This window comes from Coturnix japonica, chromosome 35 (assembly GCF_054131305.1).
Source record: "Coturnix japonica strain WE chromosome 35, WE-NBRP24, whole genome shotgun sequence".
In the NCBI taxonomy this organism is placed as follows: Eukaryota; Metazoa; Chordata; class Aves; order Galliformes; family Phasianidae; genus Coturnix; species Coturnix japonica.
The window spans coordinates 5584312-5872669 of record NC_140697.1 but is presented as its reverse complement, the minus strand read 5'-3'; positions in this window follow the sequence as shown (position 1 = coordinate 5872669).

Here is a 288358-nt window from a genome sequence, read left to right as displayed (position 1 = left end):
CTACGACTCAACTCGGAATCTCCTGCGGCTACGACTCAACTCGGAATCTACTGCGGCTACGTCTTAACTCGGAATCTACTGCGGCTACGACTCAACTCGGAATCTTCTGCGGCTACGACTCAACTCGGAATCTACTGCGGCTACGACTCAACTCGGAATCAACTGCGGCTACGACTCAACTCGGAATCTCCTGCGGCTACGACTCAACTCGGAATCTCCTGCGGCTACGTCTTAACTTGGAATCTTCTGCGGCTACGACTCAACTCGGAATCTCCTGCGGCTACGACTCAACTCGGAATCTACTGCGGCTACGTCTTAACTCGGAATCTACTGCGGCTACGACTCAACTCGGAATCTTCTGCGGCTACGACTCAACTCGGAATCTACTGCGGCTACGACTCAACTCGGAATCAACTGCGGCTACGACTCAACTCGGAATCTACTGCGGTTACGTCTTAACTCGGAATCTACTGCGGCTACGACTCAACTCGGAATCTTCTGCGGCTACGACTCAACTCGGAATCTACTGCGGCTACGATTCAACTCGGAATCTCCTGCGGCTACGACTCCACTCGGAATCTCCTGCGGCTACGACTCAACTTGGAATTTCCTGCGGCTACGACTCAATTCGGAATCTACTGCAGCTATGTCTTAACTCGGAATCTCCTGCGGCTACGACTCAACTCGGAATCTACTGCGGCTACGTCTTAACTCGGAATCTCCTGCGGCTACGACTCAACTCGGAATCTCCTGCGGCTACGACTCAACTCGAAATCTACTGCGCCTTTGTCTTAACTCGGAATCTCCTGCGGCTACGACTCAACTCGGAATCTCCTGCGGCTACGTCTTAACTCGGAATCTCCTGCGGCTACGACTCAACTCGGAATCTACTGCGCCTACGTCTTAACTCGGAATCTCCTGCGGCTACGACTCAACTCGGAATCTACTGCGGTTACGTCTTAACTCGGAATCTACTGCGGCTACGACTCAACTCGGAATCTCCTGCGGCTACGACTCAACTCGGAATCTACTGCGGCTACGATTCAACTCGGAATCTCCTGCGGCTACGACTCAACTCGGAATCTCCTGCGGCTACGACTCAACTTGGAATTTCCTGCGGCTACGACTCAACTCGGAATCTACTGCAGCTATGTCTTAACTCGGAATCTCCTGCGGCTACGACTCAACTCGGAATCTACTGCGGCTACGTCTTAACTCGGAATCTCCTGCGGCTACGACTCAACTCGGAATCTACAGCGCCTACGTCTTAACTCGGAATCTCCTGCGGCTACGACTCAACTCGGAATCTACAGCGCCTACGTCTTAATTCGGAATCTCCTGCGGCTACGACTCAACTGGGAATCTACTGCAGCTACGACTCAACTCGGAATCTACTGCGGCTACGTCTTAACTCGGAATCTCCTGCGGCTACGACTCAACTCGGAAACTCCTGCGCCTACGACTCAACTCGGAATCTCCTGCGGCTACGACTCAACTCGGAATCAACTGCGGCTACGACTCAACTCGGAATCTCCTGCGGCTACGACTCAACTCGGAATCTTCTGCGGCTACGACTCAACTCGGAATCTACTGCGGCTACGACTCAACTCGGATTCTACTGCGGCTACGACTCAACTCGCAATCTCCTGCGGCTATGACTCAACTCGGACTCTATTGCGGCTACGACTCAACTTGGAATCTACTGCGGCTACGACTCAACTCGGAATCTCCTGCGGCTACGACTCAACTCGGAATCTCCTGCGGCTACGACTCAACTCGGAATCTACTGCGGCTACGTCTTAACTCGGAATCTACTGCGGATACGACTCAACTCGGAATCTCCTGCGGCTACGTCTTAACTTGGAATCTTCTGTGGCTACGACTCAACTCGGAATCTCCTGCGGCTACGACTCAACTCGGAATCTACTGCGGCTACGTCTTAACTCGGAATCTACTGCGGCTACGACTCAACTCGGAATCTTCTGCGGCTACGACTCAACTCGGAATCTACTGCGGCTACGATTCAACTCCGAATCTCCTGCGGCTACGACTCAACTCGGAATCTCCTGCGGCTACGACTCAACTTGGAATTTCCTGCGGCTACGACTCAACTCGGAATCTACTGCAGCTATGTCTTAACTCGGAATCTCCTGCGGCTACGACTCAACTCGGAATCTGCTGCGGCTACGTCTTAACTCGGAATCTCCTGCGGCTACGACTCAACTCGGAATCTACTGCGCCTACGTCTTAACTCGGAATCTCCTGCGGCTACGACTCCACTCGGAATCTCCTGCGGCTACGACTCAACTCGGAATCTACTGCGGCTACGTCTTAACTCGGAATCTCCTGCGGCTACGACTCAACTCGGAACTACTGCGCCTACGTCTTAACTCAGTATCTACTGCGGCTACGACTCAACTCGGAATCTCCTGCGGCTACGTCTTAACTCGGAATCTCCTGCGGCTACGACTCAACTCGGAATCTCCTGCGGCTATGACTCAACTCGGAATCTCCTGCGGCTACGACTCAACTCGGAATCTCCTGCGGCTACGACTCAACTCGGAATCTACTGCGGATACGACTCAACTCGGAATCAACTGCGGCTACGACTCAACTCGGAATCTACTGCGGCTACGTCTTAACTCGGAATCTACTGCGGCTACGACTCAACTCGGAATCAACTGCGGCTACGACTCAACTCGGAATCTACTGCGGCTACGACTCAACTCGGCATCTACTGCGGCTACGATTCAACTCGGAATCTCCTGCGGCTACGACTCAACTCGGAATCTCCTGCGGCTACGACTCAACTTGGAATCTTCTGCGGCTACGACTCAACTCGGAATCTACTGCAGCTATGTCTTAACTCGGAATCTCCTGCGGCTACGACTCAACTCGGAATCTGCTGCGGCTACGTCTTAACTCGGAATCTCCTGCGGCTACGACTCAACTCGGAATCTACTGCGCCTACGTCTTAACTCGGAATCTACTGCGGCTACGACTCCACTCGGAATCTCCTGCGGCTACGACTCAACTCGGAATCTACTGCGGCTACGTCTTAACTCGGAATCTCCTGCGGCTACGACTCAGCTCGGAACTACTGCGCCTAAGTCTTAACTCAGTATCTACTGCGGCTACGACTCAACTCGGAATCTCCTGCGGCTACGTCTTAACTCGGAATCTCCTGCGGCTACGACTCAACTCGGAATCTCCTGCGGCTACGACTCAACTCGGAATCTCCTGCGGCTACGACTCAACTCGGAATCTCCTGCGGCTACGTCTTAACTCGGAATCACCTGCGGCTACGACTCAACACGGAATCTCCTGCGGCTACGACTCAACTCGGAATCTACTGCGGATACGACTCAACTCGGAATCAACTGCGGCTACGACTCAACTCGGAATCTACTGCGGCTACGTCTTAACTCGGAATCTACTGCGGCTACGACTCAACTCGGAATCAACTGCGGCTACGACTCAACTCGGAATCTCCTGCGGCTACGACTCAACTCGGAATCTCCTGCGGCTACGACTCAACTCGGAATCTACTGCAGCTATGTCTTAACTCGGAATCTCCTGCGGCTACGACTCAACTCGGAATCTACTGCGGCTACGTCTTAACTCGGAATCTCCTGCGGCTACGACTCAACTCGGAATCTACTGCGGCTACGATTCAACTCGGAATCTCCTGCGGCTACGACTCAACTCGGAATCTACTGCGCCTACATCTTAACTCGGAATCTCCTGCGGCTACGACTCAACTCGGAATCTACTGCGCCTACGTCTTAACTCGGAATCTCCTGCAGCTACGACTCAACTCGGAATCTACTGCGCCTACGTCTTAACTCGGAATCTCCTGCGGCTACGACTCAACTGGGAATCTACTGCGGCTACGACTCAACTCGGAATCTACTGCGGCTACGTCTTAACTCGGAATCTCCTGCGGCTACGACTCAACTCGGAATCTACTGCGCCTACGTCTTAACTCGGAATCTCCTGCGGCTACGACTCAACTCGGAATCTCCTGCGGCTACGACTCAACTCGGAATCTCCTGCGGCTACGACTCAACTCGGAATCTCCTGCGGCTACGACTCAACTCGGAATCTACTGCGGCTACGTCTTAACTCGGAATCACCTGCGGCTATGACTCAACTCGGAATCTCCTGCGGCTACGACTCAACTCGGAATCTACTGCGGCTACGACTCAACTCGGAATCAACTGCGGCTACGACTCAACTCGGAATCTACTGCGGCTACGTCTTTACTTGGAATCTCCTGCGGCTACGACTCAACTCGGATTCTACTGCGGCTACGACTCAACTCGGAATCTACTGCGGCTACGACTCAACTCGGAATCTCCTGCGGCTACGACTCAACTCGGAATCTCCTGCTACTACGACTCAACTCGGAATCTACTGCAGCTATGTCTTAACTTGGAATCTCCTGCGGCTACGACTCAACTCGGAATCTACTGCGGCTACGTCTTAACTCGGAATCTCCTGCGGCTACGACTCAACTCGGAATCTACAGCGGCTACGTCTTAACTCGGAATCTCCTGCGGCTACGACTCAACTCGTAATCTACTGCGGCTACGTCTTAACTCGGAATCTCCTGCGGCTACATCTCCACTCGGAATCTCCTGCGGCTACGACTCAACTCGGAATCTACTGCGGCTACGTCTTAACTCGGAATCTCCTGCGGCTACGACTCAACTCGGAATCTACTGCGCCTACGTCTTAACTCGGTATCTACAGCGGCTACGACTCAACTCGGAATCTCCTGCGGCTACGTCTTAACTTGGAATCTACTGCGGCTACGACTCAACTCGGAATCTACTGCGGCTACGACTCAACTCGGAAACTCCTGCGCCTACGACTCAACTCGGAATCTCCTGCGGCTACGACTCAACTCGGAATCTACTGCGGCTACGTCTTAACTCGGAATCACCTGCGGCTACGACTCAACTCGGAATCTACTGCGGCTACGACTCAACTCGGAATCTACTGCGGCTACGACTCAACTCGGAATCTACTGCGGCTACGACTCAACTCGGAATCTACTGCGGTTACGTCTTAACTCGGAATCTACTGCGGCTACGACTCAACTCGGAATCTTCTGCGGCTACGACTCAACTCGGAATCTACTGCGGCTACGATTCAACTCGGAATCTCCTGCGGCTACTACTCAACTCGGAATCTCCTTCGGCTACGACTCAACTTGGAATTTCCTGCGGCTACGACTCAACTCGGAATCTACTGCAGCTATGTCTTAACTCGGAATCTCCTGCGGCTACGTCTTAACTCGGTATCTCGGTATCTGTCACGGTTTGAACGAAAAATCCACTTGCACCCGTGACAGGGGGCCGTGGGCCCCGCGGGGGCCCTAGGCCAAAAGGAAAAAAAGTTAATTAGGAAAAGAAAACAGCGGCAACGATCTAATGAGGCACACTTATTTACTAAATACTATATCGAAATACAGGATAATGAAAATATAATATAATATAATTGAAAATTGAGCTAACGAATCAGACAAAATAGGAGAGAGAATGAGTCCCGTAACCGAGAGGCCTACTGTGAAATTTAGGCGAGACGGTGAAGGCTCCCACACACTCCCCTGAACGCCAGAACTCGAAAGAGATCAGTCTGTTCTGCGACAGAGTTAATATAGAGTCCAGGTCCCGTGACCCATCGTGTTGTTCCCTGGGAGATGTAGTCTTCTTCTGTAAGTTGCAGATTCAGTAAAATTATTCATGCTTTAAATGATGTTATGATGTGGAATACTGATAGCAAAAATTACAAAATTATTAAACCATGACATTCCACCCCTTATTCTACATCATTACATTATGTTTATACATACATACACACTCATATGTATAATTGTGAATAATCAGCAACCTTATTTTCCTCAACAATTTATATTTATTCCATACAAATCCCTAAGTTGAGAACAAAACTCTATAACCTAACCTACTATTTATTAATTTTGAGAAAATGGCAAAACTGCCAGAAAAGGAAAACACGTCATCGGTAGAGGGGAAAGGCAGTGCTAGTAGGGCGTCCCCCACATCAAGGTGCACTCATCCTTTCCCAGCCACCACAGCAGATTCCCTTTTGACTTATACTTCTTTCCATGTGTGCTCTACACATGCATGGCCAGTGCAGGATATAGAGTCCAGATGGAAAACTTGCTTACAGAATGCCTAATTAAGGTATATAGAGAAAAGTGTTTCCTTAACATTAATCCACTCTATCTTAAGTCCTATACCTAATTGAACTATTCTGTACCTAATTGAAATATTTTCTGAGACTCTACCTATATATATACAGGAAAAAAAAAAAATCATTGGCTGCACTCCCCCAACATCAAATTCCCTTGTGGTACACATTGGACATTCCCATTTTTGTCCATCACCCACCACGTGCACCCAGGTCCCTGGGCAAAGACAGTACCCCGGAGAGGTTTGCCCTTTCCAGACGCTGGAAGGACCCAAACTGTTTTTCCCAACACACTTTTTATGTGTACTACAGGAACCTTATCTCCCTCCACGGTACGTAGGGAGCTGGATTGGTTAGGACCATTACGATTACTAGATCCTCGAGTGTTGACCAACCAGGTGGCTTCTGCTAAATGGTTCTCCCAGTTTTTGTACGTTCCACCACCCATTGCTTTCAACATAGTTTTCAACAACCCATTGAATCGTTCAATCTTACCAGAAGCTGGTGCATGATAGGGAATATGGTAAATCCACTCAATGCCATGATTTTTGGCCCAAGTGGTTACAAGAGAATTTTTGAAATGAGTCCCATTATCTGATTCAATTCTTTCTGGAGTGCCATGCCGCCACAGGATTTGCTTTTCCAACCCTAATATGGTGCTTCGGGCGGTAGCATGGGGTACTGCGTATGTTTCAAGCCACCCAGTGGTTGCTTCCACCATGGTGAGTACATAACGCTTACCATTGCGAGATCGTGGCAAGGTGATATAATCAACCTGCCATGCCTCTCCATATTTATACTTTTGCCATCGCCCTTCCCCCCAAAAAGGTTTCATCCTCTTGGCTTGTTTAATTATGGCGCATGTTTCACAGTCATGAATAACTTGAGCAATAGCGTCCATAGTTAAGTCCACCCCTCGGTCTCTGGCCCACTTGTATGTCGCATCCCTTCCTTGATGACCTGAAGTCTCGTGGGCCCACCGAGCTAGGAATAATTCACCCTTGTTCTGCCAGTCCAAGTCTATTTGAGCCACCTCAATTTTAGCAGCTCGATCAACCTGATGGTTATTTTTATGTTCTTCAGTAGCCTTACTTTTAGGCACATGAGCATCTACATGGCGCACCTTTACAACGATGTTCCTTATTCGGGCAGCAATGTCTTTCCACAGTTCAGCAGCCCAAACAGGTTTACCCTTTCGTTGCCAATTATCATCTTCCCACTGTTGCAACCACCCCCATAAGGCATTTGCCACCATCCATGAATCAGTATAAAGATGAAGCATTGGCCACCTCTCCCGTTCAGCCACATCTAAAGCCAGCTGAACAGCCTTTACCTCTGCGAATTGACTTGATTCTCCTTTACCTTCAGTGGCCTCTGCAACTTGTCGTGTGGGGCTCCATACAGCAGCTTTCCATCTGCGATGCTTCCCTACAATACGACATGATCCATCTGTGAATAGGGCAAATTTCTTTTCGTTTTCTGGTAGCTCATTGTATGGTGGTGCCTCTTTAGCACGTGATACCTCTTCTGTAGGTGGTTTTTCAATTTTTTTACTCTCAGGCCAGTCCATGATCACTTCTAGAATTCCAGGACGGCTGAGTTTTCCCATTCGAGCTCGTTGAGTGATTAATGAAATCCACTTACTCCAAGTGGCATCAGTAGCATGATGGGTGGAGGGAACCTGTCCTTTAAACATCCAGTTTATTACTGGCAAGCGAGGTGCTAGAAGAAGCTGAACCTCTGTCCCAACTACTTCAGAAGCAGCCCGAACCCCCTCATACACGGCTAAGATCTCCTTCTCAGTCGGAGTGTAGCGCTCCTCAGACCCTTTATATGCTCGACTCCAGAATCCTAGGGGTCGGCCTCGGGTCTCTCCTGAGGCTCTTTGCCACAAACTCCAGGTGGGACCTTTCTCTCCAGCAGCAGTGTAGAGGATGTTCTTCACATCCTGTCCCGTCCGTACTGGCCCCAAGGCCACGGCACGGGCTATTTCTTGTTTTACCTGCTCAAAAGCCTGCTGCTGCTCAGGACCCCATGAGAAATTATTCTTCTTCCGTGTTACCTGATAGAGGGGGCTCACTATGTGGCTGTAGTTTGGGACATGCATTCTCCAAAAGCCCACTACTCCCAGAAAAGATTGGGTCTCTGTTTTGTTGGTGGGCGGAGACATAGCAGTGATTTTGTCAATCACATCTGCTGGGATGTGACGACGTCCATCTTGCCATTTTATACCTAAGAACTGGATTTCCTGGGCAGGCCCCTTCACCTTGCTGCTCTTAATGGCAAAACCAGCTTGCAAAAGAATTTGGATTATCTGTTTTCCTTTCTGGAAAACCTCTGCTGCTGTATGGCCCCACACTACAATATCATCAATATACTGCAAGTGCTCAGGAGCATTACCCTGTTCCAAGACAGCTTGGATCAATCCATGGCAAATTGTTGGGCTGTGCTTCCACCCCTGAGGTAAACGGTTCCAGGTATACTCAATACCTCTCCAGGTAAAAGCAAACTGTGGCCTACATTTTGCAGCCAATGGGATGGAAAAGAAGGCATTAGCAATGTCAATGGTGGCATACCACCTAGCTTCTTTTGACTCCAATTCATACTGGAGTTCTAGCATGTCTGGTACAGCAGCACTTAATGGAGGTGTGACTTCATTCAGGCCACGGTAATCTACCGTCAGCCTCCATTCCCCACTGGTTTTACGCACTGGCCATATGGGGCTGTTAAAAGGCGAGTGAGTTTTGCTAATCACTCCCTGATTTTCTAATTGGCGAATTAGCTTGTGAATGGGGAGCAATGAGTCCCTATTGGTGCGGTACTGCCGTCTGTGAACCACTTTGGTGGCAATTGGTACCACTTGGTCTTTTACCTGGAGCAACCCCACAGCAGAAGGATCATCTGACAGACCAGGTAAAGTTGACAGCTGCTTAACACCGTTTGTGTTTACAGCAGCTATCCCAAAGGCCCATCGATACCCCTTGGGATCCTTAAAATGTCCCATCCTAAGGTAATCGATTCCCAGTATACATGGAGCCTCTGGACCAGTCACAATAGGGTGTTTTTGCCAGTTTTTACCAGTGAGGCTTATTTCGGCCTCCAACATAGTCAATTCTTGAGAACCCCCAGTCACTCCATGGATATATATTGGTTGTGTCCCTTGGTGACTTGAGGGCATTAGGGTGCATTGTGCACCAGTGTCCACCAAGGCTTTATATTTCTGTGGTTGAGATGTGCCAGGCCACTTAATCCACACAGTCCAGTATACTCTGTTGTCCCTTTCCCCCCCCTGGCTGGGGGCAGGGCCCCTCTATTGTTTACCTCGGTGGCTTGCAGCAACTGGAACTTTCCCCCTTTTGGAAGAGTTCGCCTTGGTGGTTGTTTTGTACTGTAATTCTTTCACTCTTGCCTGAAGTGCAGAAGTGGATGAATTATACCACCTCTTTATATCCTCCCCATGATTACTCAAGAAATACAACAAAGCAAAACGTATGGTCTTATCGTTGTCATTTGCTTGAATACGTGGTGTCTTATTGTTGTCATTTGCTTGAATATGAGGACCTCTCTTTTTTATGGTTGAGATTTTCGATGATACGGGTCGAGAGGAACTCATGTTGTTTAGCTTTTTCAATAGGCAATCGTGGGAATCCTGGTCCCCATCATCTGGTACCACCATGGATCCATCTACATCAGGCATGTTAGTCAACATGTCAATAATTTCATTTTGTGTTCCCTCCATTCTGTTTAACCTTTCAGCTATTTTGACAATGGCTGAAGTATAACGATTAACTTCTGTAGTGCTTATAAATAATTCAAGCTCCTGAAGTTTAGCAATTAGTTCATTAACAAGGGGTTTCCTTTCCCCTTGGCCATATACTAATGCAAGTGCACTGGCATGCTTTTCTGGAGCAGCCCTTGTAAAGTCACGCCACATTTGTCGTGGTACACGGACTATCTCAGGATCATGTAATTGGTTTGGGTCATTGCGGTTGAAGTGGGAGCTGTATAGCATTTCCACCAGAGCATTTTCTCTCAAAGTTTGGATGCCTTTCTCTATATCAGTCCATTTCCTTTTCTCAGGCTCCAAGTCCCGTTTAAAGGGGAATCTATCTCTTACCGCTATCAGCATCCGCTTCCAGAGGGTGTAGGACTGATCTTGGCATGTGCCAATACCTCTGTCCACACGTGCATCTCTGGAAATGCTACCCAATTGGCGAGCTTCATTGCCATCAAGCCACACACTGCTGGCACCATTGTCCCAGCATCGAAGTAACCAAGTGACCATATGTTCTTTTGGTTGACGTGTGTAATCCTTTCTTAGATCCCGAATTTCACTCAGTTTTAAAGATCTATCAATAATGGTCGTAATACTTTGCTCACCTTTTGCTCTATCAAGAGTCCCAGGTGTTGATGGTGGCAACTGTGTTGATGAGGCTGCCCCATCTATAAGTTTGGACTCGAGAAATTCTCGTAAAGAAAATCTAACTTTTGGCTCCTCTTCATCTGACTCTGACTCTTGTATTATTTCCTCCAGGTAACCCTCCTTCTTTTTCCTCTCTCCTAACTTCCTCTGCTCCTCATACTTCTTCTGCTCCTCTATCATCTTCTTATACCCCTCTAACATCCTCTGCTCCTCCAACTTCTTCTGGTCTTCTGACTCCCCCTGCTCTCCTGAGTCCCCCTGCTCTCCTGAGTCCCCCTGCTCTCCTGAGTCCTGCTCTCCTAACTCCCTCCGCTCTTCTAACTCCTTCTGCATTTTCTCTAACTGAGTTGAAAATTGTTTTATTTTTCGCCCTCTTACAGGGGCAACCAACATTGTATCTGGTGCCCCTGGTAGTTGGTCAAGGTGTGGTACATACGGTTCAGACTTGGGGATGTTCCCCTTGTACTGGAGGGTGCATAGCTTGGATCGGAGGAGATCGCGCTCGAACTCCAGGGTGTCGAACTCAGCCCTGAGGGCGTTGTACTTGGACTGAATTGTGTCGAACCCGGACTCGAGCGCGTCGTGTTTGAACTGGAGAGTGTTGCGCTCAGATTGGACGGCATCGTACATGGTCTGGAGGTTGTTACGATCGATCTTGATAGCATCGAACTGAACCTTGAGGTCGCTGTACATGGACCGGAGGACATCTCGCTCAGATCGGAGGGTGTTACATTCGGACTGAAGGATGTTGTGCTCAGACTGGAGGGTGTTGTAATCAGTCTGGAGGGTGTCACGCTCCGACGGGAGAATGTCGCGCTCAGACTGGGGGCAGCTATTCTCAGTCTGGAGGGCGTTGTGCTCGGACTGGAGAGTGCCGTGCTCGGACTGGAGAGCGTTGTGCTCGGACTGGAGAGCGTTGTGCTTGGACCGGAGAGCGTTGTGCTCGGACTGGAGAGCGTTGTGCTCGGACTGGAGAGTGTCGTGCTTGGACCGGAGAGCGTTGTGCTCGGACTGGAGAGTGTCGTGCTCGGACCGGAGAGCGTTGTGCTCGGACTGGAGAGCGTTGTGCTCGGACTGGAGAGTGTCATGCTCGGACCGGAGAGCGTTGTGCTCGGACTGGAGAGCGTTGTGCTCGGACTGGAGAGTGTCGTGCTCGGACCGGAGAGCGTTGTGCTCGGACTGGAGGGTGCCGTGCCCGGACTGGAGAGCGTTGTGCTCGGACTGAAGAGTGTTGAGTTTGGATTGCAGGGATTCTTTCTCATACCAATATGTGTCTCGTTGATGTAGGAGGTCTTCTCTCTCAGCTCTGAGACTCTCTTTCTCATACCAGAATGAGTCTCGTTGTTGTAGGAGGTTATTTCTCTCATCAAGGAGACTCTCATTCTCAGCCCTGAGACTCCCTCTCTCAGCATCAAAAACTTCCCTCTCAGAAATGGTATTAAATAAGGCCCGATAAGCATTAGCTAGGCCCCAAGTCATTTGTGCCTCCTGAGATCTGCCTGAGCCACAACATTCCTGTCTCAAATATGCGGTCAAACTCTTGGGATTCTTTAAGTGTTCAGGAGTAAAGCTCCATGACACTAAAGATGTCTGTCTTCTAAAAGTCTCTCCAAAGTCTCTCCACACTCCCTGCCACTCAGTATTCTCTAATTCTAGGGAAGACTTCCTCCTGAGGTTATAAATCCAGATACTGAGTGAGATCACTACAATAACCAACAGTAAATTCAGGGAGATTAATAAGATTGACAGTGTGGTCCACTGGGACAACTGGTCAGTCGAAGACTGCTTAAAGGATGCAAAGAAAAAAGGAAGAGCACGCTCAAAAACCACCATTTCCGTACTATTAGTTGCATTAGTTGCATTAGTTGCATTAGTTGCTCCCTCTGGAGCTGCATGCAGATACCAAGTAAGCGTTGATAACCATGCTTTCAAATCATTATACATGTTTACAATTCCATAGGAAAAAGTGGCTAGCTTAAACATGCTCCAATATGTTTGGAGCATCACAAAAGAGGAACTAATGAAATGCAGTCCCTGGTAGAACAAACTTACTAGAGGGAACATTTTTTCTTTTTTTTTTCTTCAATAGAGAGAAAAAACTAAAAGAAAACAAAGCTCAGCAGTGTTTATAAAATATACCGGAGTATTGGCAGTCCGCCTGGACTTTCAAGGTCAAGCTCGCAGGCGCAGAATCGCAAACCTAAGATAGCTCCTTAACAAAGAAAAACAACTTGTAGCTCTGTTAAAAGCTAAAAGAGCAACAGAAGAAAACACAGAAAAACAGCAACTCAATATGCCCGCATTCTCCACCAAAAGCTGTCACGGTTTGAACGAAAAATCCACTTGCACCCGTGACAGGGGGCCGTGGGCCCCGCGGGGGCCCTAGGCCAAAAGGAAAAAATGTTAATTAGGAAAAGAAAACAGCGGCAACGATCTAAGGAGGCACACTTATTTACTAAATACTATATCGAAATACAGGATAATGAAAATATAATATAATATAATTGAAAATTGAGCTAACGAATCAGACAAAATAGGAGAGAGAATGAGTCCCGTAACCGAGATGCCTACTGTGAAATTTAGGCGAGACGGTGAAGGCTCCCACACACTCCCCTGAACGCCAGAACTCGAAAGAGATCAGTCTGTTCTGCGACAGAGTTAATATAGAGTCCAGGTCCCGTGACCCATCGTGTTGTTCCCTGGGAGATGTAGTCTTCTTCTGTAAGTTGCAGATTCAGTAAAATTATTCATGCTTTAAATGATGTTCTGATGTGGAATACTGATAGCAAAAATTACAAAATTATTAAACCATGACAGACTCAACTCGGAATCTACTGCGGCTACGTCTTAACTCGGAATCTCCTGCGGCTACGACTCTACTCGGAATCTCCTGCGGCTACGACTCAACTCGAAATCTACTACGCCTACGTATTAACTCGGAATCTCCTGCGGCTACGACTCAACTCGGAATCTCCTGCGGCTACGACTCAACTCGGAATCTACTGCGCCTACGTCTTAACTCGGAATCTCCTGCGGCTACGACTCAACTCGGAATCTACTGCGGCTACGTCTTAACTCGGAATCTCCTGCGGCTACGACTCAACTCGGAATCTACAGCGCCTACGTCTTAACTCGGAATCTCCTGCGGCTACGACTCAACTCGGAATCTACAGCGCCTACGTCTTAACTCGGAATCTCCTGCGGCTACGACTCAACTGGGAATCTACTGCAGCTACGACTCAACTCGGAATCTACTGCGGCTACGTCTTAACTCGGAATCTCCTGCGGCTACGACTCAACTCGGAAACTCCTGCACCTACGACTCAACTCGGAATCTCCTGCGGCTACGACTCAACTCGGAATCTCCTGCGGCTACGTCTTAACTCGGATTCTACTGCGCCTACGACTCAACTCGGAATCTCCTGCGGCTACGACTCAACTCGGAATCTACTGCGGCTACGTCTTAACTCGGAATCACCTGCGGCTACGACTCAACTCGGAATCTACTGCGGCTACGACTCAACTCGGAATCTACTGCGGCTACGACTCAACTCGGAATCAACTGCGGCTACGACTCAACTCGTAATCTACTGCGGTTACGTCTTAACTCGGAATCTACTGCGGCTACGACTCAACTCGGAATCTTCTGCGGCTACGACTCAACTCGGAATCTACTGCGGCTACGATTCAACTCGGAATCTCCTGCGGCTACGACTCAACTCGGAATCTCCTGCGGCTACGACTCAACTCGGAATTTCCTGCGGCTACGACTCAACTCGGAATCTACTGCAGCTATGTCTTAACTCGGAATCTCCTGCGGCTACGACTCAACTCGGAATCTACTGCGGCTACGTCTTAACTCGGAATCTCCTGCGGCTACGACTCAACTCGGAATCTCCTGCGGCTACGACTCAACTCGAAATCTACTGCGCCTATGTCTTAACTCGGAATCTCCTGCGGCTACGACTCAACTCGGAATCTCCTGCGGCTACGTCTTAACTCGGAATCTCCTGCGGCTACGACTCAACTCGGAATCTACTGCGCCTACGTCTTAACTCGGAATCTCCTGCGGCTACGACTCAACTCGGAATCTACTGCGGCTACGTCTTAACTCGGAATCTCCTGCGGCTACGACTCAACTCGGAATCTACAGCGCCTACGTCTTAACTCGGAATCTCCTGCGGCTACGACTCAACTGGGAATCTACTGCAGCTACGACTCAACTCGGAATCTACTGCGGCTACGTCTTAACTCGGAATCTCCTGCGGCTACGACTCAACTGGGAATCTACTGCAGCTACGACTCAACTCGGAATCTACTGCGGCTACGTCTTAACTCGGAATCTCCAGCGGCTACGACTCAACTCGGAATCTACTGCGCCTACGTCTTAACTCGGAATCTCCTGCGGCTACGACTCAACTCGGAATCTCCTGCGGCTACTTCTTAACACAGAATCTCCTGCGGCTACGACTCAACTCGGAATCTCCTGCGGCTACGACTCAACTCGGAATCTACTGCGGCTACGACTCAACTCGGATTCTACTGCGGCTACGACTCAACTCGCAATCTCCTGCGGCTATGACTCAACTCGGACTCTATTGCGGCTACGACTCAACTTGGAATCTACTGCGGCTACGACTCAACTCGGAATCTCCTGCGGCTACGACTCAACTCGGAATCTACTGCGGCTACGTCTTAACTCGGAATCTCCTGCGGCTACGACTCAACTCGGAATCTCCTGCGGCTACGTATTAACTTGGAATCTTCTGCGGCTACGACTCAACTCGGAATCTCCTGCGGCTACGACTCAACTCGGAATCTACTGCGGCTACGTCTTAACTCGGAATCTCCTGCGGCTACGACTCAACTCGGAATCTACTGCGGCTACGTCTTAACTCGGAATCTCCTGCGGCTACGACTCAACTCGGAATCTACTGCGGCTACGTCTTAACTCGGAATCTCCTGCGGCTATGACTCAACTCGGAATCTACAGCACCTACGTCTTAACTCGGAATCTCCTGCTGCTACGACTCAACTCGGAATCTCCTGCGGCTACGACTCAACTCGGAATCTACTGCGGCTACGTCTTAACTCGGAATCTCCTGCGGCTACGACTCAACTCGGAATCTCCTGCGGCTACGACTCAACTCGGAATCTACTGCGCCTACGTCTTAACTGGGAATCTCCTGCGGCTACAACTCAACTCGGAATCTCCTGCGGCTACGTGGTAACTCGGAATCTACTGCAGCTACGACTCAACTCGGAATCTCCTGCGGCTACGACTCAACTCGGAATCTTCTGCGGCTACGTCTTAACTCGGAATCTCCTGCGGCTACGACTCAACTCGGACTCTACTGCGGCTACGACTCAACTCGGAATCTACTGCGGCAACGTCTTAACTCGGAATCACCTGCGGCTACGACTCAACTCGGAATCTCCTGCGGCTACGACTCAACTCGGAATCTACTGCGGCTACGACTCAACTCGGAATCAACTGCGGCTACGACTCAACTCGGAATCTACTGCGGCTACGACTCAACTCGGAATCAACTGCGGCTACGACTCAACTCGGAATCTACTGCAGCTACGTCTTAACTCAGAATCTACTGCGGCTACGGCTCAACTCGGAATCTACTGTGGCTACGACTCAACTCGGAATCTACTGCGGCTACGACTCAACTCGGAATCTCCTGCGGCTACGACTCAACTCGGAATCTACTGCAGCTATGTCTTAACTCGGAATCTCCTGCGGCTACGACTCAACTCGGAATCTACTGCGGCTACGTCTTAACTCGGAATCTCCTGCGGCTACGACTCAACTCGGAATCTACTGCGCCTACGTCTTAACTCGGAATCTCCTGCGGCTACGACTCAAATCGGAATCTACTGCGCCTACGTCTTAACTCGGAATCTCCTGCGGCTACGACTCCACTCGGAATCTCCTGCGGCTACGACTCAACTCGGAATCTACTGCGGCTACGTCTTAACTCGGAATCTCCTGCGGCTACGACTCAACTCGGAACTACTGCGCCTACGTCTTAACTCGGTATCTACTGCAACTACGACTCAACTCGGAATCTCCTGCGGCTACATCTTAACTCAGAATCTACTGCGGCTACAACTCAACTCGGAATCTCCTGCAGCTACGACTGAACTCGGAATCTCCTGCGGCTACGACTCAACTCGGAATCTCCTGCGGCTACGACTCAACTCGGAATCTCCTGCGGCTACGTCTTAACTCGGAATCACCTGCAGCTACGACTCAACTCGGAATCTCCTGCGGCTACGACTCAACTCGGAATCTGCTGCAGCTACGACTCAACTCAGAATCAACTGCGGCTACGACTCAACTCGGAATCTACTGCGGCTACGTCTTAACTCGGAATCTACTGCGGCTACGACTCAACTCGGAATCAACTGCGGCTACGACTCAACTCGGAATCTCCTGCGGCTACGACTCAACTCGGAATCTCCTGCGGCTACGACTAAACTCGGAATCTACTGCGGCTACGTCTTAACTCGGAATCACCTGCGGCTATGACTCAACTCGGAATCTCCTGCGGCTACGACTCAACTCGGAATCTCCTGCGGCTACGACTCAACTCGGAATCAACTGCGGCTACGACTCTACTCGGAATCTACTGCGGCTACGTCTTAACTCGGAATCTCCTGCGGCTACGACTCAACTCGGAATCTCCTGCGGCTACGTATTAACTTGGAATCTTCTGCGGCTACGACTCAACTCGGAATCTCCTGCGGCTACGACTCAACTCAGAATCTACTGCGGCTACGTCTTAACTCGGAATCTCCTGCGGCTACGACTCAACTCGGAATCTACTGCGGCTACGTCTTAACTCGGAATCACCTGCGGCTACGACTCAACTCGGAATCTACTGCTGCTACGACTCAACTCGGAATCAACTGCGGCTACGACTCAACTCGGAATCTACTGAGGTTACGTCTTAACTCGGAATCTACTGCGGCTACGACTCAACTCGGAATTTTCTGCGGCTACGACTCAACTCGGAATCTACTGCGGCTACGATTCAACTCGGAATCTCCTGCGGCTACGACTCAACTCGGAATCTCCTGCGGCTACGACTCAACTTGGAATCAACTGCGGCTACGACTCAACTCGGAATCTACTGCGGCTACGTCTTAACTCGGAATCTCCTGCGGCTACGACTCAACTCGGAAACTCCTGCACCTACGACTCAACTCGGAATCTCCTGCGGCTACGACTCAACTCGGAATCTCCTGCGGCTACGTCTTAACTCGGATTCTACTGCGCCTACGACTCAACTCGGAATCTCCTGCGGCTACGACTCAACTCGGAATCTACTGCGGCTACGTCTTAACTCGGAATCACCTGCGGCTACGACTCAACTCGGAATCTACTGCGGCTACGACTCAACTCGGAATCTACTGCGGCTACGACTCAACTCGGAATCAACTGCGGCTACGACTCAACTCGTAATCTACTGCGGTTACGTCTTAACTCGGAATCTACTGCGGCTACGACTCAACTCGGAATCTTCTGCGGCTACGACTCAACTCGGAATCTACTGCGGCTACGATTCAACTCGGAATCTCCTGCGGCTACGACTCAACTCGGAATCTCCTGCGGCTACGACTCAACTCGGAATTTCCTGCGGCTACGACTCAACTCGGAATCTACTGCAGCTATGTCTTAACTCGGAATCTCCTGCGGCTACGACTCAACTCGGAATCTACTGCGGCTACGTCTTAACTCGGAATCTCCTGCGGCTACGACTCAACTCGGAATCTCCTGCGGCTACGACTCAACTCGAAATCTACTGCGCCTATGTCTTAACTCGGAATCTCCTGCGGCTACGACTCAACTCGGAATCTCCTGCGGCTACGTCTTAACTCGGAATCTCCTGCGGCTACGACTCAACTCGGAATCTACTGCGCCTACGTCTTAACTCGGAATCTCCTGCGGCTACGACTCAACTCGGAATCTACTGCGGCTACGTCTTAACTCGGAATCTCCTGCGGCTACGACTCAACTCGGAATCTACAGCGCCTACGTCTTAACTCGGAATCTCCTGCGGCTACGACTCAACTGGGAATCTACTGCAGCTACGACTCAACTCGGAATCTACTGCGGCTACGTCTTAACTCGGAATCTCCTGCGGCTACGACTCAACTGGGAATCTACTGCAGCTACGACTCAACTCGGAATCTACTGCGGCTACGTCTTAACTCGGAATCTCCAGCGGCTACGACTCAACTCGGAATCTACTGCGCCTACGTCTTAACTCGGAATCTCCTGCGGCTACGACTCAACTCGGAATCTCCTGCGGCTACTTCTTAACACAGAATCTCCTGCGGCTACGACTCAACTCGGAATCTCCTGCGGCTACGACTCAACTCGGAATCTACTGCGGCTACGACTCAACTCGGATTCTACTGCGGCTACGACTCAACTCGCAATCTCCTGCGGCTATGACTCAACTCGGACTCTATTGCGGCTACGACTCAACTTGGAATCTACTGCGGCTACGACTCAACTCGGAATCTCCTGCGGCTACGACTCAACTCGGAATCTACTGCGGCTACGTCTTAACTCGGAATCTCCTGCGGCTACGACTCAACTCGGAATCTCCTGCGGCTACGTATTAACTTGGAATCTTCTGCGGCTACGACTCAACTCGGAATCTCCTGCGGCTACGACTCAACTCGGAATCTACTGCGGCTACGTCTTAACTCGGAATCTCCTGCGGCTACGACTCAACTCGGAATCTACTGCGGCTACGTCTTAACTCGGAATCTCCTGCGGCTACGACTCAACTCGGAATCTACTGCGGCTACGTCTTAACTCGGAATCTCCTGCGGCTATGACTCAACTCGGAATCTACAGCACCTACGTCTTAACTCGGAATCTCCTGCTGCTACGACTCAACTCGGAATCTCCTGCGGCTACGACTCAACTCGGAATCTACTGCGGCTACGTCTTAACTCGGAATCTCCTGCGGCTACGACTCAACTCGGAATCTCCTGCGGCTACGACTCAACTCGGAATCTACTGCGCCTACGTCTTAACTCGGAATCTCCTGCGGCTACAACTCAACTCGGAATCTCCTGCGGCTACGTGGTAACTCGGAATCTACTGCAGCTACGACTCAACTCGGAATCTCCTGCGGCTACGACTCAACTCGGAATCTTCTGCGGCTACGTCTTAACTCGGAATCTCCTGCGGCTACGACTCAACTCGGACTCTACTGCGGCTACGACTCAACTCGGAATCTACTGCGGCAACGTCTTAACTCGGAATCACCTGCGGCTACGACTCAACTCGGAATCTCCTGCGGCTACGACTCAACTCGGAATCTACTGCGGCTACGACTCAACTCGGAATCAACTGCGGCTACGACTCAACTCGGAATCTACTGCGGCTACGACTCAACTCGGAATCAACTGCGGCTACGACTCAACTCGGAATCTACTGCAGCTACGTCTTAACTCAGAATCTACTGCGGCTACGGCTCAACTCGGAATCTACTGTGGCTACGACTCAACTCGGAATCTACTGCGGCTACGACTCAACTCGGAATCTCCTGCGGCTACGACTCAACTCGGAATCTACTGCAGCTATGTCTTAACTCGGAATCTCCTGCGGCTACGACTCAACTCGGAATCTACTGCGGCTACGTCTTAACTCGGAATCTCCTGCGGCTACGACTCAACTCGGAATCTACTGCGCCTACGTCTTAACTCGGAATCTCCTGCGGCTACGACTCAAATCGGAATCTACTGCGCCTACGTCTTAACTCGGAATCTCCTGCGGCTACGACTCCACTCGGAATCTCCTGCGGCTACGACTCAACTCGGAATCTACTGCGGCTACGTCTTAACTCGGAATCTCCTGCGGCTACGACTCAACTCGGAACTACTGCGCCTACGTCTTAACTCGGTATCTACTGCAACTACGACTCAACTCGGAATCTCCTGCGGCTACATCTTAACTCAGAATCTACTGCGGCTACAACTCAACTCGGAATCTCCTGCAGCTACGACTGAACTCGGAATCTCCTGCGGCTACGACTCAACTCGGAATCTCCTGCGGCTACGACTCAACTCGGAATCTCCTGCGGCTACGTCTTAACTCGGAATCACCTGCAGCTACGACTCAACTCGGAATCTCCTGCGGCTACGACTCAACTCGGAATCTGCTGCAGCTACGACTCAACTCAGAATCAACTGCGGCTACGACTCAACTCGGAATCTACTGCGGCTACGTCTTAACTCGGAATCTACTGCGGCTACGACTCAACTCGGAATCAACTGCGGCTACGACTCAACTCGGAATCTCCTGCGGCTACGACTCAACTCGGAATCTCCTGCGGCTACGACTAAACTCGGAATCTACTGCGGCTACGTCTTAACTCGGAATCACCTGCGGCTATGACTCAACTCGGAATCTCCTGCGGCTACGACTCAACTCGGAATCTCCTGCGGCTACGACTCAACTCGGAATCAACTGCGGCTACGACTCTACTCGGAATCTACTGCGGCTACGTCTTAACTCGGAATCTCCTGCGGCTACGACTCAACTCGGAATCTCCTGCGGCTACGTATTAACTTGGAATCTTCTGCGGCTACGACTCAACTCGGAATCTCCTGCGGCTACGACTCAACTCAGAATCTACTGCGGCTACGTCTTAACTCGGAATCTCCTGCGGCTACGACTCAACTCGGAATCTACTGCGGCTACGTCTTAACTCGGAATCACCTGCGGCTACGACTCAACTCGGAATCTACTGCTGCTACGACTCAACTCGGAATCAACTGCGGCTACGACTCAACTCGGAATCTACTGAGGTTACGTCTTAACTCGGAATCTACTGCGGCTACGACTCAACTCGGAATTTTCTGCGGCTACGACTCAACTCGGAATCTACTGCGGCTACGATTCAACTCGGAATCTCCTGCGGCTACGACTCAACTCGGAATCTCCTGCGGCTACGACTCAACTTGGAATCAACTGCGGCTACGACTCAACTCGGAATCTACTGCGGCTATGTCTTAACTCGGAATCTCCTGCGGCTACGACTCAACTCGGAATCTACTGCGGCTACGTCTTAACTCGGAATCTCCTGCGGCTACGACTCAACTCGGAATCTCCTGCGGCTACGACTCAACTCGAAATCTACTGCGCCTATGTCTTAACTCGGAATCTCCTGCGGCTACGACTCAACTCGGAATCTCCTGCGGCTACGTCTTAACTCGGAATCTCCTGCGGCTACGACTCAACTCGGAATCTACTGCGCCTACGTCTTAACTCGGAATCTCCTGCGGCTACGACTCAACTCGGAATCTACTGCGGCTACGTCTTAACTCGGAATCTCCTGCGGCTACGACTCAACTCGGAATCTACAGCGCCTACGTCTTAACTCGGAATCTCCTGCGGCTACGACTCAACTGCGAATCTACTGCGGCTACGACTCAACTCGGAATCTACTGCGGCTACGTCTTAACTCGGAATCTCCTGCGGCTACGACTCAACTCGGAATCTACTGCAGCTACGACTCAACTCGGAATCTACTGCGGCTACGTCTTAACTCGGAATCTCCTGCGGCTACGACTCAACTCGGAATCTCCTGCGGCTACTTCTTAACACAGAATCTCCTGCTGCTACGACTCAACTCGGAATCTGCTGCGGCTACGACTCAACTCGGAATCTCCTGCGGCTACGACTCAACTCGGATTCTACTGCGGCTACGACTCAACTCGCAGTCTCCTGCGGCTATGACTCAACTCGGACTCTATTGCGGCTACGACTCAACTTGGAATCTACTGCGGCTACGACTCAACTCGGAATCTCCTGCGGCTACGACTCAACTCGGAATCTCCTGCGGCTACGACTCAACTCGGAATCTACTGCGGCTACGTCTTAACTCGGAATCTCCTGCGGCTACGACTCAACTCGGAATCTCCTGCGGCTACGTATTAACTTGGAATCTTCTGCGGCTACGACTCAACTCGGAATCTCCTGCGGCTACGACTCAACTCGGAATCTACTGCGGCTACGTCTTAACTCGGAATCTCCTGCGGCTACGACTCAACTCGGAATCTACTGCGGCTACGTCTTAACTCGGAATCTCCTGCGGCTATGACTCAACTCGGAATCTACAGCACCTACGTCTTAACTCGGAATCTCCTGAGGCTACGACTCAACTCGGAATCTCCTGCGGCTACGACTCAACTCGGAATCTACTGCGGCTACGTCTTAACTCGGAATCTCCTGCGGCTACGACTCAACTCGGAATCTCCTGCGGCTACGACTCAACTCGGAATCTACTGCGTCTACGTCTTAACTCGGAATCTCCTGCGGCTACAACTCAACTCGGAATCTCCTGCGGCTACGTGGTAACTCGGAATCTACTGCAGCTACGACTCAACTCGGAATCTCCTGCGGCTACGACTCAACTCGGAATCTTCTGCGGCTACGTCTTAACTCGGAATCTCCTGCGGCTACTACTCAACTCGGACTCTACTGCGGCTACGACTCAACTCGGAATCTACTGCACCTACGTCTTAACTCGGAATCACCTGCGGCTACGACTCAACTCGGAATCTCCTGCGGCTACGACTCAACTCGGAATCTACTGCGGCTACGACTCAACTCGGAATCAACTGCGGCTACGACTCAACTCGGAATCTACTGCGGCTACGACTCAACTCGGAATCAACTGCGGTAACGACTCAACTCGGAATCTACTGCAGCTACGTCTTAACTCAGAATCTACTGCGGCTACGACTCAACTCGGAATCTACTGCGGCTACGACTCAACTCGGAATCTCCTGCGGCTACGACTCAACTCGGAATCTACTGCAGCTATGTCTTAACTCGGAATCTCCTGCGGCTACGACTCAACTCGGAATCTACTGCGGCTACGTCTTAACTCGGAATCTCCTGCGGCTACGACTCAACTCGGAATCTACTGCGCCTACGTCTTAACTCGGAATCTCCTGCGGCTACGACTCAAATCGGAATCTACTGCGCCTACGTCTTAACTCGGAATCTCCTGCGGCTACGTCTCCACTCGGAATCTCCTGAGGCTACGACTCAACTCGGAATCTACTGCGGCTACGTCTTAACTCGGAATCTCCTGCGGCTACGACTCAACTCGGAACTACTGCGCCTACGTCTTAACTCGGTATCTACTGCAACTACGACTCAACTCGGAATCTCCTGCGGCTACATCTTAACTCGGAATCTACTGCGGCTACCACTCAACTCGGAATCTCCTGCAGCTACGACTGAACTCGGAATCTCCTGCGGCTACGACTCAACTCGGAATCTCCTGCGGCTACGACTCAACTCGGAATCTCCTGCGGCTACGACTCAACTCAGAATCTTCTGCGGCTACGTCTTAACTCGGAATCTCCTGCGGCTACTACTCAACTCGGACTGTACTGCGGCTACGACTCAACTCGGAATCTACTGCACCTACGTCTTAACTCGGAATCACCTGCGGCTACGACTCAACTCGGAATCTCCTGCGGCTACGACTCAACTCGGAATCTACTGCGGCTACGACTCAACTCGGAATCAACTGCGGCTACGACTCAACTCGGAATCTACTGCGGCTACGACTCAACTCGGAATCAACTGCGGTAACGACTCAACTCGGAATCTACTGCAGCTACGTCTTAACTCAGAATCTACTGCGGCTACGACTCAACTCGGAATCTACTGCGGCTACGACTCAACTCGGAATCTCCTGCGGCTACGACTCAACTCGGAATCTACTGCAGCTATGTCTTAACTCGGAATCTCCTGCGGCTACGACTCAACTCGGAATCTACTGCGGCTACGTCTTAACTCGGAATCTCCTGCGGCTACGACTCAACTCGGAATCTACTGCGCCTACGTCTTAACTCGGAATCTCCTGCGGCTACGACTCAAATCGGAATCTACTGCGCCTACGTCTTAACTCGGAATCTCCTGCGGCTACGTCTCCACTCGGAATCTCCTGAGGCTACGACTCAACTCGGAATCTACTGCGGCTACGTCTTAACTCGGAATCTCCTGCGGCTACGACTCAACTCGGAACTACTGCGCCTACGTCTTAACTCGGTATCTACTGCAACTACGACTCAACTCGGAATCTCCTGCGGCTACATCTTAACTCGGAATCTACTGCGGCTACCACTCAACTCGGAATCTCCTGCAGCTACGACTGAACTCGGAATCTCCTGCGGCTACGACTCAACTCGGAATCTCCTGCGGCTACGTCTTAACTCGGAATCTCCTGCGGCTACGACTCAACTCGGAATCTACTGCGGCTACGTCTTAACTCGGAATCACCTGCAGCTACGACTCAACTCGGAATCTCCTGCGGCTACGACTCAACTCGGAATCTGCTGCAGCTACGACTCAACTCAGAATCAACTGCGGCTACGACTCAACTCGGAATCTACTGCGGCTACGACTCAACTCGGAATCAACTGCGGCTACGACTCAACTCGGAATCTACTGCGGCTACGACTCAACTCGGAATCTACTGCGGCTACGACTAAACTCGGAATCTACTGCGGCTACGTCTTAACTCGGAATCACCTGCGGCTATGACTCAACTCGGAATCTCCTGCGGCTACGACTCAACTCGGAATCTACTGCGGCTACGACTCAACTCGGAATCAACTGCGGCTACGACTCAACTCGGAATCTACTGCGGCTACGTCTTAACTCGGAATCTACTGCGGCTACGACTCAACTCGGATTCTACTGCGGCTACGACTCAACTCGGAATCTACTGCGGCTACGACTCAACTCGGAATCTCCTGCGGCTACGACTCAACTCGGAATCTACTGCAGCTATGTCTTAACTCGGAATCTCCTGCAGCTACGACTCAACTCGCAATCTACTGCGGCTACGTCTTAACTCGGAATCTCCTGCGGGTACGACTCAACTCGGAATCTACTGCGGCTACGTCTTAACTCGGAATCTCCTGCGGCTACGACTCAACTCGTAATCTACTGCGGCTACGACTCAACTCGGAATCTCCTGCGGCTACATCTCCACTCGCAATCTCCTGCGGCTACGACTCAACTCGGAATCTACTGCGGCTACGTCTTAACTCGGAATCTCCTGCGGCTACGACTCAACTCGGAATCTACTGCGGCTACGTCTTAACTCGGAATCTCCTGCGGCTACGACTCAACTCGGAATCTACAGCGCTTACGTCTTAACTCGGAATCTCCTGCGGCTACGACTCAACTGGGAATCTACTGCAGCTACGACTCAACTCGGAATCTACTGCGGCTACGTCTTAACTCGGAATCTCCTGCGGCTACGACTCAACTCGGAATCTACTGCGCCTACGTCTTAACTCGGAATCTCCTTCGGCTACGACTCAACTCGGAATCTACTGCGGCTACGTCTTAACTCGGAATCTCCTGCGGCTACGACTCAACTCGGAATCTACAGCGCCTACGTCTTAACTCGGAATCTCCTGCGGCTACGACTCAACTGCGAATCTACTGCGGCTACGACTCAACTCGGAATCTACTGCGGCTACGTCTTAACTCGGAATCTCCTGCGGCTACGACTCAACTCGGAATCTACTGCAGCTACGACTCAACTCGGAATCTACTGCGGCTACGTCTTAACTCGGAATCTCCTGCGGCTACGACTCAACTCGGAATCTCCTGCGGCTACTTCTTAACACAGAATCTCCTGCTGCTACGACTCAACTCGGAATCTGCTGCGGCTACGACTCAACTCGGAATCTCCTGCGGCTACGACTCAACTCGGATTCTACTGCGGCTACGACTCAACTCGCAGTCTCCTGCGGCTATGACTCAACTCGGACTCTATTGCGGCTACGACTCAAATCGGAATCTACTGCGCCTACGTCTTAACTCGGAATCTCCTGCGGCTACGTCTCCACTCGGAATCTCCTGAGGCTACGACTCAACTCGGAATCTACTGCGGCTACGTCTTAACTCGGAATCTCCTGCGGCTACGACTCAACTCGGAACTACTGCGCCTACGTCTTAACTCGGTATCTACTGCAACTACGACTCAACTCGGAATCTCCTGCGGCTACATCTTAACTCGGAATCTACTGCGGCTACCACTCAACTCGGAATCTCCTGCAGCTACGACTGAACTCGGAATCTCCTGCGGCTACGACTCAACTCGGAATCTCCTGCGGCTACGACTCAACTCGGAATCTCCTGCGGCTACGACTCAACTCAGAATCTTCTGCGGCTACGTCTTAACTCGGAATCTCCTGCGGCTACTACTCAACTCGGACTGTACTGCGGCTACGACTCAACTCGGAATCTACTGCACCTACGTCTTAACTCGGAATCACCTGCGGCTACGACTCAACTCGGAATCTCCTGTGGCTACGACTCAACTCGGAATCTACTGCGGCTACGACTCAACTCGGAATCAACTGCGGCTACGACTCAACTCGGAATCTACTGCGGCTACGACTCAACTCGGAATCAACTGCGGTAACGACTCAACTCGGAATCTACTGCAGCTACGTCTTAACTCAGAATCTACTGCGGCTACGACTCAACTCGGAATCTACTGCGGCTACGACTCAACTCGGAATCTCCTGCGGCTACGACTCAACTCGGAATCTACTGCAGCTATGTCTTAACTCGGAATCTCCTGCGGCTACGACTCAACTCGGAATCTACTGCGGCTACGTCTTAACTCGGAATCTCCTGCGGCTACGACTCAACTCGGAATCTACTGCGCCTACGTCTTAACTCGGAATCTCCTGCGGCTACGACTCAAATCGGAATCTACTGCGCCTACGTCTTAACTCGGAATCTCCTGCGGCTACGTCTCCACTCGGAATCTCCTGAGGCTACGACTCAACTCGGAATCTACTGCGGCTACGTCTTAACTCGGAATCTCCTGCGGCTACGACTCAACTCGGAACTACTGCGCCTACGTCTTAACTCGGTATCTACTGCAACTACGACTCAACTCGGAATCTCCTGCGGCTACATCTTAACTCGGAATCTACTGCGGCTACCACTCAACTCGGAATCTCCTGCAGCTACGACTGAACTCGGAATCTCCTGCGGCTACGACTCAACTCGGAATCTCCTGCGGCTACAACTCAACTCGGAATCTCCTGCGGCTACGACTCAACTCGGAATCTACTGCGGCTACGTCTTAACTCGGAATCACCTGCAGCTACGACTCAACTCGGAATCTCCTGCGGCTACGACTCAACTCGGAATCTGCTGCAGCTACGACTCAACTCAGAATCAACTGCGGCTACGACTCAACTCGGAATCTACTGCGGCTACGACTCAACTCGGAATCAACTGCGGCTACGACTCAACTCGGAATCTACTGCGGCTACGACTCAACTCGGAATCTACTGCGGCTACGACTAAACTCGGAATCTACTGCGGCTACGTCTTAACTCGGAATCACCTGCGGCTATGACTCAACTCGGAATCTCCTGCGGCTACGACTCAACTCGGAATCTACTGCGGCTACGACTCAACTCGGAATCAACTGCGGCTACGACTCAACTCGGAATCTACTGCGGCTACGTCTTAACTCGGAATCTACTGCGGCTACGACTCAACTCGGATTCTACTGCGGCTACGACTCAACTCGGAATCTACTGCGGCTACGACTCAACTCGGAATCTCCTGCGGCTACGACTCAACTCGGAATCTACTGCAGCTATGTCTTAACTCGGAATCTCCTGCAGCTACGACTCAACTCGGAATCTACTGCGGCTACGTCTTAACTCGGAATCTCCTGCGGGTACGACTCAACTCGGAATCTACTGCGGCTACGTCTTAACTCGGAATCTCCTGCGGCTACGACTCAACTCGTAATCTACTGCGGCTACGACTCAACTCGGAATCTCCTGCGGCTACATCTCCACTCGCAATCTCCTGCGGCTACGACTCAACTCGGAATCTACTGCGGCTACGTCTTAACTCGGAATCTCCTGCGGCTACGACTCAACTCGGAATCTACTGCGGCTACGTCTTAACTCGGAATCTCCTGCGGCTACGACTCAACTCGGAATCTACAGCGCTTACGTCTTAACTCGGAATCTCCTGCGGCTACGACTCAACTGGGAATCTACTGCAGCTACGACTCAACTCGGAATCTACTGCGGCTACGTCTTAACTCGGAATCTCCTGCGGCTACGACTCAACTCGGAATCTACTGCGCCTACGTCTTAACTCGGAATCTCCTTCGGCTACGACTCAACTCGGAATCTACTGCGGCTACGTCTTAACTCGGAATCTCCTGCGGCTACGACTCAACTCGGAATCTACAGCGCCTACGTCTTAACTCGGAATCTCCTGCGGCTACGACTCAACTGCGAATCTACTGCGGCTACGACTCAACTCGGAATCTACTGCGGCTACGTCTTAACTCGGAATCTCCTGCGGCTACGACTCAACTCGGAATCTACTGCAGCTACGACTCAACTCGGAATCTACTGCGGCTACGTCTTAACTCGGAATCTCCTGCGGCTACGACTCAACTCGGAATCTCCTGCGGCTACTTCTTAACACAGAATCTCCTGCTGCTACGACTCAACTCGGAATCTGCTGCGGCTACGACTCAACTCGGAATCTCCTGCGGCTACGACTCAACTCGGATTCTACTGCGGCTACGACTCAACTCGCAGTCTCCTGCGGCTATGACTCAACTCGGACTCTATTGCGGCTACGACTCAACTTGGAATCTACTGCGGCTACGACTCAACTCGGAATCTCCTGCGGCTACGACTCAACTCGGAATCTCCTGCGGCTACGACTCAACTCAGAATCTACTGCGGCTACGTCTTAACTCGGAATCTCCTGCGGCTACGACTCAACTCGGAATCTCCTGCGGCTACGTATTAACTTGGAATCTTCTGCGGCTACGACTCAACTCGGAATCTCCTGCGGCTACGACTCAACTCGGAATCTACTGCGGCTACGTCTTAACTCGGAATCTCCTGCGGCTACGACTCAACTCGGAATCTACTGCGGCTACGTCTTAACTCGGAATCTCCTGCGGCTATGACTCAACTCGGAATCTACAGCACCTACGTCTTAACTCGGAATCTCCTGAGGCTACGACTCAACTCGGAATCTCCTGCGGCTACGACTCAACTCGGAATCTACTGCGGCTACGTCTTAACTCGGAATCTCCTGCGGCTACGACTCAACTCGGAATCTCCTGCGGCTACGACTCAACTCGGAATCTACTGCGTCTACGTCTTAACTCGGAATCTCCTGCGGCTACAACTCAACTCGGAATCTCCTGCGGCTACGTGGTAACTCGGAATCTACTGCAGCTACGACTCAACTCGGAATCTCCTGCGGCTACGACTCAACTCGGAATCTTCTGCGGCTACGTCTTAACTCGGAATCTCCTGCGGCTACTACTCAACTCGGACTCTACTGCGGCTACGACTCAACTCGGAATCTACTGCACCTACGTCTTAACTCGGAATCACCTGCGGCTACGACTCAACTCGGAATCTCCTGCGGCTACGACTCAACTCGGAATCTACTGCGGCTACGACTCAACTCGGAATCAACTGCGGCTACGACTCAACTCGGAATCTACTGCGGCTACGACTCAACTCGGAATCAACTGCGGTAACGACTCAACTCGGAATCTACTGCAGCTACGTCTTAACTCAGAATCTACTGCGGCTACGACTCAACTCGGAATCTACTGCGGCTACGACTCAACTCGGAATCTCCTGCGGCTACGACTCAACTCGGAATCTACTGCAGCTATGTCTTAACTCGGAATCTCCTGCGGCTACGACTCAACTCGGAATCTACTGCGGCTACGTCTTAACTCGGAATCTCCTGCGGCTACGACTCAACTCGGAATCTACTGCGCCTACGTCTTAACTCGGAATCTCCTGCGGCTACGACTCAAATCGGAATCTACTGCGCCTACGTCTTAACTCGGAATCTCCTGCGGCTACGTCTCCACTCGGAATCTCCTGAGGCTACGACTCAACTCGGAATCTACTGCGGCTACGTCTTAACTCGGAATCTCCTGCGGCTACGACTCAACTCGGAACTACTGCGCCTACGTCTTAACTCGGTATCTACTGCAACTACGACTCAACTCGGAATCTCCTGCGGCTACATCTTAACTCGGAATCTACTGCGGCTACCACTCAACTCGGAATCTCCTGCAGCTACGACTGAACTCGGAATCTCCTGCGGCTACGACTCAACTCGGAATCTCCTGCGGCTACGACTCAACTCGGAATCTCCTGCGGCTACGACTCAACTCGGAATCTTCTGCGGCTACGTCTTAACTCGGAATCTCCTGCGGCTACTACTCAACTCGGACTCTACTGCGGCTACGACTCAACTCGGAATCTACTGCACCTACGTCTTAACTCGGAATCACCTGCGGCTACGACTCAACTCGGAATCTCCTGCGGCTACGACTCAACTCGGAATCTACTGCGGCTACGACTCAACTCGGAATCAACTGCGGCTACGACTCAACTCGGAATCTACTGCGGCTACGACTCAACTCGGAATCAACTGCGGTAACGACTCAACTCGGAATCTACTGCAGCTACGTCTTAACTCAGAATCTACTGCGGCTACGACTCAACTCGGAATCTACTGCGGCTACGACTCAACTCGGAATCTCCTGCGGCTACGACTCAACTCGGAATCTACTGCAGCTATGTCTTAACTCGGAATCTCCTGCGGCTACGACTCAACTCGGAATCTACTGCGGCTACGTCTTAACTCGGAATCTCCTGCGGCTACGACTCAACTCGGAATCTACTGCGCCTACGTCTTAACTCGGAATCTCCTGCGGCTACGACTCAACTCGGAACTACTGCGCCTACGTCTTAACTCGGTATCTACTGCAACTACGACTCAACTCGGAATCTCCTGCGGCTACATCTTAACTCGGAATCTACTGCGGCTACCACTCAACTCGGAATCTCCTGCAGCTACGACTGAACTCGGAATCTCCTGCGGCTACGACTCAACTCGGAATCTCCTGCGGCTACGACTCAACTCGGAATCTCCTGCGGCTACGACTCAACTCGGAATCTACTGCGGCTACGTCTTAACTCGGAATCACCTGCAGCTACGACTCAACTCGGAATCTCCTGCGGCTACGACTCAACTCGGAATCTACTGCGGCTACGTCTTAACTCGGAATCACCTGCGGCTACGACTCAACTCGGAATCTACTGAGCCTACGTCTTAACTTGGAATCTCCTGCGGCTACAAATCAACTCGGAATCTCCTGCAACTACGTCTTAACTCGGAATCTCCTGCAGCTACGACTCAACTCGGAATCTCCTGCGGCTACGACTCAACTCGGAATCTACTGCACCTACGTCTTAACTCGGAATCACCTGCGGCTACGACTCAACTCGGAATCTCCTGCGGCTACGACTCAACTCGGAATCTACTGCGGCTACGACTCAACTCGGAATCAACTGCGGCTACGACTCAACTCGGAATCTACTGCGGCTACGACTCAACTCGGAATCAACTGCGGTAACGACTCAACTCGGAATCTACTGCAGCTACGTCTTAACTCAGAATCTACTGCGGCTACGACTCAACTCGGAATCTACTGCGGCTACGACTCAACTCGGAATCTCCTGCGGCTACGACTCAACTCGGAATCTACTGCAGCTATGTCTTAACTCGGAATCTCCTGCGGCTACGACTCAACTCGGAATCTACTGCGGCTACGTCTCCACTCGGAATCTCCTGAGGCTACGACTCAACTCGGAATCTACTGCGCCTACGTCTTAACTCGGAATCTCCTGCGGCTACGACTCAACTCGGAACTACTGCGCCTACGTCTTAACTCGGTATCTACTGCAACTACGACTCAACTCGGAATCTCCTGCGGCTACATCTTAACTCGGAATCTACTGCGGCTACCACTCAACTCGGAATCTCCTGCAGCTACGACTGAACTCGGAATCTCCTGCGGCTACGACTCAACTCGGAATCTCCTGCGGCTACGACTCAACTCGGAATCTCCTGCGGCTACGACTCAACTCGGAATCTACTGCGGCTACGTCTTAACTCGGAATCACCTGCAGCTACGACTCAACTCGGAATCTCCTGCGGCTACGACTCAACTCGGAATCTGCTGCAGCTACGACTCAACTCAGAATCAACTGCGGCTACGACTCAACTCGGAATCTACTGCGGCTACGACTCAACTCGGAATCAACTGCGGCTACGACTCAACTCGGAATCTACTGCGGCTACGACTCAACTCGGAATCTACTGCGGCTACGACTAAACTCGGAATCTACTGCGGCTACGTCTTAACTCGGAATCACCTGCGGCTATGACTCAACTCGGAATCTCCTGCGGCTACGACTCAACTCGGAATCTACTGCGGCTACGACTCAACTCGGAATCAACTGCGGCTACGACTCAACTCGGAATCTACTGCGGCTACGTCTTAACTCGGAATCTACTGCGGCTACGACTCAACTCGGATTCTACTGCGGCTACGACTCAACTCGGAATCTACTGCGGCTACGACTCAACTCGGAATCTCCTGCGGCTACGACTCAACTCGGAATCTCCTGCGGCTACGACTCAACTCGGAATCTACTGCAGCTATGTCTTAACTCGGAATCTCCTGCAGCTACGACTCAACTCAGAATCTACTGCGGCTACGTCTTAACTCGGAATCTCCTGCGGGTACGACTCAACTCGGAATCTACTGCGGCTACGTCTTAACTCGGAATCTCCTGCGGCTACGACTCAACTCGTAATCTACTGCGGCTACGACTCAACTCGGAATCTCCTGCGGCTACATCTCCACTCGCAATCTCCTGCGGCTACGACTCAACTCGGAATCTACTGCGGCTACGTCTTAACTCGGAATCTCCTGCGGCTACGACTCAACTCGGAATCTACTGCGGCTACGTCTTAACTCGGAATCTCCTGCGGCTACGACTCAACTCGGAATCTACAGCGCTTACGTCTTAACTCGGAATCTCCTGCGGCTACGACTCAACTGGGAATCTACTGCAGCTACGACTCAACTCGGAATCTACTGCGGCTACGTCTTAACTTGGAATCTCCTGCGGCTACGACTCAACTCGGAATCAACTGCGGCTACGACTCAACTCGGAATCTACTGCGCCTACGTCTTAACTCGGAATCTCCTGCGGCTACAACTCAACTCGGAATCTCCTGCGGCTACATGGTAACTCGGAATCTACTGCAGCTACGACTCAACTCGGAATCTCCTGCGGCTACGACTCAACTCGGAATCTTCTGCGGCTACGTCTTAACTCGGAATCTCCTGTGGCTACGACTCAACTCGGACTCTACTGCGGCTACGACTCAACTCGGAATCTACTGCGGCAACGTCTTAACTCGGAATCACCTGCGGCTACGACTCAACTCGGAATCTCCTGCGGCTACGACTCAACTCGGAATCTACTGCGGCTACGACTCAACTCGGAATCAACTGCGGCTACGACTCAACTCGGAATCTACTGCGGCTACGACTCAACTCGGAATCAACTGCGGCTACGACTCAACTCGGAATCTACTGTAGCTATGTCTTAACTCAGAATCTACTGCGGCTACGACTCAACTCGGAATCTACTGCGGCTACGACTCAACTCGGAATCTACTGCGGCTACGACTCAACTCGGAATCTCCTGCGGCTACGACTCAACTCGGAATCTACTGCAGCTATGTCTTAACTCGGAATCTCCTGCGGCTACGACTCAACTCGGAATCTACTGCGGCTACGTCTTAACTCGGAATCTCCTGCGGCTACGACTCAACTCGGAATCTACTGCGCCTACGTCTTAACTCGGAATCTCCTGCAACTACGACTCAAATCGGAATCTACTGCGCCTACGTCTTAACTCGGAATCTCCTGCGGCTTCGACTCCACTCGGAATCTCCTGCGGCTACGACTCAACTCGGAATCTACTGCGGCTACGTCTTAACTCGGAATCTCCTGCGGCTACGACTCAACTCGGAACTACTGCGCCTACGTCTTAACTCGGTATCTACTGCAACTACGACTCAACTCGGAATCTCCTGCGGCTACATCTTAACTCGGAATCTACTGCGGCTACCACTCAACTCGGAATCTCCTGCAGCTACGACTGAACTCGGAATCTCCTGCGGCTACGACTCAACTCGGAATCTCCTGCGGCTACGACTCAACTCGGAATCTCCTGCGGCTACGACTCAACTCGGAATCTACTGCGGCTACGTCTTAACTCGGAATCACCTGCAGCTACGACTCAACTCGGAATCTCCTGCGGCTACGACTCAACTCGGAATCTGCTGCAGCTACGACTCAACTCAGAATCAACTGCGGCTACGACTCAACTCGGAATCTACTGCGGCTACGTCTTAACTCGGAATCTACTGCGGGTACGACTCAACTCGGAATCAACTGCGGCTACGACTCAACTCGGAATCTACTGCGGCTACGACTCAACTCGGAATCTCCTGCGGCTACGACTAAACTCGGAATCTACTGCGGCTACGTCTTAACTCGGAATCACCTGCGGCTATGACTCAACTCGGAATCTCCTGCGGCTACGACTCAACTCGGAATCTACTGCGGCTACGACTCAACTCGGAATCAACTGCGGCTACGACTCAACTCGGAATCTACTGCGGCTACGACTCAACTCGGATTCTACTGCGGCTACGACTCAACTCGGAATCAACTGCGGCTACGACTCAACTCGGAATCTCCTGCGGCTACGACTCAACTCGGAATCTACTGCAGCTATGTCTTAACTCGGAATCTCCTGCAGCTACGACTCAACTCGCAATCTACTGCGGCTACGTCTTAACTCGGAATCTCCTGCGGCTACGACTCAACTCGGAATCTACTGCGGCTACGTCTTAACTCGGAATCTCCTGCGGCTACGACTCAACTCGTAATCTACTGCGGCTACGTCTTAACTCGGAATCTCCTGCGGCTACATCTCCACTCGGAATCTCCTGCGGCTACGACTCAACTCGGAATCTACTGCGGCTACGTCTTAACTCGGAATCTCCTGCGGCTACGACTCAACTCGGAATCTACTGCGGCTACGTCTTAACTCGGTATCTACTGCGGCTACGACTCAACTCGGAATCTCCTGCGGCTACGTCTTAACTCGGAATCTACTGCGGCTACGACTCAACTCGGAAACTCCTGCGCCTACGACTCAACTCGGAATCTCCTGCGGCTACGACTCAACTCGGAATCTACTGCGCCTACGTCTTAACTCGGAATCTCCTGCGGCTACGACTCAACTCGGAATCTACTGCGGCTACGTCTTAACTCGGAATCTCCTGCGGCTACGACTCAACTCGGAATCTACTGCGCCTACGTCTTAACTCGGAATCTCCTGCGGCTACGACTCAAATCGGAATCTACTGCGCCTACGTCTTAACTCGGAATCTCCTGCGGCTACGTCTCCACTCGGAATCTCCTGAGGCTACGACTCAACTCGGAATCTACTGCGGCTACGTCTTAACTCGGAATCTCCTGCGGCTACGACTCAACTCGGAACTACTGCGCCTACGTCTTAACTCGGTATCTACTGCAACTACGACTCAACTCGGAATCTCCTGCGGCTACATCTTAACTCGGAATCTACTGCGGCTACCACTCAACTCGGAATCTCCTGCAGCTACGACTGAACTCGGAATCTCCTGCGGCTACGACTCAACTCGGAATCTCCTGCGGCTACGACTCAACTCGGAATCTCCTGCGGCTACGACTCAACTCGGAATCTACTGCGGCTACGTCTTAACTCGGAATCACCTGCAGCTACGACTCAACTCGGAATCTCCTGCGGCTACGACTCAACTCGGAATCTGCTGCAGCTACGACTCAACTCAGAATCAACTGCGGCTACGACTCAACTCGGAATCTACTGCGGCTACGACTCAACTCGGAATCAACTGCGGCTACGACTCAACTCGGAATCTACTGCGGCTACGACTCAACTCGGAATCTACTGCGGCTACGACTAAACTCGGAATCTACTGCGGCTACGTCTTAACTCGGAATCACCTGCGGCTATGACTCAACTCGGAATCTCCTGCGGCTACGACTCAACTCGGAATCTACTGCGGCTACGACTCAACTCGGAATCAACTGCGGCTACGACTCAACTCGGAATCTACTGCGGCTACGTCTTAACTCGGAATCTACTGCGGCTACGACTCAACTCGGATTCTACTGCGGCTACGACTCAACTCGGAATCTACTGCGGCTACGACTCAACTCGGAATCTCCTGCGGCTACGACTCAACTCGGAATCTCCTGCGGCTACGACTCAACTCGGAATCTACTGCAGCTATGTCTTAACTCGGAATCTCCTGCAGCTACGACTCAACTCAGAATCTACTGCGGCTACGTCTTAACTCGGAATCTCCTGCGGGTACGACTCAACTCGGAATCTACTGCGGCTACGTCTTAACTCGGAATCTCCTGCGGCTACGACTCAACTCGTAATCTACTGCGGCTACGACTCAACTCGGAATCTCCTGCGGCTACATCTCCACTCGCAATCTCCTGCGGCTACGACTCAACTCGGAATCTACTGCGGCTACGTCTTAACTCGGAATCTCCTGCGGCTACGACTCAACTCGGAATCTACTGCGGCTACGTCTTAACTCGGAATCTCCTGCGGCTACGACTCAACTCGGAATCTACAGCGCTTACGTCTTAACTCGGAATCTCCTGCGGCTACGACTCAACTGGGAATCTACTGCAGCTACGACTCAACTCGGAATCTACTGCGGCTACGTCTTAACTTGGAATCTCCTGCGGCTACGACTCAACTCGGAATCAACTGCGGCTACGACTCAACTCGGAATCTACTGCGCCTACGTCTTAACTCGGAATCTCCTGCGGCTACAACTCAACTCGGAATCTCCTGCGGCTACATGGTAACTCGGAATCTACTGCAGCTACGACTCAACTCGGAATCTCCTGCGGCTACGACTCAACTCGGAATCTTCTGCGGCTACGTCTTAACTCGGAATCTCCTGTGGCTACGACTCAACTCGGACTCTACTGCGGCTACGACTCAACTCGGAATCTACTGCGGCAACGTCTTAACTCGGAATCACCTGCGGCTACGACTCAACTCGGAATCTCCTGCGGCTACGACTCAACTCGGAATCTACTGCGGCTACGACTCAACTCGGAATCAACTGCGGCTACGACTCAACTCGGAATCTACTGCGGCTACGACTCAACTCGGAATCAACTGCGGCTACGACTCAACTCGGAATCTACTGTAGCTATGTCTTAACTCAGAATCTACTGCGGCTACGACTCAACTCGGAATCTACTGCGGCTACGACTCAACTCGGAATCTACTGCGGCTACGACTCAACTCGGAATCTCCTGCGGCTACGACTCAACTCGGAATCTACTGCAGCTATGTCTTAACTCGGAATCTCCTGCGGCTACGACTCAACTCGGAATCTACTGCGGCTACGTCTTAACTCGGAATCTCCTGCGGCTACGACTCAACTCGGAATCTACTGCGCCTACGTCTTAACTCGGAATCTCCTGCAACTACGACTCAAATCGGAATCTACTGCGCCTACGTCTTAACTCGGAATCTCCTGCGGCTTCGACTCCACTCGGAATCTCCTGCGGCTACGACTCAACTCGGAATCTACTGCGGCTACGTCTTAACTCGGAATCTCCTGCGGCTACGACTCAACTCGGAACTACTGCGCCTACGTCTTAACTCGGTATCTACTGCAACTACGACTCAACTCGGAATCTCCTGCGGCTACATCTTAACTCGGAATCTACTGCGGCTACCACTCAACTCGGAATCTCCTGCAGCTACGACTGAACTCGGAATCTCCTGCGGCTACGACTCAACTCGGAATCTCCTGCGGCTACGACTCAACTCGGAATCTCCTGCGGCTACGACTCAACTCGGAATCTACTGCGGCTACGTCTTAACTCGGAATCACCTGCAGCTACGACTCAACTCGGAATCTCCTGCGGCTACGACTCAACTCGGAATCTGCTGCAGCTACGACTCAACTCAGAATCAACTGCGGCTACGACTCAACTCGGAATCTACTGCGGCTACGTCTTAACTCGGAATCTACTGCGGGTACGACTCAACTCGGAATCAACTGCGGCTACGACTCAACTCGGAATCTACTGCGGCTACGACTCAACTCGGAATCTCCTGCGGCTACGACTAAACTCGGAATCTACTGCGGCTACGTCTTAACTCGGAATCACCTGCGGCTATGACTCAACTCGGAATCTCCTGCGGCTACGACTCAACTCGGAATCTACTGCGGCTACGACTCAACTCGGAATCAACTGCGGCTACGACTCAACTCGGAATCTACTGCGGCTACGACTCAACTCGGATTCTACTGCGGCTACGACTCAACTCGGAATCAACTGCGGCTACGACTCAACTCGGAATCTCCTGCGGCTACGACTCAACTCGGAATCTACTGCAGCTATGTCTTAACTCGGAATCTCCTGCAGCTACGACTCAACTCGCAATCTACTGCGGCTACGTCTTAACTCGGAATCTCCTGCGGCTACGACTCAACTCGGAATCTACTGCGGCTACGTCTTAACTCGGAATCTCCTGCGGCTACGACTCAACTCGTAATCTACTGCGGCTACGTCTTAACTCGGAATCTCCTGCGGCTACATCTCCACTCGGAATCTCCTGCGGCTACGACTCAACTCGGAATCTACTGCGGCTACGTCTTAACTCGGAATCTCCTGCGGCTACGACTCAACTCGGAATCTACTGCGGCTACGTCTTAACTCGGTATCTACTGCGGCTACGACTCAACTCGGAATCTCCTGCGGCTACGTCTTAACTCGGAATCTACTGCGGCTACGACTCAACTCGGAAACTCCTGCGCCTACGACTCAACTCGGAATCTCCTGCGGCTACGACTCAACTCGGAATCTACTGCGCCTACGTCTTAACTCGGAATCACCTGCGGCTACGACTCAACTCGGAATCTACTGCGGCTACGACTCAACTCGGAATCTACTGCGGCTACGACTCAACTCGGAATCAACTGCGGCTACGACTCAACTCGGAATCTACTGCGGTTACGTCTTAACTCGGAATCTACTGCGGCTACGACTCAACTCGGAATCTACTGCGGCTACGACTCAACTCGGAATCTACTGCGGCTACGATTCAACTCGGAATCTCCTGCGGCTACGACTCAACTCGGAATCTCCTGCGGCTACGACTCAACTTGGAATTTCCTGCGGCTAAGACTCAACTCGGAATCTACTGCAGCCATGTCTTAACTCGGAATCTCCTGCGGCTACGACTCTACTCGGAATCTACTGCGGCTACGTCTTAACTCGGAATCTCCTGCGGCTACGACTCAACTCGGAATCTACTGCGGCTACGTCTTAACTCGGAATCTCTTGCGGCTACTACTCAACTCGGAATCTCCTGCGGCTACGACTCAACTCGGAATCTACTGCGCCTATGTCTTAACTCGGAATCTCCTGCGGCTACGACTCAACTCGGAATCTCCTGCGGCTACGTCTTAACTCGGAATCTCCTGCGGCTACGACTCAACTCGGAATCTACTGCGCCTACGTCTTAACTCGAAATCTCCTGCGGCTACGACTCAACTCGGAATCTACTGTGGCTACGTCTTAACTCGGAATCTCCTGCGGCTACGACTCAACTCGGAATCTACTGCGCCTACGTCTTAACTCGGAATCTCCTGCGGCTACAACTCAACTCGGAATCTCCTGCGGCTACGACTCAACTCGGAATCTCCTGCGGCTACTTCTTAACACAGAAACTCCTGCGGCTACGACTCAACTCGGAATCTCCTGCGGCTACGACTCAACTCGGAATCTACTGCGGCTACGACTCAACTCGGATTCTACTGCGGCTACGACTCAACTCGCAATCTCCTGCGGCTACGACTCAACTCGGAATCTCCTGCGGCTACGACTCAACTCGGAATCTACTGCGGCTACGTCTTAACTCGGAATCTCCTGCGGCTACGACTCAACTCGGAATCTACTGCGGCTACGACTCAACTCGGAATGTACTGCGGCTACGACTCAACTCGGAATCTACTGCGGCTACGTCTAACTCGGAATCTCCTGCGGCTACGACTCAACTCGGAATCTCCTGCGGCTACGACTCAACTCGGAATCTACTGCGGCTACGTCTTAACTCGGAATCTCCTGCGGCTATGACTTACTCGGAATCACCTGCACCTACGTCTTAACTCGGAATCTCCTCCGGCTACGACTCAACTCGGAATCTCCTGCGGCTACGACTCAACTCGGAATCTACTGCGGCTACGTCTTAACTCGGAATCTCCTGCGGCTACGACTCAACTCGGAATCTACTGCGCCTACGTCTTAACTTGGAATATCCTGCGGCTACAAATCAACTCGGAATCTCCTGCGGCTACGTCTTAACTCGGTATCTACTGCGGCTACGACTCAACTCGGAATCTCCTGCGGCTACGTCTTAACTCGGAATCTCCTGCGGCTACCACTCAACTCGGAATCTCCTGCAGCTACGACTGAACTCGGAATCTCCTGCGGCTACGACTCAACTCGGAATCTCCTGCGGCTACGACTCAACTCGGAATCTCCTGCGGCTACGACTCAACTCAGAATCTACTGCGGCTACGTCTTAACTCGGAATCACCTGCAGCTACGACTCAACTCGGAATCTCCTGCGGCTACGACTCAACTCGGAATCTACTGCAGCTACGACTCAACTCGGAATCAACTGCGGCTACGACTCAACTCGGAATCTACTGCGGCTACGTCTTAACTCGGAATCTCCTGCGGCTACGACTCAACTCGGAATCAACTGCGGCTACGACTCAACTCGGAATCTACTGCGGCTACGACTCAACTCGGAATCTCCTGCGGCTACGACTCAACTCGGAATCTACTGCGGCTACGTCTTAACACGGAATCTCCTGCGGCTACGACTCAACTCGGAATCTCCTGCGGCTACGACTCAACTCGGAATCTACTGCGGCTACGACTCAACTTGGAATCTCCTGCGGCTACGACTCAACTCGGAATCTACTGCGGCTACGTCTTAACTCGGAATCTCCTGCGGCTATGACTCAACTCGGAATCACCTGCACCTACGTCTTAACTCGGAATCTCCTGCGGCTACGACTCAACTCGGAATCTACTGCGGCTACGACTCAACTCGGAATCTACTGCGGCTACGTCTTAACTCGGAATCACCTGCGGCTACGACTCAACTCGGAATCTACTGCGCCTACGTCTTAACTTGGAATATCCTGCGGCTACAAATCAACTCGGAATCTCCTGCGGCTACGTCTTAACTCGGTATCTACTGCGGCTACGACTCAACTCGGAATCTCCTGCGGCTACGTCTTAACTCGGAATCTCCTGCGGCTACCACTCAACTCGGAATCTCCTGCAGCTACGACTGAACTCGGAATCTCCTGCGGCTACGACTCAACTCGGAATCTCCTGCGGCTACGACTCAACTCGGAATCTCCTGCGGCTACGACTCAACTCGGAATCTACTGCGGCTACGTCTTAACTCGGAATCACCTGCAGCTACGACTCAACTCGGAATCTCCTGCGGCTACGACTCAACTCGGAATCTCCTGCGGCTACTTCTTAACACAGAAACTCCTGCGGCTACGACTCAACTCGGAATCTACTGCCGCTACGTCTTAACTCGGAATCAACTGCAGCTACGACTCAACTCGGAATCTCCTGCGGCTACGACTCAACTCGGAATCTGCTGCAGCTACGACTCAACTCAGAATCAACTGCGGCTACGACTCAACTCGGAATCTACTGCGGCTACGTCTTAACTCGGAATCTACTGCGGCTACGTCTTAACTCGGAATCTACTGCGGCTACGACTCAACTCGGAATCAACTGCGGCTACGACTCAACTCGGAATCTACTGCGGCTACGAATCAACTCGGAATCTCCTGCGGCTACGACTAAACTCGGAATCTACTGCGGCTACGTCTTAACTCGGAATCACCTGCGGCTATGACTGAACTCGGAATCTCCTGCGGCTACGACTCAACTCGGAATCTACTGCGGCTACGACTCAACTCGGAATCAACTGCGGCTACGACTCAACTCGGAATCTACTGCGGCTACGTCTTAACTTGGAATCTACTGCGGCTACGACTCAACTCGGATTCTACTGCGGCTACGACTCAACTCGGAATCTACTGCGGCTACGACTCAACTCGGAATCTCCTGCGGCTACGACTCAACTCGGAATCTCCTGCGGCTACGACTCAACTCGGAATCTACTGCAGCTATGTCTTAACTCGGAATCTCCTGCAGCTACGACTCAACTCGGAATCTACTGCGGCTACGTCTTAACTCGGAATTTCCTGCGGCTACGACTCAACTCGGAATCCACTGCGGCTACGACTCAACTCGGAATCTACTGCGGCTACGATTCAACTCGGAATCTCCTGCGGCTACGACTCAACTCGGATTCTACTGCGGCTACGACTCAACTCGGAATCTCCTGCGGCTACGACTCAACTCGGAATCTACTGCAGCTATGTCTCAACTCGGAATCTCCTGCGGCTACGACTCAACTCGGAATCTACTGCGGCTATGTCTTAACTCGGAATCTACTGCGGCTACGACTCAACTCGGAATCTACTGCGGCTACGTCTTAACTCGGAATCTCCTGCGGCTACGACTCAACTCGTAATCTACTGCGGCTACGTCTTAACTCGGAATCTTTTGCGGCTACATCTCCACTCGGAATCTCCTGCGGCTACGACTCAACTCGGAATCTACTGCGCCTACGTCTTAACTCGGTATCTACTGCGGCTACGACTCAACTCGGAATCTCCTGCGGCTACGTCTTAACTCGGAATCTACTGCGGCTACGACTCAACTCGGAATCTACTGCGGCTACGACTCAACTCGGAATCTCCTGCGGCTACGACTCAACTCGGAATCTCCTGCGGCTACGACTCAACTTGGAATTTCCTGCGGCTACGACTCAACTCGGAATCTACTGCAGCTATGTCTTAACTCGGAATCTCCTGCGGCTACGACTCAACTCGGAATCTACTGCGGCTACGTCTTAACTCGGAATCTCCTGCGGCTACGACTCAACTCGGAATCTCCTGCGGCTACGACTCAACTCGAAATCTACTGCGCCTATGTCTTAACTCGGTATCTCCTGCGGCTACGACTCAACTCGGAATCTCCTGCGGCTACGTCTTAACTCGGAATCTACTGCGGCTACGACTCAACTCGGAATCTACTGCGGCTACGATTCAACTCGGAATCACCTGCGGCTACTTCTTAACACAGAATCTCCTGCGGCTATGACTCAACTCGGAATCTCCTGCGGCTACGACTCAACTCGGAATCTACTGCGGCTACGACTCAACTCGGATTCTACTGCGGCTACGACTCAACTCGCAATCTCCTGCGGCTATGACTTAACTCGGAATCTACTGCGGCTACGACTCAACTCGGAAACTCCTGCGCCTACGACTCAACTCGGAATCTCCTGCGGCTACGACTCAACTCGGAATCTACTGCGCCTACGTCTTAACTCGGAATCACCTGCGGCTACGACTCAACTCGGAATCTACTGCGGCTACGACTCAACTCGGAATCTACTGCGGCTACGACTCAACTCGGAATCAACTGCGGCTACGACTCAACTCGGAATCTACTGCGGTTACGTCTTAACTCGGAATCTACTGCGGCTACGACTCAACTCGGAATCTACTGCGGCTACGACTCAACTCGGAATCTACTGCGGCTACGATTCAACTCGGAATCTCCTGCGGCTACGACTCAACTCGGAATCTCCTGCGGCTACGACTCAACTTGGAATTTCCTGCGGCTAAGACTCAACTCGGAATCTACTGCAGCCATGTCTTAACTCGGAATCTCCTGCGGCTACGACTCTACTCGGAATCTACTGCGGCTACGTCTTAACTCGGAATCTCCTGCGGCTACGACTCAACTCGGAATCTACTGCGGCTACGTCTTAACTCGGAATCTCTTGCGGCTACTACTCAACTCGGAATCTCCTGCGGCTACGACTCAACTCGGAATCTACTGCGCCTATGTCTTAACTCGGAATCTCCTGCGGCTACGACTCAACTCGGAATCTCCTGCGGCTACGTCTTAACTCGGAATCTCCTGCGGCTACGACTCAACTCGGAATCTACTGCGCCTACGTCTTAACTCGAAATCTCCTGCGGCTACGACTCAACTCGGAATCTACTGTGGCTACGTCTTAACTCGGAATCTCCTGCGGCTACGACTCAACTCGGAATCTACTGCGCCTACGTCTTAACTCGGAATCTCCTGCGGCTACAACTCAACTCGGAATCTCCTGCGGCTACGACTCAACTCGGAATCTCCTGCGGCTACTTCTTAACACAGAAACTCCTGCGGCTACGACTCAACTCGGAATCTCCTGCGGCTACGACTCAACTCGGAATCTACTGCGGCTACGACTCAACTCGGATTCTACTGCGGCTACGACTCAACTCGCAATCTCCTGCGGCTACGACTCAACTCGGAATCTCCTGCGGCTACGACTCAACTCGGAATCTACTGCGGCTACGTCTTAACTCGGAATCTCCTGCGGCTACGACTCAACTCGGAATCTACTGCGGCTACGACTCAACTCGGAATGTACTGCGGCTACGACTCAACTCGGAATCTACTGCGGCTACGTCTAACTCGGAATCTCCTGCGGCTACGACTCAACTCGGAATCTCCTGCGGCTACGACTCAACTCGGAATCTACTGCGGCTACGTCTTAACTCGGAATCTCCTGCGGCTATGACTTACTCGGAATCACCTGCACCTACGTCTTAACTCGGAATCTCCTCCGGCTACGACTCAACTCGGAATCTCCTGCGGCTACGACTCAACTCGGAATCTACTGCGGCTACGTCTTAACTCGGAATCTCCTGCGGCTACGACTCAACTCGGAATCTACTGCGCCTACGTCTTAACTTGGAATATCCTGCGGCTACAAATCAACTCGGAATCTCCTGCGGCTACGTCTTAACTCGGTATCTACTGCGGCTACGACTCAACTCGGAATCTCCTGCGGCTACGTCTTAACTCGGAATCTCCTGCGGCTACCACTCAACTCGGAATCTCCTGCAGCTACGACTGAACTCGGAATCTCCTGCGGCTACGACTCAACTCGGAATCTCCTGCGGCTACGACTCAACTCGGAATCTCCTGCGGCTACGACTCAACTCAGAATCTACTGCGGCTACGTCTTAACTCGGAATCACCTGCAGCTACGACTCAACTCGGAATCTCCTGCGGCTACGACTCAACTCGGAATCTACTGCAGCTACGACTCAACTCGGAATCAACTGCGGCTACGACTCAACTCGGAATCTACTGCGGCTACGTCTTAACTCGGAATCTCCTGCGGCTACGACTCAACTCGGAATCAACTGCGGCTACGACTCAACTCGGAATCTACTGCGGCTACGACTCAACTCGGAATCTCCTGCGGCTACGACTCAACTCGGAATCTACTGCGGCTACGTCTTAACACGGAATCTCCTGCGGCTACGACTCAACTCGGAATCTCCTGCGGCTACGACTCAACTCGGAATCTACTGCGGCTACGACTCAACTTGGAATCTCCTGCGGCTACGACTCAACTCGGAATCTACTGCGGCTACGTCTTAACTCGGAATCTCCTGCGGCTATGACTCAACTCGGAATCACCTGCACCTACGTCTTAACTCGGAATCTCCTGCGGCTACGACTCAACTCGGAATCTACTGCGGCTACGACTCAACTCGGAATCTACTGCGGCTACGTCTTAACTCGGAATCACCTGCGGCTACGACTCAACTCGGAATCTACTGCGCCTACGTCTTAACTTGGAATATCCTGCGGCTACAAATCAACTCGGAATCTCCTGCGGCTACGTCTTAACTCGGTATCTACTGCGGCTACGACTCAACTCGGAATCTCCTGCGGCTACGTCTTAACTCGGAATCTCCTGCGGCTACCACTCAACTCGGAATCTCCTGCAGCTACGACTGAACTCGGAATCTCCTGCGGCTACGACTCAACTCGGAATCTCCTGCGGCTACGACTCAACTCGGAATCTCCTGCGGCTACGACTCAACTCGGAATCTACTGCGGCTACGTCTTAACTCGGAATCACCTGCAGCTACGACTCAACTCGGAATCTCCTGCGGCTACGACTCAACTCGGAATCTCCTGCGGCTACTTCTTAACACAGAAACTCCTGCGGCTACGACTCAACTCGGAATCTACTGCCGCTACGTCTTAACTCGGAATCAACTGCAGCTACGACTCAACTCGGAATCTCCTGCGGCTACGACTCAACTCGGAATCTGCTGCAGCTACGACTCAACTCAGAATCAACTGCGGCTACGACTCAACTCGGAATCTACTGCGGCTACGTCTTAACTCGGAATCTACTGCGGCTACGTCTTAACTCGGAATCTACTGCGGCTACGACTCAACTCGGAATCAACTGCGGCTACGACTCAACTCGGAATCTACTGCGGCTACGAATCAACTCGGAATCTCCTGCGGCTACGACTAAACTCGGAATCTACTGCGGCTACGTCTTAACTCGGAATCACCTGCGGCTATGACTGAACTCGGAATCTCCTGCGGCTACGACTCAACTCGGAATCTACTGCGGCTACGACTCAACTCGGAATCAACTGCGGCTACGACTCAACTCGGAATCTACTGCGGCTACGTCTTAACTTGGAATCTACTGCGGCTACGACTCAACTCGGATTCTACTGCGGCTACGACTCAACTCGGAATCTACTGCGGCTACGACTCAACTCGGAATCTCCTGCGGCTACGACTCAACTCGGAATCTCCTGCGGCTACGACTCAACTCGGAATCTACTGCAGCTATGTCTTAACTCGGAATCTCCTGCAGCTACGACTCAACTCGGAATCTACTGCGGCTACGTCTTAACTCGGAATCTCCTGCGGCTACGACTCAACTCGGAATCTACTGCGGCTACGTCTTAACTCGGAATCTCCTGCGGCTACGACTCAACTCGTAGTCTGCTGCGGCTACGTCTTAACTCGGAATCTCCTGCGGCTACATCTCCACTCGGAATCTCCTGCGGCTACGACTCAACTCGGAATCTACTGCGGCTACGTCTTAACTCGGAATCTCCGGCGGCTACGACTCAACTCGGAATCTACTGCGCCTACGTCTTAACTCGGTATCTACTGCGGCTACGACTCAACTCGGAATCTCCTGCGGCTACGTCTTAACTCGGAATCTACTGCAGCTACGACTCAACTCGGAATCTACTGCGGCTACGACTCAACTCGGAAACTCCTGCGCCTACGACTCAACTCGGAATCTCCTGCGGCTACGACTCAACTCGGAATCTACTGCGCCTACGTCTTAACTCGGAATCTCCTGCGGCTACGACTCAACTCGGAATCTACTGCGGCTACGACTCAACTCGGAATCTACTGCGGCTACGACTCAACTCGGAATCTACTGCGGTTACGTCTTAACTCGGAATCTACTGCGGCTACGACTCAACTCGGAATCTACTGCGGCTACGACTCAACTCGGAATCTCCTGCGGCTACGTCTTAACTCGGAATCTACTGCGGCTACCACTCAACTCGGAATCTCCTGCAGCTACGACTGAACTCGGAATCTCCTGCGGCTACGACTCAACTCGGAATCTCCTGCGGCTACGACTCAACTCGGAATCTACTGCGGCTACGTCTTAACTCGGAATCACCTGCAGCTACGACTCAACTCGGAATCTCCTGCGGCTACGACTCAACTCGGAATCTACTGCAGCTACGACTCAACTCGGAATCAACTGCGGCTACGACTCAACTCGGAATCTCCTGCGGCTACGTCTTAACTCGGAATCTCCTGCGGCTACGACTCAACTCGGAATCAACTGCGGCTACGACTCAACTCGGAATCTACTGCGGCTACGACTCAACTCGGAATCTCCTGCGGCTACGACTCAACTCGGAATCTACTGCGGCTACGTCTTAACACGAAATCTCCTGCGGCTACGACTCAACTCGGAATCTCCTGCGGCTACGACTCAACTCGGAATCTACTGCGGCTACGTCTTAACTCGGAATCTCCTGCGGCTACGACTCAACTCGGAATCTACTGCGGTTACGTCTTAACTCGGAATCTCCTGCGGCTATGACTCAACTCGGAATCACCTGCACCTACGTCTTAACTCGGAATCTCCTGCGGCTACGACTCAACTCGGAATCTCCTGCGGCTACGACTCAACTCGGAATCTACTGCGGCTACGTCTTAACTCGGAATCTCCTGCGGCTACGACTCAACTCGGAATCTACTGCGCCTACGTCTTAACTTGGAAGATCCTGCGGCTACAAATCAACTCGGAATCTCCTGCGGCTACGTCTTAACTCGGTATCTACTGCGGCTACGACTCAACTCGGAATCTCCTGCGGCTACGTCTTAACTCGGAATCTCCTGCGGCTACGACTCAACTCGGAATCTACTGCGGCTACGTCTTAACTCGGAATCACCTGCAGCTACGACTCAACTCGGAATCTCCTGCGGCTACGACTCAACTCGGAATCTCCTGCGGCTACGTCTTAACTCGGAATCTCCTGCGGCTACGACTCAACTCGGAATCTACTGCGGCTACGTCTTAACTCGGAATCACCTGCAGCTACGACTCAACTCGGAATCTCCTGCGGCTACGACTCAACTCGGAATCTCCTGCGGCTACTTCTTAACACAGAAACTCCTGCGGCTACGTCTCAACTCGGAATCTCCTGCGGCTACGACTCAACTCGGAATCTACTGCGGCTACGTCTTAACTCGGAATCAACTGCAGCTACGACTCAACTCGGAATCTCCTGCGGCTACGACTCAACTCGGAATCTACTGCAGCTACGACTCAACTCGGAATCAACTGCGGCTACGACTCAACTCGGAATCTCCTGCGGCTACGACTCAACTCGAAATCTACTGCGCCTATGTCTTAACTCGGAATCTCCTGCGGCTACGACTCAACTCGGAATCTCCTGCGGCTACGACTCAACTCGGAATCTACTGCGCCTACGTCTTAACTCGGAATCTCCTGCAACTACGACTCAAATCGGAATCTACTGCGCCTACGTCTTAACTCGGAATCTCCTGCGGCTACGACTCAACTCGGAATCTACTGCGCCTACGTCTTAACTCGGAATCTCCTGCAACTACGACTCAAATCGGAATCTACTGCGCCTACGTCTTAACTCGGAATCTCCTGCGGCTTCGACTCCACTCGGAATCTCCTGCGGCTACGACTCAACTCGGAATCTACTGCGGCTACGTCTTAACTCGGAATCTCCTGCGGCTACGACTCAACTCGGAACTACTGCGCCTACGTCTTAACTCGGTATCTACTGCAACTACGACTCAACTCGGAATCTCCTGCGGCTACATCTTAACTCGGAATCTACTGCGGCTACCACTCAACTCGGAATCTCCTGCAGCTACGACTGAACTCGGAATCTCCTGCGGCTACGACTCAACTCGGAATCTCCTGCGGCTACGACTCAACTCGGAATCTCCTGCGGCTACGACTCAACTCGGAATCTACTGCGGCTACGTCTTAACTCGGAATCACCTGCAGCTACGACTCAACTCGGAATCTCCTGCGGCTACGACTCAACTCGGAATCTGCTGCAGCTACGACTCAACTCAGAATCAACTGCGGCTACGACTCAACTCGGAATCTACTGCGGCTACGTCTTAACTCGGAATCTACTGCGGGTACGACTCAACTCGGAATCAACTGCGGCTACGACTCAACTCGGAATCTACTGCGGCTACGACTCAACTCGGAATCTCCTGCGGCTACGACTAAACTCGGAATCTACTGCGGCTACGTCTTAACTCGGAATCACCTGCGGCTATGACTCAACTCGGAATCTCCTGCGGCTACGACTCAACTCGGAATCTACTGCGGCTACGACTCAACTCGGAATCAACTGCGGCTACGACTCAACTCGGAATCTACTGCGGCTACGACTCAACTCGGATTCTACTGCGGCTACGACTCAACTCGGAATCAACTGCGGCTACGACTCAACTCGGAATCTCCTGCGGCTACGACTCAACTCGGAATCTACTGCAGCTATGTCTTAACTCGGAATCTCCTGCAGCTACGACTCAACTCGCAATCTACTGCGGCTACGTCTTAACTCGGAATCTCCTGCGGCTACGACTCAACTCGGAATCTACTGCGGCTACGTCTTAACTCGGAATCTCCTGCGGCTACGACTCAACTCGTAATCTACTGCGGCTACGTCTTAACTCGGAATCTCCTGCGGCTACATCTCCACTCGGAATCTCCTGCGGCTACGACTCAACTCGGAATCTACTGCGGCTACGTCTTAACTCGGAATCTCCTGCGGCTACGACTCAACTCGGAATCTACTGCGGCTACGTCTTAACTCGGTATCTACTGCGGCTACGACTCAACTCGGAATCTCCTGCGGCTACGTCTTAACTCGGAATCTACTGCGGCTACGACTCAACTCGGAAACTCCTGCGCCTACGACTCAACTCGGAATCTCCTGCGGCTACGACTCAACTCGGAATCTACTGCGCCTACGTCTTAACTCGGAATCACCTGCGGCTACGACTCAACTCGGAATCTACTGCGGCTACGACTCAACTCGGAATCTACTGCGGCTACGACTCAACTCGGAATCAACTGCGGCTACGACTCAACTCGGAATCTACTGCGGTTACGTCTTAACTCGGAATCTACTGCGGCTACGACTCAACTCGGAATCTACTGCGGCTACGACTCAACTCGGAATCTACTGCGGCTACGATTCAACTCGGAATCTCCTGCGGCTACGACTCAACTCGGAATCTCCTGCGGCTACGACACAACTTGGAATTTCCTGCGGCTAAGACTCAACTCGGAATCTACTGCAGCCATGTCTTAACTCGGAATCTCCTGCGGCTACGACTCTACTCGGAATCTACTGCGGCTACGTCTTAACTCGGAATCTCCTGCGGCTACGACTCAACTCGGAATCTACTGCGGCTACGTCTTAACTCGGAATCTCTTGCGGCTACTACTCAACTCGGAATCTCCTGCGGCTACGACTCAACTCGGAATCTACTGCGCCTATGTCTTAACTCGGAATCTCCTGCGGCTACGACTCAACTCGGAATCTCCTGCGGCTACGTCTTAACTCGGAATCTCCTGCGGCTACGACTCAACTCGGAATCTACTGCGCCTACGTCTTAACTCGAAATCTCCTGCGGCTACGACTCAACTCGGAATCTACTGTGGCTACGTCTTAACTCGGAATCTCCTGCGGCTACGACTCAACTCGGAATCTACTGCGCCTACGTCTTAACTCGGAATCTCCTGCGGCTACAACTCAACTCGGAATCTCCTGCGGCTACGACTCAACTCGGAATCTCCTGCGGCTACTTCTTAACACAGAAACTCCTGCGGCTACGACTCAACTCGGAATCTCCTGCGGCTACGACTCAACTCGGAATCTACTGCGGCTACGACTCAACTCGGATTCTACTGCGGCTACGACTCAACTCGCAATCTCCTGCGGCTACGACTCAACTCGGAATCTCCTGCGGCTACGACTCAACTCGGAATCTACTGCGGCTACGTCTTAACTCGGAATCTCCTGCGGCTACGACTCAACTCGGAATCTACTGCGGCTACGACTCAACTCGGAATGTACTGCGGCTACGACTCAACTCGGAATCTACTGCGGCTACGTCTAACTCGGAATCTCCTGCGGCTACGACTCAACTCGGAATCTCCTGCGGCTACGACTCAACTCGGAATCTACTGCGGCTACGTCTTAACTCGGAATCTCCTGCGGCTATGACTCAACTCGGAATCACCTGCACCTACGTCTTAACTCGGAATCTCCTCCGGCTACGACTCAACTCGGAATCTCCTGCGGCTACGACTCAACTCGGAATCTACTGCGGCTACGTCTTAACTCGGAATCTCCTGCGGCTACGACTCAACTCGGAATCTACTGCGCCTACGTCTTAACTTGGAATATCCTGCGGCTACAAATCAACTCGGAATCTCCTGCGGCTACGTCTTAACTCGGTATCTACTGCGGCTACGACTCAACTCGGAATCTCCTGCGGCTACGTCTTAACTCGGAATCTCCTGCGGCTACCACTCAACTCGGAATCTCCTGCAGCTACGACTGAACTCGGAATCTCCTGCGGCTACGACTCAACTCGGAATCTCCTGCGGCTACGACTCAACTCGGAATCTCCTGCGGCTACGACTCAACTCAGAATCTACTGCGGCTACGTCTTAACTCGGAATCACCTGCAGCTACGACTCAACTCGGAATCTCCTGCGGCTACGACTCAACTCGGAATCTACTGCAGCTACGACTCAACTCGGAATCAACTGCGGCTACGACTCAACTCGGAATCTACTGCGGCTACGTCTTAACTCGGAATCTCCTGCGGCTACGACTCAACTCGGAATCAACTGCGGCTACGACTCAACTCGGAATCTACTGCGGCTACGACTCAACTCGGAATCTCCTGCGGCTACGACTCAACTCGGAATCTACTGCGGCTACGTCTTAACACGGAATCTCCTGCGGCTACGACTCAACTCGGAATCTCCTGCGGCTACGACTCAACTCGGAATCTACTGCGGCTACGACTCAACTTGGAATCTCCTGCGGCTACGACTCAACTCGGAATCTACTGCGGCTACGTCTTAACTCGGAATCTCCTGCGGCTATGACTCAACTCGGAATCACCTGCACCTACGTCTTAACTCGGAATCTCCTGCGGCTACGACTCAACTCGGAATCTACTGCGGCTACGACTCAACTCGGAATCTACTGCGGCTACGTCTTAACTCGGAATCACCTGCGGCTACGACTCAACTCGGAATCTACTGCGCCTACGTCTTAACTTGGAATATCCTGCGGCTACAAATCAACTCGGAATCTCCTGCGGCTACGTCTTAACTCGGTATCTACTGCGGCTACGACTCAACTCGGAATCTCCTGCGGCTACGTCTTAACTCGGAATCTCCTGCGGCTACCACTCAACTCGGAATCTCCTGCAGCTACGACTGAACTCGGAATCTCCTGCGGCTACGACTCAACTCGGAATCTCCTGCGGCTACGACTCAACTCGGAATCTCCTGCGGCTACGACTCAACTCGGAATCTACTGCGGCTACGTCTTAACTCGGAATCACCTGCAGCTACGACTCAACTCGGAATCTCCTGCGGCTACGACTCAACTCGGAATCTCCTGCGGCTACTTCTTAACACAGAAACTCCTGCGGCTACGACTCAACTCGGAATCTACTGCCGCTACGTCTTAACTCGGAATCAACTGCAGCTACGACTCAACTCGGAATCTCCTGCGGCTACGACTCAACTCGGAATCTGCTGCAGCTACGACTAAACTCAGAATCAACTGCGGCTACGACTCAACTCGGAATCTACTGCGGCTACGTCTTAACTCGGAATCTACTGCGGCTACGTCTTAACTCGGAATCTACTGCGGCTACGACTCAACTCGGAATCAACTGCGGCTACGACTCAACTCGGAATCTACTGCGGCTACGAATCAACTCGGAATCTCCTGCGGCTACGACTAAACTCGGAATCTACTGCGGCTACGTCTTAACTCGGAATCACCTGCGGCTATGACTGAACTCGGAATCTCCTGCGGCTACGACTCAACTCGGAATCTACTGCGGCTACGACTCAACTCGGAATCAACTGCGGCTACGACTCAACTCGGAATCTACTGCGGCTACGTCTTAACTTGGAATCTACTGCGGCTACGACTCAACTCGGATTCTACTGCGGCTACGACTGAACTCGGAATCTACTGCGGCTACGACTCAACTCGGAATCTCCTGCGGCTACGACTCAACTCGGAATCTCCTGCGGCTACGACTCAACTCGGAATCTACTGCAGCTATGTCTTAACTCGGAATCTCCTGCAGCTACGACTCAACTCGGAATCTACTGCGGCTACGTCTTAACTCGGAATCTCCTGCGGCTACGACTCAACTCGGAATCTACTGCGGCTACGTCTTAACTCGGAATCTCCTGCGGCTACGACTCAACTCGTAATCTGCTGCGGCTACGTCTTAACTCGGAATCTCCTGCGGCTACATCTCCACTCGGAATCTCCTGCGGCTACGACTCAACTCGGAATCTACTGCGGCTACGTCTTAACTCGGAATCTCCGGCGGCTACGACTCAACTCGGAATCTACTGTGCCTACGTCTTAACTCGGTATCTACTGCGGCTACGACTCAACTCGGAATCTCCTGCGGCTACGTCTTAACTCGGAATCTACTGCAGCTACGACTCAACTCGGAATCTACTGCGGCTACGACTCAACTCGGAAACTCCTGCGCCTACGACTCAACTCGGAATCTCCTGCGGCTACGACTCAACTCGGAATCTACTGCGCCTACGTCTTAACTCGGAATCTCCTGCGGCTACGACTCAACTCGGAATCTACTGCGGCTACGACTCAACTCGGAATCTACTGCGGCTACGACTCAACTCGGAATCTACTGCGGTTACGTCTTAACTCGGAATCTACTGCGGCTACGACTCAACTCGGAATCTACTGCGGCTACGACTCAACTCGGAATCTCCTGCGGCTACGTCTTAACTCGGAATCTAATGCGGCTACCACTCAACTCGGAATCTCCTGCAGCTACGACTGAACTCGGAATCTCCTGCGGCTACGACTCAACTCGGAATCTCCTGCGGCTACGACTCAACTCGGAATCTACTGCGGCTACGTCTTAACTCGGAATCACCTGCAGCTACGACTCAACTCGGAATCTCCTGCGGCTACGACTCAACTCGGAATCTACTGCAGCTACGACTCAACTCGGAATCAACTGCGGCTACGACTCAACTCGGAATCTCCTGCGGCTACGTCTTAACTCGGAATCTCCTGCGGCTACGACTCAACTCGGAATCAACTGCGGCTACGACTCAACTCGGAATCTACTGCGGCTACGACTCAACTCGGAATCTCCTGCGGCTACGACTCAACTCGGAATCTACTGCGGCTACGTCTTAACACGAAATCTCCTGCGGCTACGACTCAACTCGGAATCTCCTGCGGCTACGACTCAACTCGGAATCTACTGCGGCTACGTCTTAACTCGGAATCTCCTGCGGCTACGACTCAACTCGGAATCTACTGCGGTTACGTCTTAACTCGGAATCTCCTGCGGCTATGACTCAACTCGGAATCACCTGCACCTACGTCTTAACTCGGAATCTCCTGCGGCTACGACTCAACTCGGAATCTCCTGCGGCTACGACTCAACTCGGAATCTACTGCGGCTACGTCTTAACTCGGAATCTCCTGCGGCTACGACTCAACTCGGAATCTACTGCGCCTACGTCTTAACTTGGAAGATCCTGCGGCTACAAATCAACTCGGAATCTCCTGCGGCTACGTCTTAACTCGGTATCTACTGCGGCTACGACTCAACTCGGAATCTCCTGCGGCTACGTCTTAACTCGGAATCTCCTGCGGCTACGACTCAACTCGGAATCTACTGCGGCTACGTCTTAACTCGGAATCACCTGCAGCTACGACTCAACTCGGAATCTCCTGCGGCTACGACTCAACTCGGAATCTCCTGCGGCTACTTCTTAACACAGAAACTCCTGCGGCTACGTCTCAACTCGGAATCTCCTGCGGCTACGACTCAACTCGGAATCTACTGCGGCTACGTCTTAACTCGGAATCAACTGCAGCTACGACTCAACTCGGAATCTCCTGCGGCTACGACTCAACTCGGAATCTACTGCAGCTACGACTCAACTCGGAATCAACTGCGGCTACGACTCAACTCGGAATCTCCTGCGGCTACGACTCAACTCGAAATCTACTGCGCCTATGTCTTAACTCGGAATCTCCTGCGGCTACGACTCAACTCGGAATCTCCTGCGGCTACGTCTTAACTCGGAATCTCCTGCGGCTACGACTCAACTCGGAATCTACTGCGCCTACGTCTTAACTCGGAATCTCCAGCGGCTACGACTCAACTCGGAATCTACTGTGGCTACGTCTTAACTCGGAATCTCCTGCGGCTACGACTCAACTCGGAATCTACTGCGCCTACGTCTTAACTCGGAATCTCCTGCGGCTACAACTCAACTCGGAATCTCCTGCGGCTACGACTCAACTCGGAATCTCCTGCGGCTACTTCTTAACACAGAAACTCCTGCGGCTACGACTCAACTCGGAATCTCCTGCGGCTACGACTCAACTCGGAATCTACTGCGGCTACGACTCAACTCGGATTCTACTGCGGCTACGACTCAACTCGCAATCTCCTGCGGCTACGACTCAACTCGGAATCTCCTGCGGCTACGACTCAACTCGGAATCTACTGCGGCTACGTCTTAACTCGGAATCTCCTGCGGCTACGACTCTACTCGGAATCTACTGCGGCTACGACTCAAATCGGAATGTACTGCGGCTACGTCTCAACTCGGAATCTACTGCGGCTACGTCTAACTCGGAATCTCCTGCGGCTACGACTCAACTCGGAATCTCCTGCGGCTACGACTCAACTCGGAATCTACTGCGGCTACGTCTTAACTCGGAATCTCCTGCGGCTATGACTCAACTCGGAATCACCTGCACCTACGTCTTAACTCGGAATCTCCTGCGGCTACGACTCAACTCGGAATCTCCTGCGGCTACGACTCAACTCGGAATCTACTGCGGCTACGTCTTAACTCGGAATCTCCTGCGGCTACGACTCAACTCGGAATCTACTGCGCCTACGTCTTAACTTGGAATATCCTGCGGCTACAAATCAACTCGGAATCTCCTGCGGCTACGTCTTAACTCGGTATCTACTGCGGCTACGACTCAACTCGGAATCTCCTGCGGCCACGTCTTAACTCGGAATCTACTGCGGCTACCACTCAACTCGGAATCTCCTGCAGCTACGACTGAACTCGGAATCTCCTGCGGATACGACTCAACTCGGAATCTACTGCGGCTACGACTCAACTCGGAATCTCCTGCGGCTACGACTCAACTCGGAATCTACTGCGGCTACGTCTTAACTCGGAATCACCTGCAGCTACGACTCAACTCGGAATCTCCTGCGGCTACGACTCAACTCGGAATCTACTGCAGCTACGACTCAACTCGGAATCAACTGCGGCTACGACTCAACTCGGAATCTACTGCGGCTACGTCTTAACTCGGAATCTCCTGCGGCTACGACTCAACTCGGAATCAACTGCGGCTACGACTCAACTCGGAATCTACTGCGGCTACGACTCAACTCGGAATCTCCTGCGGCTACGACTCAACTCAGAATCTACTGCGGCTACGTCTTAACACGGAATCTCCTGCGGCTACGACTCAACTCGGAATCTCCTGCGGCTACGACTCAACTCGGAATCTACTGCGGCTACGTCTTAACTCGGAATCTCCTGCGGCTACGACTCAACTCGGAATCTACTGCGGCTACGTCTTAACTCGGAATCTCCTGCGGCTATGACTCAACTCGGAATCACCTGCACCTACGTCTTAACTCGGAATCTCCTGCGGCTACGACTCAACTCGGAATCTCCTGCGGCTACGACTCAACTCGGAATCTACTGCGGCTACGTCTTAACTCGGAATCTCCTGCGGCTACGACTCAACTCGGAATCTACTGCGCCTACGTCTTAACTTGGAATATCCTGCGGCTACAAATCAACTCGGAATCTCCTGCGGCTACGTCTTAACTCGGTATCTACTGCGGCTACGACTCAACTCGGAATCTCCCGCGGCTACGTCTTAACTCGGAATCTACTGCGGCTACCACTCAACTCGGAATCTCCTGCAGCTACGACTGAACTCGGAATCTCCTGCGGCTACGACTCAACTCGGAATCTCCTGCGGCTACGACTCAACTCGGAATCTCCTGCGGCTACGACTCAACTCGGAATCTACTGCGGCTACGAATTAACTCGGAATCACCTGCAGCTACGACTCAACTCGGAATCTCCTGCGGCTACGACTCAACTCGGAATCTACTGCAGCTACGACTCAACTCGGAATCAACTGCGGCTACGACTCAACTCGGAATCTACTGCGGCTACGTCTTAACTCGGAATCTCCTGCGGCTACGACTCAACTCGGAATCAACTGCGGCTACGACTCAACTCGGAATCTACTGCGGCTACGACTCAACTCGGAATCTCCTGCGGCTACGACTCAACTCGGAATCTACTGCGGCTACGTCTTAACTCGGAATCTCCTGCGGCTACGACTCAACTCGGAATCTCCGGCGGCTACGACTCAACTCGGAATCTACTGCGGCTACGACTCAACTCGGAATCAACTGCGGCTACGACTCAACTCTGAATCTACTGCGGCTACGTCTTAACTCGGAATCTACTGCGGCTACGACTCAACTCGGATTCTACTGCAGCTACGACTCAACTCGGAATCTACTGCGGCTACGACTCAACTCGGAATCTCCTGCGGCTACGACTCAACTCGGAATCTCCTGCGGCTACGACTCAACTCGGAATCTACTGCAGCTATGTCTTAACTCGGAATCTCCTGCGGCTACGACTCAACTCGGAATCTACTGCGGCTACGTCTTAACTCGGAATCTCCTGAGGCTACGACTCAACTCGGAATCTACTGCGGCTACGTCTTAACTCGGAATCTCCTGCGGCTACGACTCAACTCGTAATCTACTGCGGCTACGTCTTAACTCGGAATCTCCTGCGGCTACATCTCCACTCGGAATCTCCTGCGGCTACGACTCAACTCGTAATCTACTGGACCTACGTCTTAACTCGGTATCTACTGCGGCTACGACTCAACTCGGAATCTACTGCGGCTACGTCTTAACTCGGAATCACCTGCGGCTACGACTCAACTCGGAATCTGCTGCGGCTACGACTCAACTCGGAATCTACTGCGGCTACGACTCAACTCGGAATCTCCTGCGGCTGCGACTCAACTCGGAATCTACTGCGGTTACGTCTTAACTCGGAATCTACTGCGGCTACGACTCAACTCGGAATCTACTGCGGCTACGACTCAACTCGGAATCTACTGTGGCTACGATTCAACTCGGAATCTCCTGCGGCTACGACTCAACTCGGAATCTCCTGCGGCTACGACTCAACTTGGAATTTCCTGCGGCTACGACTCAACTCGGAATCTACTGCAGCTATGTCTTAACTCGGAATCTCCTGCGGCTACGACTCAACTCGGAATCTACTGCGGCTACGTCTTAACTCGGAATCTCCTGCGGCTACGACTCAACTCGGAATCTCCGGCGGCTACGACTCAACTCGAAATCTACTGTGCCTATGTTATAACTCGGAATCTCCTGCGGCTACGTCTTAACTCGGAATCTCCTGCGGCTACGACTCAACTCGGAATCTAGTGCGCCTACGTCTTAACTCGGAATCTCCTGCGGCTACGACTCAACTCGGAATCTACTGTGGCTACGTCTTAACTCGGAATCTCCTGCGGCTACGACTCAACTCGGAATCTACAGCGCCTACGTCTTAACTCGGAATCCCCTGCGGCTACGACTCAACTGGGAATCTACTGCAGCTACGACTCAACTCGGAATCTACTGCGGCTACGTCTTAACTCGGAATCTCCTGCGGCTACGACTCAACTCGGAATCTACTGCGCCTACGTCTTAACTCGGAATCTCCTGCGGCTACGACTCAACTCGGAATCTCCTGCGGCTACGACTCAACTCGGAATCTCCTGCGGCTACTTCTTAACACAGAATCTCCTGCGGCTACGACTCAACTCGGAATCTCCTGCGGCTACGACTCAACTCGGAATCTACTGCGGCTACGACTCAACTCGGATTCTACTGCGGCTACGACTCAACTCGCAATCTCCTGCGGCTATGACTCAACTCGGACTCTATTGCGGCTACGACTCAAATTGGAATCTACTGCGGCTCCGACTCAACTCGGAATCTCCTGCGGCTCCGTCTTAACTTGGAATCTCCTGCGGCTACGACTCAACTCGGAATCTCCTGCGGCTACGACTCAACTCGGAATCTCCTGCGGCTACGACTCAACTCGGAATCTCCTGCGGCTACTTCTTAACACAGAAACTCCTGCGGCTACGTCTCAACTCGGAATCTCCTGCGGCTACGACTCAACTCGGAATCTACTGCGGCTACGTCTTAACTCGGAATCAACTGCAGCTACGACTCAACTCGGAATCTCCTGCGGCTACGACTCAACTCGGAATCTACTGCAGCTACGACTCAACTCGGAATCAACTGCGGCTACGACTCAACTCGGAATCTCCTGCGGCTACGACTCAACTCGAAATCTACTGCGCCTATGTCTTAACTCGGAATCTCCTGCGGCTACGACTCAACTCGGAATCTCCTGCGGCTACGTCTTAACTCGGAATCTCCTGCGGCTACGACTCAACTCGGAATCTACTGCGCCTACGTCTTAACTCGGAATCTCCTGCGGCTACGACTCAACTCGGAATCTACTGTGGCTACGTCTTAACTCGGAATCTCCTGCGGCTACGACTCAACTCGGAATCTACTGCGCCTACGTCTTAACTCGGAATCTCCTGCGGCTACAACTCAACTCGGAATCTCCTGCGGCTACGACTCAACTCGGAATCTCCTGCGGCTACTTCTTAACACAGAAACTCCTGCGGCTACGACTCAACTCGGAATATCCTGCGGCTACGACTCAACTCGGAATCTACTGCGGCTACGACTCAACTCGGATTCTACTGCGGCTACGACTCAACTCGCAATCTCCTGCTTCTACGACTCAACTCGGAATCTCCTGCGGCTACGACTCAACTCGGAATCTACTGCGGCTACGTCTTAACTCGGAATCTCCTGCGGCTACGACTCTACTCGGAATCTACTGCGGCTACGACTCAAATCGGAATGTACTGCGGCTACGTCTCAACTCGGAATCTACTGCGGCTACGTCTAACTCGGAATCTCCTGCGGCTACGACTCAACTCGGAATCTCCTGCGGCTACGACTCAACTCGGAATCTACTGCGCCTACGTCTTAACTCGGAATCTCCTGCGGCTATGACTCAACTCGGAATCACCTGCACCTACGTCTTAACTCGGAATCTCCTGCGGCTACGACTCAACTCGGAATCTCCTGCGGCTACGACTCAACTCGGAATCTCCTGCGGCTACGTCTTAACTCGTAATCTCCTGCGGCTACGACTCAACTCGGAATCTACTGCGCCTACGTCTTAACTTGGAATATCCTGCGGCTACAAATCAACTCGGAATCTCCTGCGGCTACGTCTTAACTCGGTATCTACTGCGGCTACGACTCAACTCGGAATCTCCTGCGGCCACGTCTTAACTCGGAATCTACTGCGGCTACCACTCAACTCGGAATCTCCTGCAGCTACGACTGAACTCGGAATCTCCTGCGGATACGACTCAACTCGGAATCTACTGCGGCTACGACTCAACTCGGAATCTCCTGCGGCTACGACTCAACTCGGAATCTACTGCGGCTACGTCTTAACTCGGAATCACCTGCAGCTACGACTCAACTCGGAATCTCCTGCGGCTACGACTCAACTCGGAATCTACTGCAGCTACGACTCAACTCGGAATCAACTGCGGCTACGACTCAACTCGGAATCTACTGCGGCTACGTCTTAACTCGGAATCTCCTGCGGCTACGACTCAACTCGGAATCAACTGCGGCTACGACTCAACTCGGAATCTACTGCGGCTACGACTCAACTCGGAATCTCCTGCGGCTACGACTCAACTCGGAATCTACTGCGGCTACGTCTTAACACGGAATCTCCTGCGGCTACGACTCAACTCGGAATCTCCTGCGGCTACGACTCAACTCGGAATCTACTGCGGCTACGTCTTAACTCGGAATCTCCTGCGGCTACGACTCAACTCGGAATCTACTGCGGCTACGTCTTAACTCGGAATCTCCTGCGGCTATGACTCAACTCGGAATCACCTGCACCTACGTCTTAACTCGGAATCTCCTGCGGCTACGACTCAACTCGGAATCTCCTGCGGCTACGACTCAACTCGGAATCTACTGCGGCTACGTCTTAACTCGGAATCTCCTGCGGCTACGACTCAACTCGGAATCTACTGCGCCTACGTCTTAACTTGGAATATCCTGCGGCTACAAATCAACTCGGAATCTCCTGCGGCTACGTCTTAACTCGGTATCTACTGCGGCTACGACTCAACTCGGAATCTCCTGCGGCTACGTCTTAACTCGGAATCTACTGCGGCTACCACTCAACTCGGAATCTCCTGCAGCTACGACTGAACTCGGAATCTCCTGCGGCTACGACTCAACTCGGAATCTCCTGCGGCTACGACTCAACTCGGAATCTCCTGCGGCTACGACTCAACTAGGAATCTACTGCGGCTACGAATTAACTCGGAATCACCTGCAGCTACGACTCAACTCGGAATCTCCTGCGGCTACGACTCAACTCGGAATCTACTGCAGCTACGACTCAACTCGGAATCAACTGCGGCTACGACTCAACTCGGAATCTACTGCGGCTACGTCTTAACTCGGAATCTCCTGCGGCTACGACTCAACTCGGAATCAACTGCGGCTACGACTCAACTCGGAATCTACTGCGGCTACGACTCAACTCGGAATCTCCTGCGGCTACGACTCAACTCGGAATCTACTGCGGCTACGTCTTAACTCGGAATCTCCTGCGGCTACGACTCAACTCGGAATCTCCGGCGGCTACGACTCAACTCGGAATCTACTGCGGCTACGACTCAACTCGGAATCAACTGCGGCTACGACTCAACTCTGAATCTACTGCGGCTACGTCTTAACTCGGAATCTACTGCGGCTACGACTCAACTCGGATTCTACTGCGGCTACGACTCAACTCGGAATCTACTGCGGCTACGACTCAACTCGGAATCTCCTGCGGCTACGACTCAACTCGGAATCTCCTGCGGCTACGACTCAACTCGGAATCTACTGCAGCTATGTCTTAACTCGGAATCTCCTGCGGCTACGACTCAACTCGGAATCTACTGCGGCTACGTCTTAACTCGGAATCTCCTGAGGCTACGACTCAACTCGGAATCTACTGCGCCTACGTCTTAACTCGGAATCTCCTGCGGCTACGACTCAACTCGTAATCTACTGCGGCTACGTCTTAACTCGGAATCTCCTGCGGCTACATCTCCACTCGGAATCTCCTGCGGCTACGACTCAACTCGGAATCTACTGTGGCTACGTCTTAACTCGGAATCTCCTGCGGCTACGACTCAACTCGTAATCTACTGCACCTACGTCTTAACTCGGTATCTACTGCGGCTACGACTCAACTCGGAATCTACTGCGGCTACGTCTTAACTCGGAATCACCTGCGGCTACGACTCAACTCGGAATCTGCTGCGGCTACGACTCAACTCGGAATCTACTGCGGCTACGACTCAACTCGGAATCTCCTGCGGCTGCGACTCAACTCGGAATCTACTGCGGTTACGTCTTAACTCGGAATCTAATGCGGCTACGACTCAACTCGGAATCTACTGCGGCTACGACTCAACTCGGAATCTCCTGCGGCTACGACTCAACTCGGAATCTACTGCGGCTACGTCTTAACTCGGAATCTCCTGCGGCTACGACTCAACTCGGAATCTACTGTGGCTACGTCTTAACTCGGAATCTCCTGCGGCTACGACTCAACTCGGAATCTACAGCGCCTACGTCTTAACTCGGAATCCCCTGCGGCTACGACTCAACTGGGAATCTACTGCAGCTACGACTCAACTCGGAATCTACTGCGGCTACGTCTTAACTCGGAATCTCCTGCGGCTACGACTCAACTCGGAATCTACTGCGCCTACGTCTTAACTCGGAATCTCCTGCGGCTACGACTCAACTCGGAATCTCCTGCGGCTACGACTCAACTCGGAATCTCCTGCGGCTACTTCTTAACACAGAATCTCCTGCGGCTACGACTCAACTCGGAATCTCCTGCGGCTACGACTCAACTCGGAATCTACTGCGGCTACGACTCAACTCGGATTCTACTGCGGCTACGACTCAACTCGCAATCTCCTGCGGCTATGACTCAACTCGGACTCTATTGCGGCTACGACTCAAATTGGAATCTCCTGCGGCTACGACTCAACTCAGAATCTACTGCGGCTACGACTCAACTCGGAATCTACTGCGGCTACGTCTTAACTCGGAATCTCCTGCGGCTACGACTCAACTCGGAATCTCCTGCGGCTCCGTCTTAACTTGGAATCTCCTGCGGCTACGACTCAACTCGGAATCTCCTGCGGCTACGACTCAACTCGGAATCTACTGCGGCTACGTCTTAACTCGGAATCTCCTGTGGCTACGACTCAACTCGGAATATCCTGCGGCTACGACTCAACTCGGAATCTACTGCGGCTACGTCTTAACTCGGAATCTCCTGCGGCTACGACTCAACTCGGAATCTACTGCGCCTACGTCTTAACTCGGAATCTCCTGCGGCTATGACTCTACTCGGAATCTACTGCACCTACGTCTTAACTCGGAATCTCCTGCGGCTACGACTCAACTCGGAATCTCCTGCGGCTACGACTCAACTCGGAATCTACTGCGGCTACGTCTTAACTCGGAATCTCCTGCGGCTACGACTCAACTCGGAATCTACTGCGCCTGCGTCTTAACTTGGAATCTCCTGCGGCTACAAATCAACTCGGAATCTCCTGCGGCTACGTCTTAACTCGGAATCTCCTGCAGCTACGACTCAACTCGGAATCTCCTGCGACTACGACTCATCTCGGAATCTACTGCGGCTACGTCTTAACTCGGAATCACCTGCGGCTACGACTCAACTCGGAATCTCCTGCGGCTACGACTCAACTCGGAATCTACTGCGCCTACGTCTTAACTCGGAATCTCCTGCGGCTACAACTCAACTCGGAATCTCCTGCCGCTACGTGGTAACTCGGAATCTACTGCAGCTACGACTCAACTCGGAATCTCCTGCGGCTACGACTCAACTCGGAATCATCTGCGGCTACGTCTTAACTCGGAATCACCTGCGGCTACGACTCAACTCGGACTCTACTGTGGCTACGACTCAACTCGTAATCTACTGCGGCAACGTCTTAACTCGGAATCACCTGCGGCTACGACTCAACTCGGAATCTACTGCGGCTACGACTCAACTCGGAATCAACTGCGGCTACGACTCAACTCGGAATCTACTGCAGCTACGTCTTAACTCAGAATCTACTGCGGCAACGACTCAACTCGGAATCTACTGCGGCTACGACTCAACTCGGAATCAACTGCGGCTACGAATCAACTCGGAATCTCCTGCGGCTACGACTCAACTCGGAATCTACTGCAGCCATGTCTTAACTCGGAATCTCCTGCGGCTACGACTCAACTCGGAATATACTGCGGCTACGTCTTAACTCGGAATCTCCTGCGGCTACGACTCAACTCGGAATCTACTGCGGCTACGTCTTAACTCGGAATCTCCTGCGGCTACGACTCAACTCGGAATCTACTGCGCCTAAGTCTTAACTCGGAATCTCCTACGGCTACGACTCAACTCGGAACCACTGCGCCTACGTCTTAACTCGGTATCTACTGCGGCTACGACTCAACTCGGAATCTTTTGCGGCTACGTCTTAACTCGGCATCTACTGTGGCTACCACTCAACTCGGAATCTCCTGCAGCTACGACTGAACTCGGAATCTCCTGCGGCTACGACTCAACTCGGAATCTACTGCGGCTACGACTCAACTCGGAATCTCCTGCGGCTACGACTCAACTCGGAATCTACTGCGGCTACGTCCTAACTCGGAATCACCTGCAGCTACGACTCAACTCGGAATCTCCTGCGGCTACGACTCAACTCGGAATATACTGCGCCTACGTCTTAACTCGGAATCTCCTGCGGCTACGACTCAACTCGGAATCTACTGCGGCTACGTCTTAACTCGGAATCTCATGCGGCTACGACTCAACTCGGAATCTACTGCGGCTACGACTCAATCTCGGAATCTACTGCGGCTACGACTCAACTCGAAATCTACTGCGGCTACGACTCAACTCGGAATCTACTGCGGCTACGTCTCAACTCGGAATCTACTGCGCCTACGTCTTAACTCGGAATCTCCTGCGGCTACGACTCAACTCGGAATCTACTGCGGCTACGTCTTAACTCGGAATCTCATGCGGCTACGACTCAACTCGGAATCTACTGCGGCTACGACTCAACTCGGAATCTACTGCGGCTACGTCTCCACTCGGAATCTACTGCGGCTACGACTCAACTCGGAATCTACTGCGCCTACGTCTTAACGCGGAATCTCTTGCGGCTACGACTCAACTCGGAATCTCCTGCGGCTACGTCTTAACTCGGAATCTCCTGCGGCTACGACTCAACTCGGAATCTACTGCGCCTACGTCTTAACTCGGAATCAACTGCGGCTACGACTCAACTCGGAATCTACTGCAGCTACGTCTTAACTCAGAATCTACTGCGGCTACGACTCAACTCGGAATCTACTGCGGCTACGACTCAACTCGGAATCAACTGCGGCTACGACTCAACTCGGAATCTCCTGCGGCTACGACTCAACTCGGAATCTACTGCAGCCATGTCTTAACTCGGAATCTCCTGCGGCTACGACTCTACTCGGAATCTACTGCGGCTACGTCTTAACTCGGAATCTCCTGCGGCTACGACTCAACTCGGAATCTACTGCGGCTACGACTCAACTCGGAATCTCCTGCGGCTACGACTCAACTCGGAATCAACTGCGGCTACGACTCAACTCGGAATCTACTGCGGTTACGTCTTAACTCGGAATCTACTGCGGCTACGACTCAACTCGGAATCTACTGCGGCTACGACTCAACTCGGAATCTCCTGCGGCTACGTCTTAACTCGGAATCTACTGCGGCTACCACTCAACTCGGAATCTCCTGCAGCTACGACTGAACTCGGAATCTCCTGCGGCTACGACTCAACTCGGAATCTCCTGCGGCTACGACTCAACTCGGAATCTCCTGCGGCTACGACTAAACTCGGAATCTACTGCGGCTACGTCTTTACTCGGAATCACCTGCAGCTACGACTCAACTCGGAATCTCCTGCGGCTACGACTCAACTCGGAATCTACTGCAGCTACGACTCAACTCGGAATCAACTGCGGCTACGACTCAACTCGGAATCTCCTGCGGCTACGTCTTAACTCGGAATCTCCTGCGGCTACGACTCAACTCGGAATCAACTGCGGCTACGACTCAACTCGGAATCTACTGCGGCTACGACTCAACTCGGAATCTCCTGCGGCTACGACTCAACTCGGAATCTACTGCGGCTACGTCTTAACACGAAATCTCCTGCGGCTACGACTCAACTCGGAATCTCCTGCGGCTACGACTCAACTCGGAATCTACTGCGGCTACGTCTTAACTCGGAATCTCCTGCGGCTACGACTCAACTCGGAATCTACTGCGGCTACGTCTTAACTCGGAATCTCCTGCGGCTATGACTCAACTCGGAATCACCTGCACCTACGTCTTAACTCGGAATCTCCTGCGGCTACGACTCAACTCGGAATCTCCTGCGGCTACGACTCAACTCGGAATCTACTGCGGCTACGTCTTAACTCGGAATCTCCTGCGGCTACGACTCAACTCGGAATCTACTGCGCCTACGTCTTAACTTGGAATATCCTGCGGCTACAAATCAACTCGGAATCTCCTGCGGCTACGTCTTAACTCGGTATCTACTGCGGCTACGACTCAACTCGGAATCTCCTGCGGCTACGTCTTAACTCGGAATCTACTGCGGCTACCACTCAACTCGGAATCTCCTGCAGCTACGACTGAACTCGGAATCTCCTGCGGCTACGACTCAACTCGGAATCTCCTGCGGCTACGACTCAACTCGGAATCTCCTGCGGCTACGACTCAACTCGGAATCTACTGTGGCTACGTCTTAACTCGGAATCTCCTGCAGCTACGACTCAACTCGGAATCTCCTGCGGCTACGACTCAACTCGGAATCTCCTGCGGCTACTTCTTAACACAGAAACTCCTGCGGCTACGACTCAACTCGGAATCTCCTGCGGCTACGACTCAACTCGGAATCTACTGCGGCTACGTCTTAACTCGGAATCAACTGCAGCTACGACTCAACTCGGAATCTCCTGCGGCTACGACTCAACTCGGAATCTACTGCAGCTACGACTCAACTCGGAATCAACTGCGGCTACGACTCAACTCGGAATCTCCTGCGGCTACGACTCAACTCGGAATCTACTGTGGCTACGTCTTAACTCGGAATCTCCTGCGGCTACGACTCAACTCGGAACCTACTGCGCCTACGTCTTAACTCGGAATCTCCTGCGGCTACAACTCAACTCGGAATCTCCTGCGGCTACGACTCAACTCGGAATCTCCTGCGGCTACTTCTTAACACAGAAACTCCTGCGGCTACGACTCAACTCGGAATCTACTGCGGCTACGACTCAACTCGGATTCTACTGCGGCTACGACTCAACTCGCAATCTCCTGCGGCTACGACTCAACTCGGAATCTCCTGCGGCTACGACTCAACTCGGAATCTACTGCGGCTACGTCTTAACTCGGAATCTCCTGCGGCTACGACTCTACTCGGAATCTACTGCGGCTACGACTCAACTCGGAATGTACTGCGGCTACGTCTCAACTCGGAATCTACTGCGGCTACGTCTAACTCGGAATCTCCTGCGGCTACGACTCAACTCGGAATCTCCTGCGGCTACGACTCAACTCGGAATCTACTGCGGCTACGTCTTAACTCGGAATCTCCTGCGGCTATGACTCAACTCGGAATCACCTGCACCTACGTCTTAACTCGGAATCTCCTGCGGCTACGACTCAACTCGGAATCTCCTGCGGCTACGACTCAACTCGGAATCTACTGCGGCTACGTCTTAACTCGGAATCTCCTGCGGCTACGACTCAACTCGGAATCTACTGCGCCTACGTCTTAACTTGGAATATCCTGCGGCTACAAATCAACTCGGAATCTCCTGCGGCTACGTCTTAACTCGGTATCTACTGCGGCTACGACTCAACTCGGAATCTCCTGCGGCCACGTCTTAACTCGGAATCTACTGCGGCTACCACTCAACTCGGAATCTCCTGCAGCTACGACTGAACTCGTAATCTCCTGCGGATACGACTCAACTCGGAATCTACTGCGGCTACGACTCAACTCGGAATCTCCTGCGGCTACGACTCAACTCGGAATCTACTGCGGCTACGTCTTAACTCGGAATCACCTGCAGCTACGACTCAACTCGGAATCTCCTGCGGCTACGACTCAACTCGGAATCTACTGCAGCTACGACTCAACTCGGAATCAACTGCGGCTACGACTCAACTCGGAATCTACTGCGGCTACGTCTTAACTCGGAATCTCCTGCGGCTACGACTCAACTCGGAATCAACTGCGGCTACGACTCAACTCGGAATCTACTGCGGCTACGACTCAACTCGGAATCTCCTGCGGCTACGACTCAACTCGGAATCTACTGCGGCTACGTCTTAACACGGAATCTCCTGCGGCTATGACTCAACTCGGAATCTCCTGCGGCTACGACTCAACTCGGAATCTCCTGCGGCTACGTCTTAACTCGGAATCTCCTGCGGCTACGACTCAACTCGGAATCTACTGCGGCTACGTCTTAACTCGGAATCTCCTGCGGCTATGACTCAACTCGGAATCACCTGCACCTACGTCTTAACTCGGAATCTCCTGCGGCTACGACTCAACTCGGAATCTCCTGCGGCTACGATTCAAATCGGAATCTACTGCGGCTACGTCTTAACTCGGAATCTCCTGCGGCTACGACTCAACTCGGAATCTACTGCGCCTACGTCTTAACTTGGAATATCCTACGGCTACAAATCAACTCGGAATCTCCTGCGGCTACGTCTTAACTCGGTATCTACTGCGGCTACGACTCAACTCGGAATCTCCTGCGGCTACGTCTTAACTCGGAATCTACTGCGGCTACCACTCAACTCGGAATCTCCTGCAGCTACGACTGAACTCGGAATCTCCTGCGGCTACGACTCAACTCGGAATCTCCTGCGGCTACGACTCAACTCGGAATCTCCTGCCTCTACGACTCAACTCGGAATCTACTGCGGCTACGAATTAACTCGGAATCACCTGCAGATACGACTCAACTCGGAATCTCCTGCGGCTACGACTCAACTCGGAATCTACTGCAGCTACGACTCAACTCGGAATCAACTGCGGCTACGACTCAACTCGGAATCTACTGCGGCTACGTCTTAACTCGGAATCTCCTGCGGCTACGACTCAACTCGGAATCAACTGCGGCTACGACTCAACTCGGAATCTACTGCGGCTACGACTCAACTCGGAATCTCCTGCGGCTACGACTCAACTCGGAATCTACTGCGGCTACGTCTTAACTCGGAATCTCCTGCGGCTACGACTCAACTCGGAATCTCCTGCGGCTACGACTCAACTCGGAATCTACTGCGGCTACGACTCAACTCGGAATCAACTGCGGCTACGACTCAACTCTGAATCTACTGCGGCTACGTCTTAACTCGGAATCTACTGCGGCTACGACTCAACTCGGATTCTACTGCGGCTACGACTCAACTCGGAATCTACTGCGGCTACGACTCAACTCGGAATCTCCTGCGGCTACGACTCAACTCGGAATCTCCTGCGGCTACGACTCAACTCGGAATCTACTGCAGCTATGTCTTAACTCGGAATCTCCTGCGGCTACGACTCAACTCGGAATCTACTGCGGCTACGTCTTAACTCGGCATCTCCTGCGGCTACGACTCAACTCGGAATCTCCTGCGGCTACGACTCAACTCGGAATCTACTGCGGCTACGTCTTAACTCGGAATCTCCTGCGGCTACGACTCAACTCGGATTCTACTGCGGCTACGACTCAACTCGCAATCTCCTGCGGCTACGACTCAACTCGGAATCTCCTGCGGCTACGACTCAACTCGGAATCTACTGCGGCTACGTCTTAACTCGGAATCTCCTGCGGCTACGACTCTACTCGGAATCTACTGCGGCTACGACTCAACTCGGAATGTACTGCGGCTACGTCTCAACTCGGAATCTACTGCGGCTACGTCTAACTCGGAATCTCCTGCGGCTACGACTCAACTCGGAATCTCCTGCGGCTACGACTCAACTCGGAATCTACTGCGGCTACGTCTTAACTCGGAATCTCCTGCGGCTATGACTCAACTCGGAATCACCTGCACCTACGTCTTAACTCGGAATCTCCTGCGGCTACGACTCAACTCGGAATCTCCTGCGGCTACGACTCAACTCGGAATCTACTGCGGCTACGTCTTAACTCGGAATCTCCTGCGGCTACGACTCAACTCGGAATCTACTGCGCCTACGTCTTAACTTGGAATATCCTGCGGCTACAAATCAACTCGGAATCTCCTGCGGCTACGTCTTAACTCGGTATCTACTGCGGCTACGACTCAACTCGGAATCTCCTGCGGCCACGTCTTAACTCGGAATCTACTGCGGCTACCACTCAACTCGGAATCTCCTGCAGCTACGACTGAACTCGTAATCTCCTGCGGATACGACTCAACTCGGAATCTACTGCGGCTACGACTCAACTCGGAATCTCCTGCGGCTACGACTCAACTCGGAATCTACTGCGGCTACGTCTTAACTCGGAATCACCTGCAGCTACGACTCAACTCGGAATCTCCTGCGGCTACGACTCAACTCGGAATCTACTGCAGCTACGACTCAACTCGGAATCAACTGCGGCTACGACTCAACTCGGAATCTACTGCGGCTACGTCTTAACTCGGAATCTCCTGCGGCTACGACTCAACTCGGAATCAACTGCGGCTACGACTCAACTCGGAATCTACTGCGGCTACGACTCAACTCGGAATCTCCTGCGGCTACGACTCAACTCGGAATCTACTGCGGCTACGTCTTAACACGGAATCTCCTGCGGCTATGACTCAACTCGGAATCTCCTGCGGCTACGACTCAACTCGGAATCTCCTGCGGCTACGTCTTAACTCGGAATCTCCTGCGGCTACGACTCAACTCGGAATCTACTGCGGCTACGTCTTAACTCGGAATCTCCTGCGGCTATGACTCAACTCGGAATCACCTGCACCTACGTCTTAACTCGGAATCTCCTGCGGCTACGACTCAACTCGGAATCTCCTGCGGCTACGACTCAAATCGGAATCTACTGCGGCTACGTCTTAACTCGGAATCTCCTGCGGCTACGACTCAACTCGGAATCTACTGCGCCTACGTCTTAACTTGGAATATCCTACGGCTACAAATCAACTCGGAATCTCCTGCGGCTACGTCTTAACTCGGTATCTACTGCGGCTACGACTCAACTCGGAATCTCCTGCGGCTACGTCTTAACTCGGAATCTACTGCGGCTACCACTCAACTCGGAATCTCCTGCAGCTACGACTGAACTCGGAATCTCCTGCGGCTACGACTCAACTCGGAATCTCCTGCGGCTACGACTCAACTCGGAATCTCCTGCCTCTACGACTCAACTCGGAATCTACTGCGGCTACGAATTAACTCGGAATCACCTGCAGATACGACTCAACTCGGAATCTCCTGCGGCTACGACTCAACTCGGAATCTACTGCAGCTACGACTCAACTCGGAATCAACTGCGGCTACGACTCAACTCGGAATCTACTGCGGCTACGTCTTAACTCGGAATCTCCTGCGGCTACGACTCAACTCGGAATCAACTGCGGCTACGACTCAACTCGGAATCTACTGCGGCTACGACTCAACTCGGAATCTCCTGCGGCTACGACTCAACTCGGAATCTACTGCGGCTACGTCTTAACTCGGAATCTCCTGCGGCTACGACTCAACTCGGAATCTCCTGCGGCTACGACTCAACTCGGAATCTACTGCGGCTACGACTCAACTCGGAATCAACTGCGGCTACGACTCAACTCTGAATCTACTGCGGCTACGTCTTAACTCGGAATCTACTGCGGCTACGACTCAACTCGGATTCTACTGCGGCTACGACTCAACTCGGAATCTACTGCGGCTACGACTCAACTCGGAATCTCCTGCGGCTACGACTCAACTCGGAATCTCCTGCGGCTACGACTCAACTCGGAATCTACTGCAGCTATGTCTTAACTCGGAATCTCCTGCGGCTACGACTCAACTCGGAATCTACTGCGGCTACGTCTTAACTCGGAATCTCCTGAGGCTACGACTCAACTCGGAATCTACTGCGGCTACGTCTTAACTCGGAATCTCCTGCGGCTACGACTCAACTCGTAATCTACTGCGGCTACGTCTTAACTCGGAATCTCCTGCGGCTACATCTCCACTCGGAATCTCCTGCGGCTACGACTCAACTCGGAATCTACTGTGGCTACGTCTTAACTCGGAATCTCCTGCGGCTACGACTCAACTCGTAATCTACTGCACCTACGTCTTAACTCGGTATCTACTGCGGCTACGACTCAACTCGGAATCACCTGCGGCTACGACTCAACTCGGAATCTGCTGCGGCTACGACTCAACTCGGAATCTACTGCGGCTACGACTCAACTCGGAATCTCCTGCGGCTACGACTCAACTCGGAATCTACTGCGGTTACGTCTTAACTCGGAATCTACTGCGGCTACGACTCAACTCGGAATCTACTGCGGCTACGACTCAACTCGGAATCTACTGTGGCTACGATTCAACTCGGAATCTCCTGCGGCTACGACTCAACTCGGAATCTCCTGCGGCTACGACTCAACTTGGAATTTCCTGCGGCTACGACTCAACTCGGAATCTACTGCGGCTACGTCTTAACTCGGAATCTCCTGCGGCTACGACTCAACTCGGAATCTCCGGCGGCTACGACTCAACTCGAAATCTACTGCGCCTATGTTATAACTCGGAATCTCCTGCGGCTACGTCTTAACTCGGAATCTCCTGCGGCTACGACTCAACTCGGAATCTAGTGCGCCTACGTCTTAACTCGGAATCTCCTGCGGCTACGACTCAACTCGGAATCTACTGTGGCTACGTCTTAACTCGGAATCTCCTGCGGCTACGACTCAACTCGGAATCTACAGCGCCTACGTCTTAACTCGGAATCCCCTGCGGCTACGACTCAACTGGGAATCTACTGCAGCTACGACTCAACTCGGAATCTACTGCGGCTACGTCTTAACTCGGAATCTCCTGCGGCTACGACTCAACTCGGAATCTACTGCGCCTACGTCTTAACTCGGAATCTCCTGCGGCTACGACTCAACTCGGAATCTCCTGCGGCTACGACTCAACTCGGAATCTCCTGCGGCTACTTCTTAACACAGAATCTCCTGCGGCTACGACTCAACTCGGAATCTCCTGCGGCTACGACTCAACTCGGAATCTACTGCGGCTACGACTCAACTCGGATTCTACTGCGGCTACGACTCAACTCGCAATCTCCTGCGGCTATGACTCAACTCGGACTCTATTGCGGCTACGACTCAAATTGGAATCTACTGCGGCTACGACGCAACTCGGAATCTCCTGCGGCTACGACTCAACTCAGAATCTACTGCGGCTACGACTCAACTCGGAATCTACTGCGGCTACGTCTTAACTCGGAATCTCCTGCGGCTACGACTCAACTCGGAATCTCCTGCGGCTCCGTCTTAACTTGGAATCTCCTGCGGCTACGACTCAACTCGGAATCTCCTGCGGCTACGACGCAACTCGGAATCTACTGCGGCTACGTCTTAACTCGGAATCTCCTGCAACTACGACTCAACTCGGAATCTCCTGCGGCTACGACTCAACTCGGAATCTACTGCGGCTACGTCTTAACTCGGAATCTCCTGTGGCTACGACTCAACTCGGAATCTACTGCGCCTACGTCTTAACTCGGAATCTCCTGCGGCTATGACTCTACTCGGAATCTACTGCACCTACGTCTTAACTCGGAATCTCCTGCGGCTACGACTCAACTCGTAATCTACTGCACCTACGTCTTAACTTGGAATCTACTGCGGCTACGTCTTAACTCGGAATCTCCTGCGGCTACGACTCAACTCGGAATCTACTGCGCCTACGTCTTAACTTGGAATCTCCTGCGGCTACAAATCAACTCGGAATCTCCTGCGGCTACGTCTTAACTCGGAATCTCCTGCAGCTACGACTCAACTCGGAATCTCCTGCGACTACGACTCATCTCGGAATCTACTGCGGCTACGTCTTAACTCGGAATCACCTGCGGCTACGACTCAACTCGGAATCTCCTGCGGCTACGACTCAACTCGGAATCTACTGCGCCTACGTCTTAACTCGGAATCTCCTGCGGCTACAACTCAACTCGGAATCTCCTGCGGCTACGTGGTAACTCGGAATCTACTGCAGCTACGACTCAACTCAGAATCTCCTGCGGCTACGACTCAACTCGGAATCATCTGCGGCTACGTCTTAACTCGGAATCACCTGCGGCTACGACTCAACTCGGACTCTACTGCGGCTACGACTCAACTCGTAATCTACTGCGGCAACGTCTTAACTCGGAATCACCTGCGGCTACGACTCAACTCGGAATCTACTGCGGCTACGACTCAACTCGGAATCAACTGCGGCTACGACTCAACTCGGAATCTACTGCAGCTACGTCTTAACTCAGAATCTACTGCGGCTACGACTCAACTCGGAATCTACAGCGGCTACGACTCAACTCGGAATCAACTGCGGCTACGAATCAACTCGGAATCTCCTGCGGCTACGACTCAACTCGGAATCTACTGCAGCCATGTCTTAACTCGGAATCTCCTGCGGCTACGACTCAACTCGGAATCTACTGCGGCTACGTCTTAACTCGGAATCTCCTGCGGCTACGACTCAACTCGGAATCTACTGCGGCTACGTCTTAACTCGGAATCTCCTGCGGCTACGACTCAACTCGGAATCTACTGCGCCTACGTCTTAACTCGGAATCTCCTGCGGCTACGACTCAACTCGGAACCACTGCGCCTACGTCTTAACTCGGTATCTACTGCGGCTACGACTCAACTCGGAATCTTTTGCGGCTACGTCTTAACTCGGCATCTACTGTGGCTACCACTCAACTCGGAATCTCCTGCAGCTACGACTGAACTCGGAATCTCCTGCGGCTACGACTCAACTCGGAATCTACTGCGGCTACGACTCAACTCGGAATCTCCTGCGGCTACGACTCAACTCGGAATCTACTGCGGCTACGTCTTAACTCGGAATCTCCTGCGGCTACGATTCAACTCGGATTCTACTGCGGCTACGACTCAACTCGCAATCTCCTGCGGCTACGACTCAACTCGGAATCTCCTGCGGCTACGACTCAACTCGGAATCTACTGCGGCTACGTCTTAACTCGGAATCTCCTGCGGCTACGACTCTACTCGGAATCTACTGCGGCTACGACTCAACTCGGAATGTACTGCGGCTACGTCTCAACTCGGAATCTACTGCGGCTACGTCTAACTCGGAATCTCCTGCGGCTACGACTCAACTCGGAATCTCCTGCGGCTACGACTCAACTCGGAATCTACTGCGGCTACGTCTTAACTCGGAATCTCCTGCGGCTATGACTCAACTCGGAATCACCTGCACCTACGTCTTAACTCGGAATCTCCTGCGGCTACGACTCAACTCGGAATCTCCTGCGGCTACGACTCAACTCGGAATCTACTGCGGCTACGTCTTAACTCGGAATCTCCTGCGGCTACGACTCAACTCGGAATCTACTGCGCCTACGTCTTAACTTGGAATATCCTGCGGCTACAAATCAACTCGGAATCTCCTGCGGCTACGTCTTAACTCGGTATCTACTGCGGCTACGACTCAACTCGGAATCTCCTGCGGCCACGTCTTAACTCGGAATCTACTGCGGCTACCACTCAACTCGGAATCTCCTGCAGCTACGACTGAACTCGTAATCTCCTGCGGATACGACTCAACTCGGAATCTACTGCGGCTACGACTCAACTCGGAATCTCCTGCGGCTACGACTCAACTCGGAATCTACTGCGGCTACGTCTTAACTCGGAATCACCTGCAGCTACGACTCAACTCGGAATCTCCTGCGGCTACGACTCAACTCGGAATCTACTGCAGCTACGACTCAACTCGGAATCAACTGCGGCTACGACTCAACTCGGAATCTACTGCGGCTACGTCTTAACTCGGAATCTCCTGCGGCTACGACTCAACTCGGAATCAACTGCGGCTACGACTCAACTCGGAATCTACTGCGGCTACGACTCAACTCGGAATCTCCTGCGGCTACGACTCAACTCGGAATCTACTGCGGCTACGTCTTAACACGGAATCTCCTGCGGCTATGACTCAACTCGGAATCTCCTGCGGCTACGACTCAACTCGGAATCTCCTGCGGCTACGTCTTAACTCGGAATCTCCTGCGGCTACGACTCAACTCGGAATCTACTGCGGCTACGTCTTAACTCGGAATCTCCTGCGGCTATGACTCAACTCGGAATCACCTGCACCTACGTCTTAACTCGGAATCTCCTGCGGCTACGACTCAACTCGGAATCTCCTGCGGCTACGACTCAAATCGGAATCTACTGCGGCTACGTCTTAACTCGGAATCTCCTGCGGCTACGACTCAACTCGGAATCTACTGCGCCTACGTCTTAACTTGGAATATCCTACGGCTACAAATCAACTCGGAATCTCCTGCGGCTACGTCTTAACTCGGTATCTACTGCGGCTACGACTCAACTCGGAATCTCCTGCGGCTACGTCTTAACTCGGAATCTACTGCGGCTACCACTCAACTCGGAATCTCCTGCAGCTACGACTGAACTCGGAATCTCCTGCGGCTACGACTCAACTCGGAATCTCCTGCGGCTACGACTCAACTCGGAATCTCCTGCCTCTACGACTCAACTCGGAATCTACTGCGGCTACGAATTAACTCGGAATCACCTGCAGATACGACTCAACTCGGAATCTCCTGCGGCTACGACTCAACTCGGAATCTACTGCAGCTACGACTCAACTCGGAATCAACTGCGGCTACGACTCAACTCGGAATCTACTGCGGCTACGTCTTAACTCGGAATCTCCTGCGGCTACGACTCAACTCGGAATCAACTGCGGCTACGACTCAACTCGGAATCTACTGCGGCTACGACTCAACTCGGAATCTCCTGCGGCTACGACTCAACTCGGAATCTACTGCGGCTACGTCTTAACTCGGAATCTCCTGCGGCTACGACTCAACTCGGAATCTCCTGCGGCTACGACTCAACTCGGAATCTACTGCGGCTACGACTCAACTCGGAATCAACTGCGGCTACGACTCAACTCTGAATCTACTGCGGCTACGTCTTAACTCGGAATCTACTGCGGCTACGACTCAACTCGGATTCTACTGCGGCTACGACTCAACTCGGAATCTACTGCGGCTACGACTCAACTCGGAATCTCCTGCGGCTACGACTCAACTCGGAATCTCCTGCGGCTACGACTCAACTCGGAATCTACTGCAGCTATGTCTTAACTCGGAATCTCCTGCGGCTACGACTCAACTCGGAATCTACTGCGGCTACGTCTTAACTCGGAATCTCCTGAGGCTACGACTCAACTCGGAATCTACTGCGGCTACGTCTTAACTCGGAATCTCCTGCGGCTACGACTCAACTCGTAATCTACTGCGGCTACGTCTTAACTCGGAATCTCCTGCGGCTACATCTCCACTCGGAATCTCCTGCGGCTACGACTCAACTCGGAATCTACTGTGGCTACGTCTTAACTCGGAATCTCCTGCGGCTACGACTCAACTCGTAATCTACTGCACCTACGTCTTAACTCGGTATCTACTGCGGCTACGACTCAACTCGGAATCACCTGCGGCTACGACTCAACTCGGAATCTGCTGCGGCTACGACTCAACTCGGAATCTACTGCGGCTACGACTCAACTCGGAATCTCCTGCGGCTACGACTCAACTCGGAATCTACTGCGGTTACGTCTTAACTCGGAATCTACTGCGGCTACGACTCAACTCGGAATCTACTGCGGCTACGACTCAACTCGGAATCTACTGTGGCTACGATTCAACTCGGAATCTCCTGCGGCTACGACTCAACTCGGAATCTCCTGCGGCTACGACTCAACTTGGAATTTCCTGCGGCTACGACTCAACTCGGAATCTACTGCGGCTACGTCTTAACTCGGAATCTCCTGCGGCTACGACTCAACTCGGAATCTCCGGCGGCTACGACTCAACTCGAAATCTACTGCGCCTATGTTATAACTCGGAATCTCCTGCGGCTACGTCTTAACTCGGAATCTCCTGCGGCTACGACTCAACTCGGAATCTAGTGCGCCTACGTCTTAACTCGGAATCTCCTGCGGCTACGACTCAACTCGGAATCTACTGTGGCTACGTCTTAACTCGGAATCTCCTGCGGCTACGACTCAACTCGGAATCTACAGCGCCTACGTCTTAACTCGGAATCCCCTGCGGCTACGACTCAACTGGGAATCTACTGCAGCTACGACTCAACTCGGAATCTACTGCGGCTACGTCTTAACTCGGAATCTCCTGCGGCTACGACTCAACTCGGAATCTACTGCGCCTACGTCTTAACTCGGAATCTCCTGCGGCTACGACTCAACTCAGAATCTCCTGCGGCTACGACTCAACTCGGAATCTCCTGCGGCTACTTCTTAACACAGAATCTCCTGCGGCTACGACTCAACTCGGAATCTCCTGCGGCTACGACTCAACTCGGAATCTACTGCGGCTACGACTCAACTCGGATTCTACTGCGGCTACGACTCAACTCGCAATCTCCTGCGGCTATGACTCAACTCGGACTCTATTGCGGCTACGACTCAAATTGGAATCTACTGCGGCTACGACGCAACTCGGAATCTCCTGCGGCTACGACTCAACTCAGAATCTACTGCGGCTACGACTCAACTCGGAATCTACTGCGGCTACGTCTTAACTCGGAATCTCCTGCGGCTACGACTCAACTCGGAATCTCCTGCGGCTCCGTCTTAACTTGGAATCTCCTGCGGCTACGACTCAACTCGGAATCTCCTGCGGCTACGACGCAACTCGGAATCTACTGCGGCTACGTCTTAACTCGGAATCTCCTGCAACTACGACTCAACTCGGAATCTCCTGCGGCTACGACTCAACTCGGAATCTACTGCGGCTACGTCTTAACTCGGAATCTCCTGTGGCTACGACTCAACTCGGAATCTACTGCGCCTACGTCTTAACTCGGAATCTCCTGCGGCTATGACTCTACTCGGAATCTACTGCACCTACGTCTTAACTCGGAATCTCCTGCGGCTACGACTCAACTCGTAATCTACTGCACCTACGTCTTAACTTGGAATCTACTGCGGCTACGTCTTAACTCGGAATCTCCTGCGGCTACGACTCAACTCGGAATCTACTGCGCCTACGTCTTAACTTGGAATCTCCTGCGGCTACAAATCAACTCGGAATCTCCTGCGGCTACGTCTTAACTCGGAATCTCCTGCAGCTACGACTCAACTCGGAATCTCCTGCGACTACGACTCATCTCGGAATCTACTGCGGCTACGTCTTAACTCGGAATCACCTGCGGCTACGACTCAACTCGGAATCTCCTGCGGCTACGACTCAACTCGGAATCTACTGCGCCTACGTCTTAACTCGGAATCTCCTGCGGCTACAACTCAACTCGGAATCTCCTGCGGCTACGTGGTAACTCGGAATCTACTGCAGCTACGACTCAACTCAGAATCTCCTGCGGCTACGACTCAACTCGGAATCATCTGCGGCTACGTCTTAACTCGGAATCACCTGCGGCTACGACTCAACTCGGACTCTACTGCGGCTACGACTCAACTCGTAATCTACTGCGGCAACGTCTTAACTCGGAATCACCTGCGGCTACGACTCAACTCGGAATCTACTGCGGCTACGACTCAACTCGGAATCAACTGCGGCTACGACTCAACTCGGAATCTACTGCAGCTACGTCTTAACTCAGAATCTACTGCGGCTACGACTCAACTCGGAATCTACAGCGGCTACGACTCAACTCGGAATCAACTGCGGCTACGAATCAACTCGGAATCTCCTGCGGCTACGACTCAACTCGGAATCTACTGCAGCCATGTCTTAACTCGGAATCTCCTGCGGCTACGACTCAACTCGGAATCTACTGCGGCTACGTCTTAACTCGGAATCTCCTGCGGCTACGACTCAACTCGGAATCTACTGCGGCTACGTCTTAACTCGGAATCTCCTGCGGCTACGACTCAACTCGGAATCTACTGCGCCTACGTCTTAACTCGGAATCTCCTGCGGCTACGACTCAACTCGGAACCACTGCGCCTACGTCTTAACTCGGTATCTACTGCGGCTACGACTCAACTCGGAATCTTTTGCGGCTACGTCTTAACTCGGCATCTACTGTGGCTACCACTCAACTCGGAATCTCCTGCAGCTACGACTGAACTCGGAATCTCCTGTGGCTACGACTCAACTCGGAATCTACTGCGGCTACGACTCAACTCGGAATCTCCTGCGGCTACGACTCAACTCGGAATCTACTGCGGCTACGTCTTAACTCGGAATCTCCTGCAGCTACGACTCAACTCGGAATCTCCTGCGGCTACGACTCAACTCGGAATCTACTGCGCCTACGTCTTAACTCGGAATCTCCTGCGGCTACGACTCAACTCGGAATCTACTGCGGCTACGTCTTAACTCGGAATCTCATGCGGCTACGACTCAACTCGGAATCTACTGCGGCTACGACTCAATCTCGGAATCTACTGCGGCTACGACTCAACTCGAAATCTACTGCGGCTACGACTCAACTCGGAATCTACTGCGGCTACGTCTCAACTCGGAATCTACTGCACCTACGTCTTAACTCGGAATCTCCTGCGGCTACGACTCAACTCGGAATCTACTGCGGCTACGTCTTAACTCGGAATCTCATGCGGCTACGACTCAACTCGGAATCTACTGCGGCTACGACTCAACTCGGAATCTACTGCGGCTACGTCTCAACTCGGAATCTACTGCGGCTACGACTCAACTCGGAATCTACTGCGCCTACGTCTTAACGCGGAATCTCTTGCGGCTACGACTCAACTCGGAATCTCCTGCGGCTACGTCTTAACTCGGAATCTCCTGCGGCTACGACTCAACTCGGAATCTACTGCGCCTACGTCTTAACTCGGAATCAACTGCGGCTACGACTCAACTCGGAATCTACTGCAGCTACGTCTTAACTCAGAATCTACTGCGGCTACGACTCAACTCGGAATCTACTGCGGCTACGACTCAACTCGGAATCAACTGCGGCTACGACTCAACTCGGAATCTCCTGCGGCTACGACTCAACTCGGAATCTACTGCAGCCATGTCTTAACTCGGAATCTCCTGCGGCTACGACTCTACTCGGAATCTACTGCGGCTACGTCTTAACTCGGAATCTCCTGCGGCTACGACTCAACTCGGAATCTACTGCGGCTACGTCTTAACTCGGAATCTCCTGCGGCTATGACTCAACTCGGAATCACCTGCACCTACGTCTTAACTCGGAATCTCCTGCGGCTACGACTCAACTCGGAATCTCCTGCGGCTACGACTCAACTCGGAATCTACTGCGGCTACGTCTTAACTCGGAATCTCCTGCGGCTACGACTCAACTCGGAATCTACTGCGCCTACGTCTTAACTTGGAATATCCTGCGGCTACAAATCAACTCGGAATCTCCTGCGGCTACGTCTTAACTCGGTATCTACTGCGGCTACGACTCAACTCGGAATCTCCTGCGGCTACGTCTTAACTCGGAATCTACTGCGGCTACCACTCAACTCGGAATCTCCTGCAGCTACGACTGAACTCGGTATCTCCTGCGGCTACGACTCAACTCGGAATCTCCTGCGGCTAAGACTCAACTCGGAATCTCCTGCGGCTACGACTCAACTCGGAATCTACTGCGGCTACGAATTAACTCGGAATCACCTGCAGCTACGACTCAACTCGGAATCTCCTGCGGCTACGACTCAACTCGGAATCTACTGCAGCTACGACTCAACTCGGAATCAACTGCGGCTACGACTCAACTCGGAATCTACTGCGGCTACGTCTTAACTCGGAATCTCCTGCGGCTACGACTCAACTCGGAATCAACTGCGGCTACGACTCAACTCGGAATCTACTGCGGCTACGACTCAACTCGGAATCTCCTGCGGCTACGACTCAACTCGGAATCTACTGCGGCTACGTCTTAACTCGGAATCTCCTGCGGCTACGACTCAACTCGGAATCTCCTGCGGCTACGACTCAACTCGGAATCTACTGCGGCTACGACTCAACTCGGAATCAACTGCGGCTACGACTCAACTCTGAATCTACTGCGGCTACGTCTTAACTCGGAATCTACTGCGGCTACGACTCAACTCGGATTCTACTGCGGCTACGACTCAACTCGGAATCTACTGCGGCTATGACTCAACTCGGAATCAACTGCGGCTACGACTCAACTCTGAATCTACTGCGGCTACGTCTTAACTCGGAATCACCTGCAGCTACGACTCAACTCGGAATCTCCTGCGGCTACGACTCAACTCGGAATCTCCTGCGGCTACGACTCAACTCGGAATCTACTGCAGCTATGTCTTAACTCGGAATCTCCTGCGGCTACGAATCAACTCGGAATCTACTGCGGCTACGTCTTAACTCGGAATCTCCTGAGGCTACGACTCAACTCGGAATCTACTGCGGCTACGTCTTAACTCGGAATCTCCTGCGGCTACGACTCAACTCGTAATCTACTGCGGCTACGTCTTAACTCGGAATCTCCTGCGGCTACATCTCCACTCGGAATCTCCTGCGGCTACGACTCAACTCGGAATCTACTGTGGCTACGTCTTAACTCGGAATCTCCTGCGGCTACGACTCAACTCGGAATCTACTGCACCTACGTCTTAACTCGGTATCTACTGCGGCTACGACTCAACTCGGAATCTACTGCGGCTACGTCTTAACTCGGAATCACCTGCGGCTACGACTCAACTCGGAATCTGCTGCGGCTACGACTCAACTCGGAATCTACTGCGGCTACGACTCAACTCGGAATCTCCTGCGGCTACGACTCAACTCGGAATCTACTGCGGTTACGTCTTAACTCGGAATCTACTGCGGCTACGACTCAACTCGGAATCTACTGCGGCTACGACTCAACTCGGAATCTACTGTGGCTACGATTCAACTCGGAATCTCCTGCGGCTACGACTCAACTCGGAATCTCCTGCGGCTACGACTCAACTTGGAATTTCCTGCGGCTACGACTCAACTCGGAATCTACTGCAGCTATGTCTTAACTCGGAATCTCCTGCGGCTACGACTCAACTCGGAATCTACTGCGGCTACGTCTTAACTCGGAATCTCCTGCGGCTACGACTCAACTCGGAATCTCCGGCGGCTACGACTCAACTCGAAATCTACTGCGCCTATGTTATAACTCGGAATCTCCTGCGGCTACGTCTTAACTCGGAATCTCCTGCGGCTACGACTCAACTCGGAATCTAGTGCGCCTACGTCTTAACTCGGAATCTCCTGCGGCTACGACTCAACTCGGAATCAACTGCGGCTACGACTCAACTCGGAATCTACTGCGGCTGCGTCTTAACTCGGAATCTCCTGCGGCTACGACTCAACTCGGAATCAACTGCGGCTACGACTCAACTCGGAATCTACTGCGGCTACGACTCAACTCGGAATCTCCTGCGGCTACGACTCAACTCGGAATCTACTGCGGCTACGTCTTAACTCGGAATCTCCTGCGGCTACGACTCAACTCGGAATCTCCTGCGGCTACGACTCAACTCGGAATCTACTGCGGCTACGACTCAACTCGGAATCAACTGCGGCTACGACTCAACTCTGAATCTACTGCGGCTACGTCTTAACTCGGAATCTACTGCGGCTACGACTCAACTCGGATTCTACTGCGGCTACGACTCAACTCGGAATCTACTGCGGCTATGACTCAACTCGGAATCAACTGCGGCTACGACTCAACTCTGAATCTACTGCGGCTACGTCTTAACTCGGAATCTACTGCGGCTACGACTCAACTCGGATTCTACTGCGACTACGACTCAACTCGGAATCTCCTGCGGCTACGACTCAACTCGGAATCTACTGCAGCTATGTCTTAACTCGGAATCTCCTGCGGCTACGAATCAACTCGGAATCTACTGCGGCTACGTCTTAACTCGGAATCTCCTGAGGCTACGACTCAACTCGGAATCTACTGCGGCTACGTCTTAACTCGGAATCTCCTGCGGCTACGACTCAACTCGTAATCTACTGCGGCTACGTCTTAACTCGGAATCTCCTGCGGCTACATCTCCACTCGGAATCTCCTGCGGCTACGACTCAACTCGGAATCTACTGTGGCTACGTCTTAACTCGGAATCTCCTGCGGCTACGACTCAACTCGGAATCTACTGCACCTACGTCTTAACTCGGTATCTACTGCGGCTACGACTCAACTCGGAATCTACTGCGGCTACGTCTTAACTCGGAATCACCTGCGGCTACGACTCAACTCGGAATCTGCTGCGGCTACGACTCAACTCGGAATCTACTGCGGCTACGACTCAACTCGGAATCTCCTGCGGCTACGACTCAACTCGGAATCTACTGCGGTTACGTCTTAACTCGGAATCTACTGCGGCTACGACTCAACTCGGAATCTACTGCGGCTACGACTCAACTCGGAATCTACTGTGGCTACGATTCAACTCGGAATCTCCTGCGGCTACGACTCAACTCGGAATCTCCTGCGGCTACGACTCAACTTGGAATTTCCTGCGGCTACGACTCAACTCGGAATCTACTGCAGCTATGTCTTAACTCGGAATCTCCTGCGGCTACGACTCAACTCGGAATCTACTGCGGCTACGTCTTAACTCGGAATCTCCTGCGGCTACGACTCAACTCGGAATCTCCGGCGGCTACGACTCAACTCGAAATCTACTGCGCCTATGTTATAACTCGGAATCTCCTGCGGCTACGTCTTAACTCGGAATCTCCTGCGGCTACGACTCAACTCGGAATCTAGTGCGCCTACGTCTTAACTCGGAATCTCCTGCGGCTACGACTCAACTCGGAATCTACTGTGGCTACGTCTTAACTCGGAATCTCCTTCGGCTACGACTCAACTCGGAATCTACAGCGCCTACGTCTTAACTCGGAATCCCCTGCGGCTACGACTCAACTGGGAATCTACTGCAGCTACGACTCAACTCGGAATCTACTGCGGCTACGTCTTAACTCGGAATCTCCTGCGGCTACGACTCAACTCGGAATCTCCTGCGGCTACGACTCAACTCGGAATCTACTGCGGCTACGTCTTAACTCGGAATCTCCTGCGGCTACGACTCAACTCGGAATCTACTGCGCCTACGTCTTAACTTGGAATATCCTGCGGCTACAAATCAACTCGGAATCTCCTGCGGCTACGTCTTAACTCGGTATCTACTGCGGCTACGACTCAACTCGGAATCTCCTGCGGCTACGTCTTAACTCGGAATCTACTGCGGCTACCACTCAACTCGGAATCTCCTGCAGCTACGACTGAACTCGGAATCTCCTGCGGCTACGACTCAACTCGGAATCTCCTGCGGCTACGACTCAACTCGGAATCTCCTGCGGCTACGACTCAACTCGGAATCTACTGCGGCTACGAATTAACTCGGAATCACCTGCAGCTACGACTCAACTCGGAATCTCCTGCGGCTACGACTCAACTCGGAATCTACTGCAGCTACGACTCAACTCGGAATCAACTGCGGCTACGACTCAACTCGGAATCTACTGCGGCTACGTCTTAACTCGGAATCTCCTGCGGCTACGACTCAACTCGGAATCAACTGCGGCTACGACTCAACTCGGAATCTACTGCGGCTACGACTCAACTCGGAATCTCCTGCGGCTACGACTCAACTCGGAATCTACTGCGGCTACGTCTTAACTCGGAATCTCCTGCGGCTACGACTCAACTCGGAATCTCCTGCGGCTACGACTCAACTCGGAATCTACTGCGGCTACGACTCAACTCGGAATCAACTGCGGCTACGACTCAACTCTGAATCTACTGCGGCTACGTCTTAACTCGGAATCTACTGCGGCTACGACTCAACTCGGATTCTACTGCGGCTACGACTCAACTCGGAATCTACTGCGGCTATGACTCAACTCGGAATCAACTGCGGTTACGACTCAACTCTGAATCTACTGCGGCTACGTCTTAACTCGGAATCTACTGCGGCTACGACTCAACTCGGATTCTACTGCGGCTACGACTCAACTCGGAATCTCCTGCGGCTACGACTCAACTCGGAATCTACTGCAGCTATGTCTTAACTCGGAATCTCCTGCGGCTACGAATCAACTCGGAATCTACTGCGGCTACGTCTTAACTCGGAATCTCCTGAGGCTACGACTCAACTCGGAATCTACTGCGGCTACGTCTTAACTCGGAATCTCCTGCGGCTACGACTCAACTCGTAATCTACTGCGGCTACGTCTTAACTCGGAATCTCCTGCGGCTACATCTCCACTCGGAATCTCCTGCGGCTACGACTCAACTCGGAATCTACTGTGGCTACGTCTTAACTCGGAATCTCCTGCGGCTACGACTCAACTCGGAATCTACTGCACCTACGTCTTAACTCGGTATCTACTGCGGCTACGACTCAACTCGGAATCTACTGCGGCTACGTCTTAACTCGGAATCACCTGCGGCTACGACTCAACTCGGAATCTGCTGCGGCTACGACTCAACTCGGAATCTACTGCGGCTACGACTCAACTCGGAATCTCCTGCGGCTACGACTCAACTCGGAATCTACTGCGGTTACGTCTTAACTCGGAATCTACTGCGGCTACGACTCAACTCGGAATCTACTGCGGCTACGACTCAACTCGGAATCTACTGTGGCTACGATTCAACTCGGAATCTCCTGCGGCTACGACTCAACTCGGAATCTCCTGCGGCTACGACTCAACTTGGAATTTCCTGCGGCTACGACTCAACTCGGAATCTACTGCAGCTATGTCTTAACTCGGAATCTCCTGCGGCTACGACTCAACTCGGAATCTACTGCGGCTACGTCTTAACTCGGAATCTCCTGCGGCTACGACTCAACTCGGAATCTCCGGCGGCTACGACTCAACTCGAAATCTACTGCGCCTATGTTATAACTCGGAATCTCCTGCGGCTACGTCTTAACTCGGAATCTCCTGCGGCTACGACTCAACTCGGAATCTAGTGCGCCTACGTCTTAACTCGGAATCTCCTGCGGCTACGACTCAACTCGGAATCTACTGTGGCTACGTCTTAACTCGGAATCTCCTTCGGCTACAACTCAACTCGGAATCTACAGCGCCTACGTCTTAACTCGGAATCCCCTGCGGCTACGACTCAACTGGGAATCTACTGCAGCTACGACTCAACTCGGAATCTACTGCGGCTACGTCTTAACTCGGAATCTCCTGCAGCTACGACTCAACTCGGAATCTACTGCGCCTACGTCTTAACTCGGAATCTCCTGCGGCTACGACTCAACTCGGAATCTCCTGCGGCTACGACTCAACTCGGAATCTCCTGCGGCTACTTCTTAACACAGAATCTCCTGCGGCTACGACTCAACTCGGAATCTCCTGCGGCTACGACTCAACTCGGAATCTACTGCGGCTACGACTCAACTCGGATTCTACTGCGGCTACGACTCAACTCGCAATCTCCTGCGGCTATGACTCAACTCGGACTCTATTGCGGCTACGACTCAAATTGGAATCTACTGCGGCTACGACTCAACTCGGAATCTCCTGCGGCTACGACTCAACTCAGAATCTCCTGCGGCTACGACTCAACTCGGAATCTACTGCGGCTACGTCTTAACTCGGAATCTCCTGCGGCTACGACTCAACTCGGAATCTCCTGCGGCTACGACTCAACTCGGAATCTACTGCGGCTACGTCTTAACTCGGAATCTCCTGCGGCTACGACTCAACTCGGAATCTACTGCGCCTACGTCTTAACTCGGAATCTCCTGCGGCTATGACTCTACTCGGAATCTACTGCACCTACGTCTTAACTCGGAATCTCCTGCGGCTACGACTCAACTCGGAATCTCCTGCGGCTACGACTCAACTCGGAATCTACTGCGGCTACGTCTTAACTCGGAATCTCCTGCGGCTACGACTCAACTCGGAATCTACTGCGCCTACGTCTTAACTTGGAATCTCCTGCGGCTACAAATCAACTCGGAATCTCCTGCGGCTACGTCTTAACTCGGAATCTCCTGCAGCTACGACTCAACTCGGAATCTCCTGCGACTACGACTCATCTCGGAATCTACTGCGGCTACGTCTTAACTCGGAATCACCTGCGGCTACGACTCAACTCGGAATCTCCTGAGGCTACGACTCAACTCGGAATCTACTGCGCCTACGTCTTAACTCGGAATCTCCTGCGGCTACAACTCAACTCGGAATCTCCTGCGGCTACGTGGTAACTCGGAATCTACTGCAGCTACGACTCAACTCGGAATCTCCTGCGGCTACGACTGAACTCGGAATCTCCTGCGGCTACGACTCAACTCGGAATCTACTGCGGCTACGACTCAACTCGGAATCTCCTGCGGCAACGACTCAACTCGGAATCTACTGCGGCTACGTCTTAACTCGGAATCACCTGCAGCTACGACTCAACTCGGAATCTCCTGCGGCTACGACTCAACTCGGAATCTACTGCGCCTACGTCTTAACTCGGAATCTCCTGCGGCTACGACTCAACTCGGAATCTACTGCGGCTACGTCTTAACTCGGAATCTCATGCGGCTACGACTCAACTCGGAATCTACTGCGGCTACGACTCAGTCTCGGAATCTACTGCGGCTACGACTCAACTCGAAATCTACTGCGGCTACGACTCAACTCGGAATCTACTGCGGCTACGTCTCAACTCGGAATCTACTGCGCCTACGTCTTAACTCGGAATCTCCTGCGGCTAAGACTCAACTCGGAATCTACTGCGGCTACGTCTTAACTCGGAATCTCATGCGGCTACGACTCAACTCGGAATCTACTGCGGCTACGACTCAACTCGGAATCTACTGCGGCTACGTCTCAACTCGGAATCTACTGCGGCTACGACTCAACTCGGAATCTCCTGCGGCTACGACTCAACTCGGAATCTCCTGCGGCTACGACTCAACTCGGAATCTACTGCGCCTACGTCTTAACGCGGAATCTCTTGCGGCTACGACTCAACTCGGAATCTCCTGCGGCTACGTCTTAACTCGGAATCTCCTGCGGCTACGACTCAACTCGGAATCTACTGCGCCTACGTCTTAACTCGGAATCAACTGCGGCTACGACTCAACTCGGAATCTACTGCAGCTACGTCTTAACTCAGAATCTACTGCGGCTACGACTCAACTCGGAATCTACTGCGGCTACGACTCAACTCGGAATCAACTGCGGCTACGACTAAACTCGGAATCTCCTGCGGCTACGACTCAACTCGGAATCTACTGCAGCCATGTCTTAACTGGGAATCTCCTGCGGCTACGACTCTACTCGGAATCTACTGCGGCTACGTCTTAACTCGGAATCTCCTGCGGCTACGACTCAACTCGGAATCTACTGCGGCTACGTCTTAACTCGGAATCTCCTGCGGCTATGACTCAACTCGGAATCACCTGCACCTACGTCTTAACTCGGAATCTCCTGCGGCTACAACTCAACTCGGAATCTCCTGCGGCTACGACTCAACTCGGAATCTACTGCGGCTACGTCTTAACTCGGAATCTCCTGCGGCTACGACTCAACTCGGAATCTACTGCGCCTACGTCTTAACTTGGAATATCCTGCGGCTACTAATCAACTCGGAATCTATTGCGGCTACGTCTTAACTCGGTATCTACTGCGGCTACGACTCAACTCGGAATCTCCTGCGGCTACGTCTTAACTCGGAATCTACTGCGGCTACCACTCAACTCGGAATCTCCTGCAGCTACGACTGAACTCGGAATCTCCTGCGGCTACGACTCAACTCGGAATCTCCTGCGGCTACGACTCAACTCGGAATCTCCTGCGGCTACGACTCAACTCGGAATCTACTGCGGCTACGAATTAACTCGGAATCACCTGCAGCTACGACTCAACTCGGAATCTCCTGCGGCTACGACTCAACTCGGAATCTACTGCAGCTACGACTCAACTCGGAATCAACTGCGGCTACGACTCAACTCGGAATCTACTGCGGCTACGTCTTAACTCGGAATCTCCTGCGGCTACGACTCAACTCGGAATCAACTGCGGCTACGACTCAACTCGGAATCTACTGCGGCTACGACTCAACTCGGAATCTCCTGCGGCTACGACTCAACTCGGAATCTACTGCGGCTACGTCTTAACTCGGAATCTCCTGCGGCTACGACTCAACTCAGAATCTCCTGCGGCTACGACTCAACTCGGAATCTACTGCGGCTACGACTCAACTCGGAATCAACTGCGGCTACGACTCAACTCTGAATCTACTGCGGCTACGTCTTAACTCGGAATCTACTGCGGCTACGACTCAACTCGGATTCTACTGCGGCTACGACTCAACTCGGAATCTACTGCGGCTATGACTCAACTCGGAATCAACTGCGGCTACGACTCAACTCTGAATCTACTGCGGCTACGTCTTAACTCGGAATCTACTGCGGCTACGACTCAACTCGGATTCTACTGCGGCTACGACTCAACTCGGAATCTCCTGCGGCTACGACTCAACTCGGAATCTCCTGCGGCTACGACTCAACTCGGAATCTACTGCAGCTATGTCTTAACTCGGAATCTCCTGCGGCTACGACTCAACTCGGAATCTACTGCGGCTACGTCTTAACTCGGAATCTCCTGAGGCTACGACTCAACTCGGAATCTACTGCGGCTACGTCTTAACTCGGAATCTCCTGCGGCTACGACTCAACTCGTAATCTACTGCGGCTACGTCTTAACTCGGAATCTCCTGCGGCTACATCTCCACTCGGAATCTCCTGCGGCTACGACTCAACTCGGAATCTACTGTGGCTACGTCTTAACTCGGAATCTCCTGCGGCTACGACTCAACTCGGAATCTACTGCACCTACGTCTTAACTCGGTATCTACTGCGGCTACGACTCAACTCGGAATCTACTGCGGCTACGTCTTAACTCGGAATCACCTGCGGCTACGACTCAACTCGGAATCTGCTGCGGCTACGACTCAACTCGGAATCTACTGCGGCTACGACTCAACTCGGAATCTCCTGCGGCTACGACTCAACTCGGAATCTACTGCGGTTACGTCTTAACTCGGAATCTACTGCGGCTACGACTCAACTCGGAATCTACTGCGGCTATGACTCAACTCGGAATCTACTGTGGCTACGATTCAACTCGGAATCTCCTGCGGCTACGACTCAACTCGGAATCTCCTGCGGCTACGACTCAACTTGGAATTTCCTGCGGCTACGACTCAACTCGGAATCTACTGCAGCTATGTCTTAACTCGGAATCTCCTGCGGCTACGACTCAACTCGGAATCTACTGCGGCTACGTCTTAACTCGGAATCTCCTGCGGCTACGACTCAACTCGGAATCTCCGGCGGCTACGACTCAACTCGAAATCTACTGCGCCTATGTTATAACTCGGAATCTCCTGCGGCTACGTCTTAACTCGGAATCTCCTGCGGCTACGACTCAACTCGGAATCTAGTGCGCCTACGTCTTAACTCGGAATCTCCTGCGGCTACGACTCAACTCGGAATCTACTGTGGCTACGTCTTAACTCGGAATCTCCTTCGGCTACGACTCAACTCGGAATCTACAGCGCCTACGTCTTAACTCGGAATCCCCTGCGGCTACGACTCAACTGGGAATCTACTGCAGCTACGACTCAACTCGGAATCTACTGCGGCTACGTCTTAACTCGGAATCTCCTGCGGCTACGACTCAACTCGGAATCTACTGCGCCTACGTCTTAACTCGGAATCTCCTGCGGCTACGACTCAACTCGGAATCTCCTGCGGCTACGACTCAACTCGGAATCTCCTGCGGCTACTTCTTAACACAGAATCTCCTGCGGCTACGTCTCAACTCGGAATCTCCTGCGGCTACGACTCAACTCGGAATCTACTGCGGCTACGACTCAACTCGGATTCTACTGCGGCTACGACTCAACTCGCAATCTCCTGCGGCTATGACTCAACTCGGAATCTACTGCGGCTACGTCTTAACTCGGAATCTACTGCGGCTACCACTCAACTCGGAATCTCCTGCAGCTACGACTGAACTCGGAATCTCCTGCGGCTACGACTCAACTCGGAATCTCCTGCGGCTACGACTCAACTCGGAATCTCCTGCGGCTACGACTCAACTCGGAATCTACTGCGGCTACGAATTAACTCGGAATCACCTGCAGCTACGACTCAACTCGGAATCTCCTGCGGCTACGACTCAACTCGGAATCTACTGCAGCTACGACTCAACTCGGAATCAACTGCGGCTACGACTCAACTCGGAATCTACTGCGGCTACGTCTTAACTCGGAATCTCCTGCGGCTACGACTCAACTCGGAATCAACTGCGGCTACGACTCAACTCGGAATCTACTGCGGCTACGACTCAACTCGGAATCTCCTGCGGCTACGACTCAACTCGGAATCTACTGCGGCTACGTCTTAACTCGGAATCTCCTGCGGCTACGACTCAACTCAGAATCTCCTGCGGCTACGACTCAACTCGGAATCTACTGCGGCTACGACTCAACTCGGAATCAACTGCGGCTACGACTCAACTCTGAATCTACTGCGGCTACGTCTTAACTCGGAATCTACTGCGGCTACGACTCAACTCGGATTCTACTGCGGCTACGACTCAACTCGGAATCTACTGCGGCTATGACTCAACTCGGAATCAACTGCGGCTACGACTCAACTCTGAATCTACTGCGGCTACGTCTTAACTCGGAATCTACTGCGGCTACGACTCAACTCGGATTCTACTGCGGCTACGACTCAACTCGGAATCTCCTGCGGCTACGACTCAACTCGGAATCTCCTGCGGCTACGACTCAACTCGGAATCTACTGCAGCTATGTCTTAACTCGGAATCTCCTGCGGCTACGACTCAACTCGGAATCTACTGCGGCTACGTCTTAACTCGGAATCTCCTGCGGCTACGACTCAACTCGTAATCTACTGCGGCTACGTCTTAACTCGGAATCTCCTGCGGCTACATCTCCACTCGGAATCTCCTGCGGCTACGACTCAACTCGGAATCTACTGTGGCTACGTCTTAACTCGGAATCTCCTGCGGCTACGACTCAACTCGGAATCTACTGCACCTACGTCTTAACTCGGTATCTACTGCGGCTACGACTCAACTCGGAATCTACTGCGGCTACGTCTTAACTCGGAATCACCTGCGGCTACGACTCAACTCGGAATCTGCTGCGGCTACGACTCAACTCGGAATCTACTGCGGCTACGACTCAACTCGGAATCTCCTGCGGCTACGACTCAACTCGGAATCTACTGCGGTTACGTCTTAACTCGGAATCTACTGCGGCTACGACTCAACTCGGAATCTACTGCGGCTACGACTCAACTCGGAATCTACTGTGGCTACGATTCAACTCGGAATCTCCTGCGGCTACGACTCAACTCGGAATCTCCTGCGGCTACGACTCAACTTGGAATTTCCTGCGGCTACGACTCAACTCGGAATCTACTGCAGCTATGTCTTAACTCGGAATCTCCTGCGGCTACGACTCAACTCGGAATCTACTGCGGCTACGTCTTAACTCGGAATCTCCTGCGGCTACGACTCAACTCGGAATCTCCGGCGGCTACGACTCAACTCGAAATCTACTGCGCCTATGTTATAACTCGGAATCTCCTGCGGCTACGTCTTAACTCGGAATCTCCTGCGGCTACGACTCAACTCGGAATCTAGTGCGCCTACGTCTTAACTCGGAATCTCCTGCGGCTACGACTCAACTCGGAATCTACTGTGGCTACGTCTTAACTCGGAATCTCCTTCGGCTACGACTCAACTCGGAATCTACAGCGCCTACGTCTTAACTCGGAATCCCCTGCGGCTACGACTCAACTGGGAATCTACTGCAGCTACGACTCAACTCGGAATCTACTGCGGCTACGTCTTAACTCGGAATCTCCTGCGGCTACGACTCAACTCGGAATCTACTGCGCCTACGTCTTAACTCGGAATCTCCTGCGGCTACGACTCAACTCGGAATCTCCTGCGGCTACGACTCAACTCGGAATCTCCTGCGGCTACTTCTTAACACAGAATCTCCTGCGGCTACGACTCAACTCGGAATCTCCTGCGGCTACGACTCAACTCGGAATCTACTGCGGCTACGACTCAACTCGGATTCTACTGCGGCTACGACTCAACTCGCAATCTCCTGCGGCTATGACTCAACTCAGACTCTATTGCGGCTACGACTCAAATTGGAATCTACTGCGGCTACGACTCAACTCGGAATCTCCTGCGGCTACGACTCAACTCAGAATCTACTGCGGCTACGACTCAACTCGGAATCTACTGCGGCTACGTCTTAACTCGGAATCTCCTGCGGCTACGACTCAACTCGGAATCTCCTGCGGCTCCGTCTTAACTTGGAATCTCCTGCGGCTACGACTCAACTCGGAATCTCCTGCGGCTACGACTCAACTCGGAATCTACTGCGGCTACGTCTTAACTCGGAATCTCCTGCGGCTACGACTCAACTCGGAATCTCCTGCGGCTACGACTCAACTCGGAATCTACTGCGGCTACGTCTTAACTCGGAATCTCCTGCGGCTACGACTCAACTCGGAATCTACTGCGCCTACGTCTTAACTCGGAATCTCCTGCGGCTATGACTCTACTCGGAATCTACTGCACCTACGTCTTAACTCGGAATCTCCTGCGGCTACGACTCAACTCGGAATCTCCTGCGGCTACGACTCAACTCGGAATCTACTGCGGCTACGTCTTAACTCGGAATCTCCTGCGGCTACGACTCAACTCGGAATCTACTGCGCCTACGTCTTAACTTGGAATCTCCTGCGGCTACAAATCAACTCGGAATCTCCTGCGGCTACGTCTTAACTCGGAATCTCCTGCAGCTACGACTCAACTCGGAATCTCCTGCGACTACGACTCATCTCGGAATCTACTGCGGCTACGTCTTAACTCGGAATCACCTGCGGCTACGACTCAACTCGGAATCTCCTGCGGCTACGACTCAACTCGGAATCTACTGCGCCTACGTCTTAACTCGGAATCTCCTGCGGCTACAACTCAACTCGGAATCTCCTGCGGCTACGTGGTAACTCGGAATCTACTGCAGCTACGACTCAACTCGGAATCTCCTGCGGCTACGACTCAACTCGGAATCATCTGCGGCTACGTCTTAACTCGGAATCACCTGCGGCTACGACTCAACTCGGACTCTACTGCGGCTACGACTCAACTCGTAATCTACTGCGGCAACGTCTTAACTCGGAATCACCTGCGGCTACGACTCAACTCGGAATCTCCTGCGGCTACGACTCAACTCGGAATCAACTGCGGCTACGACTCAACTCGGAATCTACTGCAGCTACGTCTTAACTCAGAATCTACTGCGGCTACGACTCAACTCGGAATCTACTGCGGCTACGACTCAACTCGGAATCAACTGCGGCTACGAATCAACTCGGAATCTCCTGCGGCTACGACTCAACTCGGAATCTACTGCAGCCATGTCTTAACTCGGAATCTCCTGCGGCTACGACTCAACTCGGAATCTACTGCGGCTACGTCTTAACTCGGAATCTCCTGCGGCTACGACTCAACTCGGAATCTCCTGCGGCTACGACTCAACTCGGAATCTACTGCGCCTACGTCTTAACTCGGAATCTCCTGCGGCTACGACTCAACTCGGAATCTCCTGCGGCTACGACTCAACTCGGAATCTCCTGCGGCTACTTCTTAACACAGAATCTCCTGCGGCTACGACTCAACTCGGAATCTCCTGCGGCTACGACTCAACTCGGAATCTACTGCGGCTACGACTCAACTCGGATTCTACTGCAGCTACGACTCAACTCGCAATCTCCTGCGGCTATGACTCAACTCGGACTCTATTGCGGCTACAACTCAAATTGGAATCTACTGCGGCTACGACTCAACTCGGAATCTCCTGCGGCTACGACTCAACTCAGAATCTACTGCGGCTACGACTCAACTCGGAATCTACTGCGGCTACGTCTTAACTCGGAATCTCCTGCGGCTACGACTCAACTCGGAATCTCCTGCGGCTCCGTCTTAACTTGGAATCTCCTGCGGCTACGACTCAACTCGGAATCTCCTGCGGCTACGACTCAACTCGGAATCTACTGCGGCTACGTCTTAACTCGGAATCTCCTGCGGCTACGACTCAACTCGGAATCTCCTGCGGCTACGACTCAACTCGGAATCTACTGCGGCTACGTCTTAACTCGGAATCTCCTGCGGCTACGACTCAACTCGGAATCTACTGCGCCTACGTCTTAACTCGGAATCTCCTGCGGCTATGACTCTACTCGGAATCTACTGCACCTACGTCTTAACTCGGAATCTCCTGCGGCTACGACTCAACTCGGAATCTCCTGCGGCTACGACTCAACTCGGAATCTACTGCGGCTACGTCTTAACTCGGAATCTCCTGCGGCTACGACTCAACTCGGAATCTACTGCGCCTACGTCTTAACTTGGAATCTCCTGCGGCTACAAATCAACTCGGAATCTCCTGCGGCTACGTCTTAACTCGGAATCTCCTGCAGCTACGACTCAACTCGGAATCTCCTGCGACTACGACTCATCTCGGAATCTACTGCGGCCACGTCTTAACTCGGAATCACCAGCGGCTACGACTCAACTCGGAATCTCCTGCGGCTACGACTCAACTCGGAATCTACTGCGCCTACGTCTTAACTCGGAATCTCCTGCGGCTACAACTCAACTCGGAATCTCCTGCGGCTACGTGGTAACTCGGAATCTACTGCAGCTACGACTCAACTCGGAATCTCCTGCGGCTACGACTCAACTCGGAATCATCTGCGGCTACGTCTTAACTCGGAATCACCTGCGGCTACGACTCAACTCGGACTCTACTGCGGCTACGACTCAACTCGTAATCTACTGCGGCAACGTCTTAACTCGGAATCACCTGCGGCTACGACTCAACTCGGAATCTCCTGCGGCTACGACTCAACTCGGAATCAACTGCGGCTACGACTCAACTCGGAATCTACTGCAGCTACGTCTTAACTCAGAATCTACTGCGGCTACGACTCAACTCGGAATCTACTGCGGCTACGACTCAACTCGGAATCAACTGCGGCTACGAATCAACTCGGAATCTCCTGCGGCTACGACTCAACTCGGAATCTACTGCAGCCATGTCTTAACTCGGAATCTCCTGCGGCTACGACTCAACTCGGAATCTACTGCGGCTACGTCTTAACTCGGAATCTCCTGCGGCTACAACTCAACTCGGAATCTCCTGCGGCTACGTCTTAACTCGGAATCTGCTGCGGCTACGACTCAACTCGGAATCTACTGCGCCTACGTCTTAACTCGGAATCAACTGCGGCTACGACTCAACTCGGAATCTACTGCGGCTACTTCTTAACACAGAATCTCCTGCGGCTACGACTCAACTCGGAATCTCCTGCGGCTACGACTCAACTCGGAATCTACTGCGGCTACGACTCAACTCGGATTCTACTGCGGCTACGACTCAACTCGCAATCTCCTGCGGCTATGACTCAACTCGGACTCTATTGCGGCTACGACTCAAATTGGAATCTACTGCGGCTACGACTCAACTCGGAATCTCCTGCGGCTACGACTCAACTCAGAATCTACTGCGGCTACGACTCAACTCGGAATCTACTGCGGCTACGTCTTAACTCGGAATCTCCTGCGGCTACGACTCAACTCGGAATCTCCTGCGGCTCCGTCTTAACTTGGAATCTCCTGCGGCTACGACTCAACTCGGAATCTCCTGCGGCTACGACTCAACTCGGAATCTACTGCGGCTACGTCTTAACTCGGAATCTCCTGCGGCTACGACTCAACTCGGAATCTCCTGCGGCTACGACTCAACTCGGAATCTACTGCGCCTACGTCTTAACTCGGAATCTCCTGCGGCTACGACTCAACTCGGAATCTACTGCGGCTACGTCTTAACTCGGAATCTCATGCGGCTACGACTCAACTCGGAATCTACTGCGGCTACGACTCAACTCGGAATCTCCTGCGGCTACGACTCAACTCGAAATCTACTGCGGCTACGACTCAACTCGGAATCTACTGCGGCTACGTCTCAACTCGGAATCTACTGCGCCTACGTCTTAACTCGGAATCTCCTGCGGCTACGACTCAACTCGGAATCTACTGCGGCTACGTCTTAACTCGGAATCTCATGCGGCTACGACTCAACTCGGAATCTACTGCGGCTACGACTCAACTCGGAATCTACTGCGGCTACGTCTCAACTCGGAATCTACTGCGGCTACGACTCAACTCGGAATCTACTGCGCCTACGTCTTAACGCGGAATCTCTTGCGGCTACGACTCAACTCGGAATCTCCTGCGGCTACGTCTTAACTCGGAATCTCCTGCGGCTACGACTCAACTCGGAATCTACTGCGCCTATCTTAACTCGGAATCAACTGCGGCTACGACTCAACTCGGAATCTACTGCAGCTACGTCTTAACTCAGAATCTACTGCGGCTACGACTCAACTCGGAATCTACTGCGGCTACGACTCAACTCGGAATCAACTGCGGCTACGACTCAACTCGGAATCTCCTGCCGCTACGACTCAACTCGGAATCTACTGCAGCCATGTCTTAACTCGGAATCTCCTGCGGCTACGACTCTACTCGGAATCTACTGCGGCTACGTCTTAACTCGGAATCTCCTGCGGCTACGACTCAACTCGGAATCTACTGCGGCTACGTCTTAACTCGGAATCACCTGCGGCTACGACTCAACTCGGAATCTACTGCGCCTACGTCTTAACTCGGAATCTCCTGCGGCTAGGACTCCACTCGGAATCTCCTGCGGCTACGACTCAACTCGGAATCTACTGCGGCTACGTCTTAACTCGGAATCTCCTGCGGCTACGACTCAACTCGGAACCACTGCGCCTACGTCTTAACTCGGTATCTACTGCGGCTACGACTCAACTCGGAATCTTTTGCGGCTACGTCTTAACTCGGAATCTACTGTGGCTACCACTCAACTCGGAATCTCCTGCAGCTATGACTGAACTCGGAATCTCCTGCGGCTACTCCTCAACTCGGAATCTCCTGCGGCTACGACTCAACTCGGAATCAACTGCGCCTACGACTCAACTTGGAATCTACTGCGGCTACGTCATAACTCGGAATCACCTGCAGCTACGACTCAACTCGGAATCTACTGCGGCTACGACTGAACTCGGAATCTACTGCGGCTACGACTCAACTCGGAATCAACTGCGGCTACGACTCAACTCGGAATCTACTGCAGCTACGTCTTAACTCAGAATCTACTGCGGCTACGACTCAACTCGGAATCATCTGCGGCTACGTCTTAACTCGGAATCACCTGCGGCTACGACTCAACTCGGACTCTACTGCGGCTACGACTCAACTCTGAATCTACTGCGGCAACGTCTTAACTCGGAATCACCTGCGGCTACGACTCAACTCGGAATCTACTGCGGCTACGACTGAACTCGGAATCTACTGCGGCTACGACTCAACTCGGAATCAACTGCGGCTACGACTCAACTCGGAATCTACTGCAGCTACGTCTTAACTCAGAATCTACTGCGGCTACGACTCAACTCGGAATCTACTGCGGCTACGACTCAACTCGGAATCTACTGCGGCTACGACTCCACTCGGAATCTCATGCGGCTACGACTCAACTCGGAATCTACTGCAGCCATGTCTTAACTCGGAATCTCCTGCGGCTACGACTCAACTCGGAATCTACTGCGGCTACGTCTTAACTCGGAATCTCCTGCGGCTACGACTCAACTCGGAATCTCCTGCGGCTACGTCTTAACTCGGAATCTCCTGCGGCTACGACTCAACTCGGAATCTACTGCGGCTACGTCTTAACTCGGAATCTCCTGCGGCTACGACTCAACTCGGAATCTCCTGCGGCTACGACTCAACTCGGAATCTACTGCGGCTACGTCTTAACTCGGAATCTCCTGCGGCTACGACTCAACTCGGAATCTCCTGCGGCTACGACTCAACTCGGAATCTACTGCGCCTACGTCTTAACTCGGAATCTCCTGCGGCTACGACTCAACTCGGAATCTACTGCGGCTACGTCTTAACTCGGAATCTCATGCGGCTACGACTCAACTCGGAATCTACTGCGGCTACGACTCAACTCGGAATCTCCTGCGGCTACGACTCAACTCGAAATCTACTGCGGCTACGACTCAACTCGGAATCTACTGCGGCTACGTCTCAACTCGGAATCTACTGCGCCTACGTCTTAACTCGGAATCTCCTGCGGCTACGACTCAACTCGGAATCTACTGCGGCTACGTCTTAACTCGGAATCTCATGCGGCTACGACTCAACTCGGAATCTACTGCGGCTACGACTCAACTCGGAATCTACTGCGGCTACGTCTCAACTCGGAATCTACTGCGGCTACGACTCAACTCGGAATTTACTGCGCCTACGTCTTAACGCGGAATCTCTTGCGGCTACGTGTCAACTCGGAATCTCCTGCGGCTACGTCTTAACTCGGAATCTCCTGCGGCTACGACTCAACTCGGAATCTACTGCGCCTACGTCTTAACTCGGAATCAACTGCGGCTACGACTCAACTCGGAATCTACTGCAGCTACGTCTTAACTCAGAATCTACTGCGGCTACGACTCAACTCGGACTCTACTGCGGCTACGACTCAACTCGGAATCAACTGCGGCTACGACTCAACTCGGAATCTCCTGCGGCTACGACTCAACTCGGAATCTACTGCAGCCATGTCTTAACTCGGAATCTCCTGCGGCTACGACTCTACTCGGAATCTACTGCGGCTACGTCTTAACTCGGAATCTCCTGCGGCTACGACTCAACTCGGAATCTACTGCGGCTACGTCTTAACTCGGAATCTACTGCAGCTACGTCTTAACTCAGAATCTACTGCGGCTACGACTCAACTCGGAATCTACTGCGGCTACGACTCAACTCGTAATCTACTGCGGCTACGACTCCACTCGGAATCTCCTGCGGCTACGACTCAACTCGGAATCTACTGCAGCCATGTCTTAACTCGGAATCTCCTGCGGCTATGACTCAACTCGGAATCTACTGCGGCTACGTCTTAACTCGGAATCTCCTGCGGCTACGACTCAACTCGGAATCTACTGCGGCTACGTCTTAACTCAGAATCTCCTGCGGCTACGACTCAACTCGGAATCTACTGCGCCTACGTCTTAACTCGGAATCTCCTGCGGCTAGGACTCCACTCGGAATCTCCTGCGGCTACGACTCAACTCGGAATCTCCTGCGGCTACGTCTTAACTCGGAATCTCCTGCGGCTACGACTCAACTCGGAATCTACTGCGGCTACGTCTTAACTCGGAATCTCCTGCGGCTACGACTCAACTCGGAATCTCCTGCGGCTACGACTCAACTCGGAATCTACTGCGGCTACGTCTTAACTCGGAATCTCCTGCGGCTACGACTCAACTCGGAATCTCCTGCGGCTACGACTCAACTCGGAATCTACTGCGCCTACGTCTTAACTCGGAATCTCCTGCGGCTACGACTCAACTCGGAATCTACTGCGGCTACGTCTTAACTCGGAATCTCATGCGGCTACGACTCAACTCGGAATCTACTGCGGCTACGACTCAACTCGGAATCTCCTGCGGCTACGACTCAACTCGAAATCTACTGCGGCTACGACTCAACTCGGAATCTACTGCGGCTACGTCTCAACTCGGAACCTACTGCGCCTACGTCTTAACTCGGAATCTCCTGCGGCTACGACTCAACTCGGAATCTACTGCGGCTACGTCTTAACTCGGAATCTCATGCGGCTACGACTCAACTCGGAATCTACTGCGGCTACGACTCAACTCGGAATCTACTGCGGCTACGTCTCAACTCGGAATCTACTGCGGCTACGACTCAACTCGGAATTTACTGCGCCTACGTCTTAACGCGGAATCTCTTGCGGCTACGTGTCAACTCGGAATCTCCTGCGGCTACGTCTTAACTCGGAATCTCCTGCGGCTACGACTCAACTCGGAATCTACTGCGCCTACGTCTTAACTCGGAATCAACTGCGGCTACGACTCAACTCGGAATCTACTGCAGCTACGTCTTAACTCAGAATCTACTGCGGCTACGACTCAACTCGGACTCTACTGCGGCTACGACTCAACTCGGAATCAACTGCGGCTACGACTCAACTCGGAATCTCCTGCGGCTACGACTCAACTCGGAATCTACTGCAGCCATGTCTTAACTCGGAATCTCCTGCGGCTACGACTCTACTCGGAATCTACTGCGGCTACGTCTTAACTCGGAATCTCCTGCGGCTACGACTCAACTCGGAATCTACTGCGGCTACGACTTAACTCGGAATCTACTGCAGCTACGTCTTAACTCAGAATCTACTGCGGCTACGACTCAACTCGGAATCTACTGCGGCTACGACTCAACTCGTAATCTACTGCGGCTACGACTCCACTCGGAATCTCCTGCGGCTACGACTCAACTCGGAATCTACTGCAGCCATGTCTTAACTCGGAATCTCCTGCGGCTATGACTCAACTCGGAATCTACTGCGGCTACGTCTTAACTCGGAATCTCCTGCGGCTACGACTCAACTCGGAATCTACTGCGGCTACGTCTTAACTCAGAATCTCCTGCGGCTACGACTCAACTCGGAATCTACTGCGCCTACGTCTTAACTCGGAATCTCCTGCGGCTAGGACTCCACTCGGAATCTCCTGCGGCTACGACTCAACTCGGAATCTACTGCGGCTACGTCTTAACTCGGAATCTCCTGCGGCTACGACTCAACTCGGAACCACTGCGCCTACGTCTTAACTCGGTATCTACTGCGGCTACGACTCAACTCGGAATCTTTTGCGGCTACGTCTTAACTCGGAATCTTCTGTGGCTACCACTCAACTCGGAATCTCCTGCAGCTACGACTGAACTCGGAATCTCCTTTGGCTACGACTCAACTCGGAATCTCCTGCGGCTACGACTCAACTCGGAATCTCCTGCGGCTACGACTCAACTCGGAATCTACTGCGGCTACGTCTTAACTCGGAATCACCTGCAGCTACGACTCAACTCGGAATCTCCTGCGGCTACGACTCAACTCGGAATCTACTGCAGCTACGACTCAACTCGGAATCAACTGCGGCTACGACTGAACTCGGAATCTCCTGCGGCTACTCCTCAACTCGGAATCTCCTGCGGCTACGACTCAACTCGGAATCAACTGCGCCTACGACTCAACTTGGAATCTACTGCGGCTACGTCATAACTCGGAATCACCTGCAGCTACGACTCAACTCGGAATCTCCTGCGGCTACGACTCAACTCGGAATCATCTGCGGCTACGTCTTAACTCGGAATCACCTGCGGCTACGACTCAACTCGGACTCTACTGCGGCTACGACTCAACTCGGAATCTACTGCGCCTACGTCTTAACTCGGAATCTCCTGCGGCTACGACTCAACTCTGAATCTACTGCGGCAACGTCTTAACTCGGAATCACCTGCGGCTACGACTCAACTCGGAATCTACTGCGGCTACGACTGAACTCGGAATCTACTGCGGCTACGACTCAACTCGGAATCAACTGCGGCTACGACTCAACTCGGAATCTACTGCAGCTACGTCTTAACTCAGAATCTACTGCGGCTACGACTCAACTCGGAATCTACTGCGGCTACGACTCAACTCGGAATCTACTGCGGCTACGACTCCACTCGGAATCTCCTGCGGCTACGACTCAACTCGGAATCTACTGCAGCCATGTCTTAACTCGGAATCTCCTGCGGCTACGACTCAACTCGGAATCTACTGCGGCTACGTCTTAACCTGGAATCTCCTGCGGCTACGACTCAACTCGGAATCTACTGCGGCTACGTCTTAACTCGGAATCTCCTGCGGCTACGACTCAACTCGGAATCTACTGCGCCTACGTCTTAACTCGGAATCTCCTGCGGCTAGGACTCCACTCGGAATCTCCTGCGGCTACGAATCAACTCGGAATCTACTGCGGCTAAGTCTTAACTCGGAATCTCCTGCGGCTACGACTCAACTCGGAACCACTGCGCCTACGTCTTAACTCGGTATCTACTGCGGCTACGACTCAACTCGGAATCTTTTGCGGCTACGTCTTAACTCGGAATCTTCTGTGGCTACCACTCAACTCGGAATCTCCTGCAGCTACAACTGAACTCGGAATCTCCTTTGGCTACGACTCAACTCGGAATCTCCTGCGGCTACGACTCAACTCGGAATCTCCTGCGGCTACGACTCAACTCGGAATCTACTGCGGCTACGTCTTAACTCGGAATCACCTGCAGCTACGACTCAACTCGGAATCTCCTGCGGCTACGACTCAACTCGGAATCTACTGCAGCTACGACTCAACTCGGAATCAACTGCGGCTACGACTCAACTCGGAATCTACTGCGGCTACGTCTTAACTCGGAATCTCCTGCGGCTACAATTCAACTCGGAATCTCCTGCGGCTACGTGGTAACTCGGAATCTACTGCAGCTACGACTCAACTCGGAATCTCCTGCGGCTACGACTCAACTTGGAATCTTCTGCGGCTACGTCTTAACTCGGAATCACCTGCGGCTACGACTCAACTCGGACTCTACTGCGGCTACGACTCAACTCGGAATCTACTGCGGCAACGTCTTAACTCGGAATCACCTGCGGCTACGACTCAACTCGGAATCTCCTGCGGCTACGACTCAACTCGGAATCTACTGCGGCTACGACTCAACTCGGAATCAACTGCGGCTACGACTCAACTCGGAATCTACTGCAGCTACGTCTTAACTCAGAATCTACTGCGGCTACGACTCAACTCGGAATCTACTGCGGCTACGACTCAACTCGGAATCAACTGCGGCTACGACTCAACTCGGAATCTCCTGCGGCTACGACTCAACTCGGAATCTACTGCAGCCATGTCTTAACTCGGAATCTCCTGCGGCTACGACTCTACTCGGAATCTACTGCGGCTACGTCTTAACTCGGAATCTCCTGCGGCTACGACTCAACTCGGAATCTACTGCGGCTACGTCTTAACTCGGAATCTCCTGCGGCTACGACTCAACTCGGAATCTACTGCGCCTACGTCTTAACTCGGAATCTCCTGCGGCTAGGACTCCACTCGGAATCTCCTGCGGCTACGACTCAACTCGGAATCTACTGCGGCTACGTCTTAACTCGGAATGTCCTGCGGCTACGACTCAACTCGGAACCACTGCGCCTACGTCTTAACTCGGTATCTACTGCGGCTACGACTCAACTCGGAATCTTTTGCGGCTACGTCTTAACTCGGAATCTACTGTGGCTACCACTCAACTCGGAATCTCCTGCAGCTACGACTGAACTCGGAATCTCCTGCGCCTACGACTCAACTCAGAATCTCCTGCGGCTACGACTCAACTCGGAATCTCCTGCGGCTACGACTCAACTCGGAATCTACTGCGGCTACGTCTTAACTCGGAATCACCTGCAGCTAAGACTCAACTCGGAATCTCCTGCGGCTACGACTCAACTCGGAATCTACTGCAGCTACGACTCAACTCGGAATCAACTGCGGCTACGACTCAACTCGGAATCTACTGCGGCTACGTCTTAACTCGGAATCTCCTGCGGCTACAACTCAACTCGGAATCTCCTGCGGCTACGTGGTAACTCGGAATCTACTGCAGCTACGACTCAACTCGGAATCTCCTGCGGCTACGACTCAACTCGGAATCTTCTGCGGCTACGTCTTAACTCGGAATCACCTGCGGCTACGACTCAACTCGGACTCTACTGCGGCTACGACTCAACTCGGAATCTACTGCGGCTACGTCTTAACTCGGAATCTCCTGCGGCTACGACTCAACTCGGAATCTACTGCGCCTACGTCTTATCTCGGAATCAACTGCGGCTACGACTCAACTCGGAATCTACTGCAGCTACGTCTTAACTCAGAATCTACTGCGGCTACGACTCAACTCGGAATCTACTGCGGCTACGACTCAACTCGGAATCAACTGCGGCTACGACTCAACTCGGAATCTCCTGCGGCTACGACTCAACTCGGAATCTACTGCAGCCATGTCTTAACTCGGAATCTCCTGCGGCTACAACTCTACTCGGAATCTACTGCGGCTACGTCTTAACTCGGAATCTCCTGCGGCTACGACTCAACTCGGAATCTACTGCGGCTACGTCTTAACTCGGAATCACCTGCGGCTACGACTCAACTCGGAATCTACTGCGCCTACGTCTTAACTCGGAATCTCCTGCGGCTAGGACTCCACTCGGAATCTCCTGCGGCTACGACTCAACTCGGAATCTACTGCGGCTACGTCTTAACTCGGAATCTCCTGCGGCTACGACTCAACTCGGAACCACTACGCCTACGTCTTAACTCGGTATCTACTGCGGCTACGACTCAACTCGGAATCTTTTGCGGCTACGTCTTAACTCGGAATCTACTGTGGCTACCACTCAACTCGGAATCTCCTGCAGCTATGACTGAACTCGGAATCTCCTGCGGCTACTCCTCAACTCGGAATCTCCTGCGGCTACGACTCAACTCGGAATCAACTGCGCCTACGACTCAACTTGGAATCTACTGCGGCTACGTCATAACTCGGAATCACCTGCAGCTACGACTCAACTCGGAATCTCCTGCGGCTACGACTCAACTCGGAATCATCTGCGGCTACGTCTTAACTCGGAATCACCTGCGGCTACGACTCAACTCGGACTCTACTGCGGCTACGACTCAACTCTGAATCTACTGCGGCAACGTCTTAACTCGGAATCACCTGCGGCTACGACTCAACTCGGAATCTACTGCGGCTACGACTGAACTCGGAATCTACTGCGGCTACGACTCAACTCGGAATCAACTGCGGCTACGACTCAACTCGGAATCTACTGCAGCTACGTCTTAACTCAGAATCTACTGCGGCTACGACTCAACTCGGAATCTACTGCGGCTACGACTCAACTCGGAATCTACTGCGGCTACGACTCCACTCGGAATCTCCTGCGGCTACGACTCAACTCGGAATCTACTGCAGCCATGTCTTAACTCGGAATCTCCTGCGGCTACGACTCAACTCGGAATCTACTGCGGCTAAGTCTTAACTCGGAATCTCCTGCGGCTACGACTCAACTCGGAATCTACTGCGGCTACATCTTAACTCGGAATCTCCTGCGGCTACGACTCAACTCGGAATCTACTGCGCCTACGTCTTAACTCGGAATCTCCTGCGGCTAGGACTCCACTCGGAATCTCCTGCGGCTACGACTCAACTCGGAATCTACTGCGGCTACGTCTTAACTCGGAATCTCCTGCGGCTACGACTCAACTCGGAACCACTGCGCCTACGTCATAACTCGGTATCTACTGCGGCTACGACTCAACTCGGAATCTTTTGCGGCTACGTCTTAACTCGGAATCTTCTGTGGCTACCACTCAACTCGGAATCTCCTGCAGCTACGACTGAACTCGAAATCTCCTTTGGCTACGACTCAACTCGGAATCTCCTGCGGCTACGACTCAACTCGGAATCTCCTGCGGCTACGACTCAACTCGGAATCTACTGCGGCTACGTCTTAACTCGGAATCACCTGCAGCTACGACTCAACTCGGAATCTCCTGCGGCTACGACTCAACTCGGAATCTACTGCAGCTACGACTCAACTCGGAATCAACTGCGGCTACGACTCAACTCGGAATCTCCTGCGGCTACTCCTCAACTCGGAATCTCCTGCGGCTACGACTCAACTCGGAATCAACTGCGCCTACGACTCAACTTGGAATCTACTGCGGCTACGTCATAACTCGGAATCACCTGCAGCTACGACTCAACTCGGAATCTCCTGCGGCTACGACTCAACTCGGAATCATCTGCGGCTACGTCTTAACTCGGAATCACCTGCGGCTACGACTCAACTCGGACTCTACTGCGGCTACGACTCAACTCTGAATCTACTGCGGCAAAGTCTTAACTCGGAATCACCTGCGGCTACGACTCAACTCGGAATCTACTGCGGCTACGACTGAACTCGGAATCTACTGCGGCTACGACTCAACTCGGAATCAACTGCGGCTACGACTCAACTCGGAATCTACTGCAGCTACGTCTTAACTCAGAATCTACTGCGGCTACGACTCAACTCGGAATCTACTGCGGCTACGACTCAACTCGGAATCTACTGCGGCTACGAATCCACTCGGAATCTCCTGCGGCTACGACTCAACTCGGAATCTACTGCAGCCATGTCTTAACTCGGAATCTCCTGCGGCTACGACTCAACTCGGAATCTCCTGCGGCTACGTCTTAACTCGGAATCTCCTGCGGCTACGACTCAACTCGGAATCTACTGCGGCTACGTCTTAACTCGGAATCTCCTGCGGCTACGACTCAACTCGGAATCTACTGCGCCTACGTCTTAACTCGGAATCTCCTGCGGCTAGGACTCCACTCGGAATCTCCTGCGGCTACGACTCAACTCGGAATCTACTGCGGCTACGTCTTAACTCGGAATCTCCTGCGGCTACGACTCAACTCGGAACCACTGCGCCTACATCTTAACTCGGTATCTACTGCGGCTACGACTCAACTCGGAATCTTTTGCGGCTACGTCTTAACTCGGAATCTTCAGTGGCTACCACTCAACTCGGAATCTCCTGCAGCTACGACTGAACTCGGAATCTCCTTTGGCTACGACTCAACTCGGAATCTCCTGCGGCTACGACTCAACTCGGAATCTCCTGCGGCTACGACTCAACTCGAAATCTACTGCGGCTACGTCTTAACTCGGAATCACCTGCAGCTACGACTCAACTCGGAATCTCCTGCGGCTACGACTCAACTCGGAATCTACTGCAGCTACGACTCAACTCGGAATCAACTGCGGCTACGACTCAACTCTGAATCTACTGCGGCTACGTCTTAACTCGGAATCTCCTGCGGCTACAACTCAACTCGGAATCTCCTGCGGCTACGTGGTAACTCGGAATCTACTGCAGCTACGACTCAACTCGGAATCTCCTGCGGCTACGACTCAACTTGGAATCTTCTGCGGCTACGTCTTAACTCGGAATCACCTGCGGCTACGACTCAACTCGGACTCTACTGCGGCTACGACTCAACTCGGAATCTACTGCGGCAACGTCTTAACTCGGAATCACCTGCGGCTACGACTCAACTCGGAATCTCCTGCGGCTACGACTCAACTCGGAATCTACTGCGGCTACGACTCAACTCGGAATCAACTGCGGCTACGACTCAACTCGGAATCTACTGCAGCTACGTCTTAACTCAGAATCTACTGCGGCTACGACTCAACTCGGAATCTACTGCGGCTACGACTCAACTCGGAATCAACTGCGGCTACGACTCAACTCGGAATCTCCTGCGGCTACGACTCAACTCGGAATCTACTGCAGCCATGTCTTAACTCGGAATCTCCTGCGGCTACGACTCTACTCGGAATCTACTGCGGCTACGTCTTAACTCGGAATCTCCTGCGGCTACGACTCAACTCGGAATCTACTGCGGCTACGTCTTAACTCGGAATCTCCTGCGGCTACGACTCAACTCGGAATCTACTGCGCCTACGTCTTAACTCGGAATCTCCTGCGGCTAGGACTCCACTCGGAATCTCCTGCGGCTACGACTCAACTCGGAATCTACTGCGGCTACGTCTTAACTCGGAATGTCCTGCGGCTACGACTCAACTCGGAACCACTGCGCCTACGTCTTAACTCGGTATCTACTGCGGCTACGACTCAACTCGGAATCTTTTGCGGCTACGTCTTAACTCGGAATCTACTGTGGCTACCACTCAACTCGGAATCTCCTGCAGCTACGACTGAACTCGGAATCTCCTGCGGCTACGACTCAACTCCGAATCTCCTGCGGCTACGACTCAACTCGGAATCTCCTGCGGCTACGACTCAACTCGGAATCTACTCCGGCTACGTCTTAACTCGGAATCACCTGCAGCTAAGACTCAACTCGGAATCTCCTGCGGCTACGACTCAACTCGGAATCTACTGCAGCTACGACTCAACTCGGAATCAACTGCGGCTACGACTCAACTCGGAATCTACTGCGGCTAAGTCTTAACTCGGAATCTCCTGCGGCTACAACTCAACTCGGAATCTCCTGCGGCTACGTGGTAACTCGGAATCTACTGCAGCTACGACTCAACTCGGAATCTCCTGCGGCTACGACTCAACTCGGACTCTACTGCGGCTACGACTCAACTCGGAATCTACTGCGGCAACGTCTTAACTCGGAATCACCTGCGGCTACGACTCAACTCGGAATCTCCTGCGGCTACGACTCAACTCGGAATCTACTGCGGCTACGACTCAACTCGGAATCAACTGCGGCTACGACTCAACTCGGAATCTACTGCAGCTACGTCTTAACTCAGAATCTACTGCGGCTACGACTCAACTCGGAATCTACTGCGGCTACGACTCAACTCGGAATCAACTGCGGCTACGACTCAACTCGGAATCTCCTGCGGCTACGACTCAACTCGGAATCTACTGCAGCCATGTCTTAACTCGGAATCTCCTGCGGCTACGACTCTACTCGGAATCTACTGCGGCTACGTCTTAACTCGGAATCTCCTGCGGCTACGACTCAACTCGGAATCTACTGCGGCTACGTCTTAACTCGGAATCTCCTGCGGCTACGACTCAACTCGGAATCTACTGCGCCTACGTCTTAACTCGGAATCTCCTGCGGCTAGGACTCCACTCGGAATCTCCTGCAGCTATGACTGAACTCGGAATCTCCTGCGGCTACGACTCAACTCGGAATCTCCTGCGGCTACGACTCAACTCGGAATCTCCTGCGGCTACGACTCAACTCGGAATCTTCTGCGGCTACGTCTTAACTCGGAATCACCTGCAGCTACGACTCAACTCGGAATCTCCTGCGGCTACGACTCAACTCGGAATCATCTGCGGCTACGTCTTAACTCGGAATCACCTGCGGCTACGACTCAACTCGGACTCTACTGCGGCTACGACTCAACTCGGAATCTACTGCGGCAACGTCTTAACTCGGAATCTCCTGCGGCTACGACTCAACTCGGAATCTACTGCAGCCATGTCTTAACTCGGAATCTCCTGCGGCTACGACTCAACTCGGAATCTACTGCGGCTACGTCTTAACTCGGAATCTCCTGCGGCTACGACTCAACTCGGAATCTACTGCGGCTACGTGTTAACTCGGAATCTCCTGCGGCTACGACTCAACTCGGAATCTACTGCGCCTACGTCTTAACTCGGAATCCCCTGAGGCTAGGACTCCACTCGGAATCTCCTGCGGCTACGACTCAACTCGGAATCTACTGCGGCTACGTCTTAACTCGGAATCTCCTGTGGCTACGACTCAACTCGGAACCACTGCGCCTACGTCTTAACTCGGTATCTACTGCGGCTACGACTCAACTCGGAATCTTTTGCGGCTACGTCTTAACTCGGAATCTTCTGTGGCTACCACTCAACTCGGAATCTCCTGCAGCTACGACTGAACTCGGAATCTCCTTTGGCTACGACTCAACTCGGAATCTCCTGCGGCTACGACTCAACTCGGAATCTCCTGCGGCTACGACTCAACTCGGAATCTACTGCGGCTACGTCTTAACTCGGAATCTCCTGCGGCTATGACTCTACTCGGAATCTACTGCACCTACGTCTTAACTCGGAATCTCCTGCGGCTACGACTCAACTCGGAATCTCCTGCGGCTACGACTCAACTCGGAATCTACTGCGGCTACGTCTTAACTCGGAATCTCCTGCGGCTACGACTCAACTCGGAATCTACTGCGCCTACGTCTTAACTCGGAATCTCCTGCGGCTAGGACTCCACTCGGAATCTCCTGCGGCTACGACTCAACTCGGAATCTACTGCGGCTACGTCTTAACTCGGAATGTCCTGCGGCTACGACTCAACTCGGAACCACTGCGCCTACGTCTTAACTCGGTATCTACTGCGGCTACGACTCAACTCGGAATCTTTTGCGGCTACGTCTTAACTCGGAATCTACTGTGGCTACCACTCAACTCGGAATCTCCTGCAGCTACGACTGAACTCGGAATCTCCTGCGGCTACGACTCAACTCAGAATCTCCTGCGGCTACGACTCAACTCGGAATCTCCTGCGGCTACGACTCAACTCGGAATCTACTCCGGCTACGTCTTAACTCGGAATCACCTGCAGCTAAGACTCAACTCGGAATCTCCTGCGGCTACGACTCAACTCGGAATCTACTGCAGCTACGACTCAACTCGGAATCAACTGCGGCTACGACTCAACTCGGAATCTACTGCGGCTACGTCTTAACTCGGAATCTCCTGCGGCTACAACTCAACTCGGAATCTCCTGCGGCTACGTGGTAACTCGGAATCTACTGCAGCTACGACTCAACTCGGAATCTCCTGCGGCTACGACTCAACTCGGAATCTTCTGCGGCTACGTCTTAACTCGGAATCACCTGCGGCTACGACTCAACTCGGACTCTACTGCGGCTACGACTCAACTCGGAATCTACTGCGGCAACGTCTTAACTCGGAATCACCTGCGGCTACGACTCAACTCGGAATCTCCTGCGGCTACGACTCAACTCGGAATCTACTGCGGCTACGACTCAACTCGGAATCAACTGCGGCTACGACTCAACTCGGAATCTACTGCAGCTACGTCTTAACTCAGAATCTACTGCAGCTACGACTCAACTCGGAATCTACTGCGGCTACGACTCAACTCGGAATCAACTGCGGCTACGACTCAACTCGGAATCTCCTGCGGCTACGACTCAACTCGGAATCTACTGCAGCCATGTCTTAACTCGGAATCTCCTGCGGCTACGACTCTACTCGGAATCTACTGCGGCTACGTCTTAACTCGGAATCTCCTGCGGCTACGACTCAACTCGGAATCTACTGCGGCTACGTCTTAACTCGGAATCTCCTGCGGCTACGACTCAACTCGGAATCTACTGCGCCTACGTCTTAACTCGGAATCTCCTGCGGCTAGGACTCCACTCGGAATCTCCTGCAGCTATGACTGAACTCGGAATCTCCTGCGGCTACGACTCAACTCGGAATCTCCTGCGGCTACGACTCAACTCGGAATCTCCTGCGGCTACGACTCAACTCGGAATCTTCTGCGGCTACGTCTTAACTCGGAATCACCTGCAGCTACGACTCAACTCGGAATCTCCTGCGGCTACGACTCAACTCGGAATCATCTGCGGCTACGTCTTAACTCGGAATCACCTGCGGCTACGACTCAACTCGGACTCTACTGCGGCTACGACTCAACTCGGAATCTACTGCGGCAACGTCTTAACTCGGAATCTCCTGCGGCTACGACTCAACTCGGAATCTACTGCAGCCATGTCTTAACTCGGAATCTCCTGCGGCTACGACTCAACTCGGAATCTACTGCGGCTACGTCTTAACTCGGAATCTCCTGCGGCTACGACTCAACTCGGAATCTACTGCGGCTACGTCTTAACTCGGAATCTCCTGCGGCTACGACTCAACTCGGAATCTACTGCGCCTACGTCTTAACTCGGAATCCCCTGAGGCTAGGACTCCACTCGGAATCTCCTGCGGCTACGACTCAACTCGGAATCTACTGCGGCTACGTCTTAACTCGGAATCTCCTGTGGCTACGACTCAACTCGGAACCACTGCGCCTACGTCTTAACTCGGTATCTACTGCGGCTACGACTCAACTCGGAATCTTTTGCGGCTACGTCTTAACTCGGAATCTTCTGTGGCTACCACTCAACTCGGAATCTCCTGCAGCTACGACTGAACTCGGAATCTCCTTTGGCTACGACTCAACTCGGAATCTCCTGCGGCTACGACTCAACTCGGAATCTCCTGCGGCTACGACTCAACTCGGAATCTACTGCGGCTACGTCTTAACTCGGAATCACCAGCAGCTACGACTCAACTCGGAATCTCCTGCGGCTACGACTCAACTCGGAATCTACTGCAGCTACGACTCAACTCGGAATCAACTGCGGCTACGACTCAACTCGGAATCTACTGCGGCTACGTCTTAACTCGGAATCTCCTGCGGCTACAACTCAACTCGGAATCTCCTGCGGCTACGTGGTAACTCGGAATCTACTGCAGCTACGACTCAACTCGGAATCTCCTGCGGCTACGACTCAACTCGGAATCTTCTGCGGCTACGTCTTAACTCGGAATCACCTGCGGCTACGACTCAACTCGGACTCTACTGCGGCTACGACTCAACTCGGAATCTACTGCGGCAACGTCTTAACTCGGAATCACCTGCGGCTACGACTCAACTCGGAATCTCCTGCGGCTACGACTCAACTCGGAATCTACTGCGGCTACGACTCAACTCGGAATCAACTGCGGCTACGACTCAACTCGGAATCTACTGCAGCTACGTCTTAACTCAGAATCTACTGCGGCTACGACTCAACTCGGAATCTACTGCGGCTACGACTCAACTCGGAATCAACTGCGGCTACGACTCAACTCGGAATCTCCTGCGGCTACGACTCAACTCGGAATCTACTGCAGCCATGTCTTAACTCGGAATCTCCTGCGGCTACGACTCTACTCGGAATCTACTGCGGCTACGTCTTAACTCGGAATCTCCTGCGGCTACGACTCAACTCGGAATCTACTGCGGCTACGTCTTAACTCGGAATCTCCTGCGGCTACGACTCAACTCGGAATCTACTGCGCCTACGTCTTAACTCGGAATCTCCTGCGGCTAGGACTCCACTCGGAATCTCCTGCGGCTACGACTCAACTCGGAATCTACTGCGGCTACGTCTTAACTCGGAATGTCCTGCGGCTACGACTCAACTCGGAACCACTGCGCCTACGTCTTAACTCGGTATCTACTGCGGCTACGACTCAACTCGGAATCTTTTGCGGCTACGTCTTAACTCGGAATCTACTGTGGCTACCACTCAACTCGGAATCTCCTGCAGCTACGACTGAACTCGGAATCTCCTGCGGCTACGACTCAACTCAGAATCTCCTGCGGCTACGACTCAACTCGGAATCTCCTGCGGCTACGACTCAACTCGGAATCTACTGCGGCTACGTCTTAACTCGGAATCACCTGCAGCTAAGACTCAACTCGGAATCTCCTGCGGCTACGACTCAACTCGGAATCTACTGCAGCTACGACTCAACTCGGAATCAACTGCGGCTACGACTCAACTCGGAATCTACTGCGGCTACGTCTTAACTCGGAATCTCCTGCGGCTACAACTCAACTCGGAATCTCCTGCGGCTACGTGGTAACTCGGAATCTACTGCAGCTACGACTCAACTCGGAATCTCCTGCGGCTACGACTCAACTCGGAATCTTCTGCGGCTACGTCTTAACTCGGAATCACCTGCGGCTACGACTCAACTCGGACTCTACTGCGGCTACGACTCAACTCGGAATCTACTGCGGCAACGTCTTAACTCGGAATCACCTGAGGCTACGACTCAACTCGGAATCTCCTGCGGCTACGACTCAACTCGGAATCTACTGCGGCTACGACTCAACTCGGAATCAACTGCGGCTACGACCCAACTCGGAATCTACTGCAGCTACGTCTTAACTCAGAATCTACTGCGGCTACGACTCAACTCGGAATCTACTGCGGCTACGACTCAACTCGGAATCAACTGCGGCTACGACTCAACTCGGAATCTCCTGCGGCTACGACTCAACTCGGAATCTACTGCAGCCATGTCTTAACTCGGAATCTCCTGCGGCTTCGACTCTACTCGGAATCTACTGCGGCTACTTCTTAACTCGGAATCTCCTGCGGCTACGACTCAACTCGGAATCTACTGCGGCTACGTCTTAACTCGGAATCTCCTGCGGCTACGACTCAACTCGGAATCTACTGCGCCTACGTCTTAACTCGGAATCTCCTGCGGCTAGGACTCCACTCGGAATCTCCTGCGGCTACGACTCAACTCGGAATCTCCTGCGGCTACGACTCAACTCGGAATCTTCTGCGGCTACGTCTTAACTCGGAATCACCTGCAGCTACGACTCAACTCGGAATCTCCTGCGGCTACGACTCAACTCGGAATCATCTGCGGCTACGTCTTAACTCGGAATCACCTGCGGCTACGACTCAACTCGGACTCTACTGCGGCTACGACTCAACTCGGAATCTACTGCGGCAACGTCTTAACTCGGAATCACCTGCGGCTACGACTCAACTCGGAATCTACTGCGGCTACGACTCAGCTCGGAATCTACTGCGGCTACGACTCAACTCGGAATCAACTGCGGCTACGACTCAACTCGGAATCTACTGCAGCTACGTCTTAACTCAGAATCTACTGCGGCTACGACTCAACTCGGAATCTACTGCGGCTACGACTCAACTCGGAATCTACTGCGGCTACGTCTTAACTCGGAATCTCCTGCGGCTACGACTCAACTCGGAATCTACTGCAGCCATGTCTTAACTCGGAATCTCCTGCGGCTACGACTCAACTCGGAATCTACTGCGGCTACGTCTTAACTCGGAATCTCCTGCGGCTACGACTCAACTCGGAATCTACTGCGGCTACGTCTTAACTCGGAATCTCCTGCGGCTACCACTCAACTCGGAATCTACTGCGCCTACGTCTTAACTCGGAATCTCCTGCGGCTAGGACTCCACTCGGAATCTCCTGCGGCTACGACTCAACACGGAATCTACTGCGGCTACGTCTTAACTCGGAATCTCCTGCGGCTACGACTCAACTCGGAACCACTGCGCCTACGTCTTAACTCGGTATCTACTGCGGCTACGACTCAACTCGGAATCTTTTGCGGCTACGTCTTAACTCGGAATCTACTGTGGCTACCACTCAACTCGGAATCTCCTGCAGCTACGACTGATCTCGGAATCTCCTGCGGCTACGACTCAACTCGGAATCTCCTGCGGCTACGACTCAACTCGGAATCTCCTGCGGCTACGACTCAACTCGGAATCTACTGCGGCTACGTCTTAACTCGGAATCACCTGCAGCTACGACTCAACTCGGAATCTCCTGCGGCTACGACTCAACTCGGAATCTACTGCAGCTACGACTCAACTCGGAATCAACTGCGGCTACGACTCAACTCGGAATCTACTGCGGCTACGTCTTAACTCGGAATCTCCTGCGGCTACAACTCAACTCGGAATCTCCTGCGGCTACGTGGTAACTCGGAATCTACTGCAGCTACGACTCAACTCGGAATCTCCTGCGGCTACGACTCAACTCGGAATCTTCTGCGGCTACGTCTTAACTCGGAATCACCTGCGGCTACGACTCAACTCGGACTCTACTGCGGCTACGACTCAACTCGGAATCTACTGCGGCAACGTCTTAACTCGGAATCACCTGCGGCTACGACTCAACTCGGAATCTCCTGCGGCTACGACTCAACTCGGAATCTACTGCGGCTACGACTCAACTCGGAATCAACTGCGGCTACGACTCAACTCGGAATCTACTGCAGCTACGTCTTAACTCGGAATCTACTGCGGCTACGACTCAACTCGGAATCTACTGCGGCTACGACTCAACTCGGAATCAACTGCGGCTACGACTCAACTCGGAATCTCCTGCGGCTACGACTCAACTCGGAATCTACTGCAGCCATGTCTTAACTCGGAATCTCCTGCGGCTACGACTCTACTCGGAATCTACTGCGGCTACGTCTTAACTCGGATTCTACTGCGGCTACGACTCAACTCGGAATCTACTGCGGCTACGACTCAACTCGGAATCTACGGCGGCTACGACTCAACTCGGAATCTCCTGCGGCTACGACTCAACTCGGAATCTACTGCGGCTACGTCTTAACTCGGAATCTCCTGCGGCTACGACTCAACTCGGAATCTCCTGCGGCTACGACTCAACTCGGAATCTACTGCGGCTACGACTCAACTCGGAATAAACTGCGGCTACGACTCAACTCTGAATCTACTGCGGCTACGTCTTAACTCGGAATCTACTGCGGCTACGACTCAACTCGGATTCTACTGAGGCTACGACTCAACTCGGAATCTACTGCGGCTACGACTCAACTCGGAATCTCCTGCGGCTACGACTCAACTCGGAATCTCCTGCGGCTACGACTCAACTCGGAATCTACTGCAGCTACGTCTTAACTCGGAATCTCCTGCGGCTACGACTCAACTCGGAATCTACTGCGGCTACGTCTTAACTCGGAATCTCCTGAGGCTACGACTCAACTCGGAATCTACTGCGGCTACGTCTTAACTCGGAATCTCCTGCGGCTACGACTCAACTCGTAATCTACTGCGGCTACGTCTTAACTCGGAATCTCCTGCGGCTACATCTCCACTCGGAATCTCCTGCGGCTACGACTCAACTCGGAATCTACTGCGGCTACGTCTTAACTCGGAATCTCCTGCGGCTACGACTCAACTCGTAATCTACTGCACCTACGTCTTAACTCGGTATCTACTGCGGCTACGACTCAACTCGGAATCTACTGCGGCTACGTCTTAACTCGGAATCACCTGCGGCTACGACTCAACTCGGAATCTACTGCGGCTACGACTCAACTCGGAATCTACTGCAGATATGTCTTAACTCGGAATCTCCTGCGGCTACGACTCAACTCGGAATCTACTGCGGCTATGTTATAACTCGGAATCTCCTGCGGCTACGTCTTAACTCGGAATCTCCTGCGGCTACGACTCAACTCGGAATCTAGTGCGCCTACGTCTTAACTCGGAATCTCCTGCGTCTACGACTCAACTCGGAATCTACTGTGGCTACGTCTTAACTCGGAATCTCCTGCGGCTACGACTCAACTCGGAATCTACAGCGCCTACGTCTTAACTCGGAATCTACTGCGGCTACGTCTTAACTCGGAATCTCCTGCGGCTACGACTCAACTCGGAATCTACTGCGCCTACGTCTTAACTCGGAATCTCCTGCGGCTACGACTCAACTCGGAATCTCCTGCGGCTACGACTCAACTCGGAATCTCCTGCGGCTACTTCTTAACACAGAATCACCTGCGGCTACGACTCAACTCGGAATCTCCTGCGGCTACGACTCAACTCGGAATCTACTGCGGCTACGACTCAACTCGGATTCTACTGCGGCTACAACTCAACTCGCAATCTCCTGCGGCTATGACTCAACTCGGACTCTATTGCGGCTACGACTCAACTTGGAATCTACTGCGGCTACGACTCAACTCGGAATCAACTGCGGCTACGACTCAACTCGGAATCTACTGCGGCTACGACTCAACTCGGAATCTACTGCGGCTACGTCTTAACTCGGAATCTCCTGCGGCTCCGACTCAACTCGGAATCTCCTGCGGCTCCGTCTTAACTTGGAATCTCCTGCGGCTACGACTCAACTCGGAATCTCCTGCGGCTACGACTCAACTCGGAATCTACTGCGGCTACGTCTTAACTCGGAATCTCCTGCGGCTACGACTCAACTCGGAATCTCCTGCAGCTACGACTCAACTCGGAATCTACTGCGGCTACGTCTTAACTCGGAATCTCCTGCGGCTACGACTCAACTCGGAATCTACTGCGCCTACGTCTTAACTCGGAATCTCCTGCGGCTATGACTCAACTCGGAATCTACTGCACCTACGTCTTAACTCGGAATCTCCTGCGGCTACGACTCAACTCGGAATCTCCTGCGGCTACGACTCAACTCGGAATCTACTGCGGCTACGTCTTAACTCGGAATCTCCTGCGGCTACGACTCAACTCGTAATCTACTGCACCTACGTCTTAACTCGGTATCTACTGCGGCTACGACTCAACTCGGAATCTACTGCGGCTACGTCTTAACTCGGAATCACCTGCGGCTACGACTCAACTCGGAATCTACTGCGGCTACGACTCAACTCGGAATCTACTGCGGCTACGACTCAACTCGGAATCTCCTGCGGCTACGACTCAACTCGGAATCTACTGCGGTTACGTCTTAACTCGGAATCTACTGCGGCTACGACTCAACTCGGAATCTACTGCGGCTACGACTCAACTCGGAATCTACTGTGGCTACGATTCAACTCGGAATCTTCTGCGGCTACGACTCAACTCAGAATCTCCTGCGGCTACGACTCAACTTGGAATTTCCTGCGGCTACGACTCAACTCGGAATCTACTGCAGCTATGTCTTAACTCGGAATCTCCTGCGGCTACGACTCAACTCGGAATCTACTGCGGCTACGTCTTAACTCGGAATCTCCTGCGGCTACGACTCAACTCGGAATCTCCGGCGGCTACGACTCAACTCGAAATCTACTGCGCCTATGTTATAACTCGGAATCTCCTGCGGCTACGTCTTTACTCGGAATCTCCTGCGGCTACGACTCAACTCGGAATCTAGTGCGCCTACGTCTTAACTCGGAATCTCCTGCGGCTACGACTCAACTCGGAATCTACTGTGGCTACGTCTTAACTCGGAATCTCCTGCGGCTACGACTCAACTCGGAATCTACAGCGCCTACGTCTTAACTCGGAATCCCCTGCGGCTACGACTCAACTGGGAATCTACTGCAGCTACGACTCAACTCGGAATCTGCTGCGGCTACGTCTTAACTCGGAATCTCCTGCGGCTACGACTCAACTCGGAATCTACTGCGCCTACGTCTTAACTCGGAATCTCCTGCGGCTACGACTCAACTCGGAATCTCCTGCGGCTACGACTCAACTCGGAATCTCCTGCGGCTACTCCTTAACACAGAATCACCTGCGGCTACGACTCAACTCGGAATCTCCTGCGGCTACGACTCAACTCGGAATCTACTGCGGCTACGACTCAACTCGGATTCTACTGCGGCTACGACTCAACTCGCAATCTCCTGCGGCTATGACTCAACTCGGACTCTATTGCGGCTACGACTCAACTTGGAATCTACTGCGGCTACGACTCAACTCGGAATCAACTGCGGCTACGACTCAACTCGGAATCTACTGCGGCTACGACTCAACTCGGAATCTACTGCGGCTACGTCTTAACTCGGAATCTCCTGCGGCTCCGACTCAACTCGGAATCTACTGCGGCTCCGTCTTAACTTGGAATCTCCTGCGGCTACGACTCAACTCGGAATCTCCTGCGGCTACGACTCAACTCGGAATCTACTGCGGCTACGTCTTAACTCGGAATCTCCTGCGGCTACGACTCAACTCGGAATCTCCTGCGGCTACGACTCAACTCGGAATCTACTGCGGCTACGTCTTAACTCGGAATCTCCTACGGCTACGACTCAACTCGGAATCTACTGCGCCTACGTCTTAACTCGGAATCTCCTGCGGCTATGACTCAACTCGGAATCTACTGCACCTACGTCTTAACTCGGAATCTCCTGCGGCTACGACTCAACTCGGAATCTCCTGCGGCTACGACTCAACTCGGAATCTACTGCGGCTACGTCTTAACTCGGAATCTCCTGCGGCTACGACTCAACTCGGAATCTACTGCGCCTACGTCTTAACTTGGAATCTCCTGCGGCTACAAATCAACTCGGAATCTCCTGCGGCTACGTCTTAACTCGGAATCTCCTGCAGCTACGACTCAACTCGGAATCTCCTGCGGCTACGACTCAACTCGGAATCTACTGCGGTTACGTCTTAACTCGGAATCACCTGCGGCTACGACTCAACTCGGAATCTCCTGCGGCTACGACTCAACTCGGAATCTACTGCGCCTACGTCTTAACTCGGAATCTCCTGCGGCTACAACTCAACTCGGAATCTCCTGCGGCTACGTGGTAACTCGGAATCTACTGCAGCTACGACTCAACTCGGAATCTCCTCCGGCTACGACTCAACTCGGAATCATCTGCGGCTACGTCTTAACTCGGAATCACCTGCGGCTACGACTCAACTCGGACTCTACTGCGGCTACGACTCAACTCGGAATCTACTGCGGCAACGTCTTAACTCGGAATCACCTGCGGCTACGACTCAACTCGGAATCTACTGCGGCTACGACTCAACTCGGAATCAACTGCGGCTACGACTCAACTCGGAATCTACTGCAGCTACGTCTTAACTCAGAATCTACTGCGGCTACGACTCAACTCGGAATCTACTGCGGCTACGACTCAACTCGGAATCAACTGCGGCTACGAATCAACTCGGAATCTCCTGCGGCTACGACTCAACTCGGAATCTACTGCAGCCATGTCTTAACTCGGAATCTCCTGCGGCTACGACTCAACTCGGAATCTACTGCGGCTACGTCTTAACTCGGAATCTCCTGCGGCTACGACTCAACTCGGAATCTACTGCGCCTACGTCTTAACTCGGAATCTCCTGCGGCTACGACTCAACTCGGAACCACTGCGCCTACGTCTTAACTCGGTATCTACTGCGGCTACGACTCAACTCGGAATCTTTTGCGGCTACGTCTTAACTCGGAATCTACTGTGGCTACCACTCAACTCGGAATCTCCTGCAGCTACGACTGAACTCGGAATCTCCTGCGGCTACGACTCAACTCGGAATCTCCTGCGGCTACGACTCAACTCGGAATCTACTGCGGCTACGTCTTAACTCGGAATCACCTGCAGCTACGACTCAACTCGGAATCTCCTGCGGCTACGACTCAACTCGGAATCTACTGCGCCTACGTCTTAACTCGGAATCTCCTGCGGCTACGACTCAACTCGGAATCTACTGCGGCTACGTCTTAACTCGGAATCTCATGCGGCTACGACTCAACTCGGAATCTACTGCGGCTACGACTCAACTCGGAATCTACTGCGGCTACGACTCAACTCGAAATCTACTGCGGCTACGACTCAACTCGGAATCTACTGCGGCTACGTCTTAACTCGGAATCTACTGCGGCTACGACTCAACTCGGAATCTACTGCGCCTACGTCTTAACGCGGAATCTCCTGCGGCTACGACTCAACTCGGAATCTCCTGCGGCTACGTCTTAACTCGGAATCTCCTGCGGCTACGACTCAACTCGGAATCTACTGCGCCTACGTCTTAACTCGGAATCAACTGCGGCTACGACTCAACTCGGAATCTACTGCAGCTACGTCTTAACTCAGAATCTACTGCGGCTACGACTCAACTCGGAATCTACTGCGGCTACGACTCAACTCGGAATCAACTGCGGCTACGACTCAACTCGGAATCTCCTGCGGCTACGACTCAACTCGGAATCTACTGCAGCCATGTCTTAACTCGGAATCTCCTGCGGCTACGACTCTACTCGGAATCTACTGCGGCTACGTCTTAACTCGGAATCTCCTGCGGCTACGACTCAACTCGGAATCTACTGCGCCTACGTCTTAACTCGGAATCTCCTGCGGCTACGACTCAACTCGGAACCACTGCGCCTACGTCTTAACTCGGTATCTACTGCGGCTACGACTCAACTCGGAATCTTTTGCGGCTACGTCTTAACTCGGAATCTACTGTGGCTACCACTCAACTCGGAATCTCCTGCAGCTACGACTGAACTCGGAATCTCCTGCGGCTACGACTCAACTCGGAATCTCCTGCGGCTACGACTCAACTCGGAATCTCCTGCGGCTACGACTCAACTCGGAATCTACTGCGGCTACGTCTTAACTCGGAATCACCTGCAGCTACGACTCAACTCGGAATCTCCTGCGGCTACGACTCAACTCGGAATCTACTGCGCCTACGTCTTAACTCGGAATCTCCTGCGGCTACGACTCAACTCGGAATCTACTGCGGCTACGTCTTAACTCGGAATCTCATGCGGCTACGACTCAACTCGGAATCTACTGCGGCTACGACTCAACTCGGAATCTACTGCGGCTACGACTCAACTCGAAATCTACTGCGGCTACGACTCAACTCGGAATCTACTGCGGCTACGTCTTAACTCGGAATCTACTGCGGCTACGACTCAACTCGGAATCTACTGCAGCTACGTCTTAACTCAGAATCTACTGCGGCTACGACTCAACTCGGAATCTACTGCGGCTACGACTCAACTCGGAATCAACTGCGGCTACGACTCAACTCGGAATCTCCTGCGGCTACGACTCAACTCGGAATCTACTGCAGCCATGTCTTAACTCGGAATCTCCTGCGGCTACGACTGTACTCGGAATCTACTGCGGCTACGTCTTAACTCGGAATCTCCTGCGGCTACGACTCAACTCGGAATCTACTGCGGCTACGTCTTAACTCGGAATCACCTGCGGCTACGACTCAACTCGGAATCTACAGCGCCTACGTCTTAACTCGGAATCTCCTGCGGCTAGGACTCCACTCGGAATCTCCTGCGGCTACGACTCAACTCGGAATCTACTGCGGCTACGTCTTAACTCGGAATCTCCTGCGGCTACGACTCAACTCGGAACCACTGCGCCTACGTCTTAACTCGGTATCTACTGCGGCTACGACTCAACTCGGAATCTTTTGCGGCTACTTCTTAACTCGGAATCTACTGTGGCTACCACTCAACTCGGAATCTCCTGCAGCTACGACTCAACTCGGAATCTCCTGCGGCTACGACTCAACTCGGAATCTCCTGCGGCTACGACTCAACTCGGAATCTACTGCGGCTACGTCATAACTCGGAATCACCTGCAGCTACGACTCAACTCGGAATCTCCTGCGGCTACGACTCAACTCGGAATCATCTGCGGCTACGTCTTAACTCGGAATCACCTGCAGCTACGACTCAACTCGGAATCTCCTGCGGCTACGACTCAACTCGGAATCATCTGCGGCTACGTCTTAACTCGGAATCACCTGCGGCTACGACTCAACTCGGACTCTACTACGGCTACGACTCAACTCTGAATCTACTGCGGCAACGTCTTAACTCGGAATCACCTGCAGCTACGACTCAACTCGGAATCTCCTGCGGCTACGACTCAACTCGGAATCTACTGCAGCTACGACTCAACTCGGAATCAACTGCGGCTACGACTCAACTCGGAATCTACTGCGGCTACGTCTTAACTCGGAATCTCCTGCGGCTACAACTCAACTCGGAATCTCCTGCGGCTACGTGGTAACTCGGAATCTACTGCAGCTACGACTCAACTCGGAATCTCCTGCGGCTACGACTCAACTCGGAATCTTCTGCGGCTACGTCTTAACTCGGAATCACCTGCGGCTACGACTCAACTCGGACTCTACTGCGGCTACGACTCAACTCGGAATCTACTGCGGCAACGTCTTAACTCGGAATCACCTGCGGCTACGACTCAACTCGGAATCTCCTGCGGCTACGACTCAACTCGGAATCTACTGCGGCTACGACTCTACTCGGAATCAACTGCGGCTACGACTCAACTCGGAATCTACTGCAGCTACGTCTTAACTCGGAATCTACTGCGGCTACGACTCAACTCGGAATCTACTGCGGCTACGACTCAACTCGGAATCAACTGCGGCTACGACTCAACTCGGAATCTCCTGCGGCTACGACTCAACTCGGAATCTACTGCAGCCATGTCTTAACTCGGAATCTCCTGCGGCTACGACTCTACTCGGAATCTACTGCGGCTACGTCTTAACTCGGATTCTACTGCGGCTACGACTCAACTCGGAATCTACTGCGGCTACGACTCAACTCGGAATCTACGGCGGCTACGACTCAACTCGGAATCTCCTGCGGCTACGACTCAACTCGGAATCTACTGCGGCTACGTCTTAACTCGGAATCTCCTGCGGCTACGACTCAACTCGGAATCTCCTGCGGCTACGACTCAACTCGGAATCTACTGCGGCTACGACTCAACTCGGAATAAACTGCGGCTACGACTCAACTCTGAATCTACTGCGGCTACGTCTTAACTCGGAATCTACTGCGGCTACGACTCAACTCGGATTCTACTGCGGCTACGACTCAACTCGGAATCTACTGCGGCTACGACTCAACTCGGAATCTCCTGCGGCTACGACTCAACTCGGAATCTCCTGCGGCTACGACTCAACTCGGAATCTACTGCAGCTACGTCTTAACTCGGAATCTCCTGCGGCTACGACTCAACTCGGAATCTACTGCGGCTACGTCTTAACTCGGAATCTCCTGAGGCTACGACTCAACTCGGAATCTACTGTGGCTACGTCTTAACTCGGAATCTCCTGCGGCTACGACTCAACTCGTAATCTACTGCGGCTACGTCTTAACTCGGAATCTCCTGCGGCTACATCTCCACTCGGAATCTCCTGCGGCTACGACTCAACTCGGAATCTACTGCGGCTACGTCTTAACTCGGAATCTCCTGCGGCTACGACTCAACTCGTAATCTACTGCACCTACGTCTTAACTCGGTATCTACTGCGGCTACGACTCAACTCGGAATCTACTGCGGCTACGTCTTAACTCGGAATCACCTGCGGCTACGACTCAACTCGGAATCTACTGCGGCTACGACTCAACTCGGAATCTACTGCAGATATGTCTTAACTCGGAATCTCCTGCGGCTACGACTCAACTCGGAATCTACTGCGGCTACGTCTTAACTCGGAATCTCCTGCGGCTACGACTCAACTCGGAATCTCCGGCGGCTACGACTCAACTCGAAATCTACTGCGCCTATGTTATAACTCGGAATCTCCTGCGGCTACGTCTTAACTCGGAATCTCCTGCGGCTACGACTCAACTCGGAATCTAGTGCGCCTACGTCTTAACTCGGAATCTCCTGCGTCTACGACTCAACTCGGAATCTACTGTGGCTACGTCTTAACTCGGAATCTCCTGCGGCTACGACTCAACTCGGAATCTACAGCGCCTACGTCTTAACTCGGAATCTACTGCGGCTACGTCTTAACTCGGAATCTCCTGCGGCTACGACTCAACTCGGAATCTACTGCGCCTACGTCTTAACTCGGAATCTCCTGCGGCTACGACTCAACTCGGAATCTCCTGCGGCTACGACTCAACTCGGAATCTCCTGCGGCTACTTCTTAACACAGAATCACCTGCGGCTACGACTCAACTCGGAATCTCCTGCGGCTGCGACTCAACTCGGAATCTACTGCGGCTACGACTCAACTCGGATTCTACTGCGGCTACAACTCAACTCGCAATCTCCTGCGGCTATGACTCAACTCGGACTCTATTGCGGCTACGACTCAACTTGGAATCTACTGCGGCTACGACTCAACTCGGAATCAACTGCGGCTACGACTCAACTCGGAATCTACTGCGGCTACGACTCAACTCGGAATCTACTGCGGCTACGTCTTAACTCGGAATCTCCTGCGGCTCCGACTCAACTCGGAATCTCATGCGGCTCCGTCTTAACTTGGAATCTCCTGCGGCTACGACTCAACTCGGAATCTCGTGCGGCTACGACTCAACTCGGAATCTACTGCGGATACGTCTTAACTCGGAATCTCCTGCGGCTACGACTCAACTCGGAATCTCCTGCAGCTACGACTCAACTCGGAATCTACTGCGGCTACGTCTTAACTCGGAATCTCCTGCGGCTACGACTCAACTCGGAATCTACTGCGCCTACGTCTTAACTCGGAATCTCCTGCGGCTATGACTCAACTCGGAATCTACTGCACCTACGTCTTAACTCGGAATCTCCTGCGGCTACGACTCAACTCGGAATCTCCTGCGGCTACGACTCAACTCGGAATCTACTGCGGCTACGTCTTAACTCGGAATCTCCTGCGGCTACGACTCAACTCGTAATCTACTGCACCTACGTCTTAACTCGGTATCTACTGCGGCTACGACTCAACTCGGAATCTACTGCGGCTACGTCTTAACTCGGAATCACCTGCGGCTACGACTCAACTCGGAATCTACTGCGGCTACGACTCAACTCGGAATCTACTGCGGCTACGACTCAACTCGGAATCTCCTGCGGCTACGACTCAACTCGGAATCTACTGCGGTTACGTCTTAACTCGGAATCTACTGCGGCTACGACTCAACTCGGAATCTACTGCGGCTACGACTCAACTCGGAATCTACTGTGGCTACGATTCAACTCGGAATCTCCTGCGGCTACGACTCAACTCAGAATCTCCTGCGGCTACGACTCAACTTGGAATTTCCTGCGGCTACGACTCAACTCGGAATCTACTGCAGCTATGTCTTAACTCGGAATCTCCTGCGGCTACGACTCAACTCGGAATCTACTGCGGCTACGTCTTAACTCGGAATCTCCTGCGGCTACGACTCAACTCGGAATCTCCGGCGGCTACGACTCAACTCGAAATCTACTGCGCCTATGTTATAACTCGGAATCTCCTGCGGCTACGTCTTAACTCGGAATCTCCTGCGGCTACGACTCAACTCGGAATCTAGTGCGCCTACGTCTTAACTCGGAATCTCCTGCGGCTACGACTCAACTCGGAATCTACTGTGGCTACGTCTTAACTCGGAATCTCCTGCGGCTACGACTCAACTCGGAATCTACAGCGCCTACGTCTTAACTCGGAATCCCCTGCGGCTACGACTCAACTGGGAATCTACTGCAGCTACGACTCAACTCGGAATCTACTGCGGCTACGTCTTAACTCGGAATCTCCTGCGGCTACGACTCAACTCGGAATCTACTGCGCCTACGTCTTAACTCGGAATCTCCTGCGGCTACGACTCAACTCGGAACCTCCTGCGGCTACGACTCAACTCGGAATCTCCTGCGGCTACTTCTTAACACAGAATCACCTGCGGCTACGACTCAACTCGGAATCTCCTGCGGCTACGACTCAACTCGGAATCTACTGCGGCTACGACTCAACTCGGATTCTACTGCGGCTACGACTCAACTCGCAATCTCCTGCGGCTATGACTCAACTCGGACTCTATTGCGGCTACGACTCAACTTGGAATCTACTGCGGCTACGACTCAACTCGGAATCAACTGCGGCTACGACTCAACTCGGAATCTACTGCGGCTACGACTCAACTCGGAATCTACTGCGGCTACGTCTTAACTCGGAATCTCCTGCGGCTCCGACTCAACTCGGAATCTACTGCGGCTCCGTCTTAACTTGGAATCTCCTGCGGCTACGACTCAACTCGGAATCTCCTGCGGCTACGACTCAACTCGGAATCTACTGCGGCTACGTCTTAACTCGGAATCTCCTGCGGCTACGACTCAACTCGGAATCTCCTGCGGCTACGACTCAACTCGGAATCTACTGCGGCTACGTCTTAACTCGGAATCTCCTACGGCTACGACTCAACTCGGAATCTACTGCGCCTACGTCTTAACTCGGAATCTCCTGCGGCTATGACTCAACTCGGAATCTACTGCACCTACGTCTTAACTCGGAATCTCCTGCGGCTACGACTCAACTCGGAATCTCCTGCGGCTACGACTCAACTCGGAATCTACTGCGGCTACGTCTTAACTCGGAATCTCCTGCGGCTACGACTCAACTCGGAATCTACTGCGCCTACGTCTTAACTTGGAATCTCCTGCGGCTACAAATCAACTCGGAATCTCCTGCGGCTACGTCTTAACTCGGAATCTCCTGCAGCTACGACTCAACTCGGAATCTCCTGCGGCTACGACTCAACTCGGAATCTACTGCGGCTACGTCTTAACTCGGAATCACCTGCGGCTACGACTCAACTCGGAATCTCCTGCGGCTACGACTCAACTCGGAATCTACTGCGCCTACGTCTTAACTCGGAATCTCCTGCGGCTACAACTCAACTCGGAATCTCCTGCGGCTACGTGGTAACTCGGAATCTACTGCAGCTACGACTCAACTCGGAATCTCCTGCGGCTACGACTCAACTCGGAATCATCTGCGGCTACGTCTTAACTCGGAATCACCTGCGGCTACGACTCAACTCGGACTCTACTGCGGCTACGACTCAACTCGGAATCTACTGCGGCAACGTCTTAACTCGGAATCACCTGCGGCTACGACTCAACTCGGAATCTACTGCGGCTACGACTCAACTCGGAATCAACTGCGGCTACGACTCAACTCGGAATCTACTGCAGCTACGTCTTAACTCAGAATCTACTGCGGCTACGACTCAACTCGGAATCTACTGCGGCTACGACTCAACTCGGAATCAACTGCGGCTACGACTCAACTCGGAATCTCCTGCGGCTACGACTCAACTCGGAATCTACTGCAGCCATGTCTTAACTCGGAATCTCCTGCGGCTACGACTGTACTCGGAATCTACTGCGGCTACGTCTTAACTCGGAATCTCCTGCGGCTACGACTCAACTCGGAATCTACTGCGGCTACGTCTTAACTCGGAATCTCCTGCGGCTACGACTCAACTCGGAATCTACTGCGCCTACGTCTTAACTCGGAATCTCCTGCGGCTACGACTCAACTCGGAACCACTGCGCCTACGTCTTAACTCGGTATCTACTGCGGCTACGACTCAACTCGGAATCTTTTGCGGCTACGTCTTAACTCGGAATCTACTGTGGCTACCACTCAACTCGGAATCTCCTGCAGCTATGACTGAACTCGGAATCTCCTGCGGCTACGACTCAACTCGGAATCTCCTGCGGCTACGACTCAACTCGGAATCTCCTGCGGCTACGACTCAACTCGGAATCTACTGCGGCTACGTCTTAACTCGGAATCACCTGCAGCTACGACTCAACTCGGAATCTCCTGCGGCTACGACTCAACTCGGAATCTACTGCGCCTACGTCTTAACTCGGAATCTCCTGCGGCTACGACTCAACTCGGAATCTACTGCGGCTACGTCTTAACTCGGAATCTCATGCGGCTACGACTCAACTCGGAATCTACTGCGGCTACGACTCAACTCGGAATCTACTGCGGCTACGACTCAACTCGAAATCTACTGCGGCTACGACTCAACTCGGAATCTACTGCGGCTACGTCTTAACTCGGAATCTACTGCGGCTACGACTCAACTCGGAATCTACTGCGCCTACGTCTTAACGCGGAATCTCCTGCGGCTACGACTCAACTCGGAATCTCCTGCGGCTACGTCTTAACTCGGAATCTCCTGCGGCTACGACTCAACTCGGAATCTACTGCGCCTACGTCTTAACTCGGAATCAACTGCGGCTACGACTCAACTCGGAATCTACTGCAGCTACGTCTTAACTCAGAATCTACTGCGGCTACGACTCAACTCGGAATCTACTGCGGCTACGACTCAACTCGGAATCTACTGCGCCTACGACTCAACTCGGAATCTCCTGCGGCTACGACTCAACTCGGAATCTACTGCAGCCATGTCTTAACTCGGAATCTCCTGCGGCTACGACTCTACTCGGAATCTACTGCGGCTACGTCTTAACTCGGAATCTCCTGCGGCTACGACTCAACTCGGAATCTACTGCGCCTACGTCTTAACTCGGAATCTCCTGCGGCTACGACTCAACTCGGAACCACTGCGCCTACGTCTTAACTCGGTATCTACTGCGGCTACGACTCAACTCGGAATCTTTTGCGGCTACGTCTTAACTCGGAATCTACTGTGGCTACCACTCAACTCGGAATCTCCTGCAGCTACGACTGAACTCGGAATCTCCTGCGGCTACGACTCAACTCGGAATCTCCTGCGGCTACGACTCAACTCGGAATCTCCTGCGGCTACGACTCAACTCGGAATCTCCTGCGGCTACGTCTTAACTCGGAATCACCTGCAGCTACGACTCAACTCGGAATCTCCTGCGGCTACGACTCAACTCGGAATCTACTGCGCCTACGTCTTAACTCGGAATCTCCTGCGGCTACGACTCAACTCGGAATCTACTGCGGCTACGTCTTAACTCGGAATCTCATGCGGCTACGACTCAACTCGGAATTTACTGCGGCTACGACTCAACTCGGAATCTACTGCGGCTACGACTCAACTCGAAATCTACTGCGGCTACGACTCAACTCGGAATCTACTGCGGCTACGTCTTAACTCGGAATCTACTGCGGCTACGACTCAACTCGGAATCTACTGCGCCTACGTCTTAACGCGGAATCTCCTGCGGCTACGACTCAACTCGGAATCTCCTGCGGCTACGTCTTAACTCGGAATCTCCTGCGGCTACGACTCAACTCGGAATCTACTGCGCCTACGTCTTAACTCGGAATCAACTGCGGCTACGACTCAACTCGGAATCTACTGCGGCTACGTCTTAACTCGGAATCTCCTGCGGCTACGACTCAACTCGGAATCTACTGCGGCTACGTCTTAACTCGGAATCACCTGCGGCTACGACTCAACTCGGAATCTACAGCGCCTACGTCTTAACTCGGAATCTCCTGCGGCTAGGACTCCACTCGGAATCTCCTGCGGCTACGACTCAACTCGGAATCTACTGCGGCTACGTCTTAACTCGGAATCTCCTGCGGCTACGACTCAACTCGGAACCACTGCGCCTACGTCTTAACTCGGTATCTACTGCGGCTACGACTCAACTCGGAATCTTTTGCGGCTACTTCTTAACTCGGAATCTACTGTGGCTACCACTCAACTCGGAATCTCCTGCAGCTACGACTCAACTCGGAATCTCCTGCGGCTACGACTCAACTCGGAATCTCCTGCGGCTACGACTCAACTCGGAATCTACTGCGGCTACGTCATAACTCGGAATCACCTGCAGCTACGACTCAACTCGGAATCTCCTGCGGCTACGACTCAACTCGGAATCATCTGCGGCTACGTCTTAACTCGGAATCACCTGCGGCTACGACTCAACTCGGACTCTACTACGGCTACGACTCAACTCTGAATCTACTGCGGCAACGTCTTAACTCGGAATCACCTGCGGCTACGACTCAACTCGGAATCTACTGCGGCTACGACTCAACTCGGAATCTACTGCGGCTACGACTCAACTCGGAATCAACTGCGGCTACGACTCAACTCGGAATCTACTGCAGCTACGTCTTAACTCAGAATCTACTGCGGCTACGACTCAACTCGGAATCTACTGCGGCTACGACTCAACTCGGAATCTACTGCGGCTACGTCTTAACTCGGAATCTCCTGCGGCTACGACTCAACTCGGAATCTACTGCAGCCATGTCTTAACTCGGAATCTCCTGCGGCTACGACTCAACTCGGAATCTACTGCGGCTACGTCTTAACTCGGAATCTCCTGCGGCTACGACTCAACTCGGAATCTACTGCGGCTACGTCTTAACTCGGAATCTCCTGCGGCTACGACTCAACTCGGAATCTACTGCGCCTACGTCTTAACTCGGAATCTCCTGCGGCTAGGACTCCACTCGGAATCTCCTGCGGCTACGATTCAACTCGGAATCTACTGCGGCTACGTCTTAACTCGGATTCTCCTGCGGCTACGACTCAACTCGGAACCACTGCGCCTACGTCTTAACTCGGTATCTACTGCGGCTACGACTCAACTCGGAATCTTTTGCGGCTACGTCTTAACTCGGAATTTACTGTGGCTACCACTCAACTCGGAATCTCCTGCAGCTACGACTGAACTCGGAATCTCCTTTGGCTACGACTCCACTCGGAATCTCCTGTGGCTACGACTCAACTCGGAATCTCCTGCGGCTACGACTCAACTCGGAATCTACTGCGGCTACGTCTTAACTCGGAATCACCTGCAGCTACGACTCAACTCGGAATCTCCTGCGGCTACGTGGTAACTCGGAATCTCCTGCAGCTACGACTCAACTCGGAATCTCCAGCGGCTACGACTCAACTCGGAATCTTCTGCGGCTACGTCTTAACTCGGAATCACCTGCGGCTACGACTCAACTCGGACTCTACTGCGGCTACGACTCAACTCGGAATCTACTGCGGCAACGTCTTAACTCGGAATCACCTGCGGCTACGACTCAACTCGGAATCTCCTGCGGCTACGACTCAACTCGGAATCTACTGCGGCTACGACTCAACTCGGAATCAACTGCGGCTACGACTCAACTCGGAACCTACTGCAGCTACGTCTTAACTCAGAATCTACTGCGGCTACGACTCAACTCGGAATCTACTGCGGCTACGACTCAACTCGGAATCAACTGCGGCTACGACTCAACTCGGAATCTCCTGCGGCTACGACTCAACTCGGAATCTACTGCAGCCATGTCTTAACTCGGAATCTCCTGCGGCTACGACTCTACTCGGAATCTACTGCGGCTACGTCTTAACTCGGAATCTCCTGCGGCTACGACTCAACTCGGAATCTACTGCGGCTACGTCTTAACTCGGAATCTCCTGCGGCTACGACTCAACTCGGAATCTACTGCGCCTACGTCTTAACTCGGAATCTCCTGCGGCTAGGACTCCACTCGGAATCTCCTGCGGCTACGACTCAACTCGGAATCTACTGCGGCTACGTCTTAACTCGGAATCTCCTGCGGCTACGACTCAACTCGGAACCACTGCGCCTACGTCTTAACTCGGTATCTACTGCGGCTACAACTCAACTCGGAAGCTTTTGCGGCTACGTCTTAACTCGGAATCTACTGTGGCTACCACTCAACTCGGAATCTCCTGCAGCTATGACTGAACTCGGAATCTCCTGCGGCTACGACTCAACTCGGAATCTCCTGCGGCTACGACTCAACTCGGAATCTCCTGCGGCTACGACTCAACTCGGAATCTTCTGCGGCTACGTCTTAACTCGGAATCACCTGCAGCTACGACTCAACTCGAAATCTCCTGCGGCTACGACTCAACTCGGAATCATCTGCGGCTACGTCTTAACTCGGAATCACCTGCGGCTACGACTCAACTCGGACTCTACTGCGGCTACGACTCAACTCGGAATCTACTGCGGCAACGTCTTAACTCGGAATCACCTGCGGCTACGACTCAACTCGGAATCTACTGCGGCTACGACTCAACTCGGAATCTACTGCGGCTACGACTCAACTCGGAATCAACTGCGGCTACGACTCAACTCGGAATCTACTGCAGCTACGTCTTAACTCAGAATCTACTGCGGCTACGACTCAACTCGGAATCTACTGCGGCTACGACTCAACTCGGAATCTACTGCGGCTACGTCTTAACTCGGAATCTCCTGCGGCTACGACTCAACTCAGAATCTACTGCAGCCATGTCTTAACTCGGAATCTCCTGCGGCTACGACTCAACTCGGAATCTACTGCGGCTACGTCTTAACTCGGAATCTCCTGCGGCTACGACTCAACTCGGAATCTACTGCGGCTACGTCTTAACTCGGAATCTCCTGCGGCTACGACTCAACTCGGAATCTACTGCGCCTACGTCTTAACTCGGAATCTCCTGCGGCTAGGACTCCACTCGGAATCTCCTGCGGCTACGACTCAACTCGGAATCTACTGCGGCTACGTCTTAACTCGGAATCTCCTGCGGCTACGACTCAACTCGGAACCACTGCGCCTACGTCTTAACTCGGTATCTACTGCGGCTACGACTCAACTCGGAATCTTTTGCGGCTACGTCTTAACTCGGAATCTACTGTGGCTACCACTCAACTCGGAATCTCCTGCAGCTACGACTGAACTCGGAATCTCCTGCGGCTACGACTCAACTCGGAATCTCCTGCGGCTACGACTCAACTCGGAATCTCCTGCGGCTACGACTCAACTCGGAATCTCCTGCGGCTACGTCTTAACTTGGAATCACCTGCAGCTACGACTCAACTCGGAATCTCCTGCGGCTACGACTCAACTCGGAATCTACTGCAGCTACGACTCAACTCGGAATCAACTGCGGCTACGACTCAACTCGGAATCTACTGCGGCTACGTCTTAACTCGGAATCTCCTGCGGCTACAACTCAACTCGGAATCTCCTGCGGCTACGTGGTAACTCGGAATCTACTGCAGCTACGACTCAACTCGGAATCTCCTGCGGCTACGACTCAACTCGGAATCTACTGCGGCTACGTCTTAACTCGGATTCTACTGCGGCTACGACTCAACTCGGAATCTACTGCGGCTACGACTCAACTCGGAATCTACTGCGGCTACGACTCATCTCGGAATCTACTGCGGCTACGACTCAACTCGGAATCTCCTGCGGCTACGTCTTAACTCGGAATCTCCTGCGGCTACGACTCAACTCGGAATCTACTGCGCCTACGTCTTAACTCGGAATCAACTGCGGCTACGACTCAACTCGGAATCTACTGCAGCTACGTCTTAACTCAGAATCTACTGCGGCTACGACTCAACTCGGAATCTACTGCGGCTACAACTCAACTCGGAATCAACTGCGGCTACGACTCAACTCGGAATCTCCTGCGGCTACGACTCAACTCGGAATCTACTGCAGCCATGTCTTAACTCGGAATCTCCTGCGGCTACGACTCTACTCGGAATCTACTGCGGCTACGTCTTAACTCGGAATCTCCTGCGGCTACGACTCAACTCGGAATCTACTGCGGCTACGTCTTAACTCGGAATCACCTGCGGCTACGACTCAACTCGGAATCTACTGCGGCTACGTCTTAACTCGGAATCTCCTGCGGCTAGGACTACACTCGGAATCTCCTGCAGCTACGACTCAACTCGGAATCTACTGCGGCTACGTCTTAACTCGGAATCTCCTGCGGCTACGACTCAACTCGGAACCACTGCGCCTACGTCTTAACTCGGTATCTACTGCGGCTACGACTCAACTCGGAATCTTTTGCGGCTACTTCTTAACTCGGAATCTACTGTGGCTACCACTCAACTCGGAATCTCCTGCAGCTACGACTCAACTCGGAATCTCCTGCGGCTACGACTCAACTCGGAATCTCCTGCGGCTACGACTCAACTCGGAATCTACTGCGGCTACGTCATAACTCGGAATCACCTGCAGCTACGACTCAACTCGGAATCTCCTGCGGCTACGACTCAACTCGGAATCATCTGCGGCTTCGTCTTAACTCGGAATCACCTGGGGCTACGACTCAACTCGGACTCTACTGCGGCTACGACTCAACTCTGAATCTACTGCGGCAACGTCTTAACTCGGAATCACCTGCGGCTACGACTCAACTCGGAATCTACTGCGGCTACGACTCAACTCGGAATCTACAGCGGCTACGACTCAACTCGGAATCAACTGCGGCTACGACTCAACTCGGAATCTACTGCAGCTACGTCTTAACTCAGAATCTACTGCGGCTACGACTCAACTCGGAATCTACTGCGGCTACGACTCAACTCGGAATCTACTGCGGCTACGTCTTAACTCGGAATCTCCTGCGGCTACGACTCAACTCGGAATCTACTGCAGCCATGTCTTAACTCGGAATCTCCTGCGGCTATGACTCAACTCGGAATCTACTGCGGCTACGTCTTAACTCGGAATCTCCTGCGGCTACGACTCAACTCGGAATCTACTGCGGCTACGTCTTAACTCGGAATCTCCTGCGGCTACGACTCAACTCGGAATCTACTGCGCCTACGTCTTAACTCGGAATCTCCTGCGGCTAGGACTCCACTCGGAATCTCCTGCGGCTACGATTCAACTCGGAATCTACTGCGGCTACGTCTTAACTCGGATTCTCCTGCGGCTACGACTCAACTCGGAACCACTGCGCCTACGTCTTAACTCGGTATCTACTGCGGCTACGACTCAACTCGGAATCTTTTGCGGCTACGTCTTAACTCGGAATCTACTGTGGCTACCACTCAACTCGGAATCTCCTGCAGCTACGACTGAACTCGGAATCTCCTTTGGCTACGACTCCACTCGGAATCTCCTGCGGCTACGACTCAACTCGGAATCTCCTACGGCTACGACTCAACTCGGAATCTACTGCGGCTACGTCTTAACTCGGAATCACCTGCAGCTACGACTCAACTCGGAATCTCCTGCGGCTACGTGGTAACTCGGAATCTCCTGCAGCTACGACTCAACTCGGAATCTCCTGCGGCTACGACTCAACTCGGAATCTTCTGCGGCTACGTCTTAACTCGGAATCACCTGCGGCTACGACTCAACTCGGAATCTACTGCGGCTACGACTCAACTCGGAATCTACTGCGGCAACGTCTTAACTCGGAATCACCTGCGGCTACGACTCAACTCGGAATCTCCTGCGGCTACGACTCAACTCGGAATCTACTGCGGCTACGACTCAACTCGGAATCAACTGCGGCTACGACTCAACTCGGAATCTACTGCAGCTACGTCTTAACTCAGAATCTACTGCGGCTACGACTCAACTCGGAATCTACTGCGGCTACGACTCAACTCGGAATCAACTGCGGCTACGACTCAACTCGGAATCTCCTGCGGCTACGACTCAACTCGGAATCTACTGCAGCCATGTCTTAACTCGGAATCTCCTGCGGCTACGACTCTACTCGGAATCTACTGCGGCTACGTCTTAACTCGGAATCTCCTGCGGCTACGACTCAACTCGGAATCTACTGCGGCTACGTCTTAACTCAGAATCTCCTGCGGCTACGACTCAACTCGGAATCTACTGCGCCTACGTCTTAACTCGGAATCTCCTGCGGCTAGGACTCCACTCGGAATCTCCTGCGGCTACGACTCAACTCGGAATCTACTGCGGCTACGTCTTAACTCGGAATCTCCTGCGGCTACGACTCAACTCGGAACCACTGCGCCTACGTCTTAACTCGGTATCTACTGCGGCTACAACTCAACTCGGAAGCTTTTGCGGCTACGTCTTAACTCGGAATCTACTGTGGCTACCACTCAACTCGGAATCTCCTGCAGCTATGACTGAACTCGGAATCTCCTGCGGCTACGACTCAACTCGGAATCTCCTGCGGCTACGACTCAACTCGGAATCTTCTGCGGCTACGTCTTAACTCGGAATCACCTGCAGCTACGACTCAACTCGAAATCTCCTGCGGCTACGACTCAACTCGGAATCATCTGCGGCTACGTCTTAACTCGGAATCACCTGCGGCTACGACTCAACTCGGACTCTACTGCGGCTACGACTCAACTCGGAATCTACTGCGGCAACGTCTTAACTCGGAATCACCTGCGGCTACGACTCAACTCGGAATCTACTGCGGCTACGACTCAACTCGGAATCTACTGCGGCTACGACTCAACTCGGAATCAACTGCGGCTACGACTCAACTCGGAATCTACTGCAGCTACGTCTTAACTCAGAATCTACTGCGGCTACGACTCAACTCGGAATCTACTGCGGCTACGACTCAACTCGGAATCTACTGCGGCTACGTCTTAACTCGGAATCTCCTGCGGCTACGACTCAACTCAGAATCTACTGCAGCCATGTCTTAACTCGGAATCTCCTGCGGCTACGACTCAACTCGGAATCTACTGCGGCTACGTCTTAACTCGGAATCTCCTGCGGCTACGACTCAACTCGGAATCTACTGCGGCTACGTCTTAACTCGGAATCTCCTGCGGCTACGACTCAACTCGGAATCTACTGCGCCTACGTCTTAACTCGGAATCTCCTGCGGCTAGGACTCCACTCGGAATCTCCTGCGGCTACGACTCAACTCGGAATCTACTGCGGCTACGTCTTAACTCGGAATCTCCTGCGGCTACGACTCAACTCGGAACCACTGCGCCTACGTCTTAACTCGGTATCTACTGCGGCTACGACTCAACTCGGAATCTTTTGCGGCTACGTCTTAACTCGGAATCTACTGTGGCTACCACTCAACTCGGAATCTCCTGCAGCTACGACTGAACTCGGAATCTCCTGCGGCTACGACTCAACTCGGAATCTCCTGCGGCTACGACTCAACTCGGAATCTCCTGCGGCTACGACTCAACTCGGAATCTCCTGCGGCTACGTCTTAACTTGGAATCACCTGCAGCTACGACTCAACTCGGAATCTCCTGCGGCTACGACTCAACTCGGAATCTACTGCAGCTACGACTCAACTCGGAATCAACTGCGGCTACGACTCAACTCGGAATCTACTGCGGCTACGTCTTAACTCGGAATCTCCTGCGGCTACAACTCAACTCGGAATCTCCTGCGGCTACGTGGTAACTCGGAATCTACTGCAGCTACGACTCAACTCGGAATCTCCTGCGGCTACGACTCAACTCGGAATCTACTGCGGCTACGTCTTAACTCGGATTCTACTGCGGCTACGACTCAACTCGGAATCTACTGCGGCTACGACTCAACTCGGAATCTACTGCGGCTACGACTCATCTCGGAATCTACTGCGGCTACGACTCAACTCGGAATCTCCTGCGGCTACGTCTTAACTCGGAATCTCCTGCGGCTACGACTCAACTCGGAATCTACTGCGCCTACGTCTTAACTCGGAATCAACTGCGGCTACGACTCAACTCGGAATCTACTGCAGCTACGTCTTAACTCAGAATCTACTGCGGCTACGACTCAACTCGGAATCTACTGCGGCTACAACTCAACTCGGAATCTACTGCGGCTACGACTCAACTCGGAATCTCCTGCGGCTACGACTCAACTCGGAATCTACTGCAGCCATGTCTTAACTCGGAATCTCCTGCGGCTACGACTCTACTCGGAATCTACTGCGGCTACGTCTTAACTCGGAATCTCCTGCGGCTACGACTCAACTCGGAATCTACTGCGGCTACGTCTTAACTCGGAATCACCTGCGGCTACGACTCAACTCGGAATCTACAGCGCCTACGTCTTAACTCGGAATCTCCTGCGGCTAGGACTACACTCGGAATCTCCTGCAGCTACGACTCAACTCGGAATCTACTGCGGCAACGTCTTAACTCGGAATCTCCTGCGGCTACGACTCAACTCGGAACCACTGCGCCTACGTCTTAACTCGGTATCTACTGCGGCTACGACTCAACTCGGAATCTTTTGCGGCTACTTCTTAACTCGGAATCTACTGTGGCTACCACTCAACTCGGAATCTCCTGCAGCTACGACTCAACTCGGAATCTCCTGCGGCTACGACTCAACTCGGAATCTCCTGCGGCTACGACTCAACTCGGAATCTACTGCGGCTACGTCATAACTCGGAATCACCTGCAGCTACGACTCAACTCGGAATCTCCTGCGGCTACGACTCAACTCGGAATCATCTGCGGCTTCGTCTTAACTCGGAATCACCTGCGGCTACGACTCAACTCGGACTCAACTACGGCTAAGACTCAACTCTGAATCTACTGCGGCAACGTCTTAACTCGGAATCACCTGCGGCTACGACTCAACTCGGAATCTACTGCGGCTACGACTCAACTCGGAATCTACTGCGGCTACGACTCAACTCGGAATCAACTGCGGCTACGACTCAACTCGGAATCTACTGCAGCTACGTCTTAACTCAGAATCTACTGCGGCTACGACTCAACTCGGAATCTACTGCGGCTACGACTCAACTCGGAATCTACTGCGGCTACGTCTTAACTCGGAATCTCCTGCGGCTACGACTCAACTCGGAATCTACTGCAGCCATGTCTTAACTCGGAATCTCCTGCGGCTACGACTCAACTCGGAATCTACTGCGGCTACGTCTTAACTCGGAATCTCCTGCGGCTACGACTCAACTCGGAATCTACTGCGGCTACGTCTTAACTCGGAATCTCCTGCGGCTACGACTCAACTCGGAATCTACTGCGCCTACGTCTTAACTCGGAATCTCCTGCGGCTAGGACTCCACTCGGAATCTCCTGCGGCTACGATTCAACTCGGAATCTACTGCGGCTACGTCTTAACTCGGATTCTCCTGCGGCTACGACTCAACTCGGAACCACTGCGCCTACGTCTTAACTCGGTATCTACTGCGGCTACGACTCAACTCGGAATCTTTTGCGGCTACGTCTTAACTCGGAATCTACTGTGGCTACCACTCAACTCGGAATCTCCTGCAGCTACGACTGAACTCGGAATCTCCTTTGGCTACGACTCCACTCGGAATCTCCTGCGGCTACGACTCAACTCGGAATCTCCTACGGCTACGACTCAACTCGGAATCTACTGCGGCTACGTCTTAACTCGGAATCACCTGCAGCTACGACTCAACTCGGAATCTCCTGCGGCTACGTGGTAACTCGGAATCTCCTGCAGCTACGACTCAACTCGGAATCTCCTGCGGCTACGACTCAACTCGGAATCTTCTGCGGCTACGTCTTAACTCGGAATCACCTGCGGCTACGACTCAACTCGGACTCTACTGCGGCTACGACTCAACTCGGAATCTACTGCGGCAACGTCTTAACTCGGAATCACCTGCGGCTACGACTCAACTCGGAATCTCCTGCGACTACGACTCAACTCGGAATCTACTGCGGCTACGACTCAACTCGGAATCAACTGCGGCTACGACTCAACTCGGAATCTACTGCAGCTACGTCTTAACTCAGAATCTACTGCGGCTACGACTCAACTCGGAATCTACTGCGGCTACGACTCAACTCGGAATCAACTGCGGCTACGACTCAACTCGGAATCTCCTGCGGCTACGACTCAACTCGGAATCTACTGCAGCCATGTCTTAACTCGGAATCTCCTGCGGCTACGACTCTACTCGGAATCTACTGCGGCTACGTCTTAACTCGGAATCTCCTGCGGCTACGACTCAACTCGGAATCTACTGCGGCTACGTCTTAACTCGGAATCTCCTGCGGCTAGGACTCCACTCGGAATCTCCTGCGGCTACGACTCAACTCGGAATCTACTGCGGCTACGTCTTAACTCGGAATCTCCTGCGGCTACGACTCAACTCGGAACCACTGCGCCTACGTCTTAACTCGGTATCTACTGCGGCTACAACTCAAGTCGGAAGCTTTTGCGGCTACGTCTTAACTCGGAATCTACTGTGGCTACCACTCAACTCGGAATCTCCTGCAGCTATGACTGAACTCGGAATCTCCTGCGGCTACGACTCAACTCGGAATCTCCTGCGGCTACGACTCAACTCGGAATCTCCTGCGGCTACGACTCAACTCGGAATCTTCTGCGGCTACGTCTTAACTCGGAATCACCTGCAGCTACGACTCAACTCGAAATCTCCTGCGGCTACGACTCAACTCGGAATCATCAGCGGCTACGTCTTAACTCGGAATCACCTGTGGCTACGACTCAACTCGGACTCTACTGCGGCTCTGACTCAACTCGGAATCTACTGCGGCAACGTCTTAACTCGGAATCACCTGCGGCTACGACTCAACTCGGAATCTACTGCGGCTACGACTCAACTCGGAATCTACTGCGGCTACGACTCAACTCGGAATCAACTGCGGCTACGACTCAACTCGGAATCTACTGCAGCTACGTCTTAACTCAGAATCTACTGCGGCTACGACTCAACTCGGAATCTACTGCGGCTACGACTCAACTCGGAATCAACTGCGGCTACGAATCAACTCGGAATCTCCTGCGGCTACGACTCAACTCGGAATCTACTGCAGCCATGTCTTAACTCGGAATCTCCTGCGGCTACGACTCAACTCGGAATATACTGCGGCTACGTCTTAACTCGGAATCTCCTGCGGCTACGACTCAACTCGGAATCTACTGCGGCTACGTCTTAACTCGGAATCTCCTGCGGCTACGACTCAACTCGGAATCTACTGCGCCTACGTCTTAACTCGGAATCTCCTGCGGCTAGGACTCCACTCGGAATATCCTGCGGCTACGACTCAACTCGGAATCTACTGCGGCTACGTCTTAACTCGGAATCTCCTGCGGCTACGACTCAACTCGGAACCACTGCGCCTACGTCTTAACTCGGTATCTACTGCGGCTACGACTCAACTCGGAATCTTATGCGGCTACGTCTTAACTCGGAATCTACTGTGGCTACCACTCAACTCGGAATCTCCTGCAGCTACGACTGAACTCGGAATCTCCTGCGGCTACGACTCAACTCGGAATCTCCTGCGGCTACGACTCAACTCGGAATCTCCTGCGGCTACGACTCAACTCGGAATCTCCTGCGGCTACGTCTTAACTTGGAATCACCTGCAGCTACGACTCAACTCGGAATCTCCTGCGGCTACGACTCAACTCGGAATCTACTGCAGCTACGACTCAACTCGGAATCAACTGCGGCTACGACTCAACTCGGAATCTACTGCGGCTATGTCTTAACTCGGAATCTCCTGCGGCTACAACTCAACTCGGAATCTCCTGCGGCTACGTGGTAACTCGGAATCTACTGCAGCTACGACTCAACTCGGAATCTACTGCAACTACGGCTCAACTCGGAATCTACTGTGGCTACATCTTAACTCGGAATCTACTGCGGCTACGTCTTAACTCGGATTCTATTGCGGCTACGACTCAACTCGGAATCTACTGCGGCTACATCTTAACTCGGAATCTACTGCGGCTACGTCTTAACTCGGATTCTACTGCGGCTACGACTCAACTCGGAATCTACTGCGGCTACGACTCAACTCGGAATCTACTGCGGCTACGACTCAACTCGGAATCAACTGCGGCTACGACTCAACTCGGAATCTCCTGCGGCTACGACTCAACTCGGAATCTACTGCGGCTACGGCTCAACTCGGAATCTACTGCGGCTACGACTCAACTCGGAATCTACTGCGGCTACGAATCAACTCAGCAACTACTGCGGCTACGACTCAACTCAGAATCTACTGCGGCTACGACTCAACTCGGAATCTACTGCGGCTACGACTCAACTCGGAATCTACTGCGGCTACGACTCAACTCGGAATCTACTGCGGCTACGACTCAACTCGGAATCTACTGCGGCTACGACTCAACTCGGAATCTGCTGCGGCTACGACTCAACTCAGCAACTATTGCGGCTACGACTCAACTCAAAATTTACTGCGGCTACGACTCATCTCGGAATCTACTGTGGCTACATCTTAACTCAAAATCTACTGCGGCAACGTATTAACTCGGAATCACCTGCGGCTACGACTCAACTCGGAATCTCCTGCGGCTACGACTCAACTCGGAATCTACTGCGGCTACGACTCAACTCGGAATCAACTGCGGCTACGACTCAACTCGGAATCTACTGCAGCTACGACTTAACTCAGAATCTACTGCGGCTACGACTCAACTCGGAATCTACTGCGGCTACGAATCAACTCGGAATCAACTGCGGCTACGACTCAACTCGGAATCTACTGCGGCTACGACTCAACTCGGAATCAACTGCGGCTACGACTCAACTCGGAATCTACTGCGGCTACGAATCAACTCGGAATCAACTGCGGCTACGACTCAACTTGGAATCTCCTGCGGCTACGACTCTACTCGGAATCTACTGCGGCTACGTCTTAACTCGGAATCTCCTGCGGCTACGACTCAACTCGGAATCTACTGCGGCTACGTCTTAACTCGGAATCTCCTGCGGCTACGACTCAACTCGGAATCTACTGCGCCTACCTCTTAACTCGGAATCTCCTGCGGCTAGGACTCCACTCGGAATCTCCTGCGGGTACGACTCAACTCGGAATCTACTGCGGCTACGTCTTAACTCGGAATCTCCTGCGGCTACGACTCAACTCGGAACCACTGCGCCTACGTCTTAACTCGGTATCTACTGCGGCTAAGACTCAACTCGGAATCTTTTGCGGCTACGTCTTAACTCGGAATCTACTGTGGCTACCACTCAACTCGGAATCTCCTGCAGCTATGACTGAACTCGGAATCTCCTGCGGCTACGACTCAACTCGGAATCTCCTGCGGCTACGACTCAACTCGGAATCTCCTGCGGCTACGACTCAACTCGGAATCTACTGCGGCTACGTCTTAACTCGGAATCACCTGCAGCTACGACTCAACTCGGAATCTCCTGCGGCTACGACTCAACTCTGAATCTACTGCAGCTACGACTCAACTCGGAATCAACTGCGGCTACGACTCAACTCGGAATCTACTGCGGCTACGTCTTAACTCGGAATCACCTGCGGCTACGACTCAACTCGGAATCTACTGCGCCTACGTCTTAACTCGGAATCTCCTGCGGCTACAACTCAACTCGGAATCTCCTGCGGCTACGTGGTAACTCGGAATCTACTGCAGCTACGACTCAACTCGGAATCTCCTGCGGCTACGACTCAACTCGGAATCTTCTGCGGCTACGTCATTACTTGGAATCACCTGCGGCTACGACTCAACTCGGACTCTACTGCGGCTACGACTCAACTCGGAATCTACTGCGGCAACGTCTTAACTCAGAATCACCTGCGGCTACGACTCAACTCGGAATCTCCTGCGGCTACGACTCAACTCGGAATCTACTGAGGCTACGACTCAACTCGGAATCTACAGCGGCTACGACTCAACTCGGAATCAACTGCGGCTACGACTCAACTCGGAATGTACTGCGGCTACGTCTTAACTCGGAATCACCTGCGGCTACGACTCAACTCAGAATCTCCTGCGGCTACGACTCAACTCGGAATCTACTGCGGCTACGACTAAACTCGGAATCAACTGCGGCTACGACTCAACTCGGAATCTACTGCAGCTACGTCTTAACTCAGAATCTACTGCGGCTACGACTCAACTCGGAATCTACTGCGGCTACGACTCAACTCGGAATCTACTGCGGCTACGACTCAACTCTGAATCTACTGCAGCCATGTCTTAACTCGGAATCTCCTGCGGCTACGACTCAACTCGGAATCTACTGCGCCTACGTCTTAACTCGGAATCTCCTGCGGCTACGACTCCACTCGGAATCTCCTGCGGCTACGACTCAACTCGGAATCTACTGCGGCTACGTCTTAACTCGGAATCTGCTGCGGCTACGACTCAACTCGGAACCACTGCGCCTACGTCTTTACTCGGTATCTACTGCGGCTACGACTCAACTCGGAATCTCCTGCGGCTACGTCTTAACTCGGAATCTACTGTGGCTACCACTCAACTCGGAATCTCCTGCAGCTACGACTCAACTCGGAATCTCCTGCGGCTACGACTCAACTCGGAATCTCCTGCGGCTACGACTCAACTCGGAATCTACTGCGGCTACGTCTTAACTCGGAATCACCTGCAGCTACGACTCAACTCGGAATCTCCTGCGGCTACGACTCAACTCGGAATCTACTGCAGCTACGACTCAACTCGGAATCAACTGCGGCTACGACTCAACTCGGAATCTACTGCGGCTACGTCTTAACTCGGAATCACCTGCGGCTACGACTCAACTCGGAATCTCCTGCGGCTACGACTCAACTCGGAATCTACTGCGCCTACATCTTAACTCGGAATCTCCTGCGGCTACAACTCAACTCGGAATCTCCTGCGGCTACGTGGTAACTCGGAATCTACTGCAGCTACGACTCAACTCGGAATCTCCTGCGGATACGACTCAACTCGGAATCTTCTGCGGCTACGTCTTAACTCGGAATCACCTGCGGCTACGACTCAACTCGGACTCTACTGCGGCTACGACTCAACTCGGAATCTACTGCGGCAACGTCTTAACTCGGAATCACCTGCGGCTACGACTCAACTCGGAATCTCCTGCGGCTACGACTCAACTCGGAATCTACTGAGGCTACGACTCAACTCGGAATCTACAGCGGCTACGACTCAACTCGGAATCAACTGCGGCTACGACTCAACTCGGAATCTACTGAGCCTACGTCTTAACTCGGAATCACCTGCGGCTACGACTCAACTCGGAATCTCCTGCGGCTACGACTCAACTCGGAATCTGCTGCGGCTACGACTCAACTCGGAATCAACTGCGGCTACGACTCAACTCGGAATCTACTGCAGCTACGTCTTAACTCAGAATCTACTGCGGCTACGACTCAACTCGGAATCTACTGCGGCTACGACTCAACTCGGAATCTACTTCGGCTACGACTCAACTCGGAATCTCCTGCGGCTACGACTCAACTCGGAATCTCCTGCGGCTACGACTCAACTTGGAATTTCCTGCGGCTACGACTCAACTCGGAATCTACTGCGCCTACGTCTTAACTCGGAATCTCCTGCGGCTACGACTCCACTCGGAATCTCCTGCGGCTACGACTCAACTCGGAATCTACTGCGGCTACGTCTTAACTCGGAATCTGCTGCGGCTACGACTCAACTCGGAACCACTGCGCCTACGTCTTTACTCGGTATCTACTGCGGCTACGACTCAACTCGGAATCTCCTGCGGCTACGTCTTAACTCGGAATCTACTGTGGCTACCACTCAACTCGGAATCTCCTGCAGCTACGACTGAACTCGGAATCTCCTGCGGCTACGACTGAACTCGGAATCTCCTGCGGCTACGACTCAACTCGGAATCTCCTGCGGCTACGACTCAACTCGGAATCTACTGCGGCTACGTCTTAACTCGGAATCACCTGCAGCTACGACTCAACTCGGAATCTCCTGCGGCTACGACTCAACTCGGAATCTACTGCAGCTACGACTCAACTCGGAATCAACTGCGGCTACGACTCAACTCGGAATCTACTGCGGCTACGTCTTAACTCGGAATCACCTGCGGCTACGACTCAACTCGGAATCTCCGTCGGCTACGACTCAACTCGGAATCTACTGCGCCTACATCTTAACTCGGAATCTCCTGCGGCTACAACTCAACTCGGAATCTCCTGCGGCTACGTGGTAACTCGGAATCTACTGCAGCTACGACTCAACTCGGAATCTCCTGCGGATACGACTCAACTCGGAATCTTCTGCGGCTACGTCTTAACTCGGAATCACCTGCGGCTACGACTCAACTCGGACTCTACTGCGGCTACGACTCAACTCGGAATCTACTGCGGCAATGTCTTAACTCGGAATCACCTGCGGCTACGACTCAACTCGGAATCTGCTGCGGCTACGACTCAACTCGGAATCTACTGAGGCTACGACTCAACTCGGAATCTACAGCGGCTACGACTCAACTCGGAATCAACTGCGGCTACGACTCAACTCGGAATCTACTGCGCCTACGTCTTAACTCGGAATCACCTGCGGCTACGACTCAACTCGGAATCTCCTGCGGCTACGACTCAACTCGGAATCTACTGCGGCTACGACTCAACTCGGAATCAACTGCGGCTACGACTCAACTCGGAATCTACTGCAGCTACGTCTTAACTCAGAATCTACTGCGGCTACGACTCAACTCGGAATCTACTGCGGCTACGACTCAACTCGGAATCTACTTCGGCTACGACTCAACTCGGAATCTCCTGAGGCTACGACTCAACTCGGAATCTCCTGCGGCTACGACTCAACTTGGAATTTCCTGCGGCTACGACTCAACTCGGAATCTACTGCAGCTATGTCTTAACTCGGAATCTCCTGCGGCTACGACTCAACTCGGAATCTACTGCGGCTACGTCTTAACTCGGAATCTCCTGCGGCTACGACTCAACTCGGAATCTCCTGCGGCTACGACTCAACTCGAAATCTACTGCGCGTATGTCTTAACTCGGAATCTCCTGCGGCTACGACTCAACTCGGAATCTCCTGCGGCTACGTCTTAACTCGGAATCTCCTGCGGCTACGACTCAACTCGGAATCTAGTGCGCCTACGTCTTAACTCGGAATCTCCTGCGGCTACGACTCAACTCGGAATCTACTGTGGCTACGTCTTAACTCGGAATCTCCTGCGGCTACGACTCAACTCGGAATCTACAGCGCCTACGTCTTAACTCGGAATCTCCTGCGGCTACGACTCAACTGGGAATCTACTGCAGCTACGACTCAACTCGGAATCTACTGCGGCTACGTCTTAACTCGGAATCTCCTGCGGCTACGACTCAACTCGGAATCTACTGCGCCTACGTCTTAACTCGGAATCTCCTGCGGCTACGTCTTAACTCGGAATCTCCTGCGGCTACGACTCAACACAGAATCTCCTGCGGCTACGACTCAACTCGGAATCTCCTGCGGCTACGACTCAACTCGGATTCTACTGCGGCTACGACTCAACTCGCAATCTCCTGCGGCTATGACTCAACTCGGACTCTATTGCGGCTACGACTCAACTTGGAATCTACTGCGGCTACGACTCAACTCGGAATCTCCTGCGGCTACGACTCAACTCGGAATCTACTGCGGCTACGACTCAACTCGGAATCTCCTGCGGCTCCGTCTTAACTTGGAATCTCCTGCGGCTACGACTCAACTCGGAATCTCCTGCGGCTACGACTCAACTCGGAATCTACTGCGGCTACGTCTTAACTCAGAATCTCCTGCGGCTACGACTCAACTCGGAATCTCCTGCGGCTACGACTCAACTCGGAATCTACTGCGGCTACGTCTTAACTCGGAATCTCCTGCGGCTACGACTCAACTCGGAATCTACTGCGCCTACGTCTTAACTCGGAATCTCCTGCAGCTATGACTCAACTCGGAATCTACTGCACCTACGTCTTAACTCGGAATCTCCTGCGGCTACGACTCAACTCGGAATCTCCTGCGGCTACGACTCAACTCGGAATCTACTGCGGCTACGTCTTAACTCGGAATCACCTGCGGCTACGACTCAACTCGGAATCTACTGAGCCTACGTCTTAACTTGGAATCTCCTGCGGCTACAAATCAACTCGGAATCTCCTGCAACTACGTCTTAACTCGGAATCTCCTGCAGCTACGACTCAACTCGGAATCTCCTGCGGCTACGACTCAACTCGGAATCTACTGCGGCTACGTCTTAACTCGGAATCACCTGTGGCTACGACTCAACTCGGAATCTCCTGCGGCTACGACTCAACTCGGAATCTACTGCGCCTACGTCTTAACTCGGAATCTCCTGCGGCTACGACTCAACTCGGAATCTACTGCAGCCATGTCTTAACTCGGAATCTCCTGCGGCTACGACTCTACTCGGAATCTACTGCGGCTACGTCTTAACTCGGAATCTCCTGCGGCTATGACTCAACTCGGAATCTACTGCGGCTACGTCTTAACTCGGAATCTCCTGCGGCTACGACTCAACTCGGAATCTACTGCGCCTACGTCTTAACTCGGAATCTCCTGCGGCTAGGACTCCACTCGGAATCTCCTGCGGCTACGACTCAACTCGGAATCTACTGCGGCTACGTCTTAACTCGGAATGTCCTGCGGCTACGACTCAACTCGGAACCACTGCGCCTACGTCTTAACTCGGTATCTACTGCGGCTACGACTCAACTCGGAATCTTTTGCGGCTACGTCTTAACTCGGAATCTACTGTGGCTACCACTCAACTCGGAATCTCCTGCAGCTACGACTGAACTCGGAATCTCCTGCGGCTACGACTCAACTCAGAATCTCCTGCGGCTACGACTCAACTCGGAATCTCCTGCGGCTACGACTCAACTCGGAATCTACTGCGGCTACCTCTTAACTCGGAATCACCTGCAGCTAAGACTCAACTCGGAATCTCCTGCGGCTACGACTCAACTCGGAATCTACTGCAGCTACGACTCAACTCGGAATCAACTGCGGCTACGACTCAACTCGGAATCTACTGCGGCTACGTCTTAACTCGGAATCTCCTGCGGCTACAACTCAACTCGGAATCTCCTGCGGCTACGTGGTAACTCGGAATCTACTGCAGCTACGACTCAACTCGGAATCTCCTGCGGCTACGACTCAACTCGGAATCTTCTGCGGCTACGTCTTAACTCGGAATCACCTGCGGCTACGACTCAACTCGGACTCTACTGCGGCTACGACTCAACTCGGAATCTACTGCGGCAACGTCTTAACTCGGAATCACCTGCGGCTACGACTCAACTCGGAATCTCCTGCGGCTACGACTCAACTCGGAATCTACTGCGGCTACGACTCAACTCGGAATCAACTGCGGCTACGACTCAACTCGGAATCTACTGCAGCTACGTCTTAACTCAGAATCTACTGCGGCTACGACTCAACTCGGAATCTACTGCGGCTACGACTCAACTCGGAATCAACTGCGGCTACGACTCAACTCGGAATCTCCTGCGGCTACGACTCAACTCGGAATCTACTGCAGCCATGTCTTAACTCGGAATCTCCTGCGGCTACGACTCTACTCGGAATCTACTGCGGCTACGTCTTAACTCGGAATCTCCTGCGGCTACGACTCAACTCGGAATCTACTGCGGCTACGTCTTAACTCGGAATCTCCTGCGGCTACGACTCAACTCGGAATCTACTGCGCCTACGTCTTAACTCGGAATCTCCTGCGGCTAGGACTCCACTCGGAATCTCCTGCAGCTATGACTGAACTCGGAATCTCCTGCGGCTACGACTCAACTCGGAATCTCCTGCGGCTACGACTCAACTCGGAATCTCCTGCGGCTACGACTCAACTCGGAATCTTCTGCGGCTACGTCTTAACTCGGAATCACCTGCAGCTACGACTCAACTCGGAATCTCCTGCGGCTACGACTCAACTCGGAATCATCTGCGGCTACGTCTTAACTCGGAATCACCTGCGGCTACGACTCAACTCGGACTCTACTGCGGCTACGACTCAACTCGGAATCTACTGCGGCAACGTCTTAACTCGGAATCTCCTGCGGCTACGACTCAACTCGGAATCTACTGCAGCCATGTCTTAACTCGGAATCTCCTGCGGCTACGACTCAACTCGGAATCTACTGCGGCTACGTCTTAACTCGGAATCTCCTGCGGCTACGACTCAACTCGGAATCTACTGCGGCTACGTCTTAACTCGGAATCTCCTGCGGCTACGACTCAACTCGGAATCTACTGCGCCTACGTCTTAACTCGGAATCTCCTGCGGCTAGGACTCCACTCGGAATCTCCTGCGGCTACGACTCAACTCGGAATCTACTGCGGCTACGTCTTAACTCGGAATCTCCTGTGGCTACGACTCAACTCGGAACCACTGCGCCTACGTCTTAACTCGGTATCTACTGCGGCTACGACTCAACTCGGAATCTTTTGCGGCTACGTCTTAACTCGGAATCTTCTGTGGCTACCACTCAACTCGGAATCTCCTGCAGCTACGACTGAACTCGGAATCTCCTTTGGCTACGACTCAACTCGGAATCTCCTGCGGCTACGACTCAACTCGGAATCTCCTGCGGCTACGACTCAACTCGGAATCTACTGCGGCTACGTCTTAACTCGGAATCACCTGCAGCTACGACTCAACTCGGAATCTCCTGCGGCTACGACTCAAATCGGAATCTACTGCAGCTACGACTCAACTCGGAATCAACTGCGGCTACGACTCAACTCGGAATCTACTGCGGCTACGTCTTAACTCGGAATCTCCTGCGGCTACAACTCAACTCGGAATCTCCTACGGCTACGTGGTAACTCGGAATCTACTGCAGCTACGACTCAACTCGGAATCTCCTGCGGCTACGACTCAACTCGGAATCTTCTGCGGCTACGTCTTAACTCGGAATCACCTGCGGCTACGACTCAACTCGGACTCTACTGCGGCTATGACTCAACTCGGAATCTACTGCGGCAACGTCTTAACTCGGAATCACCTGCGGCTATGACTCAACTCGGAATCTCCTGCGGCTACGACTCAACTCGGAATCTACTGCGGCTACGACTCAACTCGGAATCAACTGCGGCTACGACTCAACTCGGAATCTACTGCAGCTACGTCTTAACTCAGAATCTACTGCGGCTACGACTCAACTCGGAATCTACTGCGGCTACGACTCAACTCGGAATCAACTGCGGCTACGACTCAACTCGGAATCTCCTGCGGCTACGACTCAACTCGGAATCTACTGCAGCCATGTCTTAACTCGGAATCTCCTGCGGCTACGACTCTACTCGGAATCTACTGCGGCTACGTCTTAACTCGGAATCTCCTGCGGCTACGACTCAACTCGGAATCTACTGCGGCTACGTCTTAACTCGGAATCTCCTGCGGCTACGACTCAACTCGGAATCTACTGCGCCTACGTCTTAACTCGGAATCTCCTGCGGCTAGGACTCCACTCGGAATCTCCTGCGGCTACGACTCAACTCGGAATCTACTGCGGCTACGTCTTAACTCGGAATGTCCTGCGGCTACGACTCAACTCGGAACCACTGCGCCTACGTCTTAACACGGTATCTACTGCGGCTACGACTCAACTCGGAATCTTTTGCGGCTACGTCTTAACTCGGAATCTACTGTGGCTACCACTCAACTCGGAATCTCCTGCAGCTACGACTGAACTCGGAATCTCCTGCGGCTACGACTCAACTCAGAATCTCCTGCGGCTACGACTCAACTCGGAATCTCCTGCGGCTACGACTCAACTCGGAATCTACTGCGGCTACGTCTTAACTCGGAATCACCTGCAGCTAAGACTCAACTCGGAATCTCCTGCGGCTACGACTCAACTCGGAATCTACTGCAGCTACGACTCAACTCGGAATCAACTGCGGCTACGACTCAACTCGGAATCTACTGCGGCTACGTCTTAACTCGGAATCTCCTGCGGCTACAACTCAACTCGGAATCTCCTGCGGCTACGTGGTAACTCGGAATCTACTGCAGCTACGACTCAACTCGGAATCTCCTGCGGCTACGACTCAACTCGGAATCTTCTGCGGCTACGTCTTAACTCGGAATCACCTGCGGCTACGACTCAACTCGGACTCTACTGCGGCTACGACTCAACTCGGAATCTACTGCGGCAACGTCTTAACTCGGAATCACCTGCGGCTACGACTCAACTCGGAATCTCCTGCGGCTGCGACTCAACTCGGAATCTACTGCGGCTACGACTCAACTCGGAATCAACTGCGGCTACGACCCAACTCGGAATCTACTGCAGCTACGTCTTAACTCAGAATCTACTGCGGCTACGACTCAACTCGGAATCTACTGCGGCTACGACTCAACTCGGAATCAACTGCGGCTACGACTCAACTCGGAATCTCCTGCGGCTACGACTCAACTCGGAATCTACTGCAGCCATGTCTTAACTCGGAATCTCCTGCGGCTACGACTCTACTCGGAATCTACTGCGGCTACGTCTTAACTCGGAATCTCCTGCGGCTACGACTCAACTCGGAATCTACTGCGGCTACGTCTTAACTCGGAATCTCCTGCGGCTACGACTCAACTCGGAATCTACTGCGCCTACGTCTTAACTCGGAATCTCCTGCGGCTAGGACTCCACTCGGAATCTCCTGCAGCTATGACTGAACTCGGAATCTCCTGCGGCTACGACTCAACTCGGAATCTCCTGCGGCTACGACTCAACTCGGAATCTCCTGCGGCTACGACTCAACTCGGAATCTTCTGCGGCTACGTCTTAACTCGGAATCACCTGCAGCTACGACTCAACTCGGAATCTCCTGCGGCTACGACTCAACTCGGAATCATCTGCGGCTACGTCTTAACTCGGAATCACCTGCGGCTACGACTCAACTCGGACTCTACTGCGGCTACGACTCAACTCGGAATCTACTGCGGCAACGTCTTAACTCGGAATCACCTGCGGCTACGACTCAACTCGGAATCTACTGCGGCTACGACTCAACTCGGAATCTACTGCGGCTACGACTCAACTCGGAATCAACTGCGGCTACGACTCAACTCGGAATCTACTGCAGCTACGTCTTAACTCAGAATCTACTGCGGCTACGACTCAACTCGGAATCTACTGCGGCTACGACTCAACTCGGAATCTACTGCGGCTACGTCTTAACTCGGAATCTCCTGCGGCTACGACTCAACTCGGAATCTACTGCAGCCATGTCTTAACTCGGAATCTCCTGCGGCTACGACTCAACTCGGAATCTACTGCGGCTACGTCTTAACTCGGAATCTCCTGCGGCTACGACTCAACTCGGAATCTACTGCGGCTACGTCTTAACTCGGAATCTCCTGCGGCTACGACTCAACTCGGAATCTACTGCGCCTACGTCTTAACTCGGAATCTCCTGCGGCTAGGACTCCACTCGGAATCTCCTGCGGCTACGACTCAACACGGAATCTACTGTGGCTACGTCTTAACTCGGAATCTCCTGCGGCTACGACTCAACTCGGAACCACTGCGCCTACGTCTTAACTCGGTATCTACTGCGGCTACGGCTCAACTCGGAATCTCCTGCGGCTACGACTCAACTCGGAATCTCCTGCGGCTACGACTCAACTCGGAATCTACTGCGGCTACGTCTTAACTCGGAATCACCTGCAGCTACGACTCAACTCGGAATCTCCTGCGGCTACGACTCAACTCGGAATCTACTGCAGCTACGACTCAACTCGGAATCAACTGCGGCTACGACTCAACTCTGAATCTACTGCGGCTACGTCTTAACTCGGAATCTCCTGCGGCTACAACTCAACTCAGAATCTCCTGCGGCTACGTGGTAACTCGGAATCTACTGCAGCTACGACTCAACTCGGAATCTCCTGCGGCTACGACTCAACTCGGAATCTTCTGCGGCTACGTCTTAACTCGGAATCACCTGCGGCTACGACTCAACTCGGACTCTACTGCGGCTACGACTCAACTCGGAATCTACTGCGGCAACGTCTTAACTCGGAATCACCTGCGGCTACGACTCAACTCGGAATCTCCTGCGGCTACGACTCAACTCGGAATCTACTGCGGCTACGACTCAACTCGGAATCAACTGCGGCTACGACTCAACTCGGAATCTACTGCAGCTACGTCTTAACTCGGAATCTACTGCGGCTACGACTCAACTCGGAATCTACTGCGGCTACGACTCAACTCGGAATCAACTGCGGCTACGACTCAACTCGGAATCTCCTGCGGCTACGACTCAACTCGGAATCTACTGCAGCCATGTCTTAACTCGGAATCTCCTGCGGCTACGACTCTACTCGGAATCTACTGCGGCTACGTCTTAACTCGGATTCTACTGCGGCTACGACTCAACTCGGAATCTACTGCGGCTACGACTCAACTCGGAATCTACGGCGGCTACGACTCAACTCGGAATCTCCTGCGGCTACGACTCAACTCGGAATCTACTGCGGCTACGTCTTAACTCGGAATCTCCTGCGGCTACGACTCAACTCGGAATCTCCTGCGGCTACGACTCAACTCGGAATCTACTGCGGCTACGACTCAACTCGGAATCAACTGCGGCTACGACTCAACTCTGAATCTACTGCGGCTACGTCTTAACTCGGAATCTACTGCGGCTACGACTCAACTCGGATTCTACTGCGGCTACGACTCAACTCGGAATCTACTGCGGCTACGACTCAACTCGGAATCTCCTGCGGCTACGACTCAACTCGGAATCTCCTGCGGCTACGACTCAACTCGGAATCTACTGCAGCTACGTCTTAACTCGGAATCTCCTGCGGCTACGACTCAACTCGGAATCTACTGCGGCTACGTCTTAACTCGGAATCTCCTGAGGCTACGACTCAACTCGGAATCTACTGCGGCTACGTCTTAACTCGGAATCTCCTGCGGCTACGACTCAACTCGTAATCTACTGCGGCTACGTCTTAACTCGGAATCTCCTGCGGCTACATCTCCACTCGGAATCTCCTGCGGCTACGACTCAACTCGGAATCTACTGCGGCTACGTCTTAACTCGGAATCTCCTGCGGCTACGACTCAACTCGTAATCAACTGCACCTACGTCTTAACTCGGTATCTACTGCGGCTACGACTCAACTCGGAATCTACTGCGGCTACGTCTTAACTCGGAATCACCTGCGGCTACGACTCAACTCGGAATCTACTGCGGCTACGACTCAACTCGGAATCTACTGCGGCTACGACTCAACTCGGAATCTCCTGCGGCTACGACTCAACTCGGAATCTACTGCGGTTACGTCTTAACTCGGAATCTACTGCGGCTACGACTCAACTCGGAATCTACTGCGGCTACGACTCAACTCGGAATCTACTGTGGCTACGATTCAACTCGGAATCTCCTGCGGCTACGACTCAACTCGGAATCTCCTGCGGCTACGACTCAACTTGGAATTTCCTGCGGCTACGACTCAACTCGGAATCTACTGCAGCTATGTCTTAACTCGGAATCTCCTGCGGCTACGACTCAACTCGGAATCTACTGCGGCTACGTCTTAACTCGGAATCTCCTGCGGCTACGACTCAACTCGGAATCTCCGGCGGCTACGACTCAACTTGGAATTTCCTGCGGCTACGTCTTAACTCGGAATCTCCTGCGGCTACGTCTTAACTCGGAATCTCCTGCGGCTACGACTCAACTCGGAATCTAGTGCGCCTACGTCTTAACTCGGAATCTCCTGCGGCTACGACTCAACTCGGAATCTACTGTGGCTACGTCTTAACTCGGAATCTCCTGCGGCTACGACTCAACTCGGAATCTACAGCGCCTACGTCTTAACTCGGAATCCCCTGCGGCTACGACTCAACTGGGAATCTACTGCAGCTACGACTCAACTCGGAATCTACTGCGGCTACGTCTTAACTCGGAATCTCCTGCGGCTACGACTCAACTCGGAATCTACTGCACCTACGTCTTAACTCGGAATCTCCTGCGGCTACGACTCAACTCGGAATCTCCTGCGGCTACGACTCAACTCGGAATCTCCTGCGGCTACTTCTTAACACAGAATCACCTGCGGCTACGACTCAACTCGGAATCTCCTGCGGCTACGACTCAACTCGGAATCTACTGCGGCTACGACTCAACTCGGATTCTACTGCGGCTACGACTCAACTCGCAATCTCCTGCGGCTATGACTCAACTCGGACTCTATTGCGGCTACGACTCAACTTGGAATCTACTGCGGCTACGACTCAACTCGGAATCAACTGCGGCTACGACTTAACTCGGAATCTACTGCGGCTACGACTCAACTCGGAATCTACTGCGGCTACGTCTTAACTCGGAATCTCCTGCGGCTCCGACTCAACTCGGAATCTCCTGCGGCTCCGTCTTAACTTGGAATCTCCTGCGGCTACGACTCAACTCGGAATCTCCTGCGGCTACGACTCAACTCGGAATCTACTGCGGCTACGTCTTAACTCGGAATCTCCTGCGGCTACGACTCAACTCGGAATCTCCTGCATCTACGACTCAACTCGGAATCTACTGCGGCTACGTCTTAACTCGGAATCTCCTGCGGCTACGACTCAACTCGGAATCTACTGCGCCTACGTCTTAACTCGGAATCTCCTGCGGCTATGACTCAACTCGGAATCTACTGCACCTACGCCTTAACTCGGAATCTCCTGCGGCTACGACTCAACTCGGAATCTCCTGCGGCTACGACTCAACTCGGAATCTACTGCGGCTACGTCTTAACTCGGAATCTCCTGCGGCTACGACTCAACTCGTAATATACTGCACCTACGTCTTAACTCGGTATCTACTGCGGCTACGACTTAACTCGGAATCTACTGCGGCTACGTCTTAACTCGGAATCACCTGCGGCTACGACTCAACTCGGAATCTCCTGCGGCTACGACTCAACTCGGAATCTACTGAGGCTACGACTCAACTCGGAATCTCCTGCGGCTACGACTCAACTCGGAATCTACTGCGGTTACGTCTTAACTCGTAATCTACTGTGGCTACGACTCAACTCGGAATCTACTGCGGCTACGACTCAACTCGGAATCTACTGTGGCTACGATTCAACTCGGAATCTACTGCGGCTACGTCTCAACTCGGAATCTCATGCGGCTACGACTCAACTCGGAATCTACTGCGGCTACGACTCAACTCGGAATCTACTGCAGCTATGTCTTAACTCGGAATCTCCTGCGGCTAGGACTCAACTCGGAATCTACTGCGGCTACGTCTTAACTCGGAATCTCCTGCGGCTACGACTCAACTCGGAATCTCCGGCGGCTACGACTCAACTCGAAATCTACTGCGCCTATGTTATAACTCGGAATCTCCTGCGGCTACGTCTTAACTCGGAATCTCCTGCGGCTACGACTCAACTCGGAATCTAGTGCGCCTACGTCTTAACTCGGAATCTCCTGCGGCTACGACTCAACTCGGAATCTACTGTGGCTACGTCTTAACTCGGAATCTCCTGCGGCTACGACTCAACTCGCAATCTCCTGCGGCTATGACTCAACTCGGACTCTATTGCGGCTACGACTCAACTTGGAATCTACTGCGGCTACGACTCAACTCGGAATCAACTGCGGCTACGACTCAACTCGGAATCTACTGCGGCTACGACTCAACTCGGAATCTACTGCGGCTACGTCTTAACTCGGAATCTCCTGCGGCTCCGACTCAACTCGGAATCTCCTGCGGCTCCGTCTTAACTTGGAATCTCCTGCGGCTACGACTCAACTCGGAATCTCCTGCGGCTCCGTCTTAACTTGGAATCTCCTGCGGCTACGACTCAACTCGGAATCTCCTGCGGCTACGACTCAACTCGGAATCTACTGCGGCTACGTCTTAACTCGGAATCTCCTGCGGCTACGACTCAACTCGGAATCTCCTGCGGCTACGACTCAACTCGGAATCTACTGCGGCTACGTCTTAACTCGGAATCTCCTGCGGCTACGACTCAACTCGGAATCTACTGCGCCTACGTCTTAACTCGGAATCTCCTGCGGCTATGACTCAACTCGGAATCTACTGCACCTACGTCTTAACTCGGAATCTCCTGCGGCTACGACTCAACTCGGAATCTCCTGCGGCTACGACTCAACTCGGAATCTACTGCGGCTACGTCTTAACTCGGAATATCCTGCTGCTACGACTCAACTCGGAATCTACTGCGCCTACGTCTTAACTTGGAATCTCCTGCGGCTACAAATCAACTCGGAATCTCCTGCGGCTACGTCTTAACTCGGAATCTCCTGCAGCTACGACTCAACTCGGAATCTCCTGCGGCTACGACTCAACTCGGAATCTACTGCGGCTACGTCTTAACTCGGAATCACCTGCGGCTACTACTCAACTCGGAATCTCCTGCGGCTACGACTCAACTCGGAATCTACTGCGGCTACGTCTTAACTCGGAATCACCTGCGGCTACTACTCAACTCGGAATCTCCTGCGGCTACGACTCAACTCGGAATCTACTGCGGCTACGTCTTAACTCGGAATCACCTGCGGCTACTACTCAACTCGGAATCTCCTGCGGCTACGACTCAACTCGGAATCTACTGCGCCTACGTCTTAACTCGGAATCTCCTGCGGCTACAACTCAACTCGGAATCTCCTGCGGCTACGTGGTAACTCGGAATCTACTGCAGCTACGACTAAACTCGGAATCTCCTGCGGCTACGACTCAACTCGGAATCATCTGCGGCTACGTCTTAACTCGGAATCACCTGCGGCTACGACTCAACTCGGACTCTACTGCGGCTACGACTCAACTCGGAATCTACTGCGGCAACGTCTTAACTCGGAATCACCTGCGGCTACGACTCAACTCGGAATCTACTGCGGCTACGACTCAACTCGGAATGAACTGCGGCTACGACTCAACTCGGAATCTACTGCAGCTACGTCTTAACTCAGAATCTACTGCGGCTACGACTCAACTCGGAATCTACTGCGGCTACGACTCAACTCGGAATCAACTGCGGCTACGAATCAACTCGGAATCTCCTGCGGCTACGACTCAACTCGGAATCTACTGCAGCCATGTCTTAACTCGGAATCTCCTGCGGCTACGACTCAACTCGGAATCTACTGCGCCTACGTCTTAACTCGGAATCTCCTGCGGCTACGACTCAACTCGGAATCTACTGCGGCTACGTCTTAACTCGGAATCTCCTGCGGCTACGACTCAACTCGGAATCTACTGCGCCTACGTCTTAACTCGGAATCTCCTGCGGCTACGACTCAACTCGGAACCACTGCGCCTACGTCTTAACTCGGTATCTACTGCGGCTACGACTCAACTCGGAATCTTTTGCGGCTACGTCTTAACTCGGAATCTACTGTGGCTACCACTCAACTCGGAATCTCCTGCAGCTACGACTGAACTCGGAATCTCCTGCGGCTACGACTCAACTCGGAATCTCCTGCGGCTACGACTCAACTCGGAATCTCCTGCGGCTACGACTCAACTCGGAATCTACTGCGGCTACGTCTTAACTCGGAATCACCTGCAGCTACGACTCAACTCGGAATCTCCTGCGGCTACGACTCAACTCGGAATCTACTGCGCCTACGTCTTAACTCGGAATCTCCTGCGGCTACGACTCAACTCGGAATCTACTGCGGCTACGTCTTAACTCGGAATCTCATGCGGCTACGACTCAACTCGGAATCTACTGCGGCTACGACTCAACTCGGAATCTACTGCGGCTACGACTCAACTCGAAATCTACTGCGGCTACGACTCAACTCGGAATCTACTGCGGCTACGTCTTAACTCGGAATCTACTGCGGCTACGACTCAACTCGGAATCTACTGCGCCTACGTCTTAACGCGGAATCTCCTGCGGCTACGACTCAACTCGGAATCTCCTGCGGCTACGTCTTAACTCGGAATCTCCTGCGGCTACGACTCAACTCGGAATCTACTGCGCCTACGTCTTAACTCGGAATCAACTGCGGCTACGACTCAACTCGGAATCTACTGCAGCTACGTCTTAACTCAGAATCTACTGCGGCTACGACTCAACTCGGAATCTACTGCGGCTACGACTCAACTCGGAATCAACTGCGGCTACGACTCAACTCGGAATCTCCTGCGGCTACGACTCAACTCGGAATCTACTGCAGCCATGTCTTAACTCGGAATCTCCTGCGGCTACGACTCTACTCGGAATCTACTGCGGCTACGTCTTAACTCGGAATCTCCTGCGGCTACGACTCAACTCGGAATCTACTGCGGCTACGTCTTAACTCGGAATCACCTGCGGCTACGACTCAACTCGGAATCTACAGCGCCTACGTCTTAACTCGGAATCTCCTGCGGCTAGGACTCCACTCGGAATCTCCTGCGGCTACGACTCAACTCGGAATCTTCTGCGGCTACGTCTTAACTCGGAATCTCCTGCGGCTACGACTCAACTCGGAACCACTGCGCCTACGTCTTAACTCGGTATCTACTGCGGCTACGACTCAACTCGGAATCTTTTGCGGCTACTTCTTAACTCGGAATCTACTGTGGCTACCACTCAACTCGGAATCTCCTGCAGCTACGACTCAACTCGGAATCTCCTGCGGCTACGACTCAACTCGGAATCTCCTGCGGCTACGACTCAACTCGGAATCTACTGCGGCTACGTCATAACTCGGAATCACCTGCAGCTACGACTCAACTCGGAATCTCCTGCGGCTACGACTCAACTCAGAATCATCTGCGGCTACGTCTTAACTCGGAATCACCTGCGGCTACGACTCAACTCGGACTCTACTGCGGCTACGACTCAACTCTGAATCTACTGCGGCAACGTCTTAACTCGGAATCACCTGCGGCTACGACTCAACTCGGAATCTACTGCGGCTACGACTCAACTCGGAATCTACTGCGGCTACGACTCAACTCGGAATCAACTGCGGCTACGACTCAACTCGGAATCTACTGCAGCTACGTCTTAACTCAGAATCTACTGCGGCTACGACTCAACTCGGAATCTACTGCGGCTACGACTCAACTCGGAATCTACTGCGGCTACGTCTTAACTCGGAATCTCCTGCGGCTACGACTCAACTCGGAATCTACTGCAGCCATGTCTTAACTCGGAATCTCCTGCGGCTACGACTCAACTCGGAATCTACTGCGGCTACGTCTTAACTCGGAATCTCCTGCGGCTACGACTCAACTCGGAATCTACTGCGGCTACGTCTTAACTCGGAATCTCCTGCGGCTACGACTCAACTCGGAATCTACTGCGCCTACGTCTTAACTCGGAATCTCCTGCGGCTAGGACTCCACTCGGAATCTCCTGCGGCTACGATTAAACTCGGAATCTACTGCGGCTACGTCTTAACTCGGATTCTCCTGCGGCTACGACTCAACTCGGAACCACTGCGCCTACGTCTTAACTCGGTATCTACTGCGGCTACGACTCAACTCGGAATCTTTTGCGTCTACGTCTTAACTCGGAATCTACTGTGGCTACCACTCAACTCGGAATCTCCTGCAGCTACGACTGAACTCGGAATCTCCTTTGGCTACGACTCCAATCGGAATCTCCTGCGGCTACGACTCAACTCGGAATCTCCTGCGGCTACGACTCAACTCGGAATCTGCTGCGGCTACGTCTTAACTCGGAATCACCTGCAGCTACGACTCAACTCGGAATCTCCTGCGGCTACGACTCAACTCGGAATCTACTGCGGCTACGACTCAACTCGGAATCAACTGCGGCTACGACTCAACTCGGAATCTACTGCGGCTACGTCTTAACTCGGAATCTCCTGCGGCTACAACTCAACTCGGAATCTCCTGCGGCTACGTGGTAACTCGGAATCTCCTGCAGCTACGACTCAACTCGGAATCTCCTGCGGCTACGACTCAACTCGGAATCTTCTGCGGCTACGTCTTAACTCGGAATCACCTGCGGCTACGACTCAACTCGGACTCTACTGCGGCTACGACTCAACTCGGAATCTACTGCGGCAACGTCTTAACTCGGAATCACCTGCGGCTACGACTCAACTCGGAATCTCCTGCGGCTACGACTCAACTCGGAATCTACTGCGGCTACGACTCAACTCGGAATCAACTGCGGCTACGACTCAACTCGGAATCTACTGCAGCTACGTCTTAACTCAGAATCTACTGCGGCTACGACTCAACTCGGAATGTACTGCGGCTACGACTCAACTCGGAATCAACTGCGGCTACGACTCAACTCGGAATCTCCTGCGGCTACGACTCAACTCGGAATCTACTGCAGCCATGTCTTAACTCGGAATCTCCTGCGGCTACGACTCAACTCGGAATCTACTGCGGCTACGTCTTAACTCGGAATCTCCTGCGGCTACGACTCAACTCGGAATCTACTGCGGCTACGTCTTAACTCGGAATCTCCTGCGGCTACGACTCAACTCGGAATCTACTGCGCCTACGTCTTAACTCGGAATCTCCTGCGGCTAGGACTCCACTCGGAATCTCCTGCGGCTACGACTCAACTCGGAATCTACTGCGGCTACGTCTTAACTCGGAATCTCCTGCGGCTACGACTCAACTCGGAACCACTGCGCCTACGTCTTAACTCGGTATCTACTGCGGCTACGACTCAACTCGGAATCTTTTGCGGCTACGTCTTAACTCGGAATCTACTGTGGCTACCACTCAACTCGGAATCTCCTGCAGCTACGACTGAACTCGGAATCTCCTGCGGCTACAACTCAACTCGGAATCTCCTGCGGCTACGACTCAACTCGGAATCTCCTGCGGCTACGACTCAACTCGGAATCTACTGCGGCTACGTCTTAACTCGGAATCACCTGCAGCTACGACTCAACTCGGAATCTCCTGCGGCTACGACTCAACTCGGAATCTACTGCAGCTACGACTCAACTCGGAATCAACTGCGGCTACGACTCAACTCGGAATCTACTGCGGCTACGTCTTAACTCGGAATCTCCTGCGGCTACAACTCAACTCGGAATCTCCTGCGGCTACGTGGTAACTCGGAATCTACTGCAGCTACGACTCAACTCGGAATCTCCTGCGGCTACGACTCAACTCGGAATCTACTGCGGCTACGTCTTAACTCGGAATCTACTGCGGCTACGACTCATCTCGGAATCTACTGCGGCTACGACTCAACTCGGAATCTCTTGCGGCTCCGACTAAACTCGGAATCTACTGCGGCTACGACTCAACTCAGCAACTACTGCGGCTACGACCCAACTCAGAATCTACTGCGGCTACGACTGAACTCAAAATCTACTGCGGCTACGACTCTACTCGGAATCTGTTGCGGCTAGGACTCAACTCGTAGTCTCCTGCAGCCACGACTCAACTCGGAATCTACTGCGGCTACGACTCAACTCGGAATCTACTGCGGCAACGACTCAACTCGGAATCTACTGCGGCTACGACTCAACTCGGAATCTGCTGCGGCTACGACTCAACTCAGCAACTACTGCGGCTAGGACTCAACTCGGAATCTACTGCGGCTACGACTCAACTCGGAATCCACTGCGGCTACGACTCAACTCGGAATCTACTGTGGCTACATCTTAACTCGGAATCTACTGCGGCTACGTCTTAACTCGGATTCTACTGCGGCTACGACTCAACTCGGAATCTACTGCAACTACGGCTCAACTCGGAATCTACTGTGGCTACATCTTAACTCGGAATCTACTGCGGCTACGTCTTAACTCGGATTCTATTGCGGCTACGACTCAACTCAGAATCTACTGCGGCTACATCTTAACTCGGAATCTACTGAGGCTACGTCTTAACTCGGATTCTACTGCGGCTACGACTCAACTCGGAATCTACTGCGGCTACGACTCAACTCGGAATCTACTGCGGCTACGACTCAACTCGGAATCAACTGCGGCTATGACTCAACTCGGAATCTCCTGCGGCTACGACTCAACTCGGAATCTACTGCGGCTACGGCTCAACTCGGAATCTACTGCGGCTACGACTCAACTCGGAATCTACTGCGGCTACGAATCAACTCAGCAAATACTGCGGCTACGACTCAACTCAGAAACTACTGCGGCTACGACTCAACTCGGAATCTACTGCGGCTACGACTCAACTCGGAATCTACTGCGGCTACGACTCAACTCGGAATCTACTGCGGCTACAACTCAACTCGGAATCTACTGCGGCTACGACTCAACTCGGAATCTGCTGCGGCTACGACTCAACTCAGCAACTATTGCGGCTACGACTCAACTCAAAATTTACTGCGGCTACGACTCATCTCGGAATCTACTGTGGCTACATCTTAACTCAAAATCTACTGCGGCTACGTCTTAACTCGGATTCTACTGCGGCTACGACTCAACTCGGAATCTACTGCGGCTACGACTCAACTCGGAATCTGCTGCGGCTACGACTCAACTCAGCAACTACTGCGGCTACGACTCAACTCGGAATCTACTGTGGCTACATCTTAACTCGGAATCTACTGCGGCTACGTCTTAACTCGGATTCTATTGCGGCTACGACTCAACTCGGAATCTACTGCGGCTACATCTTAACTCGGAATCTACTGCGGCTACGTCTTAACTCGGATTCTACTGCGGCTACGACTCAACTCGGAATCTACTGCGGCTACGACTCAACTCGGAATCCACTGCGGCTACGACTCAACTCGGAATCTACTGTGGCTACATCTTAACTCGGAATCTACTGCGGCTACGTCTTAACTCGGATTCTAATGCGGCTACGACTCAACTCGGAATCTACTGCGGCTACGACTCAACTCGGAATCTACTGCAGCTACGACTCAACTCGGAATCTACTGCGGCTACGACTCAACTCGGAATCTCCTGCGGCTACGTCTTAACTCGGAATCTACTGCAGCTACGACTCAACTCGGAATCTACTGCGGCTACGACTCAACTCGGAATCTACTGTGGCTACATCTTAACTCGGATTCTACTGCGGCTACTACTCAACTCGGAATCTACGGCGGCTACGACGCAACTCGGAATCTACTGCGGCTACGACTCAACTCGGAATCTCCTGCGGCTAAGACTCAACTCGGAATCTCCGGCGGCTACGATTCAACTCGGAATCTACTGCGGCTACGACTCAACTCGGAATCTACAGCGGCTACGACTCAACTCGGAATCTCCTGCGGCTACGAGTCAACTCGGAATATACTGCGGCTACGTAACAACTCTGAATATACTGCGGCTACGACTCAACTCAGCAACTACTGCGGCTACGACTCAACTCGGAATCTACTGCGGCTACGACTCAACTCGGAATCCACTGCGGCTACGACTCAACTCGGAATCTACTGTGGCTACATCTTAACTCGGTATCTACTGCGGCTACGTCATAACTCGGATTCTACTGCGGCTACGACTCAACTCGGAATCTACTGCAACTACGGCTCAACTCGGAATCTACTGTGGCTACATCTTAACTCGGAATCTACTGCGGCTACGTCTTAACTCGGATTCTATTGCGGCTACGACTCAACTCGGAATCTACTGCGGCTACATCTTAACTCGGAATCTACTGCGGCTACGTCTTAACTCGGATTCTACTGCGGCTACGACTCAACTCGGAATCTACTGCGGCTACGACTCAACTCGGAATCTACTGCGGCTACGACTCAACTCGGAATCAACTGCGGCTACGACTCAACTCGGAATCTCCTGCGGCTACGACTCAACTCGGAATCTACTGCGGCTACGGCTCAACTCGGAATCTACTGCGGCTACGACTCAACTCGGAATCTACTGCGGCTACGTCTTAACTCGGAATCTCCTGCGGCTACAACTCAACTCGGAATCTCCTGCGGCTACGTGGTAACTCGGAATCTCCTGCAGCTACGACTCAACTCGGAATCTCCTGCGGCTACGACTCAACTCGGAATCTTCTGCGGCTACGTCTTAACTCGGAATCACCTGCGGCTACGACTCAACTCGGACTCTACTGCGGCTACGACTCAACTCGGAATCTACTGCGGCAACGTCTTAACTCGGAATCACCTGCGGCTACGACTCAACTCGGAATCTCCTGCGGCTACGACTCAACTCGGAATCTACTGCGGCTACGACTCAACTCGGAATCAACTGCGGCTACGACTCAACTCGGAATCTACTGCAGCTACGTCTTAACTCAGAATCTACTGCGGCTACGACTCAACTCGGAATGTACTGCGGCTACGACTCAACTCGGAATCAACTGCGGCTACGACTCAACTCGGAATCTACTGCAGCCATGTCTTAACTCGGAATCTCCTGCGGCTACGACTCAACTCGGAATCTACTGCGGCTACGTCTTAACTCGGAATCTCCTGCGGCTACGACTCAACTCGGAATCTACTGCGGCTACGTCTTAACTCGGAATCTCCTGCGGCTACGACTCAACTCGGAATCTACTGCGCCTACGTCTTAACTCGGAATCTCCTGCAGCTACGACTGAACTCGGAATCTCCTGCGGCTACAACTCAACTCGGAATCTCCTGCGGCTACGACTCAACTCGGAATCTCCTGCGGCTACGACTCAACTCGGAATCTACTGCGGCTACGTCTTAACTCGGAATCACCTGCAGCTACGACTCAACTCGGAATCTCCTGCGGCTACGACTCAACTCGGAATCTACTGCAGCTACGACTCAACTCGGAATCAACTGCGGCTACGACTCAACTCGGAATCTACTGCGGCTACGTCTTAACTCGGAATCTCCTGCGGCTACAACTCAACTCGGAATCTCCTGCGGCTACGTGGTAACTCGGAATCTACTGCAGCTACGACTCAACTCGGAATCTCCTGCGGCTACGACTCAACTCGGAATCTACTGCGGCTACGTCTTAACTCGGATTCTACTGCGGCTAAGACTCAACTCGGAATCTACTGCGGCTACGACTCAACTCGGAATCTACTGCGGCTACGACTCATCTCGGAATCTACTGCGGCTACGACTCAACTCGGAATCTCTTGCGGCTCCGACTAAACTCGGAATCTACTGCGGCTACGACTCAACTCAGCAACTACTGCGGCTACGACCCAACTCAGAATCTACTGCGGCTACGACTGAACTCAAAATCTACTGCGGCTACGACTCTACTCGGAATCTGTTGCGGCTACGACTCAACTCGTAGTCTCCTGCAGCCACGACTCAACTCGGAATCTACTGCGGCTACGACTCAACTCGGAATCTACTGCGGCAACGACTCAACTCGGAATCTACTGCGGCTACGACTCAACTCGGAATCTGCTGCGGCTACGACTCAACTCAGCAACTACTGCGGCTAGGACTCAACTCGGAATCTACTGCGGCTACGACTCAACTCGGAATCCACTGCGGCTACGACTCAACTCGGAATCTACTGTGGCTACATCTTAACTCGGAATCTACTGCGGCTACGTCTTAACTCGGATTCTACTGCGGCTACGACTCAACTCGGAATCTACTGCAACTACGGCTCAACTCGGAATCTACTGTGGCTACATCTTAACTCGGAATCTACTGCGGCTACGTCTTAACTCGGATTCTATTGCGGCTACGACTCAACTCGGAATCTACTGCGGCTACATCTTAACTCGGAATCTACTGAGGCTACGTCTTAACTCGGATTCTACTGCGGCTACGACTCAACTCGGAATCTACTGCGGCTACGACTCAACTCGGAATCTACTGCGGCTACGACTCAACTCGGAATCAACTGCGGCTATGACTCAACTCGGAATCTCCTGCGGCTACGACTCAACTCGGAATCTACTGCGGCTACGGCTCAACTCGGAATCTACTGCGGCTACGACTCAACTCGGAATCTACTGCGGCTACGAATCAACTCAGCAAATACTGCGGCTACGACTCAACTCAGAAACTACTGCGGCTACGACTCAACTCGGAATCTACTGCGGCTACGACTCAACTCGGAATCTACTGCGGCTACGACTCAACTCGGAATCTACTGCGGCTACAACTCAACTCGGAATCTACTGCGGCTACGACTCAACTCGGAATCTGCTGCGGCTACGACTCAACTCAGCAACTATTGCGGCTACGACTCAACTCAAAATTTACTGCGGCTACGACTCATCTCGGAATCTACTGTGGCTACATCTGAACTCAAAATCTACTGCGGCTACGTCTTAACTCGGATTCTACTGCGGCTACGACTCAACTCGGAATCTACTGCGGCTACGACTCAACTCGGAATCTGCTGCGGCTACGACTCAACTCAGCAACTACTGCGGCTACGACTCAACTCGGAATCTACTGTGGCTACATCTTAACTCGGAATCTACTGCGGCTACGTCTTAACTCGGATTCTATTGCGGCTACGACTCAACTCGGAATCTACTGCGGCTACATCTTAACTCGGAATCTACTGCGGCTACGTCTTAACTCGGATTCTACTGCGGCTACGACTCAACTCGGAATCTACTGCGGCTACGACTCAACTCGGAATCCACTGCGGCTACGACTCAACTCGGAATCTACTGTGGCTACATCTTAACTCGGAATCTACTGCGGCTACGTCTTAACTCGGATTCTAATGCGGCTACGACTCAACTCGGAATCTACTGCGGCTACGACTCAACTCGGAATCTACTGCAGCTACGACTCAACTCGGAATCTACTGCGGCTACGACTCAACTCGGAATCTCCTGCGGCTACGTCTTAACTCGGAATCTACTGCAGCTACGACTCAACTCGGAATCTACTGCGGCTACGACTCAACTCGGAATCTACTGTGGCTACATCTTAACTCGGATTCTACTGCGGCTACTACTCAACTCGGAATCTACGGCGGCTACGACGCAACTCGGAATCTACTGCGGCTACGACTCAACTCGGAATCTCCTGCGGCTAAGACTCAACTCGGAATCTCCGGCGGCTACGATTCAACTCGGAATCTACTGCGGCTACGACTCAACTCGGAATCTACAGCGGCTACGACTCAACTCGGAATCTCCTGCGGCTACGAGTCAACTCGGAATATACTGCGGCTACGTAACAACTCTGAATATACTGCGGCTACGACTCAACTCAGCAACTACTGCGGCTACGACTCAACTCGGAATCTACTGCGGCTACGACTCAACTCGGAATCCACTGCGGCTACGACTCAACTCGGAATCTACTGTGGCTACATCTTAACTCGGTATCTACTGCGGCTACGTCTTAACTCGGATTCTACTGCGGCTACGACTCAACTCGGAATCTACTGCAACTACGGCTCAACTCGGAATCTACTGTGGCTACATCTTAACTCGGAATCTACTGCGGCTACGTCTTAACTCGGATTCTATTGCGGCTACGACTCAACTCGGAATCTACTGCGGCTACATCTTAACTCGGAATCTACTGCGGCTACGTCTTAACTCGGATTCTACTGCGGCTACGACTCAACTCGGAATCTACTGCGGCTACGACTCAACTCGGAATCTACTGCGGCTACGACTCAACTCGGAATCAACTGCGGCTACGACTCAACTCGGAATCTCCTGCGGCTACGACTCAACTCGGAATCTACTGCGGCTACGGCTCAACTCGGAATCTACTGCGGCTACGACTCAACTCGGAATCTACTGCGGCTACGACTCAACTCGGAATCTCCTGCGGCTACGACTCAACTCGGAATCTACTGCGGCTACGTCTTAACTCGGAATATCCTGCTGCTACTACTCAACTCGGAATCTACTGCGCCTACATCTTAACTTGGAATCTCCTGCGGCTACAAATCAACTCGGAATCTCCTGCGGCTACGTCTTAACTCGGAATCTCCTGCAGCTACGACTCAACTCGGAATCTCCTGCGGCTACGACTCAACTCGGAATCTACTGCGGCTACGTCTTAACTCGGAATCACCTGCGGCTACTACTCAACTCGGAATCTCCTGCGGCTACGACTCAACTCGGAATCTACTGCGCCTACGTCTTAACTCGGAATCTCCTGCGGCTACAACTCAACTCGGAATCTCCTGCGGCTACGTGGTAACTCGGAATCTACTGCAGCTACGACTCAACTCGGAATCTCCTGCGGCTACGACTCAACTCGGAATCATCTGCGGCTACGTCTTAACTCGGAATCACCTGCGGCTACGACTCAACTCGGACTCTACTGCGGCTACGACTCAACTCGGAATCTACTGCGGCAACGTCTTAACTCGGAATCACCTGCGGCTACGACTCAACTCGGAATCTACTGCGGCTACGACTCAACTCGGAATGAACTGCGGCTACGACTCAACTCGGAATCTACTGCAGCTACGTCTTAACTCAGAATCTACTGCGGCTACGACTCAACTCGGAATCTACTGCGGCTACGACTCAACTCGGAATCAACTGCGGCTACGAATCAACTCGGAATCTCCTGCGGCTACGACTCAACTCGGAATCTACTGCAGCCATGTCTTAACTCGGAATCTCCTGCGGCTACGACTCAACTCGGAATCTACTGCGCCTACGTCTTAACTCGGAATCTCCTGCGGCTACGACTCAACTCGGAACCACTGCGCCTACGTCTTAACTCGGTATCTACTGCGGCTACGACTCAACTCGGAATCTTTTGCGGCTACGTCTTAACTCGGAATCTACTGTGGCTACCACTCAACTCGGAATCTCCTGCAGCTACGACTGAACTCGGAATCTCCTGCGGCTACGACTCAACTCGGAATCTCCTGCGGCTACGACTCAACTCGGAATCTCCTGCGGCTACGACTCAACTCGGAATCTACTGCGGCTACGTCTTAACTCGGAATCACCTGCAGCTACGACTCAACTCGGAATCTCCTGCGGCTACGACTCAACTCGGAATCTACTGCGCCTACGTCTTAACTCGGAATCTCCTGCGGCTACGACTCAACTCGGAATCTACTGCGGCTACGTCTTAACTCGGAATCTCATGCGGCTACGACTCAACTCGGAATCTACTGCGGCTACGACTCAACTCGGAATCTACTGCGGCTACGACTCAACTCGAAATCTACTGCGGCTACGACTCAACTCGGAATCTACTGCGGCTACGTCTTAACTCGGAATCTACTGCGGCTACGACTCAACTCGGAATCTACTGCGCCTACGTCTTAACGCGGAATCTCCTGCGGCTACGACTCAACTCGGAATCTCCTGCGGCTACGTCTTAACTCGGAATCTCCTGCGGCTACGACTCAACTCGGAATCTACTGCGCCTACGTCTTAACTCGGAATCAACTGCGGCTACGACTCAACTCGGAATCTACTGCAGCTACGTCTTAACTCAGAATCTACTGCGGCTACGACTCAACTCGGAATCTACTGCGGCTACGACTCAACTCGGAATCAACTGCGGCTACGACTCAACTCGGAATCTCCTGCGGCTACGACTCAACTCGGAATCTACTGCAGCCATGTCTTAACTCGGAATCTCCTGCGGCTACGACTCTACTCGGAATCTACTGCGGCTACGTCTTAACTCGGAATCTCCTGCGGCTACGACTCAACTCGGAATCTACTGCGGCTACGTCTTAACTCGGAATCACCTGCGGCTACGACTCAACTCGGAATCTACAGCGCCTACGTCTTAACTCGGAATCTCCTGCGGCTAGGACTCCACTCGGAATCTCCTGCGGCTACGACTCAACTCGGAATCTTCTGCGGCTACGTCTTAACTCGGAATCTCCTGCGGCTACGACTCAACTCGGAACCACTGCGCCTACGTCTTAACTCGGTATCTACTGCGGCTACGACTCAACTCGGAATCTTTTGCGGCTACTTCTTAACTCGGAATCTACTGTGGCTACCACTCAACTCGGAATCTCCTGCAGCTACGACTCAACTCGGAATCTCCTGCGGCTACGACTCAACTCGGAATCTCCTGCGGCTACGACTCAACTCGGAATCTACTGCGGCTACGTCATAACTCGGAATCACCTGCAGCTACGACTCAACTCGGAATCTCCTGCGGCTACGACTCAACTCGGAATCATCTGCGGCTACGTCTTAACTCGGAATCACCTGCGGCTACGACTCAACTCAAACTCTACTGCGGCTACGACTCAACTCTGAATCTACTGCGGCAACGTCTTAACTCGGAATCACCTGCGGCTACGACTCAACTCGGAATCTACTGCGGCTACGACTCAACTCGGAATCTACTGCGGCTACGACTCAACTCGGAATCAACTGCGGCTACGACTCAACTCGGAATCTACTGCAGCTACGTCTTAACTCAGAATCTACTGTGGCTACGACTCAACTCGGAATCTACTGCGGCTACGACTCAACTCGGAATCTACTGCGGCTACGTCTTAACTCGGAATCTCCTGCGGCTACGACTCAACTCGGAATCTACTGCAGCCATGTCTTAACTCGGAATCTCCTGCGGCTACGACTCAACTCGGAATCTACTGCGGCTACGTCTTAACTCGGAATCTCCTGCGGCTACGACTCAACTCGGAATCTACTGCGGCTACGTCTTAACTCGGAATCTCCTGCGGCTACGACTCAACTCGGAATCTACTGCGCCTACGTCTTAACTCGGAATCTCCTGCGGCTAGGACTCCACTCGGAATCTCCTGCGGCTACGATTCAACTCGGAATCTACTGCGGCTACGTCTTAACTCGGATTCTCCTGCGGCTACTACTCAACTCGGAACCACTGCGCCTACGTCTTAACTCGGTATCTACTGCGGCTACGACTCAACTCGGAATCTTTTGCGTCTACGTCTTAACTCGGAATCTACTGTGGCTACCACTCAACTCGGAATCTCCTGCAGCTACGACTGAACTCGGAATCTCCTTTGGCTACGACTCCAATCGGAATCTCCTGCGGCTACGACTCAACTCGGAATCTCCTGCGGCTACGACTCAACTCGGAATCTGCTGCGGCTACGTCTTAACTCGGAATCACCTGCAGCTACGACTCAACTCGGAATCTCCTGCGGCTACGACTCAACTCGGAATCTACTGCAGCTACGACTCAACTCGGAATCAACTGCGGCTACGACTCAACTCGGAATCTACTGCGGCTACGTCTTAACTCGGAATCTCCTGCGGCTACAACTCAACTCGGAATCTCCTGCGGCTACGTGGTAACTCGGAATCTCCTGCAGCTACGACTCAACTCGGAATCTCCTGCGGCTACGACTCAACTCGGAATCTTCTGCGGCTACGTCTTAACTCGGAATCACCTGCGGCTACGACTCAACTCGGACTCTACTGCGGCTACGACTCAACTCGGAATCTACTGCGGCAACGTCTTAACTCGGAATCACCTGCGGCTACGACTCAACTCGGAATCTCCTGCGGCTACGACTCAACTCGGAATCTACTGCGGCTACGACTCAACTCGGAATCAACTGCGGCTACGACTCAACTCGGAATCTACTGCAGCTACGTCTTAACTCAGAATCTACTGCGGCTACGACTCAACTCGGAATGTACTGCGGCTACGACTCAACTCGGAATCAACTGCGGCTACGACTCAACTCGGAATCTCCTGCGGCTACGACTCAACTCGGAATCTACTGCAGCCATGTCTTAACTCGGAATCTCCTGCGGCTACGACTCAACTCGGAATCTACTGCGGCTACGTCTTAACTCGGAATCTCCTGCGGCTACGACTCAACTCGGAATCTACTGCGGCTACGTCTTAACTCGGAATCTCCTGCGGCTACGACTCAACTCGGAATCTACTGCGCCTACGTCTTAACTCGGAATCTCCTGCGGCTAGGACTCCACTCGGAATCTCCTGCGGCTACGACTCAACTCGGAATCTACTGCGGCTACGTCTTAACTCGGAATCTCCTGCGGCTACGACTCAACTCGGAACCACTGCGCCTACGTCTTAACTCGGTATCTACTGCGGCTACGACTCAACTCGGAATCTTTTGCGGCTACGTCTTAACTCGGAATCTACTGTGGCTACCACTCAACTCGGAATCTCCTGCAGCTACGACTGAACTCGGAATCTCCTGCGGCTACAACTCAACTCGGAATCTCCTGCGGCTACGACTCAACTCGGAATCTCCTGCGGCTACGACTCAACTCGGAATCTACTGCGGCTACGTCTTAACTCGGAATCACCTGCAGCTACGACTCAACTCGGAATCTCCTGCGGCTACGACTCAACTCGGAATCTACTGCAGCTACGACTCAACTCGGAATCAACTGCGGCTACGACTCAACTCGGAATCTACTGCGGCTACGTCTTAACTCGGAATCTCCTGCGGCTACAACTCAACTCGGAATCTCCTGCGGCTACGTGGTAACTCGGAATCTACTGCAGCTACGACTCAACTCGGAATCTCCTGCGGCTACGACTCAACTCGGAATCTACTGCGGCTACGTCTTAACTCGGATTCTACTGCGGCTACGACTCAACTCGGAATCTACTGCGGCTACGACTCAACTCGGAATCTACTGCGGCTACGACTCATCTCGGAATCTACTGCGGCTACGACTCAACTCGGAATCTCTTGCGGCTCCGACTAAACTCGGAATCTACTGCGGCTACGACTCAACTCAGCAACTACTGCGGCTACGACCCAACTCAGAATCTACTGCGGCTACGACTGAACTCAAAATCTACTGCGGCTACGACTCTACTCGGAATCTGTTGCGGCTACGACTCAACTCGTAGTCTCCTGCAGCCACGACTCAACTCGGAATCTACTGCGGCTACGACTCAACTCGGAATCTACTGCAGCAACGACTCAACTCGGAATCTACTGCGGCTACGACTCAACTCGGAATCTGCTGCGGCTACGACTCAACTCAGCAACTACTGCGGCTAGGACTCAACTCGGAATCTACTGCGGCTACGACTCAACTCGGAATCTACTGCGGCTACGACTCAACTCGGAATCTACTGCGGCTACGACTCAACTCGGAATCAACTGCGGCTATGACTCAACTCGGAATCTCCTGCGGCTACGACTCAACTCGGAATCTACTGCGGCTACGGCTCAACTCGGAATCTACTGCGGCTACGACTCAACTCGGAATCTACTGCGGCTACGAATCAACTCAGCAAATACTGCGGCTACGACTCAACTCAGAAACTACTGCGGCTACGACTCAACTCGGAATCTACTGCGGCTACGACTCAACTCGGAATCTACTGCGGCTACGACTCAACTCGGAATCTACTGCGGCTACAACTCAACTCGGAATCTACTGCGGCTACGACTCAACTCGGAATCTGCTGCGGCTACGACTCAACTCAGCAACTATTGCGGCTACGACTCAACTCAAAATTTACTGCGGCTACGACTCATCTCGGAATCTACTGTGGCTACATCTTAACTCAGAATCTACTGCGGCTACGTCTTAACTCGGATTCTACTGCGGCTACGACTCAACTCGGAATCTACTGCGGCTACGACTCAACTCGGAATCTACTGCGGCTACGACTCAACTCGGAATCTGCTGCGGCTACGACTCAACTCAGCAACTACTGCGGCTACGACTCAACTCGGAATCTACTGTGGCTACATCTTAACTCGGAATCTACTGCGGCTACGTCTTAACTCGGATTCTATTGCGGCTACGACTCAACTCGGAATCTACTGCGGCTACATCTTAACTCGGAATCTACTGCGGCTACGTCTTAACTCGGATTCTACTGCGGCTACGACTCAACTCGGAATCTACTGCGGCTACGACTCAACTCGGAATCCACTGCGGCTACGACTCAACTCGGAATCTACTGTGGCTACATCTTAACTCGGAATCTACTGCGGCTACGTCTTAACTCGGATTCTAATGCGGCTACGACTCAACTCGGAATCTACTGCGGCTACGACTCAACTCGGAATCTACTGCAGCTACGACTCAACTCGGAATCTACTGCGGCTACGACTCAACTCGGAATCTCCTGCGGCTACGTCTTAACTCGGAATCTACTGCAGCTACGACTCAACTCGGAATCTACTGCGGCTACGACTCAACTCGGAATCTACTGTGGCTACATCTTAACTCGGATTCTACTGCGGCTACTACTCAACTCGGAATCTACGGCTGCTACGACGCAACTCGGAATCTACTGCGGCTACGACTCAACTCGGAATCTCCTGCGGCTAAGACTCAACTCGGAATCTCCGGCGGCTACGATTCAACTCGGAATCTACTGCGGCTACGACTCAACTCGGAATCTACAGCGGCTACGACTCAACTCGGAATCTCCTGCGGCTACGAGTCAACTCGGAATATACTGCGGCTACGTAACAACTCTGAATATACTGCGGCTACGACTCAACTCAGCAACTACTGCGGCTACGACTCAACTCGGAATCTACTGCGGCTACGACTCAACTCGGAATCCACTGCGGCTACGACTCAACTCGGAATCTACTGTGGCTACATCTTAACTCGGTATCTACTGCGGCTACGTCTTAACTCGGATTCTACTGCGGCTACGACTCAACTCGGAATCTACTGCAAGTACGGCTCAACTCGGAATCTACTGTGGCTACATCTTAACTCGGAATCTACTGCGGCTACGTCTTAACTCGGATTCTATTGCGGCTACGACTCAACTCGGAATCTACTGCGGCTACATCTTAACTCGGAATCTACTGCGGCTACGTCTTAACTCGGATTCTACTGCGGCTACGACTCAACTCGGAATCACCTGCGGCTACGACTCAACTCGGAATCTACTGCGGCTACGACTCAACTCGGAATCAACTGCGGCTACGACTCAACTCGGAATCTCCTGCGGCTACGACTCAACTCGGAATCTACTGCGGCTACGGCTCAACTCGGAATCTACTGCGGCTACGACTCAACTCGGAATCTACTGCGGCTACGAATCAACTCAGCAACTACTGTGGCTACGACTCAACTCAGAATCTACTGCGGCTACGACTCAACTCGGAATCTACTGCGGCTACGACTCAACTCGGAATCTACTGCGGCTACGACTCAACTCGGAATCTACTGCGGCTACGACTCAACTCGGAATCTGCTGCGGCTACGACTCAACTCAGCAACTATTGCGGCTACGACTCAACTCAAAATTTACTGCGGCTACGACTCATCTCGGAATCTACTGTGGCTACATCTTAACTCAAAATCTACTGCGGCAACGTATTAACTCGGAATCACCTGCGGCTACGACTCAACTCGGAATCTCCTGCGGCTACGACTCAACTCGGAATCTACTGCGGCTACGACTCAACTCGGAATCAACTGCGGCTACGACTCAACTCGGAATCTACTGCAGCTACGACTTAACTCAGAATCTACTGCGGCTACGACTCAACTCGGAATCTACTGCGGCTACGAATCAACTCGGAATCAACTGCGGCTACGACTCAACTCGGAATCTCCTGCGGCTACGACTCAACTCGGAATCTACTGCAGCCATGTCTTAACTCGGAATCTCCTGCGGCTACGACTCTACTCGGAATCTACTGCGGCTACGTCTTAACTCGGAATCTCCTGCGGCTACGACTCAACTCGGAATCTACTGCGGCTACGTCTTAACTCGGAATCTCCTGCGGCTACGACTCAACTCGGAATCTACTGCGCCTACCTCTTAACTCGGAATCTACTGCGCCTACGTCTTAACTCGGAATCTCCTGCGGCTACGACTCAACTCGGAATCTACTGCGGCTACGTCTTAACTCGGAATCTCCTGCGGCTACGACTCAACTCGGAACCACTGCGCCTACGTCTTAACTCGGTATCTACTGCGGCTAAGACTCAACTCGGAATCTTTTGCGGCTACGTCTTAACTCGGAATCTACTGTGGCTACCACTCAACTCGGAATCTCCTGCAGCTATGACTGAACTCGGAATCTCCTGCGGCTACGACTCAACTCGGAATCTCCTGCGGCTACGACTCAACTCGGAATCTACTGCGGCTACGTCTTAACTCGGAATCACCTGCAGCTACGAATCAACTCGGAATCTCCTGCGGCTACGACTCAACTCTGAATCTACTGCAGCTACGACTCAACTCGGAATCAACTGCGGCTACGACTCAACTCGGAATCTACTGCGGCTACGTCTTAACTCGGAATCACCTCCGGCTACGACTCAACTCGGAATCTACTGCGCCTACGTCTTAACTCGGAATCTCCTGCGGCTACAACTCAACTCGGAATCTCCTGCGGCTACGTGGTAACTCGGAATCTACTGCAGCTACGACTCAACTCGGAATCTCCTGCGGCTACGACTCAACTCGGAATCTTCTGCGGCTACGTCTTTACTTGAAATCACCTGCGGCTACGACTCAACTCGGACTCTACTGCGGCTACGACTCAACTCGGAATCTACTGCGGCAACGTCTTAACTTGGAATCACCTGCGGCTACGACTCAACTCGGAATCTCCTGCGGCTACGACTCAACTCGGAATCTACTGAGGCTACGACTCAACTCGGAATCTACAGCGGCTACGACTCAACTCGGAATCAACTGCGGCTACGACTCAACTCGGAATGTACTGCGGCTACGTCTTAACTCGGAATCACCTGCGGCTACGACTCAACTCAGAATCTCCTGCGGCTACGACTCAACTCGGAATCTACTGCGGCTACGACTAAACTCGGAATCAACTGCGGCTACGACTCAACTCGGAATCTACTGCAGCTACGTCTTAACTCAGAATCTACTGCGGCTACGACTCAACTCGGAATCTACTGCGGCTACGACTCAACTCGGAATCTACTGCGGCTACGACTCAACTCTGAATCTACTGCAGCCATGTCTTAACTCGGAATCTCCTGCGGCTACGACTCAACTCGGAATCTACTGCGGCTAAGTCTTAACTCGGAATCTCCTGCGGCTACGACTCAACTCGGAATCTACTGCGGCTACGTCTTAACTCGGAATCTCCTGCGGCTACGACTCAACTCGGAATCTACTGCGCCTACGTCTTAACTCGGAATCTCCTGCGGCTACGACTCCACTCGGAATCTCCTGCGGCTACGACTCAACTCGGAATCTACTGCGGCTACGTCTTAACTCGGAATCTGCTGCGGCTACGACTCAACTCGGAACCACTGCGCCTACGTCTTTACTCGGTATCTACTGCGGCTACGACTCAACTCGGAATCTCCTGTGGCTACGTCTTAACTCGGAATCTACTGTGGCTACCACTCAACTCGGAATCTCCTGCAGCTACGACTGAACTCGGAATCTCCTGCGGCTACGACTGAACTCGGAATCTCCTGCGGCTACGACTCAACTCGGAATCTCCTGCGGCTACGACTCAACTCGGAATCTACTGCGGCTACGTCTTAACTCGGAATCACCTGCAGCTACGACTCAACTCGGAATCTCCTGCGGCTACGACTCAACTCGGAATCTACTGCAGCTACGACTCAACTCGGAATCAACTGCGGCTACGACTCAACTCGGAATCTACTGCGGCTACGTCTTAACTCGGAATCACCTGCGGCTACGACTCAACTCGGAATCTCCTGCGGCTACGACTCAACTCGGAATCTACTGCGCCTACATCTTAACTCGGAATCTCCTGCGGCTACAACTCAACTCGGAATCTCCTGCGGCTACGTGGTAACTCGGAATCTACTGCAGCTACGACTCAACTCGGAATCTCCTGCGGATACGACTCAACTCGGAATCTTCTGCGGCTACGTCTTAACTCGGAATCACCTGCGGCTACGACTCAACTCGGACTCTACTGCGGCTACGACTCAACTCGGAATCTCCTGCGGCAACGTCTTAACTCGGAATCACCTGCGGCTACGACTCAACTCGGAATCTCCTGCGGCTACGACTCAACTCGGAATCTACTGAGGCTACGACTCAACTCGGAATCTACAGCGGCTACGACTCAACTCGGAATCAACTGCGGCTACGACTCAACTCGGAATCTACTGCGCCTACGTCTTAACTCGGAATCACCTGCGGCTACGACTCAACTCGGAATCTCCTGCGGCTACGACTCAACTCGGAATCTACTGCGGCTACGACTCAACTCGGAATCAACTGCGGCTACGACTCAACTCGGAATCTACTGCAGCTACGTCTTAACTCAGAATCTACTGCGGCTACGACTCAACTCGGAATCTACTGCGGCTACGACTCAACTCGGAATCTACTTCGGCTACGACTCAACTCGGAATCTCCTGCGGCTACGACTCAACTCGGAATCTCCTGCGGCTACGACTCAACTTGGAATTTCCTGCGGCTACGACTCAACTCGGAATCTACTGCAGCTATGTCTTAACTCGGAATCTCCTGCGGCTACGACTCAACTCGGAATCTACTGCGGCTACGTCTTAACTCGGAATCTCCTGCGGCTACGACTCAACTCGGAATCTCCTGCGGCTACGACTCAACTCGAAATCTACTGCGCGTATGTCTTAACTCGGAATCTCCTGCGGCTACGACTCAACTCGGAATCTCCTGCGGCTACGTCTTAACTCGGAATCTCCTGCGGCTACGACTCAACTCGGAATCTAGTGCGCCTACGTCTTAACTCGGAATCTCCTGCGGCTACGACTCAACTCGGAATCTACTGTGGCTACGTCTTAACTCGGAATCTCCTGCGGCTACGACTCAACTCGGAATCTACAGCGCCTACGTCTTAACTCGGAATCTCCTGCGGCTACGACTCAACTGGGAATCTACTGCAGCTACGACTCAACTCGGAATCTACTGCGGCTACGTCTTAACTCGGAATCTCCTGCGGCTACGACTCAACTCGGAATCTACTGCGCCTACGTCTTAACTCGGAATCTCCTGCGGCTACGACTCAACTCGGAATCTCCTGCGGCTACGACTCAACTCGGAATCTCCTGCGACTACTTCTTAACACAGAATCTCCTGCGGCTACGACTCAACTCGGAATCTCCTGCGGCTACGACTCAACTCGGATTCTACTGCGGCTACGACTCAACTCGCAATCTCCTGCGGCTATGACTCAACTCGGACTCTATTGCGGCTACGACTCAACTTTGAATCTACTGCGGCTACGACTCAACTCGGAATCTCCTGCGGCTACGACTCAACTCGGAATCTACTGCGGCTACGACTCAACTCGGAATCTCCTGCGGCTCCGTCTTAACTTGGAATCTCCTGCGGCTACGACTCAACTCGGAATCTCCTGCGGCTACGACTCAACTCGGAATCTACTGCGGCTACGTCTTAACTCGGAATCTCCTGCGGCTACGACTCAACTCGGAATCTCCTGCGGCTACGACTCAACTCGGAATCTACTGCGGCTACGTCTTAACTCGGAATCTCCTGCGGCTACGACTCAACTCGGAATCTACTGCGCCTACGTCTTAACTCGGAATCTCCTGCGGCTATGACTCAACTCGGAATCTACTGCACCTACGTCTTAACTCGGAATCTCCTGCGGCTACGACTCAACTCGGAATCTACTGCGGCTACGTCTTAACTCGGAATCACCTGCGGCTACGACTCAACTCGGAATCTACTGAGCCTACGTCTTAACTTGGAATCTCCTGCGGCTACAAATCAACTCGGAATCTCCTGCAACTACGTCTTAACTCGGAATCTCCTGCAGCTACGACTCAACTCGGAATCTCCTGCGGCTACGACTCAACTCGGAATCTACTGCGGCCACATCTTAACTCGGAATCACCTGTGGCTACGACTCAACTCGGAATCTCCTGCGGCTACGACTCAACTCGGAATCTACTGCGCCTACGTCTTAACTCGGAATCTCCTGCGGCTACAACTCAACTCGGAATCTCCTGCGGGTACGTGGTAACTCGGAATCTACTGCAGCTACGACTCAACTCGGAATCTCCTGCGGCTACGACTCAACTCGGAATCTTCTGCGGCTACGTCTTAACTCGGAATCACCTGCGCCTACGACTCAACTCGGACTCTACTGCGGCTACGACTCAACTCGGAATCTACTGAGGCAACGTCTTAACTCGGAATCACCTGCGGCTACGACTCAACTCGGAATCTCATGCGGCTACGACTCAACTCGGAATCTACTGCGGCTACGACTCAACTCGGAATCAACTGCGGCTACGACTCAACTCGGAATCTACTGCAGCTACGTCTTAACTCAGAATCTACTGCGGCTACGACTCAACTCGGAATCTACTGCGGCTACGACTCAACTCGGAATCAACTGCGGCTACGACTCAACTCGGAATCTCCTGCGGCTACGACTCAACTCGGAATCTACTGCAGCCATGTCTTAACTCGGAATCTCCTGCGGCTACGACTCAACTCGGAATCTACTGCGGCTACGTCTTAACTCGGAATCTCCTGCGGCTACGACTCAACTCGGAATCTACTGCGGCTACGTCTTAACTCGGAATCTCCTGCGGCTACGACTCAACTCGGAATCTACTGCGCCTACGTCTGAACTCGGAATCTCCTGCGGCTAGGACTCCACTCGGAATCTCCTGCGGCTACGACTCAACTCGGAATCTACTGCGGCTACGTCTTAACTCGGAATCTCCTGCGGCTACGACTCAACGCGGAACCACTGCGCCTACGTCTTAACTCGGTATCTACTGCGGCTACGACTCAACTCGGAATCTTTTGCGGCTACGTCTTAACTCGGAATCTACTGTGGCTACCACTCAACTCGGAATCTCCTGCAGCTACGACTGAACTCGGAATCTCCTGCGGCTACGACTCAACTCGGAATCTCCTGCGGCTACGACTCAACTCGGAATCTCCTGTGGCTACGACTCAACTCGGAATCTACTGCGGCTACGTCTTAACTCGGAATCACCTGCAGCTACGACTCAGCTCGGAATCTCCTGCGGCTACGACTCAACTCGGAATCTACTGCAGCTACGACTCAACTCGGAATCAACTGCGGCTACGACTCAACTCGGAATCTACTGCGGCTACGTCTTAACTCGGAATCTCCTGCGGCTACAACTCAACTCGGAATCTCCTGCGGCTACGTGGTAACTCGGAATCTTCTGCAGCTACGACTCAACTCGGAATCTCCTGCGGCTACGACTCAACTCGGAATCTTCTGCGGCTACGTCTTAACTCGGAATCACCTGCGGCTACGACTCAACTCGGACTCTACTGCGGCTACGACTCAACTCGGAATCTACTGCGGCAACGTCTTAACTCGGAATCACCTGCGGCTACGACTCAACTCGGAATCTCCTGCGGCTACGACTCAACTCGGAATCTACTGCGGCTACGACTCAACTCGGAATCAACTGCGGCTACGACTCAACTCGGAATCTACTGCAGCTACGTCTTAACTCAGAATCTACTGCGGCTACGACTCAACTCGGAATCTCCTGCGGCTAGGACTCCACTCGGAATCTCCTGCGGCTACGACTCAACTCGGAATCTACTGCGGCTACGTCTTAACTCGGAATCTCCTGCGGCTACGACTCAACTCGGAACCACTGCGCCTACGTCTTAACTCGGTATCTACTGCGGCTACGACTCAACTCGGAATCTTTTGCGGCTACGTCTTAACTCGGTATCTACTGTGGCTACCACTCAACTCGGAATCTCCTGCAGCTACGACTGAACTCGGAATCTCCTGCGGCTACGACTCAACTCGGAATCTCCTGCGGCTACGACTCAACTCGGAATCTCCTGCGGCTACGACTCAACTCGGAATCTACTGCGGCTACGTCTTAACTCGGAATCACCTGCAGCTACGACTCAACTCGGAATCTCCTGCGGCTACGACTCAACTCGGAATCTACTGCAGCTACGACTCAACTCGGAATCAACTGCGGCTACGACTCAACTCGGAATCTCCTGCGGCTACTTCTTAACACAGAATCTCCTGCGGCTACGACTCAACTCGGAATCTCCTGCGGCTACGACTCAACTCGGAATCTACTGCGGCTACGACTCAACTCGGAATCTACTGCGGCTACGTCTTAACTCGGAATCTCCTGCGGCTACGACTCCACTCGGAATCTACTGCGCCTACGTCTTAACTCGGAATCTCCTGCGGCTACGACTCCACTCGGAATCTCCTGCGGCTACGACTCAACTCGGAATCTACTGCGGCTACGTCTTAACTCGGAATCTGCTGCGGCTACGACTCAACTCGGAACCACTGCGCCTACGTCTTAACTCGGTATCTACTGCGGCTACGACTCAACTCGGAATCTCCTGCGGCTACGTCTTAAATCGGAATCACCTGCGGCTACAACTCAACTCGGAATCTCCTGCGGCTACGTGGTAACTCGGAATCTACTGCAGCTACGACTCAACTCGGAATCTCCTGCGGCTACGACTCAACTCGGAATCTTCTGCGGCTACGTCTTTACTCGGAATCACCTGCGGCTACGACTCAACTCGGACTCTACTGCGGCTACGACTCAACTCGGAATCAACAGCGGTGTCATGGTTTTGTAATTTTGCTATCAGTATCAGTATTCCACATCATAACATCATGTAAAGTATGGATACTTCTATTGAATGTGCAGTCCACAGAAGAAGACTACATATCTGATAGAACAACAGGGTTAATGATAAGTCACGGGACCAGGACGCTGTATAATCTCGTTCCCAGGCTGGAATGCCCTGCTTCTTCTCTCGAACTTCTCGGAGAGTGGGAAGCGTTCCAGCCGTGTCGCCTAGAGTTCACAGTAGGCCTCTCTGTTTTCGGGGACTCTCTCTCTCTGTTTCGTTCAATTTGTTAGCCTCAATTATATTATATTGTGTTATCTTGTATTTCGGTATCATATTTAGTAAAATAAGTTTTTCCTCCTTAGATTGTCGCTGTTTTATCCCACTCCCTTTTTTCCCCTCCTTTCCGGGCCCCGGGAGGGGGGCCCACGGGGTGGCTTCCCCTGTCACGGGCATAGGTAAATCTAAGTAACCCGTGACAAGCGGCTACGACTCAACTCGGAATCAACTGCGGCTACGACTCAACTCGGAATCTACTGCGCCTACGTCTTAACTCGGAATCACCTGCGGCTACGACTCAACTCGGAATCTCCTGCGGCTACGACTCAACTCGGAATCTACTGCGGCTACGACTCAACTCGGAATCAACTGCGGCTACGACTCAACTCGGAATCTACTGCAGCTACGTCTTAACTCAGAATCTACTGCGGCTACGACTCAACTCGGAATCTACTGCGGCTACGACTCAACTCGGAATCTACTTCGGCTACGACTCAACTCGGAATCTCCTGCGGCTACGACTCAACTTGGAATTTCCTGCGGCTACGACTCAACTCGGAATCTACTGCAGCTATGTCTTAACTCGGAATCTCCTGCGGCTACGACTCAACTCGGAATCTCCTGCGGCTACGACTCAACTCGCAATCTCCTGCGGCTATGACTCAACTCGGACTCTATTGCGGCTACGACTCAACTTGGAATCTACTGCGGCTACGACTAAACTCGGAATCTCCTGCGGCTACGACTCAACTTGGAATCTACTGCGGCTACGACTCAACTCGGAATCTACTGCGGCTACGTCTTAACTCGGAATCTCCTGCGGCTACGACTCAACTCGGAATCTACTGCGGCTACGACTCAACTCGAAATCTACTGCGGCTACGACTCAACTCGAAATCTACTGCGCCTACGTCTTAACTCGGAATCTCCTGCGGCTACGACTCAACTCGGAATCTCCTGCGGCTACTTCTTAACACAGAATCTCCTGCGGCTACGACTCAACTCGGAATCTCCTGCGGTTACGACTCAACTCGGAATCTACTGCGGCTACGACTCAACTCGGATTCTACTGCGGCTACGACTCAACTCGCAATCTCCTGCGGCTATGACTCAACTCGGACTCTATTGCGGCTACGACTCAACTTGGAATCTACTGCGGCTACGACTAAACTCGGAATCTCCTGCGGCTACGACTCAACTTGGAATCTACTGCGGCTACGACTCAACTCGGAATCTACTGCGGCTACGTCTTAACTCGGAATCTCCTGCGGCTACGACTCAACTCGGAAATTCCTGCGGCTCCGTCTTAACTTGGAATCTCCTGCGGCTACGACTCAACTCGGAATCTCCTGCGGCTACGACTCAACTCGGAATCAACTGCGGCTACGTCTTAACTCGGAATCTCCTGCGGCTACGACTCAACTCGGAATCTCCTGCGGCTACGACTCAACTCGGAATCTACTGCGGCTACGTCTTAACTCGGAATCTCCTGCGGCTACAACTCAACTCCGAATCTACTGCGCCTACGTCTTAAATTGGAATCTCCTGCGGCTATGACTCAACTCGGAATCTACTGCACCTACGTCTTAACTCGGAATCTCCTGCGGCTACGACTCAACTCGGAATCTCCTGCGGCTACGACTCAACTCGGAATCTACTGCGGCTACGTCTTAACTCGGAATCTCCTGCGGCTACGACTCAACTCGCAATCTACTGCGCCTACGTCTTAACTTGGAATCTCCTGCGGCTACAAATCAACTCGGAATCTCCTGCGGCTACGTCTTAACTCGGAATCTCCCGCAGCTACGACTCAACTCGGAATCTCCTGCGGCTACGACTCAACTCGGAATCTACTGCGGCTACGTCTTAACTCGGAATCACCTGCGGCTACGACTCAACTCGGAATCTCCTGCGGCTACGACTCAACTCGGAATCTACTGCGCCTACGTCTTAACTCGGAATCTCCTGCGGCTACAACTCAACTCGGAATCTCCTGCGGCTACGTGGTAACTCGGAATCTACTGCAGCTACGACTCAACTCGGAATCTCCTGCGGCTACGACTCAACTCGGAATCTACTGCAGCTACGACTCAACTCGGAATCAACTGCGGCTACGACTCAACTCGGAATCTACTGCGGCAACGTCTTAACTCGGAATCACCTGCGGCTACGACTCAACTCGGAATCTCCTGCGGCTACGACTCAACTCGGAATCTACTGCGGCTACGACTCAACTCGGAATCAACTGCGGCTACGACTCAACTCGGAATCTACTGCAGCTACGTCTTAACTCAGAATCTACTGCGGCTACGACTCAACTCGGAATCTACTGCGGCTACGACTCAACTCGGAATCAACTGCGGCTACGACTCAACTCGGAATCTCCTGCGGCTACGACTCAACTCGGAATCTACTGCAGCCATGTCTTAACTCGGAATCTCCTGCGGCTACGTCTTAACTCGGAATCTCCTGCGGCTACGACTCAACAAGGAATCTACTGCAGCCATGTCTTAACTCGGAATCTCCTGCGGCTACGTCTTAACTCGGAATCACCTGCAGCTACGACTCAACTCGGAATCTCCTGCGGCTACGACTCAACTCGGAATCTACTGCAGCTACGACTCAACTCGGAATCAACTGCGGCTACGACTCAACTCGGAATCTCCTGCGGCTACTTATTAACACAGAATCTCCTGCGGCTACGACTCAACTCGGAATCTCCTGCGGCTACGACTCAACTCGGAATCTACTGCGGCTACGACTCAACTCGGAATCTACTGCGGCTACGTCTTAACTCGGAATCTCCTGCGGCTACGACTCAACTCGGAATCTACTGCGCCTACGTCTTAACTCGGAATCTCCTGCGGCTACGACTCCACTCGGAATCTCCTGCGGCTACGACTCAACTCGGAACCACTGCGCCTACGTCTTAACTCGGTATCTACTGCGGCTACGACTCAACTCGGAATCTCCTGCGGCTACGTCTTAAATCGGAATCACCTGCGGCTACGACTCAACTCGGAATCTCCTGCGGCTACGACTCAACTCGGAATCTACTGCGCCTACGTCTTAACTCGGAATCTCCTGCGGCTACAACTCAACTCGGAATCTCCTGCGGCTACGTGGTAACTCGGAATCTACTGCAGCTACGACTCAACTCGGAATCTCCTGCGGCTACGACTCAACTCGGAATCTTCTGCGGCTACGTCTTTACTCGGAATCACCTGCGGCTACGACTCAACTCGGACTCTACTGCGGCTACGACTCAACTCGGAATCTACTGCGGCAACGTCTTAACTCGGAATCACCTGCGGCTACGACTCAACTCGGAATCTCCTGCGGCTACGACTCAACTCGGAATCTACTGAGGCTACGACTCAACTCGGAATCTACAGCGGCTACGACTCAACTCGGAATCAACTGCGGCTACGACTCAACTCGGAATCTACTGCGCCTACGTCTTAACTCGGAATCACCTGCGGCTACGACTCAACTCGGAATCTCCTGCGGCTACGACTCAACTCGGAATCTACTGCGGCTACGACTCAACTCGGAATCAACTGCGGCTACGACTCAACTCGGAATCTACTGCAGCTACGTCAACTCAGAATCTACTGCGGCTACGACTCAACTCGGAATCTACTGCGGCTACGACTCAACTCGGAATCTACTTCGGCTACGACTCAACTCGGAATCTCCTGCGGCTACGACTCAACTCGGAATCTCCTGCGGCTACGACTCAACTTGGAATTTCCTGCGGCTACGACTCAACTCGGAATCTACTGCAGCTATGTCTTAACTCGGAATCTCCTGCGGCTACGACTCAACTCGGAATCTACTGCGGCTACGTCTTAACTCGGAATCTTCTGCGGCTACGACTCAACTCGGAATCTCCTGCGGCTACGACTCAACTCGAAATCTACTGCGCCTATGTCTTAACTTGGAATCTCCTGCGGCTACGACTCAACTCGGAATCTCCTGCGGCTACGTCTTAACTCGGAATCTCCTGCGGCTACGACTCAACTCGGAATCTAGTGCGCCTACGTCTTAACTCGGAATCTCCTGCGGCTACGACTCAACTCGGAATCTCCTGCGGCTACGACTCAACTCGAAATCTACTGCGCCTATGTCTTAACTCGGAATCTCCTGCGGCTACGACTCAACTCGGAATCTCCTGCGGCTACGTCTTAACTCGGAATCTCCTGCGGCTACGACTCAACTCGGAATCTAGTGCGCCTACGTCTTAACTCGGAATCTCCTGCGGCTACGACTCAACTCGGAATCTACTGTGGCTACGTCTTAACTCGGAATCTCCTGCGGCTACGACTCAACTCGGAATCTACAGCGCCTACGTCTTAACTCGGAATCTCCTGCGGCTACGACTCAACTGGGAATCTACTGCAGCTACGACTCAACTCGGAATCTACTGCGGCTACGTCTTAACTCGGAATCTCCTGCGGCTACGACTCAACTCGGAATCTACTGCGCCTACGTCTTAACTCGGAATCTCCTGCGGCTACGACTCAACTCGGAATCTCCTGCGGCTACGACTCAACTCGGAATCTCCTGCGGCTACTTCTTAACACAGAATCTCCTGCGGCTACGACTCAACTCGGAATCTCCTGCGGTTACGACTCAACTCGGAATCTACTGCGGCTACGACTCAACTCGGATTCTACTGCGGCTACGACTCAACTCGCAATCTCCTGCGGCTATGACTCAACTCGGACTCTATTGCGGCTACGACTCAACTTGGAATCTACTGCGGCTACGACTAAACTCGGAATCTCCTGCGGCTACGACTCAACTTGGAATCTACTGCGGCTACGACTCAACTCGGAATCTACTGCGGCTACGTCTTAACTCGGAATCTCCTGCGGCTACGACTCAACTCGGAAATTCCTGCGGCTCCGTCTTAACTTGGAATCTCCTGCGGCTACGACTCAACTCGGAATCTCCTGCGGCTACGACTCAACTCGGAATCAACTGCGGCTACGTCTTAACTCGGAATCTCCTGCGGCTACGACTCAACTCGGAATCTCCTGCGGCTACGACTCAACTCGGAATCTACTGCGGCTACGTCTTAACTCGGAATCTCCTGCGGCTACGACTCAACTCCGAATCTACTGCGCCTACGTCTTAAATTGGAATCTCCTGCGGCTATGACTCAACTCGGAATCTACTGCACCTACGTCTTAACTCGGAATCTCCTGCGGCTACGACTCAACTCGGAATCTCCTGCGGCTACGACTCAACTCGGAATCTACTGCGGCTACGTCTTAACTCCAAATCTCCTGCGGCTACGACTCAACTCGCAATCTACTGCGCCTACGTCTTAACTTGGAATCTCCTGCGGCTACAAATCAACTCGGAATCTCCTGCGGCTACGTCTTAACTCGGAATCTCCCGCAGCTACGACTCAACTCGGAATCTCCTGCGGCTACGACTCAACTCGGAATCTACTGCGGCTACGTCTTAACTCGGAATCACCTGCGGCTACGACTCAACTCGGAATCTCCTGCGGCTACGACTCAACTCGGAATCTACTGCGCCTACGTCTTAACTCGGAATCTCCTGCGGCTACAACTCAACTCGGAATCTCCTGCGGCTACGTGGTAACTCGGAATCTACTGCAGCTACGACTCAACTCGGAATCTCCTGCGGCTACGACTCAACTCGGAATCTACTGCAGCTACGACTCAACTCGGAATCAACTGCGGCTACGACTCAACTCGGAATCTACTGCGGCAACGTCTTAACTCGGAATCACCTGCGGCTACGACTCAACTCGGAATCTCCTGCGGCTACGACTCAACTCGGAATCTACTGCGGCTACGACTCAACTCGGAATCAACTGCGGCTACGACTCAACTCGGAATCTACTGCAGCTACGTCTTAACTCAGAATCTACTGCGGCTACGACTCAACTCGGAATCTACTGCGGCTACGACTCAACTCGGAATCAACTGCGGCTACGACTCAACTCGGAATCTCCTGCGGCTACGACTCAACTCGGAATCTACTGCAGCCATGTCTTAACTCGGAATCTCCTGCGGCTACGTCTTAACTCGGAATCTCCTGCGGCTACGACTCAACTCGGAATCTACTGCAGCCATGTCTTAACTCGGAATCTCCTGCGGCTACGTCTTAACTCGGAATCACCTGCAGCTACGACTCAACTCGGAATCTCCTGCGGCTACGACTCAACTCGGAATCTACTGCAGCTACGACTCAACTCGGAATCAACTGCGGCTACGACTCAACTCGGAATCTCCTGCGGCTACTTATTAACACAGAATCTCCTGCGGCTACGACTCAACTCGGAATCTCCTGCGGCTACGACTCAACTCGGAATCTACTGCGGCTACGACTCAACTCGGAATCTACTGCGGCTACGTCTTAACTCGGAATCTCCTGCGGCTACGACTCCACTCGGAATCTACTGCGCCTACGTCTTAACTCGGAATCTCCTGCGGCTACGACTCCACTCGGAATCTCCTGCGGCTACGACTCAACTCGGAATCTACTGCGGCTACGTCTTAACTCGGAATCTGCTGCGGCTACGACTCAACTCGGAACCACTGCGCCTACGTCTTAACTCGGTATCTACTGCGGCTACGACTCAACTCGGAATCTCCTGCGGCTACGTCTTAAATCGGAATCACCTGCGGCTACGACTCAACTCGGAATCTCCTGCGGCTACGACTCAACTCGGAATCTACTGCGCCTACGTCTTAACTCGGAATCTCCTGCGGCTACAACTCAACTCGGAATCTCCTGCGGCTACGTGGTAACTCGGAATCTACTGCAGCTACGACTCAACTCGGAATCTCCTGCGGCTACGACTCAACTCGGAATCTTCTGCGGCTACGTCTTTACTCGGAATCACCTGCGGCTACGACTCAACTCGGACTCTACTGCGGCTACGACTCAACTCGGAATCTACTGCGGCAACGTCTTAACTCGGAATCACCTGCGGCTACGACTCAACTCGGAATCTCCTGCGGCTACGACTCAACTCGGAATCTACTGAGGCTACGACTCAACTCGGAATCTACAGCGGCTACGACTCAACTCGGAATCAACTGCGGCTACGACTCAACTCGGAATCTACTGCGCCTACGTCTTAACTCGGAATCACCTGCGGCTACGACTCAACTCGGAATCTCCTGCGGCTACGACTCAACTCGGAATCTCCTGCGGCTACGACTCAACTCGGAATCAACTGCGGCTACGACTCAACTCGGAATCTACTGCAGCTACGTCAACTCAGAATCTACTGCGGCTACGACTCAACTCGGAATCTACTGCGGCTACGACTCAACTCGGAATCTACTTCGGCTACGACTCAACTCGGAATCTCCTGCGGCTACGACTCAACTCGGAATCTCCTGCGGCTACGACTCAACTTGGAATTTCCTGCGGCTACGACTCAACTCGGAATCTACTGCAGCTATGTCTTAACTCGGAATCTCCTGCGGCTACGACTCAACTCGGAATCTACTGCGGCTACGTCTTAACTCGGAATCTCCTGCGGCTACGACTCAACTCGGAATCTCCTGCGGCTACGACTCAACTCGAAATCTACTGCGCCTATGTCTTAACTCGGAATCTCCTGCGGCTACGACTCAACTCGGAATCTCCTGCGGCTACGTCTTAACTCGGAATCTCCTGCGGCTACGACTCAACTCGGAATCTAGTGCGCCTACGTCTTAACTCGGAATCTCCTGCGGCTACGACTCAACTCGGAATCTCCTGCGGCTACGACTCAACTCGAAATCTACTGCGCCTATGTCTTAACTCGGAATCTCCTGCGGCTACGACTCAACTCGGAATCTCCTGTGGCTACGTCTTAACTCGGAATCTCCTGCGGCTACGACTCAACTCGGAATCTAGTGCGCCTACGTCTTAACTCGGAATCTCCTGCGGCTACGACTCAACTCGGAATCTACTGTGGCTACGTCTTAACTCGGAATCTCCTGCGGCTACGACTCAACTCGGAATCTACAGCGCCTACGTCTTAACTCGGAATCTCCTGCGGCTACGACTCAACTGGGAATCTACTGCAGCTACGACTCAACTCGGAATCTACTGCGGCTACGTCTTAACTCGGAATCTCCTGCGGCTACGACTCAACTCGGAATCTACTGCGCCTACGTCTTAACTCGGAATCTCCTGCGGCTACGACTCAACTCGGAATCTCCTGCGGCTACGACTCAACTCGGAATCTCCTGCGGCTACTTCTTAACACAGAATCTCCTGCGGCTACGACTCAACTCGGAATCTCCTGCGGTTACGACTCAACTCGGAATCTCCTGCGGCTACGACTCAACTCGGATTCTACTGCGGCTACGACTCAACTCGCAATCTCCTGCGGCTATGACTCAACTCGGACTCTATTGCGGCTACGACTCAACTTGGAATCTACTGCGGCTACGACTAAACTCGGAATCTCCTGCGGCTACGACTCAACTTGGAATCTACTGCGGCTACGACTCAACTCGGAATCTACTGCGGCTACGTCTTAACTCGGAATCTCCTGCGGCTACGACTCAACTCGGAAATTCCTGCGGCTCCGTCTTAACTTGGAATCTCCTGCGGCTACGACTCAACTCGGAATCTACTGCGGCTACGTCTTAACTCGGAATCTCCTGCGGCTACGACTCAACTCGGAATCTCCTGCGGCTACGACTCAACTCGGAATCTACTGCGGCTACGTCTTAACTCGGAATCTCCTGCGGCTACGACTCAACTCCGAATCTACTGCGCCTACGTCTTAAATTGGAATCTCCTGCGGCTATGACTCAACTCGGAATCTACTGCACCTACGTCTTAACTCGGAATCTCCTGCGGCTACGACTCAACTCGGAATCTCCTGCGGCTACGACTCAACTCGGAATCTACTGCGGCTACGTCTTAACTCGGAATCTCCTGCGGCTACGACTCAACTCGCAATCTACTGCGCCTACATCTTAACTTGGAATCTCCTGCGGCTACAAATCAACTCGGAATCTCCTGCGGCTACGTCTTAACTCGGAATCTCCCGCAGCTACGACTCAACTCGGAATCTCCTGCGGCTACGACTCAACTCGGAATCTACTGCGGCTACGTCTTAACTCGGAATCACCTGCGGCTACGACTCAACTCGGAATCTCCTGCGGCTACGACTCAACTCGGAATCTACTGCGCCTACGTCTTAACTCGGAATCTCCTGCGGCTACAACTCAACTCGGAATCTCCTGCGGCTACGTGGTAACTCGGAATCTACTGCAGCTACGACTCAACTCGGAATCTCCTGCGGCTACGACTCAACTCGGAATCTACTGCAGCTACGACTCAACTCGGAATCAACTGCGGCTACGACTCAACTCGGAATCTACTGCGGCAACGTCTTAACTCGGAATCACCTGCGGCTACGACTCAACTCGGAATCTCCTGCGGCTACGACTCAACTCGGAATCTACTGCGGCTACGACTCAACTCGGAATCAACTGCGGCTACGACTCAACTCGGAATCTACTGCAGCTACGTCTTAACTCAGAATCTACTGCGGCTACGACTCAACTCGGAATCTCCTGCGGCTACGACTCAACTCGGAATCAACTGCGGCTACGACTCAACTCGGAATCTCCTGCGGCTACGACTCAACTCGGAATCTACTGCAGCCATGTCTTAACTCGGAATCTCCTGCGGCTACGTCTTAACTCGGAATCTCCTGCGGCTACGACTCAACTCGGAATCTACTGCAGCCATGTCTTAACTCGGAATCTCCTGCGGCTACGTCTTAACTCGGAATCACCTGCAGCTACGACTCAACTCGGAATCTCCTGCGGCTACGACTCAACTCGGAATCTACTGCAGCTACGACTCAACTCGGAATCAACTGCGGCTACGACTCAACTCGGAATCTCCTGCGGCTACTTCTTAACACAGAATCTCCTGCGGCTACGACTCAACTCGGAATCTCCTGCGGCTACGACTCAACTCGGAATCTACTGCGGCTACGACTCAACTCGGAATCTACTGCGGCTACGTCTTAACTCGGATTCTACTGCGGCTACGACTCCACTCGGAATCTACTGCGCCTACGTCTTAACTCGGAATCTCCTGCGGCTACGACTCCACTCGGAATCTCCTGCGGCTACGACTCAACTCGGAATCTACTGCGGCTACGTCTTAACTCGGAATCTGCTGCGGCTTCGACTCAACTCGGAACCACTGCGCCTACGTCTTAACTCGGTATCTACTGCGGCTACGACTCAACTCGGAATCTCCTGCGGCTACGTCTTAAATCGGAATCACCTGCGGCTACGACTCAACTCGGAATCTCCTGCGGCTACGACTCAACTCGGAATCTACTGCGGCTACGTCTTAACTCGGAATCACCTGCGGCTACGACTCAACTCGGACTCTACTGCGGCTACGACTCAACTCGGAATCTACAGCGCCTACGTCTTAACTCGGAATCTCCTGCGGCTACGACTCAACAGGGAATCTACTGCAGCTACGACTCAACTCGGAATCTACTGCGGCTACGTCTTAACTCGGAATCTCCTGCGGCTACGACTCAACTCGGAATCTACTGCGCCTACGACTCAACTCGGAATTTCCTGCGGCTACTTCTTAACACAGAATCTCCTGCGGCTACGACTCAACTCGGAATCTCCTGCGGTTACGACTCAACTCGGAATCTACTGCGGCTACGACTCAACTCGGATTCTACTGCGGCTACGACTCAACTCGCAATCTCCTGCGGCTATGACTCAACTCGGACTCTATTGCGGCTACGACTCAACTTGGAATCTACTGCGGCTACGACTAAACTCGGAATCTCCTGCGGCTACGACTCAACTTGGAATCTACTGCGGCTACGACTCAACTCGGAATCTACTGCGGCTACGTCTTAACTCGGAATCTCCTGCGGCTACGACTCAACTCGGAAATTCCTGCGGCTCCGTCTTAACTTGGAATCTCCTGCGGCTACGACTCAACTCGGAATCTCCTGCGGCTACGACTCAACTCGGAATCTACTGCGGCTACGTCTTAACTCGGAATCTACTGCGGCTACGACTCAACTCGGAATCTACTGCGGCTACGTCTTAACTCGGAATCTCCTGCGGCTACGACTCAACTCGGAAATTCCTGCGGCTCCGTCTTAACTTGGAATCTCCTGCGGCTACGACTCAACTCGGAATCTCCTGCGGCTACGACTCAACTCGGAATCAACTGCGGCTACGTCTTAACTCGGAATCTCCTGCGGCTACGACTCAACTCGGAATCTCCTGCGGCTACGACTCAACTCGGAATCTACTGCGGCTACGTCTTAACTCGGAATCTCCTGCGGCTACGACTCAACTCCGAATCTACTGCGCCTACGTCTTAAATTGGAATCTCCTGCGGCTATGACTCAACTCGGAATCTACTGCACCTACGTCTTAACTCGGAATCTCCTGCGGCTACGACTCAACTCGGAATCTCCTGCGGCTACGACTCAACTCGGAATCTACTGCGGCTACGTCTTAACTCCAAATCTCCTGCGGCTACGACTCAACTCGCAATCTACTGCGCCTACGTCTTAACTTGGAATCTCCTGCGGCTACAAATCAACTCGGAATCTCCTGCGGCTACGTCTTAACTCGGAATCTCCCGCAGCTACGACTCAACTCGGAATCTCCTGCGGCTACGACTCAACTCGGAATCTACTGCGGCTACGTCTTAACTCGGAATCACCTGCGGCTACGACTCAACTCGGAATCTCCTGCGGCTACGACTCAACTCGGAATCTACTGCGCCTACGTCTTAACTCGGAATCTCCTGCGGCTACAACTCAACTCGGAATCTCCTGCGGCTACGTGGTAACTCGGAATCTACTGCAGCTACGACTCAACTCGGAATCTCCTGCGGCTACGACTCAACTCGGAATCTACTGCAGCTACGACTCAACTCGGAATCAACTGCGGCTACGACTCAACTCGGAATCTACTGCGGCAACGTCTTAACTCGGAATCACCTGCGGCTACGACTCAACTCGGAATCAACTGCGGCTACGACTCAACTCGGAATCTACTGCAGCTACGTCTTAACTCAGAATCTACTGCGGCTACGACTCAACTCGGAATCTACTGCGGCTACGACTCAACTCGGAATCAACTGCGGCTACGACTCAACTCGGAATCTCCTGCGGCTACGACTCAACTCGGAATCTACTGCAGCCATGTCTTAACTCGGAATCTCCTGCGGCTACGTCTTAACTCGGAATCACCTGCAGCTACGACTCAACTCGGAATCTCCTGCGGCTACGACTCAACTCGGAATCTACTGCAGCTACGACTCAACTCGGAATCAACTGCGGCTACGACTCAACTCGGAATCTCCTGCGGCTACTTATTAACACAGAATCTCCTGCGGCTACGACTCAACTCGGAATCTCCTGCGGCTACGACTCAACTCGGAATCTACTGCGGCTACGACTCAACTCGGAATCTCCTGCGGCTACGTCTTAACTCGGAATCTCCTGCGGCTACGACTCCACTCGGAATCTACTGCGCCTACGTCTTAACTCGGAATCTCCTGCGGCTACGACTCCACTCGGAATCTCCTGCGGCTACGACTCAACTCGGAATCTACTGCGGCTACGTCTTAACTCGGAATCTGCTGCGGCTACGACTCAACTCGGAACCACTGCGCCTACGTCTTAACTCGGTATCTACTGCGGCTACGACTCAACTCGGAATCTCCTGCGGCTACGTCTTAAATCGGAATCACCTGCGGCTACGACTCAACTCGGAATCTCCTGCGGCTACGACTCAACTCGGAATCTACTGCGCCTACGTCTTAACTCGGAATCTCCTGCGGCTACAACTCAACTCGGAATCTCCTGCGGCTACGTGGTAACTCGGAATCTACTGCAGCTACGACTCAACTCGGAATCTCCTGCGGCTACGACTCAACTCGGAATCTTCTGCGGCTACGTCTTTACTCGGAATCACCTGCGGCTACGACTCAACTCGGACTCTACTGCGGCTACGACTCAACTCGGAATCTACTGCGGCAACGTCTTAACTCGGAATCACCTGCGGCTACGACTCAACTCGGAATCTCCTGCGGCTACGACTCAACTCGGAATCTACTGAGGCTACGACTCAACTCGGAATCTACAGCGGCTACGACTCAACTCGGAATCAACTGCGGCTACGACTCAACTCGGAATCTACTGCGCCTACGTCTTAACTCGGAATCACCTGCGGCTACGACTCAACTCGGAATCTCCTGCGGCTACGACTCAACTCGGAATCTCCTGCGGCTACGACTCAACTCGGAATCAACTGCGGCTACGACTCAACTCGGAATCTACTGCAGCTACGTCAACTCAGAATCTACTGCGGCTACGACTCAACTCGGAATCTACTGCGGCTACGACTCAACTCGGAATCTACTTCGGCTACGACTCAACTCGGAATCTCCTGCGGCTACGACTCAACTCGGAATCTCCTGCGGCTACGACTCAACTTGGAATTTCCTGCGGCTACGACTCAACTCGGAATCTACTGCAGCTATGTCTTAACTCGGAATCTCCTGCGGCTACGACTCAACTCGGAATCTACTGCGGCTACGTCTTAACTCGGAATCTCCTGCGGCTACGACTCAACTCGGAATCTCCTGCGGCTACGACTCAACTCGAAATCTACTGCGCCTATGTCTTAACTCGGAATCTCCTGCGGCTACGACTCAACTCGGAATCTCCTGCGGCTACGTCTTAACTCGGAATCTCCTGCGGCTACGACTCAACTCGGAATCTAGTGCGCCTACGTCTTAACTCGGAATCTCCTGCGGCTACGACTCAACTCGGAATCTCCTGCGGCTACGACTCAACTCGAAATCTACTGCGCCTATGTCTTAACTCGGAATCTCCTGCGGCTACGACTCAACTCGGAATCTCCTGCGGCTACGTCTTAACTCGGAATCTCCTGCGGCTACGACTCAACTCGGAATCTAGTGCGCCTACGTCTTAACTCGGAATCTCCTGCGGCTACGACTCAACTCGGAATCTACTGTGGCTACGTCTTAACTCGGAATCTCCTGCGGCTACGACTCAACTCGGAATCTACAGCGCCTACGTCTTAACTCGGAATCTCCTGCGGCTACGACTCAACTGGGAATCTACTGCAGCTACGACTCAACTCGGAATCTACTGCGGCTACGTCTTAACTCGGAATCTCCTGCGGCTACGACTCAACTCGGAATCTACTGCGCCTACGTCTTAACTCGGAATCTCCTGCGGCTACGACTCAACTCGGAATCTCCTGCGGCTACGACTCAACTCGGAATCTCCTGCGGCTACTTCTTAACACAGAATCTCCTGCGGCTACGACTCAACTCGGAATCTCCTGCGGTTACGACTCAACTCGGAATCTACTGCGGCTACGACTCAACTCGGATTCTACTGCGGCTACGACTCAACTCGCAATCTCCTGCGGCTATGACTCAACTCGGACTCTATTGCGGCTACGACTCAACTTGGAATCTACTGCGGCTACGACTAAACTCGGAATCTCCTGCGGCTACGACTCAACTTGGAATCTACTGCGGCTACGACTCAACTCGGAATCTACTGCGGCTACGTCTTAACTCGGAATCTCCTGCGGCTACGACTCAACTCGGAAATTCCTGCGGCTCCGTCTTAACTTGGAATCTCCTGCGGCTACGACTCAACTCGGAATCTACTGCGGCTACGTCTTAACTCGGAATCTCCTGCGGCTACGACTCAACTCGGAATCTCCTGCGGCTACGACTCAACTCGGAATCTACTGCGGCTACGTCTTAACTCGGAATCTCCTGCGGCTACGACTCAACTCCGAATCTACTGCGCCTACGTCTTAAATTGGAATCTCCTGCGGCTATGACTCAACTCGGAATCTACTGCACCTACGTCTTAACTCGGAATCTCCTGCGGCTACGACTCAACTCGGAATCTCCTGCGGCTACGACTCAACTCGGAATCTACTGCGGCTACGTCTTAACTCGGAATCTCCTGCGGCTACGACTCAACTCGCAATCTACTGCGCCTACGTCTTAACTTGGAATCTCCTGCGGCTACAAATCAACTCGGAATCTCCTGCGGCTACGTCTTAACTCGGAATCTCCCGCAGCTACGACTCAACTCGGAATCTCCTGCGGCTACGACTCAACTCGGAATCTACTGCGGCTACGTCTTAACTCGGAATCACCTGCGGCTACGACTCAACTCGGAATCTCCTGCGGCTACGACTCAACTCGGAATCTACTGCGCCTACGTCTTAACTCGGAATCTCCTGCGGCTACAACTCAACTCGGAATCTCCTGCGGCTACGTGGTAACTCGGAATCTACTGCAGCTACGACTCAACTCGGAATCTCCTGCGGCTACGACTCAACTCGGAATCTACTGCAGCTACGACTCAACTCGGAATCAACTGCGGCTACGACTCAACTCGGAATCTACTGCGGCAACGTCTTAACTCGGAATCACCTGCGGCTACGACTCAACTCGGAATCTCCTGCGGCTACGACTCAACTCGGAATCTACTGCGGCTACGACTCAACTCGGAATCAACTGCGGCTACGACTCAACTCGGAATCTACTGCAGCTACGTCTTAACTCAGAATCTACTGCGGCTACGACTCAACTCGGAATCTCCTGCGGCTACGACTCAACTCGGAATCAACTGCGGCTACGACTCAACTCGGAATCTCCTGCGGCTACGACTCAACTCGGAATCTACTGCAGCCATGTCTTAACTCGGAATCTCCTGCGGCTACGTCTTAACTCGGAATCTCCTGCGGCTACGACTCAACTCGGAATCTACTGCAGCCATGTCTTAACTCGGAATCTCCTGCGGCTACGTCTTAACTCGGAATCACCTGCAGCTACGACTCAACTCGGAATCTCCTGCGGCTACGACTCAACTCGGAATCTACTGCAGCTACGACTCAACTCGGAATCAACTGCGGCTACGACTCAACTCGGAATCTCCTGCGGCTACTTCTTAACACAGAATCTCCTGCGGCTACGACTCAACTCGGAATCTCCTGCGGCTACGACTCAACTCGGAATCTACTGCGGCTACGACTCAACTCGGAATCTACTGCGGCTACGTCTTAACTCGGAATCTCCTGCGGCTACGACTCCACTCGGAATCTACTGCGCCTACGTCTTAACTCGGAATCTCCTGCGGCTACGACTCCACTCGGAATCTCCTGCGGCTACGACTCAACTCGGAATCTACTGCGGCTACGTCTTAACTCGGAATCTGCTGCGGCTACGACTCAACTCGGAACCACTGCGCCTACGTCTTAACTCGGTATCTACTGCGGCTACGACTCAACTCGGAATCTCCTGCGGCTACGTCTTAAATCGGAATCACCTGCGGCTACGACTCAACTCGGAATCTCCTGCGGCTACGACTCAACTCGGAATCTACTGCGCCTACGTCTTAACTCGGAATCTCCTGCGGCTACAACTCAACTCGGAATCTCCTGCGGCTACGTGGTAACTCGGAATCTACTGCAGCTACGACTCAACTCGGAATCTCCTGCGGCTACGACACAACTCGGAATCTTCTGCGGCTACGTCTTTACTCGGAATCACCTGCGGCTACGACTCAACTCGGAATCTCCTGCGGCTACGACTCAACTCGGAATCTACTGCGGCTACGTCTTAACTCGGAATCACCTGCGGCTACGACTCAACTCGGACTCTACTGCGGCTACGACTCAACTCGGAATCTACAGCGCCTACGTCTTAACTCGGAATCTCCTGCGGCTACGACTCAACTGGGAATCTACTGCAGCTACGACTCAACTCGGAATCTACTGCGGCTACGTCTTAACTCGGAATCTCCTGCGGCTACGACTCAACTCGGAATCTACTGCGCCTACGACTCAACTCGGAATTTCCTGCGGCTACTTCTTAACACAGAATCTCCTGCGGCTACGACTCAACTCGGAATCTCCTGCGGTTACGACTCAACTCGGAATCTACTGCGGCTACGACTCAACTCGGATTCTACTGCGGCTACGACTCAACTCGCAATCTCCTGCGGCTATGACTCAACTCGGACTCTATTGCGGCTACGACTCAACTTGGAATCTACTGCGGCTACGACTAAACTCGGAATCTCCTGCGGCTACGACTCAACTTGGAATCTACTGCGGCTACGACTCAACTCGGAATCTACTGCGGCTACGTCTTAACTCGGAATCTCCTGCGGCTACGACTCAACTCGGAAATTCCTGCGGCTCCGTCTTAACTTGGAATCTCCTGCGGCTACGACTCAACTCGGAATCTCCTGCGGCTACGACTCAACTCGGAATCTACTGCGGCTACGTCTTAACTCGGAATCTCCTGCGGCTACGACTCAACTCGGAATCTCCTGCGGCTACGACTCAACTCGGAATCTACTGCGGCTACGTCTTAACTCGGAATCTCCTGCGACTACGACTCAACTCCGAATCTACTGCGCCTACGTCTTAAATTGGAATCTCCTGCGGCTATGACTCAACTCGGAATCTACTGCACCTACGTCTTAACTCGGAATCTCCTGCGGCTACGACTCAACTCGGAATCTCCTGCGGCTACGACTCAACTCGGAATCTACTGCGGCTACGTCTTAACTCGGAATCTCCTGCGGCTACGACTCAACTCGCAATCTACTGCGCCTACGTCTTAACACAGAATCTCCTGCGGCTACGACTCAACTCGGAATCTCCTGCGGCTACGACTCAACTAGGAATCTCCTGCGGCTACTTCTTAACACAGAATCTCCTGCGGCTACGACTCAACTCGGAATCTCCTGCGGTTACGACTCAACTCGGAATCTACTGCGGCTACGACTCAACTCGGATTCTACTGCGGCTACGACTCAACTCGCAATCTCCTGCGGCTATGACTCAACTCGGACTCTATTGCGGCTACGACTCAACTTGGAATCTACTGCGGCTACGACTAAACTCGGAATCTCCTGCGGCTACGACTCAACTTGGAATCTACTGCGGCTAGGACTCAACTCGGAATCTACTGCGGCTACGTCTTAACTCGGAATCTCCTGCGGCTACGACTCAACTCGGAAATTCCTGCGGCTCCGTCTTAACTTGGAATCTCCTGCGGCTACGACTCAACTCGGAATCTCCTGCGGCTACGACTCAACTCGGAATCTACTGCGGCTACGTCTTAACTCGGAATCACCTGCGGCTACGACTCAACTCGGAATCTCCTGCGGCTACGACTCAACTCGGAATCTACTGCGCCTACGTCTTAACTCGGAATCTCCTGCGGCTACGACTCAACTCGGAATCTCCTGCGGCTACGTGGTAACTCGGAATCTACTGCAGCTACGACTCAACTCGGAATCTCCTGCGGCTACGACTCAACTCGGAATCTACTGCAGCTACGACTCAACTCGGAATCAACTGCGGCTACGACTCAACTCGGAATCTACTGCGGCAACGTCTTAACTCGGAATCACCTGCGGCTACGACTCAACTCGGAATCTCCTGCGGCTACGACTCAACTCGGAATCTACTGCGGCTACGACTCAACTCGGAATCAACTGCGGCTACGACTCAACTCGGAATCTACTGCAGCTACGTCTTAACTCAGAATCTACTGCGGCTACGACTCAACTCGGAATCTCCTGCGGCTACGACTCAACTCGGAATCAACTGCGGCTACGACTCAACTCGGAATCTCCTGCGGCTACGACTCAACTCGGAATCTACTGCAGCCATGTCTTAACTCGGAATCTCCTGCGGCTACGTCTTAACTCGGAATCTCCTGCGGCTACGACTCAACTCGGAATCTACTGCAGCCATGTCTTAACTCGGAATCTCCTGCGGCTGCGCCTTAACTCGGAATCACCTGCAGCTACGACTCAACTCGGAATCTAGTGCGCCTACGTCTTAACTCGGAATCTCCTGCGGCTACGACTCAACTCGGAATCTCCTGCGGCTACGACTCAACTCGAAATCTACTGCGCCTATGTCTTAACTCGGAATCTCCTGCGGCTACGACTCAACTCGGAATCTCCTGCGGCTACGTCTTAACTCGGAATCTCCTGCGGCTACGACTCAACTCGGAATCTAGTGCGCCTACGTCTTAACTCGGAATCTCCTGCGGCTACGACTCAACTCGGAATCTACTGTGGCTACGTCTTAACTCGGAATCTCCTGCGGCTACGACTCAACTCGGAATCTACAGCGCCTACGTCTTAACTCGGAATCTCCTGCGGCTACGACTCAACTGGGAATCTACTGCAGCTACGACTCAACTCGGAATCTACTGCGGCTACGTCTTAACTCGGAATCTCCTGCGGCTACGACTCAACTCGGAATCTACTGCGCCTACGTCTTAACTCGGAATCTCCTGCGGCTACGACTCAACTCGGAATCTCCTGCGGCTACGACTCAACTAGGAATCTCCTGCGGCTACTTCTTAACACAGAATCTCCTGCGGCTACGACTCAACTCGGAATCTCCTGCGGTTACGACTCAACTCGGAATCTACTGCGGCTACGACTCAACTCGGATTCTACTGCGGCTACGACTCAACTCGCAATCTCCTGCGGCTATGACTCAACTCGGACTCTATTGCGGCTACGACTCAACTTGGAATCTACTGCGGCTACGACTAAACTCGGAATCTCCTGCGGCTACGACTCAACTTGGAATCTACTGCGGCTAGGACTCAACTCGGAATCTACTGCGGCTACGTCTTAACTCGGAATCTCCTGCGGCTACGACTCAACTCGGAAATTCCTGCGGCTCCGTCTTAACTTGGAATCTCCTGCGGCTACGACTCAACTCGGAATCTCCTGCGGCTACGACTCAACTCGGAATCTACTGCGGCTACGTCTTAACTCGGAATCTCCTGCGGCTACGACTCAACTCGGAATCTCCTGCGGCTACGACTCAACTCGGAATCTACTGCGGCTACGTCTTAACTCGGAATCTCCTGCGGCTACGACTCAACTCCGAATCTACTGCGCCTACGTCTTAAATTGGAATCTCCTGCGGCTATGACTCAACTCGGAATCTACTGCACCTACGTCTTAACTCGGAATCTCCTGCGGCTACGACTCAACTCGGAATCTCCTGCGGCTACGACTCAACTCGGAATCTACTGCGGCTACGTCTTAACTCCAAATCTCCTGCGGCTACGACTCAACTCGCAATCTACTGCGCCTACGTCTTAACTTGGAATCTCCTGCGGCTACAAATCAACTCGGAATCTCCTGCGGCTACGTCTTAACTCGGAATCTCCCGCAGCTACGACTCAACTCGGAATCTCCTGCGGCTACGACTCAACTCGGAATCTACTGCGGCTACGTCTTAACTCGGAATCACCTTCGGCTACGACTCAACTCGGAATCTCCTGCGGCTACGACTCAACTCGGAATCTACTGCGCCTACGTCTTAACTCGGAATCTCCTGCGGCTACAACTCAACTCGGAATCTCCTGCGGCTACGTGGTAACTCGGAATCTACTGCAGCTACGACTCAACTCGGAATCTCCTGCGGCTACGACTCAACTCGGAATCTACTGCAGCTACGACTCAACTCGGAATCAACTGCGGCTACGACTCAACTCGGAATCTACTGCGGCAACGTCTTAACTCGGAATCACCTGCGGCTACGACTCAACTCGGAATCTCCTGCGGCTACGACTCAACTCGGAATCTACTGCGGCTACGACTCAACTCGGAATCAACTGCGGCTACGACTCAACTCGGAATCTACTGCAGCTACGTCTTAACTCAGAATCTACTGCGGCTACGACTCAACTCGGAATCTACTGCGGCTACGACTCAACTCGGAATCAACTGCGGCTACGACTCAACTCGGAATCTCCTGCGGCTACGACTCAACTCGGAATCTACTGCAGCCATGTCTTAACTCGGAATCTCCTGCGGCTACGTCTTAACTCGGAATCTCCTGCGGCTACGACTCAACTCGGAATCTACTGCAGCCATGTCTTAACTCGGAATCTCCTGCGGCTACGTCTTAACTCGGAATCACCTGCAGCTACGACTCAACTCGGAATCTCCTGCGGCTACGACTCAACTCGGAATCTACTGCAGCTACGACTCAACTCGGAATCAACTGCGGCTACGACTCAACTCGGAATCTCCTGCGGCTACTTCTTAACACAGAATCTCCTGCGGCTACGACTCAACTCGGAATCTCCTGCGGCTACGACTCAACTCGGAATCTACTGCGGCTACGACTCAACTCGGAATCTACTGCGGCTACGTCTTAACTCGGAATCTCCTGCGGCTACGACTCCACTCGGAATCTACTGCGCCTACGTCTTAACTCGGAATCTCCTGCGGCTACGACTCCACTCGGAATCTCCTGCGGCTACGACTCAACTCGGAATCTACTGCGGCTACGTCTTAACTCGGAATCTGCTGCGGCTACGACTCAACTCGGAACCACTGCGCCTACGTCTTAACTCGGTATCTACTGCGGCTACGACTCAACTCGGAATCTCCTGCGGCTACGTCTTAAATCGGAATCACCTGCGGCTACGACTCAACTCGGAATCAACTGCGGCTACGACTCAACTCGGAATCTACTGCAGCTACGTCTTAACTCAGAATCTACTGCGGCTACGACTCAACTCGGAATCTCCTGCGGCTACGACTCAACTCGGAATCAACTGCGGCTACGACTCAACTCGGAATCTCCTGCGGCTACGACTCAACTCGGAATCTACTGCAGCCATGTCTTAACTCGGAATCTCCTGCGGCTACGTCTTAACTCGGAATCTCCTGCGGCTACGACTCAACTCGGAATCTACTGCAGCCATGTCTTAACTCGGAATCTCCTGCGGCTACGCCTTAACTCGGAATCACCTGCAGCTACGACTCAACTCGGAATCTAGTGCGCCTACGTCTTAACTCGGAATCTCCTGCGGCTACGACTCAACTCGGAATCTCCTGCGGCTACGACTCAACTCGAAATCTACTGCGCCTATGTCTTAACTCGGAATCTCCTGCGGCTACGACTCAACTCGGAATCTCCTGCGGCTACGTCTTAACTCGGAATCTCCTGCGGCTACGACTCAACTCGGAATCTAGTGCGCCTACGTCTTAACTCGGAATCTCCTGCGGCTACGACTCAACTCGGAATCTACTGTGGCTACGTCTTAACTCGGAATCTCCTGCGGCTACGACTCAACTCGGAATCTACAGCGCCTACGTCTTAACTCGGAATCTCCTGCGGCTACGACTCAACTGGGAATCTACTGCAGCTACGACTCAACTCGGAATCTACTGCGGCTACGTCTTTACTCGGAATCTCCTGCGGCTACGACTCAACTCGGAATCTACTGCGCCTACGTCTTAACTCGGAATCTCCTGCGGCTACGACTCAACTCGGAATCTCCTGCGGCTACGACTCAACTAGGAATCTCCTGCGGCTACTTCTTAACACAGAATCTCCTGCGGCTACGACTCAACTCGGAATCTCCTGCGGTTACGACTCAACTCGGAATCTACTGCGGCTACGACTCAACTCGGATTCTACTGCGGCTACGACTCAACTCGCAATCTCCTGCGGCTATGACTCAACTCGGACTCTATTGCGGCTACGACTCAACTTGGAATCTACTGCGGCTACGACTAAACTCGGAATCTCCTGCGGCTACGACTCAACTTGGAATCTACTGCGGCTAGGACTCAACTCGGAATCTACTGCGGCTACGTCTTAACTCGGAATCTCCTGCGGCTACGACTCAACTCGGAATCTACTGCGGCTACGTCTTAACTCGGAATCTGCTGCGGCTACGACTCAACTCGGAACCACTGCGCCTACGTCTTAACTCGGTATCTACTGCGGCTACGACTCAACTCGGAATCTCCTGCGGCTACGTCTTAAATCGGAATCACCTGCGGCTACGACTCAACTCGGAATCAACTGCGGCTACGACTCAACTCGGAATCTACTGCAGCTACGTCTTAACTCAGAATCTACTGCGGCTACGACTCAACTCGGAATCTCCTGCGGCTACGACTCAACTCGGAATCAACTGCGGCTACGACTCAACTCGGAATCTCCTGCGGCTACGACTCAACTCGGAATCTACTGCAGCCATGTCTTAACTCGGAATCTCCTGCGGCTACGTCTTAACTCGGAATCTCCTGCGGCTACGACTCAACTCGGAATCTACTGCAGCCATGTCTTAACTCGGAATCTCCTGCGGCTACGCCTTAACTCGGAATCACCTGCAGCTACGACTCAACTCGGAATCTAGTGCGCCTACGTCTTAACTCGGAATCTCCTGCGGCTACGACTCAACTCGGAATCTCCTGCGGCTACGACTCAACTCGAAATCTACTGCGCCTATGTCTTAACTCGGAATCTCCTGCGGCTACGACTCAACTCGGAATCTCCTGCGGCTACGTCTTAACTCGGAATCTCCTGCGGCTACGACTCAACTCGGAATCTAGTGCGCCTACGTCTTAACTCGGAATCTCCTGCGGCTACGACTCAACTCGGAATCTACTGTGGCTACGTCTTAACTCGGAATCTCCTGCGGCTACGACTCAACTCGGAATCTACAGCGCCTACGTCTTAACTCGGAATCTCCTGCGGCTACGACTCAACTGGGAATCTACTGCAGCTACGACTCAACTCGGAATCTACTGCGGCTACGTCTTTACTCGGAATCTCCTGCGGCTACGACTCAACTCGGAATCTACTGCGCCTACGTCTTAACTCGGAATCTCCTGCGGCTACGACTCAACTCGGAATCTCCTGCGGCTACGACTCAACTAGGAATCTCCTGCGGCTACTTCTTAACACAGAATCTCCTGCGGCTACGACTCAACTCGGAATCTCCTGCGGTTACGACTCAACTCGGAATCTACTGCGGCTACGACTCAACTCGGATTCTACTGCGGCTACGACTCAACTCGCAATCTCCTGCGGCTATGACTCAACTCGGACTCTATTGCGGCTACGACTCAACTTGGAATCTACTGCGGCTACGACTAAACTCGGAATCTCCTGCGGCTACGACTCAACTTGGAATCTACTGCGGCTAGGACTCAACTCGGAATCTACTGCGGCTACGTCTTAACTCGGAATCTCCTGCGGCTACGACTCAACTCGGAAATTCCTGCGGCTCCGTCTTAACTTGGAATCTCCTGCGGCTACGACTCAACTCGGAATCTCCTGCGGCTACGACTCAACTCGGAATCTACTGCGGCTACGTCTTAACTCGGAATCTCCTGCGGCTACGACTCAACTCGGAATCTCCTGCGGCTACGACTCAACTCGGAATCTACTGCGGCTACGTCTTAACTCGGAATCTCCTGCGGCTACGACTCAACTCCGAATCTACTGCGCCTACGTCTTAAATTGGAATCTCCTGCGGCTATGACTCAACTCGGAATCTACTGCACCTACGTCTTAACTCGGAATCTCCTGCGGCTACGACTCAACTCGGAATCTCCTGCGGCTACGACTCAACTCGGAATCTACTGCGGCTACGTCTTAACTCGGAATCTCCTGCGGCTACGACTCAACTCGCAATCTACTGCGCCTACGTCTTAACTTGGAATCTCCTGCGGCTACAAATCAACTCGGAATCTCCTGCGGCTACGTCTTAACTCGGAATCTCCCGCAGCTACGACTCAACTCGGAATCTCCTGCGGCTACGACTCAACTCGGAATCTACTGCGGCTACGTCTTAACTCGGAATCACCTGCGGCTACGACTCAACTCGGAATCTCCTGCGGCTACGACTCAACTCGGAATCTACTGCGCCTACGTCTTAACTCGGAATCTCCTGCGGCTACAACTCAACTCGGAATCTCCTGCGGCTACGTGGTAACTCGGAATCTACTGCAGCTACGACTCAACTCGGAATCTCCTGCGGCTACGACTCAACTCGGAATCTACTGCAGCTACGACTCAACTCGGAATCAACTGCGGCTACGACTCAACTCGGAATCTACTGCGGCAACGTCTTAACTCGGAATCACCTGCGGCTACGACTCAACTCGGAATCTCCTGCGGCTACGACTCAACTCGGAATCTACTGCGGCTATGACTCAACTCGGAATCAACTGCGGCTACGACTCAACTCGGAATCTACTGCAGCTACGTCTTAACTCAGAATCTACTGCGGCTACGACTCAACTCGGAATCTACTGCGGCTACGACTCAACTCGGAATCAACTGCGGCTACGACTCAACTCGGAATCTCCTGCGGCTACGACTCAACTCGGAATCTACTGCAGCCATGTCTTAACTCGGAATCTCCTGCGGCTACGTCTTAACTCGGAATCTCCTGCGGCTACGACTCAACTCGGAATCTACTGCAGCCATGTCTTAACTCGGAATCTCCTGCGGCTACGTCTTAACTCGGAATCACCTGCAGCTACGACTCAACTCGGAATCTCCTGCGGCTACGACTCAACTCGGAATCTACTGCAGCTACGACTCAACTCGGAATCAACTGCGGCTACGACTCAACTCGGAATCTCCTGCGGCTACTTCTTAACACAGAATCTCCTGCGGCTACGACTCAACTCGGAATCTCCTGCGGCTACGACTCAACTCGGAATCTACTGCGGCTACGACTCAACTCGGAATCTACTGCGGCTACGTCTTAACTCGGAATCTCCTGCGGCTACGACTCCACTCGGAATCTACTGCGCCTACGTCTTAACTCGGAATCTCCTGCGGCTACGACTCCACTCGGAATCTCCTGCGGCTACGACTCAACTCGGAATCTACTGCGGCTACATCTTAACTCGGAATCTGCTGCGGCTACGACTCAACTCGGAACCACTGCGCCTACGTCTTAACTCGGTATCTACTGCGGCTACGACTCAACTCGGAATCTCCTGCGGCTACGTCTTAAATCGGAATCACCTGCGGCTACGACTCAACTCGGAATCTCCTGCGGCTACGACTCAACTCGGAATCTACTGCGCCTACGTCTTAACTCGGAATCTCCTGCGGCTACAACTCAACTCGGAATCTCCTGCGGCTACGTGGTAACTCGCAATCTACTGCAGCTACGACTCAACTCGGAATCTCCTGCGGCTACGACACAACTCGGAATCTTCTGCGGCTACGTCTTTACTCGGAATCACCTGCGGCTACGACTCAACTCGGAATCTCCTGCGGCTACGACTCAACTCGGAATCTACTGCGGCTACGTCTTAACTCGGAATCACCTGCGGCTACGACTCAACTCGGACTCTACTGCGGCTACGACTCAACTCGGAATCTACAGCGCCTACGTCTTAACTCGGAATCTCCTGCGGCTACGACTCAACTGGGAATCTACTGCAGCTACGACTCAACTCGGAATCTACTGCGGCTACGTCTTAACTCGGAATCTCCTGCGGCTACGACTCAACTCGGAATCTACTGCGCCTACGTCTTAACTCGGAATCTCCTGCGGCTACGACTCAACTCGGAATCTCCTGCGGCTACGACTCAACTCGGAATCTCCTGCGGCTACTTCTTAACACAGAATCTCCTGCGGCTACGACTCAACTCGGAATCTCCTGCGGTTACGACTCAACTCGGAATCTACTGCGGCTACGACTCAACTCGGATTCTACTGCGGCTACGACTCAACTCGCAATCTCCTGCGGCTATGACTCAACTCAGACTCTATTGCGGCTACGACTCAACTTGGAATCTACTGCGGCTACGACTAAACTCGGAATCTCCTGCGGCTACGACTCAACTTGGAATCTACTGCGGCTACGACTCAACTCGGAATCTACTGCGGCTACGTCTTAACTCGGAATCTCCTGCGGCTACGACTCAACTCGGAAATTCCTGCGGCTCCGTCTTAACTTGGAATCTCCTGCGGCTACGACTCAACTCGGAATCTCCTGCGGCTACGACTCAACTCGGAATCTACTGCGGCTACGTCTTAACTCGGAATCTCCTGCGGCTACGACTCAACTCGGAATCTCCTGCGGCTACGACTCAACTCGGAATCTACTGCGGCTACGTCTTAACTCGGAATCTCCTGCGACTACGACTCAACTCCGAATCTACTGCGCCTACGTCTTAAATTGGAATCTCCTGCGGCTATGACTCAACTCGGAATCTACTGCACCTACGTCTTAACTCGGAATCTCCTGCGGCTACGACTCAACTCGGAATCTCCTGCGGCTACGACTCAACTCGGAATCTACTGCGGCTACGTCTTAACTCGGAATCTCCTGCGGCTACGACTCAACTCGCAATCTACTGCGCCTACGTCTTAACTTGGAATCTCCTGCGGCTACAAATCAACTCGGAATCTCCTGCGGCTACGTCTTAACTCGGAATCTCCCGCAGCTACGACTCAACTCGGAATCTCCTGCGGCTACGACTCAACTCGGAATCTCCTGCGGCTACGTCTTAACTCGGAATCACCTGCGGCTACGACTCAACTCGGAATCTCCTGCGGCTACGACTCAACTCGGAATCTACTGCGCCTACGTCTTAACTCGGAATCTCCTGCGGCTACAACTCAACTCGGAATCTCCTGCGGCTACGTGGTAACTCGGAATCTACTGCAGCTACGACTCAACTCGGAATCTCCTGCGGCTACGACTCAACTCGGAATCTACTGCAGCTACGACTCAACTCGGAATCAACTGCGGCTACGACTCAACTCGGAATCTACTGCGGCAAAGTCTTAACTCGGAATCACCTGCGGCTACGACTCAACTCGGAATCTCCTGCGGCTACGACTCAACTCGGAATCTACTGCGGCTACGACTCAACTCGGAATCAACTGCGGCTACGACTCAACTCGGAATCTACTGCAGCTACGTCTTAACTCAGAATCTACTGCGGCTACGACTCAACTCGGAATCTCCTGCGGCTACGACTCAACTCGGAATCAACTGCGGCTACGACTCAACTCGGAATCTCCTGCGGCTACGACTCAACTCGGAATCTACTGCAGCCATGTCTTAACTCGGAATCTCCTGCGGCTACGTCTTAACTCGGAATCTCCTGCGGCTACGACTCAACTCGGAATCTACTGCAGCCATGTCTTAACTCGGAATCTCCTGCGGCTACGCCTTAACTCGGAATCACCTGCAGCTACGACTCAACTCGGAATCTCCTGCGGCTACGACTCAACTCGGAATCTACTGCAGCTACGACTCAACTCGGAATCAACTGCGGCTACGACTCAACTCGGAATCTCCTGCGGCTACTTCTTAACACAGAATCTCCTGCGGCTACGACTCAACTCGGAATCTCCTGCGGCTACGACTCAACTCGGAATCTACTGCGGCTACGACTCAACTCGGAATCTCCTGCGGCTACGACTCCACTCGGAATCTCCTGCGGCTACGACTCAACTCGGAATCTACTGCGGCTACGTCTTAACTCGGAATCTCCTGCGGCTACGACTCCACTCGGAATCTACTGCGCCTACGTCTTAACTCGGAATCTCCTGCGGCTACGACTCCACTCGGAATCTCCTGCGGCTACGACTCAACTCGGAATCTACTGCGGCTACGTCTTAACTCGGAATCTGCTGCGGCTACGACTCAACTCGGAACCACTGCGCCTACGTCTTAACTCGGTATCTACTGCGGCTACGACTCAACTCGGAATCTCCTGCGGCTACGTCTAAAATCGGAATCACCTGCGGCTACGACTCAACTCGGAATCTCCTGCGGCTACGACTCAACTCGGAATCTACTGCGCCTACGTCTTAACTCGGAATCTCCTGCGGCTACAACTCAACTCGGAATCTCCTGCGGCTACGTGGTAACTCGGAATCTACTGCAGCTACGACTCAACTCGGAATCTCCTGCGGCTACGACTCAACTCGTAATCTTCTGCGGCTACGTCTTTACTCGGAATCACCTGCGGCTACGACTCAACTCGGACTCTACTGCGGCTACGACTCAACTCGGAATCTACTGCGGCAACGTCTTAACTCGGAATCACCTGCGGCTACGACTCAACTCGGAATCTCCTGCGGCTACGACTCAACTCGGAATCTACAGAGGCTACGACTCAACTCGGAATCTACAGCGGCTACGACTCAACTCGGAATCAACTGCGGCTACGACTCAACTCGGAATCTACTGCGCCTACGTCTTAACTCGGAATCACCTGCGGCTACGACTCAACTCGGAATCTCCTGCGGCTACGACTCAACTCGGAATCTACTGCGGCTACGACTCAACTCGGAATCAACTGCGGCTACGACTCAACTCGGAATCTACTGCAGCTACGTCAACTCAGAATCTACTGCGGCTACGACTCAACTCGGAATCTACTGCGGCTACGACTCAACTCGGAATCTACATCGGCTACGACTCAACTCGGAATCTCCTGCGGCTACGACTCAACTCGGAATCTCCTGCGGCTACGACTCAACTTGGAATTTCCTGCGGCTACAACTCAACTCGGAATCTACTGCAGCTATGTCTTAACTCGGAATCTCCTGCGGCTACGACTCAACTCGGAATCTACTGCGGCTACGTCTTAACTCGGAATCTCCTGCGGCTACGACTCAACTCGGAATCTCCTGCGGCTACGACTCAACTCGAAATCTACTGCGCCTATGTCTTAACTCGGAATCTCCTGCGGCTACGACTCAACTCGGAATCTCCTGCGGCTACGTCTTAACTCGGAATCTCCTGCGGCTACGACTCAACTCGGAATCTAGTGCGCCTACGTCTTAACTCGGAATCTCCTGCGGCTACGACTCAACTCGGAATCTACTGTGGCTACGTCTTAACTCGGAATCTCCTGCGGCTACGACTCAACTCGGAATCTACAGCGCCTACGTCTTAACTCGGAATCTCCTGCGGCTACGACTCAACTGGGAATCTACTGCAGCTACGACTCAACTCGGAATCTACTGCGGCTACGTCTTAACTCGGAATCTCCTGCGGCTACGACTCAACTCGGAATCTACTGCGCCTACGTCTTAACTCGGAATCTCCTGCGGCTACGACTCAACTCGGAATCTCCTGCGGCTACGACTCAACTCGGAATCTCCTGCGGCTACTTCTTAACACAGAATCTCCTGCGGCTACGACTCAACTCGGAATCTCCTGCGGCTACGACTCAACTCGGAATCTACTGCGGCTACGACTCAACTCGGATTCTACTGCGGCTACGACTCAACTCGCAATCTCCTGCGGCTATGACTCAACTCGGAATCTACTGCGGCTACGACTCAACTCGGAATCTCCTGCGGCTACGACTCAACTTGGAATCTACTGCGGCTACGACTCAACTCGGAATCTACTGCGGCTACGTCTTAACTTGGAATCTCCTGCGGCTACGACTCAACTCGGAAATTCCTGCGGCTCCGTCTTAACTTGGAATCTCCTGCGGCTACGACTCAACTCGGAATCTCCTGCGGCTACGACTCAACTCGGAATCTACTGCGGCTACGTCTTAACTCGGAATCTCCTGCGGCTACGACTCAACTCGGAATCTCCTGCGGCTACGACTCAACTCGGAATCTACTGCGCCTACGTCTTAACTCGGAATCTCCTGCGGCTACAACTCAACTCGGAATCTCCTGCGGCTACGTGGTAACTCGGAATCTACTGCAGCTACGACTCAACTCGGAATCTCCTGCGGCTACGACTCAACTCGGAATCTTCTGCGGCTACGACTCAACTCGGAATCTACTGCGGCAACGTCTTAACTCGGAATCACCTGCGGCTACGACTCAACTCGGAATCTCCTGCGGCTACGACTCAACTCGGAATCTACTGCGGCTACGACTCAACTCGGAATCAACTGCGGCTACGACTCAACTCGGAATCTACTGCAGCTACGTCTTAACTCATAATCTACTGCGGCTACGACTCAACTCGGAATCTACTGCGGCTACGACTCAACTCGGAATCAACTGCGGCTACGACTCAACTCGGAATCTCCTGCGGCTATGACTCAACTCGGAATCTACTGCAGCCATTTTTTAACTCATAATCTCCTGCGGCTACGTCTTAACTCGGAATCTCCTGCGGCTACGACTCAACTCGGAATCTAGTGCGCCTACGTCTTAACTCAGAATCACCTGCGGCTACGACTCAACTCGGAATCTACTGTGGCTACGTCTTAACTCGGAATCTCCTGCGGCTACGACTCAACTCGGAATCTACAGCGCCTACGTCTTAACACGGAATCTCCTGCGGCTACGACTCAACTGGGAATCTACTGCAGCTACGACTCAACTCGGAATCTACTGCGGCTACGTCTTAACTCGGAATCTCCTGCGGCTACGACTCAACTCGGAATCTACTGCGCCTACGTCTTAACTCGGCATCTCCTGCGGCTACGACTCAACTCGGAATCTCCTGCGGCTACGACTCAACTCGGAATCTCCTGCGGCTACTTCTTAACACAGAATCTCCTGCGGCTACGACTCAACTCGGAATCTCCTGCGGCTACGACTCAACTCGGAATCTACTGCGGCTACGACTCAACTCGGATTCTACTGCGGCTACGACTCAACTCGCAATCTCCTGCGGCTATGACTCAACTCGGACTCTATTGCGGCTACGACTCAACTTGGAATCTACTGCGGCTACGACTCAACTCGGAATCTCCTGCGGCTACGACTCAACTTGGAATCTTCTGCGGCTACGACTCAACTCGGAATCTACTGCGGCTACGTCTTAACTCGGAATCTCCTGCGGCTACGACTCAACTCGGAAATTCCTGCGGCTCCGTCTTAACTTGGAATCTCCTGCGGCTACGACTCAACTCGGAATCTCCTGCGGCTACGACTCAACTCGGAATCTACTGCGGCTACGTCTTAACTCGGAATCGCCTGCGGCTACGACTCAACACGGAATCTCCTGCGGCTACGACTCAACTCGGAATCTACTGCGGCTACGTCTTAACTCGGAATCTCCTGCGGCTACGACTCAACTCCGAATCTACTGCGCCTACGTCTTAACTTGGAATCTCCTGCGGCTATGACTCAACTCGGAATCTACTGCACCTACGTCTTAACTCGGAATCTCCTGCGGCTACGACTCAACTCGGAATCTCCTGCGGCTACGACTCAACTCGGAATCTACTGCGGCTACGTCTTAACTCGGAATCTCCTGCGGCTACGACTCAACTCGCAATCTACTGCGCCTACGTCTTAACTTGGAATCTACTGCGGCTACAAATCAACTCGGAATCTCCTGCGGCTACGTCTTAACTCGGAATCTCCTGCAGCTACGACTCAACTCGGAATCTCCTGCGGCTACGACTCAACTCGGAATCTACTGCGGCTACGTCTTAACTCGGAATCACCTGCGGCTACGACTCAACTCGGAATCTCCTGCGGCTACGACTCAACTCGGAATCTACTGCGCCTACGTCTTAACTCGGAATCTCCTGCGGCTACAAATCAACTCAGAATCTACTGCGGCTACGTGGTAACTCGGAATCTACTGCAGCTACGACTCAACTCGGAATCTCCTGCGGCTACGACTCAACTCGGAATCTTCTGCGGCTACGTCTTAACTCGGAATCACCTGCGGCTACGACTCAACTCGGATTATACTGCGGCTACGACTCAACTCGGAATCTACTGCGGCAACGTCTTAACTCGGAATCACCTGCGGCTACGACTCAACTCGGAATCTCCTGCGGCTACGACTCAACTCGGAATCTACTGCGGCTACGACTCAACTCGGAATCAACTGCGGCTACGACTCAACTCGGAATCTACTGCAGCTACGTCTTAACTCAGAATCTACTGCGGCTACGACTCAACTCGGAATCTACTGCGGCTACGACTCAGCTCGGAATCAACTGCGGCTACGACTCAACTCGGAATCTCCTGCGGCTACGACTCAACTCGGAATCTACTGCAGTAATGTCTTAACTCATAATCTCCTGCGGCTACGTCTTAACTCGGAATCTCCTGCGGCTACGACTCAACTCGGAATCTAGTGCGACTACGTCTTAACTCGGAATCTCCTGCGGCTACGACTCAACTCGGAATCTACTGTGGCTACGTCTTAACTCGGAATCTCCTGCGGCTACGACTCAACTCGGAATCTACAGCGCCTACGTCTTAACTCGGAATCTCCTGCTACTACGACTCAACTCGGAATCTACTGCGCCTACGTCTTAACTCGGAATCTCCTGCGGCTACGACTCAACTCGGAATCTCCTGCGGCTACGACTCAACTCGGAATCTCCTGCGGCTACTTCTTAACACAGAATCTCCTGCGGCTACGACTCAACTCGGAATCTCCTGCGGCTACGACTCAACTCGGAATCTACTGCGGCTACGACTCAACTCGGATTCTACTGCGGCTACGACTCAACTCGCAATCTCCTGCGGCTATGACTCAACTCGGACTCTATTGCGGCTACGACTCAACTTGGAATCTACTGCGGCTACGACTCAACTCGGAATCTCCTGCGGCTACGACTCAACTCGGAATCTACTGCGGCTACGACTCAACTCGGAATCTACTGCGGCTACGTCGTAACTCGGAATCTCCTGCGGCTACGACTCAACTCGGAATCTCCTGCGGCTCCGTCTTAACTTGGAATCTCCTGCGGCTACGACTCAACTCGGAATCTCCTGCGGCTACGACTCAACTCGGAATCTACTGCGGCTACGTCTTAACTCGGAATCTCCTGCGGCTACGACTCAACTCGGAATCTCCTGCGGCTACGACTCAACTCGTAATCTACTGCGGCTACGTCTTAACTCGGAATCTCCTGCGGCTACGACTCAACTCGGAATCTACTGCGCCTACGTCTTAACTCGGTATCTACTGCGGCTACGTCTTAACTCGGAATCACCTGCGGCTACGACTCAACTCGGAATCTCCTGCGGCTACGACTTAACTCGGAATCTCCTGCGGCTACGACTCAACTTGGAATCTCCTGCGGCTACGACTCAACTCGGAATCTACTGCGGCTACGTCTTAACTCGGAATCTCCTGCGGCTACGACTCAACTCGGAATCTACTGCGCCTACGTCTTAACTCGGAATCTCCTGCGGCTAGGACTCCACTCGGAATCTCCTGCGGCTACGACTCAACTCGGAATCTCCTGCGGCTACGACTCAACTCGGAATCTCCTGCGGCTACGACTCAACTCGGAATCTACTGCGGCTACGTCTTAACTCGGAATCAACTGCAGCTACGACTCAACTCGGAATCTGCTGCGGCTACGACTCAACTCGGAATCTACTGCAGCTACGACTCAACTCGGAATCAACTGCGGCTACGACTCAACTCGGAATCTACTGCGGCTACGTCTTAACTCGGAATCTCCTGCGGCTACAACTCAACTCGGAATCTCCTGCGGCTACGTGGTAACTCGGAATCTACTGCAGCTACGACTCAACTCGGAATCTCCTGCGGCTACGACTCAACTCGGAATCTTCTGCGGCTACGTCTTAACTCGGAATCACCTGCGGCTACGACTCAACTCGGACTCTACTGCGGCTACGACTCAACTCGGAATCTACTGCGGCAACGTCTTAACTCGGAATCACCTGCGGCTACGACTCAACTCGGAATCTCCTGCGGCTACGACTCAACTCGGAATCTACTGCGGCTACGACTCAACTCGGAATCAACTGCGCCTACGACTCAACTCGGAATCTACTGCAGCTACGTCTTAACTCAGAATCTACTGCGGCTACGACTCAACTCGGAATCTACTGCGGCTACGACTCAACTCGGAATCAACTGCGGCTACGACTCAACTCGGAATCTCCTGCGGCTACGACTCAACTCAGAATCTACTGCAGCCATGTCTTAACTCGGAATCTCCTGCGGCTACGACTCAACTCGGAATCTACTGCGGCTACGTCTTAACTCGGAATCTCCTGCGGCTACGACTCAACTCGGAATCTACTGCGGCTACGTCTTAACTCGGAATCTCCTGCGGCTACGACTCAACTCGGAATCTACTGCGCCTACGTCTTAACTCGGAATCTCCTGCGGCTAGGACTCCACTCGGAATCTTTTGCGGCTACGACTCAACTCGGAATCTACTGCGGCTACGTCTTAACTCGGAATCTCATGCGGCTACGACTCAACTCGGAACCACTGCGCCTACGTCTTAACTCGGTATCTACTGCGGCTACGACTCAACTCGGAATCTTTTGCGGTTACGTCTTAACTCGGAATCTACTGTGGCTACCACTCAACTCGGAATCTCCTGCAGCTACGACTGAACTCGGAATCTCCTGCGGCTACGACTCAACTCGGAATCTCCTGCGGCTACGACTCAACTCGGAATCTCCTGCGGCTACGACTCAACTCGGAATCTACTGCGGCTACGTCTTAACTCGGAATCTCCTGCGGCTACGACTCAACTCGGAATCTCCTGCGGCTACGACTCAACTCGTAATCTACTGCGGCTACGTCTTAACTCGGAATCTCCTGCGGCTACGACTCAACTCGGAATCTACTGCGCCTACGTCTTAACTCGGTATCTACTGCGGCTACGTCTTAACTCGGAATCACCTGCGGCTACGACTCAACTCGGAATCTCCTGCGGCTACGACTCAACTCGGAATCTCCTGCGGCTACGACTCAACTTGGAATCTCCTGCGGCTACGACTCAACTCGGAATCTACTGCGGCTACGTCTTAACTCGGAATCTCCTGCGGCTACGACTCAACTCGGAATCTACTGCGCCTACGTCTTAACTCGGAATCTCCTGCGGCTAGGACTCCACTCGGAATCTCCTGCGGCTACGACTCAACTCGGAATCTACTGCGGCTACGTCTTAACTCGGAATCTCCTGCGGCTACGACTCAACTCGGAACCACTGCGCCTACGTCTTAACTCGGTATCTACTGCGGCTACGACTCAACTCGGAATCTTTTGCGGCTACGTCTTAACTCGGAATCTACTGTGGCTACCACTGAACTCGGAATCTCCTGCAGCTACGGCTGAACTCGGAATCTCCTGCGGCTACGACTCAACTCGGAATCTCCTGCGGCTACGACTCAACTCGGAATCTACTGCGGCTACGTCTTAACTCGGAATCAACTGCAGCTACGACTCAACTCGGAATCTCCTGCGGCTACGACTCAACTCGGAATCTACTGCAGCTACGACTCAACTCGGAATCAACTGCGGCTACGACTCAACTCGGAATCTACTGCGGCTACGTCTTAACTCGGAATCTCCTGCGGCTACAACTCAACTCGGAATCTCCTGCGGCTACGACTCAACTCGGAATCTTCTGCGGCTACGTCTTAACTCGGAATCACCTGCGGCTACGACTCAACTCGGAATCTACTGCGGCTACGACTCAGCTCGGAATCTACTGCGGCAACGTCTTAACTCGGAATCACCTGCGGCTACGACTCAACTCGGAATCTCCTGCGGCTACGACTCAACTCGGAATCTACTGCGGCTACGACTCAACTCGGAATCAACTGCGGCTACGACTCAACTCGGAATCTACTGCAGCTACGTCTTAACTCAGAATCTACTGCGGCTACGACTCAACTCGGAATCTACTGCGGCTACGACTCAACTCGGAATCAACTGCGGCTACGACTCAACTCGGAACCTCCTGCGGCTACGACTCAACTCGGAATCTACTGCAGCCATGTCTTAACTCGGAATCTCCTGCGGCTACGACTCAACTCGGAATCTACTGCGGCTACGTCTTAACTCGGAATCTCCTGCGGCTACGACTCAACTCGGAATCTACTGCGGCTACGTCATAACTCGGAATCTCCTGCGGCTACGACTCAACTCGGAATCTACTGCGCCTACGTCTTAACTCGGAATCTCCTGCGGCTAGGACTCCACTCGGAATCTCCTGCGGCTACGACTCAACTCGGAATCTACTGCGGCTACGTCTTAACTCGGAATCTCATGCGGCTACGACTCAACTCGGAACCACTGCGCCTACGTCTTAACTCGGTATCTACTGCGGCTACGACTCAACTCGGAATCTTTGGCGGTTACATCTTAACTCGGAATCTACTGTGGCTACCACTCAACTCGGAATCTCCTGCAGCTACGACTCAACTCGGAATCTCCGGCGGCTACGACTCAACTCGGAATCTCCTGCGGCTACGACTCATCTCGGAATCTCCTGCGGCTACGACTCAACTCGGAATCTACTGCGGCTACGTCTTAACTCGGAATCACCTGCAGCTACGACTCAACTCGGAATCTCCTGCGGCTACGACTCCACTCGGAATCTACTGCAGCTACGACTCAACTCGGAATCAACTGCGGCTACGACTCAACTCGGAATCTACTGCGGCTACGTCTTAACTCGGAATCACCTGCGGCTACGACTCAACTCGGAATCTACTGCGCCTACGTCTTAACTCGGAACCTCCTGCGGCTACAACTCAACTCGGAATCTCCTGCGGCTACGACTCAACTCGGAATCTTCTGCGGCTACGTCTTAACTCGGAATCACCTGCGGCTACGACTCAACTCGGACTCTACTGCGGCTACGACTCAACTCGGAATCTACTGCGGCAACGTCTTAACTCGGAATCTCCTGCGGCTACGACTCAACTCGGAATCTCCTGCGGCTACGACTCAACTCGGAATCTACTGAGGCTACGACTCAACTCGGAATCTACAGCGGCTACGACTCAACTCGGAATCAACTGCGGCTACGACTCAACTCGGAATCTACTGCGACTACGTCTTAACTCGGAATCACCTGCGGCTACGACTCAACTCAGAATCTACTGCGGCTACGACTCAACTCGGAATCTACTGCGGCTACGACTCAACTCGGAATCAACTGCGGCTACGACTCAACTCGGAATCTACTGCAGCTACGTCTTAACTCAGAATCTACTGCGGCTACGACTCAACTCGGAATCTACTGCGGCTACGACTCAACTCGGAATCTACTGCGGCTATGACTCAACTCGGAATCTACTGCGGCTACGACTCAACTCGGAATCTACTGCAGCCATGTCTTAACTCGGAATCTCCTGCGGCTACGACTCAACTCGGAATCTACTGCGGCTAAGTCTTAACTCGGAATCTCCTGCGGCTACGACTCAACTCGGAATCTACTGCGGCTACGTCTTAACTCGGAATCTCCTGCGGCTACGACTCAACTCGGAATCTCCTGCGGCTACGACTCAACTCGGAATCTACTGCGGCTACGTCTTAACTCGGAATCTCCTGCGGCTACGACTCAACTCGGAATCTCCTGCGGCTACGTCTTAACTCGGAATCTACTGCGGCTACGACTCAACTCGGAATCTACTGCGCCTACGTCTTAACTCGGTATCTACTGCGGCTACGTCTTAACTCGGAATCACCTGCGGCTACGACTCAACTCGGAATCTCCTGCGGCTACGACTCAACTTGGAATCTCCTGCGGCTACGACTCAACTCGGAATCTACTGCGGCTACGTCTTAACTCGGAATCTCCTGCGCATACGACTCAACTCGGAATCTACTGCGCCTACGTCTTAACTCGGAATCTCCTGCGGCTAGGACTCCACTCGGAATCTCCTGCGGCTACGACTCAACTCGGAATCTACTGCGGCTACGTCTTAACTCGGAATCTCCTGCGGCTACGACTCAACTCGGAACCACTGCGCCTACGTCTTAACTCGGTATCTACTGCGGCTACGACTCAACTCGGAATCTTTTGTGGCTACGTCTTAACTCGGAATCTACTGTGGCTACCACTCAACTCGGAATCTCCTGCAGCTACGACTGAACTCGGAATCTCCTGCGGCTACGACTCAACTCGGAATCTCCTGCGGCTACGACTCAACTCGGAATCTCCTGCGGCTACGACTCAACTCGGAATCTACTGCGGCTACGTCTTAACTCGGAATCAACTGCAGCTACGACTCAACTCGGAATCTCCTGCGGCTACGACTCAACTCGGAATCTACTGCAGCTACGACTCAACTCGGAATCAACTGCGGCTACGACTCAACTCGGAATCTACTGCAGCTACGTCTTAACTCGGAATCTCCTGCGGCTACAACTCAACTCGGAATCTCCTGCGGCTACGTGGTAACTTGGAATCTACTGCAGCTACGACTCAACTCGGAATCTCCTGCGGCTACGACTCAACTCGGAATCTACTGCGGCAACGTCTTAACTCGGAATCACCTGCGGCTACGACTCAACTCGGAATCTCCTGCGGCTACGACTCAACTCGGAATCTACTGCGGCTACGACTCAACTCGGAATCAACTGCGGCTACGACTCAACTCGGAATCTACTGCAGCTACGTCTTAACTCAGAATCTACTGCGGCTACGACTCAACTCGGAATCTACTGCGGCTACGACTCAACTCGGAATCAACTGCGGCTACGACTCAACTCGGAATCTCCTGCGGCTACGACTCAACTCGGAATCTACTGCAGCCATGTCTTAACTCGGAATCTCCTGCGGCTACGACTCAACTCGGAATCTACTGCGGCTACGTCTTAACTCGGAATCTCCTGCGGCTACGACTCAACTCGGAATCTACTGCGGCTACGTCTTAACTCGGAATCTCCTGCGGCTACGACTCAACTCGGAATCTACTGCGCCTACGTCTTAACTCGGAATCTCCTGCGGCTAGGACTCCACTCGGAATCTCCTGCGGCTACGACTCAACTCGGAATCTACTGCGGCTACGTCTTAACTCGGAATCTCATGCGGCTACGACTCAACTCGGAACCACTGCGCCTACGTCTTAACTCGGTATCTACTGCGGCTACGACTCAACTCGGAATCTTTTGCGGTTACGTCTTAACTCGAAATCTACTGTGGCTACCACTCAACTCGGAATCTCCTGCAGCTACGACTGAACTCGGAATCTCCTGCGGCTACGACTCAACTCGGAATCTCCTGCGGCTACGACTCAACTCGGAATCTCCTGCGGCTACGACTCAACTCGGAATCTACTGCGGCTACGTCTTAACTCGGAATCACCTGCAGCTACGACTCAACTCGGAATCTCCTGCGGCTACGACTCAACTCGGAATCTACTGCAGCTACGACTCAACTCGGAATCAACTGCGGCTACGACTCAACTCGGAATCTACTGCGGCTACGTCTTAACTCGGAATCACCTGCGGCTACGACTCAACTCGGAATCTACTGCGCCTACGTCTTAACTCGGAACCTCCTGCGGCTACAACTCAACTCGGAATCTCCTGCGGCTACGTGGTAACTCGGAATCTACTGCAGCTACGACTCAACTCGGAATCTCCTGCGGCTACGACTCAACTCGGAATCTACTGCGGCTACGTCTTAACTCGGAATCTCCTGCGCATACGACTCAACTCGGAATCTACTGCGCCTACGTCTTAACTCGGAATCTCCTGCGGCTAGGACTCCACTCGGAATCTCCTGCGGCTACGACTCAACTCGGAATCTACTGCGGCTACGTCTTAACTCGGAATCTCCTGCGGCTACGACTCAACTCGGAACCACTGCGCCTACGTCTTAACTCGGTATCTACTGCGGCTACGACTCAACTCGGAATCTTTTGTGGCTACGTCTTAACTCGGAATCTACTGTGGCTACCACTCAACTCGGAATCTCCTGCAGCTACGACTGAACTCGGAATCTCCTGCGGCTACGACTCAACTCGGAATCTCCTGCGGCTACGACTCAACTCGGAATCTCCTGCGGCTACGACTCAACTCGGAATCTACTGCGGCTACGTCTTAACTCGGAATCAACTGCAGCTACGACTCAACTCGGAATCTCCTGCGGCTACGACTCAACTCGGAATCTACTGCAGCTACGACTCAACTCGGAATCAACTGCGGCTACGACTCAACTCGGAATCTACTGCAGCTACGTCTTAACTCGGAATCTCCTGCGGCTACAACTCAACTCGGAATCTCCTGCGGCTACGTGGTAACTCGGAATCTACTGCAGCTACGACTCAACTCGGAATCTCCTGCGGCTACGACTCAACTCGGAATCTTCTGCGGCTACGTCTTAACTCGGAATCACCTGCGGCTACGACTCAACTCGGACTCTACTGCGGCTACGACTCAACTCGGAATCTACTGCGGCAACGTCTTAACTCGGAATCACCTGCGGCTACGACTCAACTCGGAATCTCCTGCGGCTACGACTCAACTCGGAATCTACTGCGGCTACGACTCAACTCGGAATCAACTGCGGGTACGACTCAACTCGGAATCTACTGCAGCTACGTCTTAACTCAGAATCTACTGCGGCTACGACTCAACTCGGAATCTACTGCGGCTACGACTCAACTCGGAATCAACTGCGGCTACGACTCAACTCGGAATCTCCTGCGGCTACGACTCAACTCGGAATCTACTGCAGCCATGTCTTAACTCGGAATCTCCTGCGGCTACGACTCAACTCGGAATCTACTGCGGCTACGTCTTAACTCGGAATCTCCTGCGGCTACGACTCAACTCGGAATCTACTGCGGCTACGTCTTAACTCGGAATCTCCTGCGGCTACGACTCAACTCGGAATCTACTGCGCCTACGTCTTAACTCGGAATCTCCTGCGGCTAGGACTCCACTCGGAATCTCCTGCGGCTACGACTCAACTCGGAATCTACTGCGGCTACGTCTTAACTCGGAATCTCATGCGGCTACGACTCAACTCGGAACCACTGCGCCTACGTCTTAACTCGGTATCTACTGCGGCTACGACTCAACTCGGAATCTTTTGCGGTTACGTCTTAACTCGAAATCTACTGTGGCTACCACTCAACTCGGAATCTCCTGCAGCTACCACTGAACTCGGAATCTCCTGATGCTACGACTCAACTCGGAATCTCCTGCGGCTACGACTCAACTCGGAATCTCCTGCGGCTACGACTCAACTCGGAATCTACTGCGGCTACGTCTTAACTCGGAATCACCTGCAGCTACGACTCAACTCGGAATCTCCTGCGGCTACGACTCAACTCGGAATCTACTGCAGCTACGACTCAACTCGGAATCAACTGCGGCTACGACTCAACTCGGAATCTACTGCGGCTACGTCTTAACTCAGAATCACCTGCGGCTACGACTCAACTCGGAATCTACTGCGCCTACGTCTTAACTCGGAACCTCCTGCGGCTACAAATCAACTCGGAATCTCCTGCGGCTACGTGGTAACTCGGAATCTACTGCAGCTACGACTCAACTCGGAATCTCCTGCGGCTACGACTCAACTCGGAATCTTCTGCGGCTACGTCTTAACTCGGAATCACCTGCGGCTACGACTCAACTCGGACTCTACTGCGGCTACGACTCAACTCGGAATCTACTGCGGCAACGACTTAACTCGGAATCTCCTGCGGCTACGACTCAACTCGGAATCTCCTGCGGCTACGACTCAACTCGGAATCTACTGAGGCTACGACTCAACTCGGAATCTACAGCGGCTACGACTCAACTCGGAATCAACTGCGGCTACGACTCAACTCGGAATCTACTGCGACTACGTCTTAACTCGGAATCACCTGCGGCTACGACTCAACTCAGAATCTCCTGCGGCTACGACTCAACTCGGAATCTACTGCGGCTACGACTCAACTCGGAAACAACTGCGGCTACGACTCAACTCGGAATCTACTGCAGCTACGTCTTAACTCAGAATCTACTGCGGCTACGACTCAACTCGGAATCTACTGCGGCTACGACTCAACTCGGAATCTACTGCGGCTATGACTCAACTCGGAATCTACTGCGGCTACGACTCAACTCGGAATCTACTGCAGCCATGTCTTAACTCGGAATCTCCTGCGGCTACGACTCAACTCGGAATCTACTGCGGCTAAGTCTTAACTCGGAATCTCCTGCGGCTACGACTCAACTCGGAATCTACTGCGGCTACGTCTTAACTCGGAATCTCCTGCGGCTACGACTCAACTCGGAATCTACTGCGCCTACGTCTTAACTCGGAATCTCCTGCGGCTACGACTCCACTCGGAATCTCCTGCGGCTACGACTCAACTCGGAATCTACTGCGGCTACGTCTTAACTCGGAATCTGCTGCGGCTACGACTCAACTCGGAACCACTGCGCCTACGTCTTAACTCGGTATCTACTGCGGCTACGACTCAACTCGGAATCTCCTGCGGCTACGTCTTAACTCGGAATCTAATGTGGCTACCACTCAACTCGGAATCTCCTGCAGCTACGACTGAACTCGGAATCTCCTGCGGCTACGACTCAACTCGGAATCTCCTGCGGCTACGACTCAACTCGGAATCTCCTGCGGCTACGACTCAACTCGGAATCTACTGCGGCTACGTCTTAACTCGGAATCACCTGCAGCTACGATTCAACTCGGAATCTCCTGCGGCCACGACTCAACTCGGAATCTACTGCAGCTACGACTCAACTCGGAATCAACTGCGGCTACGACTCATCTCGGAATCTACTGCGGCTACGTCTTAACTCGGAATCACCTGCGGCTACGACTCAACTCGGAATCTCCTGCGGCTACGACTCAACTCGGAATCTACTGCGCCTATGTCTTAACTCGGAATCTCCTGCGGCTACAACTCAACTCGGAATCTCCTGCGGCTACGTGGTAACTCGGAATCTACTGCAGCTACGACTCAACTCGGAATCTCCTGCGGCTACGACTCAACTCGGAATCTTCTGCGGCTACGACTAAACTCGGAATCTACTGCGGCAACTATCTTAACTCGGAATCACCTGCGGCTACGACTCAACTCGGAATCTCCTGCGGCTACGACTCAACTCGGAATCTACTGAGGCTACGACTCAACTCGGAGTCTACAGCGGCTACGACTCAACTCGGAATCAACTGCGGCTACGACTCAACTCGGAATCTACTGCGGCTACGTCTTAACTCGGAATCACCTGCGGCTACGACTCAACTCGGAATCTCCTGCGGCTACGACTCAACTCGGAATCTACTGCAGCTACGTCTTAACTCAGAATCTACTGCGGCTACGACTCAACTCGGAATCTACTGCGGCTACGTCTTAACTCGGAATCTCCTGCAGCTACGACTCAACTCGGAATCTCCTGCGGCTACGACTCAACTCGGAATCTACTGCGGCTACGTCTTAACTCGGAATCACCTGCGGCTACGACTCAACTCGGAATCTCCTGCGGCTACGACTCAACTCGGAATCTACTGCGCCTACGTCTTAACTCGGAATCTCCTGCGGCTACAACTCATCTCGGAATCTCCTGCGGCTACGTGGTAACTCGGAATCTACTGCAGCTACGACTCATCTCGGAATCTCCTGCGGCTACGACTCAACTCGGAATCTTCTGCGGCTACGTCTTAACTCGGAATCACCTGCGGCTACGACTCAACTCGAACTCTACTGCGGCTACGACTCAACTCGGAATCTACTGCGGCAACGTCTTAACTCGGAATCACCTGTGGCTACGACTCAACTCGGAATCTCCTGCGGCTACGACTCAACTCGGAATCTACTGCGGCTACGACTCAACTCGGAATCAACTGCGGCTACGTCTCAACTCGGAATCTACTGCAGCTATGTCTTAACTCAGAATCTACTGCGGCTACGACTCAACTCGGAATCTACTGCGGCTACGACTCAACTCGGAATCAACTGCGGCTACGACTCAACTCGGAATCTACTGCAGCTATGTCTTAACTCAGAATCTACTGCGGCTACGACTCAACTCGGAATCTACTGCGGCTACGACTCAACTCGGAATCAACTGCGGCTACGACTCAACTCGGAATCTCCTGCGGCTACGACTCAACTCGGAATCTACTGCAGCCATGTCTTAACTCATAATCTCCTGCGGCTACGTCTTAACTCGGAATCTCCTGCGGCTACGACTCAACTCGGAATCTAGTGCGCCTACGTCTTAACTCAGAATCTCCTGCGGCTACGACTCAACTCGGAATCTACTGTGGCTACGTCTTAACTCGGAATCTCCTGCGGCTACGACTCAACTCGGAATCTACAGCGCCTACGTCTTAACTCGGAATCTCCTGCGGCTACGACTCAACTGGGAATCTACTGCAGCTACGACTCAACTCGGAATCTACTGCGGCTACGTCTTAACTCGGAATCTCCTGCGGCTACGACTCAACTCGGAATCTACTGCGCCTACGTCTTAACTCGGAATCTCCTGCGGCTACGACTCAACTCGGAATCTCCTGCGGCTACTTCTTAACACAGAATCTCCTGCGGCTACGACTCAACTCGGAATCTCCTGCGGCTACGACTCAACTCGGAATCTACTGCGGCTACGACTCAACTCGGATTCTACTGCGGCTACGACTCAACTCGCAATCTCCTGCGGCTATGACTCAACTCGGACTCTATTGCGGCTACGACTCAACTTGGAATCTACTGCGGCTACGACTCAACTCGGAATCTCCTGCGGCTACGACTCAACTCGGAATCTACTGCGGCTACGTCTTAACTCGGAATCTCCTGCGGCTACGACTCAACTCGGAATCTCCTGCGGCTACGACTCAACTCGGAATCTACTGCGGCTACGACTTAACTCGGAATCTCCTGCGGCTACGACTCAACACCGAATCTACTGCGCCTACGTCTTAACTTGGAATCTCCTGCGGCTATGACTCAACTCGGAATCTACTGCACCTACATCTTAACTCGGAATCTCCTGCGGCTACGACTCAACTCGGAATCTACTGCGGCTACGACTCAACTCGGAATCTACTGCGGCTACGTCTTAACTCGGAATCTCCTGCGGCTACGACTCAACTCGCAATCTACTGCGCCTACGTCTTAACTTGGAATCTACTGCGGCTACAAATCAACTCGGAATCTCCTGCGGCTACGTCTTAACTCGGAATCTCCTGCAGCTACGACTCAACTCGGAATCTCCTGCGGCTACGACTCAACTCGGAATCTACTGCGGCTACGTCTTAACTCGGAATCACCTGCGGCTACGACTCAACTCGGAATCTCCTGCGGCTACGACTCAACTCGGAATCTACTGCGCCTACGTCTTAACTCGGAATCTCCTGCGGCTACAACTCAACTCGGAATCTCCTGCGGCTACGTGGTAACTCGGAATCTACTGCGGCTACGTCTTAACTCGGAATCTCCTGCGGCTACGACTCAACTCGGAATCTCCTGCGGCTACGACTCAACTCGGAATCTACTGCGGCTACGTCTTAACTCGGAATCTCCTGCGGCTACGACTCAACACCGAATCTACTGCGCCTACGTCTTAACTTGGAATCTCCTGCGGCTATGACTCAACTCGTAATCTACTGCACCTACGTCTTAACTCGGAATCTCCTGCGGCTACGACTCAACTCGGAATCTACTGCGGCTACGACTCAACTCGGAATCTCCTGCGGCTACGACTCAACTCGGAATCTACTGCGGCTACGACTCAACTCGGATTCTACTGCGGCTACGACTCAACTCGCAATCTCCTGCGGCTATGACTCAACTCGGACTCTATTGCGGCTACGACTCAACTTGGAATCTACTGCGGCTACGACTCAACTCGGAATCTCCTGCGGCTACGACTCAACTCGGAATCTACTGCGGCTACGTCTTAACTCGGAATCTCCTGCGGCTACGACTCAACTCGGAATCTCCTGCGGCTACGACTCAACTCGGAATCTACTGCGGCTACGACTTAACTCGGAATCTCCTGCGGCTACGACTCAACTCGGAATCTACTACGGCTACGTCTTAACTTGGAATCTCCTGCGGCTATGACTCAACTCGGAATCTACTGCACCTACATCTTAACTCGGAATCTCCTGCGGCTACGACTCAACTCGGAATCTACTGCGGCTACGACTCAACTCGGAATCTACTGCGGCTACGTCTTAACTCGGAATCTCCTGCGGCTACGACTCAACTCGCAATCTACTGCGCCTACGTCTTAACTTGGAATCTACTGCGGCTACAAATCAACTCGGAATCTCCTGCGGCTACGTCTTAACTCGGAATCTCCTGCAGCTACGACTCAACTCGGAATCTCCTGCGGCTACGACTCAACTCGGAATCTACTGCGGCTACGTCTTAACTCGGAATCACCTGCGGCTACGACTCAACTCGGAATCTCCTGCGGCTACGACTCAACTCGGAATCTACTGCGCCTACGTCTTAACTCGGAATCTCCTGCGGCTACAACTCAACTCGGAATCTCCTGCGGCTACGTGGTAACTCGGAATCTACTGCGGCTACGTCTTAACTCGGAATCTCCTGCGGCTACGACTCAACTCGGAATCTCCTGCGGCTACGACTCAACTCGGAATCTACTGCGGCTACGTCTTAACTCGGAATCTCCTGCGGCTACGACTCAACACCGAATCTACTGCGCCTACGTCTTAACTTGGAATCTCCTGCGGCTATGACTCAACTCGTAATCTACTGCACCTACGTCTTAACTCGGAATCTCCTGCGGCTACGACTCAACTCGGAATCTACTGCGGCTACGACTCAACTCGGAATCTACTGCGGCTACGTCTTAACTCGGAATCTCCTGCGGCTACGACTCAACTCGCAATCTACTGCGCCTACGTCTTAACTTGGAATCTACTGCGGCTACAAATCAACTCGGAATCTCCTGCGGCTACGTCTTAACTCGGAATCTCCTGCAGCTACGACTCAACTCGGAATCTCCTGCGGCTACGACTCAACTCGGAATCTACTGCGGCTACGTCTTAACTCGGAATCACCTGCGGCTACGACTCAACTCGGAATCTCCTGCGGCTACGACTCAACTCGGAATCTACTGCGCCTACGTCTTAACTCGGAATCTCCTGCGGCTACAACTCAACTCGGAATCTCCTGCGGCTACGTGGTAACTCGGAATCTACTGCAGCTACGACTCAACTCGGAATCTCCTGCGGCTACGACTCAACTCGGAATCTTCTGCGGCTACGTCTTAACTCGGATTCTACTGCGGCTACGACTCAACTCGGATTCTACTGCGGCTACGACTCAACTCGGAATCTACTGCGGCAACGTCTTAACTCGGAATCACCTGCGGCTACGACTCAACTCGGAATCTCCTGCGGCTACGACTCAACTCGGAATCTCCTGCGGCTACGACTCAACTCGGAATCAACTGCGGCTACGACTCAACTCGGAATCTACTGCAGCTACGTCTTAACTCAGAATCTACTGCGGCTACGACTCAACTCGGAATCTACTGCGGCTACGACTCAACTCGGAATCAACTGCGGCTACGACTCAACTCGGAATCTCCTGCGGCTACGAGTCAACTCGGAATCTACTGCAGCCATGTCTTAACTCATAATCTCCTGCGGCTACGTCTTAACTCGGAATCTCCTGCGGCTACGACTCAACTCGGAATCTAGTGCGCCTACGTCTTAACTCGGAATCTCCTGCGGCTACGACTCAACTCGGAATCTACTGTGGCTACGTCTTAACTCGGAATCTCCTGCGGCTACGACTCAACTCGGAATCTACAGCGCCTACGTCTTAACTCGGAATCTCCTGCGGCTACGACTCAACTGGGAATCTACTGCAGCTACGACTCAACTCGGAATCTACTGCGGCTACGTCTTAACTCGGAATCTCCTGCGGCTACGACTCAACTCGGAATCTACTGCGCATACGTCTTAACTCGGAATCTCCTGCGGCTACGACTCAACTCGGAATCTCCTGCGGCTACGACTCAACTCGGAATCTCCTGCGGCTACTTCTTAACACAGAATCTCCTGCGGCTACGACTCAACTCGGAATCTCCTGCGGCTACGACTCAACTCGGAATCTACTGCGGCTACGACTCAACTCGGATTCTACTGCGGCTACGACTCAACTCGCAATCTCCTGCGGCAATGACTCAACTCGGACTCTATTGCGGCTACGACTCAACTTGGAATCTACTGCGGCTACGACTCAACTCGGAATCTCCTGCGGCTACGACTCAACTTGGAATCTACTGCGGCTACGACTCAACTCGGAATCTACTGCGGCTACGTCTTAACTCGGAATCTCCTGCGGCTACGACTCAACTCGGAATCTCCTTCGGCTCCGTCTTAACTTGGAATCTCCTGCGGCTACGACTCAACTCGGAATCTCCTGCGGCTACGACTCAACTCGGAATCTACCGCGGCTACGTCTTAACTCGGAATCTCCTGCGGCTACGACTCAACTCGGAATCTCCTGCGGCTACGACTCAACTCGTAATCTACTGCGGCTACGTCTTAACTCGGAATCTCCTGCGGCTACGACTCAACTCGGAATCTACTGCGCCTACGTCTTAACTCGGAATCTCCTGCGGCTATGACTCAACTCGGAATCTACTGCACCTACGTCTTAACACGGAATCTCCTGCGGCTACGACTCAACTCGGAATCTCCTGCGGCTACGACTCAACTCGGAATCTACTGCGGCTACGTCTTAACTCGGAATCTCCTGCGGCTACGACTCAACTCGGAATCTACTGCGCCTACGTCTTAACTTGGAATCTCCTGCGGCTACAAATCAACACAGAATCTCCTGCGGCTACGTCTTAACTCGGAATCTCCTGCAGCTACGACTCAACTCGGAATCTCCTGCGGCTACGACTCAACTCGGAATCTACTGCGGCTACGTCTTAACTCGGAATCACCTGCGGCTACGACTCAACTCGGAATCTCCTGCGGCTACGACTCAACTCGGAATCTACTGTGCCTACGTCTTAACTCGGAATCTCCTGCGGCTACAACTCAACTCGGAATCTCCTGCGGCTACGTGGTAACTCGGAATCTACTGCAGCTACGACTCAACTCGGAATCTCCTGCGGCTACGACTCAACTCGGAATCTTTTGCGGCTACGTGTTAACTCGGAATCACCTGCGGCTACGACTCAACTCGGACTCTACTGCGGCTACGACTCAACTCGGAATCTACTGCGGCAACGTCTTAACTCGGAATCACCTGCGGATACGACTCAACTCGGAATCTCCTGCGGCAAGGACTCAACTCGGAATCTCCTGCGGCTACGACTCAACTCGGAATCTACTGCGGCTACGTCTTAACTCGGAATCTCCTGCGGCTACGACTCAACTCGGAATCTACTGCGCCTACGTCTTAACTCGGAATCTCCTGCGGCTAGGACTCCACTCGGAATCTCCTGCGGCTACGACTCAACTCGGAATCTACTACGGCTACGTCTTAACTCGGAATCTCCTGCGGCTACGACTCAACTCGGAACCACTGCGCCTACGTCTTAACTCGGAATCTCCTGCAGCTACGACTGAACTCGGAATCTCCTGCGGCTACGACTCAACTCGGAATCTCCTGCGGCTACGACTCAACTCGGAATCTCCTGCGGCTACGACTCAACTCGGAATCTACTGCGGCTACGTCTTAACTCGGAATCAACTGCAGCTACGACTCAACTCGGAATCTCCTGCGGCTACGACTCAACTCGGAATCTACTGCAGCTACGACTCAACTCGGAATCAACTGCGGCTACGACTCAACTCGGAATCTACTGCGGCTACGTCTTAACTCGGAATCTCCTGCGGCTACAACTCAACTCGGAATCTCCTGCGGCTACGTGGTAACTCGGAATCTACTGCAGCTACGACTCAACTCGGAATCTCCTGCGGCTACGACTCAACTCGTAATCTACTGCGGCTACGTCTTAACTCGGAATCTCCTGCGGCTACGACTCAACTCGGAATCTACTGCGCCTACGTCTTAACACGGAACCTCCTGCGGCTACAACTCAACTCGGAATCTCCTGCGGCTACGTGGTAACTCGGAATCTACTGCAGCTACGACTCAACTCGGAATCTCCTGCGGCTACGACTCAACTCGGAATCTTCTGCGGCTACGTCTTAACTCGGAATCACCTGCGGCTACGACTCAACTCGGACTCTACTGCGGCTACGACTCAACTCGGAATCTACTGCGGCAACGTCTTAACTCGGAATCTCCTGCGGCTACGACTCAACTCGGAATCTCCTGCGGCTACGACTCAACTCGGAATCTACTGAGGCTACGACTCAACTCGGAATCTACAGCGGCTACGACTCAACTCGGAATCAACTGCGGCTACGACTCAACTCGGAATCTACTGCGGCTACGTCTTAACTCGGAATCACCTGCGGCTACGACTCAACTCAGAATCTCCTGCGGCTACGACTCAACTTGGAATCTACTGCGGCTACGACTCAACTCGGAATCAACTGCGGCTACGACTCAACTCGGAATCTACTGCAGCTACGTCTTAACTCAGAATCTACTGCGGCTACGACTCAACTCGGAATCTACTGCGGCTACGACTCAACTCGGAATCTACTGCGGCTATGACTCAACTCGGAATCTACTGCGGCTACGACTCAACTCGGAATCTACTGCAGCCATGTCTTAACTCGGAATCTCCTGCGGCTACGACTCAACTCGGAATCTACTGCGGCTAAGTCTTAACTCGGAATCTCCTGCGGCTACGACTCAACTCGGAATCTACTGCGGCTACGTCTCAACTCGGAATCTCCTGCGGCTACGACTCAACTCGGAATCTACTGCGCCTACGTCTTAACTCGGAATCTCCTGCGGCTACGACTCCACTCGGAATCTCCTGCGGCTACGACTCAACTCGGAATCTACTGCGGCTACGTCTTAACTCGGAATCTGCTGCGGCTACGACTCAACTCGGAACCACTGCGCCTACGTCTTAACTCGGTATCTACTGCGGCTACGACTCAACTCGGAATCTCCTGCGGCTACGTCTTAACTCGGAATCTAATGTGGCTACCACTCAACTCGGAATCTCCTGCAGCTACGACTGAACTCGGAATCTCCTGCGGCTACGACTCAACTCGGAATCTCCTGCGGCTACGACTCAACTCGGAATCTACTGCGGCTACGTCTTAACTCGGAATCACCTGCATCTACGATTCAACTCGGAATCTCCTGCGGCCACGACTCAACTCGGAATCTACTGCAGCTACGACTCAACTCGGAATCAACTGCGGCTACGACTCATCTCGGAATCTACTGCGGCTACGTCTTAACTCGGAATCACCTGCGGCTTCGACTCAACTCGGAATCTCCTGCGGCTACGACTCAACTCGGAATCTACTGCGCCTATGTCTTAACTCGGAATCTCCTGCGGCTACAACTCAACTCGGTATCTCCTGCGGCTACGTGGTAACTCGGAATCTACTGCAGCTACGACTCAACTCGGAATCTCCTGCGGCTACGACTCAACTCGGAATCTTCTGCGGCTACGTCTTAACTCGGAATCACCTGCGGCTACGACTCAACTCGGACTCTACTGCGGCTACGACTCAACTCGGAATCTACTGCGGCAACTATCTTAACTCGGAATCACCTGCGGCTACGACTCAACTCGGAATCTCCTGCGGCTACGACTCAACTCGGAATCTACTGAGGCTACGACTCAACTCGGAATCTACAGCAGCTACGACTCAACTCGGAATCAACTGCGGCTATGACTCAACTCGGAATCTACTGCGGCTACGTCTTAACTCGGAATCACCTGCGGCTACGACTCAACTCGGAATCTCCTGCGGCTACGACTCAACTCGGAATCTACTGCGGCTACGACTCAACTCGGAATCAACTGCGGCAACGACTCAACTCGGAATCTACTGCAGCTACGTCTTAACTCAGAATCTACTGCGGCTACGACTCAACTCGGAATCTACTGCGGCTACGACTCAACTCGGAATCTACTTCGGCTACGACTCAACTCGGAATCTCCTGCGGCTACGACTCAACTCGGAATCTACTGCAGCTATGTCTTAACTCGGAATCTCCTGCGGCTACGACTCAACTCGGAATCTACTGCGGCTACGTCTTAACTCGGAATCTCCTGCGGCTACGAAACAACTCGGATCTACTGCGGCTACGTCTTAACTCGGAATCTCCTGCGGCTACGACTCAACTCGGAATCTACTGCGCCTACGTCTTAACTCGGAATCTCCTGCGGCTACGACTCCACTCGGAATCTCCTGCGGCTACGACTCAACTCGGAATCTACTGCGGCTACGTCTTAACTCGGAATCTCCTGCGGCTACGACTCAACTCGGAACTACAGCGCCCACGTCTTAACTCGGTATCTACTGCGGCTACGACTCAACTCGGAATCTCCTGCGGCTACGTCTTAACTCGGAATCTACTGCGGCTACCACTCAACTCGGAATCTCCTGCAGCTACGACTGAAATCGGAATCTCCTGCGGCTACGACTCAACTCGGAATCTACTGCGGCTACGACTCAACTCGGAATCAACTGCGGCTACGACTCAACTCGGAATCTACTGCAGCTACGTCTTAACTCAGAATCTACTGCGGCTACGACTCAACTCGGAATCTACTGCGGCTACGACTCAACTCGGAATCAACTGCGGCTACGACTCAACTCGGAATCTCCTGCGGCTACGACTCAACTCGGAATCTACTGCAGCCATGTCTTAACTCGGAATCTCCTGCGGCTACGTCTTAACTCGGAATCTCCTGCGGCTACGACTCAACTCGGAATCTAGTGCGCCTACGTCTTAACTCGGAATCTCCTGCGGCTACGACTCAACTCGGAATCTACTGTGGCTACGTCTTAACTCGGAATCTCCTGCGGCGACGACTCAACTCGGAATCTCCTGCGGCTACGACTCAACTCGGAATCTACTGTGGCTACGTCTTAACTCGGAATCTCCTGCGGCTACGACTCAACTCGGAATCTACAGCGCCTACGTCTTAACTCGGAATCTCCTGCGGCTACGACTCAACTGGGAATCTACTGCAGCTACGACTCAACTCGGAATCTACTGCGGCTACGTCTTAACTCGGAATCTCCTGCGGCTACGACTCAACTCGGAATCTACTGCGCCTACGTCTTAACTCGGAATCTCCTGCGGCTACGACTCAACTCGGAATCTCCTGCGGCTACTTCTTAACACAGAATCTCCTGCGGCTACGACTCAACTCGGAATCTCCTGCGGCTACGACTCAACTCGGAATCTACTGCGGCTACGACTCAACTCGGATTCTACTGCGGCTACGACTCAACTCGCAATCTCCTGCGGCTATGACTCAACTCGGACTCTATTGCGGCTACGACTCAACTTGGAATCTACTGCGGCTACGACTCAACTCGGAATCTCCTGCGGCTACGACTCAACTCGGAATCTACTGCGGCTACGTCTTAACTCGGAATCTCCTGCGGCTACGACTCAACTCGGAATCTCCTGCGGCTACGACTCAACTCGGAATCTACTGCGGCTACGACTTAACTCGGAATCTCCTGCGGCTACGACTCAACACCGAATCTACTGCGCCTACGTCTTAACTTGGAATCTCCTGCGGCTATGACTCAACTCGGAATCTACTGCACCTACATCTTAACTCGGAATCTCCTGCGGCTACGACTCAACTCGGAATCTACTGCGGCTACGACTCAACTCGGAATCTACTGCGGCTACGTCTTAACTCGGAATCTCCTGCGGCTACGACTCAACTCGCAATCTACTGCGCCTACGTCTTAACTTGGAATCTACTGCGGCTACAAATCAACTCGGAATCTCCTGCGGCTACGTCTTAACTCGGAATCTCCTGCAGCTACGACTCAACTCGGAATCTCCTGCGGCTACGACTCAACTCGGAATCTACTGCGGCTACGTCTTAACTCGGAATCACCTGCGGCTACGACTCAACTCGGAATCTCCTGCGGCTACGACTCAACTCGGAATCTACTGCGCCTACGTCTTAACTCGGAATCTCCTGCGGCTACAACTCAACTCGGAATCTCCTGCGGCTACGTGGTAACTCGGAATCTACTGCGGCTACGTCTTAACTCGGAATCTCCTGCGGCTACGACTCAACTCGGAATCTCCTGCGGCTACGACTCAACTCGGAATCTACTGCGGCTACGTCTTAACTCGGAATCTCCTGCGGCTACGACTCAACACCGAATCTACTGCGCCTACGTCTTAACTTGGAATCTCCTGCGGCTATGACTCAACTCGTAATCTACTGCACCTACGTCTTAACTCGGAATCTCCTGCGGCTACGACTCAACTCGGAATCTCCTGCGGCTACGACTCAACTCGGAATCTCCTGCGGCTACTTCTTAACACAGAATCTCCTGCGGCTACGACTCAACTCGGTATCTCCTGCGGCTACGTGGTAACTCGGAATCTACTGCAGCTACGACTCAACTCGGAATCTCCTGCGGCTACGACTCAACTCGGAATCTTCTGCGGCTACGTCTTAACTCGGAATCACCTGCGGCTACGACTCAACTCGGACTCTACTGCGGCTACGACTCAACTCGGAATCTACTGCGGCAACTATCTTAACTCGGAATCACCTGCGGCTACGACTCAACTCGGAATCTCCTGCGGCTACGACTCAACTCGGAATCTACTGAGGCTACGACTCAACTCGGAATCTACAGCAGCTACGACTCAACTCGGAATCAACTGCGGCTATGACTCAACTCGGAATCTACTGCGGCTACGTCTTAACTCGGAATCACCTGCGGCTACGACTCAACTCGGAATCTCCTGCGGCTACGACTCAACTCGGAATCTACTGCGGCTACGACTCAACTCGGAATCAACTGCGGCAACGACTCAACTCGGAATCTACTGCAGCTACGTCTTAACTCAGAATCTACTGCGGCTACGACTCAACTCGGAATCTACTGCGGCTACGACTCAACTCGGAATCTACTTCGGCTACGACTCAACTCGGAATCTCCTGCGGCTACGACTCAACTCGGAATCTACTGCAGCTATGTCTTAACTCGGAATCTCCTGCGGCTACGACTCAACTCGGAATCTACTGCGGCTACGTCTTAACTCGGAATCTCCTGCGGCTACGAAACAACTCGGATCTACTGCGGCTACGTCTTAACTCGGAATCTCCTGCGGCTACGACTCAACTCGGAATCTACTGCGCCTACGTCTTAACTCGGAATCTCCTGCGGCTACGACTCCACTCGGAATCTCCTGCGGCTACGACTCAACTCGGAATCTACTGCGGCTACGTCTTAACTCGGAATCTCCTGCGGCTACGACTCAACTCGGAACTACAGCGCCCACGTCTTAACTCGGTATCTACTGCGGCTACGACTCAACTCGGAATCTCCTGCGGCTACGTCTTAACTCGGAATCTACTGCGGCTACCACTCAACTCGGAATCTCCTGCAGCTACGACTGAAATCGGAATCTCCTGCGGCTACGACTCAACTCGGAATCTACTGCGGCTACGACTCAACTCGGAATCAACTGCGGCTACGACTCAACTCGGAATCTACTGCAGCTACGTCTTAACTCAGAATCTACTGCGGCTACGACTCAACTCGGAATCTACTGCGGCTACGACTCAACTCGGAATCAACTGCGGCTACGACTCAACTCGGAATCTCCTGCGGCTACGACTCAACTCGGAATCTACTGCAGCCATGTCTTAACTCGGAATCTCCTGCGGCTACGTCTTAACTCGGAATCTCCTGCGGCTACGACTCAACTCGGAATCTAGTGCGCCTACGTCTTAACTCGGAATCTCCTGCGGCTACGACTCAACTCGGAATCTACTGTGGCTACGTCTTAACTCGGAATCTCCTGCGGCGACGACTCAACTCGGAATCTCCTGCGGCTACGACTCAACTCGGAATCTACTGTGGCTACGTCTTAACTCGGAATCTCCTGCGGCTACGACTCAACTCGGAATCTACAGCGCCTACGTCTTAACTCGGAATCTCCTGCGGCTACGACTCAACTGGGAATCTACTGCAGCTACGACTCAACTCGGAATCTACTGCGGCTACGTCTTAACTCGGAATCTCCTGCGGCTACGACTCAACTCGGAATCTACTGCGCCTACGTCTTAACTCGGAATCTCCTGCGGCTACGACTCAACTCGGAATCTCCTGCGGCTACTTCTTAACACAGAATCTCCTGCGGCTACGACTCAACTCGGAATCTCCTGCGGCTACGACTCAACTCGGAATCTACTGCGGCTACGACTCAACTCGGATTCTACTGCGGCTACGACTCAACTCGCAATCTCCTGCGGCTATGACTCAACTCGGACTCTATTGCGGCTACGACTCAACTTGGAATCTACTGCGGCTACGACTCAACTCGGAATCTCCTGCGGCTACGACTCAACTCGGAATCTACTGCGGCTACGTCTTAACTCGGAATCTCCTGCGGCTACGACTCAACTCGGAATCTCCTGCGGCTACGACTCAACTCGGAATCTACTGCGGCTACGACTTAACTCGGAATCTCCTGCGGCTACGACTCAACACCGAATCTACTGCGCCTACGTCTTAACTTGGAATCTCCTGCGGCTATGACTCAACTCGGAATCTACTGCACCTACATCTTAACTCGGAATCTCCTGCGGCTACGACTCAACTCGGAATCTACTGCGGCTACGACTCAACTCGGAATCTACTGCGGCTACGTCTTAACTCGGAATCTCCTGCGGCTACGACTCAACTCGCAATCTACTGCGCCTACGTCTTAACTTGGAATCTACTGCGGCTACAAATCAACTCGGAATCTCCTGCGGCTACGTCTTAACTCGGAATCTCCTGCAGCTACGACTCAACTCGGAATCTCCTGCGGCTACGACTCAACTCGGAATCTACTGCGGCTACGTCTTAACTCGGAATCACCTGCGGCTACGACTCAACTCGGAATCTCCTGCGGCTACGACTCAACTCGGAATCTACTGCGCCTACGTCTTAACTCGGAATCTCCTGCGGCTACAACTCAACTCGGAATCTCCTGCGGCTACGTGGTAACTCGGAATCTACTGCGGCTACGTCTTAACTCGGAATCTCCTGCGGCTACGACTCAACTCGGAATCTCCTGCGGCTACGACTCAACTCGGAATCTACTGCGGCTACGTCTTAACTCGGAATCTCCTGCGGCTACGACTCAACACCGAATCTACTGCGCCTACGTCTTAACTTGGAATCTCCTGCGGCTATGACTCAACTCGTAATCTACTGCACCTACGTCTTAACTCGGAATCTCCTGCGGCTACGACTCAACTCGGAATCTACTGCGGCTACGACTCAACTCGGAATCTCCTGCGGCTACGACTCAACTCGGAATCTACTGCGGCTACGACTCAACTCGGATTCTACTGCGGCTACGACTCAACTCGCAATCTCCTGCGGCTATGACTCAACTCGGACTCTATTGCGGCTACGACTCAACTTGGAATCTACTGCGGCTACGACTCAACTCGGAATCTCCTGCGGCTACGACTCAACTCGGAATCTACTGCGGCTACGTCTTAACTCGGAATCTCCTGCGGCTACGACTCAACTCGGAATCTCCTGCGGCTACGACTCAACTCGGAATCTACTGCGGCTACGACTTAACTCGGAATCTCCTGCGGCTACGACTCAACTCGGAATCTACTACGGCTACGTCTTAACTTGGAATCTCCTGCGGCTATGACTCAACTCGGAATCTACTGCACCTACATCTTAACTCGGAATCTCCTGCGGCTACGACTCAACTCGGAATCTACTGCGGCTACGACTCAACTCGGAATCTACTGCGGCTACGTCTTAACTCGGAATCTCCTGCGGCTACGACTCAACTCGCAATCTACTGCGCCTACGTCTTAACTTGGAATCTACTGCGGCTACAAATCAACTCGGAATCTCCTGCGGCTACGTCTTAACTCGGAATCTCCTGCAGCTACGACTCAACTCGGAATCTCCTGCGGCTACGACTCAACTCGGAATCTACTGCGGCTACGTCTTAACTCGGAATCACCTGCGGCTACGACTCAACTCGGAATCTCCTGCGGCTACGACTCAACTCGGAATCTACTGCGCCTACGTCTTAACTCGGAATCTCCTGCGGCTACAACTCAACTCGGAATCTCCTGCGGCTACGTGGTAACTCGGAATCTACTGCGGCTACGTCTTAACTCGGAATCTCCTGCGGCTACGACTCAACTCGGAATCTCCTGCGGCTACGACTCAACTCGGAATCTACTGCGGCTACGTCTTAACTCGGAATCTCCTGCGGCTACGACTCAACACCGAATCTACTGCGCCTACGTCTTAACTTGGAATCTCCTGCGGCTATGACTCAACTCGTAATCTACTGCACCTACGTCTTAACTCGGAATCTCCTGCGGCTACGACTCAACTCGGAATCTACTGCGGCTACGACTCAACTCGGAATCTACTGCGGCTACGTCTTAACTCGGAATCTCCTGCGGCTACGACTCAACTCGCAATCTACTGCGCCTACGTCTTAACTTGGAATCTACTGCGGCTACAAATCAACTCGGAATCTCCTGCGGCTACGTCTTAACTCGGAATCTCCTGCAGCTACGACTCAACTCGGAATCTCCTGCGGCTACGACTCAACTCGGAATCTACTGCGGCTACGTCTTAACTCGGAATCACCTGCGGCTACGACTCAACTCGGAATCTCCTGCGGCTACGACTCAACTCGGAATCTACTGCGCCTACGTCTTAACTCGGAATCTCCTGCGGCTACAACTCAACTCGGAATCTCCTGCGGCTACGTGGTAACTCGGAATCTACTGCAGCTACGACTCAACTCGGAATCTCCTGCGGCTACGACTCAACTCGGAATCTTCTGCGGCTACGTCTTAACTCGGATTCTACTGCGGCTACGACTCAACTCGGATTCTACTGCGGCTACGACTCAACTCGGAATCTACTGCGGCAACGTCTTAACTCGGAATCACCTGCGGCTACGACTCAACTCGGAATCTCCTGCGGCTACGACTCAACTCGGAATCTCCTGCGGCTACGACTCAACTCGGAATCAACTGCGGCTACGACTCAACTCGGAATCTACTGCAGCTACGTCTTAACTCAGAATCTACTGCGGCTACGACTCAACTCGGAATCTACTGCGGCTACGACTCAACTCGGAATCAACTGCGGCTACGACTCAACTCGGAATCTCCTGCGGCTACGAGTCAACTCGGAATCTACTGCAGCCATGTCTTAACTCATAATCTCCTGCGGCTACGTCTTAACTCGGAATCTCCTGCGGCTACGACTCAACTCGGAATCTAGTGCGCCTACGTCTTAACTCGGAATCTCCTGCGGCTACGACTCAACTCGGAATCTACTGTGGCTACGTCTTAACTCGGAATCTCCTGCGGATACGACTCAACTCGGAATCTACAGCGCCTACGTCTTAACTCGGAATCTCCTGCGGCTACGACTCAACTGGGAATCTACTGCAGCTACGACTCAACTCGGAATCTACTGCGGCTACGTCTTAACTCGGAATCTCCTGCGGCTACGACTCAACTCGGAATCTACTGCGCCTACGTCTTAACTCGGAATCTCCTGCGGCTACGACTCAACTCGGAATCTCCTGCGGCTACGACTCAACTCGGAATCTCCTGCGGCTACTTCTTAACACAGAATCTCCTGCGGCTACGACTCAACTCGGAATCTCCTGCGGCTACGACTCAACTCGGAATCTACTGCGGCTACGACTCAACTCGGATTCTACTGCGGCTACGACTCAACTCGCAATCTCCTGCGGCAATGACTCAACTCGGACTCTATTGCGGCTACGACTCAACTTGGAATCTACTGCGGCTACGACTCAACTCGGAATCTCCTGCGGCTACGACTCAACTTGGAATCTACTGCGGCTACGACTCAACTCGGAATCTACTGCGGCTACGTCTTAACTCGGAATCTCCTGCGGCTACGACTCAACTCGGAATCTCCTTCGGCTCCGTCTTAACTTGGAATCTCCTGCGGCTACGACTCAACTCGGAATCTCCTGCGGCTACGACTCAACTCGGAATCTACCGCGGCTACGTCTTAACTCGGAATCTCCTGCGGCTACGACTCAACTCGGAATCTCCTGCGGCTACGACTCAACTCGTAATCTACTGCGGCTACGTCTTAACTCGGAATCTCCTGCGGCTACGACTCAACTCGGAATCTACTGCGCCTACGTCTTAACTCGGAATCTCCTGCGGCTATGACTCAACTCGGAATCTACTGCACCTACGTCTTAACACGGAATCTCCTGCGGCTACGACTCAACTCGGAATCTCCTGCGGCTACGACTCAACTCGGAATCTACTGCGGCTACGTCTTAACTCGGAATCTCCTGCGGCTACGACTCAACTCGGAATCTACTGCGCCTACGTCTTAACTTGGAATCTCCTGCGGCTACAAATCAACACAGAATCTCCTGCGGCTACGTCTTAACTCGGAATCTCCTGCAGCTACGACTCAACTCGGAATCTCCTGCGGCTACGACTCACCTCGGAATCTACTGCGGCTACGTCTTAACTCGGAATCACCTGCGGCTACGACTCAACTCGGAATCTCCTGCGGCTACGACTCAACTCGGAATCTACTGTGCCTACGTCTTAACTCGGAATCTCCTGCGGCTACAACTCAACTCGGAATCTCCTGCGGCTACGTGGTAACTCGGAATCTACTGCAGCTACGACTCAACTCGGAATCTCCTGCGGCTACGACTCAACTCGGAATCTTTTGCGGCTACGTTTAACTCGGAATCACCTGCGGCTACGACTCAAGTCGGACTCTACTGCGGCTACGACTCAACTCGGAATCTACTGCGGCAACGTCTTAACTCGGAATCACCTGCGGATACGACTCAACTCGGAATCTCCTGCGGCTACGACTCAACTCGGAATCTCCTGCGGCTACGACTCAACTCGGAATCTACTGCGGCTACGTCTTAACTCGGAATCTCCTGCGGCTACGACTCAACTCGGAATCTACTGCGCCTACGTCTTAACTCGGAATCTCCTGCGGCTAGGACTCCACTCGGAATCTCCTGCGGCTACGACTCAACTCGGAATCTACTACGGCTACGTCTTAACTCGGAATCTCCTGCGGCTACGACTCAACTCGGAACCACTGCGCCTACGTCTTAACTCGGAATCTCCTGCAGCTACGACTGAACTCGGAATCTCCTGCGGCTACGACTCAACTCGGAATCTCCTGCGGCTACGACTCAACTCGGAATCTCCTGCGGCTACGACTCAACTCGGAATCTACTGCGGCTACGTCTTAACTCGGAATCAACTGCAGCTACGACTCAACTCGGAATCTCCTGCGGCTACGACTCAACTCGGAATCTACTGCAGCTACGACTCAACTCGGAATCAACTGCGGCTACGACTCAACTCGGAATCTACTGCGGCTACGTCTTAACTCGGAATCTCCTGCGGCTACAACTCAACTCGGAATCTCCTGCGGCTACGTGGTAACTCGGAATCTACTGCAGCTACGACTCAACTCGGAATCTCCTGCGGCTACGACTCAACTCGTAATCTACTGCGGCTACGTCTTAACTCGGAATCTCCTGCGGCTACGACTCAACTCGGAATCTACTGCGCCTACGTCTTAACACGGAACCTCCTGCGGCTACAACTCAACTCGGAATCTCCTGCGGCTACGTGGTAACTCGGAATCTACTGCAGCTACGACTCAACTCGGAATCTCCTGCGGCTACGACTCAACTCGGAATCTTCTGCGGCTACGTCTTAACTCGGAATCACCTGCGGCTACGACTCAACTCGGACTCTACTGCGGCTACGACTCAACTCGGAATCTACTGCGGCAACGTCTTAACTCGGAATCTCCTGCGGCTACGACTCAACTCGGAATCTCCTGCGGCTACGACTCAACTCGGAATCTACTGAGGCTACGACTCAACTCGGAATCTACAGCGGCTACGACTCAACTCGGAATCAACTGCGGCTACGACTCAACTCGGAATCTACTGCGGCTACGTCTTAACTCGGAATCACCTGCGGCTACGACTCAACTCAGAATCTCCTGCGGCTACGACTCAACTTGGAATCTACTGCGGCTACGACTCAACTCGGAATCAACTGCGGCTACGACTCAACTCGGAATCTACTGCAGCTACGTCTTAACTCAGAATCTACTGCGGCTACGACTCAACTCGGAATCTACTGCGGCTACGACTCAACTCGGAATCTACTGCGGCTATGACTCAACTCGGAATCTACTGCGGCTACGACTCAACTCGGAATCTACTGCAGCCATGTCTTAACTCGGAATCTCCTGCGGCTACGACTCAACTCGGAATCTACTGCGGCTAAGTCTTAACTCGGAATCTCCTGCGGCTACGACTCAACTCGGAATCTACTGCGGCTACGTCTCAACTCGGAATCTCCTGCGGCTACGACTCAACTCGGAATCTACTGCGCCTACGTCTTAACTCGGAATCTCCTGCGGCTACGACTCCACTCGGAATCTCCTGCGGCTACGACTCAACTCGGAATCTACTGCGGCTACGTCTTAACTCGGAATCTGCTGCGGCTACGACTCAACTCGGAACCACTGCGCCTACGTCTTAACTCGGTATCTACTGCGGCTACGACTCAACTCGGAATCTGCTGCGGCTACGTCTTAACTCGGAATCTAATGTGGCTACCACTCAACTCGGAATCTCCTGCAGCTACGACTGAACTCGGAATCTCCTGCGGCTACGACTCAACTCGGAATCTCCTGCGGCTACGACTCAACTCGGAATCTACTGCGGCTACGTCTTAACTCGGAATCACCTGCATCTACGATTCAACTCGGAATCTCCTGCGGCCACGACTCAACTCGGAATCTACTGCAGCTACGACTCAACTCGGAATCAACTGCGGCTACGACTCATCTCGGAATCTACTGCGGCTACGTCTTAACTCGGAATCACCTGCGGCTTCGACTCAACTCGGAATCTCCTGCGGCTACGACTCAACTCGGAATCTACTGCGCCTATGTCTTAACTCGGAATCTCCTGCGGCTACAACTCAACTCGGTATCTCCTGCGGCTACGTGGTAACTCGGAATCTACTGCAGCTACGACTCAACTCGGAATCTCCTGCGGCTACGACTCAACTCGGAATCTTCTGCGGCTACGTCTTAACTCGGAATCACCTGCGGCTACGACTCAACTCGGACTCTACTGCGGCTACGACTCAACTCGGAATCTACTGCGGCAACTATCTTAACTCGGAATCACCTGCGGCTACGACTCAACTCGGAATCTCCTGCGGCTACGACTCAACTCGGAATCTACTGAGGCTACGACTCAACTCGGAATCTACAGCAGCTACGACTCAACTCGGAATCAACTGCGGCTATGACTCAACTCGGAATCTACTGCGGCTACGTCTTAACTCGGAATCACCTGCGGCTACGACTCAACTCGGAATCTCCTGCGGCTACGACTCAACTCGGAATCTACTGCGGCTACGACTCAACTCGGAATCAACTGCGGCTACGACTCAACTCGGAATCTACTGCAGCTACGTCTTAACTCAGAATCTACTGCGGCTACGACTCAACTCGGAATCTACTGCGGCTACGACTCAACTCGGAATCTACTTCGGCTACGACTCAACTCGGAATCTCCTGCGGCTACGACTCAACTCGGAATCTACTGCAGCTATGTCTTAACTCGGAATCTCCTGCGGCTACGACTCAACTCGGAATCTACTGCGGCTACGTCTTAACTCGGAATCTCCTGCGGCTACGACTCAACTCGGATCTACTGCGGCTACGTCTTAACTCGGAATCTCCTGCGGCTACGACTCAACTCGGAATCTACTGCGCCTACGTCTTAACTCGGAATCTCCAGCGGCAACGACTCCACTCGGAATCTCCTGCGGCTACGACTCAACTCGGAATCTACTGCGGCTACGTCTTAACTCGGAATCTCCTGCGGCTACGACTCAACTCGGAATCTACTGCGCCTACGTCTTAACTCGGAATCTCCTGCGGCTAGGACTCCACTCGGAATCTCCTGCGGCTACGACTCAACTCGGAATCTACTACGGCTACGTCTTAACTCGGAATCTCCTGCGGCTACGACTCAACTCGGAACCACTGCGCCTACGTCTTAACTCGGAATCTCCTGCAGCTACGACTGAACTCGGAATCTCCTGCGGCTACGACTCAACTCGGAATCTCCTGCGGCTACGACTCAACTCGGAATCTCCTGCGGCTACGACTCAACTCGGAATCTACTGCGGCTACGTCTTAACTCGGAATCAACTGCAGCTACGACTCAACTCGGAATCTCCTGCGGCTACGACTCAACTCGGAATCTACTGCAGCTACGACTCAACTCGGAATCAACTGCGGCTACGACTCAACTCGGAATCTACTGCGGCTACGTCTTAACTCGGAATCTCCTGCGGCTACAACTCAACTCGGAATCTCCTGCGGCTACGTGGTAACTCGGAATCTACTGCAGCTACGACTCAACTCGGAATCTCCTGCGGCTACGACTCAACTCGTAATCTACTGCGGCTACGTCTTAACTCGGAATCTCCTGCGGCTACGACTCAACTCGGAATCTACTGCGCCTACGTCTTAACACGGAACCTCCTGCGGCTACAACTCAACTCGGAATCTCCTGCGGCTACGTGGTAACTCGGAATCTACTGCAGCTACGACTCAACTCGGAATCTCCTGCGGCTACGACTCAACTCGGAATCTTCTGCGGCTACGTCTTAACTCGGAATCACCTGCGGCTACGACTCAACTCGGACTCTACTGCGGCTACGACTCAACTCGGAATCTACTGCGGCAACGTCTTAACTCGGAATCTCCTGCGGCTACGACTCAACTCGGAATCTCCTGCGGCTACGACTCAACTCGGAATCTACTGAGGCTACGACTCAACTCGGAATCTACAGCGGCTACGACTCAACTCGGAATCAACTGCGGCTACGACTCAACTCGGAATCTACTGCGGCTACGTCTTAACTCGGAATCACCTGCGGCTACGACTCAACTCAGAATCTCCTGCGGCTACGACTCAACTTGGAATCTACTGCGGCTACGACTCAACTCGGAATCAACTGCGGCTACGACTCAACTCGGAATCTACTGCAGCTACGTCTTAACTCAGAATCTACTGCGGCTACGACTCAACTCGGAATCTACTGCGGCTACGACTCAACTCGGAATCTACTGCGGCTATGACTCAACTCGGAATCTACTGCGGCTACGACTCAACTCGGAATCTACTGCAGCCATGTCTTAACTCGGAATCTCCTGCGGCTACGACTCAACTCGGAATCTACTGCGGCTAAGTCTTAACTCGGAATCTCCTGCGGCTACGACTCAACTCGGAATCTACTGCGGCTACGTCTCAACTCGGAATCTCCTGCGGCTACGACTCAACTCGGAATCTACTGCGCCTACGTCTTAACTCGGAATCTCCTGCGGCTACGACTCCACTCGGAATCTCCTGCGGCTACGACTCAACTCGGAATCTACTGCGGCTACGTCTTAACTCGGAATCTGCTGCGGCTACGACTCAACTCGGAACCACTGCGCCTACGTCTTAACTCGGTATCTACTGCGGCTACGACTCAACTCGGAATCTGCTGCGGCTACGTCTTAACTCGGAATCTAATGTGGCTACCACTCAACTCGGAATCTCCTGCAGCTACGACTGAACTCGGAATCTCCTGCGGCTACGACTCAACTCGGAATCTCCTGCGGCTACGACTCAACTCGGAATCTACTGCGGCTACGTCTTAACTCGGAATCACCTGCATCTACGATTCAACTCGGAATCTCCTGCGGCCACGACTCAACTCGGAATCTACTGCAGCTACGACTCAACTCGGAATCAACTGCGGCTACGACTCATCTCGGAATCTACTGCGGCTACGTCTTAACTCGGAATCACCTGCGGCTTCGACTCAACTCGGAATCTCCTGCGGCTACGACTCAACTCGGAATCTACTGCGCCTATGTCTTAACTCGGAATCTCCTGCGGCTACAACTCAACTCGGTATCTCCTGCGGCTACGTGGTAACTCGGAATCTACTGCAGCTACGACTCAACTCGGAATCTCCTGCGGCTACGACTCAACTCGGAATCTTCTGCGGCTACGTCTTAACTCGGAATCACCTGCGGCTACGACTCAACTCGGACTCTACTGCGGCTACGACTCAACTCGGAATCTACTGCGGCAACTATCTTAACTCGGAATCACCTGCGGCTACGACTCAACTCGGAATCTCCTGCGGCTACGACTCAACTCGGAATCTACTGAGGCTACGACTCAACTCGGAATCTACAGCAGCTACGACTCAACTCGGAATCAACTGCGGCTATGACTCAACTCGGAATCTACTGCGGCTACGTCTTAACTCGGAATCACCTGCGGCTACGACTCAACTCGGAATCTCCTGCGGCTACGACTCAACTCGGAATCTACTGCGGCTACGACTCAACTCGGAATCAACTGCGGCTACGACTCAACTCGGAATCTACTGCAGCTACGTCTTAACTCAGAATCTACTGCGGCTACGACTCAACTCGGAATCTACTGCGGCTACGACTCAACTCGGAATCTACTTCGGCTACGACTCAACTCGGAATCTCCTGCGGCTACGACTCAACTCGGAATCTACTGCAGCTATGTCTTAACTCGGAATCTCCTGCGGCTACGACTCAACTCGGAATCTACTGCGGCTACGTCTTAACTCGGAATCTCCTGCGGCTACGACTCAACTCGGATCTACTGCGGCTACGTCTTAACTCGGAATCTCCTGCGGCTACGACTCAACTCGGAATCTACTGCGCCTACGTCTTAACTCGGAATCTCCAGCGGCTACGACTCCACTCGGAATCTCCTGCGGCTACGACTCAACTCGGAATCTACTGCGGCTACGTCTTAACTCGGAATCTCCTGCGGCTACGACTCAACTCGGAACTACAGCGCCCACGTCTTAACTCGGTATCTACTGCGGCTACGACTCAACTCGGAATCTCCTGCGGCTACGTCTTAACTCGGAATCTACTGCGGCTACCACTCAACTCGGAATCTCCTGCAGCTACGACTGAAATCGGAATCTCCTGCGGCTACGACTCAACTCGGAATCTACTGCGGCTACGACTCAACTCGGAATCAACTGCGGCTACGACTCAACTCGGAATCTACTGCAGCTACGTCTTAACTCAGAATCTACTGCGGCTACGACTCAACTCGGAATCTACTGCGGCTACGACTCAACTCGGAATCAACTGCGGCTACGACTCAACTCGGAATCTCCTGCGGCTACGACTCAACTCGGAATCTACTGCAGCCATGTCTTAACTCGGAATCTCCTGCGGCTACGTCTTAACTCGGAATCTCCTGCGGCTACGACTCAACTCGGAATCTAGTGCGCCTACGTCTTAACTCGGAATCTCCTGCGGCTACGACTCAACTCGGAATCTACTGTGGCTACGTCTTAACTCGGAATCTCCTGCGGCGACGACTCAACTCGGAATCTACAGCGCGTACGTCTTAACTCGGAATCTCCTGCGGCTACGACTCAACTGGGAATCTACTGCAGCTACGACTCAACTCGGAATCTACTGCGGCTACGTCTTAACTCGGAATCTCCTGCGGCTACGACTCAACTCGGAATCTACTGCGCCTACGTCTTAACTCGGAATCTCCTGCGGCTACGACTCAACTCGGAATCTCCTGCGGCTACGACTCAACTCGGAATCTCCTGCGGCTACTTCTTAACACAGAATCTCCTGCGGCTACGACTCAACTCGGAATCTCCTGCGGCTACGACTCAACTCGGAATCTACTGCGGCTATGACTCAACTCGGATTCTACTGCGGCTACGACTCAACTCGCAATCTCCTGCGGCTATGACTCAACTCGGACTCTATTGCGGCTACGACTCAACTTGGAATCTACTGCGGCTACGACTCAACTCGGAATCTCCTGCGGCTACGACTCAACTCGGAATCTACTGCGGCTACGACTCAACTCGGAATCTACTGCGGCTACGTCTTAACTCGGAATCTCCTGCGGCTACGACTCAACTCGGAATCTCCTGCGGCTCCGTCTTAACTTGGAATCTCCTGCGGCTACGACTGAACTCGCAATCTACTGCGGCTACGTCTTAACTCGGAATCTCCTGCGGCTACGACTCAACTCGGAATCTCCTGCGGCTACGACTCAACTCGGAATCTACTGCGGCTACGTCTTAACTCGGAATCTCCTGCGGCTACGACTCAACTCGGAATCTACTGCGCCTACGTCTTAACTCGGAATCTCCTGCGGCTATGACTCAACTCGGAATCTACTGCACCTACGTCTTAACACGGAATCTCCTGCGGCTACGACTCAACTCGGAATCTCCTGCGGCTACGACTCAACTCGGAATCTACTGCGGCTACGTCTTAACTCGGAATCTCCTGCGGCTACGACTCAACTCGGAATCTACTGCGCCTACGTCTTAACTTGGAATCTCCTGCGGCTACATATCAACTCGGAATCTCCTGCGGCTACGTCTTAACTCGGAATCTCCTGCAGCTACGACTCAACTCGGAATCTCCTGCGGCTACGACTCAACTCGGAATCTACTGCGGCTACGTCTTAACTCGGAATCTCCTGCGGCTACGACTCAACTCGGAATCTACTGCGCCTACGTCTTAACTCGGAATCTCCTGCGGCTACAACTCAACTCGGAATCTCCTGCGGCTACGTGGTAACTCGGAATCTACTGCGGCTACAACTCAACTCGGAATCTCCTGCGGCTACGTGGTAACTCGGAATCTAATGTGGCTACCACTCAACTCGGAATCTCCTGCAGCTACGACTGAACTCGGAATCTCCTGCGGCTACGACTCAACTCGGAATCTCCTGCGGCTACGACTCAACTCGGAATCTACTGCGGCTACGTCTTAACTCGGAATCACCTGCATCTACGATTCAACTCGGAATCTCCTGCGGCCACGACTCAACTCGGAATCTACTGCAGCTACGACTCAACTCGGAATCACCTGCGGCTTCGACTCAACTCGGAATCTCCTGCGGCTACGACTCAACTCGGAATCTACTGCGCCTATGTCTTAACTCGGAATCTCCTGCGGCTACAACTCAACTCGGAATCTCCTGCGGCTACGTGGTAACTCGGAATCTACTGCAGCTACGACTGAACTCGGAATCTCCTGCGGCTACGACTCAACTCGGAATCTACTGAGGCTACGACTCAACTCGGACTCTACTGCGGCTACGACACAACTCGGAATCTACTGCGGCAACTATCTTAACTCGGAATCACCTGCGGCTACGACTCAACTCGGAATCTCCTGCGGCTACGACTCAACTCGGAATCTACTGAGGCTACGACTCAACTCGGAATCTACAGCAGCTACGACTCAACTCGGAATCAACTGCGGCTATGACTCAACTCGGAATCTACTGCGGCTACGTCTTAACTCGGAATCACCTGCGGCTACGACTCAACTCGGAATCTCCTGCGGCTACGACTCAACTCGGAGTCTACTGCGGCTACGACTCTACTCGGAATCAACTGCGGCTACGACTCAACTCGGAATCTACTGCAGCTACGTCTTAACTCAGAATCTACTGCGGCTACGACTCAACTCGGAATCTACTGCGGCTACGACTCAACTCGGAATCTACTTCGGCTACGACTCAACTCGGAATCTCCTGCGGCTACGACTCAACTCGGAATCTACTGCAGCTATGTCTTAACTCGGAATCTCCTGCGGCTACGACTCAACTCGGAATCTACTGCGGCTACGTCTTAACTCGGAATCTCCTGCGGCTACGACTCAACTCGGATCTACTGCGGCTACGTCTTAACTCGGAATCTCCTGCGGCTACGACTCAACTCGGAATCTACTGCGCCTACGTCTTAACTCGGAATCTCCTGCGGCTACGACTCCACTCGGAATCTCCTGCGGCTACGACTCAACTCGGAATCTACTGCGGCTACGTCTTAACTCGGAATCTCCTGCGGCTACGACTCAACTCGGAACTACAGCGCCTACGTCTTAACTCGGTATCTACTGCGGCTACGACTCAACTCGGAATCTCCTGCGGCTACGTCTTAACTCGGAATCTACTGCGGCTACCACTCAACTCGGAATCTCCTGCAGCTACGACTGAAATCGGAATCTCCTGCGGCTACGACTCAACTCGGAATTTCTTGCGGCTACGACTCAACTCGGAATCTACTGCAGCCATGTCTTAACTCGGAATCTCCTGCGGCTACGTCTTAACTCGGAATCTCCTGCGGCTACGACTCAACTCGGAATCTAGTGCGCCTACGTCTTAACTCGGAATCTCCTGCGGCTACGACTCAACTCGGAATCTACTGTGGCTACGTCTTAACTCGGAATCTCCTGCGGCGACGACTCAACTCGGAATCTACAGCGCGTACGTCTTAACTCGGAATCTCCTGCGGCTACGACTCAACTGGGAATCTACTGCAGCTACGACTCAACTCGGAATCTACTGCGGCTACGTCTTAACTCGGAATCTCCTGCGGCTACGACTCAACTCGGAATCTACTGCGCCTACGTCTTAACTCGGAATCTCCTGCGGCTACGACTCAACTCGGAATCTCCTGCGGCTACGACTCAACTCGGAATCTCCTGCGGCTACTTCTTAACACAGAATCTCCTGCGGCTACGACTCAACTCGGAATCTCCTGCGGCTACGACTCAACTCGGAATCTACTGCGGCTATGACTCAACTCGGACTCTATTGCGGCTACGACTCAACTGGGAATCTACTGCGGCTACGACTCAACTCGGAATCTCCTGCGGCTACGACTCAACTCGGAATCTACTGCGGCTACGACTCAACTCGGAATCTACTGCGGCTACGTCTTAACTCGGAATCTCCTGCGGCTACGACTCAACTCGGAATCTCCTGCGGCTCCGTCTTAACTTGGAATCTCCTGCGGCTACGACTGAACTCGGAATCTACTGCGACTACGTCTTAACTCGGAATCTCCTGCGGCTACGACTCAACTCGGAATCTCCTGCGGCTACGACTCAACTCGTAATCTACTGCGGCTACGTCTTAACTCGGAATCTCCTGCGGCTACGACTCAACTCGGAATCTACTGCGCCTACGTCTTAACTCGGAATCTCCTGCGGCTATGACTCAACTCGGAATCTACTGCACCTACGTCTTAACACGGAATCTCCTGCGGCTACGACTCAACTCGGAATCTCCTGCGGCTACGACTCAACTCGGAATCTACTGCGGCTACGTCTTAACTCGGAATCTACTGCGCCTACGTCTTAACTTGGAATCTCCTGCGGCTACATATCAACTCGGAATCTCCTGCGGCTACGTCTTAACTCGGAATCTCCTGCAGCTACGACTCAACTCGGAATCTCATGCGGCTACGACTCAACTCGGAATCTACTGCGGCTACGTCTTAACTCGGAATCACCTGCGGCTATGACTCAACTCGGAATCTCCTGCGGCTACGACTCAACTCGGAATCTACTGCGCCTACGTCTTAACTCGGAATCTCCTGCGGCTACAACTCAACTCGGAATCTCCTGCGGCTACGTGGTAACTCGGAATCTACAGCAGCTACGACTCAACTCGGAATCTCCTGCGGCTACGACTCAACTCGGAATCTTCTGCGGCTACGTCTTAACTCGGAATCTACTGCGGCTACGACTCAACTCGGACTCTACTGCGGCTACGACTCAACTCGGAATCTAATGCGGCAACGTCTTAACTCGGAATCACCTGCGGCTACGACTCAACTCGGAATCTCCTGCGGCTACGACTCCACTCGGAATCTACTGCGGCTACGACTCAACTCGGAATCAACTGCGGCTACGACTCAACACGGAATCTACTGCAGCTACGTCTTAACTCAGAATCTACTGCGGCTACGACTCAACTCGGAATCTACTGCGCCTACGTCTTAACTCGGAATCTCCTGCGGCTACGACTCAACTCGGAATCTACTGCGGCTACGTCTTAACTCGGAATCTCCTGCGGCTACGACTCAACTCGGAATCTTTTGCGGCTACGTCTTAACTCGGAATCTACTGTGGCTACCACTCAACTCGGAATCTCCTGCAGCTACGACTGAACTCGGAATCTCCTGCGGCTACGACTCAACTCGGAATCTCCTGCGGCTACGACTCAACTCGGAATCTCCTGCGGCTACGACTCAACTCGGAATCTACTGCAGCTACGTCTTAACTCGGAATCACCTGCAGCTACGACTCAACTCGGAATCTCCTGCGGCTACGACTCAACTCGGAATCTACTGCAGCTACGACTCAACTCGGAATCAACTGCGGCTACGACTCAACTCGGAATCTACTGCGGCTACGTCTTAACTCGGAATCTCCTGCGGCTACAACTCAACTCGGAATCTCCTGCGGCTACGTGGTAACTCGGAATCTCCTGCGGCTACGACTCAACTCGGAATCTCCTGCGGCTACGACTCAACTCGGAATCTTCTGCGGCTACGTCTTAACTCAGAATCACCTGCGGCTACGACTCAACTCGGACTCTACTGCGGCTACGACTCAACTCGGAATCTACTGCGGCAACGTCTTAACTCGGAATCACCTGCGGCTACGACTCAACTCGGAATCTCCTGCGGCTACGACTCAACTCGGAATCTACTGCGGCTACGACTCAACTCGGAATTTCCTGCGGCTACGACTCAACTCGGAATCTACTGCAGCTACGTCTTAACTCAGAATCTACTGCGGCTACGACTCAACTCGGAATCTACTGCGGCTACGACTCAACTCGGAATCAACTGCGGCTACGACTCAACTCGGAATCTCCTGCGGCTACGACTCAACTCGGAATCTACTGCAGCCTTGTCTTAACTCGGAATCTCCTGCGGCTACGACTCAACTCGGAATCTACTGCGGCTACGTCTTAACTCGGAATCTCCTGCGGCTACGACTCAACTCGGAATCTACTGCGGCTACGTCTTAACTCGGAATCTCCTGCGGCTACGACTCAACTCGGAATCTACTGTGCCTACGTCTTAACTCGGAATCTCCGGCGGCTACGACTCCACTCGGAATCTCCTGCGGCTACGACTCAACTCGAAATCTACTGCGGCTACGTCTTAACTCGGAATCTGCTGCGGCTACGACTCAACTCGAAACCACTGCGCCTACGTCTTAACTCGGTATCTACTGCGGCTACGACTCAACTCGGAATCTCCTGCGGCTACGTCTTAAATCGGAATCTAATGTGGCTACCACTCAACTCGGAATCTCCTGCAGCTACGACTGAACTCGGAATCTCCTGCGGCTACGACTCAACTCGGAATCTCCTGCGGCTACGACTCAACTCGGAATCTCCTGCGGCTACGACTCAACTCGGAATCTACTGTGGCTACGTCTTAACTCGGAATCACCTGCAGCTACGATTCAACTCGGAATCTCCTGCGGCTACGACTCAACTCGGAATCTACTGCAGCTACGACTCAACTCGGAATCAACTGCGGCTACGACTCATCTCGGAATCTACTGCGGCTACGTCTTAACTCGGAATCACCTGCGGCTACGACTCAACTCGGAATCTCCTGCGGCTACGACTCAACTCGGAATCTACTGCGCCTATGTCTTAACTCGGAATCTCCTGCGGCTACAACTCAACTCGGAATCTCCTGCGGCTACGTGGTAACTCGGAATCTACTGCAGCTACGACTCAACTCGGAATCTCCTGCGGCTACGACTCAACTCGGAATCTTCTGCGGCTACGTCTTAACTCGGAATCACCTGCGGCTACGACTCAACTCGGACTTTACTGCGGCTACGACTCAACTCGGAATCTACTGCGGCAACTATCTTAACTCGGAATCACCTGCGGCTACGACTCAACTCGGAATCTCCTGCGGCTACGACTCAACTCGGAATCTACTGAGGCTACGACTCAACTCGGAATCTACAGCGGCTACGACTCAACTCGGAATCTACTGCGGCAACGACTCAACTCGGAATCTACTGCGGCTACGTATTAACTCGGAATCACCTGCGGCTACGACTCAACTCGGAATCTCCTGCGGCTATGACTCAACTCGGAATCTACTGCGGCTACGACTCAACTCGGAATCAACTGCGGCTACGACTCAACTCGGAATCTACTGCAGCTACGTCTTAACTCAGAATCTACTGCGGCTACGACTCAACTCGGAATCTACTGCGGCTACGACTCAACTCGGAATCTACTTCGGCTACGACTCAACTCGGAATCTCCTGCGGCTACGACTCAACTCGGAATCTACTGCAGCTATGTCTTAACTCGGAATCTCCTGCGGCTACGACTCAACTCGGAATCTACTGCGGCTACGTCTTAACTCGGAATCTCCTGCGGCTACGACTCAACTCGGATCTACTGCGGCTACGTCTTAACTCGGAATCTCCTGCGGCTACGACTCAACTCGGAATCTACTGCGCCTACGTCTTAACTCGGAATCTCCTGCGGCTACGACTCAACTCGGAATCTCCTGCGGCTACGACTCAACTCGGAATCTCCTGCGGCTACGACTCAACTCGGAATCTACTGTGGCTACGTCTTAACTCGGAATCACCTGCAGCTACGATTCAACTCGGAATCTCCTGCGGCTACGACTCAACTCGGAATCTACTGCAGCTACGACTCAACTCGGAATCAACTGCGGCTACGACTCATCTCGGAATCTACTGCGGCTACGTCTTAACTCGGAATCACCTGCGGCTACGACTCAACTCGGAATCTCCTGCGGCTACGACTCAACTCGGAATCTACTGCGCCTATGTCTTAACTCGGAATCTCCTGCGGCTACAACTCAACTCGGAATCTCCTGCGGCTACGTGGTAACTCGGAATCTACTGCAGCTACGACTCAACTCGGAATCTCCTGCGGCTACGACTCAACTCGGAATCTTCTGCGGCTACGTCTTAACTCGGAATCACCTGCGGCTACGACTCAACTCGGACTTTACTGCGGCTACGACTCAACTCGGAATCTACTGCGGCAACTATCTTAACTCGGAATCACCTGCGGCTACGACTCAACTCGGAATCTCCTGCGGCTACGACTCAACTCGGAATCTACTGAGGCTACGACTCAACTCGGAATCACCTGCGGCTACGACTCAACTCGGAATCTCCTGCGGCTACGACTCAACTCGGAATCTACTGCGGCTACGACTCAACTCGGAATCAACTGCGGCTACGACTCAACTCGGAATCTACTGCAGCTACGACTCAACTCGGAATCTCCTGCGGCTACGACTCAACTCGGATCTACTGCGGCTACGTCTTAACTCGGAATCTCCTGCGGCTACGACTCCACTCGGAATCTCCTGCGGCTACGACTCAACTCGGAATCTACTGCGGCTACGTCTTAACTCGGAATCTCCTGCGGCTACGACTCAACTCGGAATCTACTGCGGCTACGTCTCAACTCGGAATCTACTGCGGCTACCACTCAACTCGGAATCTCCTGCAGCTACGACTGAAATCGGAATCTCCTGCGGCTACGACTCAACTCGGAATCTACTGCAGCTACGACTCAACTCGGAATCTCCTGCGGCTACGACTCAACTCGGAATCTACTGCGGCTACGTCTTAACTCGGAATCACCTGCAGCTACGACTCAACTCGGAATCTCCTGCGGCTACGACTCAACTCGGAATCTACTGCGGCTACGACTCAACTCGGAATCTCCTGCGGCTACGACTCATCTCGGAATCTACTGCGGCTACGTCTTAACTCGGAATCACCTGCGGCTACGACTCAACTCGGAATCTCCTGCGGCTACGACTCAACTCGGAATCTACTGCGCCTATGTCTTAACTCGGAATCTTCTGCGGCTACAACTCAACTCGGAATCTCCTGCGGCTACGTGGTAACTCGGAATCTACTGCAGCTACGACTCAACTCGGAATCTCCTGCGGCTACGACTCAACTCGGAATCTTCTGCGGCTACGTCTTAACTCGGAATCACCTGCGGCTACGACTCAACTCGGACTTTACTGCGGCTACGACTCAACACGGAATCTACTGCGGCAACTATATTAACTCGGAATCACCTGCGGCTACGACTCAACTCGGAATCTCCTGCGGCTACGACTCAACTCGGAATCTACTGAGGCTACGACTCAACTCGGAATCTACAGCGGCTACGACTCAACTCGGAATCAACTGCGGCTACGACTCAACTCGGAATCTACTGCGGCTACGTATTAACTCGGAATCACCTGCGGCTACGACTCAACTCGGAATCTCCTGCGGCTACGACTCAACTCGGAATCTACTGCGGCTACGACTCAACTCGGAATCAACTGCGGCTACGACTCAACTCGGAATCTACTGCAGCTACGTCTTAACTCAGAATCTACTGCGGCTACGACTCAACTCGGAATCTACTGCGGCTACGACTCAACTCGGAATCTACTTCGGCTACGACTCAACTCGGAATCTCCTGCGGCTACGACTCAACTCGGAATCTACTGCAGCTATGTCTTAACTCGGAATCTCCTGCGGCTACGACTCAACTCGGAATCTACTGCGGCTACGTCTTAACTCGGAATCTCCTGCGGCTACGACTCAACTCGGATCTACTGCGGCTACGTCTTAACTCGGAATCTCCTGCGGCTACGACTCAACTCGGAATCTACTGCGCCTACGTCTTAACTCGGAATCTCCTGCGGCTACGACTCCACTCGGAATCTCCTGCGGCTACGACTCAACTCGGAATCTACTGCGGCTACGTCTTAACTCGGAATCTCCTGCGGCTACGACTCAAATCGGAACTACAGCGCCTACGTCTTAACTCGGTATCTACTGCGGCTACGACTCAACTCGGAATCTCCTGCGGCTACGTCTTAACTCGGAATCTACTGCGGCTACCACTCAACTCGGAATCTCCTGCAGCTACGACTGAAATCGGAATCTCCTGCGGCTACGACTCAACTCGGAATCTACTGCAGCTACGACTCAACTCGGAATCTCCTGCGGCTACGACTCAACTCGGAATCTACTGAGGCTACGACTCAACTCGGAATCTACAGCGGCTACGACTCAACTCGGAATCAACTGCGGCTACGACTCAACTCGGAATCTACTGCGGCTACGTATTAACTCGGAATCACCTGCGGCTACGACTCAACTCGGAATCTCCTGCGGCTACGACTCAACTCGGAATCCACTGCGGCTACGACTCAACTCGGAATCAACTGCGGCTACGACTCAACTCGGAATCTACTGCAGCTACGTCTTAACTCAGAATCTACTGCGGCTACGACTCAACTCGGAATCTACTGCGGCTACGACTCAACTCGGAATCTACTTCGGCTACGACTCAACTCGGAATCTCCTGCGGCTACGACTCAACTCGGAATCTACTGCAGCTATGTCTTAACTCGGAATCTCCTGCGGCTACGACTCAACTCGGAATCTACTGCGGCTACGTCTTAACTCGGAATCTCCTGCGGCTACGACTCAACTCGGATCTACTGCGGCTACGTCTTAACTCGGAATCTCCTGCGGCTACGACTCAACTCGGAATCTACTGCGCCTACGTCTTAACTCGGAATCTCCTGCGGCTACGACTCCACTCGGAATCTCCTGCGGCTACGACTCAACTCGGAATCTACTGCGGCTACGTCTTAACTCGGAATCTCCTGCGGCTACGACTCAAATCGGAACTACAGCGCCTACGTCTTAACTCGGTATCTACTGCGGCTACGACTCAACTCGGAATCTCCTGCGGCTACGTCTTAACTCGGAATCTACTGCGGCTACCACTCAACTCGGAATCTCCTGCAGCTACGACTGAAATCGGAATCTCCTGCGGCTACGACTCAACTCGGAATCTACTGCAGCTACGACTCAACTCGGAATCTCCTGCGGCTACGACTCAACTCGGAATCTACTGCGGCTACGTCTTAACTCGGAATCACCTGCAGCTACGACTCAACTCGGAATCTCCTGCGGCTACGACTCAACTCGGAATCTACTGCGGCTACGACTCAACTCGGAATCAACTGCGGCTACGACTCAACTCGGAATCTACTGCGGCTACGTCTTAACTCGGAATCTACTGCGGCTACGACTCAACTCGGAATCAACTGCGGCTACGACTCAACTCGGAATCTACTGCGGCTACGACTCAACTCGGAATCTCCTGCGGCTACGACTCAACTCGGAATTTCCTGCGGCTACGACTCAACTCGGAATCTACTGCAGCTATGTCTTAACTCGGAATCTCCTGCGGCTACGACTCAACTCGGAATCTACTGCGGCTACGTCTTTACTCCGAATCTCCTGCGGCTACCACTCAACTCGGAATCTCCTGCGGTTACGACTCAACTCGAAATCTACTGCGCCTACGTCTTAACTCGGAATCTCCTGCGGCTACGACTCAACTCGGAATCTCCTGCGGCTACGTCTTAACTCGGAATCTCCTGCGGCTACGACTCAACTCGGAATCTACTGCGCCTACGTCTTAACTCGGAATCTCCTGCGGCTACGACTCAACTCGGAATCTACTGTGGCTACGTCTTAACTCGGTATCTCCTGCGGCTACGACTCAACTCGGAATCTACTGCGGCTACGTCTTAACTCGGAATCTCCTGCGGCTACGACTCAACTCGGATCTACTGCGGCTACGTCTTAACTCGGAATCTCCTGCGGCTACGACTCAACTCGGAATCTATTGCGCCTACGTCTTAACTCGGAATCTCCTGCGGCTACGACTCCACTCGGAATCTCCTGCGGCTACGACTCAACTCGGAATCTACTGCGGCTACGTCTTAACTCGGAATCTCCTGCGGCTACGACTCAACTCGGAACTACAGCGCCTACGTCTTAACTCGGTATCTACTGCGGCTACGACTCAACTCGGAATCTCCTGCGGCTACGTCTTAACTCGGAATCTACTGCGGCTACCACTCAACTCGGAATCTCCTGCAGCTACGACTGAAATCGGAATCTCCTGCGGCTACGACTCAACTCGGAATCTCCTGCGGCTACTACTCAACTCTGAATCTACTGCGGCTACGTCTTAACTCGGAATCTCCTGCGGCTACGACTCAACTCGGAATCTACTGCGGCTACGACTCAACTCGGAATCTACTGCGGCTACGACTCAACTCGGAATCAACTGCGGCTACGACTCAACTCGGAATCTACTGCGGCTACGTCTTAACTCGGAATCTACTGCGGCTACGACTCAACTCGGAATCAACTGCGGCTACGACTCAACTCGGAATCTACTGCGGCTACGACTCAACTCGGAATCTCCTGCGGCTACGACTCAACTCGAAATTTCCTGCGGCTACGACTCAACTCGGAATCTACTGCAGCTATGTCTTAACTCGGAATCTCCTGCGGCTACGACTCAACTAGGAATCTACTGCGGCTACGTCTTAACTCGGAATCTCCTGCGGCTACCACTCAACTCGGAATCTCCTGCGGTTACGACTCAACTCGAAATCTCCTGCAGCTATGTCTTAACTCGGAATCTCCTGCGGCTACGACTCAACTCGGAATCTACTGCGGCTACGTCTTAACTCGGAATCTCCTGCGGCTAGGACTCAACTCGGAATCTACTGCGGCTACGTCTTAACTCGGAATCTCCTGAGGCTAGGACTCAACTCGTAATCTACTGCGGCTACGACTCAACTCGGAATTTCCTGCGGCTACGACTCAACTCGGAATCTACTGCGCCTACGTCTTAACTCGGAATCTCCTGCGGCTACGACTCAACTCGGAATCTACTGTGGCTACGTCTTAACTCGGAATCTCCTGCGGCTACGACTCAACTCGGAATCTACTGCGGCTACGTCTTAACTCGGAATCTCCTGTGGCTACGACTCAACTCGGAATCTACTGCGCCTACGTCTTAACTCGGAATCTCCTGCGGCTACGACTCAACTCGGAATCTCCTGTGGCTACGACTCAACTCGGAATCTCCTGCGGCTACGACTCAACTCGGAATCTACTGCGGCTACGACTCAACTAGGAATCAACTGCGGCTACGACTCAACTCGGAATCTACTGCGGCTACGTCTTAACTCGGATTCTACTGCGGCTACGACTCAACTCGGATTCTACTGCGGCTACGACTCAACTCGGAATCTTCTGCGGCTACGACTCAACTCGGAATCTCCTGCGGCTACGACTCAACTCGGAATCTCCTGCAGCTATGTCTTAACTCGGAATCTCCTGCCGCTACGACTCAACTCGGAATCTACTGCGGCTACGTCTTAACTCGGAATCTCCTGCGGCTAGGACTCAACTCGGAATCTACTGCGGCTACGTCTTAACTCGGAATCTCCTGAGGCTAGGACTCAACTCGTAATCTACTGCGGCTACGTCTTAACTCGGAATCTCCTGCGGCTACGTCTCCACTCGGAATCTCCTGCGGCTACGACTCAACTCGGAATCTACTGCGGCTACGTCTTAACTCGGAATCTCCTGCGGCTACGACTCAACTCGGAATCTCCTGCGGCTACGACTCAACTCGGAATCTCCTGCGGCTACGACTCAACTCGGAATCTCCTGCGGCTACGTCTTAACTCGGAATCTCCTGCGGCTACGACTCAACTCGGAATCTACTGCGGCTACGTCTTAACTCGGAATCACCTGCGGCTACGACTCAACTCGGAATCTCCTGCGGCTACGACTCAACTCGGAATCTACTGCAGCTACGACTCAACTCGGAATCAACTGCGGCTACGACTCAACTCGGAATCTCCTGCGGCTACGACTCAACTCGGAATCTCCTGCGGCTACGACTCAACTCGGAATCTACTGCGGCTACGTCTTAACTCGGAATCACCTGCGGCTACGACTCAACTCGGAATCTCCTGCGGCTACGACTCAACTCGGAATCTACTGCAGCTACGACTCAACTCGGAATCTCCTGCGGCTACGACTCAACTCGGAATCTCCTGCGGCTACGACTCAACTCGGAATCTACTGCGGCTACGTCTTAACTCGGAATCACCTGCGGCTACGACTCAACTCGGAATCTCCTGCGGCTACGACTCAACTCGGAATCTACTGCAGCTACGACTCAACTCGGAATCAACTGCGGCTACGACTCAACTCGGAATCTCCTGCGGCTACGACTCAACTCGGAATCTCCTGCGGCTACGACTCAACTCGGAATCTACTGCGGCTACGTCTTAACTCGGAATCACCTGCGGCTACGACTCAACTCGGAATCTCCTGCGGCTACGACTCAACTCGGAATCTACTGCAGCTACGACTCAACTCGGAATCAACTGCGGCTACGACTCAACTCGGAATCTACTGCGGCTAAGTCTTAACTCGGAATCTACTGCGGCTACGACTCAACTCAGAATCAACTGCGGCTACGACTCAACTCGGAATCTACTGCGGCTACGACTCAACTCGGAATCTCCTGCGGCTACGACTCAACTCGGAATCTCCTGCGGCTACGACTCAACTCGGAATTTCCTGCGGCTACGTCTTAACTCGGAATCACCTGCGGCTACGACTCAACTCGGAATCTCCTGCGGCTACGACTCAACTCGGAATCTACTGCGGCTACGTCTTAACTCGGAATCTCCTGCGGCTACAACTCAACTCGGAATCTCCTGCGGCTACGACTCAACTCGAAATCTACTGCGCCTACGTCTTAACGCGGAATCTCCTGCGGCTACGACTCAACTCGGAATCTCCTGCGGCTACGTCTTAACTCGGAATTTCCTGCGGCTACGACTCAACTCGGAATCTACTGCGCCTACGTCTTAACTCGGAATCTCCTGCGGCTACGACTCAACTCGGAATCTACTGTGGCTACGTCTTAACTCGGAATCTCCTGCGGCTACGACTCAACTCGGAATCTACTGCGGCTACGTCTTAACTCGGAATCTCCTGTGGCTACGACTCAACTCGGAATCTACTGCGCCTACGTCTTAACTCGGAATCTCCTGCGGCTACGACTCAACTCGGAATCTCCTGTGGCTACGACTCAACTCGGAATCTCCTGCGGCTACGACTCAACTCGGAATCTACTGCGGCTACGACTCAACTAGGAATCAACTGCGGCTACGACTCAACTCGGAATCTACTGCGGCTACGTCTTAACTCGGATTCTACTGCGGCTACGACTCAACTCGGATTCTACTGCGGCTACGACTCAACTCGGAATCTTCTGCGGCTACGACTCAACTCGGAATCTCCTGCGGCTACGACTCAACTCGGAATCTCCTGCAGCTATGTCTTAACTCGGAATCTCCTGCGGCTACGACTCAACTCGGAATCTACTGCGGCTACGTCTTAACTCGGAATCTCCTGCGGCTAGGACTCAACTCGGAATCTACTGCGGCTACGTCTTAACTCGGAATCTCCTGAGGCTAGGACTCAACTCGTAATCTACTGCGGCTACGTCTTAACTCGGAATCTCCTGCGGCTACGTCTCCACTCGGAATCTCCTGCGGCTACGACTCAACTCGGAATCTACTGCGGCTACGTCTTAACTCGGAATCTCCTGCGGCTACGACTCAACTCGGAATCTCCTGCGGCTACGACTCAACTCGGAATCTCCTGCGGCTACGACTCAACTCGGAATCTACTGCGGCTACGTCTCAACTCGGAATCACCTGCGGCTACGTCTTAACTCGGAATCTACTGCGGCTACGACTCAACTCGGAATCTACTGCGGCTACGACTCAACTCGGAATCTCCTGCGGCTACGACTCAACTCGGAATCTCCTGCGGCTACGACTCAACTCGGAATCTACTGCGGCTACGTCTCAACTCGGAATCACCTGCGGCTACGACTCAACTCGGAATCTACTGCGGCTACGACTCAACTCGGAATCTACTGCGGCTACGACTCAACTCGAAATCTACTGCGGCTACGACTCAACTCAGAATCTACTGCGGCTACGTCTTAACTCGGAATGTACTGCGGCTACGACTCAACTCGGAATCTACTGCGCCTACGTCTTAACTCGGAATCTCTTGCGGCTACGACTCAACTCGGAATCTACTGCGGCTACGTCTTAACTCGGAATCTCATGCGGCTACGACTCAACTCGGAATCTACTGCGGCTACGACTCAACTCGGAATCTACTGCGGCTACGACTCAACTCGAAATCTACTGCGGCTACGACTCAACTCGGAATCTACTGCGGCTACGTCTTAACTCGGAATCTACTGCGGCTACGACTCAACTCGGAATCTCCTGCGGCTACGACTCAACTCGGAATCTCCTGCGGCTACGACTCAACTCGGAATCTACTGCGGCTACGTCTCAACTCGGAATCACCTGCGGCTACGACTCAACTCGGAATCTACTGCGGCTACGACTCAACTCGGAATCTACTGCGGCTACGACTCAACTCGAAATCTACTGCGGCTACGACTCAACTCAGAATCTACTGCGGCTACGTCTTAACTCGGAATGTACTGCGGCTACGACTCAACTCGGAATCTACTGCGCCTACGTCTTAACTCGGAATCTCCTGCGGCTACGACTCAACTCGGAATCTACTGCGGCTACGTCTTAACTCGGAATCTCATGCGGCTACGACTCAACTCGGAATCTACTGCGGCTACGACTCAACTCGGAATCTACTGCGGCTACGACTCAACTCGAAATCTACTGCGGCTACGACTCAACTCGGAATCTACTGCGGCTACGTCTTAACTCGGAATCTACTGCGGCTACGACTCAACTCGGAATCTACTGCGCCTACGTCTTAACGCGGAATCTCCTGCGGCTACAACTCAACTCGGAATCTCCTGCGGCTACGTCTTAACTCGGAATCTCCTGCGGCTACGACTCAACTCGAAATCTACTGCGCCTACGTCTTAACTCGGAATCTCCTGCGGCTACAACTCAACTCGGAATCTCCTGCGGCTACGACTCAACTCGAAATCTACTGCGCCTACGTCTTAACGCGGAATCTCCTGCGGCTACGACTCAACTCGGAATCTCCTGCGGCTACGTCTTAACTCGGAATTTCCTGCGGCTACGACTCAACTCGGAATCTACTGCGCCTACGTCTTAACTCGGAATCTCCTGCGGCTACGACTCCACTCGGAATCTCCTGCGGCTACGACTCAACTCGGAATCTACTGCGGCTACGTCTTAACTCGGAATCTCCTGCGGCTACGACTCAACTCGGAACTACAGCGCCTACGTCTTAACTCGGTATCTACTGCGGCTACGACTCAACTCGGAATCTCCTGCGGCTACGTCTTAACTCGGAATCTACTGCGGCTACAACTCAACTCGGAATCTCCTGCAGCTACGACTGAAATCGGAATCTCCTGCGGCTACGACTCAACTCGGAATCTCCTGCGGCTACTACTCAACTCTGAATCTACTGCGGCTACGTCTTAACTCGGAATCTCCTGCGGCTACGACTCAACTCGGAATCTACTGCGGCTACGACTCAACTCGGAATCTACTGCGGCTACGACTCAACTCGGAATCAACTGCGGCTACGACTCAACTCGGAATCTACTGCGGCTACGTCTTAACTCGGAATCTACTGCGGCTACGACTCAACTCGGAATCAACTGCGGCTACGACTCAACTCGGAATCTACTGCGGCTACGACTCAACTCGGAATCTCCTGCGGCTACGACTCAACTCGAAATTTCCTGCGGCTACGACTCAACTCGGAATCTACTGCAGCTATGTCTTAACTCGGAATCTCCTGCGGCTACGACTCAACTAGGAATCTACTGCGGCTACGTCTTAACTCGGAATCTCCTGCGGCTACCACTCAACTCGGAATCTCCTGCGGTTACGACTCAACTCGAAATCTACTGCGCCTACGTCTTAACTCGGAATCTCCTGCGGCTACGTCTTAACTCGGAATCTCCTGCGGCTACGACTCAACTCGGAATCTACTGCGCCTACGTCTTAACTCGGAATCTCCTGCGGCTACGACTCAACTCGGAATCTACTGTGGCTACGTCTTAACTCGGTATCTCCTGCGGCTACGACTCAACTCGGAATCTACTGCGGCTACGTCTTAACTCGGAATCTCCTGCGGCTACGACTCAACTCGGAATCTACTGCGCCTACGTCTTAACTCGGAATCTCCTGCGGCTACGAATCAACTCGGAATCTCCTGCGGCTACGACTCAACTCGGAATCTACTGCGGCTACGACTCAACTCGGAATCTCCTGCGGCTACAACTCAACTCGGAATCTCCTGTGGCTACGACTCATCTCGGAATCTACTGCGGCTACGTCTTAACTCGGAATCACCTGCGGCTACGACTCAACTCGGAATCTCCTGCGGCTACGACTCAACTCGGAATCTACTGCGGCTACGACTCAACTCGGAATCAACTGCGGCTACGACTCAACTCGGAATCTCCTGCGGCTACGACTCAACTCGAAATTTCCTGCGGCTACGACTCAACACGGAATCTACTGCGGCTACGTCTTAACTCGTAATCTCCTGCGGCTACGACTCAACTCGGAACTACTGCGGCTACGACTCAACTCGGAATCTCCTGCGGCTACGACTCAACTCGGAATCTACTGCAGCTACGACTCAACTCGGAATCAACTGCGGCTACGACTCAACTCGGAATCTACTGCGGCTAAGTCTTAACTCGGAATCTACTGCGGCTACGACTCAACTCAGAATCAACTGCGGCTACGACTCAACTCGGAATCTACTGCGGCTACGACTCAACTCGGAATCTCCTGCGGCTACGACTCAACTCGGAATCTCCTGCGGCTACGACTCAACTCGGAATTTCCTGCGGCTACGTCTCAACTCGGAATCTCCTGCAGCTATGTCTTAACTCGGAATCTCCTGCGGCTACGACTCAACTCGGAATCTACTGCGGCTACGTCTTAACTCGGAATCTCCTGCGGCTACAACTCAACTCGGAATCTCCTGCGGCTACGACTCAACTCGAAATCTACTGCGCCTACGTCTTAACGCGGAATCTCCTGCGGCTACGACTCAACTCGGAATCTCCTGCGGCTACGTCTTAACTCGGAATTTCCTGCGGCTACGACTCAACTCGGAATCTACTGCGCCTACGTCTTAACTCGGAATCTCCTGCGGCTACGACTCAACTCGGAATCTACTGTGGCTACGTCTTAACTCGGAATCTCCTGCGGCTACGACTCAACTCGGAATCTACTGCGGCTAAGTCTTAACTCTGAATCTCCTGTGGCTACGACTCAACTCGGAATCTACTGCGCCTACGTCTTAACTCGGAATCTCCTGCGGCTACGACTCAACTCGGAATCTCCTGTGGCTACGACTCAACTCGGAATCTCCTGCGGCTACGACTCAACTCGGAATCTACTGCGGCTACGACTCAACTAGGAATCAACTGCGGCTACGACTCAACTCGGAATCTACTGCGGCTACGTCTTAACTCGGATTCTACTGCGGCTACGACTCAACTCGGATTCTACTGCGGCTACGACTCAACTCGGAATCTTCTGCGGCTACGACTCAACTCGGAATCTCCTGCGGCTACGACTCAACTCGGAATCTCCTGCAGCTATGTCTTAACTCGGAATCTCCTGCGGCTACGACTCAACTCGGAATCTACTGCGGCTACGTCTTAACTCGGAATCTCCTGCGGCTAGGACTCAACTCGGAATCTACTGCGGCTACGTCTTAACTCGGAATCTCCTGAGGCTAGGACTCAACTCGTAATCTACTGCGGCTACGTCTTAACTCGGAATCTCCTGCGGCTACGTCTCCACTCGGAATCTCCTGCGGCTACGACTCAACTCGGAATCTACTGCGGCTACGTCTTAACTCGGAATCTCCTGCGGCTACGACTCAACTCGGAATCTACTGCGCCTACGTCTTAACTCGGTATCTACTGCGGCTACGACTCAACTCGGTATCTCCTGCGGCTACGACTCAACTCGGAATCTCCTGCGGCTACGTCTTAACTCGGAATCTACTGCGGCTACGACTCAACTCGGAATCTACTGCGGCTACGACTCAACTCGGAATCTCCTGCGGCTACGACTCAACTCGGAATCTACTGCGGCTACGTCTCAACTCGGAATCACCTGCGGCTACGACTCAACTCGGAATCTACTGCGGCTACGACTCAACTCGGAATCTACTGCGGCTACGACTCAACTCGAAATCTACTGCGGCTACGACTCAACTCAGAATCTACTGCGGCTACGTCTTAACTCGGAATGTACTGCGGCTACGACTCAACTCGGAATCTACTGCGCCTACGTCTTAACTCGGAATCTCTTGCGGCTACGACTCAACTCGGAATCTACTGCGGCTACGTCTTAACTCGGAATCTCATGCGGCTACGACTCAACTCGGAATCTACAATGGCTACGACTCAACTCGGAATCTACTGCGGCTACGACTCAACTCGAAATCTACTGCGGCTACGACTCAACTCGGAATCTACTGCGGCTACGTCTTAACTCGGAATCTACTGCGGCTACGACTCAACTCGGAATCTACTGCGCCTACGTCTTAACGCGGAATCTCCTGCGGCTACGACTCAACTCGGAATCTCCTGCGGCTACGTCTTAACTCGGAATCTCCTGCGGCTACGACTCAACTCGAAATCTACTGCGCCTACGTCTTAACTCGGAATCTCCTGCGGCTACAACTCAACTCGGAATCTCCTGCGGCTACGACTCAACTCGAAATCTACTGCGCCTACGTCTTAACGCGGAATCTCCTGCGGCTACGACTCAACTCGGAATCTCCTGCGGCTACGTCTTAACTCGGAATTTCCTGCGGCTACGACTCAACTCGGAATCTACTGCGCCTACGTCTTAACTCGGAATCTCCTGCGGCTACGACTCAACTCGGAATCTACTGTGGCTACGTCTTAACTCGGAATCTCCTGCGGCTACGACTCAACTCGGAATCTACTGCGGCTACGTCTTAACTCGGAATCTCCTGCGGCTACGACTCAACTCGGAATCTACTGCGGCTACGTCTTAACTCGGAATCTCCTGCGGCTACGACTCAACTCGGAATCTACTGCGCCTACGTCTTAACTCGGTATCTACTGCGGCTAGGACTCAACTCGGTATCTCCTGCGGCTACGACTCAACTCGGAATCTCCTGCGGCTACGTCTTAACTCGGAATCTACTGCGGCTACGACTCAACTCGGAATCTACTGCGGCTACGACTCAACTCGGAATCTCCTGCGGCTACGACTCAACTCGGAATCTCCTGCGGCTACGACTCAACTCGGAATCTACTGCGGCTACGTCTCAACTCGGAATCACCTGCGGCTACGACTCAACTCGGAATCTACTGCGGCTACGACTCAACTCGGAATCTACTGCGGCTACGACTCAACTCGAAATCTACTGCGGCTACGACTCAACTCAGAATCTACTGCGGCTACGTCTTAACTCGGAATGTACTGCGGCTACGACTCAACTCGGAATCTACTGCGCCTACGTCTTAACTCGGAATCTCTTGCGGCTACGACTCAACTCGGAATCTACTGCGGCTACGTCTTAACTCGGAATCTCATGCGGCTACGACTCAACTCGGAATCTACTGCGGCTACGACTCAACTCGAAATCTACTGCGGCTACGACTCAACTCGGAATCTACTGCGGCTACGTCTTAACTCGGAATCTACTGCGGCTACGACTCAACTCGGAATCTACTGCGCCTACGTCTTAACGCGGAATCTCCTGCGGCTACAACTCAACTCGGAATCTCCTGCGGCTACGTCTTAACTCGGAATCTCCTGCGGCTACGACTCAACTCGAAATCTACTGCGCCTACGTCTTAACTCGGAATCTCCTGCGGCTACAACTCAACTCGGAATCTCCTGCGGCTACGACTCAACTCGAAATCTACTGCGCCTACGTCTTAACGCGGAATCTCCTGCGGCTACGACTCAACTCGGAATCTCCTGCGGCTACGTCTTAACTCGGAATTTCCTGCGGCTACGACTCAACTCGGAATCTACTGCGCCTACGTCTTAACTCGGAATCTCCTGCGGCTACGACTCAACTCGGAATCTACTGTGGCTACGTCTTAACTCGGAATCTCCTGCGGCTACGACTCAACTCGGAATCTACTGCGGCTACGTCTTAACTCGGAATCTCCTGCGGCTACGACTCAACTCGGAATCTACTGCGCCTACGTCTTAACTCGGAATCTCCTGCGGCTACGACTCAACTCGGAATATCCTGTGGCTACGACTCAACTCGGAATCTACTGCGGCTACGACTCAACTCGGAATCTACTGCGGCTACGACTCAACTAGGAATCAACTGCGGCTACGACTCAACTCGGAATCTACTGCGGCTACGTCTTAACTCGGATTCTACTGCGGCTACGACTCAACTCGGATTCTACTGCGGCTACGACTCAACTCGGAATCTTCTGCGGCTACGACTCAACTCGGAATCTCCTGCGGCTACGACTCAACTCGGAATCTCCTGCAGCTATGTCTTAACTCGGAATCTCCTGCGGCTACGACTCAACTCGGAATCTACTGCGGCTACGTCTTAACTCGGAATCTCCTGCGGCTAGGACTCAACTCGGAATCTACTGCGGCTACGTCTTAACTCGGAATCTCCTGAGGCTAGGACTCAACTCGTAATCTACTGCGGCTACGTCTTAACTCGGAATCTCCTGCGGCTACGTCTCCACTCGGAATCTCCTGCGGCTACGACTCAACTCGGAATCTACTGCGGCTACGTCTTAACTCGGAATCTCCTGCGGCTACGACTCAACTCGGAATCTACTGCGCCTACGTCTTAACTCGGTATCTACTGCGGCTACGACTCAACTCGGTATCTCCTGCGGCTACGACTCAACTCGGAATCTCCTGCGGCTACGTCTTAACTCGGAATCTACTGCGGCTACGACTCAACTCGGAATCTACTGCGGCTACGACTCAACTCGGAATCTCCTGCGGCTACGACTCAACTCGGAATCTCCTGCGGCTACGACTCAACTCGGAATCTACTGCGGCTACGTCTCAACTCGGAATCACCTGCGGCTACGACTCAACTCGGAATCTACTGCGGCTACGACTCAACTCGGAATCTACTGCGGCTACGACTCAACTCGAAATCTACTGCGGCTACGACTCAACTCAGAATCTACTGCTGCTACGTCTTAACTCGGAATGTACTGCGGCTACGACTCAACTCGGAATCTACTGCGCCTACGTCTTAACTCGGAATCTCTTGCGGCTACGACTCAACTCGGAATCTACTGCGGCTACGTCTTAACTCGGAATCTCATGCGGCTACGACTCAACTCGGAATCTACTGCGGCTACGACTCAACTCGGAATCTACTGCGGCTACGACTCAACTCGAAATCTACTGCGGCTACGACTCAACTCGGAATCTACTGCGGCTACGTCTTAACTCGGAATCTACTGCGGCTACGACTCAACTCGGAATCTACTGCGCCTACGTCTTAACGCGGAATCTCCTGCGGCTACGACTCAACTCGGAATCTCCTGCGGCTACGTCTTAACTCGGAATCTCCTGCGGCTACGACTCAACTCGGAATCTACTGCGCCTACGTCTTAACTCGGAATCTCCTGCGGCTACGACTCAACTCGGAATCTACTGTGGCTACGTCTTAACTCGGAATCTTCTGCGGCTACGACTCAACTCAGAATCTACTGCGGCTACGTCTTAACTCGGAATCTACTGCGGCTACGACTCAACTCGGAATCTCCTGCGGCTACGACTCAACTCAAAATCTACTGCAGCTACGACTCAACTCGGAATCAACTGCGGCTACGACTCAACTCGGAATCTCCTGCGGCTACGACTCAACTCGGAATCTCCTGCGGCTACGACTCAACTCGGAATCTACTGCGGCTACGTCTTAACTCGGAATCACCTGCGGCTACGACTCAACTCGGAATCTCCTGCGGCTACGACTCAACTCGGAATCTACAGCAGCTACGACTCAACTCGGAATCAACTGCGGCTACGACTCAACTCGGAATCTACTGCGGCTAAGTCTTAACTCGGAATCTACTGCGGCTACGACTCAACTCAGAATCAACTGCGGCTACGACTCAACTCGGAATCTACTGCGGCTACGACTCAACTCGGAATCTCCTGCGGCTACGACTCAACTCGGAATCTCCTGCGGCTACGACTCAACTCGGAATTTCCTGCGGCTACGTCTCAACTCGGAATCTACTGCAGCTATGTCTTAACTCGGAATCTCCTGCGGCTACGACTCAACTCGGAATCTACTGCGGCTACGTCTTAACTCGGAATCTCCTGCGGCTACAACTCAACTCGGAATCTCCTGCGGCTACGACTCAACTCGAAATCTACTGCGCCTACGTATTAACGCGGAATCTCCTGCGGCTACGACTCAACTCGGAATCTCCTGCGGCTACGTCTTAACTCGGAATTTCCTGCGGCTACGACTCAACTCGGAATCTACTGCGCCTACGTCTTAACTCGGAATCTCCTGCGGCTACGACTCAACTCGGAATCTACTGTGGCTACGTCTTAACTCGGAATCTCCTGCGGCTACGACTCAACTCGGAATCTACTGCGGCTACGTCTTAACTCGGAATCTCCTGCGGCTACGACTCAACTCGGAATCTACTGCGCCTACGTCTTAACTCGGAATCTCCTGCGGCTACGACTCAACTCGGAATCTCCTGCGGCTACGACTCAACTCGGAATCTCCTGCGGCTACGACTCAACTCGGAATCTACTGCGGCTACGACTCAACTAGGAATCAACTGCGGCTACGACTCAACTCGGAATCTACTGCGGCTACGTCTTAACTCGGATTCTACTGCGGCTACGACTCAACTCGGATTCTACTGCGGCTACGACTCAACTCGGAATCTACTGCGGCTACGACTCAACTCGAAATCTACTGCGGCTACGACTCAACTCGGAATCTCCTGCGGCTACGTCTTAACTCGGAATCTACTGCGGCTACGACTCAACTCGGAATCTACTGCGGCTACGACTCAACTCGGAATCTCCTGCGGCTACGACTCCACTCGGAATCTCCTGCGGCTACGACTCAACTCGGAATCTACTGCGGCTACGTCTCAACTCGGAATCACCTGCGGCTACGACTCAACTCAGAATCTACTGCGGCTACGACTCAACTCGGAATCTACTGCGGCTACGACTCAACTCGAAATCTACTGCGGCTACGACTCAACTCAGAATCTACTGCGGCTACGTCTTAACTCGGAATGTACTGCGGCTACGACTCAACTCGGAATCTACTGCGCCTACGTCTTAACTCGGAATCTCTTGCGGCTACGACTCAACTCGGAATCTACTGCGGCTACGTCTTAACTCGGAATCTCATGCGGCTACGACTCAACTCGGAATCTACTGCGGCTACGACTCAACTCGGAATCTACTGCGGCTACGACTCAACTCGAAATCTACTGCGGCTACGACTCAACTCGGAATCTACTGCGGCTACGTCTTAACTCGGAATCTACTGCGGCTACGACTCAACTCGGAATCTACTGCGCCTACGTCTTAACGCGGAATCTCCTGCGGCTACGACTCAACTCGGAATCTCCTGCGGCTACGTCTTAACTCGGAATCTCCTGCGGCTACGACTCAACTCGAAATCTACTGCGCCTACGTCTTAACTCGGAATCTCCTGCGGCTACAACTCAACTCGGAATCTCCTGCGGCTACGACTCAACTCGAAATCTACTGCGCCTACGTCTTAACGCGGAATCTCCTGCGGCTACGACTCAACTCGGAATCTCCTGCGGCTACGTCTTAACTCGGAATTTCCTGCGGCTACGACTCAACTCGGAATCTACTGCGCCTACGTCTTAACTCGGAATCTCCTGCGGCTACAACTCAACTCGGAATCTACTGTGGCTACGTCTTAACTCGGAATCTCCTGCGGCTACGACTCAACTCGGAATCTACTGCGGCTACGTCTTAACTCGGAATCTCCTGCGGCTACGATTCAACTCGGAATCTACTGCGGCTACGTCTTAACTCGGAATCTCCTGCGGCTACGACTCAACTCGGAATCTACTGCGCCTACGTCTTAACTCGGTATCTACTGCGGCTACGACTCAACTCGGTATCTCCTGCGGCTACGACTCAACTCGGAATCTCCTGCGGCTACGTCTTAACTCGGAATCTACTGCGGCTACGACTCAAGTCGGAATCTACTGCGGCTACGACTCAACTCGGAATCTCCTGCGGCTACGACTCAACTCGGAATCTCCTGCGGCTAAGACTCAACTCGGAATCTACTGCGGCTACGTCTCAACTCGGAATCACCTGCGGCTACGACTCAACTCGGAATCTACTGCGGCTACGACTCAACTCGAAATCTACTGCGGCTACGACTCAACTCAGAATCTACTGCGGCTACGTCTTAACTCGGAATGTACTGCGGCTACGACTCAACTCGGAATCTACTGCGCCTACGTCTTAACTCGGAATCTCTTGCGGCTACGACTCAACTCGGAATCTACTGCGGCTACGTCTTAACTCGGAATCTCATGCGGCTACGACTCAACTCGGAATCTACTGCGGCTACGACTCAACTCGGAATCTACTGCGGCTACGACTCAACTCGAAATCTACTGCGGCTACGACTCAACTCGGAATATACTGCGGCTACGTCTTAACTCGGAATCTACTGCGGCTACGACTCAACTCGGAATCTACTGCGCCTACGTCTTAACGCGGAATCTCCTGCGGCTACGACTCAACTCGGAATCTCCTGCGGCTACGTCTTAACTCGGAATCTCCTGCGGCTACGACTCAACTCGAAATCTACTGCGCCTACGTCTTAACTCGGAATCTCCAGCGGCTACAACTCAACTCGGAATCTCCTGCGGCTACGACTCAACTCGAAATCTACTGCGCCTACGTCTTAACGCGGAATCTCCTGCGGCTACGACTCAACTCGGAATCTCCTGCGGCTACGTCTTAACTCGGAATTTCCTGCGGCTACGACTCAACTCGGAATCTACTGCGCCTACGTCTTAACTCGGAATCTCCTGCGGCTACGACTCAACTCGGAATCTACTGTGGCTACGTCTTAACTCGGAATCTCCTGCGGCTACGACTCAACTCGGAATCTACTGCGGCTACGTCTTAACTCGGAATCTCCTGCGGCTACGACTCAACTCGGAATCTACTGCGCCTACGTCTTAACTCGGAATCTCCTGCGGCTACGACTCAACTCGGAATCTCCTGTGGCTACGACTCAACTCGCAATCTCCTGCGGCTACGACTCAACTCGGAATCTACTGCGGCTACGACTCAACTAGGAATCAACTGCGGCTACGACTCAACTCGGAATCTACTGCGGCTACGTCTTAACTCGGATTCTACTGCGGCTACGACTCAACTCGGATTCTACTGCGGCTACGACTCAACTCGGAATCTTCTGCGGCTACGACTCAACTCGGAATCTCCTGCGGCTACGACTCAACTCGGAATCTCCTGCAGCTATGTCTTAACTCGGAATCTCCTGCGGCTACGACTCAACTCGGAATCTACTGCGGCTATGTCTTAACTCGGAATCTCCTGCGGCTAGGACTCAACTCGGAATCTACTGCGGCTACGTCTTAACTCGGAATCTCCTGAGGCTAGGACTCAACTCGTAATCTACTGCGGCTACGTCTTAACTCGGAATCTCCTGCGGCTACGTCTCCACTCGGAATCTCCTGCGGCTACGAATCAACTCGGAATCTACTGCGGCTACGTCTTAACTCGGAATCTCCTGCGGCTACGACTCAACTCGGAATCTACTGCGCCTACGTCTTAACTCGGTATCTACTGCGGCTACGACTCAACTCGGTATCTCCTGCGGCTACGACTCAACTCGGAATCTCCTGCGGCTACGTCTTAACTCGGAATCTACTGCGGCTACGACTCAACTCGGAATCTACTGCGGCTACGACTCAACTCGGAATCTCCTGCGGCTACGACTCAACTCGGAATCTCCTGCGGCTACGACTCAACTCGGAATCTACTGCGGCTACGTCTCAACTCGGAATCACCTGCGGCTACGACTCAACTCGGAATCTACTGCGGCTACGATTCAACTCGGAATCTACTGCGGCTACGACTCAACTCGAAATCTACTGCGGCTACGACTCAACTCAGAATCTACTGCGGCTACGTCTTAACTCGGAATGTACTGCGGCTACGACTCAACTCGGAATCTACTGCGCCTACGTCTTAACTCGGAATCTCTTGCGGCTACGACTCAACTCGGAATCTACTGCGGCTACGTCTTAACTCGGAATCTCATGCGGCTACGACTCAACTCGGAATCTACTGCGGCTACGACTCAACTCGGAATCTACTGCGGCTACGACTCAACTCGAAATCTACTGCGGCTACGACTCAACTCGGAATCTACTGCGGCTACGTCTTAACTCGGAATCTACTGCGGCTACGACTCAACTCGGAATCTACTGCGCCTACGTCTTAACGCGGAATCTCCTGCGGCTACGACTCAACTCGGAATCTCCTGCGGCTACGTCTTAACTCGGAATCTCCTGCGGCTAAGACTCAACTCGGAATCTACTGCGCCTACGTCTTAACTCGGAATCTCCTGCGGCTACGACTCAACTCGGAATCTACTGTGGCTACGTCTTAACTCGGAATCTCCTGCGGCTACGACTCAACTCGGAATCTCCTGCGGCTACGACTCAACTCGGAATCTACTGCAGCTACGACTCAACTCGGAATCAACTGCGGCTACGACTCAACTCGGAATCTACTGCGGCTAAGTCTTAACTCGGAATCTACTGCGGCTACGACTCAACTCAGAATCAACTGCGGCTACGACTCAACTCGGAATCTACTGCGGCTACGACTCAACTCGGAATCTCCTGCGGCTACGACTCAACTCGGAATCTCCTGCGGCTACGACTCAACTCGGAATTTCCTGCGGCTACGTCTCAACTCGGAATCTCCTGCAGCTATGTCTTAACTCGGAATCTCCTGCGGCTACGACTCAACTCGGAATCTACTGCGGCTACGTCTTAACTCGGAATCTCCTGCGGCTACAACTCAACTCGGAATCTCCTGCGGCTACGACTCAACTCGAAATCTACTGCGCCTACGTCTTAACGCGGAATCTCCTGCGGCTACGACTCAACTCGGAATCTCCTGCGGCTACGTCTTAACTCGGAATTTCCTGCGGCTACGACTCAACTCGGAATCTACTGCGCCTACGTCTTAACTCGGAATCTCCTGCGGCTACGACTCAACTCGGAATCTACTGTGGCTACGTCTTAACTCGGAATCTCCTGCGGCTACGACTCAACTCGGAATCTACTGCGGCTAAGTCTTAACTCTGAATCTCCTGTGGCTACGACTCAACTCGGAATCTACTGCGCCTACGTCTTAACTCGGAATCTCCTGCGGCTACGACTCAACTCGGAATCTCCTGTGGCTACGACTCAACTCGGAATCTCCTGCGGCTACGACTCAACTCGGAATCTACTGCGGCTACGACTCAACTAGGAATCAACTGCGGCTACGACTCAACTCGGAATCTACTGCGGCTACGTCTTAACTCGGATTCTACTGCGGCTACGACTCAACTCGGATTCTACTGCGGCTACGACTCAACTCGGAATCTTCTGCGGCTACGACTCAACTCGGAATCTCCTGCGGCTACGACTCAACTCGGAATCTCCTGCAGCTATGTCTTAACTCGGAATCTCCTGCGGCTACGACTCAACTCGGAATCTACTGCGGCTACGTCTTAACTCGGAATCTCCTGCGGCTAGGACTCAACTCGGAATCTACTGCGGCTACGTCTTAACTCGGAATCTCCTGAGGCTAGGACTCAACTCGTAATCTACTGCGGCTACGTCTTAACTCGGAATCTCCTGCGGCTACGTCTCCACTCGGAATCTCCTGCGGCTACGACTCAACTCGGAATCTACTGCGGCTACGTCTTAACTCGGAATCTCCTGCGGCTACGACTCAACTCGGAATCTACTGCGCCTACGTCTTAACTCGGTATCTACTGCGGCTACGACTCAACTCGGTATCTCCTGCGGCTACGACTCAACTCGGAATCTCCTGCGGCTACGTCTTAACTCGGAATCTACTGCGGCTACGACTCAACTCGGAATCTACTGCGGCTACGACTCAACTCGGAATCTCCTGCGGCTACGACTCAACTCGGAATCTACTGCGGCTACGTCTCAACTCGGAATCACCTGCGGCTACGACTCAACTCGGAATCTACTGCGGCTACGACTCAACTCGGAATCTACTGCGGCTACGACTCAACTCGAAATCTACTGCGGCTACGACTCAACTCAGAATCTACTGCGGCTACGTCTTAACTCGGAATGTACTGCGGCTACGACTCAACTCGGAATCTACTGCGCCTACGTCTTAACTCGGAATCTCTTGCGGCTACGACTCAACTCGGAATCTACTGCGGCTACGTCTTAACTCGGAATCTCATGCGGCTACGACTCAACTCGGAATCTACAATGGCTACGACTCAACTCGGAATCTACTGCGGCTACGACTCAACTCGAAATCTACTGCGGCTACGACTCAACTCGGAATCTACTGCGGCTACGTCTTAACTCGGAATCTACTGCGGCTACGACTCAACTCGGAATCTACTGCGCCTACGTCTTAACGCGGAATCTCCTGCGGCTACGACTCAACTCGGAATCTCCTGCGGCTACGTCTTAACTCGGAATCTCCTGCGGCTACGACTCAACTCGAAATCTACTGCGCCTACGTCTTAACTCGGAATCTCCTGCGGCTACAACTCAACTCGGAATCTCCTGCGGCTACGACTCAACTCGAAATCTACTGCGCCTACGTCTTAACGCGGAATCTCCTGCGGCTACGACTCAACTCGGAATCTCCTGCGGCTACGTCTTAACTCGGAATTTCCTGCGGCTACGACTCAACTCGGAATCTACTGCGCCTACGTCTTAACTCGGAATCTCCTGCGGCTACGACTCAACTCGGAATCTACTGTGGCTACGTCTTAACTCGGAATCTCCTGCGGCTACGACTCAACTCGGAATCTACTGCGGCTACGTCTTAACTCGGAATCTCCTGCGGCTACGACTCAACTCGGAATCTACTGCGGCTACGTCTTAACTCGGAATCTCCTGCGGCTACGACTCAACTCGGAATCTACTGCGCCTACGTCTTAACTCGGTATCTACTGCGGCTAGGACTCAACTCGGTATCTCCTGCGGCTACGACTCAACTCGGAATCTCCTGCGGCTACGTCTTAACTCGGAATCTACTGCGGCTACGACTCAACTCGGAATCTACTGCGGCTACGACTCAACTCGGAATCTCCTGCGGCTACGACTCAACTCGGAATCTCCTGCGGCTACGACTCAACTCGGAATCTACTGCGGCTACGTCTCAACTCGGAATCACCTGCGGCTACGACTCAACTCGGAATCTACTGCGGCTACGACTCAACTCGGAATCTACTGCGGCTACGACTCAACTCGAAATCTACTGCGGCTACGACTCAACTCAGAATCTACTGCGGCTACGTCTTAACTCGGAATGTACTGCGGCTACGACTCAACTCGGAATCTACTGCGCCTACGTCTTAACTCGGAATCTCTTGCGGCTACGACTCAACTCGGAATCTACTGCGGCTACGTCTTAACTC